General features: G+C 38.5%; 3 protein-coding genes across 3 annotated transcripts; 2 read left to right on the forward strand and 1 right to left on the reverse strand.

Annotated features, from left to right (window-relative positions):
* Positions 1-45,870: 45,870 nt before the first annotated feature.
* LOC131346677 (cell surface glycoprotein 1-like) lies at positions 45,871-47,526 on the reverse strand. Its single transcript, XM_058380249.1, has 3 exons — positions 46,718-47,526; positions 46,114-46,434; positions 45,871-45,997 (listed from the first exon to the last, which is right to left on the reverse strand). Exon 1 carries the CDS (start codon positions 47,475-47,477, stop codon positions 46,764-46,766), a length of 714 nt encoding a protein of 237 aa, XP_058236232.1. The 5' UTR covers positions 47,478-47,526; the 3' UTR covers positions 45,871-45,997; positions 46,114-46,434; positions 46,718-46,763.
* A 1,697-nt stretch (positions 47,527-49,223) lies between these two features.
* ube2f (ubiquitin-conjugating enzyme E2F (putative)) lies at positions 49,224-57,469 on the forward strand. Its single transcript, XM_058380251.1, has 10 exons — positions 49,224-49,484; positions 50,432-50,564; positions 51,673-51,702; positions 54,192-54,257; positions 54,440-54,507; positions 54,596-54,666; positions 54,799-54,856; positions 55,852-55,884; positions 56,168-56,230; positions 56,829-57,469. The coding sequence occupies exons 2-10, from the start codon at positions 50,447-50,449 to the stop codon at positions 56,877-56,879; spliced, it is 558 nt and encodes a 185-aa protein (XP_058236234.1). The 5' UTR covers positions 49,224-49,484; positions 50,432-50,446; the 3' UTR covers positions 56,880-57,469.
* A 4,651-nt stretch (positions 57,470-62,120) lies between these two features.
* Positions 62,121-156,201, forward strand: LOC131346662 (receptor tyrosine-protein kinase erbB-4-like). The gene is made up of 27 exons (XM_058380217.1): positions 62,121-62,471; positions 118,352-118,503; positions 122,786-122,972; positions 125,948-126,082; positions 127,667-127,732; positions 129,792-129,910; positions 130,744-130,885; positions 133,207-133,320; positions 133,926-134,052; positions 135,014-135,087; positions 140,693-140,783; positions 142,174-142,373; positions 145,019-145,151; positions 145,516-145,609; positions 146,835-146,989; positions 147,268-147,312; positions 147,510-147,642; positions 148,181-148,303; positions 148,391-148,489; positions 149,469-149,654; positions 151,121-151,276; positions 151,390-151,453; positions 151,543-151,689; positions 152,954-153,051; positions 153,155-153,289; positions 153,840-154,116; positions 154,580-156,201. Exons 1-27 carry the CDS (start codon positions 62,384-62,386, stop codon positions 155,413-155,415), a joined length of 4,176 nt encoding a protein of 1,391 aa, XP_058236200.1. The 5' UTR covers positions 62,121-62,383; the 3' UTR covers positions 155,416-156,201.
* Positions 156,202-288,358: the final 132,157 nt, after the last annotated feature.

The raw sequence follows: 288,358 nt of genomic DNA on the forward strand, positions 1-288,358 counted from the left end.
AGTCAAAGCAAACATACTTCACGTTTCATACGCATCAGCACTCACGTCACGTCACGTCTGGTAGGTACATCAGTCACAGCATACATACTTCACGTTTCATACGCATCAGCACTCACGTCACGTCACGTCTGGTAGGTACATCAGTCACAGCATACATACTTCACGTTTCATACGCATCAGCACTCACGTCACGTCACGTCTGGTGCGTAACCAATCACAGCACACAAACTTCACGTCTGGTACACACTGGCGCTCACCTCACGTCTGCTACGTACAGCAATCACAGTGCTCACACTCCACGTTTCATACATACATTCCAGCGCTCATGTCATATCTCGCACATACTAATACATCTAAACGGACAGAGAAATATATGACAGGTCATTTGTGGTATTGAAAAAGCAATCAGTCACGTCTGGCAGCTCGCCCTGACAAAACACTCAATCAACCAAACGGGAGTGAAGTGCTCCTTTCGATATAAAAATGACATCATCTACACAGCATCAATCCTGCCCTTACACACACACACACACACACACACACACACTTACTTTGTGGAGGTATTACAGGCATGGAAATAAAATAAGCATGATCTCACTGACTTTACGCATCTAATAAGATAAGAGGATTGTGTAAAAAAATAAAACAGCCCCCCCCCCTTCTTTATGCTTTTTGGTCTTTTCCTTTTTTACCCCATCATCTGTGGAATCATGAGATTTTTTTTGCAGCTTTCCATCTCATTTTGAATTATTCATATTCCTGTTAGGAACAAGACGTGTGGTTTAGAAGGTGTGTGTGTGTGTGTGTGTGTATCGCACTTCTTTCATCTGCATCCTGTGTGCATGTGAGCTGTGTGAATCTCATGAATACCCCAGAGATAGCGATTGTTAGAAAGACTTCCTCTCGTTTTTCCCCGTTGTCACAGTGATCTTTTGAAGGTTGGATGTACTAAAGGCAAAATTTCAACATCTAAGCTGTAGGTCTTCCTCTAGCCTCGAGTCCAGAGCTCATGGGGGAAAAAAATGAAAGACTCTTTAAAGGAAATTGTCTGCTTTTTTATTACATAACCCTTTAAATCTTATCTTACACAAGAGCAAGCCACACAAAATTCACCTGAAATTTCCACATCTGATTTTTAAAGCCATTTACTTAATGTGGTCTTTTTTTTTCCTTTTTTTTTTTACACATTTTTATCTGATTCATTAAAAAAAAGAATTTTTACTCATTTTATTTTAATGAATGATTTTAAATGACTTTAAATTTATTCAGTTCTTATTTATTTATTTATTTATTTATTTATTTATTTTATTTTATTAATTTTTATAATTTATTTTCATGACTCATTTATTTTTATGTGATTCATTTTCTTCCTTTACTTGTAATTTTAAAAAATTATTAATTTCTTTCCATGTAATTCTTGAATTTGATTCATTTCACTTCACATGATCCATACATTTGAATCATTTATTTTCATGACTTGTTCATTTCTAGATGACTCACTGTCAGCCCAAATGATTCATTTCTTTTCACATGATACATTCATTTGAATCATTTCTTTTCATGACTCCTTGTGAGTTTTTTTAATTTTTAATTTTTTTTTTTACAATTTATTTATTTATTTCCACATGACATGTTAATATAAATAATTCAGTCTCAAAACTGTTATTTTCCCATGTGATTTTTTTTCTCTCCAAGTGATTCATTTCTTTTCACATGATTCATTGATTTGAATCATTTATTTTCAAGAGTCATTTATTTCATCTGATTCATTTTTAAACATAGGATATTAATTTTTTTACATTCCATCCTTCAATACAATCGTGACTAGGATTAAAATCTTGATGATTTCATTTTCATGTGATTTATTTATTTATTTTTTAATTAAAACATACTTCATTTAGTTTCACTATTTCTGTATGAATCGTTTCTCCAGACGTGATATCCAACAAAATAATTTTTCCCCAATGCAATTCTTATTAATATTGTATGATACAGCTGAAGTGTGTTTATGTGATCGTACACAACCTGCTATCCCAGAGTGCTGTAATCCCATTATTATGCTCTGCTAGCTTGGCCCGCCGCCCTGGCACCGTGCGTTACACATGGCATTTTCAGCAGGAAAGGGTCGACCAGACTGGCAGTGGCACGCCCACCAACATTCGACCACTTGACACGTTTGCCTTGTTTTGTCTGTCTAATACCTGTGCTCTTCTCTTCTTTCTTCAAATTATGTTGCTAGAATTCTCTTGAATTTCTCTAAAAGCATCCGAGACTAACCTCTCGGATAGCAGGGGTATTTTTTTTTAAACCTCAAACATAATATGACAATTTAAAAATAAACATGAACCCACTATTTATTAATTTCTATAATTTATTTTTCTGAATTCATAAATGATTAATTTTCTAATTGTGATTTAAAAAAAAAGGAATTCATTTCACTTCACATGATACATAAATTTGAATAATTTATTTTCATGACTCGTTCATTTCTACATGACTCATTGTCTCCCTGAATTTCTTTTTAGCATGATTTATTAATTTGATTCATTTCTTTTTATATTGTTCATTAAATTTGATTCATTTATTTTCACATGATAAATTAATTTGAATTATTTCTTTTCATGACTTGCTCATTTCTACATGACTCATTGTCTCCTCGAACGATTTAAAAAAAAAAAGATCAATTTCTTTTAGCATGATTCATTAATTTGATTCATTTCTTTTTACATGATACATTCATTTAAATAATTTCTTTTCACATGATTCTTTAATTTGATTCATTTCTTTTCCCATGATTCATTAATTTGATTCATTTCTTTTCACATGATACATTCATTTGAGTCATTGCTTTTCACACAATTCTTTAATTTGATTCATTTCTTTTCATGTGGTGCATTAATTTGATTCAGTTCTTTTCACATGATACATTCATTTGAATCATTTATTTTCATGACTCGTTCATTTTTACATGACTTAAACTTGATATAAGGTCACATTAACACAGAGAATTTAAAAATAAAAATAAGAGAGTCAAAGGATTTTATAGAGTAGCACTTGATCCAGCAGCTCATATTATTTTGCACTTTATTTTTCAGTCATGAATGCACTATAAAAACAGCGTTTCAGAAGTCTCCCACATGTCCACTCTTCAATCATTCATAATCTATTATCAATAGCGTGTTAAGTGCATGCTAATGTATGCAAATCAATACCTTTGAATAGCAGGTATGCTTTGGGGCAAATGACATTTGGGGTGAATTAATGATTCATGACTCTGCATTGTTATTAACATTAATGCCATGTGGCTGCTTGAGGATTGAGGAATGTCTTAAGAGTAGAACAGCAGGTAATTGTTTCTCACCTGGATTGGACACATGACAAGAGGAAAAGGAAAACTATTACATATGTAGAAAATATACCAAAAGTTTAATATTATTATTCTGAAAAGTTTAGAAAAAGATATCAAGGTACTTATTTACTACTGTTTGTCTGTCTATCTATCTATCTATCTATCTATCTATCTATCTATCTATCTATCTATCTATCTATCTATCTATCTATCTATCTATCTATCTATCTATCTATCTATCTAACTATGCACAATCAGAGTCATTGATTGTGTCACATACCAGATCACAGTGTTATGCGAAGTGGTTGCTAGGAGGTTGCCATGGTAAATTAAGTGGTTGCTAGGTTTTATAGCTGGTTGCTGTTATACCCCAAGTGGTTGCTAGGGTGTTTGTAGTTGAATGCTATGGTATCCCATGTGGTTGCTTGGGTGGTGCTAGCTGGTTTCTATGGTATTCCAAGTGGTTGCTAGGTTGTTGCTAGCTGGTTGCTTTGGTATCTCAATTGATTGCTAGAGTGTTACTAGTTGAATGCTATGGCATCCCATGTGGTTGCTGCGGTGGTGCTAGCTGGTTGCTATGGTATCCCAAGTAGTTGCTAGAGTGTTGCTAGCTGGTTGCTATGGTACTCAAAATGGTTGCTAGGGTGTTACTAGTTGAGTGCTATGGTATCCCAAGTGGTTGCTATGGTGTTGCTAGATGGTTGCTATGATATCCCAACTGGATGCTATGGTATTGATAGATGGTTACTATGGTACCCCAAGTAGTTACTAGGGTGTTTCTATTTGAATGCTATAGTATCCCAAGTGGTTGATAGAGTGTTGCTAGTTTAATGCTATAGTATCCAAAGTAGTTGCTAGGGTGTTGCTAGCTGGTTGGTATGGTATCCAGAGTAGATGCTATAGTGACATTAGGTGGTTACTATGGCATTGTAATTGGTTTCTAGGGTGTTGCTTTGGTATCCCTAGTCCTTAGGGTGTTGCTATGGTTGCTTGGATATGAAGCTGTAAAGCTGTGTTGTCACAATATCTCTAGGTAAAAGGTCTATATAAATGAATCAGAATTGTTCTGAACTGAAGAAGTTGCATCTCAGGTTGTTTTCCAGGTAACTATAAAGGTGTTGCTAGGTTGTTGCTATCGTATCCCAAGTGGTTGCTAAGTTGATGCTATGTGGTTCCTGTGATATTCAAGTGCTCATGCATGCTATAATAATGCTGATCAGATCAAGTCGCAGTTTCTAATATTTCAAGGAAATTGATAAAGACTCCAGGGCTTTAGCTCAGTAACCAGATAATCTAGCACATGTACACACTTCATCCATTTTATCCTCACCTGCTCAATGTGTACAAAAAGAAACCAGATCCTTACATTCGGTGTAAATTAAAAACAGGTAGCGCTTCTCAGAGCCGCTCTACTACTTAAGTAATCGGATAAAATAATTGAGCTGCTTTATGTGACACTTTAACCTCACTATGGGAAATGCAGTTGAAGCTAAAAGCTCTGCTTCTTGTAGCTGGATTACTGACAGAAACCTGATTATTGACTGACTCGAGCAGTTCTAGAGTGTTTTTTTTTTTGTAAACCATTATCAGATTTCTTAAGTGCATGTAAGTGTGTTGATCAAATTATTGTTGATCAAATCAGATGTTTTGGACATATCAGATTATTCTGTACATGTCAGCATGAGTGAGGAGCGGTAGGAAAATCTAGCATGGATTTGATGTATAATGTCACGTGCAAATGTATGTTTTGGGGGTAAATAAAACACACACACACACACACACACACATCTATCTATCTATCTATCTATCTATCTATCTATCTATCTATCTATGGCTATCTGTGGCTGAAAGGATGTTGTGACCTTATTATTATGGTACCCCAAGTGGTTGCTATGGTGTAACTATTTGAATGCTATGGTATCCAAAGTGGTTAATAGCTGGTTGCTATGGTGTCCAAAGTGATTGCTAGGGTGTTACTAATTGAATGGTACGCTATCCCAATTGGTTGCTAGGGTGGTGCTATCTGGTTGCTATGGTACCCCAAGTGGTTGCTAGGGTGTTACTAGTTGAATGCTATGGTATCCCAAAACTTTCCCTGCCTATGTCTTGACATAACTCAGAAACTTGATACGTGATAAAATTTTGATTATTTTTGTAAGGAAAGTGAGAATTAATCTAGCTACTTAACCTTAGCCATATAAGGCATTTCCTGTTTCACTCTGAGAAAAAAAAGTCTTTGAAAATGCTATAAACCTGAGCAAGGATTTTCCCTGTGCTTTTTTTCTTATGTTATGCTTCCACACACCTTTCACGCACATCCTTATGCCACTACAAGATGAACGTGTAACCCTGATAACCTTTCACGCGTCTCTCGCTCCTGCTAGCGTGGAACTCCATCACCATTCCAGATTAAGGAATTAGCATCCATGAGCATGGATTCTATCCTGTTCAAAGTTCAGCAGCTTAACATTTTTCTTTTCTACTGAAAAGGGAATTGAGTGATGCTACATTTCAACTGTTTTTAATATGTCATGGGCAAATTGAGCTGTGTAGTCGAATATACGCAGTCGCTAGTGGCTAATTCAGCATCTAGAAATATTGCGACCATAAATGTTTCTATTTAAAAATGCCATCATGTAATAATTGTTTTTCACATCAGGATTAATAACTGGAATGAAGCCGAAAGCCACAGACTTCAACCTTAAGGGTGCATTAAACCCGGGATGGTTTGTTAGCGACTCCAGTGAGGATGATGATGATGTGGATGCTGATGATGGCTCAGAGGAAATGAAAACATAAACTCTGCAGGCGGATGACTTTGCAAGAGCTCGGGGAGCTGATAGTCAATCGCACCATAAAGCTGAGAGCTACAGTTCCATCTCGCTTATGAACTTTCTGCTTGCGTCCAAAGAAAGAACCACGCCGATCAATCCTTTCGGGAATAATTTCACATGGAAGCTGCGGTTAAGAAAAGAAAAAGGTCCTGCTGATGGCAACACTTTCATTTCTATGACTCATCAAGGCGCAGAAATGAAGAGCGTAAGAGTTAATTCCACCTCGGGGGGAGATTGGCTGCCTGTGTTTTTCCTGTCGGTGTGCTGATGGATAGGCAGGCATTGTTTCACAAATATATATATATATACTCCATAAGACAGTAATACACACTCAGAGAAAAATATAAATCTTAAACCTTTAAAGACTCCACAGAGAACCTTTAAATATTGGAACTTTAACCTTACAAGCCATTCTTTCCCACTCATAGAACCTTCTTAGAGAACAAGATTCAATAACACTGTAACTGTCCTCTTTAAAACCCAGAAAGTGTTCCGCTTGTGCTTAATAAGTAAACAAACAAACAAATAAATAATTAAATCGATAACAAAATAACAAACTGAACATTTACATTTTATGTACTATTTTAAAGCAAAAATAAAATGTAAAGAACTAAATAAAATCATCCAACCAACCAAACCCCAAATAAATAAATAAATAAATAAATATCATATGTATGTGCAAACAAAAAGCAAACAAAAAACTCATTAAATTAGTAACAAAAAACAACTTACCGAACAACAACAAAAAACAGTAGTTAACTAAAATAAATAAAAAAAGAAGAAAAATAAGAAAAAAACCAAAATTAAGAGAAAAAAAAAAATAAGGCAAGCAAACAAGCAAAGAAACAAAAAACCTCATCAACCAAACATTACATAAATAACAAAAAACAATCAAACAAACAAACAGTAGTCAACTAAACAAATAGAAAAGCAAACAAAAGAAAAAATACGAAACAGACATAAGCGTCATTTAAAAAAAAATAAGGCAAGCAAGCAAACAAAAACATATAAGAAACTCAAACATTAATTATATAATAAAAACCAACCAAGTGACAAATATTAACCAAGCAAACAAACAGATAAACAAACAAATAAGACTAGTCAACTAAACCAAACAAAATATAAGCCACGCTGTATGGTTTAGAGACAGTGTCACTGAGGAAGAGGCAGGAGTCAGAGCTGGAGGTAGCAGAGCTGAAGATGTTGAGGTTCTCTTTGGGAGTGAGACGGTTGGATAGGATTAGGAACGAGTACATCAGAGGGACAGCTCATGTTGGACGTTTGGGGGACGAAGTTAGGGAGGACAGGATATTGGTAGGAGAATGTTGGACATGGAGCTGCCAGGCAGGAGGCAAAGAGGAAGGCCAAAGAGGAGGTATATGGATGGAATAAATGAGGATATGAAGCTAGTGGGTGTAAGTGTTGAGGATGCAGGAGATAGGGATAGGTGGAGAGAGATGATTCGCTGTGGAGACCCCTGAAGGGAAAAGCCGAAAGAAGAAGAAGAACAACAACAACAAAACCCCAGCCGACTAAACAGGCAAAAAGAAAGAAACAAATATTAGTATTTTTGTAAATGTTTTATTTTTACATATTTTTTTTAAAAATAAACTGTTTACTATATACTATAGTCTTTATACTATAAATAAAATCTGCTTTTAGGTCTTGTAGGTGGATGGAATTTATGAACTCAGGAACTCATTACCACTGATCTCTACTTCTTGCTTCTGGCTGTGTTATTGCGCTTCATATTAACACACCATACACTGAACGGATGTTGATTCGGATGTAGCTTTAGAGCTCAACACGTCATTAAAAAAAAACACCCAGCTGTGCTCATATGCATCAATTAACCTCATAGTGTGGGGCTCCATCAAAAAATTACCTCACACAGCTGGACGCCAGCGCTTCCGCCTTCACTGCATTGATATGGACGCTGGTTAAACCGAGTCAGCACGGAGACGGAGACAGAGATGGAGCTGTCATGGAAACGCTTCCTGCTCCATCATGACGCCCAGCGTGTTTACTGAGAATAAATGAAATTGCGTTTTTATTCGGTTTGTCAGAGCCGTGCTGTGATTCCGAAGCAGAATTGCTTTTACACGACAAGTTAGATTCATTTCGAAAAAATCTGACCTGACAGAAGAAGTCTAACAAGGAAAAATAAGAAGAGTGGAGTGGAAAAATGGATGAATACGCCTCGAGCAAATCTTAGGACAATTTTTTTTAGGATGAACATATGAACTAAAATTTCTTCCTCTCTGTAGCCCTAAAGTTTTCAGTTGATATATTTAGCATCAGCTTTAATCATGGGTGAAAGAAAGATGGAAGGAAGAATGAAAGAATGGAAGCTACAAACTTCATAATCATAATCACTCCACAGGTTTCTGATCAGATTTAGAACATGGTTCTGACTGAACCACAATCCTGAGCTTCATCTTCTGAAGCCTGCTACAACAGGTTGCTGCCACCGATTCACCGAGTCTTGTTTCTGCCCTGAGCCTACTGTATCTTCGAGAATGATGCCCATTAAGTTTTACCAGTCTTCTACTGGTCTTCATCTTCTGAAGCTGTTCCTCAAGCTGAATGAAGAATTTTTTTTTTTTATCTTCAGCTTCATGTCTGAAAAGAAGCAGCGTTATAGACTGATAATAAGTAAACAAAAAAAATAATATATAAATAATCAAATAAATAAATAAAAAACAAACTCACTAACTAACTAATTTAAATTTTATGTACAAGTTTAAAAAAATGTAACAAAGTAAATAAAATCCTTCAACCAACCAAACCCCAAATAAATAAACAAATACTTTTATTATATTATATTATATTATATTATATTATATTATATTATATTATATTATATGTAAATAAACCAATATTATGTATTTTCAACACAATTTGACTGAAGCTGAGAAGCATTTAGACAGAGCAAATGAATCAACCAACAAACAAAACAAAAAACCCAAACAACTAAACAAATTGTTAAACAAAATCTATAATAAAAAACCAACCCAACCACTAAACAAACAAACAAATAATAAACAAAACAACCAAAAAATCAGTCAATTAACCAAACAGACAAACAGTAGTCAATGTATGTTTTCATATATGTCTTTTCATCAGAAATGAACTGACACCAGAAAGCATTTAGACAATACAAACACACAAACAAACAAACAAATAGCTAAATCAATAAAACAACCAACCAGCCAACAAACAAGCAGTAAACAAAACAACAACAAAAAACAATCAAGCAAACATGAAATAAGTAAGAAATAACAACCCACCAAACAACAAACAGACAATACTCAAACAAACAATCAAACATTACATAAATAACAACAGACAAATAGTAGTCAATTATTAATTATTAGTCAAACATTACATAAGTAACAACACAAACAAAATTAAAAAAAAAACCAAATGAACATTAAATAAATGACAACAAACAAAAACAGCAGTCAATTAAAAAAAACAAATGAACATGAAATAAATGACAACAAACAAAAACAGCAGTCAATTAAACAAACAAAAATGCAAACATAAAAAAAAAGACTGATGCTGCCGCCACCATGCTTCACCGGTGATCAGTATTTGTCTGATTTCTTGATGTGATGACCTTCCCAGTCTTCCATGGGACATTTAATATTTGCTAAAAAATTCTTTTCTAAGCCTCTTCTGATGGAAACATTTCAATAATGACCTGCTTTGCAAGGATTTTTTTTTTTTTATCAGATGACACGCAGATGAATTCAAGGAGATCCTCCAGAAACAAGCTCTTTGGGGTTAAACCAGAAGGACGTCGTTGACTGACAGGCGTTTGAGATAAAAGATTTTGAGATCAAACAGAATTTTGTTGCTCGCTTTATCGCCTCGACAAAGATCTGACAAGATTGATCTTGGTTTCTTTTCTTCTTCTTTTATTTTTCATCATAAAAACCTGCAGCTTTAACAGGCGTGTGAAGACATTTTTTATCGCTGTATATAAAAAATCTTCCCGATTCCCCCTACAGGCTGTACCATGAAGAAAAGTTGATCTTTCCTCCTGTGCTCTCGTTACTTTATACTTGTGTTTTTAGGGTAAAATTATTCTGAGGGAAGAAAAAAAAAAACCTGTTATGGCCGAGATCTTTATAATTCCCCGTGTTTTATGCTGCGTGGAATGATGGACGAAGTTTTCAGGTGGAGTTTTTTTTTTTTTTTCTTACGAACCCTGGGTGATGCGCATGCAGTATTAATGCGTGGTGTAATAAAAGTAGAAGGTTTATAGGCATGCTATAATAACGCCGCTTTATAACACCCTTATGATCATATCCCAAGCATAAGAGCTCCCAAGGGAGGAAGTTCATTAGGGTCTGACTCGGCACCGGAGACGGGGATGTAATGGGTTGTATTGGAGCGTGCTGTTTATCTTGGAGGCTAAAGACAGGGTGATATTGTGTGTGTGTGTGTGTGTGTGTGTGTGTGCCTCCTTAATAGGCAAAACGTGTGCATTCTTTATTAGGGTCCTTTTGAAGCCGTCTGATTGCCCGCAGCCCTCGCACACAGCTCCAGGCGTGTTTATTTATTGATGTTCCCATCATGCACCAGGTTGCTCAACATTATTGTGTAGGGAACGAGCTGCGAAAGTCAGGCTGATGTGACTCGGTGCGATAAGAGCGCTCGCCTAATCACGTGAGCTATCGACGTGTCCTCCTAAGAAATAAACCTGAATCGACGGTGAATTTGTTTTTTTACTAACGAATCTTCTAGCAGGTGCTGAAACTGGAGACTCCTTCCCTAGCGACATCCACCTTCCTGCGTATGTTATTATCATAGAAACTATGCTAGCTATTTTTCTGCAGCAAAGAAAACATATTTGGATCCGTATCAGCTGGAGTGATACACACCTATATATATATATATACACACACACACACACACACACACACACACACCGTCTGGCCTCCAGCTCTCCTCTACTTCCCTAATTGCCTGCTCGGCTGTAATGTCGCCGTAGGGAGCCAGCGGTGTACGATCAAAGAGAGCTTTCAACTTTCAACCGAAAAAAGATCTGCATGAGGAATTAGCCGAGATGTTTCGCACTCTCGATGCTCTCCAGGTCCCTTCAGTGCTTTCCCAGAGTCCATTTCAGTGCCGGGTTTATTAATTGACGCGCGTCTTTTGCGCCATTAGCCTGCATTTGCTCGCCAGAAAGACATTAGCACTTGCGTGAAGTGCATTGATCCTTCTACGCTAAGACTGCAAATGATATTTTACACGAGTCAAAACCATGGAGTCCATTTTTGACGGAACCCTGCTTTGTGTTGTTGTTGTTGTTGTTGTTAGTGTACACAATCTTCCATGCCAATTTTCATGTGGCATGAAAATCAAGCACTTGTTCTGACACATTTTTGTTGCTATGCTAACAAACTTCATGTCATCTAAGGCTAATAAACAAATAAAATATGGTATAAATATTGTGATGGTTTTTTTTTTATACAGACATGTTTATGGAAGGAGTCTCCAGTTTTAGAGTTTTTCTTTTTTCTCTCTAGTGTTTGATTCAAGACAAATACCTCATCTGGTACGTCCCATTCCAGATGTTCATATTTTATAGACTGTACATACAGAAACATCAGCTTCTGCTTCGTCACGTCCATCTCGGCGTGTTTGAACTGTTCAGCCGGTCAGCGTCCAGACCGAGACGTCCATTCTGAAATGCTATTCCTTAGGGGTAGGAAAGCTAGAGCGAACTGCCCATTTTTGCGAGCATCCGAGCAGCTAATGTCTTTCTCCATGTTATGGATCGCCCAAAGTGGTTTGTGTTTCAGTGAAAGAGCACAAAAAAAAATACAAAAAATAATAATAATAATTTGGTAGATGCCATGGTATAAAGCAATCTAAATTATTTAGTATTTAAAAGAATGATATTAAAGATTGTTCTGTCTAAAAATAAATAAATAAATAAATAAAATACTAATCAATAAAAATAATAATAAACTAATTTCTAAAAAAATTGATAAAAGTTAAAAATTTATTTTTTATTAATAAAAAATAATTTAAATTATTATTGAAAGCAAATATTGTTAATTTTTAATAATTAAGAGATTAATTTAAAAAAAAGATTTAATTAACAGAAAGAATCAAATTCATGAATCATTGCTTTTATGAGTCAAAATATGATTTGATTCAGTAATGATTTCCAAATACTGATTCAATGCTTTATGAATCAAACTCGTATCTGATTCAGTGAACAAACGTCAGAAAATCAACAGGATTTGAATTTAAGACGTTTTATTTCACACTTTCTGTAACTTCAGGAGTCTCTAGTTTTCCGCACAGGATTGATGTTTGTGTTCTTGCACTTTTGCTTTTTGTCATTTTTCACTCTGATTTACGTTTTCACTTCATGACCGAACATTTTAATTAACCGGATTATTTGGATTCCAGCTGCAATAAATTCCTGCAATAAATTTCCGCTGCTGCTCATGGCGGAAATAAAATAAAAATAAAATAAGATGAAAGATGAAAACGGGTCGTTTTGGCCTGAACGGAGTGTTCTCCCTCTGCAGGTGGATTCAGAGACTCCAAAAAAGCCAATATCCTCCTCCTGCACTCGCTTAGAAAACCTCCTGCCCTGACCTACATACACACACCCAAAAACACACACACACTATCTCTCTCTCTCTCTCACACACACACACACACTCTCTCTCTCTATCTCTCTCTCTCTCACACACACACACACACTCACACACACACACACACACACACAGACACTCTCTCTCTCTCTCTCTCTCTCTCTCTCTCTCACACACACAAACTCTCTCTCTCTCTCTCACACACACACACACACAGACACTCTCTCTCTCTCTCTCTCTCACACACACACACACAGAACAATGTTTTTTTCTGGAAATTTCTCCTTGACTGGTAATAATCCAGTCTGAAGTAAAAGTGTGTGGTGTGACACGTTTAGAGCACACGTGGATGATGGCGTGATAAATATTTATGAGCACACGCTTCTGGGTAGACAGTGTGTGTGTGTGTGTGTGTGTGTGTGTGTTTGACCTGTTCGAATGTTAAGTTGACACCTGCTCATTTGAAAAAAAGAAAAAAGAAAGCTAGAGGAATCATGAAAATTGATTTTCTTACTATTCTGCCGTTAAAATAACAAATTGTATATTTTCCCCTCTGAGCCCATTATGGAAAATGTGGTGTATAATGAGTTTAGCTTAGATGCTAGGTTCGAAGAGATGAATTCAAATTAGCACTCGTGACAAAAAAAAACAAAACCCAGTCACAGTCACTGAGAAAGCTAAAACTGTTTTTTATTTCTTTCTGAAATATGGAAAATATCGAGTCACAAAGACAGGTTGCTTCCTTTGTGACACACAAACATCACCATTATATTAGCTATAAGCTAACATACTGTAGCTCAGATAGCAGCTAGATAACATGACTAGCTAGCCAAGCTGACACACAAACATCAACATATATTAGCTATAAGCTAACAGCTCAGATAGCAGCTAGATAATCTGACTAGCTAGGGCGTTGGTGGCTCAGTGGTAGGTTTCTCGCCTACCATGCGGAAGGCCCTGGTTCGATTTCGAGCCAGTGCCCAAACCCCAGTCACTGCAGTGCCGGTCCCAAGCCTGGATAAAAATAGGAGGGTTGCGTCTGGCGTAAAACCTGTGCCAAGTTGCTGTGCAGGCAGGTTGGTCTGCTGTGAAAGACCTATTTGTCATTTTTCCCCTCAAATTAGCAATATACTGTAGCTTTCACAGGGGCAGCACCGTGGCTTAGTGGTTAGCACTGTTACCTCATAGCAGGAAGGTCCTGCGTTCGAACAGGCAGGGGCCTTTCTGTGTAGAGTTTGCATGTTCTCCCAATGCCTGCATGGGTTTACTCCGGGTACTTTGCTTTCCTCCCACAGTCCAAAAACATGCACAATAGGTTGACTGGTTATTCTAAAATTGCCTGTGTGTGTGGTTTTCCGTCTATATGTGGCCCTGTGATGGACCGGTGACCTGTCCAGGGTGTACCCCTGCCTTTTGCCCAATGTGTGCTGGGATAGGCTCCAGCAGATCCCTGTGACCCTAATTAGGAATAAAGCGGGTATAGAAAATGGATGGATGTAGCTTGCATTCAAATGCTAGCATTACATCCATTTGTGCTAAAATTGCTAACAGAAAAATCCTGTCAGGTAACATTTTACCACAGAAGCTTGAAGGAAATCCAGTGGATGTGACATTCTGGTTATTATTTTGTTTATTTATTTATTTTACCAGAGCAACCGAAGTAAAACAGCGAGTCTGGTGTGAAGCTAGCAAGTAAATCAGAAACTCTTCCATGTTTGTTTGCTAATAACACACAAACCTGAGGTCAAACGTCATCCTGTAACTCCCGCATCCTTGCTCTATTAGTGATTTGTCTTTTGTGTTGATTTTATTTTGTTATTGCTGTTTTCAGCTATCAAAAATTCTGGCACCTCTTCTACACGCTTAAGAAAAAAAGCAGAACGAAATAGTCTTTTTTTTTTTAGCAATCTGAGCACTTTTTATCAAGTTAAGTCTGTGCTTCAGTGCTATGAGCTGATGTGAAAGGTAGTTAGCGGTGTGTGTGTGTGTGTGTTTTGTGGCTGAATTCAGCAGCAGTGTGTAATGAGGTGTTGCGTTCTCAGTTCCTTCCACACGGCTGAATAAAAAAAAAAAAAAAAAAAAGCAGGCAGCTGCGAATAACACATACAACCTGCTATCCTTTAGAGATGGAGTGTGTTAGGAGGAACAATATGCGCTGTGTAATTTGTGCATTCGAGCAAAAAAAAAAAGAGAATGTGAATTTAAAGAGAAGCAGCGATGCGGATGTCTGAAATCTCACCCTGTTCAATAGCGGAAAATCAGGAGCATTATTTAGCATGCTAACGCGCAAAACGGAAACGATGTGGCTGATACGGACGAGTCACAATATCCCTATGCTTCTTCTGACACGAAAATATCAACTTATATGAGCTAATATAGCTTATTTAATAGCTAAACAAGCTGGTTACATGTAACACGGCTAACACATTTTGTGCTAAGGTATCTACCGGTAACACTGCTAACAGAAAAATCCTAGCAGGCAAAGAGGAAAAAAAGCTTTTACCACAACATTTTACTTCAGAAACTTGAAGTGTTTGTCAGTAGATGTGGCATGCTAGGTTTTATTTGGTTTATTTATATATTTTACCAGAGGAACTGTAAGAAAACAGTGTGAAGTTCGTTTGTAATTAGCAGCTCCTCCATTTTGATCAGTATTAACTCACATAAACAGGCATACAGACGTTTATTTTTCTCTATTTGTCCACCTGTCAACAAAGATGAATAGCTCTGGCTTAAAAATGGCCGCGTTTAGAATTTTCTTTGCCACCATTTATATATAATGTGATGTAAATAGCCTTGCTATAATTGCATATTGAAAATTCGTGGTGTTGGAATGATGGCTCGAAGGCATTTTGTGTGTATTGTGTTCACCTAAAAATGACACAGGACGGAATTCAATATGGTGTAACAAAGAAATCTGTGAGAGGCGATAGGAGAAAAGTCAAACCTTGTGAGGAAAAACCTGGATGCAGTATTTAAAAGCAAAAAAAATGTTCCACCTCTAAGTCTGCTTTTGCAGTTATAATAGGCTATAAAACGAAGATTTAAGCCGTGATAATGACTTAGTAGGGCTCTGTCTCGCTTACATCTTCCCCTCTGACAAGCTACATAAACTTCTCAGACCATTAAAAGATGGCTTTGGTCGATGCCGTCCCATGATGCCTTTCCCCGCGAGTTGGGGTGAGGACAGGTCTCATAAAGCTTGGCTGTATTGGTACAGCATGAAACAGCTATGCAGATATGAAGATTCATCCATAAATTCATTGGTGCTGTAGAAGAAATCAGATTTAAAACACCACTTGACTGCGAAATCAAAAAGCGAGCCGTAAACATGCACAGAAAAAGGTTTTATACAGTAAACCTGTTTATACCACAGCGCTGTTAAATTCTTTATTCCGAATTCTTTATGCGCTGTTAAATTCGTTATCTAGACTGCATAAACAAGAAGTTTTTGATTTCTATTAAATCTGTATTTTAGCATTACATCAATGCAACTTATGGAAGCAGTCTTGTCAGTGCTTTGTAGAAGGTCAATCTTTATTACATGTTACATTATTACTTACTTATTAGCAATGATAAATTTCATATAAATAAATTTCCCTGCTAAATTTTGATTTAAAAAGAAAGCATTATTATTATTTTAAAAAGTATGACATGACAATATATTATTAGATATTATATAAAATATATAATATATAAAAATATATTATAGACGTACTAAAATGTTTTCTAACTATATAACGTAAAACGAAATAAAAAAGAAATTACCACTTGTTTCACCATTTTATGAATACTCAAGCTTTTAAAATATTTTTTTAAGTGTAATAATATTTATTAATTATTTATTACTTTATTACTTAATTATTAGCAATGCTAAAAATGTCAAATAAGAAAAATGTATTTTATTTTCTTCTCACATCATGATCATACCCAAACCTCTTTTTGAAAAATATATGAAAAAAATGTGCAACACATTTCTGAAAAAAAAAATTTAAAACAGAAAAAAGAAAAATATATTACAAAAATTAAATATATATAAAGATGTGAGAAATTACCAGAAGAAAAATAATATATAACAATAAAATAGTATAGAATTAAAATTAAAATATAGTAATATATATTTGAAACATTTTTTAATATTATTTAAAGACAAATGATTGAAAAAATAAATTATTATTATTTTAAAAAATATTTAAAATACCATGTTAAAAAATAATTATGTATTATATATTATAGTAAATATAAATATATGTTATACTCATATTTAAAAAAATGTTAAAATCTGTTTTAAATGTTATTAAAGAACAATTAAAAAAAAATAATGTAAAAATTGACCATTTATTTCACCAATTTATAAAATTACAGCATAAAGCCCAGCATTCATGTTTAGTGTCACATCCTGGAAGGATAAGATTGGGTTCACTCAGCTTTAGTGGTCAACCAAAGAGTTAGGAAAAATATTTCTTTGCTATAAAAAGGCCAATTTCCAATGAAATCTTTCCACCGCGTTAAGTGTTATAGCATCCCCATCATCCCACAAACACACACAAAAAAACACACTTTGTAGCCTCAACCGCAATCAGAAAATCTCCAGACGGCGCTGAGGCCATTCGCGCCGCTCGGCTCCGGGTGTTCTTCATTCTCTTTTTACGGTCTTCCCCGTGATAAATGAGCCTCGGGGATTCGATCCGCTGTAATTGAGGAAGCCTCTCAGCTGTCAGCAGGAAAAACACATCCAGCCGCGGTAAATCCGCTTCTCGGCCTTGACTCTGTAAACCTGTCTCAGCTTCACTTCGCCCTTCCGTTTATTCACCCCCAAACACACACTCGTCTGACAGATTTATCTCGTCCTTCTCGTGCCATAAGCAGACAACAACTGTCACGCTTTTCAGCTTTCCGTCTCTTTTCCTGAGCACTTTATTGTGAGACGCGTGGCCTCGGCTTTTGTGCACGTAGTTTTACAGGGTACAGATACAAAAAAAACTGAAAAACCAAATAAAACGGATGATCAATGTGATGGGAAACTGTCCATTCGGAGGAAAATATTCCCTGTCAGTTTAGAGAAATGACTTATTAGCGCACACTGACTTGTATTTCTTGTATATATTGTTTCTTTTCCTTCTAAAGTCAGTTTATAAGAGTATTCAGTACATTACTTAATGTGCTATGCTAACCTGGCTTATGCTTTCTACAGTACCTAAAACCATTTAGCACTCAAAGCTATGTATAGATAATTAGACAAACACAGATTCTGGATATTCTGGATAGTTTCATCTTGTTTTTAAAAAAGAAAGGAAGGAAGGAAAGAAGGAAGGAAGAAAGGAAGGAAGGAAGGACAGAAAGAAGGAGGGAAGGAAGGAAGGAAGGAAGGAAGGAAGGAAGGAAAAACAGGGAAAGAAAGAAAGAAAGAAAGAAAGAAAGAAAGAAAGAAAGAAAGAAAGAAAGAAAGAAAGAAAGAAAGAAAGGGGGAGGTAGGAACAAAGGGTGGAAGAAAAAACAGGGAAAGAAAGAAAGAAAGAAAGAAAGAAAGAAAGAAAGAAAGAAAGAATGTATGTTTCTATATTTCTATGTAAACTGAATGTTAGAAGTAAAGTGTTAGATCTGTTCGTCTCTTTGGTCATCGCTCTTTACCATTGCTAGTAAAAAGGTTTTTAACAGCTAGCCATATCAGTAGCCATTTCATTGCTTTCTGGATAACTCTGAGCTCTTTAACAAACAATCGGACTTTCCTGACCTCAGCTGTCATCTTCCTCAATGACAAAAACAAAGAAAAAAACCTTTTAATATATTAATGTGAATTAAATTGTCACCATTTATCCTGCTACATTGCTAGGTGTTATTTAGCCATTTTGTCTCACTTACTTATTTATTTTTTAAGAAAATCGTCCCAAACTAATTATCTCAGGTTTTTTACAAGGTGCCTTTGTCAAGAGATTGTATTTTGCTCTTAAATGAGAAAAATAGCTTTTTTGTTTGTTTGTTTTTAACCTAGCCTTAATGAACTGCAAACATTTCTGAGGTAAATGTGGATAAACTAGACGGTTTTGTCTTGTTTCCATGGTCACCGCCCTTTTACATTGCTTGTATTAAAGACTTTTAACAGCTAGCCATATCAAGCCTTCATACAATTCATTGAACTCTGAGCTTTTTAACAACATGATGTTCACAAACTAATCATCTCAGGGTTTTTTTACAGGCTAGGTTTTGTTTGTAACCTAGCCTTAGTAAACAAACACACAGTCTCACTGACTAGCATCCATGCTAATGCCAGGTGGGCATGAAGGTGTTTCTCACAGAGTCTTAGCAGTTGAAACTGGAGAAAAAATAAAACAATGACAGAACATACTCTCCTTAAGCCCAGTGAAGGTCAGGAAATTCAGATGATGCAACTGCCTGTGGAACTTGTTGAATGTTCCGTATGTTTCTGGAGGGGTTAAAATATATATATATAAATATATTTTTTCATAAGTAAAACCACTGTAAGTGTGAAATGTGGACTACACAGACACTCATTTAAATCCCAGTCCGTGTATGATTTCCAGTCTTATGCTTTTATTTTTTCTCTTTTTTTCCCAGGACACCCACTTGTGAATGATAAAAACCAGTGGGAACTCATTATGGTGTTCCTCGAGCACATAGCCAAGCAGTAAGAAGAAGAGAGTAGAGGTGTGTGTGTGTGTGTGTGTGAACAGACGTATTAGTTGTCTGCTTGTCCAGGTGTATTAGCATCACTGAGCAGGTGACTTCACAGTGTTAGCAGATCATTATCAGAAATCACGGCCACATGCACACGTGCGCAGGAATACCTCGTAAGGAAACACTGCATACGCGCACTCCATTCATGGTAAACTTGTGATTATGTCACGTTAGCATTCTTGGAGTTTCATCCTAATCTAGCAAATAAAATCTTGAAGCTAAAATGTTAATGCAAGCGTTTGCGTTAAATTTGTTTCACTGGCCAAATTGCTGTGGTATTAGAGGAATAAAGCACTTCATTTCAAGAGGTTTATTGTCCTGTGCACTGTGAAAACATAGCAGTTTACACGTATTACTCATAACGTGTTGTTATTGAAAAAATAATCAATGTAATGATAATTCTTCTTAATCACACAACCACATGGTTGATTATTGCACTATAACAGCACAACACGGAGCATTTTATTCCTCACATACTGTACCAATTCAGCAGATATGAATCCGCTAATGTGGCTACTGTCTGGTATCCAGTACATTTCCTCTGTCCCTGAAGATACAAAACGGCGGTGCTCCTTTCTTTTCCCATTTAAAATCCATTAGAATTCCAGCATGTGTGCGAAATCGGAGGAGCGCAGCTCCTATCATTGTGCCTTTGCGTCATTAAGCGCAACAAAACTCATTCGGCTCCTGCACGTCAGCACTATCTAATTAGCTGACAAGTAAACAGCTAGCGCATTTGTCTCATGAATTAAACATAGGCGGAATGTTTGCTGTACACAGGACGCACGTGTGCTCGTGCAAGCAACGGAATAATTGAATAATTAACAAACATGCTTCCCACCCCCCAACAAACAACCCCACAAACCAAACCCCACCCCCTCCCCTCCCCTCCCCCCATTGCCCTCAACAAGCTGCTGCTCTATAGGAAGTAACATTTTTAGAACTGTACAGTAATCAGTACCAAACATTTTTTGGTGTTGAATGTGTCCATGTTGTTACTATATAAACAATAAACGTTATATAAAAACAGCATTAACATAAACCAGTGATTTGCATTTATGACCAATCACAAACTAGAATTTGACAGTTTTTTTAAAAAACAAAGCTGAGTTTCTTTGTGCTGAAATGTATATATTGATAAATCAGCTATAATTTCAAAGCAAGTTTAAAGTGGAGCTGATTTGCTTCTAGTGGCATCCACAAAACTCTATAAAACGCAAGCGAGAGAGTTGAAAACACAAAATAGCAGCTGAAAGGTGAAAGAGGTACAGTATCCTGAGCAAATTCTCTAAGAAGTGTGTTTTTCAGGTAAAACGTGACTTTTTGTCCATTTGCAATAACAGGAACTTCTTGAAAACACCTTGAAAGGTAAATAAAAATTGTTTGATTTGCTATATATAATTAAAGCAATCAACAAATAATCAAATAAAACCTCCAATTGACATCAGAAACCCAAAAATTCATTTGCAATTGTAATTACTGTATACTATTAAACAAAAAGCTCTCTCTAATAAGCTCCCTCAAATGGATTTCTCCAGAAATAATTAAGCGGAATAAGGGATCGTCGGGGGTCTCATTATTCACACAGCTTTGTCTTCTTCGTCCCGCTTTCTCCAGAATAATGCTGACTGACCTTTGACGACCCTGCTTACTGTGTTATCTGTCTCCTTCCCACTTCTTCCTCCTCACTGTCGCTGGGAGGCAAACCTGGAGTGTCTTACTCGATATTCTTGACCAGTTGTGATGAATTCCTGGTCTACCCCCCTACAATCCAAAGCTTTTTTTCCCCCCTCTTTCCTTCTTTCCTCTTATTCCCATGATTCTTTGTTGTCCCTGGCCTAATTTTGCTCTTCTCGGTCTCCCAAGGGGACCATCCTGACAGCTGATGGGCAGTTTTAGGGCTGAGCATTTTATGGATACGTCCAGCTCTCACGCCTCGAACTCTTACCAAAGGAGTATTTACCGCCTCCATAACGAAAACAGTGCTGGGACACTTTGTCAGCTCGGCTCCCTCGGCAGCGTTCGGGCCGTGCCATAATCTTCTCGAGCTGTAGGGAGATTAGTCTGGGAGGAACGCTGCCGCTTCAGGGTCTGTTCTTTTTTTTTATGAGCCGAACACGCCAGAGGAGCGTGGAGTTATAACTTATATATAGTCGATTGTGTTGAAATGGTTTTCAGCCGCCTAGAGCAAGAAATCGTTCACTTGTACGTTTCTCTTCTTTATCGGCCCTTGCGTAGGATTTATACCTGTAGCGTTAAAATAAGTTACGTCGTTTCTACACACTGGGTTTATTAGTCGTAGTATAATGTGTATATTTTCAGGGTATATTTCACAATGCTTTCAGAATTCTTCATTTGATTGGACGGAAGGTTGTTGATTCAAGCTGCAAGACGAATCACAGGTTTGTGGGGACTTGAACAAAAGGGACAAATGTTTCAATTTAAGACATTTTTGAGGTGGTTGAGGAAGTTTTGATGTGAGGGGACGTTTATATAACAATGTATATGGAAGGAGTCTCCAGTGTCAGTGATTTTTTTTCTCTCTTTAGAAGATATTGACCAAAGAATAAATTTATGTTGGTATACTGTTACTAGAGAAACTCTAACATATTACATTTCTGGCATTTGGCAGATGCCCTTACCTAGGGAGACTTCCACAGCAGTGCTAACTTGGTGGACCTGGGATTTGAACTCATAACCTTCCGATCACTATTCCAACACCTTAACCACAAAGTTACTACATCCCTGCATATTAGAACAAGCGCAAGTGAATAAAAGATTCATATAAACCCGTGATTTGTGTTTGTGTATTTATCATCACTGGATTTTACTGTTTCATACAGATGTGTAACTAATTTTCGAACATGTAGCTGGCTCTCCTTCTCGCAACCTATCCAAGCATCCCAACCCCCTTTCACTTTCTTTTGCAAATGATTCCTCCTTCCTGTGACTGTGCTTCCCCCACCAGCTTCCTGATCCATCTGATTAGCTTAAAATCTACGCCATTAGCTTCATCATCCTCAGTGCTAAAAAGGTCCATGGTCTTGTGCAGAAGCTGTGAATCCCTGGGGATCGACCGGGGCTATCTGCCCCTTGTATCTCTCAGGACGTCTTCTTGAACAAATTGGGCAGTTGCACATGAATATTTGATGGCAACAGACGTACACTTATCTTTTTTTTTTTTTGACTGTCAGTCATGTCATTCAACACTATCCCCTTGGGAAAAAAATAAGATCAGGATAACTGCAGACCAAAACTCCTGCAGTAGCAGCACATCTCCAAGCCTGTCCTCGCTGCCCCCCGTCCACTGGATATTAGATGAAGACTATGATATCACCTTTGCGGCAACGGCTAATAATACCTCAGCCTCCAGATCAATAGAGCTGGCCTAGATTTCTGGCCTGTGCTCTCTATAAAGGGATCCAGAGAGCATCCTGTATTTTCGTATCCCCCCTTCTCTCTCTCTCTTATTACTAGAGGCGAAAAGAAGAATAACGAGTGACCAGCACTAGGCTCAGCAAGCTCTTGCCGCACTCTCTGGGGAGGTTTGCGTATCCTTTTTTTTTTTACGTCGGGGTTTATGGGACACCCCGGATGCAGGCTGTGTCTCTTCATTAAAGAGCGAAATCTCTGGTCCCTCAGCCTGTAATTCAGCACGGCTTTGTGCTGAGTGTGCAACAGAGAATTACCCCGATCGGCTTGAGAGAAAAGCTGTAGGAGGAAATGATCTAAAAGATCTGCTCACACACTGTATCACCTTTCTGCCCACAGGCCAAAGCAATCACATCTACTCAAAGCTCCTGAGGCTCCTGGGTTCCAGTCCAAACACAGATCCATCTGTTGAAGGGGATGGAAATCTTCTAGTCTGAACATTTACTTCACACCTACAGATTTATCGCTGTTTCCTTCTTTTTGCATCCACTTCAATCACGAAAAGCACACCAGAAGGAGTGCTAATTGTTTTGTGAGAGTTAGTATGGCCAATTTAGCAGCTGAAACAATTAAAACCCAACAAAATCAGAATCTTTTCTGGTTGACTCCTGTGCAGCTGTTGCTGTGTAGAAATCTGAGTCAGCCAGAATATCCTATTGATTTACATTCATTGATTTTCCACACTACAATTTTCTGTCACGTTGTCAAACCGAATGATGTACGAGCTGCCCCCGACGAGCTGAACTCTCTTAACACGGCACGATTATGACCGATAAGCAAGATCAGGAACAGCTTCCGAGATCCAGTATGGTACCGTAAAACCTTGATGAATACTAAGCTAAAGGTGCTAGAAATCACGCCTGATGGCTCATGATTATCGCTAACATGACAGTGTTTACATGAATGTGGTTATGTCAGTGTTCATAACAAGCGTGTTATTAAATAAACTAAACTTTAGCGTTATGAAATGTGTAATTTCCTGCACATGGGTGCTTTTGCTCACCAGCACTTGGAATCAAAGTTCCAAGCCATTAGGCCATGATTAACTAGCCATAATGAGCAGCCAGCGGCAAAAATAATTACCTAGCACGCTGTTTGATTCCCCAAGAGCTTCCATTCGGATCCAAATCAAGACAAATCGAAGATATTAATAAAGCTAGTGATTAATCAGACCTGTTATGATGCTGGAGGAATTGGGGGGAAAAAAGGATGTAATCTCTTCGAGAGCATCGAGGCACTCTGATTAAAAGTCTGTCTTTGTCTCCTTTTAATATAGCCCCAGTTCGGTCCGACTTAGCAGCAAGCTAACTCTGTGTCTACAAGAACCCCGAGGCCATCTTCGGCAGCAAATCTGATTTCAGCGTATTTATTCTGTCTAATTCAATTTAATGGTATAATTCGGTTACAGACAGGGTCGAGGAAGGGCTCTGAGACGCAGTGTACAGAGAGAACAGACATAACGAGACTGTTGGGATGAGCTGACGTGAGAACTGCATTAGCCTCTGTTGAGAAAAAAAACCCCAGAATGTTCATCTTATGACAGATGCGAATCATGAAAATTTAGGTCTACAGATTGTATTGCTTTTGTTATCATGTACTTTATTTGCTTTTTATTAGTATTTTTATAAGAATTTTAGATTAGAGGTTGTGGTTTGGGGAAAATAAATAATTACTGCTGTCAGTCATTTGCAAACAAAAGTGTACAAAAAGCAACTGCAGAGATTCTCTGGATGAAAAAAACTTTGACAAGAACAACAAGAATAATAGTGTAGAAACATAAAGAATAGTATATAAGCAGAAGAAAATAAAAAAAATGAAGGATTATAAAATAAAAACAAAAAGACATTAAATAATCAAAAAGAGAAGAGTAAAAATATAAAAGAAAATAAACATGGATAATTTTTTATTACTATAATTTTTATTTTTATTATTAATAATATAAAAGAGAATCTGTTGAATCTATTTGTGAAGAAAAATCAGTTGTGATTTTGTCATTTAGCAATGAAAACACACAGCAACAATATTAAACGTAAATATGAACACATTAAAAAGTCATACTTCAATAAATAAATAATTGTACTTGCCAGATCGATATGGAATAAAAGAAATAATGCACTGCTGATTATTTTTTATTTACAGTGGGTTTCTGCTTTGCCCAGTTAAAAATGTATTTACATGAATATTTTTAGTATAAGTCAGACCTGTTGGGCACAATGGTTATCATTATTTGCCTCGCATCTCTGGGGTCGAGTCCTGCCTCCACCTTATGTGTGTCCATACAAGGTCTGATTTCTTGTATCCGTCTTATTCCTACCTCTGTTGCCTAACCTCATATCCTTACCCCATCATCTCACCTTGTATCATTACCTCAGTTTACTAACCTCTTATTCCTATGGCCCATCTCTTGCCCTTACATTGCATTAGTCTACATCCCTACCTCATATGACTAACTATAATTCCTATCTCATATTCCTACCTGTCCCCTACCCTATATCTTGAACCTTGTTCCCCTACCTCGTATTACTATCTCTATATCTCTGTCCCTTCCTCATATCTCTCTGTCTATCACTTACTTTGTACCTCTACATCCATTCCCTACTTTGTGCTCTACTTTTTTGTTCTCCCCGAGGTTTTGAAGGTTCAGTCCAGTACTACGGTTTCCTCCCCAGTAAAATGGGCAGTTGAGTCCACCCTGCCTTGCGCCCCGAGTTTCCTGGAATAGGCTCCAGGTTCCCTGCCACCCAGAGCAGGGTCAGTGGAACTTAAAATGGATCTTCGATGGATCTTGCACTCTAACCCCAGGTGTTTTCTATCCCATCATTAAACTTCATACCAAGGTGTTAAAGACGAACAGAAATCCACAGGTTGTACGAGAAGCAAAAGCTTGTTAGCAAGCGTCACCAGAGACATTGGAGTTATTCCAGGAGAAGGATGCTGTAACAGCTGAATAACTCTATAGGAAGGAATAAAACGTGCTGCAGCATGTGCTGTTTTTGGAAAATAACCAATAATGAGGTGTTGAAGCAGAGGTTCTGTTGTTGATCCATTGTCCTGAGTACTTTCTGAAATATCTTGTGTATTTTGTGTTTAAGAGGGATTCCAACACAAAAATCTAACACTAACTGGACATTTCTGGACATTGTAGGACAGCCTGTCAGAGAAGTTCGGAGCTTCACCAAAGTTTGAAGATCCAAATTTATTCTTACGCTAAAGAAACTGACACTAGTATTCAGTAACAATGCTAGTTTCCAAACCTAAATCCCAGAGCCTTTCATATGAACAGAAGAGTCCAAAAAAGTCCAGAAATTGACATACAGGTAAGATATTTTTCATCAAATGGTGGCAGGGCTGCTAACATTGCTAGCATGACAATTAGAGCTTTCAGAAAGAAAAAAACCCCACAGAAACCCTAGCATAAAAAAGGAAGGAAGGACGCCAGGAAGAAGTCCAGCCTTATCAATAGCTGCATAGCAGACATGAACAAGAAGGTGTGTTCAGAGGAAGAAAAAAGAGAGGAATTGAAAACAGGCGAATGAAAATGAGAAGAAAAAAAAGAAAGCAGGAAGGCCTATAAATCAGCATAATTAAAAACAAACAACACATAAAAGTAATAAGTTATTGTCTTCCAATGAGAGGGGGTAAGTGTTCAGGCTTAAAAAAATGGTATAGATTTTTCCAGCCCTTTTTTGTAGCAATATAAAAGTGAAAATAAAACATACCGATACAAAACAGAAATATTGGGCTATTAGTGAGGCCAACGAGGATATTGAGCTATTACTGGGAGAGATTAATTGATCTGGGCGTCCATAACAGTTTAATTGAGCAGAAAATAGCAGATGGCTCTGATGTGGGCGTCATAAAGAGAGCTTGTCAACAGAGCCATAATGCACTCTGTGTCCAATTTCACATAAGCCTTTTTTTTGCCTTTTGTCCACTGTCTATAGTAGCACTGAAAATGAAGAAGAGGCCAAAGAGAGAGAGGGTCATAGAGAAATAATGAGTGATGGAGAGAGCATCATAGAAGAAAAAAGAGACTGAAAAAGATAAAAAGGACTAGCAATGTAGTACAATCATTTAGACCATGTGTCACGAGGCTGAAGGCAGATGCAAGTGCAGAATTCTGTATATTCAGCAAGAAAAACTATTAAACTTTAACCCAGAAATGAAGCAAAACAAACATGAACATCCCCTGCAGGGTAGGGGGGCAGAGGAGCATCCTCCATGGGACCCTCTAAAGTGGTTGAGGACAAAGGTATTACTACATTGGTTCGTTACTTTGTATCCCTATCCCTTGCTTATTTTATTCCCTATCTTGTATCCCTCATATTCCTACCTCTGCTGCCCAACCTCATATCCCTACCCCATCACCTTATCTTGTATCACTACCTCAGTTTATTCCTATGCCCCACCTCATAACTTTATCTCTCTTCCATCCATTGTATTACTGTCTCCATCCCTACCTAATATGACTGACTATAATTCTTATCTCATATCCCTACCTGTGCCCTACCTCATATCCTTAACCTCGATCCCCTATCTTGTATCACTATCTCTATACTTTTTTTGGATCTCTATCCCTTCCTCATATCTCTACATCTATTGCCTTCCTTGTACCCCATCTCCTATTTTGTGCTTTACATCTGTTCCCTTCCTTATACCGCTACCCCATCCTCTACCTCTGTCTTCTACCTCTATCTTATATCTTGTATCCCTATTATTACTCTCTACCTCCTTTCCCTGCCGTTATCCCATACCTCTATACCCTATGTAAGATCCCTAGACTTATCCCTTACATGTATCCTGTTCCTCATATCCCTCCTCTTCATACTGTGTTCTCTACCTTATATACCCAACTCTGTGTCCTACTGCTATTCCATACCTCTTTCCCCTGCCTCTATCCTCTGTCACTACACTCTATCCACTACCTCTATCCCTTACTGTACCTCATATCTATACACTATATCTATACACCTCATATCTACCTCATATCTATACACTATCATTTATATCATTCCTCTGCCCCTATCCCTACCCCAGGTCCCTACCTTTATCCTCTGCCCTGTATCCCCTAATGCATTTGACTACAGTTACTAAACATGTCTAATTATTTGTTTCCTCTACCTCATGTCCCTTCCTCTCTCTGTCCCCTATCTCATATCCTTACCTGTATTCCTTCCTCATATACATAACTTTGTGTCCTACCTTGTATCCAATCTGCTATTCCATACCTCATATCTCTACCTCTATCCCATCCCTCATACTTCTACTTATCCCTTGCCTTATATCCCCCACCCCTATCCCCTACTGCATTTGACTACTGTCCCTCAGCATGTATGACTATTTGTTTCCTCTACCTCATGTCCCTTTTATTATTAAATACTGAACCTGCAATGCTTCTGGAGGAGATGCTAATTGCCCTATTTTGTTTATATGAGCTCCCACATGCACACACTTATCTAGTGACACTTTGCTTGACAGGGTAGAGAGAGGAAGAACATTTTTTCATCCAGAGAGCAGGATCGATTGGAGTTGAAACACTGCGAGTAACTGGACATTTGTATTAAATATTGCCCTGATTTCTATGGGGTGGTGTAATGAAGCAGAGTTTCTGTTTCCACCCCGAAGCTGATTTTTTTTTATACCAGCAAGTGTTTTGTTTTGTTTTTCTGTCTCCCTCTCTATCTTTATCTCCCTTATCACACATGTCTCTCCAGTCATGCCCCTGGGTATCATTTCTGGCAGTCTGCGAAATGAACCCATTTCGGGTTTACAATAGTGTGTGTGTGTGTGTGTGTGTTGACAAGTTGATGTCGTTCTTTGTGAACAAATGCTAATTTAATCAATCTTCAATAAATCCCCTTTAGCGCTGACTCATGGAGATCTGCCCATATTAACCCTAACACCACCCGCACACACTCGCATGGTAAACACCCCAGCATATGCTAAGGATCTGCGGTTTCTCTAGTACAGCGGAAACTGCTGAGATGTTGCCTTCTTTAGAGGCGTAGGAGGCAAGAAATGCAACGTGGCGGCCATTAAAAATTAAAAATTAATCCAGGCCCTTTCGCTCCTGCTTCGCCCATCAGTCTCCGGATGCATCTCGTTCAGACGCTGAAGCCCTGTAAAATGGTTAGATGTACGTAGTTCAATAATTCGCGAAGAAAAAATGCAGAGATGAAAAAAAAAAGGATTTCTGGCCTAATCCCTTCTAAAAGGCGCTTAAAGATCAGAAGAGAAAAAAGGGGATGAATGATGTTATGGATTATTGTTTTTTTTTTTTCTAAAAAAAGTGCACTTCCCATGTGGAAGAAAATCTTATACGATGCTAATGCAAAAAAAAATAAAAATAAAATAAATAAATAAAACAGTGGCTCCTTCTCTGAATATATATACATGACTTAACACTAATACTTTTCGTTTTTTTGTTTTTTTTAAAAATAAGTTTTAATGTTACATATAGTTCTATAGATTTTTTTTCCTTTTTATTTGACAGCGTTCTTGAATTCTCGATTCTGATTGGTCAGAAGGTGTTGATTCCTTCCCTGATTTGTAAAGCAGTTGTGGTTGTTTCACAACGACAGATAAAACTGTCATCATTTAATGAATAATGTTTTCAACCATAGTTAGTTATTGCTATCACTATCACTATCATATGAGTCCAAAATATTGTTCTTATTATTAAGACATCTTCAACACACCACTTTGTCAGGATTTCACCAGCAGCTGTATATAAAGACAGCTTAATATTGACCGGAATTTAATTATTTAGCCACTAATTAAACAGCTGATCGAATTGAACAAGCCGGGGTTAATTAAAAAGGTCGTTAAAATTAAAGGGGAAGATCTGGAAGAAAGCAGGCTTCGAGCAAGAAACAAATCAAGAAGCTGAGAGCTGTACATTTCTGCTGCAGACTCTGACTTAAACGGCGCTATTGTTCGGTTGTGCGACTGTTACAAGTTTGAAATTTGTGTGTCTTTCGAATTCTTCCATGCCGCTCCAAGTCTGAGTGGAAATCAAAGCCGCCTTTAAATATTGATGAAGCTTCAGAGCACCGAATGCCGAATGAATACCAGAGCACTGACCTTCATATCAGAACAGGATTTCTGCTAAGTGCTGCAGAGCTCGGTGAATACGAGCTAAGCTGAAATGCTACACAGGTTTTTATAACGCAGCGGGTTGTCGAAGCAGATTGCAGGTTACGTTCTGGTACGTTAGTGTTTCTATGGCAATGGCTCGTTCACAGGGAGTCAATGACGTGATGAAGCTCCGCAAAGACAAACAGCGTCTAAAGAGACTAACGAGTAGACGGAGTAAATCAGTTCGATACAAAACAGGAGACCAGAGCAGAATCGTAACAAAGACACATCAAGACAAAAGAGAGGGAATCAGTGACCGCTTGTCCAGCTGAAGATACAACTATAGACAAATAAAATTTATGTAAAAAAAAAACACGTAATACGTATAAACTGTAATTGTTAAAGAATTGCTGTGGTTATAAGTGGAATAAAACACTGTGTGATGTGCTGTTACAGGAAAATAATCATCTAGTACTGAACAGTAATTAACAAATAATTAAGATTATGGCACTTTTACAATGAAATTCTACAAAATATTCAAGATTGTTATTAGAAACTGGGACAGTTCTGTTACACAGTTTTAAATGACAATTTGTTAAATTAAAAAAAGTTTTAAAAAAAACTGTTAGATCGATTTTTTTGGTATTGTTTTTTGGTAAATTAGTACAGTAAAGTGGAAAAACAAAAAACAAATAAAGTACTAAATCAGATTCTAATTCTTGTTGCCGAAAATGAGGTGAATGTGTAAATTTGCTGTTAAATACAAATTTGAAAAATAAAATCTATTTAAAAATGGTTACGGTCCATGTACTTTTTGGTATTTTAAGTTTATTTTTATAAACAGAAACAGATAATGAAAATGAAATCGTTTTTTTAATTATGTGATGAAAAGACACCTTTTTAAAATTAGACTTGATTTTCTTTTCTCATTTATACTTTAAATAAAGAAAGTTCTATAGCATAGAAACGGAAAAACAGCTGCATTTTCTTTGTCTAAAACCGGAAGTATAGACGTATAGAAGTATAGAAGTTAGACAGACATTCGGAAGCGATATTTTAGGGACCACATTTCTGTACGACTGAAATGTGGTACTTGTTACTTACCTGGCTACGTGCCCCAGTTATTCTAATTTCTTCTTAAATATGCATATGCCATGCGTCATTGCATGCTGCTTTTGTTAAATTATTAATAATAATTTAATTAATAGATAGTATGAATTGTGCATCATGTGAATTAATTTGTAATTATTTATTTTTAAATTAAAAAAAAATCACTATTCCTTCAATAGCTTCTAGGTGATGTGACCCTATGACCCCAATCTAGTACCAAAATAATCTACTTGGAAACCCTGTTTCCAACAGGTCCACCTGTTGTTATCCCAAAATATGTCTTCACTGATTTTTATATGATTAATTAATTAATTGATTTAATTTAATATTTATTTGAAGAAAAAATCACTTAATGAAATTAAAATAAAAATAAAAATCAACAAAGACATTTCTTGGGATACAAAGAGGTGTACCTTGTGGGGGTTTCCAATTAGATTATTTTGGTATTAGTTTGGGGTCACAGGGTCATATGACCTAGAATCTATTGAAGAAATATTAATTTTCTTAAAATAAAAATTGAAATAAAAATCAATGAAGACATATTTTGGGATAACAAGAGGTGTACCTTGTGGGGGTGTCCAATTAGATTATTTTGCTATTAGTTTTGGGTCACAGGATCACATAACCTAGAAACTATTGAAGAAATAGTGACTTAATGAAATTAACATTAAAATAAAAATCAGTGAAGACATATCTTGGGACACAAACAGGTGAACCTTGTGGGGGTTTCCAAGTAGATTATTTTGGTACTAGTTTGGGGTCACAGGGTCACATGACCTAGAAGCTATTAAAGGAATACTGATTTTTTCAATTAAAAAATAAAAAAATAATTACAAATTAATTCACATGAGATACAATTCATACTACCTATTAATTAAATTATTATTAATAATTTAACAAAAGCAGCATGAAATGACGCATGGCATATGCATATTTAAGAAGAAATTAGAACAACTGGGGCACGTAGCCAGGTAAGTAACAAGTACTACATTTCAGTTATACAGAAATTTGTTGACCGTCCCTAAAATACCGCTTCCGAATGTCTGTCTAACTAACTTCACCGCAGTAGAACACGTTGCCACAAATGACAGAAGAAGAGATACTTCTGGTTTTAGTCAAATAAAATGCAGCTGTTTTCCATTTCTATGCTATAGAACTTTCTTTATTTAAAGTATAAATGAGGAAAGAAAATCAAGTCTAATTTTAAAAAGGTGTCTGATATTTTCATCACATAATAAAAAAATGATTTCATTTTCGTTTGTTTTGTTTCTGTTTATAAAAAGAAACTTCAAATACCAAAAAGTACACAGACCGGTTACATACACATAATATATGGGCTGCATAAAAATGTAAATATTTAATAAAAAAGAGGTTTTAAAAATATTATTAAGTAAATTATAATTATTATTAAATGATTAAATTGTTACATTATAATTATTATTAAATTATTAAATTATTTTTTTTAAATACAGTCACGTCTTGTCAGAACACTGAACACCGGAGGGAGTCCTCTCCTGAGTTTTAATTAATCACTTGAATCACTTTCTAGCTTCCCATGGACATTTAAGGTGCACACACACACCATTGTTCGTGAGGTATCGTTTCACATGACATACTGAGAGTTTGCTATTGAGTATTTCTGTGTATGATCTTGATTGTTCTTCTGACCTACAATTTAGCCTAGCCTCTGATTTGGATTACTGTTTTGACCCTGCCTGATATTCTGATCTTGTTCTTTCTCGCTGTTTTGGATTATACTGCCTTTTTTGCTTTCCGGTATTTTTGACCTGTGATTTTGTCCTTGACCATGAGTTTTGCCTGCTGTCTTACAATAAATCTTCAAATGGATTGTAATCCTTCCCCCTTGGGTGCATCGTTACCGGATACCTTGTCATGTATGAGTCCAACAGATTATCAATCTGCGCTGATCTGCCAAGGTGAAATCATTCACGCATATCAAAAGTGGCAGAACTCCAAGCGGAGAACCTCCAGCTTTAGCAACAGCCTTAAGTCCAAGCCCAAGCCCAAGCCACACTACTTCCACCTCCCACTCCAGTTCTACGTCGCGAGTCTCCACGGATGGCTTTACCGGATAAATTCGATGGATCAGCGGACCTTTGTCACGGATTCATCCACCAGTGCGATATCTGCTTAGCGCATCAGCCTGAACTCTACAAAGCGGATACAACCAGGTGCATTTTTATGTTATCGCTGCTGACGGGGAAAGCTCTCGATTGGGCTTCCACCATTTTGGATGTGGATCCTCAGGTTCAAACTTCTTTCACATACTTCGCGGGCTTAATCCTGACACCGCTACTAATTATGCGGGTAAATTCCACACTCTCGCAGCTCAATCTTGTTGGAACGATACTATTTTATTAGCTGTGTTTCGGGAAGGCCTCCATCCATCCCTCCAAGCTGAACTGGCCTGCCACAGTATGAATACCACACTTTCTAAATACGTTACCACAGCTATCCGGCTACACAATCTCCGGCGCCAGCACCCTATTTCTTCATGCCCCCGCCAGCAACCTTGTCACTTCACAGAGTTCACCAGCCCCAGAGAGGACACCTCAGAACCTATGCAGCTGAGAAGAGCACGGGTTTCAGAGGAGGAGCACCGTCGACGCACCAAACACCACCTGTGCTACTACTATGCCAATCCAGGTCACCAAGTCTACCACTGCCCCGAAAGACCCACTAAACCTCAGGTGGGTTACCATAGTATTCAGTCTGATGTCTTTGTGCCTGCTATGGTGAGCCACGCTCACAACCATTTTTCTGTCTCAGCATTAATAGATTCAGGGGCAGCCATCAACATCATCAACAGCAACTTTGTAGAGAAACACCACCTCCCTACTGTTCCACGCACCCCACCTCTACGAGTGAGGGCCGTTGACAACCAACCCATCGGTGATGGATACCTCTACCGGATTACCAAACCCCTGGAATTAACCATTGGACTGTTTCACACTAAAAAAAATCTCATTTCATGTCATTAACTCCCCTGCTAACCCCATCATCTTGTGACGACCCTGGCTACAGCTCCATGACCCACACATATCCTGGAGAGATAAAGAACTCCACACTGGTCTTCTCAATGCCTTAAAACCTGCCTTCTCTCTGCTCCGCCTCGCCCATGCCTCACCACGTCTGTTGAGAGCCCCGAAACAAATACCACCATTACCTTGCCCAGGGAATACAGTGATCTACAGGTAGTGTTCAGCAGGGAGGGAGCTGCACCCCTCCCTCCACATCGACCTTGGGATTATGCCATCAAACTCTTGCCTAATACCATGCCACCCAAAAATAGATTATACCCCCTGTCGCTTCCTGAGACAAAGGCCATGGAAGAGTACATTAGGGAAGCGCTCTCAGCAGGCCTTATCCGTCCCTCTACCTCTCCAGCGGCTGCAGGATTTTTCTTTGTGGAGAAAAAGGGATAGCAGCCTGTGTCCCTGCATAGATTACTAAGGGCTGAATGCTATCACCGTCCGCTATCCGTATCCTTTCCCTGGAACAATTACGTGGAGCCCAAGCTGGATTTACAGAGTGCGTGCAATCTCATCTGAATCAAGGAAGGTGACAAGTGGAAAACGGCATTCCACACAACCAGGGGCCATTATGAATACCTAGTCATGCCCTATGGACTGACCAATGCTCCAGCAGTATTCCAGTCCCTGATTAGCAAGATATTCAGAGACATGCTTAACCAGTTTGTTATCGCCTATATCGACGACATCCTCATTTATTCCAAGACCAAAGAAACCCACATAAACCATGTGCGTGCTGTGCTCACCCATCTTAAACAACATAATGTCTTTGTCAAACTGGAGAAGTGTGAGTTTCATCGTGAAACTATCACATTCCTGGGGTATGTTCTTTCTCCGAATGGAGTGGAAATGGACCAAACCAAAGTGAAAGCTGTCACAGAATGGCCTGAACCCACCACAGTCAAAGAGCTTCAACGCTTCTTGGGCTTTGCCAACATCTACTGGCATTTCATTAGAAATTACAGCACCATTGCAGGCCCCTTGATTTCCCAAGAAAACCCAAGAAACTTACCTCGTCTGAATCAGCCTGTGAGACATTCAAGAGGCTCAAGCAGAGTTTCACTACGGCTCCCATCCTCTGTCACCCCGACCCTGAAATCCCGTTTGTGGTGGAAGTAGACGCCTCCAACTCAGGTATTGGAGCTGTGTTATCTCAGCATCAGAGTAACACCGCTAAGCCCCACCCATGTGCATTCTACTCCAGAAAACGCACGCCAGCAGAGGCTAATTATGATGTGGGAAATCGAGAGCTTCTCTCTATTAAAGTGGCCCTAGATGAGTGGTGTCACTGGCTGGAGGGAGCTCGCCATCCATTTCTAGTCCTCACCGATCACCGAAATCTAGAATACATTGGAGGGGCCAAGTGACTAAACGCCCGACAAGCTCGGTGGGCTCTCTTCTTCACCAGATTTCACTTTTCTTTCACCTAACGTCCCAGCTCTAAGAATGGTAAAGCTGATGAGTGGAACCTGATAGAAGAGATCCAAACAGCCCATGCAGAGGAACCTCCACCCTGCCTGCCCTTCATCTAAACTTTACGTGCCCTCTCCTCTCCGCCATAGAGTCATCCAGTGGACTCACAAATCCCCTAGTAATGACCACCCAGGCATACACCGAATGACACACCTGGTCCAACAATGTTTCTGGTGGCCCTCAGCTGTTCAGGATATGGAAAGATATATCAGATCTTGCATCACCTGTGCCCAATCACAGACCAGCTGCCAACTCCCTGAGGGACTCTTAGAACCACTCGCCATACCACAGCGACCCTGGTCTCATCTCTCCATAGACTTCCTCACTGATTTACCCAGTTCTCACAGGTTTACCTCCGTTATGGTCACCATCGACTGATTCTCCAAGGCCTACAAACTCATCCCTCTGAAGGGACTACCTACAGCCCTGGAAACAGCCATCACTCTTTTCCACCATGTGTTCAGGAATTACGGGCTCCCAGAGGACATAGTTTCCAACCGGGGCCCTCAGTTCACATTGTGGGTTTGGCGGGCGTTTTGTGAGAAACTGGGGAGTATGAGCTCTGGCTACCATTCCCAGTCTAATGGCCAAGCGGAGCGCTGAACCAGGAAATACTGAGGTTTCTTCAAACCTATTGCAGCAGGGAGCAACATAGATGGAGTGAGCTCCTACCCTGGGTGGAATACGCCCAAAACTCCCTTACACACTCATCCAACGGCCTGACACCGTTTCAATGCGTCTTGGGCTACCAGCCACCTCTGTTCCCGTGGTCGGTGTAACCTCCGACATCTCAGCAGTAGATGATTGGACCAGGCGTAGTCAAGAGGTGTGGGAGCGAGCTCATGTAAGACTTCAGAGAGCTGTTCATCAACAAAGACTCTAAGCCGATCGACGCCACTGTAAACACCCTACTTACCAGGTGGGACAACAGGTCGAGCTCTCAACCAAAAGTCAAAGTCAAAGTCAAAGAAGCTTTATTGTCACTTCAACCATATATAGCTGATGCAGTACACAGTGAAGTGAAACAACGTTCCTCCTAGACCAGAGGTGCTACACATAACAAAGACAAAGTACAGTGATGCAGACAAACAGAGATAAACATAGAGATAAAAACTAAACTATACTTAAGGTGCAATAAATAAACTAGACTTCCAACAGAAGTGCACAGGATGACAAGACAAGCAGTGCAGACAAACAACATATAGACCGACTTTTGTGCAGATAGCAGTGTATACAGTGAGTGCAAATATGAAATTGACACATGTAAACAGGATTAATATAAAAAAATGTAAAGTGAAATATAAAGTGACGTGTGTGCAAACAGGACAGTTTAGTGTGTGTGTGTGTGTGTGTCTGTGTCCAGCACAGTTCAGTTCTTCTTGGAACACAGTTCTCAGCTTTTGTGCATGTGTGTTATGTATGTGTGTGAGTACGTGTCCAGCACAGTTCAGTTCTCCTGTTGAGATCAGATCTTGGTTGTATGTGTGTGTGTGCGAGTGTGTGCGTGTGCGACCAGTTGAGCTCAGTTCTCTGTTGAGATACCTGATTGCCTGAGGGAAGAAACTGTTTAACAGTCTGGTTCTGAGGGTCCGAATGCTTTGGTACCTCTTTCTGGATGGCAGAAGGGTGAAGAGTGTGTGTGAGGGGTGTGTGGGGTGTGTAAGAGTGTGTGTGAGGGGTGTGTGGGGTGTGTAAGAGTGTGTGTGAGGGGCGAGTGGGATCATCCACAATGCTGTTAGCTTTGCGGATGCAGCGTGTGGAGTAAATGTCCGTGATAGAGGGAAGAGAGACTCCGATGATCTTCTCAGCTGTCCTCACTATCGGCTGAAGGGTCTTGCAATCCGAGACGGTGCAATTCCCAAACCAGGCAGTGATGCAGCTCCTCAGAATGCTCTCGATGGTCCCTCTGTAGAAGGTGGTCAGGATGGGAGGTGGAAGATGACCCTTCCTCAGTCTTTGCAGGAAGTAGAGACACTGCTGGGCCTTTCTGGTGATGGAGCTGGTGTTGAGTGACCAGGTGAGGTCCTCCACCAGGTGAACACCAAGGAATTTGGTGCTCTTGATGATCTCCACGATGGACCAGAAACTTGTGGCTCCAACTCCCATGCCATAACTCAGCCGGTTTATTGGGCGATTCGAGATCATCTGCCAGGTTAATCCAGGTTCCTATCGTTTGTGGCTCCCCGTGACCTACCGCATCTCCCCCACATTAAATGCCTCTTTCCTAAAGCCTGTACATGAACCTCTACAGGGCAACCGTGAGACCATAGAACTTCCTCCTCCACTGGACATAGATGGGGCTCTTGCATACCGGGTGCGTACACTTCTTGATTCCCTGCGAGTGGGAAATCTTCTCCAGTACCTTGTAGATTGGGAGGGTTATGGTCCAGAAGAACGCTCCTGTGTCAATGTGTCAGACATTCTAGACCGCTCCCTTATCAAGGAGTTTCATGAGACTCATCCCCACAGACCAGCTCCCCGTGCTTGGGGCCGTCCATCTAGTCACATCTAGTCAGAACCCTGAACACCGGAGGGAGCCCTCTCACGAGTTTTAATTAATCACTTCATTCAGTTTTTAGTTTCCCACGGACATTTAAGGCGCACGCACACACCATTGTTTGTGAGGTATCGTTTCACATGACATATTGAGCGTTTGTTTGCCATTGAGTATTTCTGTGTATGATCTTGATTGTTCTTCTGAAATATGATTTAGCCTAGCCCAGGGGTGTCAAACCGGATCCACAAAGGGCGGTGTGGGTGCAGGTTTTCATTCCAACCGAGCAGAAGCCACACCTGATATTCTGACCTTGTTCTTTCTCGCTGTTTTGGATTATACTGCCTTTTTGCTTTTGACCTTGACCATGAGTTTTGCCTGCTGTCTTTCAGTAAATCTGCAAATGGATTCTAATCCTTCTGCCTCGGGTGCATCCTTACAAATACAAGTTTTAAATAAAAAAAAATACTTTTTTGTTTCCAATTATGTAAAACTTACTAAAAATAATAAAAGTTTTTGTTGCTAGAATTCAGTTCTAGTTACTATTTTTTTTATTCAAATTTTTAAATTGAAAGCAAAAAACAAACAAACAAAAATGTAAATATCTAATTAAAAAGATTTTTTACATTTATTAAAATTTTATTATTATTATTATTAATAATAATAATAATAATAATAATAATAATAATAATAATAATAATAATAATAAACAATTTTGGTTAAGTTTTAAATAAAATTAGTAAATAAAAATAAAAAGTTTTTGTTTCAGATTATATACAAAGGTACTTAAAATAATAAAAAAATCTCATGAATTATACTAGAATTTTTTGTCCAAACATTTTAATTGAAAGAAAAAACAAACAAACAAACAAACAGACACATACAAAGATCTTTCTATTTCTATCTTTTATTTTTTTTAAATCTATTTCTGCTTTTCCTGGTCTCTCAGGAAGCTGGAGGAGGCTGGTGAGGGTGTGTAGCTCTGGAAAATGTGTGTTTAACCCTGGTGCACACTCATTAGGCACGCTAATCTGGAGAGAGCCGCTGAGGAAAAAAAATATCCGAATCAATGGAAAATCAATGGCTCTCATTTCACATGCGGCTGCGTTACTGCGCTGTTAAAGCTGCACACAGATTTAATGATACTGTGGCTCCGTCTGTGTTAGTGAGTGCTGGAGGAGAACTGGATACCTTCCAGTATATACCTGTACACACACACACACACACACACATACACACACTACATTTTGTTCTTTGTCACCTTAAATCAGAAGTAATAAATCGAATGACAGTCGAACAGCAGACACTGACAAACTACATCAATCAATCACACACACACACACACACACACACACACACACACTGGTCTGCAGTCTTTTGTGACACGTTTCCATGTTTAGCAGTGAACTGAAGGCAGACACCTGATCTGATCTGTTCCACCAGCTTTATTTACAGATAAGATGTGTGGAGACCTTACAGGAAATTAAAATGTGCTGTATTTCAGGTGACTAAAACACACACACACACACACACATATACAAACACGTGCAAACGCACACACACACACGTATACACATACACACACAAACACACACACACGTATACACATACACACACACACGTATACACACACGTATACACATACACACACACACGTATACACATACATACACACACACACACATGTATACACATACACATACAAACACAAACGCACACACACACACACACACACATGTATACACATACACACACATACACACACACACGTATAAACATACATACACAAACGCACACACACACACACACACACACACGTATACACATACACACACATACACACACACACGTATACACATACATACACACACACACACACACACACATACACACACAAACGCACACACACAAATGAGCGCGCACACACACAAATGCACACACAAAAACACACACATTCTTATGAGAGGCTGTATAGGACATAATACATACTTTCTCTCAGACACACTATCATACACTCACACACATATAAGTATACTCTCTCACACACACAACTATACCCTCACACACACACACACACATACACACTATCATACCCTCACACAAACACAACTATGGTCTCACACACACTATCATACCCTCACACAAACACAACTATGGTCTCACACACACACATACACACACACACACACACACACTATCATACCCTCACACACATACAACTATACTCACACACACACACACATACAACTATACTCACACACACACACACACACACACATACAACTATACCCTCACACACACACTATCATACCCTCACACACACTATCATACCCTAACACAAACACAACTATAGTCTCACACACACACTATCATACCCTCATACACACACTATCATACCCTCACACACACTATCATACCCTCATACACACACAACTATTCTCTCTCACACACACTATCATACCCTCACACACACACTATCATACCCTAACACAAACACAACTATAGTCTCACACACACACTATCATACCCTCATACACACACTATCATACCTTCACACACATACAACTATACCCTCACACACACTATCATACCCTCATACACACACAACTATTCTCTCTCACACACACTATCATACCCTCACACACACACTATCATACCCTGACACACACTATCATACCCTCACACACACACTATCATACCCTCACACACACTATCATACCCTCACACACACACTATCATACCCTCACAGACACACACTATCATACCCTCACACACACTATCATACCCTCACACACACTATCATACCCTCACACACACACTATCATACCCTGACACACACTATCATACCCTCACACACACACTATCATACCCTCACACACACTATCATACCCTCACACACACTATCATACCCTCACACACACTATCATACCCTCACACACACACTATCATACCCTGACACACACTATCATACCCTCACACACACACTATCATACCCTGACACACACTATCATACCCTCACACACACACTATCATACCCTGACACACACTATCATACCCTCACACACACACTATCATACCCTGACACACACTATCATACCCTGACACACACTATCATACCCTCACACACACACTATCATACCCTCACACACACACTATCATACCCTCACACACACACTATCATACCCTGACACACACTATCATACCCTGACACACACTATCATACCCTCACACACACACTATCATACCCTCACACACACACTATCATACCCTGACACACACTATCATACCCTGACACACACACTATCATACCCTGACACACACTATCATACCCTCACACACACACTATCATACCCTCACACACACACTATCATACCCTGACACACACTATCATACCCTCACACACACACTATCATACCCTGACACACACTATCATACCCTCACACACACACTATCATACCCTCACACACACACTATCATACCCTCACACACACACTATCATACCCTGACACACACTATCATACCCTCACACACACACTATCATACCCTGACACACACTATCATACCCTCACACACACACTATCATACCCTGACACACACTATCATACCCTCACACACACACTATCATACCCTCACACACACACCATACCCTCACACACACACCATACCCTCACACACACATTATCATACCCTCACACACACACACCATACCCTCACACACACACTATCATACCCTCTTACCTTCACAATCATACTTACAAACACACCCAGATGTTTGTGTTGTGTGGGAGTGTTATTGTGTGTGGAAAAAGAATGACAGTGCAAGTGAGAGAGAATATAATTAGAAAGGAAGTTAGTTTGATCAAACAGGAAGATATTTTAAATCCTGATTCACTGATTGGCTTAGAGCCTAGAAAAAAAGTCTGTAGCTTATAGCACCGCTAGCCAAGTTGGAGCTACAAGGAGCATTTCAAACAACAGGACTTTCAAGGACAGACAACTACAGTTTTGTTAGAACAGCAGCAACCATGATTTTCCTACTTATTTACCTTCTTTTCCAAGGTCAGTTTTTGTTTGTGGAAGTAAATGGTAATGAGGAAGACATTTATATTTTTTTCACTAATACATTGCGGTGTGTTGAGAATATTATAAGAGAATCTCATACTATGGGACATGAGAGCATGATTTTGGACGGATTATTCTGTGAGCTTAATGGATACACAAGAACAATTTCTTCCTTTCTCTCAATTACCCGGCAGTTAGGAGGGAGTAACCATCAAGAAGTTTTTGGTGCATTGGAGGCCTTATATGCATGTTTTTGTCCCATTATTGATTCATATGAAAATTCAAGAGCAATGGGGGTTAGACAAAGGGCTATGTTTAATTCAAGACTACCCCCGACACTCAGAAATGCTCATCCTGGATGCTCTCAGTACAACATACTACATGAGCAAATTACTCATTGTTTGTCCCTTGGAATGACTTGGCTGTATGCTTTGGAATCAGCAGGAGGACACTGTACAGACACAGACAGCAACTTGAAATTGGACCACTGACCTACGCAGGAATGTCTGATGAGGATTTAACAGACATTATCAGTGAAATCCTTCAAACCACCCCAAATGCATGTGAAAGGTATGTGTTAGGAGGCCTTAGATCACGCCATATCAGGATACAACGCTGGCATGTGAGACACTGCCTGAAACAGCTTGACCCCCTTGGACGGGCCTTCCTTCGCCGCCGTGCAATTCAACGAAGAATATACAATGTTCAAACTCCCAATCAATTATGGTGAGAATTTTTTTAACAAACTATTTTATCAAGATATGAATGCACAAATTGCTAATGTACTCCATGGTTTTACATATTCTTATTTTTGCAGCCATTAACAGTCAACAACATTTGATACTTATGTTAATAGTAGAATATTTATGTTAATATTAAGAATTTGACCTCATGTTATTTTGTAAAATCCATGTTTTTTGAACGTACGTTACTGTACTCTAAGCTGTAAGTTCACAGTCACCAGGCTGTCACACTACATAAATGTACATAGAGCAAAATTACTGGATGGAACCAGAGACTGAACAGATCACCCCAAGACTTTGTTATAATGAAAGAGCCAAAGCAGAGGTAAAAATGTAGTTTAGGCCGAGGATAGTGCATAAAAAAGGCCACTAAAATAATTAGCATTCATACTCTGTCCACTGCAAATTCCATTAACATCTTCAGTACCACAAACTGAATTCCATTTCTCACTGTGGTGGACTGGAAGCAGATATCTTAGACAGATATTTTTTGCAATGAGAGGTAAAAAAAATGATTTATTGGAATTGACCCTTTCAACTCCAACTACAGTAGGTTAATTAACCATGGCTGCAAATCTTTTTGTAATTGCATAAACTGGTGAGGTGGTGGATGGTATTTCATGGTTGTGTGGATGGCTTTAGTCGGACCATCATATATTTACAGTGCCTCAATAACAACAGGGCCTCAAGTGTATTGGAATTGTTTTGCACTGGTGTGCAGAACTTTGGCCTTCCCCTAAGAATACGCTGTGACCACGGCATGGAGAACACAGGGGTTGCCCGGTATATGCTGGAAAGAAGGGGGTTAAATAGATGCAGTGTCATTACTGGACACAGTGTCCACAATCAGAGGATAGAGCGGTTGTGGGCAGAGCTGAACAGAGTTGTATCGTTCCACTTCAGTAACCTGTTTACCTTCATGGAAAATGAGGGCATATTGGACTCCACTGGATCTCCATCTCTTTTGTCTCCACTACATCTACTTGCCAAGAGTCCAAAGGGCGGTCGCAGAGTTCCAAAATCAGTGGAACAACCACGGATTATCTACACAGGGAGGACAAACCCCTCTCCAATTGTGGCAGAGAGGGGTTCTTAATAGTGCTGGAGTTGGTAACGTAGCAACTGACAATATTTTTACAGAAAATGAGACACTGGGATTTAATGGAGACACATCTCTACAATTAGAGACTGAACACAACATTGTTGTTCCAGCAAATGACTTTAATGTCAACCAAACAGTTTTGAACAGGATTCAAGAAACATTAGACCCACTGAGTGATGATGGTAACCATGGCATACAATTATTTTTAGGCCTGGTTAATTTTCTTAGTGAACAGTAACAACCAAAAAAAATGTAACTAACATTAGGATTTTATTTGCACTACTGTGTTCATACCTTAAAAACACTTAAAAACAAAAATACACTCCCAACTACTCAACAAGTAGTGCTCAAATTTGGGCTTTAGTTAGTTAATCAGAAAAAAAAATTATAGTAGAAAAATTACACAGCTTATAAATAACTAAATTTATCACTGAAAACCACTGCATTACCTTGCAAATCTTTTAAAAGAAAAACAATCCAACTGAACTGAACCATCCTCAACAGGTGTTCTCCAATTATTCTCTACTAAATCCCTGTGTGTTACCTAATGCAAAGTCCATGCTTCATCTGAAATCATCATACGTGTCAAGCAGTGGCAACTTGAGGCAGTTGATGCAAGTGTTTGCCATAGGCAAACAACGTTTAGGGCCCAAGGATTGGTCATGCAGGAACTGATGGTTGAGGGAAGAAGCCAACTGGAGGGATGACATTTGCACCTGTAGCAAAGGCTAGGATTTTACCTAGCTTTGATGACCCCTCTTGCTCTAACACACAGAAAAACAAGCAAATAAACAACAAAGAAAACAATGAAAATTTAGCACAATCATAATTTAAAGGTAACATGGCTACAACTTCAGCAAAATGAGTGATGAAAATCAAGTATGAAGAGAATGAAAAATAAAAGCAAGGAAAGGAACTAGAACAGAAGCAAATAAAAGTATTAAAAAGTTCAGAAGAAATCAATGAATGGAAAGTGAGTGATATAAAATGGAAAAAGGATTACAACTGTAATGCAAATGGGACACAAGCAGTCCACATATTTTCTGGGTGCAACTCTGGGTGCATTTGAAATGACCAACAACATGAAAGACACTGTCATGCCTAGCAGCAATATTTACCTTCAACATCCTGCAGGTAATCCCTCCAAAATGGTATGACAAGTTCCTCTGCTCTTCTTTTGTTGCTTCCCATTTCAGACAGCCGGATGTGGAAAAGGTGGTCCATCATTTCAGCAGTGAGTGGAGATGGTTCATGGCACAATAAAGGCCTAAAACTGTCTGGATGCATTTGGATGGCATCTAGAACACCAAGAGTCTTTAGTCCCTCCTTAAATCTATAAAAATAAAAGACATAAAAAGAAACAAATGTTTCAGATTGGACTTATAATCATTCATTGTTAGGGTAGAAAAGATCATCACCAATACAGAATAAAATGGTAATATCCAAAATGCTATCTGAAATTATAAAATCTCTATGGGTATATATATGAACTATGTGCTTTCCTTCTGCAAAATAATTAAAATCACTTCCGAGTCATCACAATATTTGGAGTAGTCCAGTATTCTGCTTGTATTCTGCATGTGGGACACCCCATATTACTTAAGTTCACAAAGGACCACTGATCTGCAGTGATATGGAATGTGAAAATTTCAGTTCTCTCGAGACAACAATATGATTTCCTGAAAAAGTATGGCTCCCTTTGTAAAGTGGGGCCTAAAAATGATTTAAAATGCAGTCAAGATTTGCACACTATGATATACTTACCTTTTTAACCTTCTCACAGAGGTCAGCATCGGCAATGTCTTCCAAGACATGTTTCACTGAGGACATGCCACCAACTAGACAAGAGTACAATGTTGGTGAAATGAAACCTGGTGGAGGACCGCCATGAACTAGGCTTACAGCAATAGCCTGACCAGCAATAAAATACCGATCTTCTCTTAAAGCTAGAGAAAACATAGACATGAAAACAAAACAGAAGATTAAATGAAACATGCAACACTATGGCTGGTATAATAGGAAATCTTGAGAAATTATTACAAATACAGTATATTGCATATACCAGAACTGTCCAGGGCCAAATTCAATTTGCTGTCCCTTCCCTCAAACAATGGTGACAGCACCAAGGCCTCCATGAGCAATCGTAAAAATTCCCTCCTTGGGTCACCAAGGTCCACAGCCTCTTCATCCATTCCCAAGTCATCTGAAAACTTGATGCACATCTGGTATTTGGGATTGTAGGACAACTCCCCAAATAGCACCATCTAGGACTGAAGACCTATTGATGTTGAACCTGCATCTTTGGCTGCTGTCAGTTTGAGATGCAAGACTGAGCAGTATCTCCTGTGCTGATATAGTGTTTTGGAATTCAGATGGCCTGTTGCTGGAAAAATGAAAAATAAGCATTATGAAACACATTATGATGTGGATAAGAGAATACTTTGTGGACATTGTGTTATAAATACATAACTATATAAAAAGGCACAGGTCATCCCATTTTTAACATGACATGATTAACAGCACCAACTGTATCTAAAACTACTATTATAACCTCTACATATGCATGTTGGGAACATGACTGGTCTTCATGTCAATAGGCAAAATTGTAATAAGTTACACCAGTTATATCTGCAATTACCTCACTTATTTAACAATGTCATTATTACCCAGTCACTTATGTATGACTCTCAAGGCTGGCCATTATAGCCTGGTTTAGTTCCTCATCATCAGAAGAAAGATCAGAGATGGAGTGGATGCTTGCTGTGATGCAGTGGGCTGGTTCCCTCTGTTCATGGTGTCACTGGGTGCCTGCTGTGATGCAGTGGGCTGGTTCCCTCTGTTCATGGTGTCACTGGGCGCCTGCTGTGATTCAGTGGGCTGGTTCCCTCTGTTCATGGTGTCACTGGGCGCCTGCTGTGATGCAGTGGGCTGGTTCACTCTGTTCATGGTGTCACTGGGCGCCTGCTGTGATGCAGTGGGCTGGTTCCCTCTGTTCATGGTGTCACTGGGCGCCTGCTGTGATGCAGTGGGCTGGTTCACTCTGTTCATGGTGTCACTGGGCGCCTGCTGTGATTCAGTGGGCTGGTTCCCTCTGTTCATGGTGTCACTGGGCGCCTGCTGTGATGCAGTGGGCTGGTTCCCTCTGTTCATGGTGTCACTGGGCGCCTGCTGTGATTCAGTGGGCTGGTTCCCTCTGTTCATGGTGTCACTGGGCGCCTGCTGTGATTCAGTGGGCTGGTTCCCTCTGTTCATGGTGTCACTGGATGCTTGTTGTGATGCAGTTGGGCGGCTCATTCTGGTCACTGTGTTACTGGACTGGTTCCCTCTAGTCATGGTGTCACTGGATTCTTCCTGGGATGCAGTGGATATGCTTGCTCTTGCCCTCCTGAAGAGGGGACAATGAGAAACCTGCTGCTTTGATGCCATTAGTTTTCCCCTGGCCTTGTAGTCATATAGTCACTGGTGCGATTCTCTGTGGTACCATTATGACTGGATGTTGTAGTGTCAACCTCAACACAACTGTCTTCTGAATCAGTGCTTTCGAACTAAAACAAAACAAACATTTGAATCTTAAGCAAAACTTGTATGCTTCAACCAAACGGCAAGTACTGCTTTACATTACTTTTTTAATGGCTTACTGGAACTGTAAGAACGCATGATGGCCTAATGTACACTGCCTTTGATCTGAAAACTTTGTGAATCATAAAGCCATTCAGTTCCTGTCCCTCACGCAACTTTGGAGAAACCAATTTGTTTCCACATGGCATCAAAAGTTCAACGCTGAAAAACACAAAGTAAAAATAAAATTCAGCTAAAAACCTAAACAGCAACAAATTCATGAACTATAACATATTTAGCCTGAATATAATACCTGGCATCCTCAGGAAGTCTGTCCTTGAACGCTTCTCTTATCTCTGTAATGACTGTCCTGTAGTCCCACATTTTCCTCATTTCAAAGGCACTTAATATATAGCCACTTTCATGAAGTCTACTGGTTTTGTGCTTGCAAACTTCATCCCATGCTGGATGAGGTAATATGACATCCTTATTGAAATTACTTCGTATCAGGGGCGTGTCTCTGCGTTAAAATTAAGGTTAACTCCTGCTGAAGTTACAGTACTGCTCCCCGATACACAGGAAAGAAATGAAGCAAGATGAAACAACCCCCCCCCCCTCTCTCTCTCTCAGAGCTCCACTGCTCACCTCTACACTTACCCAGCACATTTCTGTCACTGACCTCTGAGCTCTAATCTTCTTGCCTGTATGTATGGAACTTGTTTGTTGTAATGACAACGTGCTCATGCATAACACACGGTGTGTGTGTGTGTGTGTGTGTGTGTGTTCTACTAATACTGTCACATGACCCTTCAGTACACACACTGTCCACACTGAAGCTAGCTTGATGGATTAGCTTTTAGTTGAGACGAGTCGCTGTGGAATAATGAACGCTGGCGTTCCGGAATTTTCCGTCAAAGGCTGGACTTCCAGATTTATGGAAAACTGAGAGACAAGTTGATCATCAAACCCTCAATCATTTCTGTACAAATTCAGCTGAGTGATGATGAAGATGATGATACATGAGACATGTAGAAAGAAAGAAAGAAAGAAAGAAAGAAAGAAAGAAAGAAAGAAAAGAAAATATGAGGAAACAGAAAGCGAGTGAAAAAAGAAATAAAGAAAGAATGAAGGATGAAAGAAAGGAACGGCAAAGCAAGAACGAGAGATGAAAGGAGAGAGAAAAAGAAAGCAAGAAAGAAAGAAATCATGAGGAAACAAACCAAAAAAAATTGAAAGCATTCTTAACCCTTTGAGAAACCTGTGAGGAGTCTTATACAAATAAAACAAATCGGATTTGAAGAAAAGCCGCCATCTTGGAGCTTTTTTTTATCAGAGTCCCACACTGCCCTCTGCTGCTTCACTCGTGTATTACCTCTGGAACATTCTAAACGGAATGCTCGTGCGTTCATTTTTATTCAAAACGACGCTTATTAAACGAGTCATTATTTATTTACTTACTTTTAGACAATAAACGAATGCTTTAAATATCTAATAAATCAATCAATCAATCAATCAATCAATCAATCAATCAATCAATCAGTCAAAACACCAGTGTGTCTTGTTTGAAGAGAAAACCGGAACAGATTTTAGTTTTTTTGTTTCCAGTCGGAATTGTATTGTCAGTGCACCTGGTGCACCGCTTCCGCTACTAACGTCTGCCGGAGGTGTTTTGCTAAGTTAAATCTGTGTGTGTTTTTTTTCTCTCGCGTTTATTTGTGTAATAAGGGAATATTTATTTTTAAGCGTCTTTACTGTTATCATGGTGACTTTGTGACTTTGGCCGGTTTATTAATTTGCGGAGTGAATTATGGTGTAACACGGACACTTTCCCCTCTCTGTTTCCGACATTAGCAGCAGGTAGCTACAGTAGCTAAGGTAAGTTAGCGTTGAGAGCTAACAGCTCGAGAGCACTCTTGTTATAACGTGTTATAACGGGCTTATTTTCCCCCCTCTTCATTTTAGTCTTGAATGCAGAGGGTGTTTTATTCTGGGCGATTTTTAAGGGAAGTGAATAACGGAAAAGCCCGTCCTGTTGCTGAAGCTAAGCTAACCGGTGCGAGCTGTCAAAGTGACAACATGTCCATTAACGTTAAAAAAACAACAACACAGAATTATTGAAATGCTTTCCCCCCCCCATCATTCTGACTTCATCCACACGAGTCTCCTAATCTTTCTCTTAATCTTTCTTAAGACTTCACAAAGTGGAACTTTAAAGGCTATTTTATCTGAAGTAAGAAAGAAAGGAGGACACTGGGACCAAAGGAAAATGGAAAGAAAGAGGAAAAATATTAAGGATTAGAGAAAATAATAAGAATTAAGGAAATAAGGCAAAGATAAATAAGGAAGGGGAAGAGAAAGAGAAAAGAAGAGCTACAGAGAAAAGAGGAACATGCAAGCAAGAAAGAGAAAAGATGGATGCAAGAAATAAAGAAGAGAAGAGAAAGAGAGGAAAAAATATGAGAAGTGAGTAAAGAAAACAAAAGAAGGGAGAAAGATGGAGAGAATTAAGGAAAGAACAGGGAGAAGAGAAAACGAAACAAGATGGATAATACTAAAGAAGGAAACAAAGGGGTGAGAGAGAGAGTGAGAGAGAGAGAGAGAAAGCAAACGCAGGTGGAATGTGGAAGAAAGAGGACAAGAAAGGAGAAAGAGAGTAAAAAGTAAAAGAAATCCAGAAGCACAGGAATGTGGATGTTAAGTGCATGAAGGTGACATGAGTTAACGTGATAAATGTACTTTTGTGTGTGTGTGTGTGTGTGTGTGTGTGTGTGTGTGAGTGAGAATCACTTGCGCCTCACAGTGTGTAAATCCTCTCTGTCCAGGGGTGAGGGTCAGCGATGCTGACGCTGGCGAGTAAGCTGAAGAAGGAGGAGGGTATGCGGGCGACCGGAGCGGGGTCAGGCTCCAACGACGCCCCACACCGAGTGTCCATCCGAGACAGGCTTCTTATTAAAGGTACTGCCCTCTGTCTTCATGCCAAAATCTCAATAAAGTCCACTCTCTGTCTCGCTAAAAGAAACAGTCATAGGCTAAATTCACTTTGAGGTGAATCAGGGAGTCGAACTCCCTGCCTGCAAAGATTACCGTGGTTTATGACGTGCTGGAGACAGAAAGGAAGAGAAATGAGTAGAAGGAAAGGCAGATGAAAGTGAGAGAGAGAAAGAAAGGAGGGATGAATGAATGGAAAGACAAGAAAGGCTGAAAGAAAGAAAAAGAAGGGAAAAGGAAGGATTGAAGAAATGAGAGATTTCTCTTTTTTCCTTCCTTCTCGCATTTCTTCAGTCTTTCCTTTTTCCTTCTTTTACTTTCTTTAAACAGGAAAAGAAAAAAAAAAGGAAGAAGAAATGAAAGGTAAAATATGGGGGGAAAGTATGAGGTCAAGGGAAAGGAAAGAAAGAGGAACGAGAGAAAAGTAAGGCCCGTTTTGACGCCAGTGAGTGATGGACTTTTTCTCGCACTACAAAGAAAACAAAGAGATGTGGATAAAAGACATTAAAGGAATATAAACTACATTAAAAGTTCAGATAAGTCTCTTGAAGAGATTTTCCTCTCATATGCATTAACTTTAACACTATTTAAAATTAAAGTAAAGCAAACTGTTGTATTTCGGTATTGAGTCGCTGCTGGCGTGTAAACACACCGGACTCAGGCTACTTCTGCTCTGAAGATTCCGTTGTAACTCATGCTAAAAGATAGACAAGTAAACATCATTATTATTGTGAGTATCGTGTGTGTAGTAGTTGTAACCGTATAACTCGGTCAGTCTGAGTTATAGCGCAGGTGTATCATGTGTTGGCTAGAAAAAGCAGCTCTATTTATAACAGCTAAAGATGAGCAGTCTCCTTATTAGCATTACTACTTACATAGTAACTCTCAGAACAATCAGCCATGCCAACAATTGTTCAATTATCCAGGATCCAGCTAAGTGGTGTTTAATTTAAACACCTATAAGGATCATCTCGATTTTACCCAGAAGCTTGTACACCCTTCATTTGAGCAGGAATCTGTTTGTTGCACATGACTGAAATGAATTCTTTTCGCTTCTCTTGATTTCTGTGTGCAGAAGTTGCAGACCTCGAGGCAAATCTTCCTAGTGAGTAAACCCATTCATTTACATTTATATTTATTCATTCACCCGACGCTTTTCTCCAAAGTGATTTACAAACAAGGCAGAACAGGGTTTATATATCTAGCCGATGGTGATGTGCTGAGGTTTTTTCTTTTCTTTTTTTTTTTTTTATGTTAGTAGTTGAACAAAAACAAACAAAGAAAAGAGAAAGTCAAGTAACACAATACAGGGGTTGGAATAACCTCAAATAGCCAGGAGTGCTTCACAAACAAACTAATCACAAAGCAGGTATTTTACAGGTTGCTCATTTACATTATAAAATTATGCCGTTTGGTATCAAGAGAGACTTCATTCCAAATTCATCCCAAAGGTTGAGGTGCAGGCCAGTGAAGTTCCTCCACAACAAACTCGCTCATCCATGTCTTTATGGACCTTTGCTTTGTTCCCACAAAGCTGGGAGCATGAAATTGTTCAAAATGTAAGTATTAAGAGTTCCTTTCACTGGAACTAAGGGGCCAAGCCCAAACTTTACACTTGGCACAATGCAGTCAGGCAAGTACCGTTCTCCTGGCAACCGCCAAACCCAGCCTCAACGCACACACCACTGAGAAGTCTGGTGTTATAGAATCTGGAGAAGGTGCATGGGGACAGCCAGGAAAAAGCAGCTCAGACTTCCTGGAGCATAATAAAACTCCTTGTTTAGAGGCAGGCCACAGTATTGTTGATCACCACCCAGTGGACCAACCTTTGTTCAGACACGGGAGATCCTTGTGGCTTTTTCTCTGGTCAGTAGTAGAATAGGGCATGTACTGGATACAGCTCTTCCCTTGATAGACAATTAGAAAGTCTGGTTTCCAAAACCGCGCGATATGACCCTGAAATCCATGGTTTAACCTCAGGGTCACACTTGAGTTATCTGGTCACTAATGCATGCAAGATGGCTTACATTTTGCTTACTGCTTACTCTTTTATTCTGAGGTATTATCTAGTAGAAAGGCAGTCCAAATATAACCTTGTGCATGGGCTTATAATGACAGACCTAAAGCGAGTCCAGCACAAAGAGGAAGATTCCCTAAAGTGGCAGACAAGAGCTCCCTCAGGAATGGTATTAGCGATAAGTCGATAAGTTTACAAGCCCCCAGTGGTACACGGTCTATAGTGCCATGATGTATTGCAATTGCAGCTACGTTTTTAGTGAAGATGTGGAGTTTGTTGTCTAAAAGACCCTGTAGGATGGCTAGTTATAGTAAATGTACAGTGCAGCGGACCCTAAAGATGTGTATACAATATGTAGATGAGTATCAAGTCCTCAACTTGCACTTTGCTGACCTTTGAATGACCAGACCTACAGGTGCAGGCGACTTGACTGAGGGTGGCAAATCATTCTGTCCATTTAGGGAGGAATTTGCTTGCACAATTCAGAACCTAGAGACTGGGGTATCGCTGACCAATTTGCGGCCGTAAGCAAGAATCTGTGGCTTAATAGCTGAATTCTGATAAGGCACAAATGCACACACAGAACAGTGAGGCCTGTGGTAGGGTCATCTTCTGACCTAGCAGACTGTTCTGTTCCACTGTGGATAACTACACTTACAGGTAAGTCTGTTTGGCATCTCGGACACCACTTCTCTTTTGACTGTCTCAGCATTGCTAACTCTACACTGTCTGAATGGAGCACAGTGCTGTCTGAATGGAGCAGTATGTGGCCATATCTCAGAACCCATAAGAGGAATCTGAGGGTGAGATAGACTACCTTCAGTTCAAGCAGGTTGATGTATTCTCAACAGAAACTGGTGCTTCATACTCCTCCTGTGCCTTGGTGGTCCCACCTGAGGAGCTTTAGAGGGCTGTTTGATTTTTGTGTAGCCTTGGTTATTGATGCATCTGACCACCAGACTGTTGGACCAGTACATCGCTGTGTGTAAAAACAAATGAGAAGAATTTGAAGGTTACATAGACAATTCCTGTAAGGTAGCTAGGCAGATACCTGTAAGGTCTCAAAGTCCCTCAGTTCCAGCGGTTCAAATCAACTTCTGTTTTCTTTTGCATTATTTATTTTTTTTTTTTGCTCGTATGCTGTTTTAATTTTGGACTTTTCCAAAGTGTCATTTTTTTCCTTCTCTTCCTCTCTCTTCCACTTTCATTTGTTCTATATTTTTTTTCTTTCTCTTTCATGGCTCTGGATTTCTTCTGGAAATCTAGTACCGTTTACAACTGTTTATTTTCAATGTCAATAGCTTGACATTACATGTTGCATGCCATTGCACGGGTGCAAAGGTCTAATTGCTTGGTTCGAAAACAGTCCTTAGCTTTCGGGCGTTTCTGAAAACGATGTAGAAATGCAATTTTACCACATGTCACCCAAAGCAGCTTCTTTAACCATTCATATAGTGTAATTTGCATTATGTAAGTGCTGCAAAGAAATTCTTATTTATTTATTTTTGTTCCTTATTCTCTACACCATACAGCCGTACTCCACGCGATACTAAAATAACGTCTTATTCTTGCTATAGATACCTGTAAGGTCCTGTTTCCTGATGTGAACAAGCTCCATCACTTTCAGCTCACCATTTCTCCAGGTAAATGGGACTCTTTTTTTTTTTTTTTTTCTTTCTTTCTTTCTGATTGATGCCTACTGAACCCCTTTGGATGTTTTTAGCATTGTTAGCATTTTTCCTATCTGACTTGTACAGAATGGCTTAAATTAGACATTGAATGGCATAGTGGATAAGTTATTCCGTTATTGATGAATTTTCCACAGATGAAGGATATTATCAGGGAGGAAAGTTTCAATTTGAAATAGATGTTCCTGAAGCCTATAACATGGTGGTAAGTACCTGGAGTTGTCTATATTTTGGCTTTCAGAAAAAAAAAATATATATGTATTAATTTATGTATTTGTTTTTAAACGTCACAGCCTCCTAAAGTTAAATGCTTGACAAGAATATGGCACCCAAACATTGCAGAGACGGGGGAAATCTGTCTGAGGTCTTTTTTTTTTTTTTTTTTTAAATACTTAAAAGTCATACAATTTTTATTTTATTTATTGTAATCAAAATACTTATTAGATTTCAAGATCGTCAAGAAAATGTAACTAAAATGATCTAATCTCTGTTGTAGCTTACTGCGTGAACATTCAATCGATGGCACGGGGTGGGCTCCGACACGCACGTTAAAGGTACAACGATCCCTCAAGCACTCGGTATCTTAGTGTATCAGTAGTCCAGGGATAAGGAAGTATGGCGGCTGAGAAGTGCAAAACAAAGCAAAAAAAAGCCTGAAAACACTAACAATTCACACAAAAACTAGAAAAGGTAGGTATAGTCTGCAAATGGAATTCTTCCTTCTGATTGGACGAGACATCGGTCACTCAAGATATACAGGAAGTCCAGCAGGCTACAGCAGTTGAAAGTGGATTGGTGTGTGTATGAACACAGCTCTGCTCTTATAGCGCTCCTTACATCCTTTAATCTGGAATAGTTTGCTCTTCCACACATACCTGCCTTCTTTGTGTGTTTTTAGAGATCGTAAACTAATCTTTATGCCATGATACGCTATCATTATCCAAAATCACGCCATATGAACGTCCTTCCTCAAAGTAGCGCTGAAAGAACTCCATATTATATTCTTATAAATATGAATATATATGTTTGTTTATTTACTTTAAAAGATGGCACTTATTCTATAAAAGTTGCACTATCGAAAAAAATGGTTTAAAGTAAAGGCAGAACTCCACACATGTACAAGAAATAAAGTTTGATGCACAGTTTCCTACTGCCTGTGTATCTTGAGTGACAGATGTCTCGTCCAATCAGCGAGAAGAATTCTACTCGTAAACTATACCTAGCTTTTCTGCTTTGTCTGAATCGTGCTTGTGTTTTTGGATTTGTTATTTTTGTTAGTTTGTTAGTTTTGCACTTCTCAGCCACCGTAGATAAGTCTCTTAAAATATATATAATAGATTTAATATACATTTAGTTTAAATTCTATTCTTGCATTTTCAACACACAGATAGACCGAAGCTCATGTTCTATATGCAGTATGCTAGAAACAGGGCACTGATAATTATAATAAAAGTAGATTTCCAGCTCAAACATTTTCCGGCCTAATCAGGACAGACACATGGTGATGGTGTGTTTGTGTGCACTAACCTGTAACGCTTTTCTTCCACAGGATGTAGTTTGGGGATTGAATTCACTATTTACTGTAAGTGTCACTTTTGTTCTCTTTTCTCTGTATGGGTGTGTCATGATCTTCATCAGTGGCACCATGTTGTATAACAATCAGCTATGTTCTGTAAGCATTGCATCATCTTGCATATCAATTAATCATAAAAATTTTTTAATCCTGATGGCTTAGTGCAAAGCGGGAGGGGCATACCACATTGTCTCCCCTGTCAATCACAGCAGCACTAGCCAATCACATGAGTTCATGGAAGTGTAAGTGCAAAACTTTTTTTGTAAGTGCAAAATTCTGTTCTTTCTCACAGGATCTTCTTAACTTTGATGATCCGCTGAATATTGATGCAGCAGAGCATCATTTACGGGACAAGGTAAACATTTCAACGTGTCAATCATGAGATTATGAGAAATATACACCGGTCAGATATAACATTATGACCATTGATAGGTGAATTGATTAACACTGATGATCATGATAAGTGTTGGTGGGAGTGGGTGGGATATATCAGGCAGCAAGTGAACATTTTGTCCTCAAAGTTGATGTGTTAGAAGCGGGAAAAATGGACAAGCGTAAGGATTTGGGCGAGTTTGACGAAGGGCCAAATTGTGATGGCTAGACCACTGGATCAGAGCATCTCCAAAACTGCAGCTCTTGTGGGGTGTTCCCGGTCTGCAGTGGTCAGTATCTATCAAAATGATCCTGATCTGCTGCTAACCTCTTGGTGCCAGATACCACAGCTCACATTCAGGGATCTAGTGGAGTCTATGACTCGACGGGTCAGGGCTGTTTTGGCAGCAAACGTGCAAACACAATATTAGGCAGCTGGTCATAATGTTATGGCTGATCGGTGTATACTCGCTTTCAGTTATGTAAACAAAGTACAATATCAGACAAAGTGAGCAAAACACCATATTCTTGTGAACCCGACCTAAAATAAGCATTCCCGCATCCTGATATTTCTCTCCCAGGACGACTTCAGGTGCAAAGTGCAGGACTTCATCAAAAACTATGCAAGATGATGCGCATGCCGTACGAACCGCTCACAGTTCCGACCCCGAGACCCACGAGCTGAGACTCCCGCAGCATTCACACAACGGGAAGACGAGAGAAGGATTCCGTGGATCTCAAATCTTCAGCATGAACTTAAAAAAAGGGGTGGGGGTGGGGGATGACGTGGGAGGGTATTTGAGATTCCTATTTCCTTTTTAATTATCGCTCAGGGCTGATTTGCGGAAGCCCACAATCGCTGCCACAGCTGGTTCTGCATCATCTACAGCTAATGAGATGAGAAGAATAATAACTAATAATAATTATGATAATAATAAAAATTATTCAAGGCAATCATTAAAAGACGAGCACTCTCTGTCCCACGTGATCTCACGCTACTAATAACAACCTGCACGCGCTGATTTCTTCTTTTCTTTCCCTTGTTATTTTTGTGTTATTTTAGTAATTGCCACGACCGCTCCCTCATTTTACAAGGAAAACTATGCTACGACACGTCCGGAGTCTCACGTTTGCTTGATCTGTGCACGATATATTAAGCCGCACTCCCCAATTCCCCCGATTCTCTGAGTAAAGAGACTGTTTAAACTCTGCCATGTGTATTTTATTTCTGTTCCATTCATGATCTGTGGGTTTTCTGTGGGCTCTTTTTTTTTCCTTCACAGTTTCTTTGGGTCTGTTTATATTTCTTAATTTAGAATTCATTTCATTTCAAGAGGTAAGAATGTGTATTATTAGATGTATAAGTGTGCTGAGAGAGAGAGAGAGAGAGAGAGAGAGGAGAGAGACGCAAACACATGCAGACAGAACTGGAGTGAGGATGAAGAGAGAGAAGTGGGGTGGAGAGATGGACAGAGATCAAGAGAAGTGAGATGAAGAGAGAGATAAGTAGGGTGGAGAGAGACAGCCAGAAAGAGTGGGTTAGAGAGAGGGAGGGTGGCAAAGAGATGCAGTGAGAACCGTAGTGAGGATGGAGAAATGAAAAATGGACAGAAATCAAGAGACAATTGAAATGTAGAGAGATGAGACAGAGAGAAGTGTATAGAGATGAAGAGATGGATGTGATGGAGGGGGGGGGCTGAAGAGACTGAGGCAAACTGATACAGCGAGAAATGTAGTGAGGATGGAGGGGGAGAGAGATGGGCAGAAATCAAGAGACAATTGAGATGAAGAGAGAGAGACAGATGGAGAGAGCTAGAGATCGAGAGAGTGATTTAGGGTAAGGAGGGGGACAGAAAAAGAGAAAAGAGGAGCGGGGTAGAAAGAGATGTAGAATGAACTGGGGTTGAGAGAGAGACAGACAGACAGACATGTGAGGTGGAGAGCTAGACTGATGGAGAGAACTGGGGTAAGGAGGAGGACATTGGCAAGAGGGGGAGAAAGACTGGGAGAGAGATAAAGTGTGGGAGAAAGAGAAGGGGTAGAGAGCTAGACAGATGAGAAATGAGACAGAGAAAAGTAGTGTATTGAGGTGAAGAGATGGATGAGATGGAGAGAGAGATGGGTTGAAGAGACCGAGGCAAACATGCAGCGAGAAATGTAGTGAGGATTAAGGGAGAGAGAGATACAGACAAAATTGAGGTGGAGAGATGGACAGAAATCAAGAGACAATTGAGATAAAGAGAGACATAGATGGAGAAAGCTAGAGATTAAGAGAGTGAATTAAGGTAGGGAGAGAAAGAGAAAAGAGAGCTAGATGCATGGAGTGCGAGAGAGAGGTAGTTAAAAAAAAGCGATAGAGATGTGAGGTGGAGAGCTAGATAGATGGAGAGAGACGTGGGGTAGAGAGTAGAAAAAATGATAGAGAGATGGGGTAGAGAGCTAGATGGATCGGGATAGAGAGAGATGAAAAAGTGATAGAGAGATGTGAGATGGAGAGAGAGACATGGGGTAGAGAGTAGAAAAAGTAATAGAGAGATGGGGTAGAGAGCTAGACGGATGCAGAGAGAGAGAGATGAAAAAGTGATAGAGAGATGTGAGGTGGAGAGCTAGACAGATGGAGAGAGAGACGTGGGGTAGAGAGTAGAAAAAGTAATAGAGAGATGGGGTAGAGAGCTAGACGGATGCAGAGAGAGAGAGATGAAAAAGTGATAGAGAGATGTGAGGTGGAGAGCTAGACAGATGGAGAGAGAGACGTGGGGTAGAGAGCTAGACACATGGAGAGAGAGAGGTGAAAAAGTGATACAGAGAGAAAGAAGGAGTAGAGAGCTAGACAAGTGTAGATAGATGAGACAGAGAGAAGTAGTGTATGGAGATGAAGATCTGGATGTGATGGAGAGAAAGCAGGAGAGATGGATAGAGACAGAGGTAGAGAAGTTGTCAGCAGTGACACGCCCCTGATCCTCAGAACACATCAAACATCTGGAGCTCAATTTGCTGGATCCTGTAATAACCCAAACATTTCAGAACCCTTTTTATTTGCAGCAGTATGTCAGACTGGCCTTCAGGGGGTGCTGTGCACATGCTACACATTTTTCGAAATATTACAAACAATATGTCAAATGACATTTTTACATCTTTATATTTTCTCACCATTTACAATAGACCGGTCCTGATACCTCCACACTTACGGAATATTCTGGAACTACGCATACGAACTTATTACCTAGCTTGTTAGGTTCTTTAGCTAGCTATCTTCTGTTAATTCATACTCCTGCTCCGAGCTAACTAGCAAAGTTGCTGATTACATGTTAACCTTTGTGTTATTTATAGATTGTAGTAGCACTTGGTATATATTTTAAACAACAGTGTTCTAGTTTGTCAATGGACCCTGTACTATGACCAATCCACTGGCCAATACAGGAAGCTATGTGATCAGTTGTAGAGCAGCTCACGCTCTGACTAAGCCTGGTACAACAGCCTTAATCAAGACATCATTCCTCCCATCAGAGGTCAGATGTCTGAGTGGACTGAAGACACGACTGCCCGCTACTGGTAATAGTCCTCCGCCCTTGAACACGCCGAAACAACCGTCACTGAATTCCTCCGCCAGGCAGGAAATTAAAAAACTGAAATAAAAGGGTGGAAGAGGAAGAAGAGAAGGAAGTGGCAGAGGAGGTGAGATTAATACATTAATTTAACTAATTAGACCTTAATTATGTTACTTAATTAATGTGTATTATAAACATACCAATAAATAAATAAAACAACCAGTTTCACTAACATCCAGGAAATACATTATATAGTACAGTTTTTTGAACCTATAAAATTAGACAGAATTTTATTTGAAATGTTTAAAATGTCATTATTATGGTATCTATGCAACAACAACAATAATAATAATTTATCTGTTAAAAGTTTAAATGTTGAATATTATTTTTTATTTACTTTATTATTATTATTATTTATTTATTTACAAAATTTATTTATTTATTTATTTATTTATTTATTTATTAACATTCACTTCATTAATTCCAGAGTATCAGATGAATTTACATTATTAAATAATATTAACTAAACCTTTTAGCTACATTATTTATTTTTTTTTTTTTGAGAAAATGTTTGTATTAAATATTTTTAAAAAAGAAAAAAAGTACACTTTTTTTACACGCACACACGCTAGATGGCGCTGTTCACCTGGAAATCAGCTGCTATTCTCCAGACAGCAGTCACTGCTGCATTATTTTACTGCAGTCTCCTTCAACAATAATCCAATAATCCAGAGCAGAATGTCTCTGTCAGAGAAGTGCAGCTATTTATTTCTGTGTTTTTGTTCATTGCAGGATAATTATTAATAAATATTTCAGTAATAAACCGGCTAACATCCACATAGAGATGTGATATGAGGAGAGGTGAGAGTGTAGATTCAGCTGGTAGGCAGAAACTTTTTGCTGACTTCACTCTGGATCTTTCACTCGAACAATTTAAAAAAAAAAAAAAAAAAAAGAGAAAAAATTCAAAAAGAAAATTGATAAAATTGAAATAAAATAAAAATTGGAAAAAGAAGAAAACTTAGAAATGCAGTTACAAACAAATAAACAAAGGAATAAATAAATTTTATTGTAATTCTTAAAAAAATTCTTGATTGTTAAAGATAAATAATATATATATATATATATATATATATATATATATATATATATATATATATATATATATATATAGTAAATAGTCATCAATTTCCATAAAAATAAACCAAAACAAACAAACAAGCTGGAAAAGGGTCATTATTTGCATATTTGGGTGAAATTAGATTTTTTTTAATCAAATGTAAATAAAACAACACAAACAAAACAAACAAACAAAAGAATAAATAATGCATTTCATTGTAGTTCTTGAAAAAATTCTGGATTGTATTTAAGGTAAATAATAATAATAATAATATATATATATATATATATATATATATATATATATATATATATATATATATATATATATAGTAAGCACATTTCCTTAAAATAAAACAACACAAACAAACAAAACACACAAACAAACAAAGCTGGAAGAGAGTCATTATTTGCATATTTGGATGAAATTCAATTTGTATTAAATGGAAACAAACAAATAAATAATTTCATGGTACTTGAGTCCTGGCATTGGACAAGACTCAAAGCTCTAAAATCTGAATTGTATTTAATGGAAACAAACAAACAAACAAACAAACAAACAAACAAACAAGGTCAAAGGTAGAGTGAGCTGAGAGCTAATATTGTAATAGTGTATCTGACAATATTCAGGAGTTGCATCAAATGTAAATCAATTAATCAGTCAATCAATCAATCAATCAGATAATACACTATTTATTAAAAAAACAATAAATAAATAAACAAACAAATAAATAAACAAATCAGTCAACAGAGTCATGGGTATGTTGTTTTTCTGTTGGGTATCACATATAAACAAACATTAAATATTAAAGAAATGATATTTCCCAACTCATTTAATTTAAAGTGAACCCAAGTGAACAAACAAAATATTCAGAATCACAATAAATCGCACATGTAAACGAACAAACAAACAAACAAACACATAACGTTATGGTCAGTTCAAATTTATATATTTTTTAAATTTAAAAAAAAAAAAAAAAAAAATAGGAAAGCGGTGGTATTTACTAAAAAAACCAACAAAATCCACCCAAAACAAAATAACAAAAAGTGTTTAAAAGCAAATGAATAAATTAATATATGCATTTTGGGCGTGGTTTATGATCCTACATGGGCGTGGTTTCCAACGTTGAACCCGCCCCTTGTGTCCAATCTCGGGACTGTGTGGGCGGGGTTAAAGCGGTGCTGAGTTCAGTAGAGAGCGATGATGATGATGAGGATGATGATGATGATGAGGATGATGATGATGTGATGGTCCGCGCGCGCAGCTCCGCACTCTGGAGAAGAAACGGTGCAGTGTTTTCGGTTTTGTCTGTGTGTGTGTGTGAGTGTGTGAGTGTGTGTGTGTGTTTAAACACCGACTTTAGACAGAAGTGAAAAAGCAAAAACAAACAGAAAAGAAAGGAGGGAGAGGCGGAGTGTGAGCTGACTGAACATGGGATTTAGAGGGACCATGTGAGCGGACGGAGAGGATGGATGACCAGATGGAGCTCGCGCTCTTACCGCGCTGCTTCCTGCTCCTCGCGCTCTTTTCCCTCCGCGCGAGCGCCGCGCACACAGGTAACACAGACACACAGGCGCGCGCCTTCAACCTCTGATTTCTATATGTTTTGTGCACCTCTGATGAAGTTTACAGGGACTTCCGGCTCAGGATTTTACCGTGAAAGATTCACAGATCATCAGAGAATCTAAATGAGATCAAACGACTCATTTGAATGAATTGTTAATAGAATGCATTGGTTTTGATTGAACATACGATCCTCGTGCTTTTCACTGCGCGCGCTGTGTTTTATCAGACAAGGAAACAATACGTCAGTGTCTCGGGTGCAGCACTGTGGCGTGTTAGGACAGTATCGAGTCGGTCCCCGGTGTCACACCGGTACATCCCTGATGAACTTCAGGACACCTCGTGCATGCAGAGCGGTGTTGAATTCCATGCAGAAGTTTCTAACATGTCGCGTGAAGGCAGTGTGCAGTGCAACACATGCTGCTGGCAGATCACTAGCCATTCCAAACAACACGTAATGTTTGTTTATCATTCTTCTTTACATTTATTTTTAATTATGTTGGATGGAATTAGATTTTTAGAACTCGAACTATCGCCATTTAATTTATTATTATTATTATTATTATTATTATTATTATTATTATTATTATTATTATTATTATTATTTACATTTTTCTTTCTTTCTTTCTTTCTTTCTTTCTTTCTTTCTTTCTTTCTTTCTTTCTTTCTTTCTCTCAGTGATGTCATGTACTACACACTTGCTTCATGCCAGTTTTCTTTTCTTTACTTCTCTTATTTATTTATTTATTTATTTATTTATTTATTTATTTATTTATTTATTTATTTATTTATTTATTTATTTATTTTTGTTGCATTTCCTTGCTTTTATTAACAATAAATTACTTAATAAACATTTGATCTCGCTTTTATATATGGGTTGTTGGGTGGTGATGGTAGCATGGCTTGTATTTATTTATTTATTTATTTATGGAAACATCACATCTTTCTTTCTTTCTTTCTTTCTTTCTTTCTTTCTTTCTTTCTTTCTTTCTTTCTTTCTTTCTTTCTTTTATTCGATACATCTATAATGCAACAGCAGCAGATTTTAAGATGGTTTGTGTTTTTTCTTCACGCTGATGATGCGTGTTATCACACTTTCTTGATTAAAAAAAAATGAGACGTCATTTCTCACATCTTTCCTGTCTGATCCAGTGGTTTAGGTCAGAGTGTTTCAGTGCTCTGTGGGTGTGATAATGAATCAGTGTGTGTGTGTGTGTGTGCGTGTGTGTGTATATCTGTGTGTGTGAACTGATTGAAATGAACCTTTTGTATTGGATATTAATGAGTGTGATGAGCTTCTAGGACAAAATCTGCTAAAATTTACTCATCTAATTTATAGGCAGTAAAATATTTACTGAATTTCAGTGCGATTGTCCACAAGGTGTCACTGTAGTCCATTTTTTCCACTTTCCCTCGCTCTCGAACTACTAAAACGTGTCAATCGGACGTCTCAGGCATGACGCTTTACGATTCTAGTGTAAATTCCTTGACGGCTAGTGTACAGGAGATTAACGGTGACGTCATTAATCTCACGTGTGCACTTGGTTTCATGCATCGAGAGATAGCTGGCATTTTCAAATGTAATGGCACCCCGTATCACCCTATTGTCGTTATCTTAACTTTTACTTTACATTCCAAGCACAACTCGCTCCATTCTCTTGGCAAACACTGGCGTTATCGAGCCTCGATCACCGCAGTACTGTTCGACCCTTCACCAAGAGCAACGTGACATTCACTTCTTCCTTAAGGGAAAATCAACGCCAGCCAACTTCAGGGCAAAATCGAATTATAATAATCGTTTTAAACATGGATTAAAGCCTGGAGGGCATTCGGAAAGTTGTGAGTGTTACTTGGTTATTCTTTTGGCTAATAAGGTTGTAATCATTGGCGACATGCAGCTACAGGAAAATAATCAACGTTCTTTGACAGTAGTATCCATAACTCCACTTCCTGTTCCCTGTATCGTACATCCTGAAGATTCATTCCTTGTATTCCATAACAAACCACCAACGTGGTTTACATGGAATTTTTTTTATCTATTTATAGTTACGTTTATTTAAGGTTAAAACATCCCTCCATCACTCATGTTATAGCAGCTATACAAATTAAAAAGAAAAATGCAGCTTGTTATGACAGTGGAGGCTCCTTCCATAAACAATAGTTTGAATGTTTTGGAAAGTGCAATCAAAAACAAAGCTAGTTTTTTTTTCACCTACATTATAGCAGCTATAAACACTCACTCACTCGCTGTCCTGAAAACGTCGCAAAACTTAACGGTTTATCTTTAATGACACTGGAGACTCCTTCATAAATGTCCAAGTTAGTGTTGTCTGTAGAACAGGTTTGTTCTTGTTATTGCTTAGCTTATAGCAGCTATAAACGTTATTAGAACAAGCTCTTATATCAGAGCTGCTTCTGACCAATCGGATTAGAGAACTCCCCAGCGCTAACATTTCTAAATCACATTCTATTAAAACGAGCTTCATGTGTGTCGTCTCTCGTCTGCACTCTCTTCCTGAACATATTCACCGAGGTGTTGCTTTTCTTCCTTTTTGTTCCTTTGAATAGCCGCTAAATTCGGAATCTCCGATCCCTCCGACCTGTCTTGTGTAAAGCGCCGTGAAATTCGCTCTTTTTCATTACACCTGAAGACCAGCCGCTGTAGTCGAGCTGACCTGACCTTCTGAGAGTGTGGCCCTTGTTCTGCAGTTCCTCAAGAGTATCAGGAATAAACTCCGTGAGCTCAATTTTTTTTTCTCCCAGAGTGCTTCTTACCTTCACTACAAGTCTTTTTCTCAGTAGCTCCAGTATAAATTGGAATGTTTAGCTTTACTCTGTGGTTGCCGAGCTAAATGACAAATACATTTAAGTTATCATTTTAGTTGTGTTGAACTTCTTTACAGTTTCAGCTGCTGATTTGTTTAGTTCTGACTCAAAACAAAATCCAATATCTACTGGCTGCCTCATTAACTGAAACGCTGGGGTGCTAAATTCAATCAATTTTGTGATATAGATCATTCCCAGTATGGGTGATTGACTCCAGAGTTTTGGGCTTGTCAGTGCTGGAATCAGGTGTCAAATATTCAGGGATTTAGGGAATCAGGTGTCAGGGAATCAGATATCAGGGATTTAGGGAATCAGGTGTCAGATATTCAGGGATTTAGGGAATCAGGTGTCAGATATTCAGGGATTTAGGGAATCAGGTGTCAGGGAATCAGATATCAGGGATTTAGGGAATCAGGTGTCAGGGAATCAGATATTCAGGGATTTAGGGAATCAGGTGTCAGGGAATCAGATATCAGGGATTTAGGGAATCAGGTGTCAGATATTCAGGGATTCAGAGGATCATACATCAGGTGTCAAAGATTCAGGTTGAGGGTATCAGGGATTCAGGGAATCAGGTATCAGGAAATCGGGTATCTGGGATTCAAGGAATCATGTTTTAGATATTCAGGTAATTCAGCGAATTAGATATCAGGGATTAAAGGAATTAGGCATCAGATATTCAAGGATTCGGGGAATCCAGAATCAGTGAATCAGGTAACAGGGATTCAAGGAATCAGTTTAACAGAAATTCAGGGATTCAGGGATCGGGGAATCAGGTATCAGGGTTTCAGGGAATCAGGTATTGGGGAATCAGGTATTGGGGAATCAGGTATCAGGGATTCAGGTGTGAGGGAATGAGTGATTTAGGTATAAATCAGGTGTCATGGTATCAGGGAATCATGTGTCAAGGAATCGGGAAACTAGACATTTAACCATCAACTCCTTAAACCTTGGATTTAAACTGAATGCATATCAAATATATATATATATATGAGTATATATATATATATATATATATATATATATATATATATATATATATATATATATATATATATATACATACTTATACTTATATATATATATACTTGCTACTAGGCTACTAGGCTAGTGTATAACCACTTACCTACTGGCTGCAATACAGTACAATCTGATGTGATACAGTCTGCAGCAGAGTGCAATTTTAGTACATCTGCCATTGTCTTATAAGATTGCTAGCATATTTTTGATTGTGGATGGGCAGCTGCTAATAAATTCCGAGATGATGTGCTGTTCATGGCTTATATACATGTACCAGTCTACTAACTAACAGGCTAGCTGGAAGGTTTCTGTGTCTGTAGCGAGCAGGGAGCTGAATCCCAAAGCCTTCCCGGCGGAAATATAATGCGCTGTTGTTTTTTGGCTGGAGGGAGGGTTTGTCTTCTCTACTTGCAATTCCTCTCAGTAGACAAATCTCCTGCGATTTCCTTTTCTGACCGAGCGGGATGACAACATTTCTCCCTAAAGGTTCCCTAAAGGAATCTGTACTCCTGCCTTCCTGTTGACTTTAGCTTTGTCCTCTCTAGCATTATGTACACATGATTTAGCATTATGATTATTTATGGACCTTGTTGATTGATTTGCAAATATTCCTGGTAGTCACACTGCGAATTAAAATGGCAAGAAGTCAATAATGTGGTAAACACAAAACTCTACAGAAATCCAGCAAGGTCTTGTGTTCAACCATTTGCAAACTACCTTCTCTAACAAATGGTTGTAAGCACGGACACTGGAGACTCCTTCCACAAATGATAGACAGATGTTTCCTCACAGTCAACGTTGGCACAGCACTGTGTTCAAAATAAGTCAATCAAAATAAAATCAGATGTCAGGGAATCAGGTATCAGAGAATCTAGTGTTAAATGTCAGGGAATCAGGGGTCAGGGAGACAGACATCAAGGAATCAGGTATTAGCGAATCATGTGTCAGCTATCAGGGAGTTGGGTGTCAAGGAGCCAGATGTCAGGGAATTAGGTGTCATGGAATCAGGTGTCAAGGAGTCAGATGTCAGGGAATCAGATATTTGGGAATCAAGTGTCAGGTATCAGGAAATCAGATGTAAAGGAGTCAGATGTCACAGAATCAGTTGTCAAGTATTAGGGAATCAGGTTTCAATGAGTCAAATGTCAGGGAATCAGGTATCAGGGAATCCTGTGTCAGGGAGTCAGATGTCAGGGAATCAGGTGTCAGGGTATCAGGAATCAGGGGATCAAGTGTCAGGTATCAGGGAATCCTGTGTCGGGGAGTCAGATGTCAGGGAATCAGGTGTCAGGTGTCAGAGAATCAGGTGTCAAGGGAGTCATGTGTTTGGTATCAGGGAATCAGGTGTCAGTGAGTCAGATGTCAGGGAATCAGGTGTCAGGGCATTAGGTGTTTGGTACGAGGGAATTAGGTCAACACTTTCTGACCGATCTACATGAGATATAAATGCATATTGATACACAAATCTGATTTTGCACATATAACATAATACCGTTTGGTTGTTGTTGGTGCAACACTCCGTGATTTTTGCACGAGGACACTGTGCTTATGGTAGAGATACAGAGATTAAACAGCTTATTAGAATTATTCATACACACACACACCTACACATCCCTGTATAGCACATCGAGCATCTTCCTTGATGAGGACTCATCATCGCTCCTGGCAAGGTGGAGCACCAGGGTACTGACGCTGGATTGCTTCCAAGCTAGATGAGACCTAGGAACGATATGAAGGTTAGAATTTTCATCGTTAAGACAACCTAATATGTGTGTGTGTGTGTGTTTCTGACAGTACAAATTTAACCAAACTAAGTAGAAGTAACAAAGTACAATTACTTACGCAGGTTCCATCTCTGTCGCCCAGTAATGCAGTAATGTCTTTTCCATTTCTCTGGAAGTTTCTGTGAAAAGAAATGAAGTGCACCATGGGCTTTATCCACTTACACCATCACCCACATCTAAGCACTAACACTCTGCTGTCAGACCTCATTTTCTTTCCGCGCTTTCATTTCCAATAAACCCTCATTGGGGGATGAAGTTTTATTGGAAATGAAAGCACTGATGGTTAAATGTGTTCTCAAGACCTTATGTGTATGTGTGTGTGTGTGTATTTTCTTTCCGTGCAGTTTAATATTGGTTTAAAGGCAATACAGTGATGATATATTGGACTGGAACAGAATTGCTAACAGAATATGAAAAATTGTCATAAGAATTGTGCTATTCATGGAAATCTGGTTAGTTCGGAAAAACATCTGTTTTGCTTTTACGAGCAAACTATCACCTTTGAATGAGTTGCTGCAATGCTATATCAAATCATGCATAGATTTTCAATCTGGACAAAAGTAATGGCACCCTATGAATATCCCAGTAGGCTAAGCTACATTACTGGAAGATTTAACGCTTTGGTTTTTACAGAGTTTTGTGGGCGTGGCTAAATGTAAATCAGCTGTGTATGCACTTAATTGGAAATTTATCAACATGTGAGCATGTAGAAAATCAGCATGGAGTTTGGTGCCCACAAGTCAGGTTTCTATCACACGCTAAAAATTCCATGCAGAGTACACACTCACACACGTCATTTGAATACAAATGGATATTGTTTCTTGCTGTAGGGGGCAGGGCTGCGCACACTGCCGATTTCATAAGGCTGTAGTCAATATCTTCAGGACTCCAGGTGTCCAACACTGGATCTTTGAGTCGCGTGTAATAAATAAAATCTCCCTTCAATGGTTTTAAAATGGCACCAAATGCTCAGATGGTGTTATTTGGCGTATCTGGCCCGGTTTATTGGATGCCAACTGTCTGCTTCACTCTGTACTTATTTTTACATGGCAGTGATTTTTCATCTATCTGCGCCAGGTCATCTGTTGTTTGAGCCCATATGGTACTTTGTCCTAGGGCTTGGGCTAGCTGGGTTTAGTGACTCACAACACGGCTGACCAGGACACCGACTTGGGCTCTGTTTATACTGTGAAATAGCATTACTGTGTATTTTCTTTCGACAGATGGCTGATAAAAAATAAAAAAAAGTCGTTAAACCTTTAATTAAGGTTAGCTAGCAATGCCAGCTGTTCACTGCTTTTGGCAAACATGCTAGCCAATTAGCCCTTTGACTGTGGTAGTATCTAGAAATTTTTGTCTGAGATCAGAAATCTCAGGCTTTATCTGCTCTTCTTATTCTCCAGGTCAAAACATATTCCTTCTTCGTGTCTAAATTATTAATATCCACCGATTTGTGGGTGTTTTTTTTTTCTTGCACAGTGTACATACACTTGCAGTGTGCAAGTACAGAAACGAGGAAAGAATTCTTTATGAGAAGATGTGGAGCAGCAGATTGAAATCCCTCCAACACACACACACATGCCAGTTGATCCCAACCTTGAGAGCTTTGACCATAAATCAATAGGTTATGGGTTAGATTGGACATTTACCCTTATGTTCCCCTGAGGATGACTTCACTCGTGGTAGGTCGAAAAGATCAGCCATGTAAGAAAATATAAAGAAAACACTGGAGTTAATGTATTATTTATGGCTATAAGTGAGGAGCTGTCAGTAACACCTATTTATTTACAGGTGCCAATATATATAAGCGCAGTGCGGCATTTTTATCATCATGCATTTTTATCGTGCTAGAAATTTCACCCGAATGCAAAAACTTTAAATAAATAAAACTTTTAAAATAATGATTTCCGAGTGCATGACAGCCTGGACTATGTGCAAATGGTTCCATCCTCGCAGAACTTCTCCTTCCTCGAACGTTCAAGCTGTTCAAGGTCCTGAAAATTTGATTTATTTATATTTATATATATATTTATTTATTTTTATTTCCCTAAAATGTTGCTGTACTCATTTCGGGAATGTTGCGAGAACATCTTGTTTCCGGAGCGAAAATCGGACTTTAAAGTACTGAATATTCCGAAACTTGTACCTGGTGGAGTTTAAGGTTTAATACTACAGTGCTGTTGAATTTTTAGTTCTGATTGGTCAGAAGGTGTTTGCATGTTTATATTGACATTAACATAATCTTGTAAATGAGTGTAATGGTTGCTATGGTGCTGTGGGTTTTATTCATTGAAGGAGTCTCAGGAGTCTTAGTGATTTGATGAAGCTGTAAATGTCCTCCATGTGAAAGTCTTCGCTTTAAGTTTAGGCTTTGTTATGGTGAGAATTAGGGTTGCCAGATCTTCAATCCCCATATAAAAAAAGAATGCTGTGTGAATGGAATATTTTCATTTCATTTCATTGTCTGTACCAGTTATCCGATCTATCATCAGGTCACGGGGAGCCTGTGCTCTCAGGCATCAAGGCAGGATACGGAGTGCCAACCCATCGCAGGGCACACACACACTCATTCACTCACAAAATCACACACTATGGGCAATTTAGAGATTCCAATCAGCCTAGAAGCATGTCTTTGGTCTGTGGGAGGAAACCGAAGCACCCAGAGGAAACCCACCAAGCACGGGGAGAACATGCAAACTCTACACACACTGTGAGCGGGAGCAAAATGCTGGAGGTTTGAGGTGAACATGCTAACCACTAAGCCACCGTGCCACCTGAATGGAACATGTGGTTGTTAAATTGTTCAACAATCTTTGGTGTGAATTTTGCCAAACAAAAGACATAGTGAGAGAAAAGCCTCTGAAGCTAATGAAAGGAAACTCGCTCTAATGTCTGTAATTAGGATAATTACCAAGGAATCACAACAATTAAGCAAAATTAAGCAAGTGCTTGTGATGAACCCTTTTTTATTCTATTCTAAAATCTATTTGCTCTGTTTGTTATATTAAATGATTATTTTTATTTTTTTTCTTTCTTCTGAAGTAATAATTATTTTTTACACATTCAAACTTAGCTACGTTCACAAAACTAATAAAAAAAAAGGAAGTTAAGATAATAAATAGTAATGACATTATTTAAACTTTTAACCCAAGAATTTCTAGGTTAAAATTAAACAAGCAAGCAAACAAACAAACAAGCAAACAAAAAAAGCTTAATGCTTGGTGATTATTATTATTATTATTATTATTATTATTATTATTATTATTATTAATTTATTTTTTTTTTTAAATATGAAATATCAGATACATTTAAATTTGATAAAAAATAGATAATTATTATAATTTTACTTCTCTCTCTATTTCTTTTTTAAACATATTTATGGCCATTAAAATAAGTATCATTACACAGGTTTTTCACCTATATATCTTGATGCATACATTTTTACAGAATTTTACAACACAATTTATTTAAAAAAACAAAAATTGCCTTCAAATCGCAGTAGCTGTCTTGATCAGGGAAATCTGATCTGCTGGTCTGATTTTCCTCCATTCCACAGTAGGTTTGATCTTTCCTCTTATGTTTGATCTTTTCCCTTATGTTTCTCTGTGTCGAATGTTGCAGCGCAACACTGCGTGTGTGTACTGAATGTAAGTGTACAGCTGCTGGTGAAGTTTCATTTCTCATTTAAAATGCAGCGGGGTTTGATGGAGGACCTGGAAGCTGTGCTGCCCCTCTTCCCTGTCACACACACACAGACATTCAGTTTGATGAATGAGGCACTGTTTGCTTGTTCATAAAAACCTCTTTTGATAGCGCCGGGGCGTCCGAGCTCCTCTGATTCCTGCCGTCTTGTCTCCATCTCATGTCAAATTTGTAGGAATCCTAACGACTGTGTATAAACGAACATCTGAAAATCCTAATCTTAATCATTTTGAACGTTTTTTTTTCTCCCCTTGCAACAACTGATCAACAACATAAACACTATATTGCCTCCTAAGACCCAAGCTTTGGTTTGGCTTGCATTTTAGATTTCTTCTAGCTATTTAGGGTAAGGAGGAACCAATAAATATAATAACCAGATATTATCTTTGAACATGAAGCCACTTCTTTTGTGTACAACAGCTTCCAGTTACAAAGAATTATGTATTATGGTGCACACAACCAAAAATGTGATGTCCACATATGTGGACACCTGGTTGTAGGAGGTTAATTTTCTTAAATAAACATTTGATTTTAATCTAAAATGTCATCAAGTCATCGTCCTGATTCGGTTCCCAATAAAGGTCCCGAGAGTCGATTCTCAAAAGAGTTGATTCACTTCCTTGATTCACTTCCTAACTTGTCCTCGTTATCGCTCACAAGCTATTTAATTGTATGTAAAATTTTCAAGCCTGTCACTGGTGTCACTTTCTGACTTGTCATAAGTGGCACATTGTATTCTGTCAGAGATTAGTTTCTAAATGATCAGTGGTATCACTTCCTACCCTTAACCTTGTCATAGGTTTCAATTAATTTCATCATTTCATGTCATAGGTGTCACTTTCTAAATTGGCATTGGTGTAATTTCCTAATCCATCACAGGTGTTACAGCCAAACTTGTCATCACTTTTTTTTTTTAACCTTGTCATAGATTTCTGTTCCTAAATGATCAGTGGTATCACTTTTAACTTGTCATAGGTTTGTTGGAGTTGTCACTTTCTAAATAGTCAAAGGTGTAATCTAACTTATCATATGTTTCATTTCCTATCTTGTCGCTTGCTAGTATATTGGAGTTGTCACTTTTTAGCTTGGCATGTAGGTCTTAATATCTAATTTGTCATTGATGTCACTTCCTATCTTGTCATGTGTATCACTTTTTAACGTGTCATAGGCGTCAGTTCCTAACTTATCATATCCTAGTATATTGGACTATCATTTTTAACTTGTCATATGTGGCATTTCCTAACCAGTCAATTGTGTTACTTTCATATCAGAACTCATTGTGTCACTTCCTAACACGTTGTGTCCCTTTTAACTGCTCATGTTCTTGTTGCTTCCATATTCGTCATACTTTAACAAAGCACATTAAAGGCTAATCAAACTCACCACACAACACAGTGAAATTCTTTTTGTCACATATCCCAGCTGAAGAAGTTGTGGTCAGAGCATAGGGGCAGCTATGATTCAACACCCCTGGAGCAGGGAGGGTTAAGGGACTCACTCAATTGCCCAACAGTAGGCCTTGGTGGTGCTGGGGCTCGAACCCTGATCCTCCAAACAACAACCCAGGGCCTTAAGCACTTGAGTTACCACAGCCCCAGTTGAAAGTTCTTAGGGATGTGGTAGCTTAGTGGTTAAGGTGTTGGACTACTCATAGGAAGGTTGTGAATCTAGAATCAATAGACTCCTAGGTCTACCAAGCTGCCACTGCTGGGCCCTTAATGCTCAATTGCATAAAGTGAGATATAATTTAAGTTGCTCTGGATAAGGACATCTGCCAAATGGCATAAATGTAGAAGAAGAAGAAACATTTATTATTGTCACATATACATTACAGCACAGTGAAATGCTTTCTTCGCATATCCACTTTGGGAGTTGTGGTCACAGTGCAGGGTCAGCTGCGATACAGCACCCCTGGAGCAGAGAGGGTTAAGGGCCTTGCTCAGGGGCCCAACAGTGGCACCTTGACAGTACTAGGGCTTGAACCCTGACCTTCCGATCAACAACCCAAAGGGGTAAAACCACATAACATACATGTGTAATGACTCAGCTTTTGAATAGAATAAGACTCTCCAGTGCTTTATGCTTTTACAAATGATAATCAGTATAGACCACACATGTCAAAATTAGGTCCAGAGGTTTGACCTTACCCCTGTTTTAGACAACAAATTAAACCTCTGGAATGAAGCCATGTGTGTTCAATGACTGAAATGAACAAAGCTAAATCCTGTGCTGCTGCAGCTCTCTATAAATGGATTCCTGGGTCCACATCCAAATAAATGGCTCTGTAACCAATCACAGAGGAACATGAATGTCTTAATGTGTCTTTAAATTTCTGCAAAGCTGCTTTGTCCTTTGTTCAAAGAGCTATTATAAATAAAAGTGCTTCCTTATAAAACATGGAAGTTTGAAAATATATATTGCAAGCTGTTATATTGTATGGTATACTAGGGGTGCCAAAACTTCCACTTTATTTTCCCTGCTGGACAAGACTGCTGTATAACATGATCGTATTTTCAGCCTTGTACATGCTCCAGCAATGAATAAACTTCAACACCATCAAAAGATCCTTTTAAAAGTATACATATAAAAAAAACACCCCATGCTTGCTAAAATTGATTTTTACCAAATAAAAGATGGAAAATAGAGGAGCATCCACTTTCAACACCACCACCTACTAGTCTCACTTCAGAATGAAGAGACTCTCAGTTCTTTTCTTTGCCTCTCATAGCCACTTTTACAAATCCTAGGCCTTATGTGTTTGTTTGACATTCGTCTTTGATGAATAAATAATAGTGTATGCCCCTTTGCTTCAAGTTTGTATTCACTGCTATATCACTTGCCCAGAAATAGCTCTCTGTGAGCAAATTCTATTTACAGTAGTGAGGTATAGAGAATCATTGTTCATCCAGAATTGTTCATCATAGACATCCAAGATGCGCGGTGATCCTCGGTGACCCTGAAGCCTGTGTGTTTTGGCTTCACCCATAACTGTGTTAACCTCGATTGAATCGCAGGCAGCGGGTGCTTTGTCTGTGTGAATGGACACATTAGCCTTCAGAGGCGTTCGTGACCTCCCGAGGAAATGGCTCAGAGATGTTTTCCCATCATCTCCTTCTGACCCAGCGTCTGAAGGACAGAAATAAAGAAACCATTACACACACATATATATCTCAGAGTTGAAAGAGTGTAGTTTTCCGACAAAATGGAAGCACTGGAGCTGATAAATAACATAAAACTGAGCAAAACAGAACCATGCTTAAATAATTTGTTATATTTGCTACATACTGAGTTGAATTGTTTTTCTCCCAGTAAGGATGAATCAGGGTTTGGAGACTTTCATGACAATTTCAGTAGCCGTGCCATATATTTCATGAGATTCTACTTAGTTTATTGAATACAAACGAGACATTTCTTAGCTAATAAAATGACCACTGAAAGATGCCAGGGTTGGATTGAATGCTTTCAGTGTTATCTCCGAACACAGAATTGGGGACCATCTCATAAAACTAGAGATTGGATTGAGATTCTGGATGGGAGTGTTTTCCATTACGGGCAGTTAAATGACTCGCATCGCTCCAGTCCTCCTTGTTCCTGCCTGAATGCATACACTCTCTGGAGGAAAAAACACTGAGGTCTTGAGCCAGTACAATTTACCATTTATTTAGCTATGTAGTTGATTTTTTTAAAATTCATTTAATAAGTGAAAGGTTTTACATAGTATATAGTTACCAGAGATGATCACAGGTCACGTTTTCTAATTTGAGTCAAGTCTTAAATCCCTGAGCTGAAGTCCAGGCCAAGTCTCAAGTCTCTGAGCTAAAGTCTGAGGCAAGCATCACTGTCTGATTTGCAATTCTGAAATCCCTGACATGCAGGCCTAAGTCAAGTCTCAGATCCCTGAGCTGAAGTCTGGGTCAAGTTTCAAATCCCTCAGCTAAAGTATGGCTCAAGTCTTTGGGCTGAAATCTTGGTCAAGTCTCAATTCCCTGAGCTGCAGATCTGAGTCAAGTCTATGAGCTGAAATTGTGGGCAAATCTTTGGGTGCCTAAACTAAGCTTGGTGTCAAACCTCAAATTCCTAAACTGGAATCTATGGAGCAAGTCTCAAATCTCTGAGTTGCAATTCAGATTCAAGCCATTGAAGTGAAGTCTAATCAGTGATCAAATAACTTAATTCAAGTCTCAGTCAAGTCTCAAATCTCGGAGCTAATGTATGGGGCAAGTCTCAAGTCTCAAAGATGCAAGTCTAGTTCAAATCTCAAGTCCCTGAAATGCAACTCTTTTTCAAATCCTTGAAATGCACATCCCAGTCAAGTCTCAAGTCTCTGATTGGAAACATGTCCATTGAATATTAAACTCTTTAATGGTTTTGGTTCTAAATAATAAAAATATGGTTTGGGCACCTTCCAAAACTTCCCCCTGGGAAACCCTGGTACAGACCCAGGACCTGCTGCCGAGATTATATTTCAGAGTTGGCTTTGGATGACTGGTGGAGGAATTGGAATAGATTTTTCTTTTTTTACATTCTAATATATATAAGTCTTGTATAAAAGGATTGGCAATCCAGGAAACCTTTTGATCCCAGAGAGCATTGGAGTTGCCCCTAAAAACCTAATTGGTTACGTACCATTTTGCAAAGTTGTACTTGTACTTTGTTAGACAGTTTAAAGTTTAAACTTAAGATAAACATTCACAGTTCCTGCTATGCTAGCGTAGCACTTGATGTTGATAATGAACAATGATAATGGTCGATTTTCTCAGGCACTAATTTCAGGAAAGGTAACCAAACCTTGGCTAATTTAGATCTTTTAATTATAGGCAGCTCCATGCCAGTGAGTGACACTAAACCAATCTAGTACACACATGCAACTGTATAAGGATGAACTTAAACTACCTCACACACGTATCGCTAACTCTATCCCTCTGTATTTCCGCTCGCTCCACAGCGTCTAATTGCTTTCCTTATTGAATAAAACAGCACCACTTAGCAAACACAATACCTTGATTGTGCTTTGTTTTAAAGACGACACATTGGCAGATTGTGTTAATTATTGTTATTCACTATCGTATTGTTCTGGGCTGGCTAATTAGGGCTAGCATTAGAATGTAATCCACTCTTTGAGTACTTTATGTGAATCGATCACAGGATTGATGGTGTTTATGGATACTTCAGTTACAGAGAGGGTTGTAATTCAATCTAATTATTTTTTTTTACTCAATCTTTTTTTTCTTTAATTATAATTATATTAATATAGCATGATCGTGTATCTTCTATTTTTTCCCCTCTCCGTCTGTAAAACTCGAGTCTACAGAGGATTGTGTTTTTTTGAAAAAAAAATGAGCGAAAAGTTTTTTAACTTTTAAATTTGGAACATTTTTGCCTATTTTTACTGAAACCTGAATGTCACTTCAGTAAGGCAACTGCATGCGCAAATGAATGCGACTGAAGGTCACGTATTAAATTTGCATGAGCCTGAAAGAATCTGAGCAAATAAGAACTTCTGCTTTCGCAAAATAATCATATAAAGTAAAGACTTGTGGTTACCATGGGAAATCCACTTTTATGCTATATCTCTTAGTTCATATTCAAGAGGTTTTCCAAACTTATACCAAGTTCTGCATTGGGTTTCTGTTGCGTCTCACTGCCCTTTACTTGCATCATACTTAAGCTTCAGTTAGATTTTAATCTTCCAACCCGAACTTGCCACAGAGGACAGCTAACACATGCGAAAACCTAATTTGCATGTTGTTTCGCCATTTATCCGCGCAATTTACTACTCGTTATCTGGGAATCTTAATAAATCAAGAGCGTAAATCAACAGCTAGACTGGATTCCTCAATGCCTAACAAATCCATATCCACTGCTTAAATACTGCAGAAAATTATTATTATTATTTTTTCCCACCATTTTAGCACAGATGTATTTCTGGGTGATTAAAAAAACAACAAACTTTCCCACCCCACCCCCGACAATGCCACCATCGCTCCTGTTTAAAAATAACAAAGGGTCTTAGACCTAGTGAAGTTTTCGATGAGGAGATGTTTCCAGAAAGGAGTCTCCAGTGTTAGCACTGACTGTCAGAGTACACTAAGATTCCTGACTTTTCTGCTTGTGCGACTCGACAGAAACTTCGAAGCAAACATAGTTTGATTTCAAACACCCTCTGGTGTTATTCGTCTGGGGTGAACGCTGCCCTCACAGCCTCCTCCGCTACAAAACAAAACAATTTCTACTTCCAGTGACAAGTCCATTTGTTTTTTGTAGCCCTCCTGGACTTGGGAGCGACGAGGAATTTCATCTCTTCTGTCTTTTTGGATTGTTCATCTTGGTTTAACTTGATAAACATGCTCAGGCGATGCCAAGGCATCCTGGACCTTAAACACGTTTAAATGTTTGATGTTTATTTGATTGATGTGAACCTTCACACCATAAAGTGATCCTTAAAATATATATATATATATATATTTAATGATCCAGACTCCATAGCTATCTATCTATCAGGGTTCCTCTGGTACACTCCGCCTTGCATGCCTCGAGTCATTTTTTTTTTTTGTTCTTACAAATTTTTTAGCCTAACTTTTATTAATGCATTTAGAATATATTGCACACCTGAGCTTGACAGACAAAGTGTACCCCAATAATGTTTCCTTAATGTGTGTGTAGGTGTGTGTGTGGGTGTCTTCTTCACGATTTATGGGGCCAATAATGGATACTCGGTGGTGTGTGTGTGTGTGTGTGTGTGTGCTCCCACACAGACCGACACTGCTCTTTACTTTCATCTGTGTACAAGTGTCTCTATCTTGCACCTTTATTTCCTATCTGAGTCTCTCTTTCTTTCTTCTATCTTTTCTTTCACCTCCGTTCCATTTTATATGATAATCACGGTGTATGCCATGTTTTTTTTTTTTTTTTTTGAACATCCAACCATGGTTATTTCATCTAAGACCCGTGGCCATCTGTGGATTTCTTTATCTCTACCTCCTCTAGTGCAGTGGAAAATTTTCTGGCCCCCTACAAAGATTAGTAATATTTTTCCTTTTTGATTGGTGCACAGGATTATACTAGAGTTTTTTTCTCAATAGCTAAAATGAAACCTTTACCTAATCCAGAGCAGGCTAAAATCAGCTATCGAATCGATCAATTAGACATGTTCAGGTATTTGCATGCGATTTGCACTCTTTTTGCGTAACTTTCTGACTGGAAGATCTCAACATCTGAGAAGCAGAGGAAGAAGATTGTGAGGAAGAGCGAGACCAAGAGCAGTCGTTTCAGCTGAAAATCGAGCAACTGTCTGAGAACCGTGTATTTGTACGTGCAGTGACAATGAAGGAAGCAGGATGAAGAGTACAGCCTGATTTAAGCAGATCCTCTGTGGCCCTTCTGAGAAAAGAAGACGTAATTGTTTCTTCTGGCTGGATTTTGGTCATTGAAAATTTCTAGATTCAGTACATGACTTTGGCTTTAGGAAGTAGACTGAGGTTCTTATCATAAGCATTTGAAACAGATGGAAATGTAGGGACATCCTTCATGAGTATCTCATGAGGGTGGAAGGGATGCTGCCTTCTCTCAACAGCAAGACGCTCTCATGGTTGATCTGGCAATTCAAAACAATGCCATCTGACTGCATGAGATTCAGCAGAATTTTTGATGACATCAGTGAAGGACTCGCCAGCGTCATCCTTTCTACCGTTGATCACGTCCTTCAACACAATTGCATGAAGCGAGGGTATATAACCAGGGGTACATTTTGAGAGCAACTCGGAAAGGTCAATGATATCATCATATCAATATGTTCAAGTGTGCACTCACTCACTCACACACTATATTGCAGTGTATATGAATCTGGAGTCCATACAAATGCACTAGTGTAGAAGTCTGTCTTTGTGTGTTCAAAATGGATTCCAAGAATGGAAAGGCTAGATAAATGCATTTCTTTCTTTTTTTTTTTTTGATGAAACAGAGTTCAGTCTAGTGAGAGGAAAATGTAAGTGATATTATGGAAGGACCTAGGTAGGATGGTGGCACTGGCGCAATTTCTGCAGCCATATATACAACCCATAAAACACAGGACACATTCTTACCCATCTTCTGAGTAGCCTTGGTTGTGTGCTTGTTGTCTGAGCATGAGCAGCAGGATCATCAGTATTCTGTCTCTGTTGTAGATTCACTGTGGTGTCTGGATACACCAGCGGTTCAACATCAACCAGCAATTTGTAAATGTTTGCCTTCCACCATGCAACCCAGTTGAAGAGTTTGTCTCTGTGGGGCAGAGGAAGGTCACTGACCCAACCCCATATACCAGGAAAGTTTCTTACAGCCAATGGATTTGCTCTGTAGTGATATGAGATGGGTGTAGAGTGATGTCAGTGATGGGTCCGAAACAATTGCCTGTAAAATGGGCGAAGACATTGTAATGATGACGTATTAATGTGGGAACAGTGGGGTTGTTGCCCCCGGTTCCCCCTCCCTTTCTCGCTGATTGCCGCACTTGTGAGTGTTCAGGTGAAACACCTTTTTGGGGGGTTTGGAGAAGAAAAAAAAAAGTGAAATAAAAAAAACAAAAGGGAACTATATATTTTAATTAAGCTAATTATTTATGCGAATTCAACACCCCCCCCCCCCCCAAAAAATAAATAAACAGAAAAATTAAAAATCTGGAAATTTGAAAATTTAGTCTAGAAATAAAAAAAAAAAAATCTAATTCCAAATATTGTATATATATACACACAGTGTAGTCCCTGTTGATTTATTGTTTATTTTTTAAAATAGATTTTACTGTATTGGAAAATGCCAGTATTATTTACCTTTTACTGCATTTGGCAGTTTTTTATATACAATAAGCTTTTTTTTTTCTGTAGCTATCTACATGTCCTGGATGTTATGTTCTCCATTTTGTGATGTAGTGTCTAACGTGGCTTAATGATTTGTGTGTCTTAGCTATTGAGTAAAAATTAAAAAACTGAAATGCGCTTGTTTTTAAAGAATTATCATTTCTATAGTAACAGCTCATTCACCTGAATGAGCAAATTGAACAAAACTATTTAAAAAAAAAAAAAAAAAATGTGTATAAAAAAACAAGAATAAATAAATAAAAAAAAATACAAATCTAGAAATCAAAAATTCTAATTCCAAATATGAAAAACGTGCCACTGCAGTACATTTCAACCCAAACCTTTAATACTTTTCTGCTTACCACAGCTGTACACAGTGACCAAATAGTGACTTGTTTATTTTTTCTGCTGGTAAAGTGTTTTGTTTTGTTTTTCACGTCATTCTGTTTAAACTCTGAGGACTGTTCTGTGTGGAAATCCGAGGATTTCAGCAGTTTCTGTAACCTCAGACCAGCTTTACTGGCACTAACCTCGCTCATGCACAAACCCAGACTGAATAAGTCAGGAAATTGTCTTAACAAATACAATTTGAACAAAAGCTGCAAATGTGGACAGCTTAGTTTAGAGGAAACTTGCAAAAGAATATCATTAGAACAACATTTAAAAAATATCCAGGAATTCACAGACCTACTGTGAGAACTATCCATCTTCTCAATGACCTAGCTATATTTCCCGGTTGAATTTGTCTCAGCAAAAAAAAAACCAGCTCATGAGCAGAAGACTGTTAAGGAACTTATACTCACATAAGTCAAGTCCCCGTTTTTGCGCAGCTCAGCCTCTTTTCAAAAGTCGTCAACAGTCCTAAAGCCTACAAATCCTCACTGTCTCTCTGCTGATGAATCATCGTTCCCTTCGGCTCAGAGCTGAGAGATGGAAAAGAGGTGAACCTCACTGAGGTGACGAGCGAAGAGAGAAAAATTAAGCAGCAGCCATGCGGAGGCTTTTTTTTTTTAAAGCTTTTCCATTGAATCTTATTAAAACATCGTCATGTTGATTCTACAAAAAAAAATGAGGTCTCAATTCAGTCCATGTACCTTTTCCTTTATAGTTCTCATACTTTTGATGAATATTTCCTTCATTTTTACTCCAGAAAGTGCTGAATCATTGTCTTAACAGCAGCTCAGGCTGTGTGACAAAACATGGGGACTTGTATGGTCCCCGTAAACACATTAAAACCAGGTTAAAGTAATTAGTGGTATGTTTTTTCGTGCTTTTCTGTAAGGAAATGTTTATTTAACATGTATGGAAAGAGTTTCAAGTGTCTTTAGAACAATTTTTTCACAATAACATCTCAAGCTACTTCTTCCATTTTGTAGCATTTTTGTAGCTGCTGTAATAAATAAGTAAGAAGAAACTAACTGCATTGCATTATTCAAATTTTCTGGTGATCATAGGAAAGAAGAAAAGTACATACTTTTATATTTATGCATACAGTTTTCTTATTTTATTAAGGAAAATTTCTCAGATTTTTTGCTAACCATAAAAATGAATCACATCACGTTATCTTACTGCCGTGACGATTCCTGTGAACTCTTTCCACCTCCTTTAGGATAATAAATAGAGAAAAATGAGGAGGAAATTGCTGAAGTAGACATTTATTGACTGATTTCTACGCTTCGCAAGTTTTAATGAAGCACAAAAGCCAGCGCGAGTTATCAATAGTGGGAAGTATAATATGAAAATGAGTTTTTATTGACCGGGGGTTAAAATAAGGAGGACACACACACACACACAGGTTTGTATTGATGTGCTCGTTCTTATGTTATATGTTTCCATGGCAACAACTTACGTTGTTACACAGATAAACAAATTGAAAAGAAAATGTTACTTATTTTATTTATAAATCTAAAAATAAATGTCTTACATGTAAAAAAATTATATTGATGGCTACATAAGCTGCATCCTAAATGACTTACTAGACATCATGCAACATTTTTTTTTTAAATGGAAGGACGTATAAGCCGTTTCCTGGTCAAAGGAAAGTGCTAGCTTTATCCCTGGATCATACATTTGTTTTTTATTACACCATATTAATAATCTATGCTAACTAGGTTGCCATTAATTGCTACCATTAATCAGGTTTCCAATCAACCAAACCATGGAACAGGGTTGCCAGGGTTAAAATTTTCACATTATAGTGTGACAGATCATGTTATTAATCAGGGAGTCCAAAGGAATGAGTTAAATGTTAAAAATTTAACAGCGACCTAAATGTTTTGGGATTATAGATTATATTGGGATTTTTTTTTTTGATGCATTTGCATTTGCAATGTTCTATCACCGTAAACACTTTGTCCCTACGAGCCTTAAAAGAAGTTCCAAGCAGGACCTTTTAACTATCCAAAGAACCCTTAAGGAACCTTTTTTTTTCGTAAGAGTGTAGGTGGAAAGAAAGAGTATGTGTAATAAACTTGGTAAAAAAACAAAAAAAACAACAACAACTCAGAGTAAAGCTTGAAAGAACTTTTCCAAAATCCCTCTGTGTGAGTTCAAGGACTATAGAGAAGCCCAGACACTTACTTCAGATCCTTTCCGAGATGCGAATGTGTGTGTGTTTGTGTGTGTGTATGCGTGTTGTGTTTATGTCTCCAAGCGAGTGACTAACACTTTTCATGAAGGTCCAACAGTGGGAGAATATTTGATCTCTCTCTCCCAGAATTCTCCCTGCAGCTCGCTTTGATTCCGGTTACCGGTTCTCAGAGACTGAGATGGTCAAGGTGACTATAAAAGGCCGTGTACGTCTATTTTCAGCCCTCGAGCCTTACACTTGTGAACTTTTAGAAGAGATACTGTGTAACTTGTTAAAGCAAAATAAAAAAATTCTGAGGGAAAAAAAACACGATTCCACCGGGTTTCATACAAATGATAATGCTAGAGCGGCTAACCGCACTACGTCTCGTGCCGTGACCTTAACATTTCAGAACACTTCTTACCAGTTGGCTTTGTGTCTGGACATTTTGGGGCTTGACCTGTCTGATCTTATGTCTGATTTCTTTTGTCATTTAAAGAACAAGTCACATGAGGTAATATGAAGAGTACATATCAACCCGATGATAAACAAATCATATAGGGAAAACTGAGACTATATGCTATACACGTAAAATTAAATGAATCAAGAGTCAAAATCACATGCAAAAAAATGAATCATGTGTCCAAAAAAATCATTTTAAAGAGTTGCATGAATGGAAATCACATGGGCAAATAAATGAATGATATAAACATGAATCATTTGCAAATAAATGAATCAAACGGATGATCAAATCACACAGAAATAAAATAAATAAATACACACACACACACACATATATATATATATATATATATATATATATATATATATATATATATATATATATATATATATATATATATATGATTCTTTTTTTACTTAATTTGAGTTTCCTTTGAGTTTTCCTTATTTATATATAAATCCCAAGAATCATGTGCAAAATACACAACATGTAAAAGAGTCATATCTGCAAATAAGTAAATCATTTGGAAGAAATTACTCATGTAAACATGAATCATTTGCAAATCAAATGTAAAAACAAATCACACGTGTTGTAAAAGAAATGAATCATGTGTAAAAAAAAAAAATGCAAGCTACTCCTGTAAAAATTAATGAATTATAATAATTGAATCTTATGTTAAAAAGGAGAAAACTTAATCAATGGATACAATCACATGAAAGATAAATGAATCTTGAGAAAAAAATTAAAAGGAATCATTTAAAAATCACTTGAAAAGGAGCTGTACAAATGAATCATATGTAAAAACAAAAATTAACGATAAAGACAAAAAAAAAAAATGAATCCTGTAAAAGAATCACTTCTGCAAAGAAATGACTCATGAGTAAAAATTACATTGGAAAATAAATGAATCATTTACAAAAGAATCAAGAAATGAATCATATGAACCCAAATGAATAATGTGAAAAAATGAAAATAATTTATATAAAAAATAAGTTGTGAAAACCAATGAATCATATGTAAAAATAAATATAAAAAATATTTTTATATAATATAAATAATAAAAAAGTAATAAATAATATTTATAACGACAAGAAAAAATAAATGAATCATGTAAAAGAATCACATCCTCAAAGAAATGAATAATGAGTAAAAATTACCTTCGAAAATAAATGAATCATTTATAAAAGAGTCAATAAATGCATCATATGAACCCAAATGAATCATGTGAAAAAATCAATAGGAATCACATAACAAATCACTTGTGAAAACCAATGAATCATTTCATTTCATTGTCTGTACCGCTTATCCGATCTATCCTCGGGTCTCAGGGTGCCTGTGCCTATCTCAGACGTCATCGGGCATCGAGGCAGGATACACCCTGGACAGTGCTAACCCACACACACACTCCAATGAATCATATGTAAAAAAAAAAAAATTAATAATTAAAATGACAAGAAAAAATAAATGAATAATATAAAAGAATCACATTCACAAAGAAATGAATCATTCATAAAAGAATCCATAAATGAATCATATGAACCCAAATTAATCAAAATGACATGGGAAAACAATCAGATAAAAAAAAAATGTAAGAAATGCAACATGTAAATATTTGAAGGTCATGTGACTTTTCTGTAAGGATTTATTTTATTTGTACTGAAGCATCACTGTGAACTGAAGGAACCTGGCCAGTTGCTCAGTGTGTAGGTGTGTGAGAGGTGTTCAGTAGAAAGGATGTAGAGTGAAGAAGACAAAACAAACCACAGCAGACAAAACAGACCTCACAAAAGAATACACAAGCAACAAAAACATAAGTAAAAGTGAAGTTAAGTAAAATTTGAAATATGGTGTTTTTATCATTCGGCTAGAATGATATGAAGTAAAGGCCGTGAGAAAGAAGAAATAAAACAAACAATATTGCATGAGAGAGAGAGAGAGAGAGAGGTTTAGGGACAAATTGGAAGAGTGGGTGATTTGTCATCTGGGATGAAGACGAATCAGCGTGATGTGCTCACGATATTAAAGCCAATCGTCCAAAAAAAGCCCTCCAAAACCCCGTAACATCATTGTTTGGCTTTTTTTCCTCTGGCTTCGTCTCCCGATGGGGAACGAGACGGTATTTTTTTAATCTGTTTTTAATGAGTAGAATTTGACTTTGCTGCTTTACCGGCAATTAAACGGTTGCGTTCTCATTTTTATAAAATCCATACATGTGTTTCTTTCACTCCGCAAGCCAATTCATCTTTTTATTTATTTATTTTTTAAATAATCGTGTTGAGAACAGAAAACACTGAATACACCTCAGGAAAAAAATCCAGCGACTTCAGACATCTTCAAGACACGGGAGTTTCTGTTTTACTCTTTTTTATGTCAAGCTTCGTGTTATTAATGTCGAGAGAAAGAAAAAGCAGGCTGGTGATAAAACTGGTGGAGGCTGGTGGAATAACTTTCGCAACATTAGCGGTAACTAGAAATGGATAAAAATAACAGAAGGCAGTTCTTTGATACATAAAACATTGTATACACCGGTCAGCCATAACATTAAAGGTCATGTGAATTATAATTGAGTGGCACATGCCAAAGGGTGTGATATATAAGGGAGTCAGTTCTCAAAGTGTTAGAATCAGGAAAAATGGGCAAGTGTAAGGATCTGAGTGACTTATAATGGCTAGACAACTGGGCCAGAACATCTCCAAAACAACATTATCTACCAAAAGTATCTACCAAAAGTGGTCCAAGGAAGGACAACTGGTCAACCAGTGATGGCCATGGGCTCCCAAGACTTACAGCTTGCAGGACTTCAACAGGAACGTTTTGGTGCCAGATACTACATCACACCTTTCGGAGACAGGCCTCGACGGATCAGAGCTGTTTTCCTAGAAATTTGGGACCTAAATGATCCTGGATCCCACTATTCATTGATCATTTTCCTATAACAGCACTCCGCCAAGTGTTTTATTCCTTACTCATATACTTGGCGTACAAAACATGGCAACTCTGTCAATTTCCCCTCAACCCCCTTTTTCCTCCAGAATAAATTACAGCAACCCCTCGCATACAGACAAGATGCTAACAGGACAGTTTTGAACCTGAACGCCGTATTTCTTCCCCCACATGCTGAACCTGAGGGATTTCCGAGCCTCACTGTTATCGATTTCTGATAATACATTTCCTTGACGTGACGATAAATCCAAGCATTTGTCACAATAATCATGTCTGTTTGAGAGACCGTTTGGAGCTGCTTGTGCTCGGACCTTATTGATGGCTATTGAGCGACAAGACAGTGGTAATCATAAAAAAACGAGCTCCTTAAGCACCGCCGAAGAGCACTGAAACCCTGCCGGATGGATGAAGATGGAGGAAATACGGCTGTCTTGCACATATTCTAGAGATTTACACTTCGTGAAGCTGCCGGGCAGAGCAGTAAATTCTTTAACGATTAGCTGTTGGGTGAAAGCCTGTCGTAACTGAAGCACAGGCCATCCACTGCACGGAAAAGTGATTTAGAATGGCAGTTAGTGGTGCTAATTAATTTTACTGCTCACCTTCGCATAGGAACGTCTTGAGATTATGGGAAAAATCTCTTGAAATGTCCTCTCTTCTCTTATCAAGTGTCTGTACAACATATGAAGCCGGATTGTTGATTCGTTTTAAGGCACACTTAGGTCATGTGAAAGATTCAGAGATGCAAAATAGCTCAGACATCGTTTAGTGTTTTATTTATTTAATGACTAACAGAACTGACTTCACGTACTTTGCTACAAGCCATAAACTGCAGTCTCTTGATATAACCTCGAACCTAATATGGGGATTTAAGACTAATAAAACTCCAGCGAACTTAAATTATTATTTCATTTAACATTGAAATACACTATTCATTTTCTCCAGTTATACAGTATACAGTAAGTAGCTATACATATTAATCATAGAGAAAAGCACAGCTGAAAAAAATGAGCCCATGTGCCAAAATTAACGAAATCAACTGGCAAAATCACATGCAAAAAATTAATCATGTGTAAAAAATTAATCATGTGTAAAAAATTAATCATGTGTAAAAAATCATCAAATGAAAATCACATGGACGAATGAATGAATGATGTAAACATTTATCATTTGCAAATAAATGAATCCAACGTAAGAACAAATCACACAGGAATTGTAAATGTAACAAGAAATAAATGGCTCAAAGTGAAAAAAAGAATCATATGTAAAAAAAAAAAAAAAAAATCTAATGATGAATGAATCATGTGGAAAAAACACAAATGAATTTTACAAAAACACAACATGTAAAAAGAGTCACATCTGCAAATAAATGAATCACGTGCAAAAAAAAAAAGCATATGGAATGAACCATTGATGTACAAAATAAATGAATCTTTTAAAAAAAATCATGAAAGAAGATCAAAAAGAATTCGATGGAAACAATCACATGAAAGATAAATGAATCTTGTAAAAGAATCAAAAGGAATCATAAAAATTGCTTGTGAAAATTAAAGAATCATCTCCTTGTGAGTGACCTTTCTCAAAGTTCTGTGCTCCTTAAATTAGTGTTATTATAAGATTAGACATAATAAAACTTTTGCCAGACGTGTTTGCATCAACAAGTTTTAACCTTTAGAGCACTTTAATATATGCACCCAAACATCTCAGGAATTTAAATCCCAGGTTATTAAACATGCCAAAATCTACACTTTGTGTTTTCAGGTGTCAAACCTTGTAGCATTTATTTCTACTGTTACATACTGAATTAAATCAGTGTACAGTGTACATTACTGTTCATTCATTCATTCGTGCATTCATTCATGCATTCATTCATTCATTCATTCATTCATTCATGCATTCATTCATTCATTCATTCATTCATTCATTCGTTCGTTTGTTTATTCATCCTTACATTCATCTTTTCATTTGTTCATTCATTTGTTCATTCATTCGTTCATTTGTTCATTCATTTGTCCTTTTATTAGTTTGTTCATTTGTTCATTTGTTCATTCATTCATTCATTCATTCATTCATTCATTCATTCATTCATTCATTCATTCATGCATTTGTTCATATTTTCATTCATTTGTTCATTCACCCTTGCATTCATTCATTCATTTTATATTTGGTTCTTTCATTCATTTGTTCGTATGTTTGCTCCTTTGTTTGTTCAGTCATTCATTCCTTTGTTCATTTGTTCGTTCCTCCGTTCATTCATTGATTTGTTTATTTGTTCATTCTTCCATTTCTTTGTTTGTTCATTCATTTATTCATTCGCTCATTTGTTTGTTCGGTTGTTTGTTTGTTCATTCATTTACTCATTGAGTAGCCAATTGACCAGTTTTTAGGAAGTAGATAAAACATGGTCACTTAAACCACACACAGATAAAAACCTTCTGAATCGAACCAGGAACCTTGGAGCTGTTATGTGTTACTTATTAAGAAAGGCTGAAGCTGTATTTTTGCAGTGCATGCACTTTAGATCAGGTCAATCAAGAGGACACTGGTGTATGGGTCTTTTGTGTAATTTTATATAATAATATACAACCTTCAAAATGGAGGAAAGGACGCTGGATTTCTTCAACTGTGAAAATCAAATAATGAAACCAATTTGATATGAAATTCGCAGAATGACCAAAAGAAATGATTCATTTTCACAAGCTGGCTGATAAAAGAAATCCTGCATGTAGTTTCAAATTGTCTTCAATCCTCAAGAAACTATAACAACAAAAGAAATCTGCCTAGTCTGCTTCTGGTGTCGTCAACATCGTTAGCTAATCTGTTGGTTAGTTAAATCACAGATTTAAGGGGATAAGATTTCAGAACATTTTCCTGAAAAACAAGGAAGTCTACTGTAGCTCCAATAACCACTCTGTACAATAGGCATCTCAGAAGGATTGGATAATAGACTGTTTACACAAATGTTCCTAATAAAGTGCCCAGTGAGTGTAGTGTTAGCACCAGAACTATTAGATATGTCGACACAGCAGATTATTTTATTGTTTCACAGTTTTAAAGGATGGAAGAATTTTGAGTGAACTAGCACTGAAACCTAGCTAGCGAGTTCTTTCTGTAGCACCTAAAGGTTCTCTGGTTCTCTAGTGAAGCCACAAAAACATCTCCACAACATGTCCACCAAATCCTACATCTGTATTGCAGTATTCTCGGGGTGAATCACATCAGCTTATGGTCCCAAAGTAATATAAAAATAAATGGAAACAATAAAAAACCCCTCAGGGTTTTGCAATGCAGGTTACGCATGCAGCTGTGATCCTGAATTTTGATTAAAACATAAAAGAGTTGTATCATCCAAAATTTCCACTGGTGTATGGGCCTGCATGTGAATTCTCAGACACTTTCTGGGAAATATACAGCCCCTAGTCACTTTATTAGGAACACCTGTACACCATGCAATTTTTAAAAAATGAAATAATATTAAATAAATAAACAAATAAATAAAAAAATAAAAAAAATAATAATCATGTGTGACTCGGGATGGAATTTTAGCATTTTAGGAAACTGCTGATTGTCTTGTCTAGGAACATCCTGGTGTTCCTAATAAAGTGGCCAGTGTGTAGTAATCATACGAGAGCTAGAATTCCTCACAGATCAAAACAGGTCAATAACTCCCTGATTTGTATCACAGTAACAATTACTGTAACAAAAACAACAACAACAAAAAAAAAACCCACCTTCATTTATATTTTGCCTCAAGCTTCAGTTTATTGACTCAAGTGTTGTTTTAGGATGAAGTATCGCTTGAAGTAAAAGAGTTAATTATTTTTCCCTTGGCGGAGAAAGACTAAAGGCCTGAGAGCGAGTGGAGGTACGAATGAATAATTTAGGGTTCGGAGATGCGAGAAGGGGAAAGAATACCAGATAGAGGCGGATAAAAACATTAAAAATGAAGACAGAAACAAACTCCAGTTATCAGTCTTATTGAGTGCAAGAGAGGAACGTTTATATCTAACACACACTTGTATCTTTACCTCACTTTACTCTAAACTTGAAATATCCACGTAATTATATTCACGACTTTATTAATGACGGTATGGTGCATTTTACGTTAATGGATCAACAGCGGTGGGGTTGGGAAACGATTATACTCTGTAAAATGAATTTTTTAACATAGCATGTGGATTATTAAATCATCAAATGTATATATATATATATATATATATATATAAATGTGTGTGTGTTTTGTTTTCTTTCTCGCATCCAACTTATTTTATTAGAGCTTATTATTTTGGATGATTTTTTAACGCACGACGTTTTCAGCATTTCATTTCTATCACCGTGAACAAAAAAAAAAATGTACCATTGTAGCCTAAAGGTTTTTTATGTTTCTGGTACATTTATTTATAATAAGGTGTTTTATTTTTAGAGTTTCTCACTGATTAAATATGTATATACAGAGATGTTGTTTTACAACAACAATGAAAACAAATCCATCATTTTCCCACTACATTTTTTTCTGTTTTAAAGAAACACACACAGGATTTTAAACAAACAAACAAATAAAATAAAACACACAAACAAACAAATGAATAAATAAATTAAATCCCACCCACTGTCTTTAACCATAACAACCAATCTTGCTTGTTTGCACAGTTATTTATTTTGTTTGAACCCTTTTTTTCCTTCCTCATAGTTAACAAATGAACTATGAATTTAATGCGCAGTGATCCTGTTAAAGACATGAAAATATTTTGACTTCTATATTAACCTGACTTCTTTATCAGGTCCCATCGAATCCTCATCTGATTAAATACACATCTGTAACATAACATTTTCAAGGCCGTTAATATTATTAAACCATATGCAGATGAAGGATTCTAGGATTGCATATAAGATGCTTTGAGTTTCTCCTCTAGATGTATGTTTTCCATCCATTCCACAGTTTGAGAAATGCTCAGCTCAACATCATTTGTGCTGAATAAACAACTCTTCCTGATAAATTGGCCACTGTATGTATATATAACATTATATATATGTCTAATATATAAGCAAACCCCTGACACACTGTACTGTACAAGTTCCATGATATAACTTGCAGATCACAATACTTCTAGACTCATCTCTAGGCCTGTGTGTTATTCCAGTTCAGTTCCATTTTGATTTATTTATTTATTTTTATGTTTTTTGGCTGCATTTTTCTCTTCATAATTTCTTGGCAATGTGGAACTGCGCTCTTGACAGAGTTTGGTGCCAGATCACAGATGAAGTTATTACAGGGAAGGGAGTTAATTAGTGCTGTGTGTGTGTGTGCATGTGTGTGTGTGTGTGTGTGTGTGTGCGTGTGTGTGTGTGTGCATGTGTGTGTGTGTGTGTTATGCTTTTCTAATCATGCATGTATGAGACATATCTATAACGCATGTATGGTACATGATAATAAAACAAAATACATGTTTAAATCCTTTCAGAAATCCAAGAATTCATTTTTTTTCTTAATCCCCTCTGGGACCTTATAAAAATCTTGTTTTTTTCTCATCACAGGTTGCCAGCTGGAGTGTAAAAGCATTTTACGGTAAAAACCTGGCAAAGGCTCCATTAGCAGGCACCAGAACCTGAACGCTATTAGTTCAATTACAAGATTTAAGTAGCGCAATAAAACTGAAACCCGCTGATTAGTGAACACCTCCTACTGCGCTGGTCAACATTCCTAGCAACTAATTTCCCTTTGGGGATAATTAAAAAATGTGTTTGGTTTTGGTTAAACTGCAAATTTTACACACAAGGATGATTTGTAAATGAATATATAGAGTGAAGGGAATTAAACAAATCTTTTTTTGGAGTTAAGTTTAGTCGTAGTGACGCCTTAATTTCAGATTTAAGCTACAAAGTTCACATGTTTCTGCCAGTTGCTAAAATATGAAGTTGGCAGTAGGAGTTCCTGGCACTGGTTGCCATAGTAATAACGAGTTTCAGTGGGAGGAGCTACTAGCATTCCGCTTGACAACAAATAAGCCACTGTGAAATAAAAATTTCTAGTCTTGTGTTATCAGTCACTGCACCAGATTTGCATTTGCATAAAGTTCAGCTTTGTTGCTTCACTGGACACGCCCACTACCTGCATCAGTGTTTCTTCTCAGAAATGAACGATCTTCAGTCGCTTTGTTGCTGTGAGTCACTGTATGTGTTTAGCTTTACACACTTACTTTGTTTGTCGTTCTGAAAGAGTTTTGTCTTCAGAAATAGTCACCAGATAATATATTTAGGCCACTAGAAAACATTTTGAGGCTACAAAATAATATATTGATAGCTGGCCCAAATATTTCAGCTAATCAGATTTCTCACAGGTGACATTGTCTCACATTGTAGGATTCCTCACATTATAAAATAATTCTTCGATAATATCAGTGGCTTAGCTCTAATAAACAAAACATACAAATAGACAGAAAAAAAATAAACATTTTCCCCTCAAGCTTACTTAGAAGTACATTTGTGTTTAAGCGAGTCCGTGTTCCGTAAGAGCTGTTTACCGGATCTGCGTCGGTTGTGGAAGTAAACTACGCAGGATGTTATAATTTTTTTTACTTGTAAATCAGTAGAGGATCTTCACTGTATAATCTGACATGGAAAACATATGCTATCACATGGTACACAAATTCAACCGAAATTTTAAACGGATTATGTCATATAGTGGAGAAAGTACTAATCTTATAAGGCACATGGTTTAGGACTGGTTATAGAACAATATGGATGGATCTGATATGCACATAAAACCCAATCCCTATTTTCTCTCCATATCACATACCGAACTCTGCATTCCGATTGGTCTGAAGATGTTGATAGATTAATGCCCTCATTCTCATGTGTTAGCGTTTCTATAGTAACAGCTTGCACAGGGATCTGAAGGACGGATGCTCCGCAAAAAAAAAAAAAAAAGTGTTAAAACCTGGATGTAATAACTGAACACCAAATGTTTTTTTATTTCAAAAGCTTCTTTCAAAGCACACAGGAACTGCATGTGTTTTGCTACAACACACAAAAAAGATGCAGACGCTCTAGCCATCTACACACCTGGGAATAAAAAAAAAAAAACACTTATGTAAGAATGATGTAAGTCCAGTATTCAGTCCAGTATCTGAGGCTAGTGTCTGAGTTAAAGACTCTTGGTGTAAACAACACATCTCCGCTGTCTGACTGTCAGACCAGGAGACTCCACTCTGCTCCAGACACGAGGGCTCCTCAGGGATGTGAACTCCCGCCACTGCTCCACTCCCTGTACTTCACACGTGTGACTCATATTTCGTCACAAACTTTACGGACGACATGACAGTGCTAGACCTTATTAACGCTGATGATCATGACACTAGATGCAGCATGGCAGAATACAGCGTCTCCCTGTGTGGAAACAGTACCAAGGAGATGATCTTTGACTTCAAATAGATTATAAAAAATAGCATTATATGAAATAAATCAGTTCCCATGAACAAAATAAGATTTTTAGACTTTCGTTTAGTAGATATAGCTGTTAGCAGCGATTAATGGGGCCTAGCATTTTCTGTCCAGATTCCTTAGTGACCTAAATTTAACCTGAAGCAATTGCTGTGCAGTGATATTCCCTCATTTCCTGTTTTCAGGAGCACGTCCAAGGTGCTAATGAACTCGTAACTTGCTTCTTATCATCAAGTCATGTTGGCAAACTTTAGTGTGGAGTCAGTATGTAAAAGTGTTGCTGAGAAACGGCCTGACTTCCTGTTTGGTGCTGTGTGGAATATCAGTATAAGTATTGTTCAGGATGGTCTGACTATGTCTCACAAAGATTAGACGTTTCTAGAAAATTAGTGAGAAAAGTTTTGGGTACACTTGAAAAATAGTCATGAGATAATATATTTATCTTTTGAGGCTACAAGATAATATATTGATAGCAGGAGACAATATTTCGTGGCTATGAGGCAATATTCTGAGACTATCAGATAATACAGTGGATCCTCAGCATACGAATGCCCTCCCTTACGAATTTTCACCTTAAGAATTAAAATTTTGCAAGAAATTTGCATTGGCATACAAAGCATTTTTAGCATATGAATGAACCAAATGCCAGCTAAGTTGCACATACATCCGGGAGACATTTATAACGTGTTTGCGTCAGTGGAAAGCCAAGCGAATCAAATTTTTTTTCAGTCAGTGAAAACTGTTTCAGAAGAGTCAACACACGATACCAACATTGCTTTTTAGGGCGTTTTTTTAGGGAGTTTTTTTGTTGACAGATTGGTGCCATGGGTCGTCTGTTCTATTTTTAACCCAAGCTTGGTGGCATGACTTCCTGTGAGGAGCCTTGACATGGAATGCTTGGTCATATTTTTGGGTGGCTGGAACGGATTATCTGCATTTACATTATTTCTTATAGGAGAATTTGTTTGACAATACAAATTTTCGCCTTAAGAACTCAACTCCAGAATGAATTAATTTTCTATGTCGAAGTTCCACTGTACATTGATATTATTTCATTTTTCAACAAAACAAATCCCACCTTCTTCAATCATACCTTCCTTCATCTTTAAAAGAAACGAACACCTTTAATCATATTCTGCTCTCTCTTTCTCTTTCTCTTTGGCCTAATTGTCTAATTAGAGATCTGATCTGGCAGCAGGTACATCTTTATGGAAAACGTTTAAGGTTTAATGAAAGGAACGTTTGATCACGGCCGTGGGAAGTTTTCCTCCTGATCAAGATCATTAAGAGACCAGATAAAGAGTCTGACCCTGAATCAACTGCTGTGAAATATAGATCATAAGAAGTGAAGCGTGAAAGAAAGAGAGGTTGGGGTTAGAATTCAGAACAGTATAAATGAAAAGTTAGGAAGGTTGAGGTTAAGGTTAATGAATTTGTACAAATTCTTTACGACCCCATGCAAAGTACCAGTCCAATTAGATTCCTCACAGGTGACGATGTGAAAGTTAACAAGATAGGATTCCTCACATTATAAAAATAATTCTTCGATGATATCAGTGGCCTAGCTTTAATAAACAAAACATACTAATAGACTAACTGTTTTTCAAATCTGCATTGGTTGTAGAAGTAAGAATTTTCAGGTTCACTCGGAGAAGAATCCTGAGTCGCGCTGTTGCCGCTGCCTCTACTGATATCAGGGAAGCTTTTGCCAAAGAACCACACAGAGACAGTGATTGAATAGCAAAACTCTTCGAAATTTACTGAGATGACCAGGAAGTATTTATACAGAAGAAAGGTATAATCTTCATTATTATCTATAGGTAAACAAAAGACAGCAGAAACAGACGTGGTGGTTGACGTGTTCACTGGAACTTTTGCAAGTTTACTACGAAAAGGCCTATCTAAGATACGGAAGACGGAGCTGTCACTGAGTGTCTGTGTTCTCAAAACATAACAGAAAGAATTTCTAGGACAAAACAAAGGATATCACGGTAATACGATGAGGTCATAAACAAATGGTGACACACTCAGCCAAGGGCCAGAGTCAGCCCAGGACAGAGCGTGCCGAGATACACTATATTGCCAAAAGTATTCACTCACCCATCCAAATAATCAGAATCAGGTGTTCCAATCACTTCCATGGCCACAGGTGTATAAAATCAAACACCTAGGCATGCAGACTGTTTTTACAAACATTTGTGAAAGAATGGGTCGCTCTCAGGAGCTCAGTGAATTCCAGCGTGGAACTGTGATAGGATGCCACCTGTGCAACAAATCCAGTCGTGAAATTTCCTCGCTCCTAAATATTCCACAGTCAACTGTCAGCTGTATTATAAGAACGTGGAAGTGTTTGGGAACGACAGCAACTCAGCCACGAAGTGGTAGGCCACGTAAACTGACGGGGCGGGGTCAGCGGATGCTGAGGCGCATAGTGCGAAGAGGTCGCCGACTTTCTGCAGAGTCAATCGCTACAGACCTCCAAACTTCATGTGGCCTTCAGATTAGCTCAAGAACAGTGTGCAGAGAGCTTCATGGAATGGGTTTCCATGGCCGAGCAGCTGCATCCAAGCCATACATCACCAAGTGCAATGCAAAGCGTCGGATGCAGTGGTGTAAAGCACGCCGCCACTGGACTCTAGAGCAGTGGAGACGCGTTCTCTGGAGTGACGAATCGCGCTTCTCCATCTGGCAATCTGATGGACGAGTCTGGGTTTGGCGGTTGCCAGGAGAACGGTACTTGTCTGACTGCATTGTGCCAAGTGTAAAGTTTGGTGGAGGGGGGATTATGGTGTGGGGTTGTTTTTCAGGAGCTGGGCTTGGCCCCTTAGTTCCAGTGAAAGGAACTCTGAATGCTTCAGCATACCAAGACATTTTGGACAATTCCATGCTCCCAACTTTGTGGGAACAGTTTGGAGCTGGCCCCTTCCTCTTCCAACATGACTGTGCACCAGTGCACAAAGCAAGGTCCATAAAGACATGGATGACAGAGTCTGGTGTGGATGAACTTGACTGGCCTGCACAGAGTCCTGACCTCAACCAGATAGAACACCTTTGGGATGAATTAGAGCGGAGACTGAGAGCCAGGCCTTCTCGTCCAATATCAGTGTGTGACCTCACAAATGCGCTTCTGGAAGAATGGTCAAAAATTCCCATAAACACACTCCTAAACCTTGTGGACAGCCTTCCCAGAAGAGTTGAAGCTGTTATAGCTGCAAAGGGTGGACCGACGTCATATTGAACCCTATGGATTAGGAATGGGATGTCACTTAAGTTCATATGCGAGTCAAGGCAGGTGAGCGAATACTTTTGGCAATATAGTGTATACTCAGAATATATCCAAACTACAATAACTACTCATTTTCTTTCATTGCAAATCTATCAGTAGAGGATCTTCATTGTATAATCTGACACAAATTCAACCAAGATTTTAAAGGGATCATGTCATATGGTGGAGCAAGTACTAATCTTACAAGACACATGGTTTAGGACTGGTTATAGAACAATATGGAAGGATCTTTCTTGAAATGAGGGTATTCATTGTTGTTGTTGGTTGTGGTAGCTTAGTGGTTGAAGCCTACTGATTTGAAGGTTGTCAGTTCAAATCCCAGATCCACTAAGCTGCCTCTGCTAGGCCCCCTTAAGCCTCAGTTAAGTATAAAATGAAGTAAATTGTAAGTTGCTCTGGATAAGAGTGTCTGACAAATGTAAATGGTGGTGGTAGGAGGTTATTTACTATTTGACCAGTTTTGTTACTTGTGATGATGAACATCCAGTCCTCAAAATGGACAGGTGGCTGGACATGAAATGGCGTGTTTGGGCAGCAACCAAGGGACATTTTAAAGAATCTGAAAACTTCCAAACTACAAAAGTAATCCGGTCATGTCTGGACAAGTCGTGAGGTTACTTTTTCAGACGTGACAGCTAGCCGAAATCTCAGAAGAGCGAGAGACGTTTCCCTCTGAGAAGGAGAGAAGTCAAGCACAATCCAGACGCTCTCGGTTCTGCACTCGACAGATGGTTGATGTCACATGAAACAAACAAATAAACAAACTGAAGGGAGGCCGTATAGCTAAATATAGCACTGGGTCGGATGACTGAACGGTTCACGCCCTGAACGAGTGGATTTGCCGCCCACATGGAATTCAAATCTAACAACGTTGGTGATTTATTTTAAAGAGAAATCAAAAGAGGTTTATACTACAGCTTTTGTCGTATCGTTTTATAGTAACAATGTAAATAGGAATATTTTATTTTGAACAGATGCTTATTTAGCATTGATGGAAGGAGTCTCCGATGCTAGTTCTGATGTCAGAGGTAAACTAATGGGGTGGTGGTAGCTCAAGTGCTTAAGGTTGTTGATCCGAGGATCAGGGTTCAAGCCCCAGCACCACCTTGCTGCCACCGTTGCAACCACCAGGGGCACTGCATCATGGCTGACCCTACACTCTGACCCCAACTGACAGGACCAAGGATGGAATATGTGAAGAAAGAATTTCACTGTGCTGTAATGTATATGTGACAAATAAAGACTACTTAATTGATCATTTTCGTCCAGTTGGCATAACACTACAAAATATTTCAGTCTCCGATGAGTCAAATGTTATGTGTCTGAGGAATCCTGGTTTCAAATTAAATATATTCATGAATGTCCTGTTGTGGTCAGTCACACCACATGGCACACACACACACACACACACACACACACCACTTGGAATGGTCTAGAAACAGATGGAAAAGGCTGGAGCTGCTTCTTTTTTTTGTAGATCACATGAGGTGACTATACGTTTTGGACTGCAGCTAGCAGAGCAGAGCTTTTTTGTTGTCCTGTGTCTCCTGCCAGGGCTGCCTGTGTGCTAATTAAAGAGGGATTGAGCAGGACTGGTGCTTTGTCTCAGAGGAATGAGCTAATTATGGATGAGAGCGCTGCATTGTTGTCACAGGCTTCAGTCCAGGCCCTTTGTTCTAATTAAGAGAAAGTGGCTGGAAGAGAAGTAGGTGACCACACAAGTGGACATTCATTAAATGTAGACGTGTGACGGACATCCCACTTGGTGACTCAAAGTCCCAGAATGCTTTGCAGCTAGCAATCTCAGTTTGTTAGATGGTGTTAGCAAGAAAGTTGAAGCTTTTGAAGCTGATCTCAGCTGGACAGCTTGATTATCGCACTAAAGTGCCGCTGCATCACACTCTTTAGCTAGATAGAGTGAAGGATTAACGATCTGCCCATGAATATTTCAGATAATTAAAGTGGAAGTAAACTCCACACAGGAATATAGCTATTATTTTATTTATATACAAATTTAAATATGCAAATGAGACAATGCATCAGCAAATATAGACTCATTACATTTTTTAATTGTAATTATTATAGAATTAAAAGTCAACCAAACATAAGTCAATATTATTTTTGTGTTGCAATGTTTAGTAAAGTTATTCTTTTAAGAGAATATGCAAATGAGGTAGTGCTTGATTTGAATATGGATTAGTTTATAAAATAATTACAAGAAATTAGGAAAATATTATTAGAAATGTTCAATGTTGATTAACACTATTCTGTTAAACAATGTATTAAAATATGCAAGTTTTTTGTAGAAAAAAATCATTTATAAAAATATATTTCATTTAATTTTGTAGATAAACACATTACAGATGATTAACACTAACACAGAACCATTTTCTTCTTTTAGTTTTATCCCTAAATAACAGAAGATGAGGCAGTTGAGTTAACCTCGATTGAACAAAAAAGAAAAAAGAAAAAAAAATTAAAAGCTGTAGTCAGAAAAATGAGCACAATAGTCAGGAGAAAAGAGGAAAATAAACCGGGGTGCAATGGAAAGACCTTTGCAAATGTCTCTCAGGTGCTGTGTGGTATTTGTCCAGGGTGTTTGAAATGATTAGAAAAGGCCTATTAGGAATTCCGGTCACCCGTCGCACAGATGGACACGGCGTCCCAGAGGGCTGCGATACAACCGCATTCACAGAGCGGACAAAAGAAGAGAGCACAACAACATTCAGGGGGAACAAAAAAACACGGAAAGGAAATCACAATTTGTCAGAAGTAAGGGGGAAAAAACATTTTTTTAAGATTGCTGTATTCAGGAAACAAAAGATGAAAGAAACACAAGGTTCAATGTAAACATAACATTGTTAGAAAGAAGAAAAAAACAATTAGAATGCATTTATGAAACAAACAAAAAGATGAAAAGACAACAACATTCAGACAGAATGTTACATTACACTGAAATGCAACATTGTTGGAAATAAAACAAAACGAAACAGAAAACAATAGAAACGTGGATTTATAAAACAAACAAAAAAGAGTCGAGAAACAATTCAGGCAGAAGAGAAACAAATGAAACAGAAACACATTAGAAAATGATCTTTTGTTTGTTTTTTGATACAGCATGAGAAGAAAATGTTGTATATATGAAACAAACAAAATACAATAAACAAAACTGAGGTGGAAGACAAATCTGTGACACAAAGTTATAATCTTAGCAAAAAAAAATTACATGTAAACACATTATTAGAAACAAACAAAGAAACAAACATTAGCATATTTGTGAAACAAACAAAAGACAAAAAAACATAAATACTGAGGTGAAACGAAAACGTTGTGAAACGAAAATACAAGCTTAGCAAAAATGTACAAAATGTAAAATGCTGTATTTATGAAACAAACAAAAGATTAAAAAAATTCAGGTGGAAAACAAAGGCATTACATAAGCAAACAAACAAACATTAGCATATTTATGAAACAAACAAATGACAAAAAGATTTCTACTTCTATATTAAACAAACAAAAAAAACAATTCAATGCAGTGTTTGTTTATTTAAACAAAATACTAGAAGAAGGCTAATCTTTAACTCAAAACTTGGTTTTATGAAATAAATGAACAAAACAAAAAAACTGCATCTGTACTAAAAATGTAAGACTTCCAGCACTGAAACATTAAGTGACAAGACACTGACCTTCTAGATCAAAATCGAGAGCTAAAGATAATCTAATCTGTGACAATGTATAATAAATAAACAATTAATGACAATAATAACACACATGCTACTAACTTTTCCACTGCTCAATTAGCCAGTTAGCAAAGTAGCACATGACTATTTGGCTTAGCATGAAGAGTTTTAGTTCTGAACTTCGTAGATTCTTGTTAACAATCTATAATAAAACATAACGTATGCTAAGAGCATTAGCAGCAGCATTAGCCACATGGCGTCGTTGAATTCCGCTCGTTTAGTTATGTAAGTACGTTGGTCTCAGGGAGGAGTAGATGCTTTATGTGTAAACGAATACTTTATCACTGAGTAGAATAATTCAATTCTACAGTGAGGTTAAACACTTGGTAACACAGTTAAAGGTCTCTCTAGTTAGGCAATGCTAGCATTAGCAATTTAGCCTAGTTTTTGACCATGATTAGAAAGCAAAACCATAAACGAAGCATGAATATGAATAACTTCATTTCTTTTTTACGTAGAAAATGATAAATATCTAATAAACATCTTCTGTACACTTCCCTAAAATCCTGTCACTGCAAAATTTAAATGTATTTTTTTTTCTGGCTGACTTTCACATGCTCCAACTCTTGTTTATCCAAACAGACAATTTGGAGCCGTAGGACTGTGTATCAATTTCGCAGTGAGCGAAGAGAAATGACCAGCAGGTGGGTGTGCTCGGATGCCAGCGGGGACCATGATTGGAATAGGGCAGATACAGCGCTCCCCGCTGGCATCCAAGCTGCTCGTGGGTAGTGGAAGACAGTTAGAGCTTCCTATTCTTGACGTGTTGACGAAGATTGACGGCCACGTTGGACGGAGTTCAATTGTGGCAACGGGCTACAAAATCCAGAAACGCCTGGCCATTCCAATCACAGCTCTATCTTTAGAATCTGAGGTTCGGATAGAGATGTTTTTGATTTGACTTTTTTTTGTACTGCGCAGGATTCGTGGAAAAAGAATTGTGTCTCTATCATTTTAATATAATAATAATATTATTAAATATTATTATTATTAAATATTTTTTGATAATGATAATAACTACATGAATATACAGTAACCTTTAATTAATTTCTAATCTCCATATTTTAGGGTTTTTTTAAAAACTTTTTTTATTGATGAAATTCTAAAAAAAAAAAAAAAAAAAGTCAGTATTAACCATGTAACACAATAAAACAAAATAATAGAGTGTGCTGGATCAAGTGCTATTCTCCAAGCTGCTAAAATAATATAATTGTTGCTTGATTAAAGCAGCGATTGATACGATAATCGTCAAAATAATAATTTTCATTCTTAGAAATTTATTATCATTTTTTACTCATAAAACTTTTCAGAAAGTTCTGAATCTGGTTTAAATTATCCGTAAAGAAAATCACAGAGGTTTTAAAACCCGAGAAACATCTGGCAACCACAGAAGGTGTCACAGTGGTTATTTGAATATTTTGAGGATGTTTCTCAGGAAATTAGCATAAATGCGTGTACGTTGAATCGGGAGATGTGTTGAAAAGTTGGTTGTTTACACAAAATTTCCGACACCAGAGGAAAAAAACACCAGTTGCAGTGTGTTGTAAAAAAAAACAAAACAGCATTTTACTTCGTACTGACAGTGCTAGCTGGGGTGCTAACAACTTTCTGTTGCGACACGTGCTAACAACCCATGTCTAAATAAACTCCCCGTGAATAAGTCTGGTTTTAGTGTCCAAGTGAGAAATCTAAAGTGGAAAATTAAAGAGGCGTTTGTTGCTGCCAGTTGGCATCGTCTCGAAGCCTGTAAGGCATGAGGAAGATAACGATGCCAAGTGCCGTTTAGTTGGCGGCGTCCCATCTTGGACCTCGAAAGCGCATGTTTCATGGACTTGGTTTTGTCCTACGCTTGACGTGTCCAGTGTCCAGTGTTCTGTGATACTGATATCAAAAATATAATGGAAAGGAACATCAAGTATTGACGATTGTCAGCTTGATAGATTCTGCAGTTCTGTTGTCTGTACTCGGTGTGAAAGCTGTGGTATCTGGCAACGCGAGATTTTTACGCTTATCCTCTTGTTATTCTTTCCTGACATTTTAGCCAGGGATTTCTCATTCCTGTAACAAAGCCATCACTTTCCTTCCAAGCTCATACAGCGAACCTTGAAGCGCCAGATGCCACAGATCGGCTCAGTCAAAGCTGTATTTAAGGATTAAAAGCTAAAGATTTTGAAGGATAGATTTATTATGATATATCAGGGTTTTTTTTCCTGTACAGATGGGAAAGGTCATTATTAGCGTTGGGTTGGTCAGTTGGCATTCTGTGAAGGAAATGTCCATTTCTGTTTCGCTGCCAGTCCTCGCTTGCTGCTTTGGGTTTATTTGCCGTCTCAGTTTGTTGTGAGGGTTTCGGTTCCCTCAGGGCCGAGTTCTCATGCGCAGAGCACGCGAGTTTTAGCCTTTATTTCACCTTGAGAGACATGATCAGGACTACAGAGACACAAAGATAGAAAGCTAATGCTAATAATGTGAGCACTAGCATTTCTTTCTGAATTCAACCACTATACAAAAGCTCTTCATTCTCGTGAACACATTTACATTTTTATAACTTTATTGTACAGGGTGGGGCGCAAAAACTTCCCTTTTTTGAAGGTGAATGAAGAGGGAAATGTCAGAAATCGGTTGCATCAGTGCATAGAGAACGGAGGCCACCACCTTCAAGATATTTTGTTTAAAACAGCATAATTTGAAATTTGAAATTATGTTCTTTCATTATCAAGAAATAAATTTTGTTCATCAGCCACAATTTTTCTTTCATTCGCCTTCAAAAAAGGGAAGTTTTTGCACCCCACCCTGTAGAACGTTGAGGAAATAAGAACTAGCATTAGAATTCCTGAATTCTTCTCAGACCTCAGCTAGTGACAAGGACTACAAGGCTGCAATAATAATCTGCTAGTCATGGCAGAGTTTGAGTACTTTGTTTCTTGCTAATTTTTGAGTTTTAAATATTTGCATCTTCTTTAGGATTTTAGGTTTAATCTTTTTAGGAGTATAAAGCAACATTGACGCTAATACAGCCTGGTCATTTCATAAAAGAAAAAACAAACAAACAAAGAAAAAAAGCTGATATATCTTTTACTGATTCTATTAAAATAAGTAACATGCTTATCATCAAAGCGGCATGCTAATTATCAGCTTTAATTTTGTTTTTATGTAGTTTTCTGAAAATGAGACTCAGTATTATAGACTACAGGTCATGAACTGGTGGCTTGGGATCTGGCTGTGGACCTGGCAAAATAGTATGAGTGATCAATAACAAAAAACATGAGAAATACGGGTAAACCATTACATTTTCATTAGCTGAGCCTCAGGTGTGACTTGCATGCAGCCAATCAGAAGTCAGACAATCAGAAGTGAGTATGTAAATTATTTAGAAGAAACTCTTTGAATATTTTCACAGAATTTCATCAATTTTGTTTAGTCAGTTTTCCCTCTCTGGTTTGATTAATGAACTTGGACATGGCTTCTTCTTCTTCTGAGCGAAAACTTTAAATATAAGCATTAAAATAATCTTATAGATCATGTCTTGCGTATTAATTACAAATTTAGCAAATATATGGTGTACAAGATTCACATTCCGTTATCCATTTTATACAACTGAGGAATTGAGGGTTAAGGGCCTTGCTCAAGGTCATCTCTGTCGCTTATCCACTCCATTGTAGGTAAGGAATTGTACCTCGCTGGAGAAATCGTAGCTGAAATCCCATCATAGTCATGGATACGATTGAAATTTGTTGTTTTTTCCACTGTCTCAGCATGTGACCTGTTCTGCTTGAAGCCTTTGCATGTGCAAATCCAGGAATGATCTCCGTGTTAATCCTGATTTTTGCTGACACATGGGCAGATGGACTGGTGCTTGTCAGCATGCGCCAGTCTCTCCTGTGGAGCTGGTCGCGGTTTTGTTCGTGGAGCTCGAACCAAGCCAAGTTCACCACTGATATCTGAAGCACTACCAAGCCGTTTTGGAAAACGTTCCTGTCCATGTGGGTGTTATGTGGGAGTCATGTCCATGTGGGATCATTTATGAATAATTGATTAAAGGAGCTCTGCCTTCAAAAACTCAATTTGGTATGCGAGGCTGAAATCTGAAAGCCTGGACTCTAAGTCAATATTCACCTGGAGGGAGTTTCTAGTATTCAGAGTCAGGTACTGAGCTTGATTTTTTTTGTATTCTGATGGTTTCGAACCACCTTTAAACACAAGCACTAGCCCCCAAAAAATCATGGGATAGAAAATACTGACTAAAGACTTTTTCACTTTGCTGTTAAATGTAACAACAAAAGCAAGGGTCAGTTTAAATACAGCAGGCCCGTTATTGAGCAGGGTAGATGGAGGAATCAGCTATATAGATTAGATAAAAGAATCAATTAGATGTGTGAAAGAGTCAACGAGGTAGAAGCAGGAATCAATTAGATGGGTGAAAGAATCATTTGGTCGCTAAAAGAATCGATTAGGCATATGGAGGAGTCAAACAATCAAAGAGTCAAACTGATAAATAGAGGAATCAGTTAATTAGCTGAAGGTGTTGAATAAATAATTGGAAGAATCCATCATGTAGGTAAAGGAAACAATTAGCTAGACAGAAGACTTGATTATGTGCATAGAGGAATCAGTTCATCACTCACTGTCTTTAAACACAAGCACTAGACCCCCCCAAAAATCAGAGGGAAAATACTGACTAAAGACTGAAATTGTGTTTTTTTTTTACTTTGCTGTTAAATGTAACACAATATGACAAAAGATCCAGGAATCAATTAGATAGGTTAAAGAATCATTTGGTCGATAAAAGAATCGATTAGGTAGAAGAAAGCCCCAAAGAGTCAAATAGTCAAAGAGACAAATTGATAAATAGAGGAATCAATTCATCAGATGGAGGAGTTTTAGATAAACATGGCTTCCACACTTGTTACTCAACAGCTTATAGAATAGCACTTGATGCAGCACAACCTTATATGTTGTTAAGTGTTTTAATTTTAGGGTACTCATCTGCTACACTTACAATTTTTTTAATTGTAATAATTTTAGTCTTAAAACTGCTTGATACTGAACACTGGCCCTTGCTTGAGCCAATAGTGTGCAAAAAAAATGTACTTAATTCAAATATCAGACGGAACTGTACACTGTGAAGAAGCACATCTCTTTTTTTTTTTCTTTCCGTTTTCAGTTTATTGTTCTTTATGGACGTGTTTGTTCTTTCAGGAGGCGAGGAAGGGATCCCCGACCTTGATCTTGTTTTCTGAGTGTGTTTGTAGGGACAGAATGAGGGCAGTTTGGCTCACAGGCTCATCATTGCACATTAGATGTAGTTCAGTTCTCTACAGAGCACCCCCCCCCCTCCCCTAACACACACACACTTGGAACTGTTCAAAGAAGTAACTGTATACCACTTTTCTTTTAAAGAGGAAGTCAAGGACTCTTTAACTGTGTGTGTGTGTGTGTGTGTGTGTGTGTATTACTTGTCGTTGGTTTCAATGGTGCTTTGGGAATGATACTAAACTGTCTTCAGTACTACTGCCATTAATTGAAAAACAGTCTTAAACCACTAAACCACTGGCACACACACACACACACACACACACACAGACGACTCATTAACCCACTCATGCCTAATTAATTAGAAGGAATTATTTAGAATGAAACAGAAGAAATGAAAGAGTTAGATGAATGAATTAAACTGGTAGATTCATTCAAGAATCAATTTGGAGTTGATTTGTTAAATGATAGAATCAAATATGTAAATAAAGGAATCAATTATCAGTTAGAAATCTGTTAATCAGTCGATCAGATAAATGGAAGAAGTCAATGAGGTAGATTGGAGGAATCAGTTGGGAAGATGAGTGAATGAATTTGGTCGATACAAGAGTCAATATCTATTTGTGTGGGAATCAATTATTTAGACGGAAGAGTCGATTAGACACATGGAAGAATCAATTATGTGCAGAGTGGAATCAGTGATCAGTCAGGTATTATTATTATTATTATTATTATTATTATTATTGTTATTATTGTTATTATTATTTTTAGACAGGGATCAAATTTATTTATTTATTTTAATATAATCCATCTTTTGAATATAATCAGTTCTCTCAGACATCACTGCATGAAACTATACATTGTCTGACAAGACTCTCTTTTATAACTCACACATGGAATGAAAAAAAAAGGCTCCAGATCCTTTGGCTTGGTCTTTTTGCACATGATAATGGAGGATTTGGCCTAATTGAGGCACCATATGCATATTGAGACAGCTACACACGAAGCACTGGCACAGAGAGAGACGGGCACCATCCACTTGTCAGCAGACATCAGGATTGGATTCACACTGATGACACACAGATTAGACAGTGACAGAAGGAGATAATGGCTTTACTGGATCATTATTGACGCCTGCATCAAGGTGGATGGAAACCCTACTACATGTAGATGAAGGTGAAAATTTGTAGGCTGAGATAATGTGAAAAATGTGGACCGTATTTTTCTACAACCAGATACAGTATGAAAATTAATTCCTCCATCTATTCATTTATCTGGCTACTTGATTTATCTAACTACCTAGTTGTTTTTTCTATCTAGCTAATTGATTCACAGGTTCTTTCATCTACATTTCTTTTTACACGAGTCCTTCATCCACCCAATTGATTCGTTAATCATCCTATTCGATTCTTTGCCATGCTAAATCGATTCCTTTATCTTCTTAATCTGAACTGCTGGTCATCCCAGGTGATTCATCCCCAGCCCAGGATCTTGCGTTATCTCTGAACAACTCCATGATCTCCCCTTCAGCCACCGCTCGCAACCTTGGGGGTAACCATGGACAATCAACTGTCCTTTTCCTCCCATCTTGCTAATGTGACACGCTCATGTTGGTTTCTTCTGTATTACATTTCTATCCACACAGGCTACTCAGGTGCTTGTTCAGTCTCTGGTCATTTCGAGCCCGGACTATTGCAACTCTTTACTGGCAGGTCTACCTCTGAACACAATTTGTCCACTGCAAATGATCCAAAATGCTGCTTCATGACTTGTTTTCAAGTTCTCCCACACCACCCCACTGCTGCGTTCCCTCTACTGGCTTCCGGTAGCTGCATACAACAAGATTCAAAGCACTGATGCTTGCCTACAAAGCCAAGAATGGAGCAGCACCATCTTACCTCAAAGCCCTTATTACTCCTCACACTGCACCTTGCTCTCTCAGATCTACTAACACTGCCCGACTGGTCCAATCATCTCTCAGGGTAAGAGGTAGTTATACATTTAGACTCTTCTCTTTCTGGCACCGAGATGGTGGAATGAACTTTCCCTAGATGTCCATACATCTAGAGTCACTGACCGTCTTCAAACGACGTCTAAAGACCTCTTCCGGGAAGCACTTAAACTAGCTCTTATTTTTTCCCTGTTTTTTATGTATTGTTATATGTTGTATGTACATTTTTTTTTTTAAATTAGTTTTTGTGCTGATGGAATCCTTAGTCTGTGTCCTATTGAACCAGTGTTAATATATTAATTAATAGAGAGTTTAAAGCACTTTTGTATGTCGCTCTGGATAAGTGTAAATGTAAATGTTAATTTATTTCCTCCAACTAACCAAGTGATTCATTCATCTGCCTGATCAGTTTTTCTATCTGGCTGATTCCTCTAACTACCATCTTGATATGTCCATCTCCTTAATCTTTTCCTTTATTTACCTAATTGATTCTTTCATCTACCCAGCTGATTCTTTAAACTTCCTAACTGATTCTTTGCTGTGCTAAATTGATTCCATCATCTACCTAATTGATTCCTTCATCTAATCAAATGATTCCTCCATCTACCTACTTGATTCTTCTATTTTCCCTCTCTGAACTCAACACGATTCTTCATCTAACTAACTGTTTCATATATCTCCTTCATTTATTCATTTATGACCCTATTTTTTTCTTCTGTTTACCCAGTCGACTGCTTCATATCCTTCATCTTCCTAACTGATTCCTCCAGCTACCGAGTTGACTCCTCTGTGCATGTAATTGATTCTTGGAGTTGATTTGTTCATCTTGAAATCTGTTATTCCTCCATTTTCTCCATCTAACTAGTTGATTCCTTTTCAACCTAATTGATTCTCACATTCTAATTGATTAACGATTCTAATTGATTCTTGCCCAAATGATTCTTTGAACTACATAGCTGACTCCTTCATGATGTGATATAAAAACCAGATGAATAAAAGGAAATAAGTGAAATAGCAATCTGCGTTTAAGAAATATAAATGAATATTAATTTGACAGGATCTATAAAAAAATAACACATATATTAGATGACACCACAAAGAAGTCATGAGTGATGCTCAGGGAGCCGATCCAAAGCAGGAACATTCTGGAGAGGAACAAAGGAAAGTACCACAAAGGACTGGAAAGCCCCAAGACAGCCTAGTTATTTGATTCATTTTTAAAGAGGACTGACTTTGTTGTATCTGAAACCATTCTCCAGATACGAGGGCTCATTGAACTGTCCAGGCACACAAAACATGTCACGTCCAGACACACTCGGACAAATCCTCCATTAGGTCTTCTTCTTTTTTTTCCTGGACGGTTAATGGACAGATTGAGCTATGGATTGGTTCATTTCTTCATGGTTCATAATGCTTGCATTGTGCATCGTGACGGCACTCCAGGAGCGATAAGCTCGAAGGAACAGAGCATTCGGAGTTCAGGAGGCATATAAATAGTTCTTTTCTCCTTATGTGTGAACTTGGGAAATATTTCAATCTTTACTGAATCACAACGCACAACACATCATATCAGACTGGGCTATTTTTATAGCAAAATTTGTCATGCTGACATTTATGTTTTGGTTATAAATACGCTAAAAACAATGGAATCTTTATTGCATTAATAAATCGTTTATTCTGCATGGAGGACATGAGAAGAGACAGCATCATTTCAGAGATAGTGCTAAATTGAAGGACTGAATATTTTAGGGATAGTATTAGAATTCAAATAAAGTGCGATGTAAACGATGAGTGCTTTGTCAGCTTATCCTTCAAATTTTGTCCATTTTTTTATTTCCATTTGAACCAAAGCATGTTGAAATAACCTTGAATTAGTTTTGTTAGGATATGGTTTTTGAAAAAAAAGAAAAAAAAAGAAAAAAACCACGAAATAACAATAAGATAATATTTTATAAGTTATAAGTGTGAATATGTGGAAGCAATTTTGTTTATTTAAGCCAACGTTTAAAGGTCATCATTAAAGATGAGGTTGCCAGATTTTTCTATACTAAATAAGATTGATTTAGTACAGAAAATCTAGCAACCTCAGCAACAAGGATCATAGCATCATATTCACATGATATATTACTTAATGAAAACATGGCAACTGTGAGGGTTGTAGAAAGAAGAACATTTTCAAAGTGCTCCAGTACTGCAGGTGGCACTATTAAAATATCATGATCCTTACCATGAACCCATAAAGAAGATCCTATGTAAACAAATAAAGACTTTGTTGTATATTTATAAACAGAAAAGAAAAAAAGAGATAGAAGATGTACCCTTGTGGTATGTATGTAAAAATATGAATCAATTTTGTGAACGATAAATCAATTCCTAGAATGATTCAGTTGACGAATCAACGACCAATCACAGGCTTGGAGGTGGAAATTATGATATTTGTGGAATATCATATTTGCATGAAACGACCTGAAATCAAGGACCTGTGCAGTTGGGTGCAAAAGTTTACACTCCCCTATTTATGACAATTAATAATTTTTTTTCCTATTCTTTTTTTTCATCCAATAACACATCACATATTGGTCTCTCTAACCCCTTCCCTAGCTCTGTGAAAGGTCAATAAGCCTTTTTTCTAATTCCCGCTGACTCTTGGCCGCTTTAAAAATGTGTTAATTGGTTACAGTCATTAGACACCTTAATGAGGGACATTTACATAAATTAGCTAGAGCAGGTCAGCAGGGATGCAAACTTTCAAGTGGGTTAAAAAAGAATGCTGAATTGGGCTGTAACATGCTTTTTTAGAAATTAAAAGCATGTTAAAGACTTTCTAATTTTTCACCCAAAAACTATTTATTTAAAATGAATAATAAGCTTTCAGATCATGATGTGGGTAACAGGGTCATCCTCTCGAAGTAACCTTGTCATTCCCACTATCACAATATCAAATAAAAATAAAGAAAGTAAAGAAAACAGAGAACATGCTTTTTTTTAATATGTGAGAAAGATTCTATTAGAATTGCTTTATGTTTTAAGGAAGCAATTTCTCAACAAGCTTTAAACCCTGGTACATGTCTCCCTGAACATCTGTGTGTCTTTTTTTCCAAATCTCAGATGTGGAGATCAAACTCTGCTAGTAGGCTTCAATCCCTACATATTGAGAAAATTGGATGAAATTGATATATTGTATATATATACACTACTCACAAAAAGTTAAGGATATTGGGCTTTCGGGTGAAATTTCAGGATGCACCTAAAATGCACTATAACCTTTCCAGGTGAACTTAATTTGACCTTCTCTACACTTTTGAATGCACATGTCCAACTGTTCAGTGTTTCAGTACTTTCTGCAGAACTTGCTGTTCTCTAACAAGGTGCTTAACGGCAAAATTCACAACTGGTGTTTGATCCATGAATCCACCAATAGATTTTCTGGTTCAGTTAGAATTGGTATTTAAACAGTCCTCTTCATCATGCTGTTCACATTTTGACATCATGAGACCAAGACGACACCTAACAATTGATCAACAGAACCTCACCATTGTGAGGCTTCAAACAGGATGTTCACAGAGGGAAGTGGCCACTGAGCTTAGAGTGTCACAGAGTGTCATCAGCAGGTTGCGACAGAGAAACAGAGAGACTGGAAGAGTCACAGAAAGGCATAGGAGTGGGCGTCCTTTGGCCATATCCCACGTTGATGACCGCTTCATTGTGAACAGTGCCCTGCGGAACCGGATGATGAGTGCCACTCAACTCCAGGCACATTTAAGGGAGGTGAGAGGCATCGAAGTGTCACGTCAGACCATTTGAAATCATTTACATCAGCGTGGTCTGCGTGCTAGACGACCTGCAAGGGTACCTGACCATACCACCAGGCACAGGCGTCATTGTCTTGCATGGGCCAGGGAGCATTTACGCTGGACGAGGGACCAGTGGGCCTCAGTGCTGTTGTCTGATGAAAGTCGATTCACGTTGAGCAGAAATGATGGCCGCCAACGATGTTGGAGACGTCAAGGAGAGCGCTATGCATCAGCCACTGTTGTGGTGGTGTTACAGTCTGGGCAGGTGTGTCTACTCAATACAGAACTGCCCTACATCTTGTGAATGGTACAGTGACAAGCCAATACTACCTGAATAACATCATTAATCCAGTCATTGTGCCCCTGCATGAACAACATCTTTTTGTGAGTAGTGTATATACATACATTATATATATATATATATATATATATATATATATATATATATATATATATATATAAGAATATATATGAAAGAATATATATTAAAATATATATATTATATATTAGAAAGCAAATAAGAACAATAAAAATGAAACAATTCTTCTAGCAAATCACTAAATATTTTCAAGAAAACTGATATAAACTGCCACTCAGTTTAGGTTTTAAGGTTTTATGTTTTTTTTTTATTGTTTTTTAAAGCATTATTAGTGATTAAATTTTTTTTTACATTTACAATTTAAGAACAATTGGCAAATAAATAAGGAAAAGAAAAATTCTTCGGAAATAAAGTCCAAATAAATTTTCTGTTAAATGAAGTAAAATAATAAAATTCAATTTTTTTATTATTACATCACCTGTCAAATGTCTTAAATGTATTTTTTTTCTTTTTGGTACTTTTTGATTTTTAATTTGTATTTAAAAAATTTAGAACTAAAATGGATAAACAACTTTTTTTGAATTTAATGATTTTAAGTGGATTTTTTAAAACATGTTTAAAAAAATTATATTTAAATATATTTCCGTGTTTAACATCCACTCTTAGAATGTTTTTATGTTTGCTTGTTTTTTTTTAAACCATAATTTTCTCATTCTCATATTTCTTGAAGTTTAACCGAAACTTTCCCAACGTCTTCAGCAAGGTTTAAGTGGTGTGATTGTACAACTGAATATTTTCCTCTCCCACAAATTCTTTCATTCTTTTTCTTTTCAATTCTCCCCTCCCCCACAGATGGTTCTGACACCAATATATTTCATTCAAATGGTAATAAAGAGTCGTGATTAGCCCGAGGTTATTCAGACTTTCATGTTAGATCGGTTTTGAAAGGTTGAAGGGATGAATGAACTCGGGCTAATCACACCGCTTTGATGAGCTGCTATTAGCCCGAAATTGCTCATTTATATAAAATGGCGGAGTACATGTTGTAAAAACCATGGACTGGTCCTCATGGATTTAATTCTGTGATTATACATTCAGAGTCAGGGCCAGATTTATATTCAGAAGTGCAGCGAGCCTTGAACACACCGTGATATTTAATAGCACGAGCTTGAAGGTCAGTTAACTTAGTAGCTAATTTTTTTTTTTTTTTTAACTAACATGCTTTTGTTTAAGACGATCTGAATTTGTCCACACTGACTTTGCTTTGTAGGTGTTTGGAATCAGTGTCTGAGCCTAGAATTCTAGCAATAAAGGAAATAATATTTGTGAAATTATATCAACAGAAAATATGCAGAGTAAAGTGAGAATAATATATGAAGCTAGCTCTCGAATTCTCTGTACTGATTGGTCAGAAAGTGTTGATTTGCCTTTATTTTTGTCACAACACAGTGAAATTCCTTCCTCTATCCCACCTTTGGACATTGGGGTCAGAGCATAGGGTCAGCTGTGAGACAGTGCCCCTGGAGATGACGGGGTTAAAGGCCTTGTTTAGGGGCCCAACAGTGGTAGTCCTGGGGCTTGACCCTTTGACCTTCTCTCAACAGCCTGAGCCTTAACCAAATATGTTTTAGATCCATTTCCATGCTGTAGATTTATTTATTTATATAACACAGAATTTTATATTTGATGATGCAATAAAATTCTGCATGCTAATTGTTCCAATACAAAAGATGACAAGGATCTGCTGCATCCGTGAGAGTAAAAACATCCCTCTTTAGCTCGACCTTCGCTCTGTGGCCGTGCTCTACGTCTGCTAAACGTTTCCAGCGAATGAACGATTGGGATTTGACAGCATGCCTCAAACAAATTAAATTTAGCGTTATGTGTGCGGAATTATGCTAAGCAGGTTCCTGATTGTAGCGCTTGTAATGACCTTGTCAGAACCTACCTCTCGGTCTGTGGCGTGTTTGCATATCACGTTTTGTATTGTCTATTTTGTCACCACGACTTCTTTGATTTCTTAATGCTGATGAATAATCTGTGAGCACTTTAGCCATGATTTTATTTATTTTTTTTAGAACTCAGGAGCTATTTAATGCCCAGAACTGAGAGAAGAAGCAAGTCTGAGCACATCATTTCATGCGATAAATGATCGGCGGGGTATCATTTTGGGAAAGAGATGAAAAAACATTCTTATACACACAACAGGAGCAGGTGATTTTTGTTCTCAGAATGTGATCCAGATCTTCTCAAAAGGGGTTCCATATTTATTTATTGGTGTGTGATGGCCTGGGGAAAACTTTTCCATGAAGAATTTGATATTTTCTTCTATTCCTTAACTGAAATATGTTTCTAATATATATATTTTTTGGCAACCGTAGACCCAACAAACGATCCACCACATGGTGAGAGCTGAGCGAAAAAAGGTTGAAGTGGTTGAAGTTTCTCTGCTCTGAAGAGACCAGAACAGCTGTATTTAGGAACAAAACAGAGAAGACTGAGAATACCATTCCCTGTAGGAAGCATGGTGGTGGTAGCATCACGTAAAGGGTTCTTCATTGCACCCCTTAGTTACACAGGCACTGATTTGTGGTGAACGGCGCCCTCTAGGCAGAGTCTCGGGTAGTGCTGTACTCTTTCAATTTTTAATGACGGATTTAATAGTGATCGATACATTTTTCCAGAACTTTCTCCTGAACTTGCCTTGATAACACAGTGGTTCTCATGATGCTGTTTGTTTCCAGAACAAATTCTACTAAGAGGTGTGTTTACATTGCGATCACATGACACTTTAATCAGACACAAGTCGACTTGATTCCACAAATCGTGTGATTTCTGATGGAGCTAATTTTGAGGTTTCACAGGAAGGGGTGGGGGGGGTTAAATACTTTTGCAGTCAAGTGCTTTATTGACCATCTATTTATGATTATGATCCAAACTACATTGTTTTCTTTCCAATTTGTGTAGACGTATGACACGTGATACCAGTTACACTGATTTCAATTTCGAAGTCCACGTTTTGTAACATTACATAATGTAGAAAAGTTCACAGGGGGTGAATACTTATGCATATGTATCCTTTGTTATAAAAAAGAATGATATGTTAGTGTTTTTTAATTTTAAAAAAAGGCAGCTGTTACAAGAAGACTTTTTCTTGTTTTATTGTAGTGGGTGCAGAAATTTTATTTCCGCTCTGAATTGCAGTTGGCAGGGTTCATTTCCGAGGCACTCACATGGGATGGTGGAGTCGAACTGTTCCAACTGACTCACACACACACACACACACATTAAAAAAAAAAAAAATTGTTCTATATTTGCTAGAACCATCCAAGCAACTATTTCCTCTCAAGCATGCGGCATTTGTATTAATTAATACTATTAATGATGGTCTGCTCCTCATTACGGAAGTAATCTTTCCATACCTTGACATAATTGCAATAAAAATGCTTAGTGGTGGATTATTTGCTCAATTTAATCCTCCACATGCTCCTTTGACTGCATGATTAGAAGTGAATCATTTTCATTTTATTATTATTATTTTTTTAAATCCCCGGACTTGCTGTGACCTCTGCTGTTAATAAGAATATGGTTCGGTTGTTGTATGATGTTCCATAAATGTCACTGTGTCTTCTTATTTACGTCTCTCTTCTGACCATTGAAGATAATTATTATTGATTCATGCAATAATAAGTCGAGGTGCATTTGTATGATTAAAGCCATCCTGTGGCCCATTTGTTTGCATCAAGGTTGTGGAAGCCATTGATTTCTGAAGATGGTTTCTTTCACGAGGCTCAAGAACCAAGACACATACACACAAACACAGACACACAAACATACACACTTGAATGAAGACTTTAATCTAACATCCTGAAACTTAGTGTAGTTAGTTATGCTGAACTTTTACAGCTGGTGTGTGTAAGCTAGAAGGGCTAAGTGTTTTAGAAGATAAAAAGAAGTCGATTTCATTTTCCGTATCCAAATGTATTTCCGCATTACATAAAAGTACAGGTATTGTGAGATGAATCCAGGGGTGGAAAATTGGGTGGAAAAACACCAACCTGGCAATCCAGTAACCCATCAGGCAGTGGGATTTCAGCCCCAATAGGCCTTTATTATCTTTACTTGCAATTCCCATTTCTGATCACTAGGTGATCTATGTTTAATTCTTTCTCTGAAATAGCAGCTTGTTAGCAGTAAACATTGTTTGTTTGTGTGTTTTTGGCTGCGTATGCTATTCCCATTTCTAAGCATGAGGTTGTGATTATGTGGCCAGTATATTCCAGCACTTGAGTCTCCTAACTGCTGGAATATGTTGCTTTCTCTGACACGGTTCCATCTTTAACCACCATCAGGACTCCCTCACCATTACAATTACAGTAAAAGACTTTTGTTTATATTGTTGCTACTCACTATAATTATCTAGCTTGATTAGTTTCTCTTAGGTTTGATTAGCTTCATCATCGGTGTGGAGCTATTATCAAACTCTATTGACTAGTGTATATATTACTTGCTTGTTATCATTCTGACTTCCTGTGTCAGAAGGAAATAGGTCCAAATTGAATTGCAACTAAGATGCTGTTGCATGGCAAATATTCTTAGGTTTTCCTACAACTACAACTGCTTTATTACTTAACCTTTGGGATAATTCATGAATCCAGGTGGTGGTCAACAGTTATAGCTCTTGGTTTCTGTTCAGAAGGACAAGAGTTCAATCCCCAGGACTGCCAATGATTGGCATTTAAGCAATGCCTTTAATCCTCTCTGCTTCAGGGATGCAGTAACATGGCTGACCCCAGCTCTCTGAGCTGGGATATTTAAGAGTGCCAAAGAAATGCTTCCTCTTCTACTTCTTTTTCTTCTATAACTAGTTAACCCAACCTGGTATGTATCAAAGGTGTTTAAGGTCTGAAAAGAGAGAGTTGCTCTTTTGAAGTAACCCATATACCGTACTCTCTTTTTCCTCCTTTATTCACAATATCATGCTTCTGCTTTTCCATTTTTGGCCATACAAATATTGGCACCTACTCATATTGAGTTTTCCACTCCATTGTTTGTCTATAGTGGTTCTTAAGAAGACAAGGCTTTGGTGTAGTCCGATAGACACATCGATGAGATGCAGCAAGGACGGCTGCCAACTGGCTCATAGGAAACAATGCTGTATGTAAGCGTGTGGTGTTCAGATGAGATTTGTCTCTCACTCTCTACATAACAGCATACATGAGTGCGTCGGTGCTTGGATGGCATCGATCTTGACACATGCGCACATATTCACACAGTCTCTGGCGTTCTGATGTAGGCCAACTGATCAAGCAGATGGTTCTGGCCAGCCGGAGGAAGATGTGTGGTGTGTGGAAAGGAGTGTGTTTAATTAAGCATCATGTCAAGCAGAGTTGATTTTAGAGACTGTGAAGGCTTCAGGCCAATTTTATTTGATTAATGTGTTATAAGTAAGGAATTAAACACTATTTGCCTAAAACAGTGTGTCCTCAAGTGTTTTATACTCTTTGTCTTTGTTATTCCGTAACAGTTTGACAACAATCAGGTTGTTGCTTCTTTATTAATTGGAGAACAACATGTACTTTTATTCCTTTATAGTTGCATTTAATGGCATAGAACCTCCAGCTGTAAGGAGTTGTTTCATCATCAGTCTCTTTGTTGAAGTTAAAATCAAATTGGTGTAAATCAGTGGTGTCCAATCTTATCACAGAAGGGCCAATGCAGGTGCAGGTTTTCATTCCAACCAAGCAGAAACCACACCAGAGTCTGTGGAAAGATCAGTTGCTTAATCAGGTGGAATCAGGTGTGGCTCCTGCTTGATTGGAATGAAATCCTGGACCCACACCGGCCCTTTTGTGGATAAGATTCGACACCTCTGGTCTAAACAGTAAAGGCAGATCATTTTCACAGTTACTGTGTCCTTGATGTTGACTCAAATCTTTTTGTGTTGTGCAGTGTGTGAGGGCACGGATAACAAGCTCAGCACCCTGTCAGATCTGGACCAGCACTACCACACCCTGCGCAAGTTCTATGAAAACTGTGAGGTGGTGATGGGAAACCTGGAGATCACCAGCATTGAGCGGAACCGCAACCTGAACTTTCTCAAGGTGAGGCACACCAAAATTAACCTTAATCCTAAAGCCTAAACCTAAGCAACCACTACCCCAACTGTGTCAAAGTGAGTCACACCAATGTTAACCTTTAAACTTAACCCTGAATCCTGAACCTTAAACCTAACAAACCTCAACTGTCTCAGTATGAGTCACACCATCGTTAAACTTAAACCTTAATCCTGAATCCTAAACCTAACCAACCACAACTTAACTTTCTCAAGGTGAGGCAAACCAACATTAACCTAAATCCTGGACACTAAACCTAAGCAACCACAACCCCACCTTTGTAAAGGTCAGTCACACCAATGTTACCCTTTAACCTTAACCCCTGAATCCTGAACTTTAAAACTAACCAACCTCAACTTTCACACCAACATTTAAACATAACTTTAAACCTTAACCCTGAATCCTGAACCTTAAACCCAGCCCACTGTCTCAATGTGAGTTACTCCAACATTAAACCTAAACCTTAGCCCTGAATTCTAAAGCTAAGCAACCACAACTCAACTTTCTCAAGATGAGTCACACCAACATTAACTTTTAACCTAACACCCCAAATACTGAAACTTTAACCTTAACTAACCTCAATTTTTACAATGTGAGTCAAACCAACATTAACTTTATACCTTAATCCTGAATCCTAAACCTAACCAACCACAACTCAACTTTTTCAAGGTGAGTCACACCAACAGTAACCTTAAACCTAAAAATAAAAACCCCAAATGCAGAACTCAAAACCTAACCAACCACAACCTTGAATTTCTCAAGAAATGTACACTCATCAACACCGAGGTTTAATGCTCAGCAAACAAACTTCTTCAAGCTGAATCACTCCAACCTTGCCCTGCCACCAAAAGTTGAATAACCAATTGAATTTTTAACCCTGAAGACAAACCTGTAATAGTTCACCTGAAATATAACCAGCAACACCTTTTAACTCTAAGATCTAAGCCACTAAACTTCCTAAAGATCATCCTAACTTCTAAACAACTCGAACTGTCCACTAACTTCAGTCCCTTTTGTGGTAACCTGTAAACACTAAACTTTTTAATCCTTAAGCTTTAAAACCAAATTCTCTAATGCTCTAATTTGACAGTATGCAAATCCATCCATTTTCTATACCACTTATCTTAAGCAGGGTCATGGGGACCCTGCCCCCCATCCCAGGGGACTCACAGTAAAAGTAGTGCGACACACTGGACCCCATCTCAGGGCACAATCACACACCACAGACAATTCAGAAATGCCAGTCAGCCTACAACACATGTCTTTGGACTAAGGGAGAAAACCAGAGTACCCCTAGGGGACATAGGGTGGAGATAGAAATAGACCCCTAACCCTGGAGCTATTGTGCAACCCAAGATGAAGATTTGTTTTGTTTAAATTATGTGCAAAACGTTTGATGAACATGATTAAATCCGAGTGACCTAACCTCGCCCAGCCTGTTGTCCAGTTAATTAAGGTTATTCTCTGTCCCTGTGTTAAAATAATGACATTCTAAGAAGCTTCTAAAGCAGAGTACTTACAACAGTACAAAGGGGAGTTGAATCAAAGCACGGTAGAAACTGTCGGCCATCTTTAACGGAGCATGACCCACTTTGGCTGTCCTTGAGGATTTTGCCGAGACTGAAACACAGACTGCTATTTGAGAAGCGATGTTTATATTCCTGTCATGAACCCAAGAGATGGTCACAGCTTCACAGCGGCACTGATGACAAAGCAGGAGCATGAGTCTGTTGAACTGAATTAAACAGAGTGATTATGAAGCTTAATAAGTTACGCTCATTTCTATCTGAAGTCTGCCTTTTGGATTATACTTCAACTCGATTTTTTTCTGAAGCTTTTTCTGGCATATTTAAATATTGTGTCACATGACTGTGTAGTTCTAGGTGTTACACAGGTAAAATGTCACTCAATAAACATTACCTTTAAGTTTGGAGAATTTTTATATTTGTCTAAACATAATGAGTGGGTGTGTTCATTATATTTTCATATAAGCTGTTTAACATCCAATGTTGAAGTCAAGTTGAACATTTTTTTTTACCTTTCATAACTTGAAGGTCCTGCTGTGAAGATCTAAAACATTTGATGATACAGTACATGCTGCTAAGAAACCATAAAACACATTTTTTTTTTCACTTTATTTTTCCAAGTAACTCACAGAATGTTCACCCTTCTAAGACTTTACACAAACTTCCTTGAGCTGTTTTTTTTTTTATTTTTTATTTTTATTTTTTTTATTTTTTATGAATATCCATGCTTTTGATAACGCTGGCTGTTTCAAAATCAAAGTGGCTTTCATCATAAAATACCCTCTAATGTCCCTTTGCTAGTTTTTCCCCCCTCGCAGCAAAAAAAAAAAGACGCTCTCATCTTGCTTTACTTAAAGAGTCATTTGAGATTCGTTTTGAATCCAGTCGCAACACGATGAATTTTGTAAGAGGCGCTTCTCCAAGCAGCTGTAATTAGCGCATCTTTATACAAGCTCACGGTCAGCTATGTAATGCGAATGCCAAGCTGATTTTCGTGGATACGTAGCAAAAATGTTGATTAGCTGAAGAGCAGGCAGAGATTGACGCTGGCCTGAGAATCCTCTGAAGTGACTTGGTTCAAATTAGAGACATGTTTAACGTGGCAGGTTCTGTTGCTTTCTTTGGTTCAGGAAAAAAAAAAAAACGCTGACTGATTAAAGTGAAATGATTGAATTTTGTGTTAAATAATAAAGAAAAACAGAATTGAGGTAAACTTTGTATTACTGTTTAATTTGCATGTACGGCTTTATTTAAGTATAGGAATCTACTCCTCCTCTTCTCCTCCCATCTACCTTTTTGTTCATTTATTGTCAAAAGATCTGAACATGACTGTAAATTATAGTTTTAAGTACACTGCAGTCATTTGTTTTTCATTTTATTCCAATTATGTGTTGCTTTAAAGTTTAAACCAATAAATATTACAAATAAATCTGTTATTTATTTATTTATTTATTTATTTTCTAAATATATGTATTTGCAATTATTAGATTTTTAGACATTGTGTGGTGAAGCAATAATAAAAAAACCCATAAAAAGCTATTTTTTTATAATAATAATAATAATAATAATAATAATAAACAAACAAACAAAAAACAAGTCATTATTTTGTTTTTCCCAGATTATTTGATGGGAAACAGTATGACTTTTTGTAAATTATCCGAAAAAAAAAAAGAAAACTAAAATGATTTTTTTTTTCAGTTCAAAAATATTTTTTCATTTCTGTTTTTATATTATTTTAATGCTATGGCATGGTTGTTGGTGTCAGATGTGAGTTTTTCTGTGAGTGACAGTTGTATAGGTGGAAACACCTTATTAACAAAAAAGGTTACATTAACTCGAATAATCACTGTTTACAATCGTAGAAGGATGCACAAACTATCAAACCTTGACTTGCATGAACTGCTATGACTATTTTGTTGTTGTAGAATATATCCTTAGCTCAGACTTCAAAAAAGGACTTTTTACAGTTTAAAAATAAAAAGTTTTTATAATACCTCTCAGAACTGTCAAGGTTTATGCAAATCACACTTGTTCAGGATTGTTATGAACATGAAGAGTGAAAAGTGTGACCCGTTTCTTTTTTTTTTTTTTTAATTTTTTTAGTTTTTATTGTTATGCAGACAAGCTAGATCCAACAAGGTTATTTTCATACGGAAACCCACTCGAATTTGACACGACCCAACCTCTTACTTGATAATTACAGGAGCTGTAAGGTATAATCTGACTAATTACAGCCTGTGGCGTTCGAATTTTCTCACGCATTGTGCGCCGTGTCAGGGAATTGTAGTCCTTGCCTATTCTCGCTGACAGAAGTTTCACGTCGGTAGTTATGGCGTGGAACTTTTTGTGTGTGCAACTTTTTCTTTGCAAAAAAAGTGGGCGCATGCATGAACTCTGTTATAACAGCTACACTGTTTTTTTTTTCCTTCTGGTTTGTATGACCTTCTAATTTGAAATGAGGTGTAAATGTAGACAGTTGTAGCAAACACTTATAATTAATTCTCTCAGAAAAATAAACCATGATGCAGCGGTGTTAACACTAAAGAATGTCTGGTAAAGAAAAAGAATGACTTTTTATCTTTTTATAGTTATATTTAGTGTTGCAGAACATCCACAAAACAAGTTGTCACTTCCATGGCAGCATAAACAATTATAAAGAACTGGAACTGGAGACTCATTTTTTCATAAATATTAACTTGACATCTGTATTTCCTGTACTAACTTTTCCTCTTGTGTTTACGCAGTCTATCCGTGAGGTGACCGGTTATGTCCTGGTGGCTCTGAACCAGTTCGACTATCTGCCTCTGGAAAACCTGCGCATCATCCGCGGGGCCAAACTGTACGAAGGCCGTTACGCCCTGGCCATTTTCCTCAACTATAGAAGAGATGACCACTTTGGTCTGCGCCAACTCGGCTTCAACAACCTCACCGGTACTCATTCATGTAGTTTTTTTATATTCCAAATCAGCCATCATTTTCAACCTCCAATGGATTTCTCTCACTCATTAGAAAATATAAGAAAGGATTTGTGCCAGAAATCCAATAGATTTAACTGGAAAACATTCATTTATATGTCCATCCATCCATCCAGTCTCCTGTCCATTCACACTTCCATTTATTCCATTTATACATATTTCCATTTATTCATGCATCCATCATCATGTGTATCCATCCATCCATCCATCCACCCATCCATCTATCCATACAAGTCATCCGCCCATCAATGCTCCTACCCATTTATCCATATACACTTGTATGTTTAATGAACAAGTTTTTAGTTACTACATACAAACAAACCCACTTGCTTTGCATTAGAACTATTACCACTAGTGCAAGTTCTACTGTTGTTAGTTCTAGTAAATTGTATCGAGAGCTGGAGTACCTTGAGAACCCTCAACATAGTTGCAACTTCCAGTGGAAAGTTTCTCACTCAATGGAAAATATAAGGAAGGATTTCTGCCAAGAATCCAATAGTTTTAACTGGAGCACATTCTTCCAACATGGTAAAACACTATTTCCAACATGGTCCAAGTTAAGAACCTGTAACTCTCCAAAGAACCCTTAGGGAGCTCAGCAGGATGTATCTACTGAGTCAATCTGTACAATGGATTAAATCCAAACTCATGGCGAGGAGATCCATCAGCAAAATCCAGAATGACAAGCTGAAGATAACTGAAACTCTCCTAGAACCAGAAGAAAAGGAAACCTGGAGCTAGAACAAATATAAAGGAAAAACAGGAAACATGATATTAACATCTATCTATCTATCTATCTATCTATCTATCTATCTATCTATCTATCTATCTATCTATCCATCCATCCATCCATCCATCCATCCATCCATACATACATACATCCAGTATTCTGCCTATTCACACTTACATATATACAGACATCCTTTTTCATCCATTTAGTCATGCATCTATCTTCCCATGTATTCATTCATCCATTCAAGCCATCCTCCCATCAATGCTCCTATCCATCTTTCCATACACCATACATCTTTCCATTGATTGCTCCATCCATCCATCTACCCATCCATCCATCCATCCATCCAGCCATCCAGCAATGAGGACAGTCAGGGTTATAGGAAGTATACAGGAATATTGTTTATCAACCTACACATTTTTTAGACAAGTAGCTGAGGCTGAGACTTTTACCCCAAACCTGTTTAATTCTGGTGTCCGTGTTACTTGTTGTCTTTTCAACAAAAAAAGAAAAAAAGCCCAAAGAGCAGCTTTTGCTGTCAGCTTGATCGATGAGCTCGGGCAAATTCCATAAAGTGTGCAATATCCCCATAAACGAGCTGTCAAATGAATGACTGAAAGACAACCATTTATTTCCTCAAAGCACACCGACACATGGGACATTAGGCCCAAAAAGCATATGGGGCTAAACGCATGCCGGTTCTTCTTCACTGCTTTCTTGAAGGTAAGCTAGGGGAAAATGAATTGGTACATTACCTCCATGCCACCTACAATATGCACTTTAATTTATCCTGAAAATAAATGACCTTCTACTAAATAATACGGGAATATGAGGTTAGAAGTCTCTTTTTAAATACAGCATTTCAGTGTGAAGTAAAGACTTAAATATTTTGATGCTTAATGGCTTGTATTATTTTGTAGTGTTTTAGAAGTGTGCTACATTACTATGAGGACATAAACTTGTAATATAAAAAGTGGGCAGAACAATTATTTGGACACTGTATAAATATATTTGGACATTTTTTTTTGTTATGATTTATTTGAACAATGTACATTTCAGTATATCATAATATCAATGAGTTCTGTTGTGCTGCATGTCTAACCCTCCATCCATCCATCCAGCCATCCATCCATCCAAATTTCCAACCATCCATCCAACTTTCTAACCTTCCATCTATCTATACTTCCATCCATCCATCAATCCATCCAACTTTCCAACCTTCCTTCCTTCCATCCATCCTCCTGTCCATTCATACATACATACATACTTACATTCATACATACATTGATACATCCATCCATCTCTTCATGTATCCATCATACCACTGATCCAACAGTCCATCCTCTCACCAAGCCATCAATCTATAATATCCATCTATCCACACATCATCTATCCTTCCATCGACTGAACGCTCAATCCAATCAATTGTCTGTTCTCACATGGATCCATCAATCGTGCTATTCATCTATTCCTATGTCATCTTTCCTCCAATCATTGCTCTCATTGAGCCATCTTTCCATTCATCAGCTTCAGCACAGTGTAATATTACAGTCATATATACACAAATACACAGCAGAAACAGTCCTGCCTTTAAGTAGCATCACTTTTTTTTAAGTGGCCTCGTTCTCTCATTTCTGACTCTGTGATTTAATGTGAACTCATTCATATGCATGGTGTTGAGTTCATTAATTCACTTTTAAATAATTCAGCCTTGACTTGTACTTAAATGTTAATGAGTCTCCAACAGCCAAACCGACACACTCTGAATCTCCTAATAAGTTGTTGATATGATACAACAAATCATTCGTGCAGAAATATTAGTTTAGCTTGCTGGCCTTATGAGGTGGTTGCGAATTCATCATGTGCATATCGGTGGGTCTTGAACTCCTTTCTTTACTCTTGATTAGAGACTAAAGTGCTATTTGGATGTCTGCCATAATTATGATCCTGTCCATTATTGCCATCTTAAGATGAACAAATACGGTAGTAAAAACTTCCTTATCCTGTGCTAGCGCTAGCTAGTGGTTCCTAATTATCAGTAAGTCGTTTGTATATGAAACCAGATTTTTGGAAAAAATTTACAATTTTTATTATAGATTGGAATATATTTTGCTAACAATCATGTTTTCTATCCGTATAGGAACTGAATCACAAATTCTCATCCATCCACAATGTTTTTAACATATATGTCCTGTCAGAGATCCTCAACGGTGGTGTGTATGTGGATCAGAACAAGTTCCTGTGCCACACGGACACCATCCACTGGCAGGACATCATGAGGAACCCTCATGCTGAGCTTCTGGTGGTGCCGTCTAACAACAGTGGCTATTTATGTGAGTAAAATATTGCACACCTCGTATCTGTATGAAGATTCGTTTTTATTCCGGAGTCATGTGAAATGTGAAACATTTTCGAATCAGTGAGCGATTATTTAGGATAATGGAGATGAATCTTTTTGGTAGCTGTGATAATGTGAGGAATCTCTCCGGAACAATGACTTCATGGGTTCTTCGTGTAACAGGAGCTATTGTGCAGGTCTCAGGAACCGTTGTGCTACTGGAAGAAAAGGCATTGGGCTTGAACCAGAGTGGTAAGATATGGTGAAGTGTGAAAAGAATATTGGCAATCTGGCACATCTGGAATTGAGTCTCTGCACCGATGTAATAGAACTGAGATTTTTTTGGTGATCTGTGAGTATTAGATATGGCCTCTGGGGCCCTTGATGTTAGATCTTTTCTTGAAATTCAAGATACCTGGAAGTACAAAACATTCTATCATCAAAGTGGTTTATTGTCACTGATTGTCACAGGGCAGTTCTCAGACAGGTCATGGTTTTTCTGATTTTTTATCATATCTTCATATGGCATCTTCCATGATAGAAAGCGACTGAGCAACTGGACATTTTCTATGTCCATATTCCAGATATGCAAATTAGGTATAAATGTGAGACCAGCATCTGAAGCACATGTAGAAACATGCCAATTCTATAGGCCAACTTGAGGTCAGGTGAAGTAAAGGGGTTCCTTAGGGTTCTATAGAGAACATTTCAGGTTATGTATCAAACCTGGTTCCCTGAAAAAGGGAACGAGATGCTGCATTACCTCGCCACATCTCTGGCATGCCCGAAACGTCTTCCTGTAGACAAAAAGAACCCGGGGATACTGTGACATAGATGCCCTTTTATGGTCTCGCTGAGGAACCCCACTAAGTCACCTGACCTCATGTTGGCCTATAGAACTGGCCAGTTTCTACATGTCCTTCAGATATTGGTCTTGCAGAAGCATTCCCAGTGAACCGGTTAACATGCGTAACCTGAAACATTCCATATAGAACCCCAAAGGAACCCCATTTTACAAAAATTCCCCTTTCCAGAAAAATGAAAGAAAAACATAATCAGTAGCAGCGACTAGATTTGGTCTGAAACAAAATTAAAGTCTCCTCTCATTAGTTAATGAGGCTAAGTCATAAAATGATATTCAGCACTTCCTGTGTAATATTTACAGTTACAGTTTTTAATAAGCCTCGTGTATAGGTGTTAAATGGTACTTGACACTGTTTTCACACTAAATTAATTTCGACGGTTTTTCTCCCCTAATTACGCTGCCATTTGTATGTAATCGACTGCCTAGTAATTACGAAGCACATTTAAAGTAGGTCTTTAGTGAAGAGTAATTATTTTTAACAGACTCTGTTTTGTCAAGGGTTGCGCGCACACACACACACACACACACAGCCACAGAGAGCATTGACTGAAAGCTTGAAACACCTATTAAAACTATCCACATGTTATATTTAGGTTTTCTGGTTTCTCATTAACGTGACTATAACTTTCTGACACTGGAGACTCCTTCCACAAATATTCCTTTTTTGTGATGTATTTCATTCATGATGTTGATGTTCATCACTTTTCTCCACAGGCAGACGCTGCCATCGATACTGTAATGGACGATGCTGGGGTCCTCAAGAGGATCAGTGCCAAGTCTGTGAGTACTCATTATTATTATTATTATTATTATTATTATTATTATTATTATTATTATTATTATTATTATTATTATTATTATTTTATATTATATATATATTTTTTATCTGCCATTATGATTCAAATTTAGTGTTTTTGCTCAACAACCCCTGTGATCTGTTAAAGGATAAGGATTGGGATACGATGTGTTCCTACAAGAAATTGCTCCTAAATAAAATAAAATAAAATGAATAAAATAAAAGCTGTCATGTTATTCATAGAATCAGAATTTCGCCCACTTGGACTGTAAACACAGTTAAGCATTGCTTTAGAGGGTTATGGAGTGGAGTTTAAGTAAAATAATAAATAAATAAATAAATACACAGAATGAAATATACTGTAATATGATAGTGTGCTGAATCAAGTGCTATTCTATTAGCGGCTCACTAATGAGCCATTTTGCTCAGTGATGTTTCTGTAAAATGCGAGTTGTTTTTATATTTATGTTTAATTTTGTTCCATTTTTAATAGTCTTTTGCTTTTATGTTGCATTGTATTATATTTAAAAACAAAGAAAAAAAGTCTTCAGTCTTTCTATCCATCTTTTTTTTTTTTTTGGAGTTTAAAGTCAGGTTAAAAGCAGGAAAATTCTGGCAACCTCAGCATACAAAATAAATTAGTTCTGGAGGCGAATTCTTAAGGTGAAAATTTGTACAGTAATCCCCCTTTCTTCTCGGGGGTTATGTTCCAAAACCACCCGCGATAAACAAAAATCTGCGATACATGGACACCACACACAAATGCTTTTTTTTTTTTTTTATTGTTTAAGCCGTAAATGACCCTCCCACACTCTTTAAACACACACAGAAAACATTTGCAAGCATATAGCAACATGAACTTTGAGTAATTTTTTTTTTGTAAAATTTGCTTCAGTTGACTTCACTTGGCTTTCCACTGACGCAAACAAGTTTTGAAGGCCTCCTGGAAGTACACACAACTTAGCCGGCATGCCGTTCAGTTTGGTTTGTTCGTATGCTGAAAATGCTTCGTATGCCGATGCAAATTTATTGCAAAATTTCAATTCTTGAAGTGAAAATTCATAAGGGAGGGCATTATGAATACCATGGTTCCACTCTAAATATCTTTCCTCACTCAAATATTCCCCAAACTTTTGGACTTATTAAAACACTCAGTACACCTCTGACAGCCATGTCATGCTCTACTGAAGCACTTATTAGTGTTTTTTATTTTGTAAAACTCTTTCTCTGAGCTGTGAGAAAAAACACATACAGGTTATGTCAAACACGTTCATCATGAACTCCAGCGGAGAGCTGCAGAGCAAAATGCTTGATCGCTTGGCAGCTCTTTTGGAAAAAAAAAAAATGGCGACAAGTTCCGTACATCCCTCGTTGCCTTCTCCTCCTACACGTTGCCTCCTCCTGACTCCTGCAGATTCTGCAGTCTCTGTTCCACCGATAACTCTATTGGAGGTGCAGATCACATCGTGGGCGATAATTACAGAGGGACTTGCCAAGTTCAGGTCGAGAGAAGGTTCCAGATCCACAAACATATTGATGTGGCTGACACACTGTATTTAAACAGTTACAGTAATTGCAGGGAGATTCCAGTGTGCAGGAAAAGAGGTTTTTTTTTTTTTTACATAGTTTTACACAACACATGGTGGAGTAAATCTAAAGATAAAATATAGCTCGACATATAGGTGCGTGAGGTAACTTTTTTTTGTTCTTCTTTCAAGATTGACTGATATTTGAATGATTTCTGACTAAGCCCCGCCCCAGGATATACAGGATTTATAAAAGAAGACCTTACGCATCCAAACACAACCAAGCATGACTGGAAGTCTGATTTTTTTTTTAAGAAAACCTTCGCTAAAACCAAGGATTAAGATTTAATCAGGGATTAAAAACAACAAAACGAAACCGCCGCACTTTTAATGCTCAGATCAGTTGTCATAAACGAGTAGCTAAAACAAAATGTTACTATAAATGAGTAGCTATGGAATATTTGTCTCAGTGAGAGGTGTGTGTGTAGTAACACGTGTGTGTTTGTGTGTGTGTCAGTAACGAAGACGGTGTGTGCTGATCAGTGTGACAGTCGCTGTTTCAGTCCGTTCGTCAGCGACTGCTGTCACCGCGAGTGTGCCGGAGGCTGTTCAGGACCCAAACACACCGACTGCTTCGTATGTCCTCTTTCTTTTATACTAATAATATAATACACTGTTGTACAGTGTCATGGCACAGCTGCTACGATGCTGCTTGTGTGTTTACTTAACACACTTAAATAAACAATATTTATTTATTTGTTTGTTTGTTTGTTTTGATGTTTGTTTTAACAGATGCTAAAGGAAGCACAAACAAACCAACAAACAAATACATACATGCATTCATTTATTGCTGACTTTTGTTTTTGTTTGTTTAATTCAGTTCTTCATAAATGGTGGAAATAAACAATAAAAATATTATTTGACAAATTCCTGTTTTTCTTACATTTATAAAAAAAATACATGAAACATTTGATTGCTTAATAATATAAATAAAAATAAATAATAAAAAATAGAAAATAAATACAAAATACCTAAAAAATAAATCTTATTCAAATATTTTTTACTAAACAAATAATAAAACAAACTAAGAAACAAACAAATAAATAAATAGAGCCTGTTTGTTTTAGAACTCTTTATAAATAGCAAAAATAATGTATTAAAATTGTTGAAACAAACAAATATACATATTTGTTTTTTGATGACGAAATTATATAAATAGTATATAAGCTTATATACTTAAGCTTAATATTTAAGCTTATCTAATTATTTAATTTTATTGGCAATTTAATAAATAAAGATTTTTATTATTATTATTATTATTATTATTATTTTTTTTTTTTACCATGCTGGTGTTTTAGATCTCCCATAAAACTAAGCAGCTAAGTTCCATTTAAAATGTTTTACGCTAACTTACAACAAGAACAACAACAAACTGCAATTACCACTAATCCGAGCTAATCCTTTCCCAGGCCTGTACGAACTTTAACGACAGCGGTGCTTGTGTGACTCAGTGTCCTCAACCCTTCATTTACAACTCCACCAGTTTTCAGCTGGAGCACAATCCCAACGCCAAATATACCTACGGAGCGTTCTGCGTCAAGAAATGTCCATGTGAGTGTCTTTGGGATTGATGTTTATAACCTGCTGTGATTGATAGCGATTCTCACACATCTATCTATCTATCTATCTATCTATCTATCTATCTATCTATCTATCTATCTATCTATCTATCTATCTATCTATCTATCTATCTATCTATCTATCTGTCTATCTATTTGTCTATTTATTCATCCATCCATCTTTTAATCCATTTATCCATCCATCCATCCATCCATCCACCCAACCATTCATTTATTTATCCATCCATCCGTTCAAAAAAATATATACAGTTTTTACATTTTAGGTTTGTTCATTTATTTAATTATCTGATATACTTGTTTTGTTTTATTGTTCATGTCTTTATTATTTTATGTGTTTATTTAATTAAATAATTTTATTTGTTTTTTGTCTTTCATTTGTTTGTCTTGGGTATAGTTAGGTTATTTATTTATTTATTTATTTATTTATTTATTTATTTATTTATTGTTGTCTGTTCATTGATCCATCCATTCCATGTATTTATTTATGTCAGTAAGTGTATTTATTTGCATGATTGTTTATTCATTTATTTATTATTTTATCATCTTAGGTGTATTACTTAATTGCTTCATTCATTCACTTGTTTTACTTCTATAATTCAGTATATTTTTCCTTTTATTTCATTTCAATACTTCATGCACATTTATTCATTATTTGATTTATGATGTTAATTCCTGTATGTGCTTGTTTCTGTTTGTTTGTGCTTTTGTTTATTTATACATTTATTGGTTGGTTTTCCATTTATTTGTTTATTATTTCTTTCTTTCTTTTGTCTGTTCCTTCATGTTTTCTTTAACTGAACTTTTTGTTCATTTATTTGTTTTGCAGTTGTTCTTCTTATTTATTTATATTAAGTTGGTTTGTTTTTTATTTATTTGTTTGTCTTTATTGATTTATTGTCTGTTCTTTGCTTTTTTTCATCTTATAATTAATGTATTATTTGTGTATATTTGTTCCCTTGTCCATTTATTTATTGATGAATGATGTGTGGATCGTTGCACAGCATCAGTCCAGCTTTTCCAGATTCTCACAAACATCCACTGACTTTGACTCTGTACAGTATTTACACCCCCCCCCTTCCTCTCTCTCCCTCTTCTCTGCTTCCGTCAATAAATAAATAAATTATCAGACTTCAGCTACCAGACCAGGGTGAATCCTGGGCACTGACTTGACAAAATTGTGTATTTGTTAACTTACCATGCCACCTGAAAAATGTCTAATTATTAATGATTCCCTTGATGATTTGGTCTTTCTCTCTCTCTCTCTCTCTCTCTCTCTCTCTCTGGCTCCGTCTGTCTCTCTCTCCCTCTATCTGTCTCTCTCTCTGTCTTGCTCTGTCTGTCTCTCCCTCTCTCTCTCTGTCTATGTCTGCCTCTGTCTGTCTCTCTCTCCCTCTATCTGTCTGTCTCTCTGTCTGTCTTTCTCTTTCTCTCTCTCTCTCTGTCTGCCTCTGTCTGTCTCTCTCTCCCTCTTTCTGTCTGTCTCTCTGTCTGTCTTTCTCTTTCTCTCTCTCTCTGTCTGTCTCTCTCTCTCTTATTGTCTGTCCCTCTCTTTGTCTGTCTGTCTGTCTGTCTCTCTCTCTCTCTGTCTCTCTCTCCCTCTATCTGTCTGTCTCTCTGTCTGTCTTTCTCTTTCTCTCTCTCTCTGTCTGTCTCTCTCTCTCTCTCTTATTGTCTGTCCCTCTCTTTGTCTGTCTGTCTGTCTCTCTCTCTCTCTGTCTGCCTCTGTCTGTCTCTCTCTCCCTCTATCTGTCTGTCTCTCTGTCTGTCTTTCTCTTTCTCTCTCTCTCTGTCTGTCTCTCTCTCTCTTATTGTCTGTCCCTCTCTTTGTCTGTCTGTCTGTCTCTCTCTCTCTCTCTCTCTCTCTGTCTGCCTCTGTCTGTCTCTCTCTCCCTCTATCTGTCTGTCTCTCTGTCTGTCTTTCTCTTTCTCTCTCTCTCTGTCTGTCTCTCTCTCTCTTATTGTCTGTCCCTCTCTTTGTCTGTCTGTCTGTCTCTCTCTCTCTCTGTCTGCCTCTGTCTGTCTCTCTCTCCCTCTATCTGTCTGTCTCTCTGTCTGTCTTTCTCTTTCTCTCTCTCTCTGTCTGTCTCTCTCTCTCTTATTGTCTGTCCCTCTCTTTGTCTGTCTGTCTCTCTCTCTCTCTCTCTCTCTCTCTCTCTCTCTCTCTCTCTCTCCTGCTTCAGTCAGTAAATAAACTTTTTATCAGACTTTAGCTACCAGACCAGTTTGAATCCTGATTATTATTAATTATCAATGATTGCCATGATGATTTGCTCTTTATTTCTCCTCCTGTAGTTAACTTTGTGGTGGATCACAGCTCCTGTGTTCGAGCCTGTCCAAGTAACAAGATGGAGGTGGAGGAGAACAATGTCCGGATGTGTGTCCCCTGTACAGACATCTGTCCTAAAGGTGAGTAACTTCCTTACAGAGAACATAGAACCAGTGATTAATTAATTAATTAATTTGTTTGTTTATTTGTTTGTTCATTCATTGTTTCATTGATTTATTTCATTTATTATTTCTTTAATTTGTTAATTATTTCATTTTTTTTAATTTAACATTTTTCTTTAGATTTTACATTATTTTATAGCTATATTTATTTTCATGAATTTAATTAATTAAATTATATTTTATTATTATTATTTTATTACTTACTTTCTTTTTGCTTGTTTGCTCTTTATTTTTTGTTTTTATTTTCCATTATTAATTGGTATTTTTTTCCTGTTTCATTTATTTATACACATATTATTTAGTTTGTTTATTCATTTATTCATTCGGAAAACATTTTCAAAATGTTTCCTTTTTAATTTTTTTTAGTTTTTACTTTAGAAATGATAACAATATTGACTATTAAGAAATCTGAAGTGAAAATTTAAAGGAAAAATCTGGAACAAAATACATTGTGATTGATACAACATTTTAGTTTTTTTTCTCCTTTGACGTTAAATGATTATTTCAGATAATCAGTTTGAAAGTGTTTGAGTGTTATTTTAAGTGTTTTGTGTGTATTTGAGTGTGTGATGGAATAGGGACAGGAACTTTACACACGGCGCAGACCGTCGACTCCAGCAACATCGACAAGTTCATCAACTGCACTAAAATAAATGGCAACCTGATTTTCCTCGTCACTGGAATTAAAGGGTGAGGAATCTATTCTTTCTTTTTTTATTTTTATTAATTTTATTAATTTATTTATTATAAAGTGGCTGCAGAAATAAGTGTAAAATTCCTGAATTTCACACAATTGTTTCGTTATTAACAAATTCATGAGAGCCAGACAAAGAGCTGAAGAAAAAAATCTTATTTGTGTAGATTTTTCTACACACTTGACTTGAATTTTATCTATTCTATTTATATTTCTATATTAAATTAAAAAAAAAAATTAATCTTAAAAGTTTTTTTAAGGACGGCAAGATTTCTTGTTAGATTTCTTGTTGTGTTTTTGATTTTGTTTGTTTTCATTTCTTGTGTTTGGGGTTTTAATTTGTTGATGTGTTTCTGATTTACTGTTTTGTTTGTGATTTAGCTGTTTGGATTTTTGTTTGTTTTTTGTTTCTGTTTTATTGTTATGTTGCTGTTTTGTTTGTAATTTTGTTCTTTTGATTTGTTGTGTTTTGCTGTGTGTGTTTTCAGTTCCGCTGTATTGCTTATGATTTTGCTGTTTGGTGTTTCGGGTTTTGCTGTTGTTTGTTGATTTGTTGTGTTTCTTGTTTGTTTTTGCTGTTGTTGTGTTTGTTTTCGCTGTTTCAGAAACACAGCAACAAATTATGTTTTATCTTTGTTTCTGATTTATTGCTGTGTTTAGATTTAGCTGTTTTGCTTTGTTGTTCTGTTTTCAGTTTTGCTGTTGTTTCTGTGAATTTGTGGTGTGTTTATGTTGGTTGCTGCTTGCGGTTCTGTTTTTTTTGTTTGTTGTTGTGTTTTTGATTTTCTTGTTATGTTTTCATCAGGCAGTAAACACACAGACCTGTCACAGGCTCGAATCAAAGACTTTGGTTCTAATTTACTGTATAAGCCCCAAACATGCTCTGGTATTTTTGGTAAATTTATGTGGAAATCTCACAGTGTTTGTTGTTGATCTTTTTCTCTCTGCGCATGACAGTGACATGTACCACGGAGTCGCAGCTCTGGACCCTGAGCGTCTCAACGCCTTCCGCACTGTCCGACAAATCACAGGTCAGTTTAACACAATCACAATCACGTCACAAACGCAATCACACACCACAGAATTCCAGTGTGAGTTCATATGTTTTGTTGTTTTGTCGTTGTCTCTCTGAATTTGTGTTTTTGTTTTGTGATTTTGAAGTTCTGATGTTGTTGTCTATTCATTTTTCTAGTGTTTGTGGTTTGTTGTGTTTCTGCTACTGTTGTGGTTTTAATTGTTTAGCTGTTTCAATTTGCTGTTGTGTGTTTGATTTGTTGTGTTTCTGGATTGACTGTAGTGTCATTAGGTTTGTTGTTGTGTTTTTGGATTTGCTGTAGCTGTTGTGTTTTCAGTTTTATTGTTGCATTTTTGCCTTTTGAGTTTTGTTGTGTTGTTGTTTAGGTGTGTTTTTCGACTCGCTGTAGTATTGTTGGTCACTGTCGTGTTTATGGTTTAGTCATTGTGTTTGATTTGTTGTTTTGACTGTAGAGTTGGTGGTTTCTCTGTTGTGTTTTTTGTGCTTCTGGCTTGTTGTTTTGAAGATCTGATTTGTTGATATTTATTCTTTTTTTGTGTCTCTTGTGTTTGTGGTTTGTTGTGTTTCTGATACTGTTGTGGTTTTAGTTGTTTGGCTGTTTCAACTTGCTGTTGTGTGTTTGATTTGTTGCATTTTTGGATTTGCCGCAGTGTCCTTGGGTGTGTTGTGGTTTTGGATTTGGTGTAGTATTGTTGCTTTCCGTTGTTGGCTTTAGTTTTGATGTTTTGTATTCTGCTTAGTTGTTGTTTGTCGTTTTTGATTAATTGTGTTTCTGGATTCAGCGTAGCATTCTTGGTCACTGTTGTGTTTTTGCTTTTGCTGTTTCTTTTTAGTTTTGCCTGTGGTGTTGTTGCTTTGGCTGTTGTGTTGTTTGGTTATGTTCTTAGTTATGACTGATGTTAGTTTTTGGATTCACTGTAGCATTGTTGGTCACTGTTGTGTTTATGCTTTTGTTTCTTTTTAGTTTTTAGAGTTTTTGTTACGCTGTTGGTTTTTGTTGTTGTGTTTTTAGTGTTCTTGTTACATTGTTAGTTTTATTTGTTGTGTTTTTGGTGTTTTTGTTATGTTGATAGTTTTTGTTGTGGTGTTTTTGGTGTTTTTGTTACGTTGTTGGTGTTTTTAGTGTTTTTGTTATGTTGTTGGTTTTATTTGTTGTTGTGTTTATGGTGTTCTTGTTATGTTGTTGGTTTTGCTGTTTGGTGTTCTTGTTACATCGTTTGTTTTGTTGTTGTGTTTTTGGTGTTCTTATTACATTGTTGGTTTTTGTTGTGTTTTTGGTTTTTTTATGCTGTTAATTGTGTTGCATTTTTGGGTTTCTGGTTGTGTTGTTGGTTGTTGTTGCAATTTGTTGTTTTTTTGTATGTTGTTGGTTTTTTTTCTTGCTTTTCTGCTTTCCTTTTTATGTTGTTAATTTTGTTGATGAGTTCTTACATTTCTTGTTAGGTGTGTCTGGTATTCTTAGCATATTGTAGGTTTTTGGTGTTCTTGTTACATTGTTTGTTTTGTGTTTTTGGTGTTCATGTTATGTTATTGGTTTTTGTTTGGTGTTGATGTTTCTTTGCTGGTTTTTGTTGATGTGTTTTTGGTGTTCTTCTTACATTGTTTTTGTTGATGTGTTTTTGGTGTTCTTCTTACATTGTTTTTGTTGATGTGTTTTTGGTGTTCTTGTTACGTTGTTGGTTTTTGTTTTGTGTTTTTGTATTTGCTCATTTCTTTTTTTTTTTGTTAATATCTTTTGCACTTCTGGGCCAAAGTAAATATGAGGGAAACAAACAAACCAAAAAAAACCCAACCTCACCAGCATTTATAAGGCTTTTGAGAGAAAAGCAGGGATAACTATCATTTTCTTGTGTGAGTTAATAGTTGCAGAAATTGCGTGCTGTAAGAGTGGAGTCAGTTGAGTTGAGAGAGTGGCTCTGTATAACACCCTGGGTGCTGCTGCAGGGCTGCGTTTTATAGGTGAGGAGAAGAGATTTCTTTTGAATATGACAGGAAATGGGTGACCAGAGTGTATTAAAGAGAGACAGTGAGAACTTTCGCAGCCAGAATTTCAGATGGATTGCAGTCTGGAGAGTGAGAGCAAGAGGGAAAAAAAAGGAAAGAGATCGAGAGCGGCGTAATAATCGATGGTTATGAAAGCGTCCGTAAAATTGAGCACGATGTCGCGCTTTGATTAAATGTAGCAACATTCAAAACAATAAAGTGAGTCTGATATTAAAGCTTTCTGTCACTTCCAACCCCAGACAGTGGCACAGCAAACAGCTAATAAAGTCAAGCGCTTCCTTCCTAGAACAATGAGATGAGAGTTTTTTTCTTCTTTTTTTTTTTTTTTTTTTTTTGTTTTATTGACCCCCTTCTCTGTTTATTGATCATTTGAAAGCTGAAAAAATCCAGGCGGTTATATTAAAACTCATAGACTTTCTTGTATTAAAAAAAAAATAAAAATGAAAAAAGGCTTGAAATATGTTCTTCTCACTTTTACTGTATCAAATTTTTCAAAATTGTTTGTGGTGTTTTACAGTGGTGTAGTGTAATGAAGTTAAATTACTTTGATACAGTGTTTAAGTATTTTTTGAGAGTTTTTGTACTTGAGTTTTTATATTTCTGTCAACTTTTACTTTTACTTCACTACTTTTTTGAAACAAATTCTATACTTTTACTCCGATACATTTTCTGTTCGGCATTTTCGTTACTTACTACAAAAAAAACCTGCGTCCAAATTTTCGGTAAAGGAAGTTTGTGGTTAGTGATGACTTTAGGCCATGTCCACATGTAGCTGGGTATTTTTTTTTAAAAATTTTAAATTCTGTCCACACGACCTATGTGTTAAAAATATCGTTGTCCACATGAAAATGCAAAATGCCCTGTTAAGTGTTCTCAGGAGCATGTCTAGCCAATCAGAAGCCTAGACAAAACTTTATTACCGTTTCCGGTAGCTTAACAACAATGGCGCGTCGCGTGAAAGCGATGCCCTTGACATGCGAAAATTTCATCGTAGAATGTAGAAGTCCGACCGGGTCTCGTCCAAAACCACCATCGCTGTGTGTGTTGTGGGAGTTTTGTATGCAGCAGCAGTGAGCTCCATATTACATTCCGGCCCTCTGTTCATGACTGTAATGTGTGAGTAACTGCACGTGTATATACACGCATGTAAAAAGTCCAGTAAACAACGTTAACACAGTCAGTAGTTTATGTAAGTCTTCTATTGCACAAAATATCTTCATAAACAAAGCTGACGTCAAATCAAGGAGACCGGCGCACAATGTTGTCAATTCGTCAAAATCTCCGTTTCCCCCGTCCACACAACACCACTGAAAATGGTGAGTTTTGGAAAATCTTCACTTTGGAAGGAGTTTTCCAAAAGCTCCGTTTTCAATGATCTCATACTGCATTAGCATGTGGACGAAAGGTCAAAACACAGAGAAAAATCTCCCTTCTTAAAAATCCCTGGGTTCGAGTGGACATGGCCTTAGGTACAGGTGCACATGTATGGAAACACTGACACTGTACACTTCATTACAATACAATTCTAAAGGCCTCTTCTTTCTTTCATGCAAGTCTTATTTTTTTTGGTGCTGCACTTATTGAGAAGTTTAAGAAAGAAAGCAATGCAGAATAAAATTCATAATTCTCAAAATTTTTACAGTCTTACTTTTTTATTAATTTACTTCAACTTTTACTTTCCATACTTGAGTACATTCATGAAAATACTACTTTTGATACTTAAGTACAGTTTATTTCAGATACTTTAAGACTTTTACTCAAGGAGAATTATAATGGCTGACTTTAACTTTTACTCGAGTCATTTTCTAACAAAATACCTGTACTTGTACTCAAGTGTGGCTTTTGGGTACTTTATACAACACTGATGTTTTATATATATATATATGCAGTGTATACAGTATCTCACAAAAGTGAGTACACCCCTCTCATTTTTGTAAATATTTTATTATATCTTTTCATGTGACAACACTGAAGAAATGCCCCTCTGCTCCAATGTACAGTAGTGAGTGTCCAGCCTGTATAACAGTGTAAATTTACTGTCCCCTCAAAATAACTCAACACACAGCCATTAATGTCTAAACCGTTGACAACAAAACCGTTGACAACCCCTAAGTGGAAATGTCCAAATTGGGCCCAAAGTGTCAATATTTTATGTGGCCACCATTACTTTCCAGCACTGCCTTAACCCTCTTGGGCATGGAGTTCACCAGAGCTTCACAGGTTGCCACTGGAGTCCTCTTCCACTCCTCCATGATGGCATCACAGAGCTGGTGGATGTTAGAGACCTTGCGCTCCCCCACCTTAGGGTTTATGTCTGGAGATATGCTTGGCCAGTCCATTACCTTTACCCTCAGCTTCTTTAGTAAGGCAGTGGTCGTCTTGGAGGTGTGTTTTGGGTCGTTATCATGTTGGAATACTGCCCTGCGGCCCAATCAGAGATGAGAATTCAACAGTGTGTTTTTTTTTTAATAAATCTCACATGCAATAAACTTTTATACTGTATATGTATTTAAATTCTTTTCAGTTATAATTTCATATATTTAATTTCTGTATTATTTTTTCATTCTAAAAAAAAAAGTTGTCGTAAAGCCGGCTAAGTTACTAGGGTGAAATTCGGGGGAAAGACACCAAAGTAGTTTCTAGACATCAAAGTATATGCAGTATCTCACAAAAGTGAGTACACCCCTCACATTTTTGTAAATATTTTATTATATCTTTTCACACACTCACAAAAAAAAAACATATTGCTAAAAAATGAAAGAAAAAAAATGATTTGTGTACATTTATCTGGGCATTTTATCTATTCTATTTAAATTTCTATATTGAATTACAAAAAATGAATCTCCAAAGTTTTTAAGGACGGCAACTTTATGTGTTTGATATTGTTGCGAGATAAAATTAGATTTCTTGCTGTGATTTTGATTTTCTTGTTTTGATTTATGTGTGTGTTTGTTTTGTTTGTTGCTGTGTTTTTGATGAACTGTTTTGTTTGTGATTTTGCTGTTATGATTTATTGTTTTGGTTTTGTTGATGTATTTTTGATTTAGGTGTTTTGATTTGTTGTGGGTTTTTTTTTTTTTTTGCTGTGTTTCTCATTTACTGTTGTGTTTTAGTTTTGCTGTATTGTTTGTGATTTTGGTGTTTTGATTTGTTGTGTGTTTTTTGTTTGTTGCTTTTGTCTTTGTTTTAATTTTACGTTTTTGTTTTTGCTGTTTTGTTTTTGATTTCTGGTGTAAGAAGCAAACTGCTGAAAAAACGAAAAGAAAAAAAAAAGGATTAATTTACTAGAACACACAGAAATGGACTCATTTACTCCTAAATTTTAAACACTGTTCAGTTTAATGTACAGAATTCCTGAATTTTATATTTAATTACTGAAGCATCTTTTTTGAAAGCTTATAAATAAGGTTGCCACGTTTTAAAAATCCCCACTTCAACACTACAAAAGTCTTAATTTTGTTTCAACTGTCTAGCCAATTCTGCATTAAAAGAATACGAAGTATTTGATGACACGACCCTCTAAACCTGGTTTGGAAAATAATATTTTGACTCTAAACAAAAAAACTAAACTTTTAATGTTTATCTTTTTGTTTCAGGCTACTTGAATATCCAGTCATGGCCCGAGAACATGACAGATTTCAGCGTCTTTTCTAACCTTGCTACTATTGGAGGAAGGACGCTCTATAGGTGAGAGACTTTTAATACTGTCTTTATGTTTACGCCCCCCCCCCAACACACTAGCCTCCATGTGATTTAATGAACAAAAGGAAGAGAAAAAGGTATGAACTTTGTGCTTTGTAACTTTGCCTTAATTTAAAAGTAAGAAATGTAAGGATGTAATGTAATCATCGATGTAAGGAGATATTTGTTTATTTAACATTATAGGGAAGGAGTCTCCAGTGTCAGCACTTTGGAACATCCAGTTTAAAGGATTCCTGAGTTTTTTGTACCCTTACACTTTTATCTTTTAATTAAAAAAAAGAGTTATTACATAAGTAACATGAGAACAGGAATTAACTTGATTCCATAAAGGACTAAAATATTTCCCATAACACATAGGGATCATCATAGGGGTATGTCATTTGGTTATATCTCACTATCTAGAGAAGACTCTTGGTGCTTGGGCCCCTAGAACTCATTCTGTTTCCAATTGGTTTAGATAACGACAGAATAATTGAAGGTCATTAGAGTATTATATAGACTGAATCCGAGCTCATCTATACGATGTGTCTCTCGTCTACAATTAGCAAATGTTTCCTATGATTCTGTGTAAATTATTATAATTACAGTTATTTATAAACGAACAGATCACCCCTCACCCACATGTATTTTCCATGATGAATACGTTGGTCCAGAGAAAGTTCCTTACTTTATACTTTCCATATTTTATCCCTTATACACAACAACCATTTTCCCAAAGAAGGACATGGTGTACTTTTTATCCATTTCTAGTTACATTTATAAACATCTGCAAAACATAGTAATATGATGTTTTTTTGTGTGTACAGTATGTGTTTGTTTTTGTTTGTTTGTCCAGTCTACTAAGATTATATTTCCATTACAAGGAAATTTTCTCTCTTATGATTTTTCTTGCATAAAATCCAAAATAAATTAAGAAATTAAATTCAATTTCTCATCATTAAAAAGTATTGCCTAATTGATCAGATGTAAGGATTTAATTAATTTTTTGGTGCTCCCTCTCCCTCATAATGACCTTACTTTTCATTTAACGTCCAACAAAAGACTTTTGTTTCTTAATTTTTGTTAATATTAACATTTGTGAGGAACCAGAAATGAAAAGGTTGTGGTTATGAATTTTCTTTAATATCACAAAATAAAAATATTAATAATATATGTTTATAAATATTTATAATATAATATTTTTAAATGTAATTTTTTTGTATTTATTTATTTATTGTTTGATTGGTTTTTATGTAATATTTTCCCAAGCTTTTTATGTTTTTTCTTTAAATTATTATTTATTTATATATTTATTAAAATCAGATGCAATATTAAACACACACACATATTTCACTTACATGTGATCCATTTTGTTTTTTTTCTGCTTTTCCCACAGTGGTATCTCTCTGCTGATCCTGAAGCAGCGCTGGATCACGTCCCTCCGTTTCCAGTCTCTGCAGGAGATCAGCGCTGGGAACGTCTACATCAGCAACAACAGCCAGCTGTGTTTCTACCACACGCTGAACTGGACAAGGTTTTTCCGCTCGAGTGGTCAGAGAGCTCTGCTGAACAACAATAAGGAGACGCAACAGTGCGGTGAGTCGAGCCGAGTTTCTGCAGTGTCCTTTAGTTTCAGGCTCTGGTGCTTGGACCCCTGAGTTGCTCCTTGTGTTGAAAGTTGCACAGCTTTCTATAGAAAGTGTTACATTGGAAAATGATTAAAAATAAAATACACGATATTAACAATAACCCTAATAATAATAATAATGATAAAACATAAATACATTAAGTGCATTTTTCCCCCACACATTTTATTTTCTAATTATTTTCACCTATTTTCTATTTTGTTTTATTTTGTTTGTTAGCACTGTTGTTATTTTTAATAAGAAAGATCATAACTATACATATAAGAAATATAAGATTAGATATATGAGACAGCATGTACTAAAAAGGAATGGTGCTTTTACTATATACTACTAAAGTAAAAAACTAAAAAAAATAATGAAATTAATCTAAAAAATGTCAGAATTATTTATATTTTGCTTCACGCTGGAATTATTTTACAAATCAAAATTTAGTACGTTTCATTTTTTTTCATCATCAAAACATGAAACTACATGAAAGTGCTTTCTCATAGCCTAATAAGAGAAATTTAAAGACGAGGTTGAAAAAACACCAACAAAGAATCTCGTAGAATAGAATGGCTTAGCTGCAATGCCACACTGCTCCACCAGGGGGCTCTGTTGGAACTCAGTAGTCAGAAGTAATAAGGCGCGATAAGACTGAGCAGAGAAATGGTCAGTGTAATGGATTGTGATGCATCCAGGGGGTATTCCCACTGCTTCCCACGCAGTGATCCCAGGATAGATTCCGGATCCTTCAGCACCCCGACCTGAATAAAAACATTCCTAATTCATGATCAGAATAAATACATGGCATCATTTCCATCATTTATTCAAATTAGTTTTTCATCCAACCGCCACCCCCACGACCATCAGCCATTTTTTTTGCATGGGAGTTGTGGGTGGGAAATTTGCTTTGTGTTATTGATACTAAACTGGGACTGAATTGGAAGAGATGCTTGGTTTTGTTTTTTGTTTTTTTTTCTATATTCTCACCACTGCTGGTGATACATCATAACATGATGAAAGATTTTAAAGATTTTTTAAATATTGTGCAAATAAAACCCGGGAATAAGGAAGAAGGAACATAATTAGCACAAGGTTTCATTATGCACACTAGGTAAGAATAAATACTAATATAAGTTCTGTTTTTTTTTTGTTTTGTTTTTTCTTTTTTTCTTTTTTTCAGGAGGTTGGGATTGGAGGGGATGTTTCTTATCCTGTAAAATGAATTTTTATTGATTTATTGTGAGCTGGGTTGTATAAGATTATTTATTTATTTATTTATTTATTTATTTATATGTGTTTGTGTTGTTTCTATGTTGGGTATATTTTGCTTTTAAACTCTTTTGTTTTTTTCTTTGTTGTTGTTGTTGTTGTTTTTTTCATTATTTATTTATAATAAAAATTGACTAGACTTTTTTGTTGATTTGTTTGTTTGTTTGTTTGTTTTCAGAGCACAGGGAACTAGTTTAGTTTTTGTTTATTTTATTTTATTTTATTTTTTTCATCTTAATTACTTAAACTCAGGGCTAGCAAGTTTCTTTTTTTAATTAATTAATTATTTTTTTAATTTGTTATGTTAAATATTAGAAGGTTATGTTGATTTGGTTTTGATCTTTTCCAATAACAGTATGTGTAAGCCGATGGTTTATTTATTTATTTATTTATTTATTTTTGCTGTTGCTAAATGCTACAGAGAACATTATTTATTTATTTTTATTTCAGATGTTAATTAAGCAGTTACTATACATTGTGTACCTAAGTGACAATTTATTTAATTATTAAATTTTCTTTTTTATTAATTACATATTGCAGTTTCTGACACTAAACCCAAAGCCAGTGCTTCAGAGACAGTACTTCATGTAAAATGGGCTCATATATTTGCATTGACATTAATAATTAATTTTAAAAAATCAATATTCATTCCTCTTTATTCATTTATGAGTAAAAAATGTGATTTTGCACTGAACACACACACACACACACACAGTGCTGAACCCCCTGAGACTGAAGGCATGCGGCTCACAGTCAGCTGTCAGAGTGACGAGTCTGGATAAAGATGTTATTGACTTCAGCGATGACGCTGAGCTCAGCAGCGTCTTATTAGTGTATTAGTGTGTATTAGTGTGTATTAGTGCGTCAGTTGCTTTGTGTGTGTGTGCGTGACAGATCAGGGAAAAGTGTGTGCTCGTACACAGATGACAGAGTAATGTGTAGTTTGTCTGTTTAAGCCAGTTGTAGTGTAATTATATTGTCTCTCAGCTCGGGGAAACTCAGCCAACAAAGTGGACATTAATTTTTCATTTAAATGAACCTTTAATATATTAACATAAATAAATTTAAAGAAAAAAAATATTTTAAATAATAATTGAAAAAATGGCAGAAGTGCATTTAGACATAAACATTTTCCCCAAATTTTTATTTATTTATTTATTTATTAGTTACATGTTTATTTCATGCTTTAAGTTTTATTTGTTTATTATTTATCTGTATGTGTATGTGTGCTGTTTCTTATTCTGTAAATTTAACTCAAGTTTATTTATTTATTTAGATGTGTTTGTGTTGCCAGATATTTTTAAACTGTTTTTCTTTGGTTGTTTTGTTTGTTGGTTACAGTTAAAGATCAGCGTGTTTGTGATAAGCTGTGTTCCGAAGCAGGATGTTGGGGTCCCGGTCCTGACCAGTGTGTGTCCTGTAGGTTCTACAGTCGCGGGAAGACGTGTGTGAAGTCATGCAACCTCTACCACGGGTCAGTGTGTGTCCAAACCCAGTGCAACCCCTCTGAGAGAGGTAGACTGGTTCTGGTTAAGAGTTTCAGGGTCCAAGTCCAGATCCCAGGTCCAGTTTTAGAACAAAAGGACAGAAAAAATTTGTGAGTCATGTAGGTGTGAGAGCGAGAGCTTAAATTCAGTGAGCACTGAGTGCTGAACACTTTGGCATGCTAAAGTCACAGCATTACAAATGAGCAAAAATTGGCTAGGTGTGATGCTAAGTGAGCGAATTCTAATGGATGACGGATTCTGATGCTTCCGATTCTTCATTTCTGAACAATAACTTAACTTTATAAAGTGTTTTTTTTACATCTAAAATAAAATGATTTATTTGTGTTACAGAGATGTTCGGGAATTCATCAACGGCTCAACGTGCATGGAATGTGACAGCCAGTGCGAGAAAACTGGAGATAAAACGCTGACTTGCCACGGACCAGTAAGAAAAAAACAAGTTGTGCTAACTCAGAGCTGCAAAGGATAGAAGCTAACATTACTTATTTACGAGGCATCATTTGGTTGCGTAATGAATCTGGGATCAAAGCACTGTTTGTTTAGTTTTTTTTTAATTCTGCAAAAATCTTCAAAACGCAACCACTTCAGTAAATAAACTTCAGTAAAAGCAGCAATGAAGCTATTTTTGCTCTCGTTTTTTACACCGTTTCAGGCAGGCCTATGAATAATTACCGGAAAATAATTATAGTGTTTTTTTTCCGGGTCAATGAAGCAACAACTATCAATTTTCTCTCGCGATGTGAGTTAATGCTTGTCCATTTATTTGTGTAAAATGCGTAATTAGCATTGAGAAGCATGTCAGCTGCGGGAAACTAACCAACAATGTGACTTTTTGACTCAGAGAACTCTATATTGCTGGTGAAAGTGCGTCTTTAATCTCTTTTTCGAGTATTTGAGCAGTGAAGCAATTGACGCTGTTGTGTGATTGGATTTTGCAGAGTTACTGTTGTAGTGTACTGTTATAGTACAACTATAGTGAAGTTGATTCTCTTTTTACAACTGCATGTGTTTTTATTTCTCTTTGGCAAGAAATGATCATACTGCTTTTTATCCATTTATACTCCGATCAGCCATAACATTACGAGCAGTGAGAGGTGAAGTGAATAAGACTGAGTATCTCCTCATCATGGCACCTGTTAGTGGGTGGGATATATTAGACAGCAAGTCAACATTTTGTCCACAAAGTTGATGTGTTAGAAGCAGGAAAAATGGACAAGCGTAAGGATTTGAGCTTTGAGTTTGATGATGGACCAAATTGTGATGTCTAGACCACTGGATCAGAGCATCTCCAAAACTGCAGCTCTTGTGGGGTGTTCCCGGTCTGCAGTGGTCAGTATCTATCAAAAGTGGGCCAAAGAAGGAACAGTGGTAAACCGGCAACAGGGTTATGGGCGGCCGAGGCTCATTGATGGACTCGAAGGCTGGTCCGTGTGATCCGATCCAATAGACGAGCAAATGTTGCTCAAATTGCTGAAAAGGTTAATGCTGGTTCTGACAGAAAGGTGTCAGAATACACAGTGCAGGACGGGTCAGGGCTGTTTTGGCAGCAAAAGGGGGACCAACACAATATTAGGCAGGTGGCCATAATTTTATGCCTGGTCGGTGTAGTTACATCAAACCGCCATCTTTCTCTGTCTTTCACTCTTTAGGGGCCAGATCACTGTACGAAGTGTGTCCATCTTAAAGACGGACCAAACTGCGTGGAGAAATGTCCTAACGGCCTGCAGGGAGCTGACAGCTTCATCTTTAAATACGCCGAGGCCAATAACGAGTGCCGGCCCTGCCACCCCAACTGCACCCAGGGGTAACTATTACTCCTGATACAGTTTATTAGTAGTAGTAGTTGTAATTGTAATTGTGTAATTCTTTTTCTTCTTCTTCTTCTTCTTCTTCTTCTTCTTCTTCTTCTTATTATTATTATTATTATTATTATTATTATTATTATTATTGTCCATCATCAGGCATTTTCATGCACAAATTCAAAATCTAATAAATAAAAAAAATCAAGAGAGATAATTTATAATTGGTTGGTTGATTGATTGATTGATTTAGATTTGATTCGTTGCTCTCTTTAACTTCCAGGTGCATTGGATCCCACATCCAGGACTGCATTGGATTCCTGGACAGGTGCGATACACCCTGGACATCACTGTTCACACCATTCTGTTCACTGCCTCATGATAACAGCAGAAACAACAATTCCTGTCAATCTGGACTTCCTATTTGCTCGTTTCCTTGCCAGTCTGACCATATGTGTGACCTTGCATGTTCTAGCATTGTAACACATTTTTATTTATTTATTTTTTGGTTGATTTGTTTTTCAGTACTCCACTGATTGTAGCGGGAATGATTGGTGGACTGTTTGTGGTCATCATCATTGCCCTCGGTTTGGCCATTTTCGTTAGACGCAGTCGGATCAAGAAGAAAAGAGCTCTGCGTCGCTTCCTGGATACTGAGGTGAGACAAGGAAAGAGTTTGCTGATTTCTTATTGTAATAGCGGATCCAGGATCTGCTGTGTGTGTGTGTATAGGTATATAATGCATGTGAGTATGTGTTATTGTAATAATTGATCTAGGATCTGCTGTGTGTGTGTGTGCGTGTGTGTGTGTGTGTGTGTGTGTGTATTCGTGCGTGTGTGTGCGTGTGTGTGTGTGTGTGTGTGTGTGTATAATGCATGTGAGTGTGTTAATGTTATAAGTGATCTGGGATCTGTGTATGTATATAAAGGTATAGCCTATGTGAGGGTGTTATTGTAATGACTGATCCAGGATCTGGTGTGTGTGTGTGTGTGTGTGTGTATGAAGGTGTATAATGCATGTGAGTGTGTTACTGTAATAACTGATCTGGGATCTATTTATGTATGAAAAGGTGAATAGTGTATGTAAGTGTGTTATTGTAATAACTGATCTGGGATCTGCTGTGTGTGTATAAAGGTGAATAGTGTATGTAAGTGTGTTATTGTAATAACTGATCTGGGATCTGTGTGTTGATCAGCTCCTCGAGCCTCTTACAGCCAGTGGAACTTTACCAAATCAGGCTCAGCTGCGCTTATTGAAGGAAACTGAACTCAAGAGGGTTAAAATCCTAGGATCTGGAACCTTCGGGACGGTCTACAAGGTAAATATTCCATGTGCGTGTGTTTATCCACATTTAGTGTATATTTTTATGGTCCTTGCATGATGCCTCTATGTTTTTCTCTATCAGGGCATCTGGATACCAGAAGGCGAGAGTGTAAAAATCCCAGTGGCTGTAAAAGTGCTTAGTGAAACTACAGGACCAAAAGCCAATGCAAAGTTTATGGATGTAAGTGCATCACATTTAATCCCAGTTTTCAATCCTTTAGTGAATTTGAAATGTATTGGAGCTGGTAACTGGGGGAATCTATATAACAAAATCCATAACTTACAAAAAAGGTTTAATGTTGTTTTAATCATACTTTAATCATAAATTGGAACAGCCTTGGTTCATTAGCTGGGATTTTTAATATTTTAAATATAAATGTATATATGTATATATATATATATATACACCCATTTCTGCATACACCCCCAGGGGTTATAGAACTGGATACTGGATGGGGAATCAGGAAGGCTTATTAGTATTTTTCATTGCAGTTCCTATGTGCAGGCAGCAGAGGGCGCTATAAATTACAAAATGTTCATTTAATACATATGGGTAATTTAGCGCATATCAGCCTGCCCATGTATATGTGAAAATGTAAATATAAAGTCATCACTATCACGTTTAACCACATACTGTCAGCTGATATAAGTGTGAACAGTTCAGGGGAATCACACACACACACACACACACACATACACATCGCCTCCCTTCTGGGCTTCATACTGTGTCATTCTGCTTGTTGTATACTGCAAATTAGGATAATTTAAAATCGCAATACCATTATTTAGACTTGCACAAGTACATTCAAATGTCGCTTTGTAATGGAATGACATCCTGTCTGGGATTAATTCCCCTACGTTGCACACAGTGTTACTGGTATTGGTTCTGGTTCCATCATTTATGACATTTGGAAGACATCCTTCTCCAGAATTACTTAGAATTTATCTAATTTTTTATACAATTGAACAATTGACGGTTAAGGGCCTTGCTCAAGGGTGGACCTGAGATTCAAACTCACAACCTTCCAGCCAGTAGCCCAATACCTTAGCCACTAAACTACCCCTGTCACAACCATGACTGGCTAAAAGTGGGTGCTAAAGATGAAAAAAAGAATGAAATATTGTTCATTGAAATATGTTTCTCTCCTCTGCCTCAACAGATGGTGCTATTAATGTCCAGCATGGATCACCCCCATGTAGTGAGATTGCTCGGGGTGTGCATGAGCCCCAGCATGCAACTAGTGACCCAGCTAATGCCCCATGGCTGCCTACTGGACTATGTTTATGAGCACAAGGACAACCTTGGCTCTCAGCTACTGCTCAACTGGTGTGTGCAGATTGCCAAGGTAAGAGTGCCCCCATTAGTGACCACATCATTTTAATTTGATTTGTTGACAACATGTGGCTGATCAATTAAAAAATGTGGAATGGGAATTTTCCAAAAGAATAAGGTTTGACTTCCAGATGGCAGAAACCAGGTTCTGTAGGTTTAAAGTGCTTACACACCTTTTAATGATGAGGAGCTTAGCAATCCAGCATGCCTGATACTTTTACAGGTGCTGAGTTCCTCATTCTATCCTGGAGAGCAAACCCTAGAAAGGTAGTAAAGAATTAGGATATGGAAATGAGCCTCCTCCACAGTGTATCTTGGGCTATTCTCACATGATTTTGTGATGACCTTTACAATCCAGGAGATCCTCGGAGCAGAGCTGTTGCTCTGTTGAATCAAGAGAAGACCATGTTAGGATTGGCATGAGAATGACTGAGGATCCCCCAGGAGAAGCTGGAATCTGTTTCAAAGGACAAAAGTCTAGGCTGATCTTTGCAGTCTGGTACCACTGCAGCACCTATGGGGAAAATAGGTGCCAGAAGGAAAATTGAAGGCATAAGAAAAAGGGAGGGGATAGTAGGATGGTGTAGCTTGTAATATGGTAGTCCAAGGGGAAATGTGCTTAGGTCCAGATGGTGTGCATCCTCAGCTGGACAGTAGGCTTGGATAAATCAGCTGTGATCAGTGTATTTGCCGACTTCATCTTTGTCTTTGGCAGTAGATCTTTTTGATTACTGTCTTTGTAGTTATTGGCCTTGGTGCTAATCCTGTCCTTGCTGAAACATCCAGCTGGGATTGAGTAGCCACCAGCTGTCAAAACACAGGCAGCTGGTAGGCCAGCTTTTATTGTCATGGCTTCAGTCTTCATCCCATGCTCCAAACCCCAGGGCCCAGTCCTGGTAGCAGATTGATCAATCCAAAAACCCAGAATCATATGTGCTGGTTTCACCCATGATGCAGGCCAAGTAGCACATGTTCAGTGTCTGAAACCACCTCCTTCACCATTTTTTCACCTTTCTTACAACTTCTCTAAACTGAGCAATTCTGTTTATGATGTCTATAAGCATTAGACTATTCAGGGACATACTTCATCATAGATGTGTGTGAAATGCTGTCTGGTGTTGTGGTAAATAAGACCATGAGTTTCATGGCTACCTACTTGATTGCTAGGGATTCCCACACCAAAGCTACAACTAAGCACCTTGTCAGACAAGTGAGTGGCCAAATTCTGGATTTGGGACCACTGGCTCTGAAGTTCTGTCAGGCTTTGAACAGGCTTTGACTGTTGCCCAAGCCTCGTGACTGGGCTGGTGATAAGTTCTTGGCAGGAACATATTTAATGCTGTTTTATATTGGTTCAAAATCAGGAACAATTGTACTGATCCTCCAAATCTGCTACCTCTCACTACAGAAAAAAGTTTAAAAAGTAGTTGTTTTGGGGGGACCAGTTAATATATGCAAAATTACTTTAATTACAAACAGGGTATGATGTACTTGGAGGAGAGGAGGCTGGTCCACAGAAATCTGGCTGCTCGTAATATTTTAGTGAAATCTCCAAACCACATCAAGATTACTGACTTTGGACTTGCTCACCTCTTGGATGGCGATGAGAAGCAATATAATGCAGATGGAAACAAGGTCAGACTCAAGAAATGGAAATTGTAGCTCACATTTGTATAGATACATTGATTTAACATGTTGATATATTTGTATGATAATGTTCTTCTTCCCCTATGTCAATGCCCATCAAGTGGATGGCACTCGAGTGCATTCAGTATAGAAAATTTACACACCAGAGTGACGTCTGGAGCTTTGGTAAGAGACTAACATTTAGACTTGCAAATCATATCACTGTTCTCTCTGTCTGTTATTTAAAAGACATGTAACCATTTTCCTTTTTCCAGGAGTGACAATCTGGGAGCTGATGACATTTGGAGGAAAGCCATATGATGGGATTCTCGCATGCGAGATCCCGGATATCCTGGAGAAAGGAGAACGTTTGCCTCAACCCCCTATATGCACCATAGATGTCTACATTGTCATGGTTAAATGTGAGTCAGAAACTCTTCAAACTTTTCCACATCTTCAAATGTTATAGCTTGTAATTGAAATTGGACTAAATATGCCTATTTGAGCATCAGTGGCCTGATATTTTTGCCCATTCTTCTTAGCAAGATTGCTCAAACCATGTCAGTATGAACGTCTGGGTTTTGACTGGACCATTCTAACACATTCAGTTTCTTGGTTTTGAAGCACTACAGTGTAGCTTTTACTTTTGACTACTTAAGTTCAATGTCTTGCTAAACATCTTCCCCTTAAGTCTCTTGCAGATTAGAACAGGTTTGCTTCTAGAATTTTCCAGTAAAGTGGAACCTCAGCATACGGATGCCCTGCCTTATGAATTTTGCCTTAATAATTGAAATTTTGCAAGAAATTTGCATCAGCATACAAAGCATTTTCTGCATACATGACTTCCTTCAGGACTTCTTGTGAGGACCCTTGGAAATTGGTGATATTGGAAATATTTTTGGGTGACTAAATTTACATTATGTCTTATGGGAAAATTCGTATCGCAATACAAATTTTCACCTTAAGAACTTAATTAAATATGTATTCCGAAGTTCCACTGTATTTCGATTATCTATTTTGCCCCCAACCTGACCACTTTCTGAGTCCTTGCTGATAAAAAAAAAAAACCTTACCCACAACATGATGCCACAACCACTGTGGGGCTGCTGATATTGCCATCCTTACCTGGTCATTGATAAACATCCTCATCTAGACATAGTTCAGGTTGTGACATATTACATTTAATTTTTGATAAAGTGGGATGGTCAAAACTGGGGTAATTGGGGAAAAATCCTTTGGTAAAAAAATAAAATAGTAAAGTAGATCTAGTTGTAACTACTTTTTTAGAATGGCATTGATGATAAATGTATTGACATGTCTTTAGTTCTAATCAAAGGTTTTTAATGAGGTTTTTAATTAACAATGCATTTCTTTTACTAAGATGGCTTGAGTAATTGCTGGTTATTGAGACATGGAAATATATTGTGGGGAAATAGAGAACAGTGGTGCATGCAGATGAGTTTTAAGGAGCAAATCATTCTTATTGTCAACAGCCCAGTAATTTGAGTTGATTCCCGAGTCAGGATGTCAGCGAAACAGTGACATCTAATCTAGAGGCCGATGGGACCCTTTGTCCGCGGTGTTGTTATGGCATTCAAATAAACCAATGCAGCTGCATGTGTCAAAGCTGTCACTGAGTCGCTTCACTCCTCAGCTTATGTTGTCACGTTGTGTCACCACCTCAAGGCTGGATGATCGATGCTGACAGTCGGCCCAGGTTTAAAGAGCTCGCTGCAGAATTCTGCCGGATGGCGAGAGACCCTCAGAGATACCTAGTCATCCAGGTGAGTAAGCTGCTGGAACCTAAGCAGTTTTGTCCTCTTCACTGTAGACACTTTCTGGGACAGAAAGTAATTGGCCATCTTTATTTTATTTTTTTTGTCTCAGGGGGATGACTGCATGAGGCTGCCCAGTCCCAACCACAGTAAATTCTTCCAAAGTCTTCTAGAAGAAGATGAATGGGGAGAACTTTTGGATGCTGAGGAATTTTTGGGACCGCATGCCCGTTCATTGCGAACACAAGTGCGTACTCTGATGATAAGTACTATCCCACTAATACATGCTGAATACTTGATTCTGATTAGCCAGATGTTCTAACAGCAGTATAAGAAGTTCTGGCTGGGAAAAAGCACAGGGTTATAGAGTATTAATATGCTAATTCCAATATGTCATAGTTCCTATAGCAACAGCTCATTCATTCCATGGAGTCTCATAGGATGGCAGTTGACATAAACTGATTTAAAAAAAAAAAGATGTTAGTGAATAAGTTATCGTTGAGGAGATGCGTTATTGATGAAGTATCTGGTGCTTTGGCACTGAATGACTGTTTATTGCTTCATCTATTGGCGTGATATGGTCTGAAAGAGAATTCACACCTATCATCCTGTGCCTTCTTTTGAGTATAGGTACAGTTAATTTATTTATTATTTATTAGAAATCGTGAATGAGACTAAAGTTAAAGTGTGCTATTATAAAGCAAATGTGTCTCACAGCAAAACACAACTGCAATATGAGTTTAATTCCTGTGTCCAAAGGAAAATATTTCAAGAGTTTTTCTTTTCCCATTGAACAGAACCATCTTCGGAATCATGATGTACCTCGTAGTCCAAAGGAAGCAGCAGGGGAATGTTCCCAGGTATCGTTTTGCCCAAGTGGAACCCAGCAGGTGGCTCCTAACTCACAGGATGGTGACAAAAATGTGAAGAAGCAGCCCAGTGCTGGATTTGTGGAGGGAAGCAGCAGCCAGTGCTACACTGCAGATTCTATGAACTTCCTGCCGGATAAAACACAGCGGGGGAAAACTGATGAGGATGGATATGTGGCACTCAGAAAGGACAACAGCTCATCAGGTAGAGGGAATTTTTTGTCATCTCAGAGTAGTAAAATGTGTTATTTAGCCCACCAGGCAAGTGGAAGCTCCACTGAGATGTCTAGTCCCACGTTTTGGTTGCTTGGAAACCTAATTGATAAGACTACAAACAATATCTGAACCTGGGCCGTGGTCATAGTGGAACCTTTTGGTTCCAGTAAAGGGATACTGTAATGCTTCAGCATATAGAAATGTTCTAGACAATACTGTGCTTCCAATATTGTGGGTATGATGGTCAGGTGTCCATGACTAAGAAAAAGTATAGCTCAATTAACACATCAAATTATATGCACATTGTAGTGCTACAGGGTCGGTTGTTGGTCACTGTTCAGCAAGTTAAGAATATTCAAACCTTGAAAATAGGTTTTGTATGAAGGACAAGCAGCATGGTCTTATTTGATTTATGGTAGAATTGTAATTCTTTGCCTTTTCCATTTTCTTAGACCAACAGAATGCTGTCGAAGAGAACCCATTTGTGACACTAAGGAAAAATGTGGAAATTCAGGCACTGGATAACCCAGCATACCACAGCACATTTGATGGACCTCCAAAGGTTGATGAAAAATATAACAATGAACCTGTTTATCTCAATACTTTCCACAACAAAGGCAATATAAACAAAGCGATTCTGAAGAAAAATGAAGTTTCTCAGTTCACAACAGCAGCCAGCACATCTATCAGTCACGTACCGCTAACCGCACAGGCAAAAGAAGGAAGATCCCATTACAGCAGCCAAGGAGCACATGTTCATTTCTCAATTCCACCAGTTCTTCATCCTCAAAGTGAACCAATAAGCCACAATGTCCATCATACTCATCCTGCCCATGGTTTTCATGTAAATCCCAGCAAAGCTGTATCCTCAAATCAGACATGCCTTGTAAACCACCAAGTTCAGCCTGGTCCTGTGGAGCCACTTGTCCATATGGCAAAGTCCGTAGCTGCTAGTAAAAGTGGGCTCTCAGGCCATCCGATCCACTCAGGCAGCATTACACAACAAGTTCATCCTGGAATGATCCTGGTGGACAAGAAGTACTGGAAGACCTTTGACAACCCAGATTACTGGCAACATAGTCTTCCGCTCAAAGCATCCCAAGGGAACCTTCATAGCTCCTCCCAGAGCTGCCATTCAAGCCTCTACAGACAAAGTCTAAACAAGCAGAATGGCTGTATCCGGTCTAGTGTTACCAAGAACCCAGAGTTCACTCCAGAGTCTGAAGCCATGAGGCCAGGAACAAGTTTGCCTCCTCCGCCATACCGCCAGAGAAACACTGTAGTGTAACATGATAATCATCCATGTTCTTCAGAGCCTGATTCCATGACCAGCAGGCCATTCTTTTCCACGCTTTCCTGAATGATACTGTTCATGATTTCCAGACTTTTCAATATCCATATTGTCAGCGGGAATACCGGATCAGTCAGGTATTATTCCAAGAATACTGCCTTCCTCCCAGCCATTCTTTTTAATTTAGTAGTCTTGTCTAGGTTAATGATTCTTCATTTGTGATGTTGGTTATTACATGGTACATCTAATAAAAAGGCAAACAAAACCTTTGAACCTGGACGTCCTTTGCCAAGAAGCATACTGTATTGTTTTTTTAAAGGTTGCACACATCATTGGCAAAACTAGCATGTTTATGAGCAAACCTGAATATTAGCCCAATGTGATAATTTTTCATTTTACTCTCTGTGAGAGTGTGTCCAAAGTGCCATATTGACTGGATTCATGGATAGTATGTTTTTTTTCCCTCCATATATAATGCTCTTCTTGCATGTTATGCTACATTTGCTGTTACCCTTATAAAATGATTTGTGGGTTGCTGGATTTTATTCTGAGCAAACCAGGGCATCTTTCAAACATGGAGTGGATTCCTGTTGGCTTTGAGGAGATGAAAAAACGTCCTACAGGCAATTCAGAGCCATTGAAAGACGTGAATAAATATGGTTGTGTTTGATAATGTATTAACATTTTTACATCTTCTTTTACACCTCTATAAATACATACACATGTTATTTAACTAGCCTTGGTGTTTTCTTCTGTCTGTTTTCCTTCTGCTCATGTACAGTTGTATCCTCTTTTTGATAAAAATAATAAATAAATGTCTTATTTAATGTAAAACCTGTTATGCTGTTTGACACTTAAATGGCATTTACATTATTACACTAATGAGACTGTGGAGACTGCGAGCCAGGCCTTCTCATTCAACATAAGTGCCTGACCTCACAAATGCGCTTCTAGAAGAATGGTCAAAAAATTCCCATAAACACACTCCTAAACCTTGTGGAAATCTGTCCCAGGAGAGTTGAAGCTGTTATAGCTGCAAAGGGCGGGCCAACTCTATATTACATTCATGTGCATGTAAAGGCAGACGTCCCAGTTTTGGCCTGGCTTGCAGTCTCCACTCTAATTCATCCCAAAGGTATTCTATCAGGTTGAGGTCAGGACTCTGTGAAGTTCCTCCACACCAAACTGTCTGTCTTTATGGACCTTGCTTTGTGCACTTGTGTGCAGTCATGTTGGAACAGGAAGGGACCATCCCCAAACTGTTCTTACAAAGTTGGGAGCATGAAATTGTCCAAAATGTCTTAAGAGTTCCTTTCACTGGAACTAAGGGGCCGAGCCCAATCTCTGAAAAACACCTGAATTCAGTGATTTGGAGTGGTGTCCCACACCTTTGGCATAGTGTAGTTATAGTGTATTCACTAAAAACTGGGCAGATGTTAAAAATTCTACCAAAAACCATGACACTAAAGAAAAAGAGTCCAATGACATTATTGACTGCTGCAGTGTGACATTTTAAAGCGAAAGGCACACAAATCATGGAGAAAATAAGCAGCATGCATCATTGTCTCTGAGCAATCACTGTTATTGTCTTAGTGGAACTCCTGCTATTTGCACACTGAGGATGCTGTAATGAAATCTAGAGAATAAGGCCTGCAGGTCCATGACTCCATATCATACAGTGAAATGCCATCATGTGAATAGGGAAATAGCCCGGTGATGCATTTAGAATCGATTAGATTAGAGAGCAGAGACATCTTACCAGTATTAGGGTTGTACGTGGAGATCTAAAAGTAAAATTTGTTACTACTGGCTGCTAGTTTGTTAGATAGTTAGCAGTTAACATGTTTTTGACAAACACATAGCCAGATTCTTATCTTCATTTTAAAGAACTTAAAAGAGCATTTTAATTACAGATATATCTTAATGGCAGAGTTGTTATACATGACAAGCCAAATGGTGCTTTATTATTGGAGTTTTATTGTAAAATTTGTACCCACAAGTACCTACCAAAGCATCATATAAAATAATAACATTTAAAATAATGGGATGCACTGGTTCCAGTGCTATTTTATTAGCTGTTAAATACTGAGGGTGGGACTTTCCAGGGATACTTACGAATTTTCCTGCAATATTTTTTTTAATTTTTATCTTCTATCTTCTATCTTCTATATCTTCTATTGTCTTCTATATTGCATTATGTAAACATCAGTCCGCATTTTCTATCCCCTGATTCTTTTTTGGTGGTTAAATGCAACTACTTGATCTAGACGATATTCAAAACTGTTGGACACATGAATTCTAGGAAAATTCAGAAAACCCAGAGGTGCACACTGGTAATTTTATTCATTTGAATGAGGAGCCCAGAAAATGGTCTTAAATACTACATAATTAAGTTTATACACTGATTAAACAAATTACAGGTATTTTATTGTTATTTCTTTATTTGAATGAACAATATTTGTCTAGTGATGTTTTTACTGCCCATTTGAGAGCACAAATATCTATTATATCTTGCCCGACAAGATATAAGGAAACCGGACTCAGAGATGGCTTGGTAAAAACCCCTGCACAAACTGCTCCACGTTTTAGAGGCTTTGTCAAAGGTTTCGATAGATATAGCAGGTCTAAAAAAATCCAATAAAAAAGAAGTTGCTCAAAAAAGGCTTCTATGGATTCAAGCAGGTGTGCAGAGAGATTTGGAGACAAGCCCCCAAAAATAAAAACACATTCTTTTCTTTTCAGGCCTGAATGAGTCTGGACAATTATTGTTTATGGAGCCCCCCAAAAAATCCTGAGAGGAAATTGTTCGATTCTGAAGGTGAAAGGCTGTCTATCTGAAAATGTCAAGTAAACAGCACGATAAAATGGATTCGATGCTGTCTATAGGAAGCGAAATGAAGCTTCAAACCCTTTCAAAAGTGGACGATTTGTCTTTTAATTTACTTGTAGTGCTCTGACATTGGTAAAAGCGAAGAAGCTGAGTAACCTTCAAAAATAAAGTAAACAATTGGCACAAATCTCTTCCTATAGTTAGGACATATTAGTAAAGAAGGATAGATTATCCTTCCTAAAATGAATTCAATACTATATGCTGTAAAGATATGTCTTTTAAGGGCTAAGGACTGTTACCATAAGTGCAGTGAGTGCTGTTTTTCATTCAGCGTGGGCAGGATCCTGGTCCTGTCTCTGGCCCTGTAATGCCGTTTCTTTGTTACCTGACTGTGGCCACCTGTTCCATGTCTTGCCCTTGACTAATTTGTCTATTTATTCCCTCTTTTCTCTGTCAAACCATGCAATAATTTGTGCTTCCTGGTTTGGACCCTCCACCATATTTCCTCATATCTCAGTTATGAATAATTCTTAATTATTGCCACCTGCCTGTTCTTTGACCTTTGCTATGTTCTGCCTTCACCATATGGTGCAATCATGCTGTGCTGGGACAATGAGATCCAGTACTGAAATGCATGAAGTTACTAAAACTATGCAGTTTTTCTTTATATACTGTATAATGTAAGTTCACTATACTAAAATACATCCTTAATTTTTTTTGCCAATAAATTTACAATTTACAAATACACCTAAAACTGAAAATATTTACAATATTTAAATAGTTATATATATATATATATATATATATATATATATATATATATAGTTAATATTCTATCTATATTTCTTTCCAAATAATATTGTGAATTATTATTAAGATATTACATGTTTTTGTCTAATTTCAGTTTAATTATTTTATGTATATCATAATAATATATCTTAATAATTATTGAATATATCTTAATTATTTATCTCAAACATATTTCTTTCCAAATAACATTATGTAATATTACAATATTATTTTTAATATGTTCATATTTTTTTTTCATATGACATCACACATCTTTGTGCAATTTCAGGTTAATTATTTAATATATTTTATTAATTATGTAATATATCTTAATTATTTAAAATATTTCAACTATATTTCTTTCCAAATAATATCAATACTATTTTTAATATGTTAATATTTTTTCCATGTGATTTCACACATATTTGTGCAATTACAGGTTAATTATTTAATTTACTTAAATAATATATCTTAATAATTATTTAATATATCTTAATTATTTGAAATATCTCAACTATATTTCTTTCCAAGTTATATTATTGTTATTTTTAATATATGAAATATTTTTAATTTCATCTGATATCACACATTTTTGTGCAATTTCAGGTTAATTATTTAATATTTATTGTCACCGACCAACTCTATTTTTTTATTTCTTTATTTTTGAATTCAGCAAACACTTTGTAGAAACGTTAACCTGGGGAAGCAGTGAAGTGAAGTGATGTCGCACATCTCAGGGATATCTGGCAATTTCGAAGATGCTGAGCATGTGTTTATTTTAGCGTCTGTTTACAGACCGCTGTACATTCAGAGCACTATAAATATGTGACTTTGTGATATTCTTGGGGTCAACCCGGTGGAAATGGAGGTCATGCTGGCAGAAATCCCAAAGCAAGGAAAACTCATTCGAAGCAGTAATGAGTTCTGACACTCTTCTCTCTCTCTCTCGTCTAACTGTATCAATAGCTTTAATGTCACATTCTTGCAAAATGCCGTCTCAGCACTGCTGTCCTCAGGAGCTATGCAAAGGCACAGTGAGTGCAGCGTAACACGATTTTTTAACACAACTAAACCCACGTCAATATGCAGCACATAAAAACAAAAGCTTTATCACACCATCAATTGCTGATTACTTTCTGAGAACAGCACAACATTTTATTGTTTTATTACTTTCATTCGTAACTAAACATTTCAGAACTTTTCCTCATTCACTGGAGGTGTAAAAATCATCATCTCTTCAGTTCCCTGGTGTCAGTTTTATAACCAGTCTGTAGTGAATAAAAACTGGGAGAGTGCGTGTGAGTGTTGCCTTGGAAAGGTTGTAGAAATATCATCGCTTTATCCTTGAATTTAAAGGAATACATTGAAAGGAACATAAAGCTCCAAGGGATAAAGTGAAGGTGACGATTTGTGACCTTGAGCCTTCATGGCTTTTTTATGAAGCATTTTCAGAGCAGTGTCGTCTTAAAATTTATTAGATTTCAGACTCGGATGAAGCCAAAACGCGAGGATTGCGTTCCAATTTAGCTATGCTAGCTTGTGGTGGAAAAGTTGTTCTGAATATTTTAATCTGTACCAGTTTTAGGCTTAGTTTTGGGACGAATGACTGGATGATTGTGAAACAGGAAGTTGAAACCAGCCACATTGCTCAGCATACAGCTTCCACACCTGATCACACCATTCACACCGTGAACTGCATAACGGTTCCATTTCCAAGAGGACCAGGGATCACTGCTCTGGACTACTCCTGGGCTCCGGAACAACTCTCATGCTTCAAAAACTCTCTAACAGCCCACAGTCCAGAAATGGACAATTTTATCCCTGATTTCCCAATCCCATCACCGAGGCACCAATATTTTCAAGCATGTTTGACTTTTGAGGCTAGGAATCATGTCATTTGAATCCCTATATGACTCGTAGTGAGAACAGAGCTTAGAAACATCCAGCAAGATTCTAAGAAAAAAATCAAATTCATCTCCTGTCGTGCAGAAGATCCCTGAATTCCGGTTTATCCGTCTATTATTTGTTGGAGTGCCGAGGGCAAAATGTAAGCACAATAGTATTGCTAAAGGAAAGATTTGGCAGGCCATACCTGAACTGCTGGTAGGAACAGAAAACGTTAACAAAAAGACAAACAGGAGTTCTGGAGCAGTGTTTAAAAACAACATTGTACCTGCTGTACTCTTTGCAGAACGATTCTCGTGTCTTGTGTCAACATTTCCTCAATCATTTGCAGTTCTTCTGTACAAAACAGTCACAAAGTGAACTGATACATAGCTGTATCATCATGAAATTTTAGACTTAAGTTAAGACTTTTCTTCAGTTTGGCTGATTTCTGTGCACACATCAGTCTCCTCCAGATGAATTATTCACACATTGTTTTTAAGAGAAAAATCCCATTCTGTCTGTCCAGGCTGGAAGTGTGGACTCTTCTTTCAGCAATCAGGACAAAAAAAAAGGGACACAGAGTTCACCGATTCAATATTCTGGACAAGAGATGCTGTAAAATATTGATTTGTCATTGCGACTTTTATGCAGACCGCCTCAAATCTGGCTGAGTTGTCTGAAAAGAGCCTTGGCTCGGGAAGGTGGAGCCCTAGCTCCTAGCCTTTGTGTCTGTGTCTTTACTGATATTACATCCAAACTACATTCATTAACTTACTGAGTAACATTTATTAATAACTAGTGCACTTTGTGTAACCATTATAGATTGTAAATGTCTGTTAGTTACCTGAGTTACACATTTACACCTAAATGAAATGGAATTATTCAGAATATTCAGGAATCTCTCTCTCTCTCTCTCTCTCCGTACATAGCAAAATTCTGAACCATTAGCAGGTCATTCAGGACACACGTGCCACCGAATTTTCTTCCATTACCCCATAATGTTAATTTAAGTGTGATTGAATTTAGTCTCATAAAGACGATTTTTGGCGAACGTAGCTACTCTGGCTTGATCCGAAGTAATTGGGGTCAGTTGGAGGATATTAAAGCACAATTACCTCACATTATTCCTTTGACAAGAATGGCCAAAAGTCGGACACTCTCACGAGGCTGCCACTGATTTCCCTCATTCCCAATGACCATCACATCTTTTACCTCAGCGTGGGGTATCGAGTGAAGAAAGGTCAGTGCCGGTGCCAGCTTTTAAAATAGGCCCAGACGCTCAAGTCCCTGAGTGAGAGCCAACTCCATTAGACAGTTACAGCGTAATAGACACGAACCCAGACAGTCTCATTATTTCCTCCCTCGTCTCTCCATCTCTCTGGCTTTAAACAGAGCCTTTTACATCATATCAGCCTGTCAATCAAAAAAATAATAATGTTTCTTCTGGATTTTTTTCGTTCTTGTTTGATAATTCAAGTCTCTGCGCTCTTTCCATAAAGACGGTAATACAAGATTATTTATTATATTATTTTTATAGAATTATTTAATCTGTAAATGCAGAAATAAACTAGAGACAGGCTGGGACATGGACAGAGAGAGAGAGAGAGAGAGAGAGAGAGGATATAAAGCATGATAGTGGTAGGGGGAGAGTAGAAAGAAAGAAACATGAAGGGAGAGAGATAAAAGGAGAGAGATGGATGGGGTGGAAAGAAAGAGAGAGAGATGGGAAGAGAGGTGGAAAGGAGAGAAAAAAGGGAAAGAGAAAGAAATTGAGAGAGGAGGGGTATAAAGCAAGATAGTAGTGGAGGAGAGAGATAAAAAGAGAGAGATGGTTGGGGTGGAGAGAGAGAGAGTGAGAAAGAGAGAGAGAGAGAGAGAGAGAGAGAGAGAGAGAGAGAGGATGGAATAAGGGGGAGGGTGCTACAGAGAGAGAGTGAGAGATGGGGAGGGAGGTGGAGAGAGTCAGCATAGAGACAGCAAGAGATAGAGAAAGAGGGGTCAAGGAAGAAGAGAGCTGAAATGTGAAGGAGAGTGCTATAAGGAGAGTGAGTGAAAGAGAGAGAGTGAGAGAGAGATGGGGAGGGAGGTGGAGAGAAAATGAGAGAGAGAGAGAGAGAGAGAGAGAGAGAGAGAGAGAGAGAGATGGGGAGGGAGATGGAGAGAAAATGAGAGAGAGAGAGTGAGAGAGAGAGAGAGAGAGAGAGAGAGAGAGAGAGAGATTGGGAGGAAGAAGGCTGGAATGAGAAGGAGCATGCTATAGAGAGAGAGAGAGAGAGAGAGAGAGAGAGAGAGAGTAACCTCTTGAGCATGCAGTGTTTCATTTTGCTCTCCTATCATTTTTTCTCAGCAGCTGCCTTTGGTTCTGTTTTGGGTCTGAGACTATTAACGCCCTTGAGCCCTCCACTCATGCACTTTAAGCACTTTTAGTGGAACAAAGCATCTTTTAGCCTTTTGAACAAGAGAACTAATCACACCAATCATTTTAATCCATGAGGTCTAAATTGTTTGTGTGTGTGTGTGTGTGTGTGTGTCCATATACATTATCTCCTGCAGCATCAGCTATCATTCTACACAACAGGGAAATGCATGAAAGGATGAAAGGAACCTCTCACACCCCCACACTCGGGTGTTTTATGGGATGTTAGTGGAGCTTAGGAGCAGGTGCTGAGGGTGAAGATGTTATCTTTAAATTGCTCTTGTCTGTGCTGCTGAATGGAGACCAGCAGCTGAGGATGGATATCTGAGGGCTTCACCTTCAGTGGTGAAACTCCAAAAAACACTCAGTTACAGTGAACTGATCGATTTAGATGTTCTCACCAACCTGATCTCCTGCTCCATAAAGATGTAGTTTTTGCAAAAATCCTTGATTACCCTGATGTCAAGCACAGCCCTATGTTCTGCCTGAATCTCTTGCTTCTTGTGATTGGGTGATTGATGGGGGGAGTTCTCTAGAAAGCCTCTATGTCATCTTCTATGAGTTTAGATTAAAAACAAACAAAAAAAAACCATCTCAATTTTTTATCTTCAATACATTATCTCACAGCATCAAATTCAACCTTTTTGTGGCCTCAGTGTAGTATTTTAGAGCCATGATACATTATCTTGTGACCTCAACATATTATCTCATAGCTTCAAAATGTTATCTTGTGGCCTTAATATAGTATTATCTCAATTTCCTCAATAAATCAATTTGTGGCCTCAATATATTATCTCATAACCTCAAAACATGATCTCGTAGTCTCAAGACATTATCTTCTGGTCTTGATATATTCTCATAGTGTCAATATATTATCATGTGGACTCAATATATTATCTCATAGCTTCAAAACATTATCTTGCGGCCTCAATATATTATTATCTCAATGTCTTTAATATATTAGCTTGTGGTCTCAACAAATTATCTCATAACCTCAAAACATAACCTCATAGTTTCAATACATTATCTTGTGCCCTCAATATATTATCTTAACATTCTCAATACGTTATCTTGTGGTCTGAAGATATTATCTTCTGGTTTCAGTATGATATCCAATAGCTTCAAAACATTATCTCATAGTCCCAAGACATTATCTTGTGGCCTCAATATAGTATTATTTTATTGTCTTCAATATTTTAGCTTGTGGTCTCAACAAATTATCTCATAGCCTCAATACATTATCTTATAGCCTCAATACATTATCTTGTGATTTCAATATATTATCTCATAGCTTCAATACATTATTTCATGACTTCAGTATATTATCTTGTGGCTTTAATATATTATCTCATAGCATCAATACATTATCTTGCTATTTCAATATATTATCCCATAGCTTCAGTACATTATCTCGTGACTTCAGTATATTATCTCATAGCCTTAATACATTATCTCATGATTTGAATATATTATCTCATAGCTTCAGTGTGTTATCTTGTTATCTGACTTCAAGACTTATTATCTTTAAGCATCAGTACATGATCCTGTTGCTTCAGTGAATTATTTTATAGCCTCAATGTATTATCTTTTGACCTGAAATTATTGTCTCGTATGCTTAGTACATGATCTTTTGGCCTTATATAGTATTATCTCAGTATTCTCAGTATATTTTTTCATTGCCTCAGAGTATCTGAGGGCCTATATCTATGGTCTCAATATATTAACTCAATATTCTTAATTATTCAAATTATCTTGTGGACTATTTTGTCACATAGCCCATGTAAATGAAAAAAAAACAGCACATGACCTCAACTACTGAGCTCATACTCCCAACACAAAGAGTATCTTCCAAGCCATGGAAAGTTAATTGCCACTGTTGTTGTGAGAGGAACTTCCTTGTTTCTTTTTTTATGACTCTGATATTCAATGTACATCCCATTCAGATCCCAGTGAACCACAAGGAACCTATAGCAGCTTGTCCTTTATAGTCTGGGATAAATCTGAAATTCAGTGACCTTAAAATCCCTAGAAACTCAACTCGGAGTAACAGAGATGAGATAGAAACCTGTTTTCTTGCACTTAATGAACAGAATGCTAATAAATGCTAATAAAAACCTTCATGTATAGAAAGCTGCTGAAGTTTCTTTTTTCCCCTATCCTTCTTCTTTTTTCTTTTTGCTGATCACAGCTTGCACAGTTGCAGTAATTTGCCGATATGGCCCACTGCTGAGATCCATAGCGATTATGTTCGGAGGGCATTCCGTTGTATGAGTCTAATCACACTTTCATAAGCCCCCACTTGCAGCAAGAGAGACGTAACAGCAGGATGTCCAGGATTTTGTCCTCATATACACCGGCTGACATCCTGAAGCAATTCTATAGCTTTCGTTTATCACCATTTATTAAAATTCCCTTTTTTCTTATGCCTTATACAGTATGCGGCCTTTAAAACTTGTGTTCTTTGAGTTTTTTCTGTTTTTTTCCATTAAAAAAAAAAATCTGATTTTTTTATCAAAATACTGGCAATCAAGTGTTTTTATTTAGCACGTATTTGCTAAATAATACATGAATTTTTTAAAAATAAAATGTGGCACAAATTAATATAGAGATATCACATTTTTCTTTAAATCAATTCAGTAGTCATGAATTCATTAATTAATAGAATTTATTAGAATAATCTGCTGTAGGCCATGTCTTAAGTATGACATTTACACAATATATTAATGTGTTCTGTCAATATGTTATCTCAATACTCTCAATATATTATCTCATGATCTCAATATTTTATCTTCTGAACTCATGAAGTTTAACTATAAACTCATGACCTTGTTTATTGCTTTGTGATCTCAGCATTGATTTATCTCATGGTCTCGATATATTGTCTCATTGTCCTCAACATTCTTTTTGGGCACAATTGATTATCTCATTGCCTCAATATATTATCTTGTGGTACAGTATCAATAAGATATATTCAGGATCTCAAAATCTCATGGTCTCAACATATTATCTCATTGTCCTTCATTTATTGTCTCATTGGCTTTATATATTATCCTGTACCTCACTATATTGTGTCATGGCTTCAGTATATTAAATCCAGACTCAACATATTATTTCAACATTCTGAAAATATTATCTCATTGTCCTTAATATACTGTCTCATACTGTCTCAATATTTTATCTTGCTTTATTCCTTTGTGACCTCACCATTCATTTGGCGCTTGATGCATAACCTTGTGGCTTTAATATATCACTAAATTAATTTTGTGTTTAGAATTTATTAAGGACACAGTGTATTATCCCATGGCTTCGACATATTAAATTAAGGTCACAATGTAATCATTTGCGGCCAAACATGTTACGTTTTTGGCCACACCTTATTGAAACTATCTTGTCACCTCAAAGGCTCTGTGCTATTTGGATTAAGTTACCTCATGACTGATTAAATTAGGTTTGAGTATTATTTATCACACAATCCATAGACTTTTCGAAGATAAAAAAGATCTTTTCCATCTGCAGTATCTGGATTCGAAGTGATGGACGATGGCCACTCACATATTTCTGAATTGCTCAGATCCTTCAGTGGCTGTCCAGTTATAGAGCTCAATCTGCACTTTTTCTGTAAAATGAAGGATACAAATACACTGATTTGTTGCCAGAAGATAGTGAGCTCTTGCTGATTTACATAAAATAAGATTAATGATGACGTTTTCACCTGCTGTTACTCGCTGATATGAAGGAAAAATGTGGATTTGGTTAGAAAGTGTCAAACTGTGCTCATAAAAGGAAGAAGGTCATTTGTTCAACGTCAATAAAAGAAACAAAGAGCGACAGATAAATAACTAAGCAAGTGACTGATGGTGTGTTTGTAATGCTAGAAAATATTTTAAATCATTTATCAAAAAGTTACATCAGTAATTATAAATGAGATTCTTGGAGGAATCGTACATAATCTTGACCTCTGGTTTACACACAGTAACCTTCGCATAAATTCTGAATAGAGTGTGAGATCTAAACACTGATGTGGATCTGTGTAATTTCCGTTTTAAATCCTCATTACATTGGTTTAATTCAACTCCACTGCATACGGCCTCGAGGTACCAGCTCACTGCTGGATGACTTCACAGAGGCTCATGAGCTGTTTTAGAGATTTCACACACACACACACACACACACAGTGTTTAGCATCAGCTCTGCTGGATTGCCGACTGCTGTGAGGAAGAAAGAAGATTATTCTGCACCATGTAGTGTGTAGTGGACCTGCAGGCAGCAGCGATAAAAGGCTGTGAGTGTGTGTGTGTGTGTGTGTGTGTGAGAGAGAGAGTTAGGAAAATAGAATTTATTTTGTGACCAAATTATCCTGACCAATGCTTTGGGAACAAAATGTTATATTACATAATAGACAAACACTTGATTTTGTTTTGTTTTGTTTTGTTTTTTTTACACAATAAAAAAGATAATTTTTTAATAAAAAAAATGCAGATTTCAGTCTGCTTGGAGTGCAGTTTCAGGATGCAATCAGCATATTTCCTTGACATGCCATCAGCTTTTATAATAGAGAGGTAATATATTAAAAAATAATAATAACTTAGCTTAAAGCTTTGCAGGAAATTCGTATTTGAACAGTGAGCTGCTTACTATAAATAAAATGGGAAAAAAAGAACAGCTGGGGACTATTACAGTCTCATTTAGGATAATTAGGAAATCTAAAACTGGGCTTTATTGTTGTTGCTTTGGAATTAGATGACTAGCAGAGACTGCTAAATAAAATGTGGATGGTCAGGTGAACATGAGAAATTATGGTTGCACTGAAGGACTGAATAGCTGACTGATCTTCGACCGCATAATTTTTTTTTATTGTGGACCGAATTTCTAACATCCACCAAGTGGCAGTTCAGCGGGGACCAAAACAGAAGACTATAGCTCAAGCAATCATTCTTTAAGTCTGTGATGTGCAGAAAGGTATAGGAAAATGATAACGTAGCAGATGTACATGTAAAAATTAATTTACACTACCAAATTTAACGTTTCTGCTCGTCATTTGGTCTCGGTAAGTTTGCATGACAAACACACTACAACCTACAGAGTTTGCTAATGAATTTATCAGAAGTAAATAATCAGCATTTACCATTAGCTAGTCGGCTAGGTTAGCAAGGGTAATCAGTGCTAGCTGAACCCAACATTAGTGGAAACAAACACAAGAAAAACAACTAAACTTAGTTAAATATAGATAGCTAACCTTAGCAGTGAGTCTTTGCTTATAAGAGCAAATATTGGAATATTTTCCAGAGGCACAGTCAGAGCTGCTAATGTTTTAGCTGAACACCAGCCGTACACTAATGAGTAGGTTTTTATACAAAATTTTGCACTTGACTTAATGACTTAATAAAACAACAACAACAAAAACATTAGCCTGAACAAACAAATTCTAAAATCATTATAAAAACAAACCATCAAAAAATGTTAGCCTTGCTGAATAAATAAAATCCCATTCTCAAATTTTCGCAGTAAATTACTTTGCTATTTAAAGCGAACTTTGCACTTGACTTGATGAAATGTAGAAGCTACATCATGTGGTGCGACCGATGGAAGTTCCAATGACACCAGGTATCTAGAGACCAGTAGTAAAGGTAAAGGTAATAGTAAAATATCTGGAAAACCTAAAGAGGTTATTGAAAAAAAGTTTCTAAAATCATTATAAAAAACAAACAAAAAAATGTAGCTTGAAAAAAAAATATTCTAAAATCATTATATATATTTAAAAAAAAAAAAAAAAGTTACCCTGAAAAAACAAATTCTTATTCTCAGATTCTCGATGTAGCAACTGCATCATGTGTGACCGATGGAGGTTCCAATGACACCAGGTATCTGGAGTCCTGCAGTAAAGGGCATAGGACATACTGGGAAAAGATCTCTGGAGAACCTACAGAGGTCATTATAAAAAAATGTTAGGCTGTATAAACACCTTCTCAAATGTAGCTCTACATCATATTTGACATCAACCTGACGTTAAAACCTGGAGTCATAGACTGTGATTTGAATACTAGGTGTCTAATAAATAACCAGTGGAGGTTTTTTATTTTGGTTGCTTCATGCTAGCGCTGCACAGGACATCCCCTCTGCTCTCCTTCGTTGCACTCGCTCCCGACTTAATTGCAGCAGTTTGTCTCTGTTCAGGGTAATTTCCTGAGGGATCTGATTGTCTAAATCAGTCGTCTCTATGCACAGACACAAGTACAGGGCGTAGCGTCAGACCCACAGGGTTTAGCGTTCCTTCTAGCTTGAAGGTCACACTGGCAGATCCGCAGAGAGATGGAGAGACAGAATGAATACAAATACACAGATACCCCATAATTCCACTTGCATGAGGTAGCTGTTCTACAAGTATGGCAAGACACAGTCGGAAATTGTGTGGTGTGGGTTCTGTAGTCGCCTATACCGTGTTCTTTCTCTTTTTTTTTTCCAGTACAAACATAACATGAACTAAAAGTCTGATAGCAGTGGACAAGTCAATCATTATTTTTTTAACCTTGGAAAGAAAAAAAAAAGCTTTCAATAAAACAAAAATTTAGACATTTGAAAAAAAAAATGAATGTTTGCCATTTGGTGCATTTTTGGTAATTTGGTACGTATAACTAAAAAAAAACATACTTCACTTCACCGTGTTGTGACACATTTGATGCTGCAACTACAGTCCATACTATTTATTCTGAATTCTGCCCCTTCTGAATCCCACCCTATTCTGAATCCCGCCCCCTTCTGAATGCACTCTTCTGAATCCTGCCCTCTTCTGAATCCCACCCCTTTCTGAATCCCGCCCCTTCTGAATCCTGCCCCTTCAGAATCCTGCCTTCTTCTCAATTCTGCCCCTTTTGAATCCTGCTCTATTCTGAATCCCACTCTATTCTGAATTGCACCATATTCTGAATCCTGCCCTCTTTTAAATCCTGCCCCTTCTGAATCCCACCCTCTTCTGAATCCCACCCTCTTCTGATATTTCACTTTATTCTGAATCCCACACTATTCTGAAACCCGCCCCTTCTGAATCCCACCCTCTTCTGAATCCCACCCTTTTCTGAATCCCGCTCTATTCTGAATCCAGCCCCTTCTGAATCCTGCCCTCTTCTGAATCCCACCCTCTTCTGAATCCCACCCTCTTCTGATATTTCACTTTATTCTGAATCCCACACTATTCTGAAACCCGCCCCTTCTGAATCCCACCCTCTTCTGAATCCCACCCTTTTCTGAATCCCGCTCTATTCTGAATCCAGCCCCTTCTGAATCCTGCCCTCTTCTGAATCCTGCCCCTTCTGAATCCTGCACTCTTCTGAATCCTGCCCCTTCTGAATCCTGCACTCTTCTGAATCCTGCCCCTTCTGAATCCTGCCCTCTTCTGAATCCTGCCCCTTCTGAATCCTGCACTCTTCTGAATCCTGCCCCTTCTGAATCCTGCTCGTTCTAAATCCTGCCTCTTCTAAATCCTGCCCCTTCTGAATCCCGCTCCTTCTGAATCCCACCCTCTTCTGAATCCTGCCCCTTCTGAATCCCACTTTATTCTGTATCAGACTGAATCCCACTTTATTCTGAATCCCACCCCTTCTGAATTCTGCCCTCTTCTGAATCCCACCACTTATAGCAGCTATCACCAGCTTCACTTTTTTTCCTATTTCTCATTTGAAATTTTCAGAAAAAAAAAACAATGCAAAGAAACAATTGGGGTTTTTGCTACGCAGATTAATTAGCATGCACAGAATGCTAGCCAAAAGCTTTGGTCACCGACTTTTGAACAAAACCTGTTTGTTTCCTTAAATCTGTATTAATGGATTAATGGGTTACCATATGATATTGGGTATGATCCAGGGCAACAAACTGAAGCTTTTACTCATCTGGTTGACTTGCTAACTTGCTATCGTATTCCTACAATGGAATAGTAAGACAGAAAGCTCTTTTCATCTGTGTCTTAAACAATAAACCGAGCCGATCTGATTTCTAATTAAAATCTGTCATGTATTTCCTTTCATACTTCATTTCAGTGATGCGGGTTGTAGCACAGCAGCCAGTTTTCATGCTATGCTCAAACAGAGTGATGTATGTGGCTTGCTAAATGATGAGACGGCGGTAATCCAGCCAGGTATGGAGGTTTGATAGCGGGAGGTGTGAGCACTGCTGCTGGAGATCAGTGTCGGTTTGGCAGGAACAGGCAGAGATGCGAGGTGATGGAGAGGCTGATTACAGCTTTGGCAGAGCTGCTACATTGTACACACACACACACACACACACACACACAGAGCTCCTCCATCTCAGTTTATCCTCATTTCTATAGTTCTGTCTTTTCTTGTTGAATTACATAATAAATATTTTTAAACTTCAACATAGATTCTAATCACAAAACTGGTCACTACTTTCAGGATTCTAAGCGAGTTCGTTCCCTTGCTTGCTAAGCCACATTAGCTAGCACATCTAACCAGGAAGTTCCAAAGATCTGAGCTTCCTTGTGAACTTCTTTTGAGCAATGAGCAAGTTTGAGAAGTGGCCAAAGTGAAACAGACCCCACCCACTCGTTTCCCCACGCTCATCATCCTCGTCTTTCGACTTTTAAAGTATTCCGCGACTAGTTAAAAATGTCCGCCTCTGCGATACCACAGACGCACTTCTATGACCAGGTGTCAATGTGGATGAGGGTGTGCACTTCTAACAAGCTAAATCAGACAGGAATTGCTGATGAAGCCTTTGAAAGGTTTGTCCTTGAGTGTAGAGGTGAACGCTGAGTGATGGACATGTTTCAGACTCGCTGCTCTCTCGCACGCATAGTAATGCTATTAGATCTTCGCTTCCCATTAGTATAATCGCACCACTCGGCTGCAGACGACCGTGTCGACTTTTCTACAGCTGTGTAGGTGAAGTGTTTCAGAGACAATTCAAATTTAATAGGTCTCCCATTTCAAAACACAGGTGCCATGCTGTACTAAGAAAATAATCGAGTATTACTCTTATTACGACATAGCATTTCATTCTTCCTATACCACAGCCATTTTTAAAAATATATATATTGTTACTATAGAAACCTAGCATTCAGGACCCAGTATTCAGAAGCGGCATGGATTCTACACAGCATCATCACTCTTTCATCGCATTTTGTCAATAATGAAGTGGCAGCACTTCACAAGTGTGTGTGTGGTGGATTTATAGGCCCGAGTTCCTTCATTAATGCACTGCTGTCTCCATCATGAAGCACGTGAGCCAGTGACGAATGAGGAGTCGATTTACGAGAAGATTAAATGAACAATTCTGCTTTTTTACTGTAACCCACAATCCTTTGCTGGACCTGGCAGCTCAGTGGGGTCACTCTGACCTTCAGGAGCTTTAAACATAAAAAAAATCAATAAATATATGCAAATGTCTAATGGACATCGGCTGCATTTTTGTATCATACAAAAAACTAAATTGTTCAGATTTTTACTTTATACACTGTAACTATAAATGGATAAACAAACGTGTTGTAAGTGGTGGAAAGAGTAACTTTCACCACATAGCACCACTATTATTTTCTTGGAATTTTATTTCTTTACATTCCTTACAAATTCTCTTTCCCCTTTGACAAGAAGTGCTTCTATGGCTCCTCTGTGCCTCCGCCAGCTGTGGAGTGTCAGAGTAATCAGGGGCTCCAGCTGTGCTCTGCCTCTAGTCCATGTGCCTTTATTAGCGTCAGAGTTTATGAAGCTGTCCTTGTGACAGTGCTGACACAGACCCTTTTGTTTTTATTTATTTATTTGAATTCTATTGCACTTTAACGTCATTTAGTAACTGCAGCTTCCAGATTTAGAGTCAGGCTTAAAGTCTAGCATGGTACAAAGGCAGTAAGAAAATGATTCGAATCTGAATCAATTCAACTGTGAATCAGTCAATCTTTTTTACCTTAGGTACCATTCTGAAAATTGGACAGATGGCACAAACAAAAAGAGACGATGTGTGATTTGTTTGTGTACTACAGTATGTGTAAAGGTTTGTTATTCTTTCAAAACCAAGGTAAAAATTGGAAAAATGGGACAGACTGATAAAGCGTAAAAGCACCATTAGAGTACCTGGAATTATTGATTCATAGAACAGAAATGCGATTCCATGAATTGGTCAGCCTTGTCAGGGACCTGCGCAAGCCCTTTTTTTTTACCAGCATGCAGCATAGAAACACATCTCAGGTCCTTCTCTCAAGGTTGCTTCACTATAACCATTTGCTGTTATTTATTCTTAGATTAGACATCCTTCTATTCTCTTCTCAACCACCTTTACATCTATAAAATGCTTTTCTTTCTTCTCCCTTCTCCACCTCCTTCTTTGTGTTTCATTGGGTTAAATCAGGATGTACCTTTCAATTTTTTTTATTTCTTTTTTTTTTCCAGTCTGCTGAATATACTAGAGAAAATGTTCAAATCAGCGGTACATCTTCTACCACCTATCCCCAGGTGTGCCCAGATTCCCTGGGGATAGACTCCAGGGTCCCCGGGACCCTGTGTAGGATAAGTCGTACAGAAAATGGATGGATATTCATGATATTGTGTAGCTTTTTCTGTATCCAAATCCATTGATAAGGCATGGGAAATGGTTCATATTTACAGCTTTCGAAGCAGGATAAAGGTTTCTAAAGGTATTCATTTGCGGTTATAGTGTTTACCCCATACATTAACCTCAGATAAAAGGATTACCAGTCCCAAAAATAAGCAGAGAGAGGAAAATTAATGTATCGCATTATCTAACAGAGGCATCCACATCCATTATAATTGGTCATGTAGTTCTGAGTCAGTGTGGCACTAAATCTTGTTCAGTGGCAGTCAGACCCTGAGAGTGGAGCCATTAGAGCTCAAGCAGAAGCCTGACAAATGGGATAAATGTGTGCTGACAGCCTCTGTTTCCTCCCAGCATTGGCTAAAGGGCTAGAAATCAGTGGTGCTGCATGTTAATCCACTCGGTTGTGGCTCTCTGGAAAGCGATGGACTCTCCCACGTGTGTGAATCCAGGCAAAGAGCTGTAGCTGATCGGCCAACAACAAATTCCAGCAGCGACTCATTTTTCAACTCGAGGCTGTACACACACCTGTGATCTCGTGTGGATGGATATGGCTTGAGTTTATACACACCTACGGTCTGGACAGCACATTCAGTGACAGGACTGCCAAATGGGCCTAGTTTTAAACTACTCTGGGACTGACAAGATCTTGTTTGATAGCAAGGAATCTGAAGGAAATCATATGCATTTCCAAAAACAAGGCAAAGTGAAAGAGCAGACAGTGTGTCCTTTTGAAAGACACTGTATATTCAAGCTTCTGGGAAAGGGAAAGGAGGATTATGGAGGGGATATCATCCCTATATCAGAAATTCACCATGGTGTGCACTACAGTGACCTTGTTTTATTATCAAAGGCTGTGGAGAAAAAAGGAAAAAAATGTTTTCAAATGTTTGTTGATTTTTGTCTTTCAGAAGACTTTTATTCACAATTTCTGTTGTACTAGATTTTTATATACAACTGTAACTTAATTTGTATTACCAGTTTAATTAATTAATTAATTTAGGCTTGAAACATTTTAGAGAAGTGTTTTGGTTTCTTTATCTTTTGGTCCAGCTGAAGGAGCAGATGTTCTATCCAGCCAGAGGATGGATTGAGATGGACATAAAGAGGTGTTTTTAATTAAGCATCAGAGTTTTTTTTTTCAGCTTTTCCTCAGGAGGTTTTGCCAGGTGTTGCAAAACCAGGTCAAGCACAATTTCACACTTTGTTTAAAAGTTAGGCTAATGATGCTCAGTATTCACAAAATAATGATGTTGCTCCTGGGTCAGAGTACCTACATATGCTAAAACATATGATGAAATAGATCTTTAATTATTGCCTAAAGATTTGGGCTGCACTTTCAGGTTAAATCGCATGCTAAATCAGGCATCATTTGGAGGTGTTGGTTTTCTTCTGGTAGTTTTTACCTGGTTTATTTTGGAACTTTTAAGCATCCTCAACAATGAAATCCTAATAATTGTTTGAGTTCAGTTAAGCTCCAAACATTTGATCAGTATTTCTCTCTGTGTATTGGCAATGATAATGAGCTTGGACTCCCAGTCCTATATGGGCCAACATTTTCACAGCCTGCATAAGTTCTTTGAGGTGGTCATGGAAGATTTGGAGATTACCAGTGTTGAGTACAACCGCATCCTCAAACTTCATCATTACTCTTTAACCCAAACCCCAAATCCTAAATCCTACAATATCCAACTGCAACCTCAGCTTCCTCAATGCGAGTCACAACAACATTGCCTTTTAACATTAAACAAAATCCTACAGTAAACCTTACACCTAACCAACCACAATCTCAGCTTTGCCAAGGTTATGCCATCATAACACTTAACCTTAACCCGACTCCTAAACCTTATAGCAACTGCGACCGCAGATATCTCAAGGTAACAACATTTTCCTTTGAACTAAATCCCAAATTCTAAGCCCTACAACTATTTAACCGTAATCTCAGCTTCCTCAAGGTGAGTCACACCATCACTCTTTAACCCTAACCTGAATCCTAAACCCTACACCTAATCAAATGCAACCTCAGCTTCATCAAGGCAACAACAATAACCTTTAAACTTAATCTTGAATCCTAAAACCTACACCTAACAAACCGCAATCTCAGCTTCCTCAAGGTGATTCATGCCAGTTTTCGCCTTTTACCCTGACTCTTAAACCCTACACCTGACCACCCGCAATCTCAGCTTCTCCAACATAACCATTTACCATAACCCCATATTTTAAATTAAAGAACAAAATTATTCTTATTGCTAAAATCTAAAGACAAGTGATTTCAAAATACTTATGCAATGGATTTGTATTCTGCACTGATTGTGCACTTAGGTCCAGTGTAAGCCTATGTATATAACCTCTTCTGAGTGTAAGTGATAAGAGATTAATCAGAACCTAATCAGAACTTCATCCAGTTTTATTTGCATTGCCAGTTATTCCCTTATAAAATCTTAATCAGTGACTGCAAAGACCCTTTTGAAGGACTGAGCTGTTTGAAACATTGAGCCTCTTCATGGAAGAGAATGAATTAAGGAAGAATGAAAAATCTTAATTTTGTCCAGTATAATTTTCCATTTAACTTCTTCATTCTCATGCTGTGTTTCTTCAAAATATAAAGAGTAGTAATCTCATTTAAACCAGAAAAACTAAGTATGGTTCTGTCATCTGTCAATCCATGAAATTCACAAGACCTCTGAAGGTGTTCTACACACCAAGATGTTAGCAGTAGATACTTTAAGTCCTCTAAGTTGTTAGGTGGGCCATCCATGGATCGGATTTGTTTGTCCAGCACATCTGACAGATTGACTGGACTGAGATCTGGGGAATTTGGTGGTCAAGTCAACACCTTGAACTCTTTGTCATGTTCCTTAAACCATTTCTGAACAGTGTTTGCAGTGTGTCATTATCCTACTGAAAGAGGCCACTGCCATTAGGGAATACCAATCCATGAAGATGGTATACATGGGCTGCAACAATGTTTAGGTAGGTGGTACATATCAAAGCAACATCCACATGAAAGCCAGGATCCAAGGTTGCCCAGCAGAACATTGCCCAGGGCATCACCCTGTCTTTCCTGGCTTGTCTTATTTCCATTGTCCATCCTGGTGCCACCTCTTCCCCAGGTAGGTGATACACATGCACACAAGCCAGTCGCATAATGTAAAAGAAAATGTGATTCATCAGACTAGACCACCTTCTTCCATTGCTCCATTGTTCGCTTATGATTCTCACTTGACCATTGTAAGTACTTTTGGTGGTGTACAGGGGTCAGCATGGGCACTCTACACAGCCCCATAAACAGCAAGCTGTGTGATCCAACACCTTTCTATCATAGCCAGCGTTAACTTTTTTGTGCTAGACTCACTCCTCTGTGGGATTGGACCAGACAGGTTAGCCTTCCCTCCTCATCAGTGAGCCTTGGATGTCCATGACGCTGTTGCCAAATCACTGGTTGTTCTTACTTGGACCACTTTTGATAGGTACTGACCATTGCATACCGGGAACACCCCACAAGAGCTGCTGTTTGGGAGATACTCTGAACGAGTCATATAGACATCACAATTTGTCCCTTGTCAAATTCAATCAGATCCTTATGCTTGATCATTTTTCCTGCTTCCAACACAACAACTTATATCCCACACCTTGACAGATATCATTGTAACAAGATAATCAACGTTCATGTTTTATTTTCTTTTAGCTTTTTATGGTATATTTTTGTTATTTTGTCCTTCAAGCCTCCAGGGAGGAAGCTGCTACTGCTGGTGCTTTTTGAGGACTGACGTTGATTTTTTCTCCTCAGCTTTGCTGTCAAGAATTATTTGCCTTTATTTACTGTATTTGCTCCTGATCATTTGCTACGATATCATGTTTCTTTATGTTTACCTCTGATTCATATCTTCTGTCAACTAATTAATAGAAAAGCTTGATTCAGAACTCTTTCAAATGGATTATATTTCATATTCTTCATGATAGCTTTATGCCAAGGCTGCCTCTGAATGTGATGTATGACTTGTTCTTGTATGGTATGATCTCTGCAATGAAACAAACCAAGGTCAGAGGTGATAACACGCTCTGGTTCAGTTTGTGATAGGCCTCCTTTCCTTTTTTTCTCCTTCCCCTCCTCCTTCTCTCTGAAGTTATACTTGTGTTGGTCATGAAGCTGACCATAATGTACTCCAAGTGTGCAAACAAACATAAAAAAAATCTGAGGATCAATCCAGTATCCTTTTTCTCCTTTTTCTTTTCTGAATTTCTAACGACTTGGTGCCGTGACCCAGGTGGCCCATTATCACCTCTCTTATGGAATTATTTATGAATCAAAAGAAATGCTAGATGAACTTCTTTCCTTGTCTTTTGTGCGCAGAAATATATACAGTAACTCCTGACAACCATGTATTGCTTCTCTCTGTATCGCTGATCTTACTACAAATTTTTTTTACATTTTTTAAAAGAAAATTAAAAATAGGCAGATTATTTCTTGGCAGAGGTAAAGTAAATATTTACTCCCAAAAGGTGGTATTGGATCCTTGGCTTAAATCTGAGCCCAGCTTACAGTCTGTGTGGTTTTACAGGTTCTCCTGGTGTCCATGTCAATGTCCATCTGTTTCCTCCCACCGCTGAATGTGTGTGTGTGTGTGTGTGTGCATGGTGCCTTGTGATGGTCTAGCATCCCATTCATGATTTATTACCCAGAGTTCACACACACACACACACAGAGTTCTTGGATCCAGCACAAACCTGGCCAAAGTACAGCGGTTACTGAAGATGAATATATGCATGGAAAATAGAAACCATGTCTACTTAGCATAAGATTTATATCATTCTCATTGACCTTTAGGTAGTATTTGTACTTATAGGTTACTGCATGTCATTTACCCACATTTTCCCGAGTAGATAATAAACAATTTTAAACAGTCCAGCCAGGATTTTACAGAGGTCCTGTGGCCAAAAATTGTTGTGCTTTTTTTTTTTTTTTGGAGAAGTCTACTTAAATTGCAAGGACAGGATTCTTCTTTTAAAGTACTAACAAGTGAAAGCACAAATGTAAATGGCCTAAATCCCAGAAAATCTGTGGTCATTTTGAAAAATGGTAAGCTCTGCCGAATATTGTGTAACATGATTGCTTTAGCGTTCATTTGTACAATCGCAAAATTGCAAAATTAAAAAATAAATCAATGAGAAGTTAGCATTGCATGACTTCAGTCTTACTGGAACTCTGGACTATTGCTTTATAATAACTGATATGATTGTTAGAAGATGTATCATATCTGAGAAATGCCTCTGTAACTGCCTGAATAGCATCTGAGTCCATGCTTACATAACATCTAAAGTCTGAATACTGATGTGCCCCATATGCACTTAACTCAAATCTGAATATTTTGGCCAGTGTCCAGCTAGTAGCTCCTATATTCTCTCTCATATTGTTTCACCATCATATATTGTTGGCTTAAGGTCAGTATGTTTTTTCAGTTTGAGTATCTCTCTCAAGTTTAACCCAAATCGATCATGAAGCAAGAGGGATTTGGAGCTTTATTTCCCAGTCCTACTCTTCTCAGTCTTTTTCTCAGTTACAGACACCTGGAGGCACAGATAGAAAGCACATTTCAGAGAGCATAACCCACTCTCCATCCAGAAGTGTCTTCGCTCTTCATCGTCTTCCTGTGATGTTCTCCAGAGAGCCGAGAGCCTCCGCTGTCTGGTCTCCGATTCATCCTACCTGCAGGCTACAAAGTCCCATCAGTACCTATATGGGCAAAGGGTCCACAAATTGAACTATTTTTTTCAGTTTAACTTGTTTTCTCAAACTACCAAAACTTTTAGCAAAAGCATCACACCAGGTAGGTCGGGTTTGTTTATTTATTTATTTATTTTAAATTTTTATGATCTTCAACAGGTTTAAACATCAGTACCTTTTTTCTGGATTGTGGATGTAGGTCCTGTGAAGAATAAGCCAATGTCCAAATGAGAAAATTAAATACAATTTAGTTTCTTAATCAAATTTACTCAAATAAATAAAATTTATTTTCACACATGATCTGAAATGTGATTCATTTAATATTTGATTTTATTTCCATGATTCATTTTTTCCCTCAAAAATTTTATTTTCATGTGACTTTTGCAGCCAATTTGTTTGTTTTCAGCATTTTATTTATGTTGTTAAATATTGCCAAAAATAAAATATATATTTATTTTTGTTATTTTTGTCGCATTATTCATCAATTTCCAGTAGATCTTTTCATGATTTATGTTTTTAATGGCATGATTTTCATTTCCACATGTGATTTTACATGATTCATTTAATATATTTTATATTACTTTATATATTTATATGATTCATTTCAATTTCAGGTTATTTTTTCTTGGGATATAATTACTTTCACACCATTTGTTCCTCATTTATTCTTTTATTTTCAGAATTGTCCTTAAATTTGTTGATTTTACCACATTTATTTATTATTTAATTTATATTTTCACAAGCTTTTCTTTCATGATTAATTATTTTCTATATGTGATTTTTCGAGACAAATTTACATATTTTTGTCCATATATAGAGCAAGCATTTTTATTTTCATACATTTTTATTTACATGCTAATTTTAGTATATAACTCGTTGAAATATAAAGTACCTTCATGATTTTTCCATGTTCTCACACGTACGTGAAAATCAGAATATCATTTTTTTGCATTTCCACCCTACATTTCTTAAAGTCTTAAACATGAGCAAATTTTTAAATTCTGTTGCTTTTGCGTAATTAGGAATTAGTGGAGAATGGGACTGGTCATAAATCAAGGCAGAGCTTATGATTAAAAGATGCTTCAGTTCACTGACTCCTGTGACAATACAAAGAATGTTCTGGACTCGAGGAAGGGCGACTCCACACTGGGCCAAGAGAACAACGTCAAGAAGAAAGTGGATCAGTGGAAACAAAGCAAAAGCATCCAGACTACAGGAGTTTGTGAGAAGCAAGCAACCAAAAACACACACACAGACACACACACACCCACAGACACAGCCACAGACACACACACACCCACAGACACAGACACACACACACACACACACACACACACACACCCCAACAGACACACACACACACACACACAGACACAGGCACAAAGACATGGACACAAACACACACACAGGCACAAAGACACACATACACCCACACACAGGCACATAGACACACACACGTGTGTAGGCTGCTGGGTAATATAGTTTAGTACCAATTTCAATATTTCCTTTCTTTCCTTCTTTCCTTCTTTCCTTCTTCCTTTCCTTCCTTCCTTCCTTCCTTCCTTCCTCCCTCCCTCCCTTCCTTCCTGGGAACACAATAAAGCTGGTAAACTATAATCACCAGCAACAACAACAACGGCTGTGTTTTAATAAAACCTCTGCTAGCGTGTGAGATACGAGTGATCCTGGGAGTGCATTTCTATTACATCTCCATTTAACAAAATGAAAAATTCCGACTCCGGTGAGCCAGTTATTAAGCTTAAAGTTTGCTGTTTACGCCTCCTTGCTTTTACCTAATGGAAGGAAAAATATGAAACAAACAAACAAACAACAGCAAAAAAAAATAAAACAACTTAGAATCTCATACTCTTTCAATTTCCTGGATTTTATGTGTATTATAAAAACAACAACAAGCAGAACTTATAACTCAAGGAAATGAAGCAACAACTTGAGAAAAACTCATCATCGTATCTAAACTTCCCTCTGAAGTCTCTAAATGGCTGGTTAGCATTCACGCTAACAGAACGAGTTCAGTTGATGCTGTAAATAAGGATGTTAGCTGTAGCATTAGCATTGCTACAAGTGGCTAAGCACTAGTGATGTGTAATCATAGTAAACTGGACACAAACAGATTAGCAAAGATTTACTCAGTTGTATTAAAATTCATGAAGCACAGTTCAGAAGCGTATTAGTGTGCAGGGCAAGACTCGGCGTAGGTGGACTGGGGATTAGTAACTGGATCTGTAAATCCCAGCTCTTTGTGGTAGTGGGTGGAAAAGACCACAGCAAATCTACAGCGCCAATTCAGCCGAGACCTGAGCTGTGGACACACACACAGACACACAAACACACACACACAGACACACAAACACACACACACAAACACACACACACACACAGATAAACATGAGCAAATAAATTAGCCAACGAGCACGCAGTATCAGCAGAACTAAACATTTTAGCAGAGCGTTAGCAAACAGGCTCAGTGTGGCCTGTGTTTTACACACACACACACACACACACACACACACACACACACACACACACACACACACACACACACACAAATGCACAAGCACACACACTCATATAAACACACACACACACTGGCTAGGTGAAGAGTCTCTGTTACACATAGATGCTGTTAAAAAAAAGCAACTCACAACACTCACAACACCACAACACTCACAACACCACAACACTCACAACACCACAACACCACAACACTCACAACACCACAACACTCACAACACCACAACACCACAACACTCACAACACCACAACACTCACAACACTCACAACACCACAACACTCACAACACCACAACACTCACAACACCACAACACCACAACACTCACAACACCACAACACTCACAACACCACAACACTCACAACACCACAACACCACAACACTCACAACACCACAACACTCACAACACTCACAACACCACAACACTCACAACACCACAACACCACAACACCACAACACTCACAACACCACAACACCACAACACTCACAACACTCACAACACCACAACACTCACAACACCACAACACCACAACACCACAACACTCACAACACCACAACACCACAACACTCACAACACCACAACACCACAACACCACAACACTCACAACACCACAACACTCACAACACTCACAACACCACAACACAAACAACTCCACAACACTAACAACTCCACAACTCCACAACACCACACTCCACAACACTCACAACTCCACAACACTAACAACTCCACAACACCACAACACTAACAACTCCACAACACCACAACACTAACAACACCACAACACTAACAACACCACTACACTAACAACTCCACAACACTTACAACACCACAACACTAACAACACCACAACACTAACAACTCCACAACTCCACAACTCCACAACACTAACAACTCCACAACACTAACAACTCCACAACACCACAACACCACAACACTCACAACACCACAACACCACAACACTCACAACACCACAACACTCACAACACTCACAACACTCACAACACCACAAAACTCACAACACTACAACACCACAACACCACAACACTCACAACTACCACAACACTACACACTCACAACACTAACAACTCCACAACACTAACAACTCCACAACACTCACAACTCCACAACACTCACAACTCCACAACACTAACAACTCCACAACACTAACAACTCCACAACACTCACAACACCACAACACTAACAACTCCACAACACTAACAACACCACAACACTAACAACTCCACAACTCCACAACACCACAACACTAACAACTCCACAACACTAACAACTCCACAACTCCACAACACTAACAACTCCACAACACTAACAACTCCACAACTCCACAACACTAACAACTCCACAACACCACAACACTAACAACTCCACAACACTAACAACTCCACAACACTAACAACTCCACAACACCACAACACTAACAACTCCACAACACCACAACACTAACAACTCCACAACACTAACAACTCCACAACACCACAACACTAACAACTCCACAACACCACAACACTAACAACTCCACAACACTAACAACTCCACAACTCCACAACACTCACAACTCCACAACACTAACAACTCCACAACACTAACAACTCCACAACTCCACAACACTAACAACACCACAACACCACAACACTAACAACTCCTCTCAACACTAACAACTCCACAACACTCACAACTCCACAACACTAACAACTCCACAACACCACAACACTAACAACTCCACAACACTAACAACTCCACAACACCACAACACTAACAACTCCACAACACTAACAACTCCACAACACTAACAACTCCACAACACCACAACACTAACAACACCACAACACTAACAACACCACTACACTAACAACTCCACAACACTAACAACACCACAACACTAACAACACCACAACACTAACAACTCCACAACACTAACAACTCCACAACACCACAACACTAACAACTCCACAACACTCACAACACTCACAACACCACAACACTCACAACACCACAACACTCACAACACCACAACACTCACAACACTCACAACACCACAACACTCACAACACTCACAACACTCACAACACCACAAAACTCACAACACTAACAACACCACAACACTAACAACTCCACAACACTAACAACTCCACAACACCACAACACTAACAACTCCACAACACTAACAACTCCACAACACTAACAACTCCACAACACTAACAACTCCACAACTCCACAACACTAACAACACCACAACACTAACAACTCCACAACACTAACAACTCCACAACACCACAACACTTACAACTCCACAACACTAACAACACCACAACACTAACAACTCCACAACACTAACAACTCCACAACTCCACAACACTAACAACTCCACAACACTAACAACTCCACAACACTAACAACTCCACAACACCACAACACTAACAACTCCACAACACTAACAACACCACAACACTAACAACTCCACAACACTAACAACTCCACAACTCCACAACACTAACAACACCACAACACTAACAACTCCACAACACTCACAACTCCACAACACCACAACACTTACAACTCCACAACACTAACAACACCACAACACTAACAACTCCACAACACTAACAACTCCACAACTCCACAACACTAACAACTCCACAACACTAACAACTCCACAACACTAACAACTCCACAACACCACAACACTAACAACTCCACAACACTAACAACTCCACAACACCACAACACTAACAACTCCACAACACTAACAACACCACAACACTAACAACTCCACAACACTAACAACTCCACAACACCACAACACTAACAACTCCACAACACTAACAACACCACAACACTAACAACTCCACAACACTAACAACTCCACAACACTAACAACTCCACAACACTAACAACACCACAACACTAACAACTCCACAACACTAACAACTCCACAACACTAACAACTCCACAACACTCACAACTCCACAACACCACAACACTTACAACTCCACAACACTAACAACACCACAACACTAACAACTCCACAACACTCACAACTCCACAACACCACAACACTTACAACTCCACAACACTAACAACACCACAACACTAACAACTCCACAACACTAACAACTCCACATCACTCACAACTCCACAACACTAACAACACCACAACACTAACAACTCCACAACACTAACAACTCCACAACACTTACAACTCCACAACACTAACAACACCACAACACTTACAACTCCACAACACTAACAACACCACAACACTAACAACTCCACAACACTAACAACTCCACAACACTCACAACTCCACAACACTAACAACTCCACAACACTAACAACTCCACAACACTAACAACTCCACAACACTAACAACTCCACAACACTCACAACTCCACAACACTAACAACTCCACAACACTAACAACTCCACAACTCCACAACACTAACAACTCCACAACACTAACAACTCCACAACACTAACAACTCCACAACACCACAACACTAACAACTCCACAACACTAACAACTCCACAACACTAACAACTCCACAACACTAACAACTCCACAACTCCACAACACTAACAACTCCACAACACTAACAACTCCACAACTCCACAACACTAACAACTCCACAACACTAACAACTCCACAACACTAACAACTCCACAACTCCACAACACTAACAACTCCACAACACTAACAACTCCACAACTCCACAACACTAACAACTCCACAACACTAACAACTCCACAACACTAACAACTCCACAACTCCACAACACTAACAACTCCACAACACTCACAACTCCACAACACTGACAACTCCACAACACTAACAACTCCACAACTCTACAACACTCACAACTCCACAACACTCACAACTCCACAACACTCACAACTCCACAACACCACAACACTAACAACTCCACAACACTCACAACTCCACAACACTAACAACTCCACAACACTAACAACTCCACAACACTCACAACTCCACAACACTAACAACTCCACAACACTAACAACACCACAACACCACAACACTAACAACTCCACAACACTCACAACTCCACAACACTCACAACTCCACAACACTAACAACACCACATCTCCACAACTCCACAACTCCACAACACTAACAACACCACAACTCCACAACACTCACAACTCCACAACACTCACAACTCCTCAACACTAACAACTCCACAACACTAACAACTCCACAACTCCACAACACTAACAACTCCACAACACTAACAACACCACAACACTAACAACTCCACAACACTAACAACTCCACAACTCCACAACACTCACAACTCCACAACACTAACAACTCCACAACTCCACAACACTCACAACTCCACAACACTAACAACTCCACAGCACTCACAACTCCACAACACCACAACACTAACAACTCCACAACACTAACAACTCCACAACACTCACAACTCCACAACACTAACAACTCCACAACACTCACAACTCCACAACACTAACAACTCCACAACACTAACAACTCCACAACACTAACAACTCCACAACACTCACAACTCCACAACACCACAACACTAACAACTCCACAACACTAACAACTCCACAACACTCACAACTCCACAACACTAACAACTCCACAACACTCACAACTCCACATCACTCACAACTCCACAACACTAACAACTCCACATCACTCACAACTCCACAACACTCACAACTCCACAACACTAACAACTCCACATCACTCACAACTCCACAACACTAACAACTCCACAACACTCACAACTCCACAACACTAACAACTCCACAACACCACAACACTAACAACTCCACAACACTAACAAATCCACAACACTCACAACTCCACAACACTAACAACTCCACAACACCACAACACTAACAACTCCACAACACCACAACACTCACAACTCCACAACACTAACAACTCCACAACACCACAACACTAACAACTCCACAACACTCACAACTCCACAACACTAACAAATCCACAACACTCACAACTCCACAACACTAACAACTCCACAACTCCACAACACTAACAAATCCACAACACTCACAACTCCACAACACTAACAACTCCACAACACTCACAACTCCACAACACTAACAAATCCACAACACTCACAACTCCACAACACTAACAACTCCACAACACCACAACACTAACAACTCCACAACACCACAACACTCACAACTCCACAACACTAACAACTCCACAACACCACAACACTAACAACTCCACAACACTCACAACTCCACAACACTAACAACACCACAACACTAACAACTCCACAACACTCACAACTCCACAACACTCACAACTCCACAACACTAACAACTCCACAACTCCACAACACTCACAACTCCACAACACTAACAACTCCACAACACTAACAACTCCACAACACTCACAACTCCACAACACTAACAACTCCACAACTCCACAACACTAACAACTCCACAACTCCACAACACTCACAACTCCACAACACTAACAACTCCACAACACTAACAACTCCACAACACCACAACACTCACAACTCCACAACACTAACAACTCCACAACACCACAACACTAACAACTCCACAACACTCACAACTCCACAACACTAACAACACCACAACACTAACAACTCCACAACACTCACAACTCCACAACACTCACAACTCCACAACACTAACAACTCCACAACTCCACAACACTCACAACTCCACAACACTAACAACTCCACAACACTAACAACTCCACAACACTCACAACACCACAACACTAACAACTCCACAACTCCACAACACTCACAACTCCACAACTCCACAACACTAACAACTCCACAACACTAACAACTCCACAACACCACAACACTCACAACTCCACAACACCACAACACTCACAACTCCACAACACTCACAACTCCACAACACTAACAACTCCACAACACCACAACACTCACAACTCCACAACACTAACAACTCCACAACTCCACAACACTAACAACTCCACAACACTCACAACACTCACAACTCCACAACACTAACAACTCCACAACACCACAACACTCACAACTCCACAACACTCACAACTCCACAACACTAACAACTCCACAACACTCACAACTCCACAACACTAACAACTTCACAACTCCACAACACTAACAACTCCACATCACCACAACACTCACAACTCCACAACACTCACAACTCCACAACACTAACAACTCCACAACTCCACAACACTAACAACTCCACAACACTCACAACTCCACAACACCACAACTCCACAACACTCACAACTCCACAACTCCACAACACTAACAACACTCACAACTCCACAACACTCACAACTCCACAACACTAACAACTCCACAACTCCACAACACTAACAACTCCACAACACTAACAACTCCACAACACTAACCACTCCACAACACTCACAACTCCACAACACTCACAACTCCACAACACTAACAACTCCACAACTCCACAACACTAACAACTCCACAACACTCACAACTCCACAACACTAACAACTCCACAACACTCACAACTCCACAACACTAACAACTCCACAACACTCACAACTCCACAACACTAACAACTCCACAACACCACAACACTCACAACTCCACAACACTCACAACTCCACAACACTAACAACTCCACAACACCACAACTCCACAACACTCACAACTCCACAACACTAACAACTCCACAACTCCACAACACCACAACACTCACAACTCCACAACACTAACAACTCCACAACTCCACAACACTAACAACTCCACAACACTAACAACTCCACAACACTAACAACTCCACAACTCCACAACACTAACAACTCCACAACACCACAACTCCACAACACTCACAACTCCACAACACTCACAACTCCACAACACTCACAACTCCACAACACTCACAACTCCACAACACTAACAACTCCACAACTCCACAACACTAACAACTCCACAACACTCACAACTCCACAACACTAACAACTCCACAACACTCACAACTCCACAACACTAACAACTCCACAACATTCACAACTCCACAACACTAACAACTCCTCAACACTAACAACTCCACAACACCACAACACTAACAACTCCACAACACCACAACACTAACAACTCCACAACACCACAACACTAACAACTCCACAACACCACAACACTAACAACTCCACAACACTAACAACTCCACAACACTAACAACTCCACAACACTCACAACTCCACAACACTAACAACTCCACAACACTAACAACTCCACAACACCACAACACTAACAACTCCACAACACTAACAACTCCACAACACCACAACACTAACAACTCCACAACACTAACAACTCCACAACACCACAACACTAACAACTCCACAACACTAACAACTCCACAACTCCACAACACTCACAACTCCACAACACTAACAACTCCACAACACCACAACACTAACAACTCCACAACACCACAACACTAACAACTCCACAACACTAACACCCAATAACCTGCACTAATAACTCCACACCTACAACACTTCTACACCTACAACAACACTAATAAACTCCATTAACACCACAATACTATTTGAATTTACAAATACTACAATACTAATAATTTAGCAATATTTAATAATTTACAATTTACCACATTTACAATTTATTAACATTAATAATTTACAATACTATAACATTTAATAATTTACAATACTAATAATTTACAATAACTACAATACTTCACAATTTATTAATACTTAATAATTCTACAATTTACAACATTTAACAATCTCCACAATACTACACCTATTATTTCTACAATTTACACAATATGGCACTCCATCAGCTCCTGGCCCACTAAGCAATTTAAGCCATATTTATGAATTTATTACTATAATCAAATACTAATACAGCACTTTACAATAGCACATAATTACAGCTCCACTTAATAACAGCCTCAGCTGCTAGTATAACAATGACACTAAGCAATCACTAGCACCTGGCCACTAGCATATCCAACCAACACTAGCCTCCACATTACTACCAATTTACAAATACTAATAATTTAAACAACATTTAAACACTATTAAGCAATCCTAACATTTACTAAGCCATCAACCTCCACAGCTCCACAGCTTTAATGGCTCCACATTTACTAATTTCACATCCACTACAATACTAACAACTCCACAGCACTCACAGCTCCATTTAACACTAACAACTCCACAATTTACAACATCTGGCTCCACAGCACTATTTACAGCTTTACAGCAATACTAACAACTCTGCTTACTCCACAGCCTCACAACACTCTGGCTCACAACACTAACAGCTCACAACACTAAGTAGCTCCACAGCACTCACAAACACCACAAGCACTAACACAACACTAAACACTCACAGCACCACAACACTAACAACTCCTGGCACTAACAGCTCCACAACACTCCAACACTATGATCTGTCCACAACAGCCTACAACACTAACTGTATCCTGACAACACCGCAAACTCCACAACTCCACAGCCCTAGTAATCTGCACTCCACAACACTCTGGCTCACAACACTAACAACTCCACAGCACCTAGCACTATCAACTCCACAACACCCTGTACTAGCAACCACCAGCACTAACAACTCCTGACTCCACAACACTCCACAACTCCACAACACTAACAATCACAACACTTTAACACTAACAACTCCACAAACACTAAACAACTCCACAACTACCTAGCACTAACAGCTCCACTGAACACTAACTAACTCCACAATCTGGCCTCCTGGCTCAACAAACCTCACAACACCACAACACTCACAACTCCACAATCACTCACAACTCCACCAACAACCTGCTTCTGGCACTAGCAATCCACTCCAAGCCACAGCTCCACAGCACTGGCAGCTCCACAGCACCCAGCAGCTCCTGATATGCAATGGCTCTGGCACTAACAGCTCCACATGGCCCAACACAACACCACAGCCTCCTACAGCTGACATAGCACTAACAGCTCCACAGCCTCCTGGAGGGAGATCCAGGAGAGGAACACTAAACAGCTTTTGAGGAGGAGTACTAACAGCTCCACAGTACTCACAACTCCACAAGCACTGAGAGGAGCTCCATGAGGACACTCCTGAACAGCTCCACAGCTTGAGGAGTCTGACAGCTCCACAACCCATAACAGCTCCTGGCACTAACAACTCCACAACCACTCCACAGCAACACAGCACTAACAGCTCCACAGCACCACAACAGCAACTCCTGTGTAGTACTAACAGCTCCACAACTCCACAACACCACAACACTAACAACTCCACAGTACTAACAACTCCACATCACAGCACTAACAGCTCCACATCACTCACAACTCCACAAACACTAACAAAGCTCCACAACATCAACAATCTGTACAGCACTAGCATCCACAACACTAACAAGCTCTAGCACTACACTCCACAGCACCCACAAAGACTAAGAACTCCACAACACCACAACCCACAACTCCACAGCCTATAGCCTCCACAGCTCCACAGCACTAATACAACCCACAAGCCCACAACAGCTCCACAACACTATCTAGCTCCACAACTCCCACAAGCACTAACAACTCCACAACACGCACCACAGCACTAATACAACACCACTACTTAACAACTCCACAACACTAACAACACCACAACACTAATAACTCCAACTCCACAACTCCACAGCCTTTCACAACTCCACTAACACTAACATAGCTCCACAACACTAAGCAACTCCACAACACTCATAACACCACACTCACTAACACACAACACTCCACAACACAATCTTTGAGCACCACAACTAATGATCCACAGCACTCACACAGCTCCACAGCTCCACAACACCACAACAACTGCAATCTATACAACTCCTGACACTAGCAATCCACAACTAGCAGCTCCACAACTCCACAACACTACTAAGCTGACCACAAACACCGCACTAACAGCTCCACAGCTCCACAACACTTTAGCACTCAACAGGCTCCACAGCCACTAACAACTCCACAACACTACAGCATGACTCCACAACACCTATTAGCTCCAACACCACAACAACACCACAACACTAACAACTCCACAACCAAGGCTCCACAACAACACCACAACACTAGCAATACAGCTCCTGACACTAAGCAGCTCCATAGCTCCACAGCACTAACTGTCCACCCAACACCCACAACACTAACAACCACAAGCACTCACAACACTCACAACACCACAACACTAACAGCTCACACCACAACACTAGCAAACTCCTCACACTACAACACTAACAACTCCACAACACTAACGCTCCACAACACAATCACTAACAACTCCACAACACCATCAACACATCTGGCCTGATAGCTAGCACAGCCACATATATCTGGCCTCAACACCACAACACTCCACAACACTCACAACTCACATACACTAACACAACACCACAACACCACAACACTAAACACTCCACAGCACCACAACACTCACAACATAACACTCCACAACACCACAACACTAGTATCACAACATTTACACAACACCACAGCACTAATTCACAACACCACAACACTAACAATCACATCTGATCCACAGCCTCACTATGCTCCACAACTAGCACAGCTCCACAACACCTAGGCACTCACAACTGTACTCACAACACCACACAGCATACCTAGCACTAGCTTCACAACACCACAACTCGCTGTGCCCACAGCAACATCCTGAGCACTCACAGCACCTGGCACAAGCATCTGGCTCCACAGCTCCTGGCACTAGCAGCTACCTGGCAACACCACAAGCTCTGTGTCTGACAGCCTCACAGCTACTCCTGACACCTGGCCACCCAACACTCACAGGCACCTGGCCTCACCGCAACACCATAGCCTCTGGCCTCTGCAGCACCACAAGGCCTCACAACACCTACAACACCCTGGCACTCCTGGCCTGCACTGACACACTGCCTCCTGGCACAGCACTCTACAGCACCACAGCACTCTGACAGCTCCACAAGCACTCTTTTAACACCACAACACTCACAACACTCCACAACACCACACCACTCACAGCACCACAACACCACAACACCCTGACACCACAACCTCACAGCCACTCCACAGCACCACAACACCACAACACTTCCCTGTACAACACCACAACACCACAACACTCCACAACACTCACAGCACTACAACACTCACAACACCACAACACTCACAACACCTGAACACCACAACACTCACAACACCTACAACACTCACAACACTCACAACACCACAAACTCACAACACTCCCACCAACTCCTGTGCTGGCCTACAACACTAACAACTCCACAACACTGACAACTCACAACCTCCACAACACCCTGGCCTCTGGCACTCAGCACCCACAGCACCTAGACACTCCACAGCCTGCCTGGCCTCCTGCCAACCTACCACAACACCTGGCAACAACCTGGCACAACACTAACACCTGGCCTCCTGACACCTGACACCTGGCACTCCTGGCACCTGGCACTCCACAGCATTAACCTGGCACTCACTGAGCCTCCACCCAGCACCACTGGCCTCACAACCTCTGACACCTGGCCTCCTGGCACTCCTGGCACCTGGCCTCCTGGCCTGACAGCACCTGACCTCACCACAACACTCCACAGCACCCACAACCTCCACAGCACTCTGGCCTCCCAACAGCACTCACAACACTCCTGGCCTCATAACAGCACCCTGAGCACCCTGACACCTGGCCTCTGTAACAGCCTGACTGGCACTCACAACACTGGCACAGCACCACAGCACCACAACACCTGACACCACAAGCCTCCTGGCCTGCAACACCTGACACCACAACCTCCGCGCACAACACCTGACACCACAACCTAATTATCTACACCACAACCTCAACAGTACTCCACAGCACCTACAACACTTCCACAACACCACAACACCACAGCACCACGACAACACCACTAACACTTCACAACACTAGCCACAAACACCACAACACCACAAACACTCACAAACACTCACAACACCTGTACTCACAACACTCACAACACTCACAACACTCACAACACTCCACAACACCTCACAACACTCAACAACACCCACAGCCTCACAACACTCTGGCCACAACACTACAACACCACACCACAACACTAACAACACCACAGCACTAACAGCTCCACCCACAACACTGACAACTGACTCACTGAGCACTAACAAGCCTCCACAACTCCACAACATAGCAGTCACAACTCCACAGCACTATCAGCTGGCACTAACAACCAGCACCACAACACCACATTGACACCACAACACTAGCAGCTCCTGGCACTGACATAACCTGACACCACAGCACCTAGCAAATCCTAGCCTCACTGGCACACCTGGCCTCTGTGCCTGCACTTCTGGCCTCTGAGGCCTCCTGGCACCTGGCACAACACAACCTCTGCCTCCACAGCACTCCTGGCCAGCAGCCTGGCCTCCTGGCACCACAGCACCACAACAGGCCTACAGCACCACAACACTCCAACACCACAGCACTCTGTATACACTCCTGAACATCTACAACACCTGGCCTCCTGAGCCTGCTGCACCTGGCCTCCCACAGCACCTGGCCTCCTGCCTCTGGCACCTGGCACTCCTGGCCTGGCCACAAAACTGGCCTGTACCACAGCACTCCTGACACCCTGGCACTCCTGGCCTCTGGCACGCCAACCTGGCACTCCTGGCACCACAACACTCCTGGCCTCACAACACCAACAACTGCCTCCTGGCACTCCTGGCCTCCTGTGACAGCACACAGCGTCTGGCACCTGGCCTCCTGGCCACCCACAACACCTGGCCTCCTGGCTTGCTGCACCCTGACACCTGGCACTCACAACACTCACAACACCCTGACAACAGCACAACACCACACCACAACTTACTCACAACACTCCACAACCCTGACTAACACCACAACACCACAATAACTCCCGACAACACTAACGCCACAACACCACAACACTCACACAACACCACAAGCACTCAACAACACCACAACACCACAACACTACAACACCACAACACTACTAACCTCACAACACCTGACACTCCTGACACTCACAACACTACAACCTCCACAACACCACAACTCCACAACTCCACAACACTAACAGCACCTGACAACACTGACATCTGTACCACAAGCACCTGGCCTCCACAGCCTCCTGGCCTCCACAGCCTCCTAGCACTCACAGCAGCCTCCACAGCCTCCTGGCCTCTGGCCTCCTGGCCTCAACAACCTCCTGGCCACCACCGAGGCTCAACACTGACAGCAACAATTAAGGCACTATGCAGCTCCACAGCACTGCAACAACTCCACAACACCTGCCTAACTCACAACACTAGCAGCTCCACATAATACAGCTCCACCTGGCCTCCCAGCTCCACAGCTCTTAACTCCTGAATGGCTCCACAAGCACTAACAGTAAGCTCCACAGCACTAACAACCACCTGAGCACTAACAACATACAAGCACTAACAGCTCCACAACACTAACTGACACCACTGGCACTAACAAGCTCCACAACACTAACAACTCCACAACACCACAAGCACTAACAACTCCACAACACTAACAACACCACAGCACCACAACTAGCATACACAGCCTCCACAACACTGGCCACAGCTCCAACACTCCTGGCTCCACAACACTAACAACTCCACAACACTAACAACTCCACAGCTCCACAACACTAACAACTCCACAACACTCACAACAGCACCTGACACTAACCAACTCCACAACTGACTCACAACGCTCCATGGCACTCACATCTGCTCCACAAGCACTAACAACTCCACAGCACTAACAGCTCCACAGCTCCTGTACTAACAACTCCACAAGCACTAACAACCACTACAACACTAACAACTCCACAACACTAACAACTCCACACTCCACAACACTCACAGCTCCACAACACTCACAACTCCACAGCACTAACAACTCCACATCACTCACAACCCACTAACAACTCACAACCTAACAACTCCACAGCACTAACAACTCCACAACTCCACAACACTCACAACTCACACAAACACTCAACAACTCCACGACACTAAGCAACTCCACAACACTCCTGTACTAACAACTCCAACACCAACACTCACAACTCCACAAAACACTCCACAATCCACAGCCCACAAGCACTAACTCCACAACCTAGACAACTGATCCACTAGCCCCTCCTGAGCTCCACTAGCACCACATAACACTAAACAACTCCACAACCTCCACAACTCCACAAGCACTAACAGCTCCACAGCCTCAAGCTCTCTACAGCACTAATAAGCTCCATGACACTAGCACTAGCAACTCCACAGCCATAACAATACTACAATACTAATAAATTCTAACAGCTCCACAACCCCATAACCACAATAGCTCCACAAGCATTTTTACAGCTTCCACAGCACTAAGCAAGCTCCACAGCTCCACTAACAACTCCACAGCTCACAACTCCTCCACTTACAATTTCCACAGCACTAACAATCTCCACAGCATAACATTAGCTCCACAAGCACTCTGTTAATACTAGCACTAATAATCTACAACACTCCACAATACTAAGCAACATTTAATAAAATCTCCACACAACCTCCTGGCTCCACAGAAAGCACTACAATCCACAACACAACAGCACTAACTAACTCCACAACCGAATAAACACTAGCAACTCCACCTACACACTAACAATTCCACACCTGCCACAACCACTTACAATCTCCACAAGCACTGAACACAGCTCCACAACACTACTGCCCACAACACTATCAACCCCACTAACAACTCCACAACACTAACAACTCCACAACACCACAACACTAACAGCTCCACAACACTAACAACTCCTGACACTAACAGCTCCTAGCCTCAAATGGCAACTCCACAACTCCACAACACTAACAACTCCACTGACACTAACAACTCCACATAGCCGTACTCTAACTCCACAACACTAACAACTCCTGATGTACTCTGGCTCCACAGCACTAGCAACTCCACAAGCACTAACAATCTCACAACACTCCACAGCTCCACAATACTCCTGACTCCACAACACTAACAATCTAACACTAATTTACAACTCCACAGCACTCCACAACACCACAACACTAACAACTCCACAACAGCCTCACATTTAATTTATTAATATCACTAAACAATTTACAATTTACACTAAACAGCCTACAATACTACTGTACTAACAATTTCCACAACTCCACAGCACCTAGCACTAGCATCCAATAAATTTCACTAACAACCTCCACCCACAGCACTAATAACTCCACAATGACTAATGTCACAGCTCCACAACATCTAATAACATTTAATACAGCACTAGTATCCTACCACAGCATATCAATCCACAAGCCTCACAGCTGCAACTCCACAGCACTACTAATAATCCACAGCCTCCACAGCCTCCACAGCTCCACAATACTAGCATATCTGGCACCACAAGCACTAACAGCTCCTGACACTTTAGCAGCTCCACAGCACCAATAATTTTATAATGAGCATCCACAGCACTAACAGACTCCTGATCCTGTCCTCACAGCATACAACCTCACGATACCTTAACAATCCTGGCTCCACAGCACTATAATTCATACAGCTGGCACTAATTTACAGCTCCACCCGAACCTCTTACCACAGCACTAACAGCTAAAATTAGCACTCTCACAGCTCCACTATACATTTAACAAGCTCCACCAATATAACAGCTCAATTTATACAATATTTAATACTTTACAACTCCACAACACTAAACATACTCCACAACCACATCACTTTACAATCCATTAACACTACAACTGTGGCTCCACAACACTAGCAACTGGCTCTGGCTCATCACAGCTACAGCACTAACAACTCCACAGCACTAGCAGCTCCACAGTACTCCACATGGCTCCACAGCACTAACAACTCCATAATTTCACTTAATAGCTCCACAGCACTCCTTAATTTCCACAGCACTAAACAGCTCCACAACACTACAAGCACCTATTTAATAATTTAGCAACACAGCATAGCCTACAGCACTAACAGCTCCACAGCACTAATTTACAACTCGCTGACTTTAACAACTCCTGGCACTAATATTTATCCACATACTCACTTAATAGCTCCAGCATCCTGGCACAATACTACTAGCTTTACAGCACTTTACAATCCACAGCACTAATTTACAAGCTCCACAGCACTAGCAGCTCCACAGCACTAAGACTCCACAGCACACCGCAGAGCTGAAGACTCCACAATTTCCACAACACTAAAAATTTATTACAGCATCAACAGCTCCACAACTTTACAATAGCACTAATACTACTATACAGCACTTTTAACATAATCCACAATTTACAATACTAGCTCCACTAATAATTCCATAATATAGCTAGATAATCCTATACAACACCAAGCCCACTAAACTTTAACCACTACACTAACAACTCCACACAGCACTAATTTACAACACCACAACATTTAACACTCCACAGCTCCTGCACTCACAACTCCACAAGCACTAACAACTCCCACAGCACTAATAATTTACATCAACACTTTAATAATTTACAACTTCAGCACTAACAATCCATAAGCATAACAACACCACAACACTTTAGCAACTCCACATACTCCACAACACCACAACACTAACAACTCCACAGTACTAACAGCTCCACAACTCCACAAGAACACTAATAACTCCACAGCACTAACAACAATCCACAGCTCACAACACTAACTCTGGCTCCACTATGCTACACAACACTAACCATACTTGGCTCCTGACACTAACTCCACAAGCACTAACAAACTCCACAACTCCACAACAACACTAACTAAACAGCTACAACACTAAACAACTCTCCTGGCTCCTAACACTAACAAACAGCTCCACAACACTCACAGCACTAACATTACAACCACAACTCTACACAGCTCATTCTACAACCCTAACAGCTCCACAACACTTAAGAGCTCACAGCACTAACAACTCCACAGCACTAACAACTCCACAACTCCAACTGAAAAGCTTCCACTGGCTCATCAAGCAACATACTAACAACTCCACAGCACTACAGCACTCCACAATCTCCACGACACTAACAGCTCCACAACACTTACAAGCACTAACAACTCCACAACACCACAACACCACAACAACTAGCAACACCACAACACTTTTACTGCAACTCCACAACACTAACAACTCCACAACACAGCAACTAAGCAACACCACAACACCATAACAACTTCCACAACACTAACAACCTACAACACTAACAACTCCACAACACTCACCGCTCCACAACACTAACAGCACAACTCCACAACACTCCTGACAACTCCACAACACCACAACACTAATACAACACCACAGCACTAACAACACCACTACACGCACAACTCCACAACAACTCCACAACACCACAGCACCCTTTTAACAACACCACAACACTATGACTCCACAACTGCTCTAGCACTAACAACTCCACAGCACTAACACTACTCACATACTTCACAACACTAACAATCCTGACAACACTGACACTAGCAACCCTAACTCTATAGCCTACAACACTAATAATTTACAATACTAACACTAATTCTAGCTCCACAAGCACTAAGCATCCTAACACTAGCAGCACCACAAGCACTAACAACTCCTGGCCCATAACAATCCACAGAACCTAAACAACTCCTGAGCCTCTGTAATACACAAGCACTAGCACATACTCCACAAATACTAACACTCCACAACACCACAATCTCCACTAATACTAACAGCTCCACAGCACTAACATAATTTTACCTATAGCATTTAATAATTTACAATACTCCTGGCACTAAACAACACTTCTGAACACTAACAATAATTTACAACACTAACACTTCCACAAATGCTCCACAAGCACTCTTACAAATACTTACAACTCCACAACACTAACAACACACACAACACTAACTAACTCCACAGCACTAACAAATCCACAATCCACATCACTAACAGCTCCACAAACACTAACAACTCCACATCACTCCACAACACTAACAACTCCACAACACTTCATAATTTATTAACATTTAATAATTTCCATAAGCACTAACAACTCCACAAGCTCCACAGCACCACAACACTAACAACTCCACAAATACCTAAATACAACACCACAGAACACCCTACACTAACACAACTCCACAACACTCACAACTCCCATAACATTAGCACTATAACAATACTTCACTGGCACAAATCACTAACCTCCACAGCACTAACAACTCACAAAGTACTAACAGCTCCACAGCCTCACAACTCCTACAAACACTAACAATCTCACAATTTACTAACAGACTCCACAATACTAACAATTTACAGTACTAACAGCTTTTACAGCACTAATAATTTAATAGCCTCACAGCTCCACAAGCACTTTACTGACTCCACATCACCTCACAGCTCCACAAGCACTAACATCCATCATACTGATTTCCACAAAGCACTAGCAGCTCCTAGCATACAGCTCCACAACTAGCTCCACACTAATAATATCACAATCCACTAATAGATTTACTGGCCTCACAATAGCTTACAATTTACTAAGCAATTACAGCACCACAAGCACTAGCAATTTACAGCACTTACAGCACTCACAATCCACTAATAATTTACCTAGCAGCTCCACAAGCACCAATTTACAATGGCACTAACAGCTCCACAATACTCCTGGCTCCACAGCACTAGCAGCACCCTGGCACTAGCAGCTCCACTAGCACTCACAGCTCCATATGGCACTCCACAGCTCCCCCACAGCACTAGCAACTCCACAGCTCCACAACCTTTCCTGGCTCCACAGCACTAGCAACTCCACAAACACCTGGCTCCACCAGCACTAATACTTTACAGCTCCACAGCACTATAGCTCCACAGGCCTCACAGCTCCACAGCACTAACATATTTACAGCTCCTGGCAGCATTTACAGCTCCACTTAGCACTCACCTAGCTCCACAGCACTAACATTTACTCCACAGCACTAACAACTCCAGTACACACAAGCACTCACATCCCACAACACAATACAATAGTCTCACAGCTTCTACAACACTCTGGCTCCACAACACTAACAGCTCCACAGCACCACAGCACTCACAGCTCCCACAGCACTAACAACTCCACAACTCCCACAACACTTTTTAACAACTCCACAACTCCACAACACTCACAACTCCACAACACTCACAACTCTGACAACCTGGCTCCTGGCACTAACAACTCCACAACACTACAACATCTCCACAGACCTCCACATCCTGGCACTAGCAACTCCACAGCACTCACAGCTCCAATTCACTCTGGCTCTGGCAGCTCAACAGCTACTAGACTCCATGAGCACTAACAGCTCCAAATCTCCACAAATCACCACCTGCACTCCACAAGCCTCCTGGCCTCTGGCACTAACAATCTCCACAGCTCCACAGCTCAAACAGCACTAACCGCTCCACAGCACTCCTCACAGCTCCAACAACAACAGCTCCTGAGCACTCACAGCTCCACAGCTCCACAAGCACTAACTAGCCTCTGACTCAAGCACTCAACAATCCACAGCACTAACCCAGCTCAACACCACAACTCCACAGGCACTAACAACTCCACAATGGCCTCCACAGCTCCACAGCACTCAACAAGCTCCACAACCTCACAGCTCCACAGCACTAACAAGCACCTCCACAGGCACTCCACAGCTCCACAAGCACTAACAGCTCTAATGACTCCCACAACACTAATTACAACTCCTAACCTCACAGCTCCACAACACCACAATCTCCACAATACTGCTCACAACCTCCTAGCTCCACAGCACTAATAACCTCTCAACATTTCAACAACACTCCTGGCTCCACATTAATTTACAGCTCCTAACATCCTTACAGCACTAACATCCACAATTTACTCCTCAGCTCCACTAACATACTCACAACACTCACAGCTCCACAAGCACTAATTTACAACTCACAACACTCACAAGCTCCACAATACTAACAACTCCACAACCTCACAACTCCACAATACTAACAACTCCTACAACTCACAACACTCACAACTTCAAGACAACACTAACATACTCCACAACACCTCACGCTCCACAACGCTAAACAACTCCTGGCATACACTCACAATACTACAATACTAACAGCCAATTCTGACAAATACTCCTGGCTCCACAGCACTATGGCTCCAACAGCTTCTTTACAGTCCACAGCATGTCACAATATTTTCTAATAATTTACAATCCACTGTACCTGTATACTTGCCTCACAGCCTCCTGATCACCCAGCACTAATTTTACAATACTAATACAGCTCCTCCATGCAATCCACAGCACTAACATTTAATCCTGTATTTACAGCCTCACGCCTCCACTAATTCTACAGTCCTAGCCTCAGCCTAGCAATCCACTAATACACTAAACAAGCTCCTGGCAACAATTTACAGCTCCTGACTTACAATTTACAATACTTAATAATCCACAACACTAAACAACTCCACAGCACTACAGCCTCCTGGCATTACCAGCAATCCTGACAATAACAATCCTGCAGCCATTCAAGCACATAATATCCACAAGCACTTTATTAACAAGCACCACAGCACCAGCAATTCCATACATACTGCCTGGCACTTTAATAATTTACAAGCTCCACAAGTCTACTAACAGCTCCCTGGCACTCCAGCAAGCTCCACAGACACTAACAACTCCACAGCTGCTAACTGGCTCCACAGCCTCTGTCCACATCTGTACTAATACTTATGACTCCACATCACTCCAACAACTCCACAGCACTAACAACTCCATCATTTACATACAGCACTATTTATATCACAACACTTAATAACTCCACAACGCTAACAGCTCCACAGCAGTTCTAACAAGATCCACAGCACACTCACAGCTCCACAGCACTACAACTCCACCTAACATGAACCACATTACTACTCAGCTCCACAACCACTAACACTCACTTCCACAGCACTAACAACTCCACAACACACTGTACTTTACAGCTCTACAACACTCACAGCTCCACATTTACACTAACAATTTTACAAATTTACAATACTCTCAAATAATCCACATTTAATAATTTGCTAACATTTCATAACTCCACAGCACTAACAATTTATAATTTTACACAGCACTTAATAATTTACAATCTGTACAATCACATTAGCTCCACAAGCACTAACAATCCACAGCCTCTGAGCACTAGCAATTTCTGGCACTCACAGCTCCACAGCACTAATTTGCATACAAGCACTCTGGCACAACTCCACAATCTGGCCTCACAGCTCCTGACACTAAACAAGCTCCCTGCTACAATACTGGCACTAATACTGTCCACAGCTCCTGGCACTACAATCCACAGCACTACACCTAGGCACTACAGCATCCTGGCCCACATCACTGACTCCACAACACTACAATACTTTCACAATAGCAGCTTACAGGAGCTAACTGGCTGGCTCCACAATTTACCACATCCTGGCTCCACAACATTTAACAGCTCCACAGCACATCACAACTCCACAATTTACTCCTGGCTCCACAGGCACTAACAGCACTAGCCTTTACACAATACTCACAACTCCACAACACTAACAACTCCACAACTTTGACACTAACAGCTCCACAACACTCACAGCTCCACAACACTAACTGGCTCCACCCAAGCAACTCACTGGCTCAACTGCCTCACAGCTCCACAACACTGACAACACCACAAGCACTCCACAACTCCACAGACATTACTCCACAACTCCACAAGCACTATTTACAACTTTCCACAATACCTAACCTCACAACTCCACAACACTTAACAACTCCCACAACTCCACAACACTAATTTACAACTCCATAACAACATTACATCCACATTTACTAGCCCACTCACAACTCCACAACACTCACAACTCCACAACACTAATTTTACAATACTTTACAATTCTCCCACAGCACTAACAACTCCACAACACTCACAACTCCACAACACCACAACTCCAGGCATCACAACTCCATAAATACTTCACAACTCCTGACACTCCGAACTCACTCACAGCTCCACAACACAGTTGTTCTCTACAGCTCCATCACCTGCACTAACAATATCACTACATAACTTTACAGCTAACACTTATCCACATTTACTCACAATTTACAGCAGCTCTGACAACTTTACTACAGCACTCACAGCTCCACCACACTGCAGCTCCACATACAGCTCCATCTGGCCCTAATTTAAGCAATTTCTGGCACTTAAACTAGCAAATACTTTACAGCCTCCACAATCCACAAGCACCACAATTTTGGTTAATACTTTACTCTGGCTCTGACTCCACAAGCACTAACAGCCTCTGATCCTGAGCGTAACAACTCCTGCCACTAAGCTTAGCTCCACATTTGCTCAAGCACTCCACAACAGCTCCACAGCTCCACAGCACTAGCAACTCCACAAGCACTTCCACACAAGCTACAACAAACTCACAGCTCCACAACACTAGCAACTCCACAGCACTCACATATGAGTTACCATAACAGCTAACAGCACTAACATTTACTCCACAGCACTCAGCAACTCACAGCAATAACAGCCTCCACAATACTTCCTGCACTAAATATTTAACTCCATTTTACTTACAGCTCCACAATTTACACTAACGGCTCCACAACATACAACTCCACAATGCACTAACAGCTCCCACAGCACTCACAACTCCACAACTAAACAATAACAACTCCACAACACTCAACTTTAACAGCACTAACAACTCCCACGCTCCACAACACTCACAACTTTCACAAGCACCTATTGCTTTCACATAACACTCACAACTTTACAACACTACTAACTTTACAACACTCACAACTCCACAATACTAACAACTCCCTACAGCAACTCCTACACATTTACAGCTCCACAATCCACTAACATAATTTACAATTTCTACAAGCACTCCACTTTCCACTCACATACTTACAACATTTCTAACAATCTGTACCTACTAAGCTCCTGACACTAATTTACAATATCCACAACACTCACAACTCCACAACACCACAACTCCACAATACTCTTACAACTGGCCTGTACAACACTAACAATTTCTCCACAGCACCACACTGGCTCTAGCCTCCACAAGCTATTTAGCAACTCCACAAGCTCCACAGCACTACAATCCATAGCCTCCTGTCCACAGCTAACTCTGGCCTCACAGCTCCACAGCACTAATATTTAATCCACAGCACCTGTTAACATTTATAATTTACAAACCTAGCCTCATGGCTCCACAAGCACTAACAACTCCACAAGCACTCCTGGCTCCACAGCACTATTTAACACAGCTTTATACTATTATTATTTGAAATTCCACAGGCTCCACAAGCACTAACTTAATTCTCTGAATCCACTTTAGCAGCTTTACAGCTACTAACAGCTAACAACTCTACCACAGCTCCACACACACTATACTCCACAGCATTCACACTACAACTACACATTTACAAACTCCTACACAACACTCCAACAACTCCACAGCACTCCACAACTCCCACAGCACTAAGCAACTCCACAACATTTACAGCACCCTCACAACTCCACAACCTAACAATAACTCCACAACACTACAACTCCACAGCACCACAACTCCACAGCACTGAGCACTAATGGCTCACAAGCACTAAGCAACTCCACAATGACTAATAACTCCACAACCTCTACAAATGGCTCCTGAGCATATGGCCACCTGGCACTAACTGGCTCCTGGCCCACTGCACAGCTCCACAGCACTGACAGCTCCACAACTCCACAATAGTTTAATAATTTACTAACAGCTCCCACAATACTTGCTTTGCACTGGCACTCCACAATTCTGGCACCACAGCTCCACAGCACTCCCGCTGCTCCACAGCACTAACAGCTCACTTACCATCAATACTTCACACAACCTCCCTGGCACTCATACAGCTCCACAGCCTTTACAATGCTTCATACAATTTACAATACAGCAATTTACAGCTCCACAGCACTCTACAGCTCCACAGGCACTAAACAACTCCTGGCCTCCACAGCACTAATTTACAGCTGGCTCCACAGCATTCACAGCTCCACAGCACTGCACACTCCCACAGCACTCACAGCCTCCGCAAGCACTAACAAGCTCCACGGCATTCCACAGCTCCACAGCAATACTAAACAACTTTAGGGCTCACAATAATTTACAGCACTAACATAGCTCCACAACACTCCTGGCTCCTAGCACTAGCAATCCACAACACTAAGCCTACAACACTCTGACTCCACATACCTCACAGCTCCACAGCATAACAACTTTATACAGCTCTAATTATACATACTCCTGACAATACTTACAGCTCCACAATACTTAACTAAATGCACAACACTAACAGCTCCACTTAACACTAATTTACAACACCCTGTACTCAGCAATCCACATTTACTATTTAATAACAGCTCCACAATACACTAACATTTACTCACAACACCTTTCTGACTAATTTCAACTCCACAACTCCCATAATTTACTAATTTACAAGCTCACACACTACAACTCAGCAACTCACAACACTGACAAGCTCCACAACACTAACAACTCCACAACTCCACAACACTACACAACACCACAACACTCAACAGCTCCTGGCACTGACAACTCCACCCAACACTACTGACACTGTCACAGCTCCACAGCACTAACAGCCCCACAACCTCCTAGCTCTAGCACTCCACAACTCCACAACTACTCACAGAGTCCACAACACTCCTGGCTCCACAACACCTCCACTCACAGCTCCACAACACCCTCCTCACAGCTCCACAACACTCACAGCTCCACAACACCACCACACACTCACAGCACCCACCACAGCACTCTCCACAACACTCAACTTGCTCACAGCACTCTGCTCCACATACACTCCACAACACAGCACTCACAACACCCACAACACTCAACTCCACAGCTCCCACAGCACCTAACACTCCACAACTCCACACAACACTCACAGCACCACAACACTCCAGCTAACTCCACACCAACACAAGCACTCACAACTCCACAACTCCACAACACTCACAACACCACAACACTCACAACTCCTCAACACTCACAACTCCACAACACCACAACTCCTCAACCCTCACAACTCCACAACACCACAACTCCACAACACCACAACACTAACAACACCACAACTCCACAACACTCACAACTCCACAACACCACATCAACACGTCAACTCTTTAACACAACACAACACCACAACACTTTCTTTCTTTCTTTCTTTCTTTCTTTCTTTCTTTCTTTCTTTCTTTCTTTCTTTCTTTCTTTCTCTGTGAAGAACTGGAGTTGTAATGGATTTCAGTTAGAATGATCTGAAGTACATATAAATATTCATATCTATAATGTTTTACTTAAATAATCAGAACTTTCCTGATGCTCTTTCTTTTGCGGCTAAAACTCTAGTGAAATGTTTTGTTTTTCTTGGTTTCTCTCCCAGGGAGGTGGACAGTTAGTTCACAGCGCACTGAAACTTTGATGTGTGCTGATGCTAAACAGGGTCTCAGGATGTGTCCAGAAGTCATGCGGGTCTAAGATAATAACCATCTGACCAACTGCACCTCGTGTTGTTCTCCTGTTTGACCGAAGCACAAATTCCAGCCTTCAGCTCTGACATCCAACACAATGAGCGAGCATTAGAAGACTGCCGCATGCTGTAATTAGTACGATTACAGCTTTTAGTCTGTCATGTCATTACGTCCTGAACTGCTGCTGCTGCTGCTGCATCAAAAAATCACAAAAACCTCAGATTTGCTTTTTCCACAAACAGCAGAAAAATAGTTTAATTACTCAAGTATTTATTAGTGTTGAAGCTGTCTGATGATGTACATGCTTAATTTAATAAACGAAGTCTCTTCATTTTTATCATCATCATCATCATCATCATCATCATTCTTATTGTCATCCTCCACATCATCATCATCATCATCATTCTCATTGTCATCATTATTCTCTTCATCATCATCTACTTCATCATTACCATCATCATCATCATCATCATCATCATTCGTATCATCATCATTCTTATTGTCATCCTCTTCATCATCATCATCATCATCATCATTCTCATCATTACCACCATCATCATCATCATCATCATCATCATTCTCATTGTCATCTTCTTCATCATCCTCATCATCCTCTTCATCATTCTCATCAACCTCATAATCACCATCATCATCATCATCATCATCCTCTTCACCACCACCACCACCACCACCATCATCATCACCATCAACATTCTCATCAACCAACCTCCTCCTCCTCCCCCTCCTCCTCACTATCATCATCATCCTGTTCACCACCACCATCATCATAAACATAATTCTCATCTCTTCATCATCTTCTTCATCATTGTCATGTCATCCTATCATCACTATGCATGATCATGTTCACCATCATGATCATCAGCATTGTCATCCTCCTCATCTTTATCATCATCATCATCATCATCATTATCATCATCATTATCATCATGCTCTTATCCTCCTCCTCCTCCTCCCCCTTATCATCATCATCCTGTCTCATTGCACACCAGGGTAGTAACCAGCAGGTATTTGGATGCGTTTCTTCTTCCCCCTAATGTTGTTACACTCCTCTGCTTTTTGCAGCCTTTACCCATAATGCAGTTTCCTCTAACACCATAATGCAGTTTCCTCTAATATAATCACATTTTCTGCCGTTCTGTAAACTGTTAAAAAGGTCAGTCTTCTTCCCAACAAAAAAAAACAAGTGCATAAAAAAAGACTTTTCTTTCTTGTTCAGTTGAAAATATTCTTACTTTTTTACTCTAATTTAATTTAAATAAGTATTCAATTCTAAATAATAATAATAATAATAATAATAATAATAATAATAATAATAATAATAATAATAATAATTTTCTAAAATAAGGTTGGTCACAAAACCAAAAAAGAACAATTAGAAAACAAAAACAAAAAAGTTTGTATTCTAAATTATGCTCATCTTTTCTTTCTTTCTTTCTTTCTTTCTTTCTTTCTTTCTTTCTTTCTTTCTTTCTTTCTTTCTTTCTTTCTTTCTTTCTTTGCTTCACAATGTTGTCAAATTGTGGAGCACGTTTTGGTTTCTACCATTTTTGCCACTATTTAATAATAATAATAATAATAATAATAATAATAAGAAGAAGAAGAAGAAGAAGAAGAAGAAGAATTCACAAATTCAATTACAAGCCAATTATAATGCTGTTGCCTTGACCAGTTTATAACAGAGCAACAATCTACTAAAACATTCAAATCACAATCCATTAGCTTGCTTAATTATATTTTCCAGCTCAGAATTCTTATACTGGCACTTATGCAGTGCACTGGCTGAGCTCTAAGTGTGTGTGTGTGTGTAAGAGAGTGCAATAGAGAGATAGAGAGAAAGAAACCATGCTTATGGTATTCATGGGACACGAGGTCATCAGAGAATTGTTTATTTGTAGCTTCATGTTTCTGACAAGTGATCTCAAAACTACAATGACAAAGCGCAGATCTGCCTTCATGCAGCTCGGAGCAATGAAACAATAAATGAAACAATTCCTAATATTATTCTTAATACATTAGATTCTGTTTTGTACATTTTCCCAGAGCAGCTGGTGAAAAGTGAGGAGAAGAGACAAATGCGAATCAGCCGCTGCCAGGAAAACCTCAACATTGTCAAGGTCAGAGTTGATGGACCATAACCTATTCTGCATTCCAACTGAAAAGGAATCAATCCAAATGCCACCAATTAATTGAATTTATTTATTCAGCTTGTGAAGTGGGCAAAAAAAAAGGCTGGCCAATTTACCGGAGCCCAGCTGTCACTGCCAGATTACACAGTCCCACTGAGGGAGGAGGCTTGCAAATAAATGGAAGAGAAGCCTCATTTTCATATCATGCTGCACCGGAGGTGAAGTCTGGCTGCTATGCCAATCCCTCATCGAGAGACTTCCCAACTGGTTTTGCACCTTCAGCCGAGTGGTATTGTAACAGTAACAGTGGGGGGAAGGGACTCTGAGAACTTGTTGTCATTCTACTTTTGCTCTAGAGATTTCTGGGTATGGTGTCTCAAGGGTTAAAGGCTCTGGGTTACTGATCTGAAGGTTGGGGATTCGAGACCTATAACTGCCAAGCTGCTAGGCCCTTTAACCCTCTCTACTCCATGGGGTTCCATATCATGTCTGAGCCAAGCTTTCTAACAAGCTGGGATATGTGAAGAAAATAATTTCACTCTGCTGTGATATGGATATGTGACAAATAAAGGCTTATTTCTCTTCTATTTGTGAGTAACCTTCTGCTGTTAGTAAGCTTGTGTTTTCTTTTCCATTGTCTTCTTTGGTTTGTAAATGTATTGAATTGAGCTCTGCAACCTGTCTATTTTGCACTTGATGGCCAGCCACTCATCATTGGGAGACAAGAAGGCTGTGGTTCAGGAGAAACGCACAGAGATGTTTAGGAATGTTAAGTGTTTGTCACACATACAAATTCTTTCAACACATATCCCATCCCATGGAGGTTTTGGGGTCAGAGCACAGAGCACCATGATGCAGCCTCCCAGGAGCAGGAGGGGTTGAGGGCATGGGTTGAGGTTATGGCATGTGCCCAACAGTGGCAACTTGGCAGTGCTGGGGCTTAAATCCCGATCTTCCGATCAACAACCCAGAGCCGTGTTTAGGAAGTTATACTGGACAGGGTAGTGATGGTTGGGCCATATTCAGAATCAATGACTTGGTTATGCAGGAAAAGTTCCTACTTATGTGTAGATCATGCCTAAAAGACAATCATGGGAATACTCTATGCAAGGAATGGGATTCTAGTCTGTTGCTTGGCACCATGAACATACACTTACATGCAATTCAAATGAGCTCATCCACTTACCATGCTTTTGGAAGGAAGGAGGAACCATGCGGACAGTAACCCAAGCTCATTACTAATTGAAATTAGAAGCTTAAGCATCATTAATTTAAATGCCACATATAACACAGATATATTGCAACAAACCTTGTTCATAATCCAGAACATACAGAGCAAATGGCCCTTTCATGGAATTTCCTGTAGCAAGTGAAAGCAAACCTGTGTATGTGTAGGATGTAAATTAACCCTAGCAGGAGGTGAAGAGGATCAAGGGCTTACACCATTCTCATTTCTCCATAAAGAGCAATAATTACACTAATGCTTTTGCCCATTACACTGATGGAAGGATGGAGCAGTGAGATAAAGAGGTGACGTTATTAACCCAGTGTCGATATTAGAGTTCTCACAGACAGCTCTAGTGTCTCTTGGTTCAGCAAAAATAGGCAGGTTCAGTGCTAAAAGACACTTATATAACAGTGCTGTTAAACAAAAGGTTTTAATTATTCACCATCATGATTAATGCACTTGTTATCGTAATACTATAGTTATTATAGTATAACTACTTACACAATGACTTTTTATGTCATTCTCACACTTGAGACATTTTCCCTGAGAGTTGCCACACTTGACATGGACCACACTACAGTTCAGTAGAAGCAAGCCCCAGGCTACTATTTTCAAGAGGGCTGGGAATTGGTTCTTGAAACCCCTTTTGAGAATGAAAACAGCTGCTACACTCTATAAAAAGTACCATGCATATCATTTCATGACTTAGCTGTGCAGTCACAGTCCATCGTGCCACCCAGAAGTGTTTATGTTCCCCTGAAGGAGGTGGGATAGGAACCACAGTACCAGAATATTGACCAAAACTTCAACTAAACTTTGCATTTGAGTGATATAAAAACTGTTCTCCATCAGTAATGTAGGTGTACTCAAGCCTTACTTCCTAAAGTGTTGTATTCATGAGAGGTCAAGTGCCAGAGATGGTCCATTGCTGTCACTCAATAGTCCTCACAAAATACAGCTTTTTTGTTATTATTATATTACAATTCCATGCTGACTGTGTGTATTATTTTTTCATGCTCTCAGACAAACACTCTGCTGTTACTCTTTCATGCTTTCTTGGCATTGTATTGTCCGAATACAAAAATGAACGCTTGTGCCAGACTTCTGCTTACACAGGCAGTTGGGTAGGGTGCCATATTACCCAGCATGCTGAATCTGTGAGGACATGTCCCAATTGCATATTCAGAGAGCTTGCCAGTTTTTTTTCTGAGGGCTGTGTTATCTTTTAACATTATGGGGATATCTTTTTCCATAAAGCAAATAGAACAGAGTTTACGGTGTGCGAGTGAGTGCGTACAGCTGTTCTTTAATCTGGATGTTCTCAGTAATCAATTTGTTTCTGAAATCCTGGAGATAAACAGTCTTTATTCAAGGGGTGACTTGATATTAAATTATCCTTCACTCACTTTGTAAGAAAAGAAGTGTATGCAAACATTATACATGGGTCTCACAGAATGGCATTTGTAACCATCGAAATAGTGGCAATCAAGATAGTAGGGACATTGCAAAATATTCTTTGTAGTGTAGATTGGATTCTGGGTGCAGTGAGTTAGTAGAATGCAGGGAAATAGTAGGGTTTGTGTTCTGGGTGCAGAAAAGTAGTTGGGTTTGGGTTCTGGGTGCATGAAAGTAGCTGGGTTTGGGGTGAAGGAAGTAGTTGGGTTTGGGTTCTGGGTGCAGGAAAGTAGTTGGGTTTGGATTCTGGCTGAAGGAAGTAGTTGGGTTTCTATAGTGTGTACAGCACAGTAGTTGGGTTTGGGTTCTGGGTGCAGGAAAGTAGTTAAGTTTGCGTTCTGGGTGCAAGGAAATAATAGGGTTTGGGTTCTGGCTGAAGGAAGTAGTTGGGTTTGTATAGTGTGTACAGTACAGTAGTGGGGTTTGGGTTCAGGGTGCAGGAATGTATTTGGGTTTGGGTTTAGGGTGCAGGAAAGGCATTGGTTTTAGGTTCTGGGTGCAGCACAATAGTTGGGTTTGTATAGTGACTAATGCACAGTTGTGGGGTTTGGGTTCTGGGTGCAGTGACAGTTGGGTTTGAGTTCTGGGTGTGGTACTCTGGTAAGGTCTAATTTCTAGGTGTAGAACGGTAGTTGGTCTTTACGGAAAAGTATAGCAGTTGGGTTTTGGTTGTGGGTGTGGTGCCATAGTCAGGTTTGAATTGTGGGTGTGGCTATAGTTGGGTTTGGGTTGTTGGTATGCTGCACAGTAAATTTGAGTTGTGAGTGCAATACACAGTTGGGTTTGGATTGTGTGTGTGTGTGTTTCTATAGTCGGCTTTGGGTTGTGGTTTAAGTACAGCAATTCTGTTTAGGTTCTAGGTTTTTTTCAGTAGTTTTGCATTCTGGTTACAATTCAGTAACAAATTTTATTCATTAACCTATACCATAAACATGCCTATTGCCTGAATGGCATTGCACTTGATAATCCTTCATCTTGCAGGTGGTGAGCTAACAAGAGGGCTCCTTCCTGGTAACCAGGCACTCACCTGCAGACATCAACCCCAGGTCTGATTCCAGGTGTGGTAGAACAATGTACAATTTGTTTGTTTTATTGACCAACCCTCAGATATATGCACTAAAGGTGGCTCTACTGGAGCATTAGGATTCTGGAGAACCTCTTAGCTCTGAGGTTCAATGAGGTACACAAAAAGTTTGCAATACACAAAGGGGACAAATCTAGAAACAATTTTTTTATAAGTAATCAGAGCTTGATTTCCCCAGAGTGTGTTCATTTTTTTTTTTTTTTTACCAGAATGGTTACATTGATTCTCAATAGCATGTGGTTATTTTGTCAGAACTCTGGGATTTGTTGTCCAGCCTTTTTTTGGCATTCTGTTATTGCTTGTCACTCACTAAGATTGTAAAAACCTCATTTTGTGTTTTTCATGGTGCCTTTTTGTTCTGAGGTGTCATTAGTCCAGCAGCTGTTCTATGAGATTTTTTCCTCAAGAATTCCCAAGAGTACCCTTAGCAGTTAACCCCATTTTAAACCACACACTCAAGTGCTCAACTGCTTGGTTCCTGCCTTCATTCCTTTAAACATGTGCTTTACTATTAGAGCTTTAGACTCAAATACACTCAATGTGTTCATATTTCCAGCCCATTTAGTGCACTCAAGAATATAGTGGATGTTGGAATAGAGCTTAAACAAGGACTTTAATTGACCTCAAATGTCTGTTGTTTTGTTTATGCTCATAATTTCAACCCTTTTCTCTTGTTATTCTGAATTTACCAGCTGTAGTGATTTATTTACATCTGAGGACCCAAATGCATATAAAAGTTTGAACTATTATACGTCTTGGCCTGGTATTTTGTCAGGGTAAATTCGTGCCTCTGACTGCGCGGTGTAGCTAATGGGCCAAAACGTTCTTATAATGAAAACTACACCATGTAGAAAATGTAATGATGGCTCACGCGTTGTTCCTCTTGACCACTCATCATTTATACATGTGAGACGACAAATAGTGAAACCCGGCGTATATCTACTGTATTATTTATTTCCAGTTACAAAAAAATACCAGAGCATCTCTGTTTCCAAGTGCTAATTTAAATGTCATGGTTAAATGTCAAATGTTTCACTCGTGTTGCTGGTATTTATTTTTTTGTGTGCTAATTGGATTATGTAGATTTCCGAGTTGTGTATCAGTTTTGTAGTTAATGTATCTGTACCTCTGACTCTGTTTGGATTTTAACTTGAAGTGGGTGTGGCCTAAATCTGAAAAAAACTATATCTATATATACTATATATATATACTGGTAGCATGGTATGCATATAAACGAACAAAAAAGAGTCCTGTCTATGGCCATATCCTATTATTGGTGTGTTTCTGACTGTTTTGTGTTGATAATTAATATTCTTCACAATGTCTTATTGTTTGTATTAGGCATATCTACCCATGATCCAGGGCCTTAGTAGATATTTCCATGATCTGTGGTCAGCCTTTCAGCTATAGACCTTTTGGTCTTGTGCTTTGACCCATGTGATGGACTATAAAAATGGCAATAAAACATACTCTGAGTTGTGTCCTGCCTCATTTAAATACCTACAAACATTAGCATAAAATACTAACATAATATTTCTATGATTTGTTTTTTGGCATTTACAACATAGGCAGTACTTAGTTTCAGCTTCATTTTTAAAGAAGACAATAAAAGATGCTATTTTCTCATGTCTCAAAGGAAATATGATATTGCCGAGGTAAAACAAGAGGATTAATACACAATGATCTCACACGTCTGCCCCGTGACTGAAATCCCAGATAAATCCCCACGTTATATAACATTAAGAATCCCTCCACAACATCCAGACTTTAGTGCTCTTTTATCAAACAGACCAAAACACAGCTTTCCTCAGTCCACACATCCTTCAAACAATGAGCGCACACCGTTCCCCCAACAGGAGGAAATTATCGTTTTGGTCCAGTGAGACTGCTCAAAAATAGCACTGGTGAACAATAGCAATCCCCGACTGTGTACGCTATGTGAATGTGGCTGCCCATTGATAGCGATGTTCATTTCAGGCCTGAAAATAGACACTGGCTCCAGGGGAACCTTAGGAGCTTGATGAATGGAGGCGGGTTCGGTATGGCTTTTGCTTGATTTGATTTATTTATCATTCCATTTTATTTGAATGTTTTTATTTGAGTTCCCGCTGAGAGGCAGCCATGAAATTTCCCCATGCACTGATGGTAGAATTATTATTAAATCTGAGTTTACTTCTGTATGTGTATACTTCTTAAAATATCCATGCAGATTCAAATAAAGTCATAAAATGTGATGTTTGGAAGCAGTTTGAAACTCTAGCCCATGAATGGCTTTCTTCTGTTTTTTACATTTTGATTGGCTGGCAAACTGTCCTCCCCTTACCTTTAACCATTTGTACCTTCTACAGAAGACACATGGAGACTTTTCTTTTTCTTTCCTTTTATTATTTTTAATTCTGTATAAACATTCACACTATTACAGACTCTGTTTATCTCTTTTTATTTAAAGAGAGAGAAAACAGAATAACAGTTCATAGCAGCGATAATGTAAATAACTTGTCACACTATTTTACAACATTAAAACGTTTTGTCCTTGATTTTTGGCTCTTTAGTTCAACTTGACTTTTAGAGTTCCAAAAATTTTTGATGATCTTGGGGAGAAGAAAAACTTCTAATAAAATTGTGGTATGCTTCAGAAAGTAAATTCTGAATAAAATGGGCTAAATCATTAGAAGTGTTCATTCATTAGCATGGATTTATGTTTTGCTAATGCTATGCTTAAAAAACTGATAATGCAACTTATCGGAACAAAGATATTTTACTAAAATGAATGTGATGGGGTTTTTTTTTAGATTCAATTGTGATAATACTAAAAAAAGTAGTTTAGAAGAGCTACACAGACTTAATAGCACCTTACTCGCAGAATCACCTAGTTCTCTGAAATTTATAAGCGTTAACGAAACGCCCACACAAAGACCCCGAGTTGCACAAAGCTCACTCACTTTGTGCTCCTATAATTACCAAGCCAAGCAGGTTCACAAGTTGTTTACCAGCACTTCAGACGCTTGATTTTTTCCACTCGGCAGGACCTCCTCGCTCCCCCAAATGATTTGTGATGAAACCCTGCTGAGTTTGCCCTGCGAGGTCCCGCTCCTCCTCCGTCTCTTCTCGCACTCCACGTTTCGCAGAGTTGCTCTCAGGCTGGTTTGGCACAGAGCTCGGCGCTCAGAGAGGTCCATCCCACCATGTCTGAGCCGAGGATGGATTTTCAAAGCACTTGCTCTTTCACGCTCACACCCCAGGAACATGTGTGTGAATGCGCTGTGGAAATTACAAGCACAGTAGATGAGGGAACGCTTTTTGGAGAACTTTTTTTTTGTTGTTGTTTTTTTTTTAAATTTAGCTCAAGTCTTTGGCTCTTTTCTTACACAGGTGCCTTGTGTATAATCTTAAAAAAAATGATAAGCAGAGAAAAAAGAGGGAAAAAATTCAGAAAAGAAAACAAATTTTCATTTAAGTATGATTACAAACAAAAACTTAAAAACAAGCTTTTACACATCAGTCTAATCAGGAATTGGCATCTACATCGGTTAATATACACTGCTGCCACTTTATTAGGGACATTTATTCATGCAGTTGCCCTAAAAAAGAAATCAAATAAATTTTGCATAGACAAGTCAAAAGCTTCAGTTATTGTACACATCAAACCTCAGAAAACTCAGTGACTTTTGGGTGTCGCAAGGGCTGGGTTGGGAATTTCAGAAATTGACTGCTGATCTGAGAATGAGTACATTCGTTCAAGCAGATGGAAACACTACTGAAACTCAGATAATCACTCTTTACAACCGTGGTGAGCTGAAAAGCATCTCAGAATATACAGCTCTGGAAAAAAAATAAGAGCCCACTGCAAAATAATCAGTTTCTTATGTTTTTTTCTTCCAGGGTCATGTATTGGTGAGATGAACAGTTTTGTTTCATTTTTTGTGAACTGCTGACAATATTTCTCCTAAATTCCTTCACTGTTATTTAGAGTGTGTATTTAAAGGAAATGACAACACATCATGCAGTTCATGCAGTATCTGCAGAGCTTTAATAACTCAAATAAAACAAAATGCAAATAATTTGTAAACAAACTGTGTTAATGCTTTGGCTAAATAACATTAAGAGATCAGTATTTGGTGGAATAACCCCGATCTGCATGAGTTTTGGCTCCATGATCTCCACCAGTTTCTCACATTGCTGTTGGGGAACTTTATACCACTCTTTTCAAACAGCTCAGCTTTGCTTGATGGTTTGTGACCATCCATCTTCCTCTTGATGACATTCCAGAGGTTTTCAATAGGGTTCAATAGGAGATTGGGCAGTGCTCTCTTATTTTTTTCCAGAGCTGTATAACATTAAAGAGGAAAGAATGGACATTCACATCAGATTTCACTTCTGTCAGCTATGAACAGGAATCTGTGCTACAGTGGACACAGAACAACCATAAAAATAAGAAAAAGCTAGTATTACTCAAGCCAACAGTCCTGTCACTGAGATCACATTTATTCTATTACAGATATCTGATGTAAATATTATCTGAAACTCTCGATCTGCATCTGCATGATTTTATCAAGCTGCCACATGATAGAGCTTTTTCAACGATTCAGTGACCATCTCGACAGTAAAAACCCAATCTCGCACTGTAAAATAACATTTTGTGTTCCAGTTCGCTCAGGACACGGCTTTCGTTATCCTGTTCTGTGATCTGTGACAGCGTCGGGTCGCCTCCCCTCTGCCAATTGATGGCTTGAGTATAAAAGACAGGCACTGGCTCTTCATCATAAACAGGTTCGGACACTGACTTAATAACGTCTATATATCAAGTGCCTGGGAGAGCAAATTGCTTCGGCGTCAGTGATTGTCCATAACCTAGACGTCCAGCGGAGAGACACATTCCTGCTGCCGGAGGTCTTGGTCACGGTGGCGTAAATCTTCATTTAGAGGTGGTAAATTGGAACAAGGAACAATAACAAATGGTTTTAAATTGTACATATATAAAAAACCAACATGGACAAAGACTTTCATCACCTGATACCAAGGTGTTTAAACCCATGTGTTCAAAAGTATTGGAACATGCCAATGACTCTTCTTTCTAGTTGCCCTGTTAGATTGACTGTCTCAACAGTTTTTCCAACTTTCTCAAATTTTGATTTGAGGTTCAGAGCCTGTACAGACCAGAAAAAAGCATAAACCAAAAGGAAGAATAAAAACACTGAGAAGTGAGGCAGCGAAACAGCGTGTATTGTTTATATTTGCATCTTTGTCTATTTCCTTCCCTTCGTTGGGAGAGAAGATTTAAAGCATTTATTGTAGTTTTTTTTTAATTAAACAGAGATGCTCCACACTCATATATACAGCATGAGATAAAAGACAGAAGAAAGAAGCTACCACCACCATGCTTTGCTATGTGGATGATGTTCTCAGGAAAACAAGCAGGCAAATGAGATTAAATGCATTGTTCAGTAGGCTTAGATTCTCAATAAGTATAGTAAGTGCATAGAAGACAGTGCATTAAAAGGTAATATATTATTATAATTATAAAACAAATGATAATAAAGGTCCATTTTATCCTCTGGCAGAAATATACTCAGGAGGAGCAAGAAAAAACAAAAAAACAAAAACAATTAATGAACACAAGGTCATCAGGTTCACAGGAGCCCAGAGAAATTATAGAGCTTAAAACAAAAAGAAAAAAGAAAACAACGCAAAGGCCAAATAATTAGCAACAAATGTGTAAATGAGTTTTGCTATTCCTTCAGGGCTGTGACTCGCACCCTGGTGATTTATGTCCCTCTAATGAGCCCCTCTGCAATGTGTAAGCCCCGGCTTTATTTCCTCAGTGAGAATGGATATTGTTGTAATAAGGTTCTCAAGGGAAGCTCAAGCGTCCGAGTCAGAATGAGGGATGGCACGCTAATGCTATCTGCTAACTCAGACACCATCCTTAACGCATAAAAATGCAAAGGGCCAGCTGCTCAGCTAATTGACTCGAGCGGATTTTGATTGGATTGGTCTGCTTTTCATCATGCATGCATCTTCTCAGTGGAGTGTGTAAGGACCTGTGCGGGTTTAACACTGCAGGATGGGTTTATCAGCTTGCAGGAAAGTTGAAGATCTAAGCAAAGATTTGTAAATAATTGGACTTTGAAATTAGATATGTATATAAGCGCCGGGATTTTCTTGCACCTGGGACACAGTGAGTAAGAAATAAAACCCTTGTGTTTTAATAGGAGAATAATCCAATGCTAGAATGCACCATGAAGTTGATTATTTTCCTACATCTAATGACAGCAGTTTGCCAAGACTACGTATCTGCCCCTATTATAGCATGATAGTTACACATCTGCAAACTAGTTTCCTGTTACACTATATTGCCAAAAGTTGTGGGACACCCCTCCAAAACGATGAATTCCGATGGCTCACAGTCTCCACGCTAATTCATCCCGAAGGTGTTCTATGGGGTTGAGGTCAGGACTCAAGTTCCTCCACACCAGACTCACTCATCCATGTCTTTAGGGACCTTGCTTTGTGCACTGGTCTGTTGGAACAGGAAGGGGTCATCCCCAAACTGTTCCCACAAAGTTGGGAGCATGAAATTGTCCAAAATGTCTTGGTATGAAGCTGAAGCATTAAGAGTTCCTTTCACTGAAACTAAGGGGCCGAGCCCAACCCCTGAATTCAATGATTTGGAGGGGTGTCCCAAAACTTTTGGCAGTATAGTGTATCTCCTCTGTTACAGTAGCTATAAATTTCCATTCCATCACCAACCTGCATTAAAGTTAGTTTAAAATTGTTACAAAGTGGTGGCATTGGAGACTCCTTCCATCATTGTGAAAATAAACAACAGAAATATTCGCCATATCAGCAATAATATTATATTTCATTGATTCCTTAAAAGAAATACAATGCTCATGTATATTTCTATAAATCTGTACAGAATTTTAGATCCTGAGGCTGACTGTGCATTTTAAGTGCTTTTTCAGCATAGCTAGCTTTTAACTATTTGGTTTTTTTTCTTGTTTGGCATCATGGGAGAATTCATTATGTATGTATTTATACATTATAATTCACGTCTCAGTAAAAACGGCTAAGTGCTGAATAAGAAATATCTTACCCTATTCTCTCTAGACCTTCATTTCCAACTTTCACGTAAATTATTAAAATGGCTCTGCCCGCTAGACATAAATTAATGATTGTAAAAATACTTATGCTGTGAAACTAAACGTTTGCTGTTCCAGCCTCGCTTAATTATGATCCAAAACATATATTTGTTGTTGTTGTTTTACTTTTAACTCTAACTTGTTTCACCTCAGATATTCTTCTCATCTCTTCTCGCTGATTGTCGGTTCAGTAAAAAAATGAAAGAATTAATTAAATGAATCATTTGCAAGAATCCAAATGAGTCACGTGTGTAAATATCACAAATGAATATGAATGAATCAAGTAAATGAGAATGAATTAATTGTTTACAAGAATCTCATAAAAAAATTAATGAATCATTTGAAAGAGCCACAATGTGGAAAAAATGAATCTTTTGAATGAATGAATCACTGAATGAATGACTCAATGAATGAATCTTTTAAATAAATGAATCACATGCAAAAAATGCATTTGAAAATGAGTAAATAAATAGTTTGTAAGAACCACATGTATCTTTTTCGAGAGAATTCCAAGCAGAAATAAATAGGATCAATATGATCCTATACTAAATAGATCAAATATGAACATGAATGAATCGTGTAAATGAGAATAAATGAATTGTTTACAAGAATCTCATAAAAAACCTTCAACAAACAGCACTGCACCTGATTTGCCATGTTGTGCTAACCTAAAGCTACATATGTTAGCTAGCTGGATGCATTAGAGGGATAGTATTTCTAACATTAACAAGTTATATGTTGCTACTTAGCTACTAACCTACCAGTGGAATCATGAGTTCTTCAGGAAAGTTAGCTTTACTGTAATCACAGCCATGTTTCTCTTATTGTTATGTTCCAGAAGTCATCTGACTGAAGCACCAGAACTGTCTCTGGTCTTATTAACGTAAAAAATGAAAACATGTCTGCTGAGTGAACGATGTGACAACAGGAACTTGTTTTGCAGACAGAAGAAATTACAAGGTTTCATTTTTATGAACCAAAACCTTTTTAAAAACATTGCTGTTGAAGAGGAAACAAAACACTTTAGAACATAACCTTCACAGTGGAAATTTCAGAGCGATCAGAAATATTGTTTATTTTCTGATGTCTGTTTGTGTTAATAGTTACTGAAAGGACGTCTCAGTGCCTCCATCCCTCCTCACAGCTTTTTATCTTGTTATTTAACTTGCTGAAGGAGCTTTCCTCAGCATGCGCTCATAGTTCTTGCGTATCTCAGCAGGCCATGATTGATTTTTTTTTCCCCCTCAAATTGTCCATGAGATCATCCCGCTGTGTTCTCCCAGTGTTCTTCTCACCTTCTCTTGGAGTTCGCTCATGACGTTACAGCCTCCTGTTGAGTGAGGTCGCACTTCGGCCTGCAGCCTCGTATGTTCTGAGAGACCGTATCTGTGGGGAGCGAGCTCGATTCGGTGTCCCGAATTGATTTCCAAAGTTCTTACAGGCCAGAACACGATGCGGGACATGTCTGTGGATGTGCTTTGTGAATTTGTTCTTGTCCTGATGGAGAAAATAAGCTGTCCAAAGAACACCAACATGTATTGATTGCATTGTGACAATTGTATTGCAGTGTGACAGTTTTACAACTTTTAAAAGTTTCTCCAGACAAATTGCCTGAACAAGATCTTAGGATTAAAAAAAATCACTCAGATCTAACAGCATCAATTTATTTAGTTATTAATAATACCCATCAAATAAAAATAAATAAAATTAAAAATTACAGTTAATATTGTAAAAACATCTCTGTAATATAGAAGTAAAACATATTACATTCTATAACATGTTCTATAAGCATCCACAAACAGCTGTTCCATCACCAGCATTTTTTTACATTTCAGTCTGAATAATTCTTTTTAAAACAAATCACATATGAAAATGAATGAATAATGTGTTAAAATTGCACTTAGAAATAAATTAATCATTTGAAAGAATCACATGTGCAGAAAAAGGAATCATCTGCAAGAATTCCATACAGAAATAAAATGAATCATATGAATCAAATCAAATGAATCATGGGTGATCAATATGAATGAGTCACATGTGGAATTAAAATGAATCATATGTACAAATCACATATGAAAATGAACAAATCATTTAAAATAATCACAGGAATTCCATTCAGAAATAATATGAATCATATCAAATGAATTATGGGTAATCATTTTCAAAGAATCCCATGTGGAATTAAAATGAATCATACGTAAACCAGTGGTGGGCCGTCAGGGTCAGCAAGGACTTCTCTGCTGGCCTAAACAGCAGTGATCTGAATCACTAACTTGCATGTAAATATATTTATCCATGAATGTGTATTAAATTATTCCCAATAGTCTATTCTCTACATTTTATAGCTTTTCTCCTGGTTGCGCTGCTTCCAGTAGTGTATATTTATGATAAGAGTATTTATCCAATCATATTTCAGCCAGTGGCTGACATCATGTGTTGCCAGAGTGAAAGAAATCTGCCTTAAGGCCTTCAAAATTAATAGTGCAGGCGTCCGTAGCTTAAAATAAGTGGCAATGAAATTGTTACATTAACCAATCAGATTTCGAGTTGGCGTCACTGGGGCCATCTAGCAGGCATACGATTACGTGCGTGATGGTGCGTGGTGGTCAGCCCCCAGTGAGGGTATAATTTTAAAAAATAAATAAATAAATAAATGAAATAAAATAAAGGTTTGACTAACTTATTGCAGCATTCCACTGACTTGCATATATACATATATAATATATGTATATATATATATATATATATATGTATATATATATATATATATATATATATATATATATATATATATATATATATATATATACACATATATTATATGTACATATTATATATACATATATGTATAATATTTGAGTACTGAACAAGCCAAATATTAATCTTTCTGATCACACACACATACACACACACACTTGTCCTCTGTTCCTCGCTCTGTGACGCCATGGTTCTGCTGATTGAAGAACGCGCTGAAAGACGGGGAGGAGCCAAAGTCTGCCGCCATTTTCATATGAAATTTAAAGGGGACTGAGGAGATCACGAATTTGTGTACAGTTTATTGAGAATCGCAGAATTTTAGGAGGGCTGAGTAGAAAATGGCTTAGTGACACCCATGGTGGTAAAGTAATGCCCATAATGATGGTATAGAGGTGGATTAATTCAGGAAGGACACCAGTGAAGGCCTAGGTGTGAAATGCACGGCCCACCATTGATTCACATTAACAAGAAAGGGAATCACGTGAAAGAATCCCATGTGGAATTAAAGTGAATCATATGTAAACAAATCACATATGAAAATGAAACAATCATTTGAAAGAATCACATGAGGAGAAAATGGAATCACTTGAAAGAACTCCACACGGAACTAAAAAGAATCATTGAATCATTACAAATGGGTAATCATGGGTAATCATTTAAAGGAGTAACATGTGGAAATAAAATGAATCATATGTAAACAACACACATGCGAGTGGATCAGTTGGAAAACAAATCACATATGAAAATAAACAAATCTTAAGTGAACATCATATCTGAAAATAAATGAATCGTTCAGAAGAATCAAATGTGGAGAAAAAAAGAACAGTGAAAATAAATGAATCATTTGAAAGAATCTCGTGAATATGAAAGCAATGGAGTATTCATTGGTGATAAATATAAGTGAGGAATGTAAACACACAACAAAATAAACATAATGGTTCTGGAACGATTAACATTTTGTTGATTGCTTAAAGTAATTGTTTTGGCTTAATTATTTCAACAGTCCAGTTAAAACAGAGTACAAACCAGCAGCAGTAGCTTGTTACCGTAGAACTTAGTGAGACAGAGCAGAGAGTCAAGAGGCTGTCACGGTTGGCTTATGCTATAATTGACTTATATCGTGTAATAGGCAGTTGAGAGTCCTCAGTGTGCAGTCTAGCAGACATACCTTTTTTCAAGTGTGTTCAATACAGTAAGGGAGCTTAACATTGCTAGCAAGGCTCAATTTGGGTTGCCAGGTTTCAGTAAAATGATGAAAGACCTGAAAAAAAGGCTTTACAAAATCCATCCACTGGAAAATCCTGTTCTCAGTCTTGCGTTATTATGGAATTTTCCACAATCCCATGTAGTCATTGCCATTGAAGAATCCTAGTCTTTGCAATATATTTTGCATATGCTTGCCATATTATAAGATCTAGGCAGCTGTGAAGTAGCCCAATATAAATGGTGTATACCGCATGCGCAACCCTCCAGCAAAAAGGTTAATAGAAAAGCAGCTATAGACTCTCACCAAGCAGCTTCTCAACAACGTCAAATGATATTCATCTGTCACCTGCCACCAAGCACATGGCATTCTGCAATTTAAATAAATAAATAAATAAATAAAAACAAACAGCAACAACATTCAGCCAGAGTCGAATTGCTAGTCAGTGACACGACATGGTTTCCGTTTAACCCGATTGATTCCATAACATCGATTTAATCATCGCCTAATGAAGAAAGAATCCAGGGCATCAATGGGCTAAATGCTTTGTGGATTTCTGATTCTTTCTTTAGATGACCCAGGCATCATGGTGGCCTGGAATCCCTTGGGATTATTGTAATCAGTGTGTCTATTGATCGTCTGTCTAAACTCCCGGAGAAACACACTCTAGCAGTTGCACTCTATTCTCCATTGTAAGTGTATTGGCTCGGGAGAGAAAGAGGGAAATAATTGACTTGGGAATCGACCCAAGTCAATTTCTGTTTGTACTTGACTGCGATTTTTTTTTTTTTCTAATGAACTTACTTCTATAAAAAAAAATCACTGAAAACAAGTAACTTGTATTTTTGTATGGCTTTTATTACATAAGCAATTTGAGGTTGAAGTTTGAGGTACACAAACATAATAATAATAATAATAATAATAATAATAATAATAAAATGTACGCTGCCTTTGCAGGAAGATAAGGACGGTGTGTTTGTGAACCTTAAATGACCCCAAGTGATATAAAAAAAAATATAAGATCACATACTTGAAAAGGAATGAATCAAATGAAAGAATCACATGTGAAAAGAAATTAATCATTTGAAAGAATGAAATGTAAAAAGAAATGAGTCAATTGAAAGAATCACGTGAAAAGGAATGAATCATTTGAAAGAATGAAATGTAAAAAGAAATGAGTCAATTGAAAGAATCACATGTGAAAAGAAATGAATCATTTGAAAGACTCACAAACAAATGAAAAAAGAAACAAATACATGCAAAAAAAATTATCATTTAAAAAAATAATTTTGAAATGAATCATATGTAAACAAATCACATGGAAATATGGGAAATGTGGAAATTGCATGTAAAAAGAAATCAAGCAATTACGTAAGAACCAGATGTAAATAAATCATGTGAATAAAAATGAATGATTCCTGTGTTAAAAATCATATTTAAAAAACAAATGAATCATTTAATAATCATATATGAAAATAAAAAAAAATAAAACGTAGAAAGAATAAATTATGTGCAAAAGGTCATAAAATCGCATGTGAAAATAAATGAATGATGTAAAAATCCCTCATGAGAATGAAAAAATCACATGTAAAATTTGAAAAAAAAAAAAAATGAATCAGTGAATCATGTGAGGAAGTCTTATATGAAAATAAATAAACTTTGTATTAAAAAAATGTCATGTGATAAAGATTCAAGTGAAAATATTCCTTGGTGAGCAGAAAGGAACCAGTATTTAGTTTATCTGAAAAGAGCAAAATAAATAAATCATCTTGTGAAAAGATTCAAGTGTATAAATGAATAGGTCATTTGGGGAAAATAAAATTACACACTACATGAGAAAAACGTGTGACTCGATGCATGTGAAGTCTCGAAAGACCACACGTGTATTTATGAATCATTGCTGTCCCCTAGTGTTTTTCACTCCGGAATTTGTTCCACATGTAACAGGACTTTCTGTAAAAAAAAAAAAAATGCCACAAATTCCTTTCCCTGTTTTTTGAATCTCACACACACTCATTTCCATGTGCTGGATACTGAGATGGAGCAATGCAAAATATTACACTAGTGTCCTCCAAGCTTAGTGATCTGTGTCTCGGACGTCCTCATGGATCAGCAGCTCCAGGAACGGGGAGATGATGGACGATATCAGTATCTCTGTTTGTCCTGTTGATAAATACATGCATTTGTCTGAGCCACTGCTCTTAAACATGATGTTCTCCACTATTTAAGTACTAAATGATACATAATATTCAATCATTTTAATTCAGATTAATCACAAATAATCATCACATATGAAAATCAATGAATCATGTGTAGAAAGTGCACTTAAACATAAATGAATCATTTAAAAGAATCACATCTGAAAACAAATGAATCATTTTCAGTAGTATACACATGGAATAAATGAATCATTTTGGACAATCTAATGTGAAAATGAATCATTTGCGAACAAATCACACAAGAAAATAAATAAATCAGGTGTAAAAACTGAATTTGAAAATAAGTGAATCATTTAAATGAATCACATTTGGACAAAATGAATCATATGAAAGAATGCCATGGGGAAAAAGATGTATCATATGTAAACAAATCATGTGTTAACATCACGTATGAAAATAACTGAGAGAAGCAGTGTTTTGTAATGAGACTGTAAAGAAGGACGGCTAAAATTGGAAACTTTTGCGACAAGCAACAGAACCTGATGTGTAAATTTTTTATTATTTTGTGTTCTGGGAAATATATAAATATCTTATCCTATCTGACCATCCTGGACATCCTGTTAGAAAGTTTATGCCCCCCACCTCCCCCGTTTGTGCCGGCTCTTATTGTTGCCTGTATCATCTTGCTTTCTTGAGTGAAAGTTTGCACTTTTTGTTGTCCTTGAAAAGATGGATCTCAAAATCATCTGGTCTCTGCTGGAAAGCGGTGAAATATGCAGAAGATGCTGGAAAAGCAAAGAATGTGCAGGACCTGAAGTATTTTTCTGTAGAACTATGAGCAATTTAACTGCTCCGGATAAACAAGATACTCATGAAGAACTTTCACAAACATACAAAATAATTAATATAGTCGTAGATCATCCAGGTAACAGCACACAGTGTTAATAATCGAGGGGGTGTAAACTTTTGAACTGGTTGTAAATACAGCTTTTTATTTTCTACATGTAAACATATGTTATGGAAATCACCTAATCAGGCAGAACTACATAATAAAAACAAACTATAATTTATAAGATCCATCTTATTTCTGTTTAAATGATTCACATTTTGCATATTCAGTGGGGGTGGGGGGTGGTTGTAAACTTATCTTCACGATTCATTGATTTCCACATCTGATCAGAATTTATTTACTTTTGCGTGTGAATGTTTTCATGATTCATTTCATTTCACTTCAATTCCATTTATTTTTCACACATTATTGATGTTTATACTCATGCACTGGACCTTTATACAGTATCGGCATATTGCTCACATAATTATGTAAGAAGTGTGTGTGTGTGTGTTTACACTTCTGCTTTAGCGGCTCTGACCTGTAATGAATGAGGTGCCTTTGAGAAACGGCAGCTCTGAGAATAAGGGAACGACGTGACCGACGGAGAAAGAGAGCTAGAGGACGAGCTGAGCTGGTGTGTTCCTGTTAGGAAACTAGAGATGGATATAAAGATGAGTACGACGTCGTAACTTTGGCACACAATGTCGCCGTCACTGCTGTACGTGGAGATAAAGTGAAGTGATTACGGTGCAGCAGCTCGGCAGGAATACTGCCCATTTTCTCCTGTTTTACAGAACATCAAATATCCAACAGAACGGTGAAGGTAATGGTGCGTGTCCTAGCTGATGGACCAGCGTGTCTAGAGTTTTATGTTTAGGTGATGATTCATCACATATCCTGCTTGATATTATTGCAGAAGGAAAAAATAATATCCAATAGATCCTAAGGGAAATATGTATTGCATTTTTTTAGTACCAAGTGGTCTGATCGAATCTACAAACTAAAAGGGCTTTTATTTTTCTCACATATTTTTAGAAGGAAAATTTCATCCAGACTTTTATTTTGGTGAATAAATACAGGTGTAATTTTAATAAAGGTGTAAGAAGTAACATCAGTTGGCAAGGTAATATTTTTCAGTGATGTTCATGTCCACTGTCAGCTAGTCTATTCCTCACGCAGCAGATTCCATATAAATATAAATTTCCAGACACTTCGCATGAACAAAAGTCTTGCATGCAAGCATGGATAAATGGCAAACGTTTACAGAAAATTGGCCAGAATGTGAACTTGTTACAAGTAACATCTGGAATGGGAAAAGAATGGGCAGACATTCCCAAAAACAAAATAAACATTTTAAGAAAAAAATCTAATAATAAGCTTCTCCTCTAAAAAGAGATTTAAGCCCCGCCCACTTGATTTTTATTGGCTCACAAGAATTCGCAGTTCACCTACCAGAAAGAAATTTGTGTCTTAAACGTTCTTTCCCCTCCAGTGAACTGGATTTATATATATATATATATATAATAAAAATGCTTTCATCTTCAGTGCTACAGATAAACCATAAATATGATGCTGATGTTAGTATATTGAGTTATTGTCTTATTCAGAGTTCTAATTAAGAGCGACCTGAGATCCCATCACTCACTGAAACTAGCACATCTCCATCAAATCAGAGTTTAGTTTAGTGCCTGTTAAAGAAGCAGCACCGAGTTCTAGATCTGCATTCACATTTACATTCTGTGTCTTTTTAATTTCCTTCCTTCCTTCCTTCCTTCCTTCCTTCCATTTTTCCTACATTCTCTTTTTCCCTTTCACTCTTTCCATTTTTTCTTTTTCTTTCTTTCAATTTTGTTCTATTGATTTTGTTTCTTTTTTCATCCATTTTTATCCATCCATCCATCTATCCATCCATCCATCCATCCATGCATCCTTCCTTCCTTTCTTGCATTCCCATCCTGAGAACTTGGGCAGAATTCACAGAAAAGAAGCACTCTTTACCCTCAGGCAATTTGGGATGAAGATGTTCAGGAAACGTAATGATTAACATCTTCCTCCTGCCATCTGCTGCGGTGACTGTCGCTTGCTTAATTAGAAGGGCTCTTCAGGGACTTTACAGCTAGCGTAAAAAGTATCAGAAGTGAACACATGGGCAGTCGAGGAAAACCAAAATAATTAGGGTTGAAATTAAACTGTTGCTGATTGTGAAACGCCGCTGCATGTGAATTATTTACTCAAATTTAGCCAGACACAGTGCTAGTCCCAAAAGGTACATGTGGAGACTGAAATTCCAGCTTTATAAAATGGAATAAATTCAATAATCACAAAATTAATTAAAATCCCATTGTGTGAGTCCTAAATGAGTCAATTTGATTCAATTGTATTTGTATAGCACTTTGAACATTAGACATGGTCTCAAAGCAGATTTACAGAAATATATTCATTTAGGACATCTAAATTTTTCACTTATAAATTTAACCCTAATGCGCAAAAGAAATGTTGGAAAGAGGAAACTCTATGAGATGTTATGAAGAAGAAAAGAGGACTTTACTGACAAGAGTATTGTTCTTTATTAAAGAGCAATATTAATAAAGCAGTAATAACTATGTTAAAAATGTGTCATAAATAAGTAATAAGCATGTGATAGACATTCAAAAATGCACATGGGAAATCAGATCTCATGATGGTATTGATTCAGGAACAAGACTTGGGGATGTTCTTTCTTTCTTTCTCAAATCATCTCAGGGAGAATTTGTTCTCCATTGGCACATCTGGATTGCTCATTAGGGACTGAACGCCACATCTGTATTTCTCTCTCTGTAAATTCTACACACAAAACTGATCTGAACTTGATTTGCAGCCTTATTAATAAAACATGGTTTGTTTTCTTGATTAATTGCTTCTCTTCTCTTCTCTTCTCTTCTCTTCTCTTCTCTTCTCTTCTCTTCTCTTCTCTTCTCTTCTCTTCTCTTCTCTTCTCTTCTCAATTAAGGGTCTCGTACCTGACACTCTTTTAGCCCTGAGCACTTTCATTCTCCCTGTATCTGTCATTTCCTCCTTCTCTTTCTCTGTGATCCCCCCGTCACTACACTTCTCCTCCATTCAGCCGAGATGGAAACACTTCTCTCTCCTCATTTCTCTTTCTGAGGATAGACAATGTGAGTAATGAGACAGAAGAAAGGGCAGGATGGACAGATCAGGCGTCTCGTTAGCCTTCTGTGTCATGTGACAGAGGCAGAGAGAGAAGGCTGAACTGCACCATTAACACCATCACAACTATTTAACACAAATCAACTGCTTCCTCACTCATTTACACTTTCTTTCAACTCAACAGTCTGAGCACTCCTTACTGCTGCACTCGTTTTTCTCTCATTCTTTCTCTTTCTTTTCTTCCCTTATATTCTGCCCTTCTTTCTCATCCTGTCTTCTTTCTTTTATTGTATTCTGCCTCTTTCTTTTCACTTTCATTTTTCTACTGATTCTATTATTCTTCATTCCATTTTCTTTCTTTCTTTCTTTCTTTCTTTCTTTCTTTCTACCACTTTTATTCTGTTTTTCCTATGCTTTCTTTTTTTCATTTAATTCTTTTTATTGTTCTATTTAATTCTTTCCATTTCTTTCTTCATTCCATTTTCACTCAGTATCTTTCTTTCTTTCACTTCTTTTATTCTGTTTTTTTCCTGTTTTCTTTTTTTCTTTCTATTTTTTCCTCTATTTCTATTCTTTTGCTGTCTTTCAATTTTGTTTTTTTGGTTTTGTTTCTTTTGTCATTCCTTCCTTCCTTCTTTCTTTCTTTCTTTCTTTCTTTCTTTCTTTCTTTCTTTCCATCCATCTTTCTTTCTTTATTTCCTTGCATCCTTCTTCCTTCATTCCTTCCTCCCTCCCTCCCTCCCTCCCTCCCATTTTGCTCTATTGGTTTTGTTGCTTTTGTCGTTCCATTTTCATTCTGCCTCTTTTGTATTCCCTCATTTCTTTCTTTCTTTCTTTCTTTCTTTCTTTCTTTCTTTCTTTCTTTCTTTCTTTCCAATTAAAATTGTTCTAAATTGTTCTACTGTTTATAATTTTCCCACACATTCGAGCTCAGAGTAAAGTAATCCTGACATTGTAGTAGTGTCCAAACGTTCTCATGGCGTAAATGAGATATCTCACAAGTGTCTCAGGAGAAATTCAGATAAAATGCTTCATTATGCAAATGAGCAATTAAATTACCAGCTGGTTCATATATTTATACACACACCATATATAACGTCTACATACATCTGCGTACACGGCATGCGGCGGTGGAGCGATGACCTTATCTGTTTCCATGGTTACTCCTAATGCAAAAACACAGTAAGCTCCACAACCCAGTAAAAAAAAAACAAGCTCTGACACTGGAGACTCCTTCTACCAAAAAAAAAGTTGCCCTCTTACCCCTGTCTGATGTAACTCATATAGAAACGTGTGCTTGAGGCTGATTTTATTCATAACGTCACTCTGAACATTAATGCTCTTGTATTGTTGATGGTTTTTTTCTCTGTGTGAAATATAGATTTTATGGATGATCTCATAGGGCAGCCCGAGGTGTGTGTGTGTGTGTGGATACTGAATCAGCAGAGAGAGAAGAGCAGCTGGAATGTTGCTATAATGAACTGCAGGGAACGTGGTATTAACCCACAGAATGTTCCGGCACCAGATGGTTCTCTGTAATCGCAGTGACGACGCAGTTCCAATGACGAGAAACTCAAAAACAAATCATTCTTTCTTTCTTACTCTTCACTTATTAGTGATGCTAGCTTCTTCTGTAACATCTTTGACCTATTCTCTTCTCTCGACTTTTACATACTACAGTATTATGCTAGTTTTTCCTCTGTAACTTCTTAGCACTGTGTTAGCTTTTCTAATTCATATAAAACAGAGTAATGCTAGTTTTTAATCTGTCACGTCTTAGCACTATGTTAGCTCTTCTACTTTATATAGTACCGTGTTATGCTAGCTTCTTCTGCAACTTAGCACTATGCTAACCTTTCTACTTTATATAATACAGTGTTATGCTAGCTTCCTCTGTAACTCCTTAGTGCTATGCTCGCCTCTTAACTTTTATAATATGATATATTACTCTGTTATGCTAGTTTTTATTCTGTGTAACTTCTTAGCGTTATGCTAAATAAATAACTGTATTATTATTTTTTTTTTTTTATTATTATTATTATTATTGTATTTGCGATTTTTTTAATAACCATGTTGATATTTTTCAATTTATTTTAAAGACACAAATTTAAAGGCACATAATTATTATTGATTCATGTATTTTTAGTTATTTGGGGTTTTTTTTTGTTTGTTTGTTTATTTATTTATTTATTTTCAAATTGTAGTGAGGTTTAAAATGCACTTTTATTATATGGTTAGTTAGTTTGATTTTGCGTCCTTCTTCATAATAATAATAATAAATAATAATAATAATAATAATAATGATTTTTTTTACTAGATTCAGTAGTCAGTTTAATCTTCTATGCTTTATTTTTTTTAGAATTTACCCAAAACAATTTCCTGATTTATTTAAATAATTTCCTGATTCTTCATATAAACACTGACGTTAATGTGACACTGTTTCTTCTCCTGTCAGTTGGTAACCCGATCCGTCCCCACGAGGACTCGTCCTAATTAAGTAAATAAGAGAGGAACAGCAGCAGATGGCTGAGAGGAAAAAAAAAGTTAATAATCATGTTAATAATCAGATGATATCTGAGGACAAACACTGAGAGACTCACAGAAACCTCCACAGGAACTGGAAGCAGGTACACGCCCTGGAATTGGGGCTAACTGGACATCGCTTGGTGTCATCATTGAAACACTGCACCTTTTATACACTTCTGTTAGCGACACTACTTCCTCGAATCAGAGGACAACTAACAGCGAGTTTTTAAAAAGCCTTCTAGACTTCGTATTTATAAAATGACTGAGTGATTTAATTTCACAGGGGTTAGCATAACACTGTATTACTTAAAGTAGAGAGGCTAGCATAGTGCTAAGATGTTACAGAGAAAGAAGCTAACATAACACTATTATGTATAGTAGAGAGGCTAGCAGAGTGCTAAGAATTTACATAAGAAGCTAGCATAACACTGTATTATATAAAGTAGAGAGGCTAGCATAGCGCTAAGAAGTTGCAGAGGAAACTAGCATAGCACTGTGTTATAGTAGAGAGGCTAGCATTGTACTGTATTATGTATAGTAGAGAGGCTAGCAGAGTGCTAAGAATTTACATAAGAAGCTAGCATAGCACTGTATTATGTAAAGTACAGTGGCTAGCATAGCGCTAAGAAGTGACAGAGAAATGAACGAGCATAACACTATTATATAAAGTAGACAGGCTAGCACAGTGCTATGAAGTTGCAGAAGAAACTAGCATAGCATTGTATTATAGTAGAGAGGCTAGCATAGCACTGTATTGTACAGTCTTATGCAAAAGTTTAGGCACCCCTTGATAAATAACAGATTTTGGTGATTTTTTAATTGAAAAGATGTTAACACAGTCTCTCTTGGAAATGGAAAAAATGCACAATATTTTCAGCAAACATTGATGCATAGTTACTTCTTATGACATAAATTGAACAAAGATAAAAAATAAAAACATTATTGTGGCACTGTGCAAAAGTTTGGGCACCCTACATAATCAGTACTTAGTAACACCTCCTCTGGCAGACATCACAGCTTGCATGTAAAAGCTTAACGCTTTTTATAGCCAGCTAAAAGTCTTTCAATTCTTGTACTTGGGATTTTCTCCCATTCTTCCTTGCAAAAGTCTTCTAGTTCTGTAATATTCTTTGGTCGTCTTGCATGCACAGCTCTTTTAAGATCTACCCACAAATTTTCAATGATGTTTAAATCAGGGGACTGTGATGGCCATTCCAAAACCTTCAGCTTGCGTCTCTTTAGGTATTCCATAGTGGATTTCGAGGTATGTTTAGGATCATTGTCTTGTTGTAGAAGCCATCCTCTTTTCAGCTTCAGCTTTTTTACAGATGGTGTGATGTTTGCTTCCAGAATTTGCTGGTATTTAGTGGAATCCATTCTTCCCTCCACCCGTGCAATGTTTCCTGTGCCACTGGCTGCAACACAACCCCAAAGCATGATAGATCCACCCCCATGCTTAATAGTTGGCAAGGTGTTCTTTTCATGAAATGCTGCTCCTTTTTTTCTCCAAACATGCCTTTGCTGATTGTGGCCAAAGAGTTCTATTTTAACTTCATCAGTCCACAGCACTTGTTTCCAAAATGCATCAGGCTTCTGTAGATGTTCTGTTGCATACTTCTGACGTTGGATTTTATGATGGGGACGCAGGTAAGGTTTTCTTCTGCTGATGCTTCCATGAAGGTCTTGTCTGTGCAAGCATCGCTGCACAGTGGAACGGTGCACCACCACTCCTGAGTCTGCTAAATCTTCCTGCAGGTTTTTTGCAGTCAAATGGGGGTTTTGATTTGTCTTTCTGACCAGCATACGAGCAGTTCTCTCCGAGAGTTTTCTTGGTCTTCCAGATCTCATCTTGACCTCCACAGTTCCCCTGAACTGCCATCTCTTAATTACATTTCTCACTGTGGAAACTGCAAGCTGACAACGCTTTGCTATCTTCTTGTAGCCTTCTCCTGCATTGTGGGCATCAATAACTTTCATTTTCAGAGTCTTACACAGCTGCTTAGAGGAACCCATGGTTGTTGAGTGTCCGCAAGTGTGTGCACAAGGTTTGAAGAGTCAAAGTATTTGTAAAGCTTTGAAACTGGCATTTACAAATGACAGCTGTTGCCATGCATCAGATCTAACGAGCTGATTAAGGTCTGAAACCTTGTAAAAAGAATCTGAGACTCTGGAACTCTTAGAGTGCCCAAACTTTTGCACAGTGCCATAATAATGTTTTTATTTATTTATTTTTGTTCAATTTATGTCATAAGAAGTAACTATGCATCAGTGTTTGCTGAAAATATTGTGCATTTTTTCCATTTCCAAGAGAGACTGTGTTAACATCTTTTCAATTAAAAAATCACCAAAATCTGTTATTTATCAAGGGGTGCCTAAACTTTTGCATAAGACTGTATACAGTAGAGAGGCTAGCATGGTGCTAAGATGTTACAGAGAAAGAAGGTAACATAACACTGTATTATATGAAGTAGAGAGGCTAGCCTAGTGCTAAGAAGTTACAGAACAAGCTAGCATAGCATTGTATTATAGTAGAGAGGCTAGCATAGCAATGTATAATATATAGTAGACAGGCTAGCATGGTGCTAAGAAGGTACAGTGTGGAAAAAAACTAGCAAACATAAGAAGTGACATAGATTGAAAACTAGCATAGCACTGTATATAAAGTAGAAGAGGCTAGCATAGCGCTAAGAATTTACAGAAGAAGCTAGCATAGCACTGTATTATATAAAACGACTGAGTGATTTAATTGCGCAGGGGCTGAAACTCTCACAGGACGCTTCCTAATCTCTCTGGAGTAACTGGTCCGATCCGTAACACCTGAATGCGAACCGAGAAAAGCGATGAGCGGAAAGGTAAAGAAGGAATTTAAAGAGAGCAGGGATTTTTTCCTCCTTCAGAAAGACTTTCAGCCTCACTCTCTTGTGGACGAGAATGCAAATGAGTCGGAGGTTAATTAGAAAAGAGGCTTGGTTTCCTCAGACTTCTCAGTCATGAAATTCCGCCGGGACTCAGCGAGGCTGCGGCAGACCTTTTACAGAATCCTGAGGTAAACATGAGATGATATTTAAACGCCATGCTTGTGTTAATCTATTCGTTCTGTTCACCCATGCAGACTTGTGTCCGAGCTGACTGTCGACTTGGGAAGCCGGAGTTACGACGGCGGACCTCACGTCCCGTGCTCCTCTGTGCCGCTAAATCTTTTGAAGCGGTGATGGAAGCAGACGGTGGTTATTTCTCATCCCACCGCAGCAGTTTCATGTGTCACAAGCACTCAGTGAAGCTTTAATAGAAGCATAGAGGGATGTTATGAAATGAATGCTAGCATGCTGTGAAAGCTAAGCAATACCACTACTATCTATCTGAGGACCTGCTGATTCTGCCAGGATTTATACTCTTCCTGTCAAGACAGGAAAAGAAGTGAAAGAAAAAAAAGAATTCTTACAACTGCTAGCATGACTAAGTAAATAGAATTGAAATGTCAGAATTATTAGCAATGCAAAAGACAATATCTATAACATGTTGCAAACTTTTTTTATCACTAAAAAATGTAAAGAATCAAAGAACTATGAAGCTAGCACAGAGCAAGTAAAGAGCTAAGAATCAAGTACAAATGCTGGCAGAATTATGTGTTAAACAAAGTACAAATGCTAGCACAGGGCTACAACCTGACAACAAAGCTGTCATAACACTATATTATACAAGAGGCTAGCATAATGCTAAGAAGTTACAGAGAATAAAAACTAGAATAACAGAGTATTATATCATATTATAAAAGTTAAAACACCAGCATAGCGCTAAGGAGTTACAGAGGAAGCTATCATAACACTATTATATAAAGTAGAAAGGTTGGCAGAGGGCTAAATGACAGAGGAAGCTAACATAATACTGTATTATATAAAGTAAAAAGATTAGCATAGTGCTAAGTTGCAGAATAAGCTAGCATAACACGGTACTATATAAAGTCGAAAGCCTCACATAGTGCTAAGAAGCGTCAAATATTAAAAACTAGCATTACTCTGTTTTATATAAATTTGAAAAGCTAGCACAGCACATTAAAAGTTGCAGAGGAAAAACTAGCATACTGTATTATATAAAGTCAAGAGACTAGCATAGGGCTAATATGTTACAGAAGAAGCTAGCATAACACTAATAAGTTGAGAGGGAAAAAAACTAGCATAATACTGTATTATATAAAGTAGATCGGCTAACACAGCACTAAAAAATACTAGCATAACATACTGATATATAAATGAAAAAGGGTAGCATACCACTAATAATATACAGAAATAAAAACTAGCCTAACACTGTATTATATAAAGTAGAGAAGCTAGCATAGTGCTAAGTAGTTACAGAAAAAGCTAGCATAACAGTGTATTATATAAGTATAAGATATATAAGATATATAAGTATAAGATGTGACTTTAAAACTAGCATAAGACTGCATTATAAAACAGAAGCTAGCATAGCACTTAGAAGGGACAGAGATTCAAAACTAGCATAACACTGTTTTATATAAAGTATAAAAGCTAATACATCACAGTGAAAAAGCTAGCATAAGACTGTAATAAATAAAGTGCAGAGGCTAGAATAGAGCTAAGAAGTGACAGAAGAAGCTAGCATAAGACTATTTTATATACAGTAGCGAGGCTAGCATTGCACCACGTGACAGAGGAAGCTAGCACAAGACTATTATATACAGTAAAGTAGAGAGGCTAGCATAGTGCCAAGTGACAGAGGAAGCTAGCACAAGACTGTGTTATATAAAGTAGAGAGGCTAGCATAGCGCTAAGTGACAGAAAAATCTAGCATAAGACGGTATTATATAAAGTAGACAGGCTAGCATAGCGCTAAGTGACAGGAAGCTACAATAATGCTGTATTATATAGAGTAGCGAGCTCAGAAGTTCAGAACGGTTAAAATAATATTTTGAGATCAAGTAAAAGGTCATAACCTTTTTTTCTCTGATTCTTCTGACATCACAGTGTCAATATTGTCATTTCTACATTTCTGTTCTTTTCCCTTGATGATTTTCTGCTATATTAGGTTTGTCCTTGTGTCCTTGACAACGATGAAAGGAACAAAAAAAACAAAAAAAAAAACACCATTTTGTTTACAGCGAGCAGGTCTCTTCTCCATCCCCGTGGCTCATTTAGCAGGAATCAGACCATTGTACATTACGCGCGGCTAACGGCTCGGGATCCGTGCTGTTGTAGTTTACGAGGCGGATCGGGTCTAAGCAGCAGCAGATTAAATAGAAACTCGCACTTGGCTCGGAGGTGAGTATTGATCTGTGGCACATGGCGTGAATCACAAGCTGCCCGCTAGTCTCCTCGCGCTCGCTCCGGACGATTCTCCTCGTCAAATCGGATTAGCAGCATGCTGTTAGGACGTGTGCGGCGTGTAGCGGTGAGCTGAAAACGCCTTGATGTCTTGCCTTGTGGAAGTTTGTTCAGCTCCAGCAACAAATATTTAGTCAAATCGGATTAAAGTCAGCAGCCAAAATTTTTAATAATTCCAGCTGTACATTCACACACAACACACACACACACAGAGCTCAGGTGTCTGTGTGTACTCCAGTTCGTAGCCTGAAGTCTACTGTGGCCAGCTTTTCTTTCTAGTTAAAGGTCAGGAGGTATTGTTTGGACGCGACACACACACATTCTGTAACCTCTCACATGTGCTAGTTGAACATAAAGGTCACTCACTCTGCGTCCTCATGCAGTCCTATGGAAACAAAGACGTTCCCAATCTTGGGATTATTTAACCTTGGTGGAGTTTCGTGGAGACGCTGATGTAACATGACCTAAGTGATAAGGAAAAAGTATAACACTTAGGGAGGTGGGGGTGGGGAAAGGGTTTCAGTGGACGGGGCAATAGTGTGTGTTTGTATGTAGTTGTATTATAATTCAACTCAATTTTATTTGCATAGCACTTTAATAATGGACATTTGCCTCATAGCAGCTTTACATAAAGAACATAAGAAATATAGAACAAAAAGTTCAAGATTAATATTACACTTGTATTAAAATTTGTTATGAGAAATTTTACTGATATTCCCATGAGAAGCACCTGAAGCTGCAGCACGACACACAAACTCTGTCTTCAGCGGAGTGAGGAGCACCAAAAAAGGATCCATGTACAATTTAGATATATATATTTTAAATATATCACAATTAAAGGTGGATCCTGAACTCTGATCGGCGTGGCCAGGGGCCGAGTTTCAGCCAGGGAACTAACCCAGCCACTGAGGGGTTAAATCTCAGTGTCGGTTTCCAAGACTGGATAAACATGGAGGGTTGCTGCAAGAAGGGCATCCTGTGTAAAACATCGAATATTTGGACGATCTTATAGATGATCCGCTGATGATCACATCAACAACATGTGACAATTAAAGCCGAGTCATTATTACAGTGGAACCTGTATACGAATGCCCGCCCTTACGAATTTTCGCCTTAAAGAATTGAAATTTTGCAAGAAATTTGCATCGCCATACAAAGCATTTTTGGCCAAGCAAAGGGAGTTTAAAAGTTTACTTTTATTTTTTTGCAGTCAGTGAAAGCTGTTTCAAAAGAGTCAACCCACGATACCTACGTTTCCTTCAGCATGCATTCAAAAGCTAGGGGATTTTCCTGGCATTTTTTTGTTAACAGATTGGTGGTGTGGGTGGTCTGTTCTGTTTTTAGCCCAAGCTTGGTGGCACGACTTCCTGTCAGGAGCCTTGACATGGAATTCTTGGCTTAGGTCAGTTCTTTGTAAGCAACCATACAGTTTACATACGCTTCATATTGCTAATATTTTTGGATTATCTGCATTTACATTTCTTATGGAAAAAATCATTTTGCAATACAAAGTTTTCACCTTAAGAACTCTAGATAAAGGAAGAAACACAGAACAGATAAACACATTAAGTAACAGACCAATGATGGGACAGGGGCAGAGACTAGACCAGTTTTTGAACTGTTGAGAAGGGAATGTGTACTACATAACAACCGAAATTAATAGAAATATGTAAATAGCCAGTCCATGACTATACTATTAAAATGGTTTCACTCACATAAAGCGACTCAGTTCCACATTAAACATCAAATGTATACAAATTGATGCTGTTTTACAGTGTAAACTTTAGCGATGATACCAGCAACCATCACACATCCCACACACTCTTTCTCAGAGAAGCTTTTTTTCTTTACAGTTAACTGCTGCCTAAATGCAAGACATCTATAAGATTATATTAAGTAAACAGCGTTACAGTACATCGTATTTTAATACAGCTATAATTTCGCAAACGGTGAAGGTTATCCAATTATACTGCAGGTCTCTTGTGAGCAGTCGACGGCGTTGCACCGCAAGGATTCAATAAAGAAAAGCGGTTCTTTCACAAGTCTGTGATGACAGAATCAATAAGAACCATATATGAGGCCATTTATTACGAATGCTGCCGTAGCACTCTGTGTGTGTGTGTGTGTGTGTGTTTAGTGCTTTTATTTGTCAGCACATTTTTCCATGAAGTTTGCTGAGTCGCAACACAGCACCTTTTTACTTCTTTGCCAGGTTTGTTTCGGGTTGATAAACTGATAATTATTATCACTCATATAAAATAATCCATCATGTACATACTATACATTTTCATTATATACATTAGGAAACATTTTTGTTATGTAATGAGGTGTGGACTGTGTACTCTGTAAGATTTGCTAGTATATATTAATTGATTCGAGTCATTTAAGTATGTCTGGTTAAATGATTAGAGGTTAATCGTGACCGAAAGATTGACGGATTCAAATGCTGTACCAGTTTAATGACTAAGGAGTGATTCTTCATCACAACTGAAAGATTCATCATCATCAACATGGAATGGTGTAAGGACTCTGTGCTTGTGTCTAATTATTGCTCATCGCTAGTGGAGTGTGTGACTGTTAGATGCAGACCTTTTTATTTACCCATTTTTTGTACGGAGCTACTAGCGAGCTGCAGAATGCTCACCCCAACAGACTGTTTATCATCATCACCGGAGATTTCAATCATGCAAATCTCAGAACAGTGCTCCCTAAATTCCATCAGTATGTGGACTTTGCTACAAGAGGGACGAACACGCTGGATGTTGTTTACACAAACATTCCCGGCGCGTATCGTGCGGAGCCCCGCCCCCACCTCGGCTACTCAGACCACATCTCTGTGATGTTGATTCCAGCATACAGACCACTCGTCAGACCGCTCTAAACCGGTTCTGAAACAGGTTAAAACCTGGTCAGCAGGAGCCATCTCTGCTCTTCAGGACTGTTTTGAGTGCACTGACTGGGACATGTTTAGGGAGGCTGCAACCAACGGCGACTCTATTGACTTGGAGGAGTACACTGCATCAGTGACCGGCTACATCGGGAAGTGCATCGATGACGTGACCGTCTCCAAGACCATCACAACACGCTCCAACCAGAAGCTGTGGATGACTGCGAAAGTGTGTGCTCTCCTGAAGTCGAGAGACTCTGCCTTCAGATCAGGGGACAGGGCGGCCTTAAAAACAGCAAGGGCCAAACTGACCCGAGCCATCAGAGAGGCGAAGCGTGCACACGCCCAGAGAATCCACGGCCACTCCCAGAACAGCAGAGACTCTCGGTGCATGTGGCAGGGCATCCAGGCGATCACTTTCCTCAAGCCATCAGGCTCCTCAACAACCAGGACTGAACTGTTCTACACTCTCTCACACACACACACACACACTCAGGGCTGAACTGTATACAACTCTCTGTCTCTCTCACACACATACACACACTCTCTCTCTTGACTGTGTGGACGCACACACGCGCACACATAATTTATATTGTTCATTACTTATTGCACTACCTCTACCTGTCATCCGCTGCTATAGTCATATTTATGTTTATTTCTATTTGCACTACCTCAACCGCTGCTGTTGTATTTTTGCACAATATTTTTGCACAATATTTTTTTACATCAATTCATTTTATCTTATTTTATTTCACTTACATTCCAGTACACGTTCTTTTCTTTCTTTTACGGCGCTAAGTGTCCTGTGTTCTTTTTGTGTTGTCTTTCTTGTATTTATTGTCTTTTGCACTGTCTTGTCTATGCTCTGTTTGCACCTAGCTGCACACTGTGCACTTTACGTGGCTAAGACAAACTTCTGTCCTAGCTCTGTGGTGGTGTTTTTTTGTGTTGTACTCTTTGTTGTTCTATGTTTATGTAGCACCAGGTCCTGGAGAAACGTTGTTTCATTTCACTATGTACTGTGTGAGATATATGTGGTTGAAATGGCAATAAAGCTTCTTGAATCTTGAATCATAACCCAAATGATTTCCTGATTCATTGCTGAACAATTCACAGATTCAGACACTGACTCACCAAATAAAAGATGAATAAATCTCAGTTTTGACAAAAAGAAAGAAGAGCGAATCACAGTCATGTCCAAGAGAGCCACAGAAGCAAAACAGAGAAGTGAATCATTTTCATGACCGAAACAGATTCACGGATTTAAATGCTGACCCACTGAATGAGATTTTAGCAAAGCTCTGTCATGACTGAAAGATTCATAAAGGAATCAAATCAAACAGACTCAGTGAATGACAGAGAAGCAAATCTTATAATAATAACTGAATCACTGTAAATGATTCAAACCCTGTCACACTGAATATTAGAAAACTGAATCTGTTTCATGACCAAAAGATTCATATATTCAAACTCTGACTGACTGAATAGGAGATAAGCAAATTTGTGCCATGACTGAAAGAGTCACATATTCAACCTTATGAATATGAAAAGAGTCATGAATCATGATTGATGAATCATGATCAAAATAAACACAGTTTCTAACATTGAATATAAAAAAAGTGAATCAAGGTCTGGACTAAATGATTCATGGACTCAGACACTGACCTACTGAATGAGAGAATGTTTTGATTCAGAAATTTTAGCGGATTCAATTACTGTCCCACAGAGAAGTGAATCATGGCTAAAAGGATTCACTAACTCAACTAATAGATAAATCCATAAGCTCTACGTTGTTTATAAAGTCTATTTCCTGATGCTAGAATCAGTAAGTGTTGGCATCTATGGGTGTAACTGCAAAGTCCATCAACACTGACACTGACTGTTCAAAGAGGCAGAATCATCATACAGACTCAGAACAACAGAACAACACTTAAAGAAAGTATGAGCTAGTGTCCTGAATATTCATCTCCACGTTCCTTTCAGAGGTTTTAAGCTTTAAGCCAGAAAATATCATTAAGGATCTTGAGGTGTTAGAGGTGTGAAGTGTGATCTGTTTTAAAATCTCTCTCAAAAACGAATCAGCTCTCTGATCAGACACTCCAAGCAATGGATCTTGGTTCAACCCCTGCTGAGGATTTGGGAGAAAATGGGTCTGGGCGAGATTTTGGGGCTCTCACATTGCTAGTTAGTTAGCTTGATTGTCTCTTCTCAGCATGACAACTTTGGGTGGTTTGTACTAATCATCCTAACGTATTTTATCTACTTTTAATATATTGATATAACACAATGAGTTTGCAAATAGCTCGGCTAATGCAATTATTAAATAAACGAATGCACTATATTATCATGAGAGCAGTCGCTAAACAACATGCACACGTATTTAATTTTTTTTGCCGGGTGCTGTTTTAGGTGATTAACCGTAATTGCAGCTTTAATCAATTTGACAAGCAGCCTGGAAGCTAACCTTATCTCTGCGCTCTGCTACACTGCATACACACTCCAGGAAACTGAGATACACCTCAAAACATTAGCATTGATTTCACCTCATCTCTCCCATATGGTTCAATCAGGGGAGGCTGCAGGTTTTTTTTTCCCCCACAAAAACCTGCATAACTGTGCTTCAGCATGCCCAAATAATCAAACTCTAATGCCTTGTGAAGAATAAAGTGCATTTAGGTTTGGAGATGAGAAATAACTCGGTAGGAGAGGTTGGTTTTCTTTGCAAAAAAAAAAAAGTGTGTATATATTTATATACACATATTTATATATTGTGTGTATGTATATATACATATATACATATATATATATATATATACACATTATATATATATATATATATATATATCATGTATATATACATATATACATATATATATATATATACACATTATATATATATATATATATATATATATATATATATATATATATATATATATATACATATATACATATATATATATATATATATATACACACACAACCAGTCAAAAGTTTGGACACACCTTTTAATTCAATGTTTTTTGTTTAGGGATTTATTTTCTAAATTCTAGAACAATACTGGAGATTTCAAAACTATGAAATAACACACATGGACTTAAGTAATCCATATGAAATGTGGAAAAATGGCTGTGTGGAGGAATCATATGCTCTGAAATGTGGTGTTATGGGAAAAGAATGAAAATCGAGGTGGCAACAGAAAGTCTGCTTCATTACACCACTCTATTCAGTCCTTCCAGGATTTTGTGATTGCAGAAATTTTCTGCAGATTTGGGCCAAGCTGAAGCCGAAATCTCTCTTCAATTCACGAGCATCAAACATGAGTACAGCTATCATAGAAGTATTACATAAGCATCTTTACTGGTAGGAGTTTAAAAGAAAAATCCTGTGCTCATGATTTCACCAATTGGTGACAATATCTGGAAAAAAAAAAAACACAAAAAACTTTTTGGAGCAAATTTTGCTGCAACTCCAGGAGGGAACTAGATCTTGCCTGATCCATCCAGACGCTCTACCCCTGGTTGGAGTCTCAGCACTTGGTGGTGCTCTCTGCTGCTGGGGATAGATCTGTGTGGACTGCCCCGACCCAGGGGACTGCCTTGAATAGAACCACTTGGAGACGATCTCACCATCTTTGTGAAAATTTAAAGATTTGGGCAAGAAGGAATTAGTGCTAAGTCAACAATGGTTGACTTGGTTGCTGTTGTAGAAAGGACATTATCAATATTTACTGTCCAGTGTCAACCAAATGAGGATGAGGTTCCATTCTGAGCCTGGTTCCTCTCAAGGTTTGTTCCTCATATCATCTCAGGGAGTTTTTCCTCACCACCGTCATCTCAGGCTTGCTTATTAGGGATAAATAGCAACATTAAACTTTATTCTATGGTTTCTGCTGTGTTGAGACAATATCCATTGTTAAAAGTTCTATACAAATAAATTTAATTGAATAGAAAATAGATAGTATTTTATAACAGGCTGTTACACTTAGCATTCCAATCATTTTATTTCTTGTATAAGCATGTAGCATGCAGCAAAGTCTTTTACACTAAAGTCACAATATGGGAAATACAGTATCTCCACAATGTAAAAAAAAAAGTCTGCTATATCACTGTTTTTGTCTAAATGTACCAAAGCTTTATAAACCTTCTCTTCTGCTGAAGAAAAATGCAGATGGTACAGTAATTGTGTGTCAAGACTTGTTAGCTTGTCGTGACATCATGAATGAAATTTTATCCCCAGGCGTATCAGATGGATGTTCCTGGAAACACTGTCAAATCACTCTGGGAATTTTGCCTTTGCCAATAGCAATGCCTTCATTTAGTCAGCAAGAAGGTATTTGAGTATCCCAGCTTGGCTATGCCACAGTAACCCTTTACACACATCATACCACACATAGATGGCTTCTACATATGGTATGATGACCAGAACTCATAATACTGAGACAATTGTAGGAATAAATTAGTAGTGTATGTTTGGAAAGGTGACAGTAAGGAATGTCCTCTGCATCTGCTTTCATAATTTAATGGAAGTCATCAGGCTTCAATGGAAATTCCATCTCCGATAGCCAATTCCTGAAAAAGAGTGAGAGAGATATTTGTTTGATATTCCAATTTTCCATCTGACACGACGACCATCCGTCTCGTATAATGAGTCGAGACGTTTCAATTAGTCCGTCAACATAAACAGTTTCCGATGTTGGTCCCAAGCAACGGCGAGAAACATCTGTCACTGACGACGGGGTGTGAATTACTCTGCAATTTTTAAATCCATATTATTTGCATGAACTTTACGATCCATAGCAATTGACTGCCCACTCCAGCTAGGTCCTTTAGCTTTCTTACTAATTGACCTTTGACTCAGTAAGACTTTTGATTTACTGTATATTTGTAATATAGTACATTTTCTTGAAGTTATGATGCAAGACGTTACTTCTTAAAGCTAGTTATTAACACTGCTTGCTAGTTCAGGGTCGTGTAGACCAAAGCCAGTATTAATTTATTTAGACAGCCACCTGCTGAATATATTGTAATACTCTAATTGTGGTTATTTCCTGTCAGTTTGAAGCTTTCTACATGTTCTCCTATGGCTTTTCTCATCAGTAAGATGTTTCCCCATGCTTTTTATTTTCCGCACCACTTTGAGTAAGAGCCTTGATGAGACTGCTCCAGAAGATACTTGGTTTTTGATGTCTGGCACCATCAACAATGACACGGTCAAAGTGACCAGCATCTTCTCTTAATTCTGATGTGAACGATGACTGAAGCATTTTGATTTTGCAAAAAAAAAAAAAACTATATATACAAAAGTGGAGATATCTGAAAAGGCTCAGTACTGAAAACTAACCAAATCATGATGAACGAAAATGAACAAGCTTTATATTTTAAATATATATATATATATATATATATATATAAATTTTTAAAGCTAGAGATCATTAGAAACTGGTTTGCTTAAATGCATGCTTTATTATATTCTATAATGCGTATGTATATAATAAAGTATTTCTAAGCCTTAATATCAACCTTTTCAAGCTGAAGCATGTTGTAGCATGTCCTGTGCCTGCTTTATGGATGAGATGATGCAAGAACGAGGCTGGTGTTTAGATGTGTATCCATGTCTGTAAGGTTCCCTCCATCCCTGCACTCCTTCACCTCCTCACTATTATCCGTGACAGCCCTGAGAGCCCGGAAAGCAGGGGCCATTCATTAGTATGGACCCTGTTTGAATTTTAAACGGTTGGTGATACCACACCAGCATACACAGTGCGTTGTAACAGATAGAGCCTTGATTCCTAAACACACACAAAGACTTCCACAAACACACACAGCTTCATCAGCTAATCTCTGGAAGTGAATCTCACCGGGACTGTCAGTGAAGGCTGGAGGGCAGGATGTGATGAGATGTTCCCAGAGAGAGAGAGAGAGAGAGAGAGAGAGATAGCAGGTAAACATGAGAGGATGGCTTGTTATGATCTCTCTCAGGAATACAGAGGGACTACGTGTGAGATTTTGTGTGTGTGTGTGTGTGTATGTGTGTGTGTGGGCTCACAGAGATAATGAAGGAGTAGGTTACTTTCCAACTGTCCATATTATTTATTTTTATTTATTCATATCTTTAGCTATAGAATATAGAATATTTTTTCAAAATATACGAATCAAACACTGCATGCTGTTCTGTAAAATAACCAACAATAGGGTTGTGTGAGCTACTGTTACGACCGAGTTTTTTATAACAGCATGTCTCATAGTGTCAGTGAAACATAGGCCACGCCTTCAGCATTAGGATTGACCAAAATACAGGCCACAGCTCCTTCAGTGACTGACAGAAACACAGGCCACGCCTTCATCACTGGGACTGACAGAAACACAGGCCTCGCCTTCATCACTGGGACTGACAGAAACACAGGCCTCGCCTTCATCACTGGGACTGACAAAAACACAGGCCACGCCTTCATCACTGGGACTGACAGAAACACAGGCCTCGCCTTCATCACTGGGACTGACAGAAACACAGGCCTCGCCTTCATCACTGGGACTGACAAAAACACAGGCCACGCCTTCATCACTGGGACTGACAGAAACACAGGCCTCGCCTTCATCACTGGGACTGACAGAAACACAGGCCTCGCCTTCATCACTGGGACTGACAGAAACACAGGCCTCGCCTTCATCACTGGGACTGACAAAAACACAGGCCACGCCTTCATCACTGGGACTGACAAAAACACAGGCCACGTCTTCATCACTGGGACTGACAGAAACACAGACCACGCTTTTATCACTGGGACTGACAGAAACACAGGCCACGCCTTCATCACTGGGACTGACAGAAACACAGGCCACGCCTTCATCACTGGGACTGACAAAAACATAGGCCACGCTTTTATCACTGGGACTGACAGAAACACAGGCCACGCCTTCATCACTAGGAACTGACAGAAACACAGGCCACGCCTTCATCACTAGGAACTGACAGAAACACAGGAAACACCTCCTTTTCCTTGTGATTGACAGAAACACAGGCCATGCCTCCTTCACTGACTGAGAGAAACACAGGCCACGCCTCCTTCACTGACTGAGAGAAACACAGGCCACGCCTCCTTCACTGACTGAGAGAAACACAGGCCACGCCTCCTTCACTGACTGAGAGAAACACAGGCCACGCCTCCTTCACTGACAGAGAAACACAGGCCACGCCTCCTTCACTGACTGAGAGAAACACAGGCCACGCCTCCTTCACTGACTGAGAGAAACACAGGCCACGCCTCCTTCACTGACTGAGAGAAACACAGGCCACGCCTCCTTCACTGACTGAGAGAAACACAGGCCACGCCTCCTTCACTGACAGAGAAACACAGGCCACGCCTCCTTCACTGACTGAGAGAAACACAGGCCACGCCTCCTTCACTGACAGAGAGAAACACAGGCCACGCCTCCTTCACTGACAGAGAAACACAGGCCACGCCTCCTTCACTGACTGAGAGAAACACAGGCCACACCTCCACTGTGAACGTGCCTCCATACACACCACATTTTGAGAGCTGACACTTATTTTTTTTGTACAGTATAATTTCATCCATTTTGCGACCACCTTAAATCCCTCATCCACCTTAAATCTCACCTTACACTTTCTTTCCTTTTAAGCTGCATTAGATTGTTGTCAAAATAACACAAAAGGAGTGACTGATGAGCAGCGAGTTCCTCTGTAGCTTCCTTTAATTCAGGTGTGTAACGCACGGAGCACTGCAGATTCTTTCAGCCACGTTTTTAAAAAACGAGCGCATTCAAAGCAGCTGTTGTTCCACAGTGCTGTCGCAGTAAAATGTACATAAAATGATGTGCTATATAAAAAAAAAAAATCAAGACAAAAACCTGACAAAAGACCTATCCATCCACCTTCTTCTGCTCTCACAAACCCAGACCTCTGTTACAAAATAATTAGAATTTAAAAGTATGTTTTTAAGAGCAAAAGAGTATTTAAAAAAACTGTAAATGTAAACACACGCATCCCTGCATAAACAACGTGAGGAAGAAACAGCGAGCAGTTGGCTGATTAGTATTAATAGCAGTAACTTCACAGGGATTGCATTCAACCATCGAAGAGTTTTGTATTATTTATGACTGAAGTGAAAGTCTAAGAGCGCGGAGAAACATGTTCAAGGGAATTGCAAATGATTTCGTCCGAGTTAATCAGGACAGCCTGGGAGCTGGAGTGAAAATATATCAAAACGTCAGCAACAATTCAGGATCGTAATTACATGATGCTTTTTTCCAGATGATTTTCTCCATATTTGCTTGTGGTCAACGTACGCTTGCTGAAGGTGGCCGGGTTTTCTGTAAAAGCTAGTGAGATTTCATTCTCTAGAGCTAGCAGCCTCATGTTCTTCAGTTACTGATTACAGAAAATGGATGGATGGATGGTTGGACAAACATATTAATTAGCATTAATCATGCTGCCATTTCACTACCTACCTGGATGACTAGACATCTCTCCAAGGGCCGACCATCAGCATTGGTCATTTGACCTTGAGCTGAAGTCACTTCTTCACAGCTTCAGTAGCAAATGAATCAATGCGTCATGAACAAATAGAATCTGTGCCATGTCGTTCCCCATAATTCCCCATTTTTTTGTTTAGCTGATTATTAAATCATAAAAACATTCATTTAATTCCACCTCTACGACATTTTATATACATCAATCAACACTAATTACTCCAACCAACCAAACACATTTCCATACGCTTATTAACAGAATTCTAGCAGCTTTTTGTATATGTATAATTAGATTAATCTAACATTTATCTGTTGCTAAATTAAGGTGCTTCGTTTCCCCTCCCCTACCTCCAGAGAAAACCTGTGACTCAGTTTAACCATTTCTGACCACAACTGCGTAGACGTCTTCTCCCGAAATATCCGAGATCCCGTCCTTCAGCTCAGAGTTCCTGAAACGAGGATGAATGAGTCATTCTCTTTGGGCGTGAGTCAACTGAATCAAGCTCACGCTGTTCAATTCACTTGCTGGGGAGTTGAAAAGGAATCAAATTGCGGGAACCAAAGTGAGGGAAAAATTCCGGACTGATGAAGATTTGGTCCGTAATTGGTTGGAAGCTTGTGAATGAGTGATTAGTAGTCAGCTGATTTACTTCGGATAGCCAGCTGGCGACTAACAGGAGGTTTCCTGTTATCTTTTTATTTTATTTTATTTTATTTCCTTATGTATGTCAGATGAGAGTTGAGTCATGCAGCTGTCTGTTCGGCTCGGTGTCTATATTTATTCCTCTGTTTCTAGCTAGTTCTCGAACATGATTCAGCTTGTGTTTTGACAGAACTGGAGAATAAATACACAGATTACAAAAAACAAAACCAAAAAAAAACCACAAACAAACAAACACGAGTAATATAAATAGGTTGCTGTAACACAGGAAGCTACCATTTTTTTCTACACTCATGTTTTAGTTTGCTTGCCTTATCAGTTGTTATATATATATTTTTTTTTTTTAAATCGCATTATATCCTCAAATAATCCAAACTACTGAACTAAAAAGTTTTTAATAAATAATCATTGGCGTGATTAGTTTGACGTCTAATTTGGGATGCAGCCTTGAATCCTGCTTTACATGGAAGAAGCAAACTTTTCCTATGTTGAAAAAAGGCCAGAGAATTAAATCAGCACTACAGGTGTTAAATCATCAATTTAAAAAAACAGCACGTCTCGGAGAAATAAAAGTTTGTTCGTATTCATGCGTTAAATCAACATAGTCTGCTTTGACAAGAAAGAAGACAAGAAGGAGTTTTCAGAGATTTCTTTTTCCCTCCCAAAGCTTTTCTTATTACAATGCAGCCTGCAATTATTTTTTTAGACAATTACACATCATAAAAAAATAAACAAATAAATCGATGTCCTGCTAGCGGAGTAATGTTAATTATTTACACCATTGAGCTAAGTCGGGAATGAAAGTTTATTGAGAATAAAGTGAGAAATATAAACATATATATATATATATATTAATTGTGCTTATTCTCCTGCTTTCCTTTTTTTTTAATGAAATTTATATATAGTGATTTAAGCACATTGTGTATTTGGTACTAAAGCTCTCCAGGGCTACAGAGAAGAAGAGAGGGATTCATCCATCCATCATTGCACCTCTTTTTAACACAATTTATAGAGTCAAACGTGTCGTAACATTAGCAAGGTCAGACATACTGTACAAGCTCTCACAATCCCAAGGACTTCAAATGCCAATTTATTCTCTTCTGAATATATAAATCAAGAAAATGATTGGACAAATAGCTCCAAAGATATAAATATTCATACGTTGTTCGAATTCAAATGATACTCGGGGCTGAAAAACTCATCCGAAGGTCCTCCACTAGAGAGGAAGCGTGATGAAAAGCAGCCCAGCCCCGTCAACATCTGCTAATGCTATGCAGCATAGCAGCGAACCTTTTGCATTTTTTATGCACGTTGCCGAGGACGGCGTCTGACTTAGCAGATAGCATTAGCGCACCATCACTCATTCACAGACGGTAGCCATGACGGCTTCCCTGTGTGCCTTATTACAACAATCTTCTTTCTCTGGATGAGGAAATAAAGCTTAGGTGTTAAGCTACAGTACATGATGCAGAGGGGCTCGTTATAGAAGTGGAAAAAAAATACAGAGAGAACAGACATGACTAGAGAGAGAGAAGAGTGCAACAAACATGAGAGAAGGAAGATGCAGTGTCAAAGAATTCTGGCTAATAAGCCAAAGCCATTTGTTGCTAATTATTTGCCCTTGTGTTAGAAAGTCCAGGCTTCCTAATGGCCTTGTGTTGTCTTTCTCCAGCAACTGATCAAGTCCAGGATATGAATAGTTGGAGTGGACGAACGTATCATTAATAGATCATTCTATACTAAAAAAAACAAAAACAAAAAAAACACTGCTGATTAGTTTTGTGTTACTGAGAAATTAAAATTATGTCAGATTACGTCAGAAAAGATCTGACACTGGAGACTCCTTCTGTAATAGCAAAAAAAATCACTTCCTTACAGAAAACGTTGCTTTTCGCTCTCCCAGGCGCTTGATCGATAGACGTTATTAAATCGGTGTCCGAACTTGTTTATGATGAAGAGCCAGTGCCTGTCTTTTATACTCACGCCATCAATTGACAGAGGAGAGGCGACCTGACGCTGTCACAGATCACAGAACAGGATAACGAAAGCCGTGTCCTGAGCAAACTGGAACACGATATTTTAGAGGAAAAAAAAAAAAAAGATGTGAGAGTCATATTTGTTGGTGTTTGAGCATGCGACATTGCTAAGTTATGATTTTCCATCTCACTGTGCTTTTATTTCATAATGAACTTAAAAGACACACTCTTGACCCTGCATATGGAAAATCGTGCCGAAACAGGAGGTGCTTAGTGGGAGAAAGGGGAGGGGCTTAGTGATCGATCTGACGTTTTTTATTGCTCGGGAAAAAAAAGAAGGCAGAGTTTTTACGTTTAGTTCTTCCACACAGAATGCATAAAGATTGGCAGGTCTGCATATGCAGTAATCTGTCTCAGAGCTTGATTTCTCCAGAGTGTGTTCCTGTCTCGAACCCATAGATATTTTTAACGGTTTTCGCTTATTTGACAGTTTCTTGCCGGCCGTCACTGAGCAAGATTGTCGGAATTCATTTAGCTGTTTTTTTTTTCTCCCCATTGACTTGTTAGTGCATCTTTCACTCCATGAGCTTTTTTTTCTCTCAGTGTGTCTCAAGAGGTCACTTATGATCCGTAACTCTATTTTAACCTTCAGTATAAAGTGCTTTTTTTTTTTTTTGCTTCTCTTCACTTCTTAATGGAAGCTTGAGTGCTGATGGTGTAGTTTCTATAGGAACACCTATGTATAAACAGATTAAAAAATGTGTGTAACTGTAATGACTCTAAGAACTCTAATTTTTCACTATATTTCAGTGATGCTAGTTCTCCAACTCCAACAAGCAGCTTGCCTAAGAGTTTTACTTACCTTCACAGTGGGAAAAGGAAGATCTGCCGACCTTCATATTAAAATCCACAAAATTCCTTTTCAAAAGGAAATGAAGAAACTTGGCATATAAAAATAAAGTCTCAGAGGACACTTACTCGGGACAAAGACAAGCTCCGTTAGCCTTTAGTGGAGTGTGTAGAGGTCTGAAGATCTTCTCGCACGCTTCCGCGGCTACGTTCTTGTGACATTCACAGGTCAAAATCCTATATCACACCCGCCGTATGTAAAAGACACCTTTCCAGAGAAAGAATGAAAGAAAGAAAGAGAGAAAGAGAAGAGAACCCAAGGGTGTGCTAAAAAAATCCCATAAATCTTCAGTGGCATTTGAATGAGATCAGTGAGTACATTAGAGAAAAGTAGGAATGAAAGATGGGCTTGTCATCAGAGCAAAATTAAAAGCCTAAACAGGGGAGAAATGGTTGTAAAAAAAAGAAAGAAATAGGCAAAGAAATAGAGAATTAAAGTGCGTTATGAAGTCATTTGAAGGGTAAAAACTCCTCACGCAGCCCAGACCAGCGGAGAGTAAAGAGCTCTTTTACAATAAGCACTCGTGGAATGATTTACTGTATGCTAATTATTATTATGTATGTTAATGAAGACAAATGATTACATCAGGGAATATGAATGAAAAATAATATTAATAATAAACATATAATCAGCAGTTATGCGTTGTGATTGGTCATTACATGGTCGTCATGTCAACAGCTAACAACTTACACAGACTGTTACGGTATAAGCTCCAAAAAAAAAACAATATTTTCCCTGAAGAGCTGTTGAGGTAAGATTTATGGAAGGAGTCTCTAGTGTTAGTGTCAGAGGTGAAGCTAGAACTTGAAGTTTTCCAAAAAGGGAAAGGAGCATGTTGTGATTTGAAATGACATTCATAAGCCAAGCCCAGAAAAAAAGATTAGCATGACTTCAATTGAGTATTAGCATTTAATCAATGAAATGAATGAAAGAAGGAAGTAGTCAGAATTATTTCCATTTCTGAACATGTTTCTGTTACGTAATTAGATTCTGTTATAGGCGTTGCTAAACTGCTCACCAATTACCGAGTCATTCACAACACCACACACACTAGACAGACTCAGGGATGAGTCATGTCACGCCGAATTTCCAGACTCGTATCTTTCAGTCTCTAATACAAGATGCCGTTTAAATATTTTCATGATTCATATTGCATGAGGTATGGCTGAGATCCTTTGTGGAAAACAAACCAAAACAAAACACCAAGAACAACCACCCATGAATTCGTAAAAACACTGCTACTAAAGCAGCATCAATAAAAGAGAAATATAGGATTCCCCTCTGAACCCTTTAGCATCTTTTTCATTCTGTGAACGATCTCAGTTATGAGGAATCTCATAATCCTTTAACACACAACATTTTTCATCCCGACTGTGAAACAATGCGATTTGGGACAATCAAAATGTAATGAGATTCCTGAAACACAATTACAGTTCAGGAGGCTGGAGGATGAAGAGTGGCTTCTCTAAACACACACACACACACACAGGTTACACACATTTCTTTCCTATATCTGTTGACTCAGGATTCTTACTGAAGAAGACTGCAGGTTCCCTCTGAGAGCTCTGTATTCTAAAATGACAGGTCGACTGTATACTGTTCTTGTAATATTAAATGTCCAAGACCCAACAAATGGTTTGAATTTTTAAATGGGAGTCAGTTTAGCTCCTGTTTGTCCCACAACTGGGTTAAAAGTGTTGGGGTTTGGAAAAAAAAAGGAATCCAGAAACATTTCTTTGAGAAGTAGCAGAAACATAAAATATGGTGTCATATAGTAGCTAGTAGATAAAGTGTACAAATTTGATGGTCTTCTTATAATAGCATGGACCCAAGGATTTTATCACAACAACTTGTAAACCCTAGCAACCTTAATTTATTAAAGAATGATGCATCTTTGAAAGGAATCTGTATAGTTACATATGGTAATGTGAAACATCAGTGAAACAAGTTGCTACTGCATCCAGAACCCAAACCCAACTACTGTACTGCAGTCAGAACCCAAACTCAACTACCGTACTGAAATCAGAACCCAGACTCGACTACTGTACTGCAGTCAGAACCTAAACTCAACAACTGTACTGCAGTCAGGACCCAGACTCAACTACTGTACTGCAGTCAGAACCCATACCCGACTACTGTACTGCAGTCAGAACCCAGACTCAACTACTGTACTGCAGTCAGAACCCAGACTCAACTACTGTACTGCAGTCAGAACCCATACCCGACTACTGTACTGCAGTCTGGGTTCTGACTCAACTACTGTACTGCAGTCAGAACCCATACCCGACTACTGTACTGCAGTCTGGGTTCTGACTCAACTACTGTACTGCAGCCAGAATCCAAACACAACTACTGTACTGCACTCAGAACCCAAAATCAACTACCATACTGCAGTCAGAACCTAAACTCAACTACTGTACTGCAGTCAGAACCCAGACTTGACTACTGTACTGCAGTCAGAACCCAGACTCAACTACTGTACTGCAGTCAGAACCCAGACTCAACTACTGTACTGCAGTCCGAACCTATACCCGACTACTGTACTGCAGTCAGAACCTATACCCGACTACTGTACTGCAGTCAGAACCCAGACTCAACTACTGTACTGCAGTCAGAACCCAGACTCAACTACTGTACTGCAGTCAGAACCCAGACTCAACTACTGTACTCCACCAAGAACCCAAACCCAACTACTATACACTACTTAGAACCCAAACCCAACCAGTGTACTGCAGCCAGAATCCAAACACAACTACTGTACTGCACTCAGAACCCAAAATCAACTACCATACTGCAATCAGAACCTAAACTCAACTACTGTACTGCAGTCAGAACCCAGACTCGACTACTGTACTGCAGTCAGAACCCATACCGACTACTGTACTGCAGTCAGAACCTATACCCGACTACTGTACTGCAGTCAGAACCCAGACTCAACTACTGTACTGCAGTCAGAACCCATACCGACTACTGTACTGCACCAAGAACCCAAACCCAACTACTATACACTACTTAGAACCCAAACCCAACTAGTGTACTGCAGCCAGAATCCAAACACAACTACTCCATTGTACCCAGAACCCAAACCTGACTACCTTACTGCACCCAGAACCCAAACTCAACTACTGTACTGCACCCAAAACCCAAACCTGACCTCTGTACTACACCCAGAACCCAAACCTGACCTCTGTACTACACCCAGAACCCAAACCTGACCTCTGTACTGCACCCAGGACCCAAACCCAAAAACCTCTCTACTACATGTTGCCTTTAGCTTAAGTTAGCTTGATTTTAAGTCAGCTGGTGCAAGAACCTTGGCAAAATCAAATTCTAGCACATTTTCTTTTACTAGATCAGTTGTTAATGGTGTCAGTTAGTCAGGCTGAACTCCAACAGAATCCTATTCTAGATCCTTTTCACATGGGGTTAAGTCCACTTACCCATGGAATTGATGTGGACACATTTAAGTGTCGTTAATCATAATAACAGAAAACTAGACCAAATAATATTCATACAAGGTTTGAACAATTGAAATTCAGACAGCACAACTCGGAATTGTGTGGCTCATTAATATATCAGTCACAGCTCCATGTACGAGGTTGGAGACCGACTGAATTAGTACCTTACAGCACTTTTGGGTCCATCAAGGCCACTGCATTCATTTGTTATCATGCACGTATATAAAAATGGACAAAATCAATTAGCCAGCAAGCAACAAGGACAGTGCGCTGGCAAACAAGTAGAGAAACGGACATTGTATTTCTGTTTTACATTCTACTCTCTCTTACACTTACACACACACACACACACACACACACACACACACTTGTGAGCAGTCTCATTAATGAAACTGCTATCCAGAGACCCTGTTAAAAAGCCATTCCCTGCTAATAGCCCTTGCTTTCCTGCATTCAACAATGGGAAATTCATTAAGGCTCCTGTGTATGGTTAGCAGTACACTGTTGCTTGATTTTGATTACACACATATATTATTTAGAACAGATAAAGTGTTCTAAACAAAAGAAATACAGAACCAATACGAGGTGCACTCTTCAGTTTAAATGTTTTTCTTTACATTATAAAATCACAGACAGGTACAAAAAGTGTGAATTCTGTAACATTAAAAACACTGTAGCTAGAAACAGATAAAAGATGCTCTTGTTGGAAGACGGTGGTGGTGGCGGTAATGGTAACGTCACGTCACCTCGTTCATTGATTATTTGTCCCCAAGTGCTTTATTTATCCTCATTTAACATTCACTGCAGTGAGAAGCAGAGGAAGGAGTAGAATGCAGAGCAGGGATACTGGTTGGACTCGTGTGCGTGATAAATTTTTCATTATCTCTGGGATTCGATAGCGCCGTGGGTGAACTGTCTGATTCCTGACTCAGGACTTTGAATGTGCAGAACTACATAATAACACACATTTGAGCTGAACATCCAGCAGATTCTAGTTACAAAGTCACTGTTTTGTTTGTTAGTGTTTCACAGGATCTCACTTAGTGGACCTCGCTTAGTGTTTCATTAATCTCTATACACACATAAACAATATAGTCACATCGCTGCTATTTCTTTAACCAGGAATTTTTTTTGCAGTTTATTACTTTAGCTGCTTTCTGAAGTGTTTTTCTTTTTATATTACATGGCTCTCAGAGGAACGAAGAAAGCGTTGAAGGTTGTGCTGTGCTTTTCGCTCCAAATCTACTTCTTGCAATACAATAAAAAAAAAAAGCACAAATGTCTCCTGCATGGAACAAAGGAGAAAAGAGGGAGAGAAGCAGTAGAGAGCTTTCTTTTTTTTGAGAAACAAAATGTATATTAAAAAATAAAATAGCTTCAAAAAATGAATAAAATGTGAATGAGGTCAAGATTAACAATATAATATACTTAAGTCTTTTTTTATTAATAAATAGAATAAAAGGGAGGGAATATGTAATTTAATGACAGAATATAAATATAAATAAATGAAAACAAACCAGTCAGAAAGGTTATTAACAGAGATATTAGTGAGTGTTTAGGTGCAGTTAATTAGAGCCAAAATTGTATTGTATGAACATAATGCATCAAATTTTGTTTACAGTGTTGACTGAATATGGATCTATATTTGGCAAAATCTTTCCATCACTTTATTGCTTTAACAGTTAATCTTTTTTTATTTAGTACTATACTAAATAGTAATTCTAGTAAAATTACTAGTAAATATTTCTCTATTAATGATTTAGAATTAAAAATTTTACCATCTCTTTACATTTTTAGAACTATAATTTTCTACAAATTTTTACACTATATATTTATATTTAATATATATATATATATATATATATATATATATATATATATATATATATATATATATATATATATATATATAGCACAGTTTTCTGCATTGTTTACCGCATTTTTTTCTCAATAATTATTGATTTATTTTCCTATTTTATTCCGCACATTTTTTTTGAAGTATGAAATGTTATGTATAAATAACGTTATTATTTTCATCATTATTGTCTTTCCTACAGGCTTCATATGAACTCAGCAATGTATTTATTTATGTATTTATGCTTAGATCGGTCTGACATTTACACGTAGCCTCCGAGCTAGGGTGTCAGTGTGAGTGTGTCTTGCAGCTGTGGAGTGTGTGATCCTGCTGGACATGCCCTCAAAGGTGTTTGTGACCTGAATTGATGTAAAATTTAATACGCGAGACAAAAAAGACATTTTTTTTCCCCTCTAGTTGTATTTCACCTTAACCCTAACTTACTAACATACATAACCTTTGAAATGTTTTCACTTTTGTGATTGTTGTAGTCGGTATGGCTTATGTTGATCAGCTAGCGAAAAAAAAAATAGAATGTAAAAATAAGACTTCTTTAACAGACAGTTGGATAAGATGCGTTCTACATGTTGGGTTATACAACAAAAAGATCAGTGCGATCTGGAAATCAGCTTGTGTAGAAAATACAAGAAAACAGCATAGGATATATATTTTTTAATCATCCTATGCCATCCTCCTATTGGTAGCTTTTGAACAATCCATCCATCCATTTTCTGTAGCTCTTATCTCACACAGTGCTGCGGAGCCTGGAGCCTATCCAAGGGTCCTTAGGGCACAAGGGGGTGGGGGGTGGATGAGGTTCAAACCCTTCACAGGACACACTCACACCTTTCAGAGATATTTACATTCACAAACAATTTAGAGATTGCAATCAGCCTACAACTCTTTGGACAGAGGGAGAAAACTGGAGTACCCAGAGGAACCCTTGAAGCATGGAGTGAACAGGCATAACGTCTGGCATCAAACCCTCAACCGCAGTGGTGCAAGGAAACCATGCTAACTACTACTAATTTAAATGCAATGGTGTATTACATGTTTTCACCATTGCCACCGATCACAACAGTCCACCGATCACAAAGGAGTTCTTTGACGATGTAAGATTTTTGTCTGAGAAAATCAAGCGATCTCAAGAAACGCTTATTTGCTCTCCTTCTGAAGCAGAGGAACACGAAGAGGCACTAATTAATCCGAACCAGACTGCTGCTGCTGCGTGATTAAAAACCCACTGAGGAATGCAATTTAAGAGGCTCCCAAATTAATAGAAGTGAAGCCTCAATTTCATATTCAGTGCTTGAGGTAAAGATAGGACTTTTATTTTTTATTATTTCATCTAATCCCTCATAATAAAACCATCCCCGAGTGTTGCTTATCATTGTCAGTGAGATGAAGACGTTCAGAAAGAAGTTCACGGAAAGCTTGAAGATGGATTCTAAATGACACTTAAATGTAAAATTCACAATTAGAACATCAATACAAGCGTTTCTATAGCAACGGCTCAATCACAGAGACTTGTATGGTGGATATCTATGTAATTGAAACCTAATAATATATGAATGTAAAAAAGCTGTTATTTAAGAAGCAAACAATATTGTTAACATGGGGAAGTTTTCTGTAAGAAGATGTTGAATTAAATATCCATTTCCTGTACTTCTTAAGTTGTCTTTACTTGTCACATTACATACATTACTGCACAGTGAATTTCTTTCTTTGCATATCCCATCCTTGGAGGGTAGGGGTCAGAGCGCAGAGTCAGCCATGATGCAGCGCAGGTTGGGGACCAACAGTGGCAGATTGGTGGTGCTGGGGCTTGAACCCTGATCTTCCGGTCAGCGGCCCAAAGCCTCTTGAACTACCCTGCCCCTACCCTACACAGGGTATAACCTTGGAATAACCTTGAGGCTATTCCAGGAAACTCCAGGCACAAGGAATGGGACACTTTGGATGGGGTGCCAACCCAATGCAAGGCACTCAGTCTCACACTATAGGCAAGATAGAGATGCCAGTCACCCACAATGTATGTCTTTAGGCCAGAGGATGAAACCTGAATACCAGGAGGAAGCACAGGGAGAACATGCAAGCTCTGCAGTCAAAATCCAACCCCCAACCCTGGAGGTGCATGGACACATGTTAAACTGCTGGGATATAAAATCCCAGGAATCCACTTTTTTTTGGAATTATAAGATGGACTCGTGGTCCTTATCGATTCAGTGGTGAAAAAAGACCCAAAGTTCAAGATTAATTATGAAACCCATTATCTTATGTGTTAGCCCAGGGGTGTCCAATCTTATCCGCATAGGCCTGGTGTGGGTGCAGGTTTTCACTCCAACCAAGCAGAAGCCACACCTGAGTCTACTGAAAGCCAAGATCAGTTGATTAGCCATTTGGAATCAGGTGTAGCTTCTGCTTGGTTGGAATGAAAACCTGCACCCACACCAGGCCTTTGCGGATAAGATTGGACACCCCTGTGTTAGCCATTTTCAGCTAGGAAGCTGTTTGGAAACCTGAGGTAAGGTGCTCTCACTTTGCACATACAAGCAGGGACATGCTATGTTCCTTTGGGGTCTGTGCACAAAAGGTCATGGGGCAAATAAATGGGAAGATGGACAATGGAGGCTCAGAATCCTCTGAAGAGTAAAAGTGAAGAGAGAGGGGGGGAGGGAGAGAATAGCCTCTCAGATGGAGGGATGTTACATCCTGTACATACTGAAGTGTGATATCATCCTCTCTGCCTCAGGGTTACTGTTAGACAGAAGAAGAACAAAAGAATAGGATTTGGAGGATAGGATGATTGTTCTTTCTCCTCTATGACTGAGAAATAAAAACCCACAGCCACCTCTGGCTTTGCTTCTGGGATTCACTCTGAGATACTCATGGTGCATGAGGATTCAATGAAAATATCATAAGCGAGATTAAAAGTTGACTGAAAAACCAACAAATGTTAAGAGAAAAAAAAGTTCTTCGCATTACATGAATCATCTTATGTTTTTAGTTTAGCTTTCACACACAACGTCACTTCATTAAATATTTTTTTTAAAAAGAGGATATCATCGATCACAGGAATTTGAGACAATAAAACAAGAGCCTATGCTATTCATTCCTGCCCGATGGATCGGATTTTAATGAACGTCATTAGCTCCTGTCATTAACAGCTGGTCCATGAAAAACTGCCATCAGGGTTTACTTTATGCAGCAAGTCCAAATTGAAGAGTGACCAAATCTGGAAAAAGGTTGAATCAGTGCAAGCCAGGACAACTCAGATTAGTGATTAGGAAAAAAAACGATGTGCTGGGTGTCTAAGGTCAAAAGCCATAAACTAATTATAGCTAATTATGATATTTGATGATGGGAACTTCTACAAAATTTTGTAAAGGGCATAACCAACTTACCAGGTTAGATCTGTCACAATATTTTGCATAATTATTTTGCTTTGTGATGGACTGGAAAATCCACTGTGTATGTTTTATAATCACACCTTGAATTGAAACTACATTAAATTGGTGCTTGATGAAACGTCTAGACAAAACACAGTGATATTTATCCTTGGAAATTCTCCTTATTTACACAAGAATGTCAATTCTACTCATGTTTCTACAAACTGCTAGAAAGATTCTGGTGAGAATCAGCTCCAGACAACTTTTAATTTGTTTTATTCATTTGCAGAATGCTTTTATCCAAATTAGCAGATAAAAGGTTAATGGTCTTGCTCAACAGTTGCAGCTTGACACAATCAGGATTCCAACAGCTGCACAGAGCCCTAACTGGGCCTGACTAGGTGATGGTGGTGGCTCAGCAAAAAGTCTTCATTTAAAGTTTCTTTGGAGATGCCAGGGCCATTAATTTGAACATATGAGGCCATGGGTAAAAGAACTGAGGCGAAAATGAGCACTGCTCCCCAAAGAGCTCCATGGAGGCTATGAGCTTTAAGGACACTGCACTCATCGCACTCCAGACTGAAGAGCTACTTTCTTACAGCCGAGCTCGCTAATCCTGGTCTTGTTCTGCACAATTCAGCATTTTTCCCCTCCTCAGCTACACATTCACCTTAGTAGCTAATTACCAAGGCCTTTGTACACTCAACTAGCTGTGGGGCAGGAATGTGGTGCTGAATATTCAATGGCAAGAAAATCATGAAGACAGCAACACTCAAGCTAATTAAAGACAAATGCTGAGCGCATACTCAAGTGGACTGTTGACTCTGGCTGTGCCTAATTGGAAATAAAATGCTCAAGAGTTAGACATGACTCCAATGAAATGGCTAAAATGCTATGGGGTGTGCTGTTATGGGAAAATAATCAACGAAGAAGTGATGCAACGAAGCACTCGCACCCTTTCCTTAACTTAAACTCGGCAAGTTTTACACTCTGAAAGTACTGGAACTGGAGACTCCTTCTAAAATTCTAGACTTTTGGTACAAAAAATGATGAATTCTAGTGCATGGGAGAAGAAAAAGAGATGTTCAAACTATTTTAAGGGATTGTATCAAGATACATTAATGAATGCAAATGAATGAAGAGGCTTTGATTGAAGATGGATAATGGATCATCACACTCTTAAGAGTTAATGCAATCAGGTTAACACTGGTGCAAATTCTCTGTATGCCTTACCCAGCATCTCCAATCATCTGGTAAGCATGGGTGATGCTGGTTACATCATAGATTTCTCAATGTAATACTACTATCTTACTTTCTTTCTGCAGAAAAAATAAAACATTACTTTACAGTTCATTGTTGAAATCAATCTTTCTCAAATAAGACTGTTTTGGTTAGTGGTAATCATATACAAAGTTATGTTGTCCTAGCTAGTCTTGCCGGAGTTCCTGCCTGCATAGGTACACTGTCTTTAATCATTACATGATCACAAGCATACCTAATATTCTCTCTCTCTCTCTATTTATCTTTCTCTCTCTGAGCTACACATGAGCTCCCAGTGATCCTGACTGCTTCTTCTCACTGGATCTGCATGATCCATCCTGATTCCTTTCTTCTGGCTAGAGTCTCATTACTTGGTGGTGTACTGCTGTAGATAGAGCTACTTGGTGACCATGGCTTTAAACTGCTGTTGCAGTGGTCAGTTTTGCGCTTGGGTCTTCATAATTGAACGTTTGATTGTTTCTGCAGGAAGAAATTTATGGTAAATCTATAATGAATTCAGATAATCATCTTTCTAAGTTCACTTGAAAATATAGGGTTATTTACACGATCAGGCATAACATTATGAACACTTGCCTAATATTGTGTTGTTCCCCCTTTTGCTGCCAAAACAGCCCTAACCCATTGAGGCATGGACTCCACTAGATCCCTGAAGGTGTGCTGTGGGATCTGGCACCAAGATGTTAACAGCAGATCCTTTAAGTCCTCTAAGTTACAAGGTGGGGCCTCCATGGATTGGACTTGTTTGTCCACTATGACCCTGTTGCTGGTTCAACACTGTTCCTTCCTTGGACCACTTTTGATAGAAACTGACCACTGCAGACCAGGAACACCCCACAAGTTTTGGAGATGCTCTGATCCAGTGATCCAGCCATCACAATTTGGCCCTTTTGGTCAAACTCGCTCAAATCCTTACACTTGTCCATTTTTCCTGCTTCTAACATCAACTTTGAGGACAAAATGTAAACTTGCTGCCTAATATATCCCACCCACTAACAGGTGCCATGATGAGGAGTCTTATTCACTTCACCTCTCACTGCTCAGAATGTTATGCCTGATCCGTGTATAATCACAATCTCCGGTGTCATCCAGATGAGGATGAAGTTCCCTTTTGAGGCTGGTTCCTCTCAAAGTTTCTTCCTCATATGGTCTCAGGGGGTTTTCCACTTTTGCCTCGGGTTTGCTCATTAGAGAGGTATATAAATGTAAATTTTAAAACTTGGAAGTTTTATTCAGAATTTTTCAATTTCTATAAAACTGCTCTGAGACAATGTCCATTGTTAGTAGCGCTATACAAATAAAATTGAATTGAATGTAGTTGTAATAATTGTAATTTAATGATGTTAGTAATTATCAGTGCAGAGATGACATGATGAAGACTGATTATCATGATTAGCAGGTATGCTCTGCTGCATCAGGTGTGTTAGTGAAGTCCCTGAAGAGTAAGTCTGCATTTGTGTCTGCACAATCCGCCTTCTGTTTTTTTCCCCCTGAAAATCTGAAACATACCAAAGCATCTGTTCCATCAGAATGAACCAGGAGCACAGCGAAGAGCCAAGAAATTACCCATGCAAATACACAGAGAGGCCTGAACTTTTTTTCTGCACTTTATGCTTACTGATACTCTTTATCCGTCCTCCAGTTCCCTGAGTGCCGTGTTAATGACACCGTGACTAATGGAAATGTTTATTAACTTTATTTTGAAATGAGAGACTGGAACTGAGCTGCAGCTAATGGCATACAATGTGGGAAGAACCAAACCGGAATTTATTTGGTTGGGGATACAGAGAAAAGAAAGAAGTGTATCAAATTGAAGCGAATGACAGAAGTACATTTTCAGTTCATACACAACACAGCATGACTATATACTTTATAACTATCTGAATATGTCAGCAGACACGGCAGATATAGGACACATGCATTCTACAAGATGTTTTGTCTGGAAGTGATATAAATTTGAACTGGAATAGATTCTCAGGAGCTAGAGGATGTGACCTTGAGGAAGGTGAGGTTGTGTTGTGTTAGATTTATGGGTTAGATTATGGGGTCAAGGTTAAAGGGTAATGTTGTTTAGAGTGAACTTGTGAAAGGTGAGGTTGTGTTGGGTTATAAGAAATAATGTAAATGCAGATAATCCGTTCCAGCCACCCACAAATACGAACAATTTTCCCAATACGAAGTGTATGTAAACTGCATGGCTGCTTACAAAGAACTGACCCAAGCCAAGCATTCCATGTCCAGGGTCCTCACAGGAAGTTGTGCCACCAAGCTTGGGCTAAAATTAGAACAGAATTTTGAATGCAAGCTGAAGGCAACGTTGGGTTGACTCTTTCCAAACAGCTTTCACTGACCGAAAAAAAAAGTTCGTAGGTGTTCCGTTCGGTTCATTTGTATACTATAAATGCTTTGTATGCCAATGCAAATTCTTAAGGTGACAATTCCTAAGGGAGGGAATTCATATGCCGAGGTTGCACTGTATTGGTGAAACCAACCTTGATAAAGGTGAGGTTGGGGTTGGTTAGGGTTAAGATTAAAAGGTAATGCCCATGTCGCTCAACTTGAGGAAGCTGGAATTGTACCTGTTGCACATTCTTCCCTCCCTATGTGTGTGAGCTTGTATGGTATAGCCCAGGAGCAAAGGTACAAGTAATTGTTTAATGAGTACTGGGTCTTATTAGCCCATAAATAATAATAATAAAAAAAAAGTACTGTCCATAGTTTGAAATTCCTCACTTGACCTCACTTGGGGTTTTGGAACACATGGCAAGCGCTCTAGGGTTGGTTAAAAGAAAAAAAAAAGATTTGTAATTAAACCTACCACTTTATGCCCATCACACACCTTTCTCAGTCTGGCAAGAGACATCTGCTCCATCAGCTGGCCCAAAACACAGGGCTAGGAACACACACATGCACACACACACACACACACACTGAAATCTTTAGGCTAGAGTTTAGCTACATCTGCTGTAGAGTGTTAGTCAGTTATACGTCCACTGGAAAAACAAAAATAACCCAGAAAGTTTTTTTTCTGAGAGAAACAGAAGTGCATGTATCTGCAACTCTTGCATAACAAGTGCAATAAAATACTCTCTCCATTCCTTTGTATACATTTTTTCAGAATTCAGTCGAACATTTTATGCTGTTTGGTCCAGACACAAGAGCGCAGGTGTGTGTACAGGCTCTCTGAACACTCTCAATGAGTCTTTCCTAGAATTAGTTTTTTGGCACATCATTTATGGCTCTTTGCCTGGATACATATGCATGGAAGAGTCCATCTCTACTTCCCAGAGAGCCACAAACGAGTGGATTAACATGCAGCACCACTGATTTCTGGCCCTTCAGCTAATGGAGGGAAGAAACAGAGGCTGTCAGCACACATTCAGCTCATTTATCAGGCTTCTGCTCGAGCTCTAATGGCTCTACTCTCAGGGTCTGACTGCCACTGAACAAGATTTAGTGCCACACTGAATACACGGCCTACATTTAGACAAAAGCGATAACTAAAATGTCTCCTTGGGTGTTTGCAAATAAGGCCACTATGATGCCGAACCGAAGCTAACCTTAATAAAGGACCTGGCTACATTCCGGATGGATTTCCTTGAGAAGAGTCAACTGTGGGAAAACGGGTGTCTTAAGATATAAATTGAAATGTACTATACATGGCAGTTTAAAGAGCATTATTCTAAGATGACGATAAACTGTGGAATGTTTGGCACCAGCTAACATTTTAAGCCAGTGATGCTTGATAAATATAACAAGGAGGCAGAGGAAAAAAACAAATTTATAGCAAATAGTGAATAAGCTTGAAGACTGCAGCAATCAAAAAAAGCAATCAAAATCTACCTGGAGTTGGTGCTGCTGCTTTAAAATGTAAAAGCCTATAAAACGTGACATTCTTTACTCTTTATGTTCCCCACCTTGCGAAACTTTCAAGCGATTACATCCCTGTGTCAGAAGTCCAGCTGTTGCTTAAGAAAGATATCAAACAAGTTTTTTTTTTCTACTTCTTTTTTTTTTTAGAAGCTTAGAAACCAACCATCATTTTAGTGTAGAAGCTCCAAAAAACATACTTGTGCTGAAAACTTTGCACAGAAGACTGTTAAACTTGAGTTAAAATGCTGTCTATGGAGGGATGTTAAGATGGAAAAATTTATCTGGAGCAAGGCAATTTGACTCTCTTTTTTTTGACCAAAATATTTCAGTAGCCTGAGGATTTCTGTGTAGCATCCTGATATAAAATAACTTCTTGTCATCTCTGGGGCTTAGAACGATAGAATGATCACCTCACCACCACCTTCCAAGCACCACCATGGTTTCAGCACGAAGGACAGTTCCATAATCTAAAATAATAATAAATGCACATGGACTGGAGGCACAGCACAGCTGGAGTTCACTGATTACTCTGACTCCCCAGCTGGATATGGCTCAGAGGAGAGATAAAAACTCTTCTCATCGAGAAAGACGTCAACACTGAAAAAAAAAAAAAACACTCATTGCTTCACAAACAGTACATTCCAGAAGGGGGTTTCGGGCATGGCGGTGAGACTCCAGCCCCCTTAGAGCTTATCTCCTTCTTTTGAAAGGGAAATGACAGGGAAAAAATGTTCTGATGGAAAAAAGTAAAGAAAATTCAAACTTTTTGCAGTCTCCAAGTGGCTCCTGTATTCCTGTCTAGGGCAGAAAAGTGGTAACATGGATGTTGAAGGGGGAAGCAATGCCAGAGGCTTTCAGTGTTCTAGAAACAATAACTACAACGCTAGAGAAGTAATTAGAACTGTTTATTACTTGCAGTCCAGGAAGGTATGAAGTATAAGAGTGTGAAGAGATTTTGCTTTGAGTCATAAACCAAGCACAGATTTTTGTCCACCAAAATATTCCAATTAAAAAGTGCACGGATTGGTAACAGATTTTCTACATCAATCTGATGACCACAGAGTGAGATTGTGTTGATTGGATGACAGCTGCTCTGTGTATGTTGGCTATTTGTGAGCAGAGGACGACCTTTTGCAAAACACTGAACAGGACATACCGTGTGACGAAAGATCCAAGAAGAACGAGCTAACAGGTCCTGCGACTGATCATGTTTGCAGACAGATCCAACGTTACAGGAGAACCTTTGACCTAGAAAGGAATAATCGGCTTTTCTATCTGTCTTTGCTATGAAGCTGAAAAGTGTCTGAATAAACATTATTGCCTTCACAGTGACAGAAGGTCAGTGTCAGGAACAGCTGGACAGTTCCCTGCCACGCCCGGAAAGGGGGCTCTCAGGTGAACCTTGGAAGCCTGCTTCTTTGTGTGTATTTTGTGCCATGCCTTTCCCATTTGTTCTCCTACCCTGTAGTGTCACCTGTTCCCAATTAACCATAATGTGTAGCCCTATAAATAGGGATCATTGTGTACCTGTCTTTGTTGGTCATTGTTGAATTTTCTGTGTTTCATGTGCTATGTTTTAGTTAGAGTTATGTCCAAGTTCATGTCCAAGGTTTTGGTTTATTTTAGTTTAGTTACTGCTATGCTAAGTGCAGACTACATGGCGTGCCAGCGCACGCACCACCACAGAGGTCCAGGTTCGAGCCCCGCACAGGGCAGGGGTGTCCGGACATGATAGTCAGAATGACTCCCTCTGATGTGTCAGGTGTTCAGCACAAACTTGTCGGTTTCTATGTTCTCATAAATCGACTCCTCACATATATGCACAGTGCATTAATGAATCACCACCACACCTAGAAATCCATCTCGCACACACACTTATTTTTCTGCATCTCTTCACCCCATCAGCTAATTTCCCAACACTTGTTTTAAAATGTGACTGGATTTGAGTAATGGGGTGTAAAAATAACTTTTTCCTTCAACTGTTTCAAATGTGGTTCCACCCAGCTGAATACCTGTCACAAAATGAACACCCCAGAAAGTTTGGTGAGGGTGTATGACAGCGTAATTATCAGCCTTTAATAGCGTCTTCATCAAAGAGATGGGTGGTGATGCGTGATGGAATGTGGGCCTTTTTTTTGGTGCAAGAACAATAGATTATTTGTTCACCACTAACGCAGACAAGATTGCTTGCATGGAAGTGTGTGTGCGTGTGTTAAGGTGACATGCTGGGACAGGAAGCAAATTTACAGCAACCTTAATCTACTAAAAGTGATAAAAGCTTGCTGTAATGAGATTTCATCAGAAGTACCCTCAATCTTCAATTGATATTAATAGATTTTTTAATGGATATCGTGTTTCTGTACTTATTAGAAAACACCAGGGTCAGACGTCCTGACATTACACGTTTCTGTGACAGAGTGACTGAGTCGCCAGTTTTCAGTATTTTCTCATTTTCTGCTTTAATATGATGGATTATGGGTCTATTCTGACACGTCCCATCATGATATTTGCTGAAACTCAGCAGTGCTGCTCAATTCTAGATTCTGATTGGTGAGAAGCCGATGATTACTTTTTGACAGTATTAACATTCTCATCCTTCTTAAAAACTAACTTGTTTTGTGGACACACCATGCAAGCTGACTTAGAATAAATGATGTTTGTTTAACCTTCATGGAAGCAGTCTCCAGTGTCAGCATTTTGTAACAGTCTGTTGAGAGATTTAAATGGATAAAAAGTATGACATAGCTTTCCTTTAAATGAAACCCTTCATGCCACACTATCACACAGTGACACCTCATCACTGCACCCCGTTGTTGATTATTTTCCCACAACTGTGCAGCACAGACAGTTTTATTCCTTACGAATCAATTTTACTTGATGCTGTTAAGTCACCTTGAGCTGCTTTTCATTATAAATCTGTCTCCTGAATCATTATTATTCAGAAGTTTGACCTTGCTCACACTGTGTCAGTTTAATGTGATGAGAATGGCTTCTCCCATCAAAGATGAGGGGACTGAAATGCTAAAAGTCTGCTGAATGAACCTCGTTTTAATTCATTCCTCCTCACTTTTGATCGACTTGTATCAGCGCTTTGTGGTTTATCAAGCTGTAGCTTGTCTTTGAGTACTAATTTTAACCTGAAAAATGCATTCTCTTGGATCATAATCACATTCTGAGCAGTTTTTGTGCATTTCGTCCCGGTTTCTTCAAACCTTGTTATTTAGTGTTTCTCTCAAGGAGATCAGCCTCTTTGATTTTATTCCATTCCGCATGTCCACATAGCCTTCAAACATGTACAGTATTCATCCTTGCCTCATGAATCTTTACCCAAGTCTTCATGTACAGAGATAAAAATTGAAAGTGAAATTGAATAATTTATTCCATCTGAATGTGAAGCTATTTTAGGGATCTGATGGACCTTGTGAGTGTACCTAATTTTGGCACCAAAGGGGCTGAAATGAAAAGAAAAATGCATTTAATTTACAAAGAGGTGCTGTATATGATGGAATAATATTCATCAGTCCAGTTTTACTATCATTTTTATGCAGACTGGCTTGTTTTCACAAAGTTTGAAGTATAATCATTTGCTGTTCTAAGCTGAAAAGCCTACAGTGATAAATTCAGCTGTGTAATGCAGTGTCTTTAAGTGGCATGGGCTTAATGCCTGGTTTAAAATGTATTAATTTTCTGAAAGTGTAGCCAAAGATTATACCATCAGAGGACATATCATCCTCCCCATTCCAGTAGATCTCTGTAAATAACAGAGGGCAGGTCAGTGGAGTTCTGCCTATAGTTGCTTCTGCAAAGCAATCTATTATTAATCAGAGTGTCAGAAAAGTCAGGAACCATTCAGAGCAAAAATACAAGAAGTTTATTTTCTATCTACTATTGACAACATACTGTATCTGCTACATTTTGAATTTTTATGCTCTACTCATTTTTGTCAGCCCCTGTGTCATGTTTTATGATGCAGGTATCATAGATTTTGCTCAACAAAATATTTGGATACTTATCTATTAGGGTGCTAACTTCTCAGACACCCTGTAGATCAGAAAATGTTTTGAGCAGATTGCTGAATTTGCTGTAATTTAGTCGCAAATGTAAAAAGAATTGACAAGGTTTTCATTTAAATCAAGCAGGAGCTGCACCTGATTCCGCCTGTTTAATTAGTTGATCTTGCTTTCAGTAGACCCAGGTGGAGTCTCGGCTTGCTTGGAATGAAAACCTGCACCTACATTGGCCATTTCTGAATAAGACTCGACACCTCTGGTCTACAGTGATTGTAGAAGTGAGAAAAAGCTTTATGCAGTAGTATCTGATAATCGCATTGCTCTTGTGGTCAGCCGAATCAAGACTCCTGGTGGTCCAGCGTCAGGATTCCGCGCTGTCATTGTTGTGGCCCGGGGTTGATTCTTGAGCAGGGAGCTAACCTAGACACATCTTGCGCCAGGAAGGGCGTCCAGCTTAAAACCTGTGCCAAATCAAAATATCCTGATCAGATGATCCGCTGTGGCGACCCTGAACATAGAGCAGCCTTTACAACAACAACAAGATAAGCCTTGCTATCTCCCCCAGTTTGGTTTGCCTGTTTTTTTTTTTTTATGGCTGAATTCAAATTTAGTATTAGTATAGTATGGTTACTGGAGCCAGACATTACACTACATAAACTACTTTTTTTCTTCTTTTTTTTTTTTAAAGTAGTATAGGTAGTGAATCTTCATGCACTGGATAACAGTCATGCATTTTTGGCGATCTCCACAGACACCCATGAGGAAAGAGTGATTAATGACCCCAATTAAGAGTGTGAATTACGCCTCTAAATCACTGCTCAACACACTGCCCATAGATTTGATGAACTGAGCTTCAGCCAAACAGCCACTCATAAAAGAATTTACTGCTCTTAAACGTGTAAATGAATCTGCGGAATATGAGCGGCCATTTTTCATCCATTTCCAACCGTCCATAACAGTCAACAGCGGTTTCTAATCACATCATAAGAATCAGTGACGCTTGAGGAAGGTCAGCAGTTAGCAAAGAATGTCTCAGTCTCTGGGCCAACAACTGTATTTATTTAATTATTAATTAAATTTTCTTCAATACGTGCCTTTGATGAGATATGTATCTTTAATGTTGGGGTGGTGCGATGTGTTAATATACTGTATACTTTGTCTTGAGATGCATCAGACAGCTAGGTTTTTGGGTTCTCAAAATTAGTAAAAACAAATAATATTAAAAATGTAATGGTTAAGCAGTTTTTAAGCATACACAAATTGCCCAACATTATCATTACTGATCCCTTTAAACTTTTTGAGAATCTTTTGCAGTGTAACTTTCAGGCTTTTATTACTCTATATTCTCATAATTGCTTTACTGACTATTTCCATGACCAAAATTTTACTACCATCCCCAATAAATGGAAATGAAATTATTTTGAATGTGAGGCTGTAAAAGCTTCTGTAACTTTGTGTTTTTTGATGTCGGTAAGTTTCGAAGCTGAAGGTGAATCCTTCAGTCATCCATTCTCAGCAGCTGATCTCCACTCAGCAGCACAGACAAGAGCAATTTAAAGATAACATCTTCACCCTCAGCACCTGCTCCTGTGCACCACTAACATCCCATAAAACACCACAGTGAGGGGAAGTGAGGGGATTTATTTCATCTGGGTAAGGAACTGTGACCTCTTGTAGTGAGAGAAGATGTTTCAGGTGTCTTTTTTTCCACTCACACACCTCTTTAACCATGACAATGACATTACTGAACACAAAGTAGAATTTTCCTGCAACTCAACAGTGATATCTTGGACTGTACTGGAATATAAAGGCTGCAAACCCCATAAACATGCACAGTTCGGCATAATTAAAGCCTGAAAGTTTTAGCTGAACATTGTGACTCTTTCAGTCTGGTGTTAAGAAGTTGTTTATTTTTGGATTGTGTCTATCATTATAAATCTCTGCGCCCAGTCATCATATACACAACATCACAGAAGTCTTAGATCTGTCTTTTATCGTATGCCAAAACATAAACTACTTAATTTTTTACTCATTCCTTCCTCTGACTGGTCGACCAAAACAACATCTGCATATTTCACTAGCTGCTGAGTTCGAAGCGCTCTCGTTTTCCTTGATTTCTTCAACCAAGTGGAAAAAAACTTCTTCATCCTTCACTGCTTTGAGTGCTAGCAGAAAGACAGCAAACATAGTAAATAAGCAGAATTAGCTAAAGTAAAGCAAGGACTGAAAACAGAGACTAATGTGAAGAGTAAAATGGAAAAAAAGAGGAAATTTGACGTAAAGGATCAGTATGGTTTGAGATCCTGTTTAAGCAGGATAAAGAGGCTGCATCCGAATTTAAGGAATAACAATGTACTAAAAGTGTAGGGCTGTAGGGTGTTAGAAACAGCTGATATCAGACACCATCATGACATCAGCATTTAGTCACGGGTGAAAAAACAAAATCAACCAGAGCTGCAGGGGAGATTTCTGGGAGTGAGAAATTAAACACACTGCCATTGCATGCTGTTGACCCAAGAGGCACACTTTCACTATTTCTCTTTGACTTTTTCTCTTTGTCACATGTCTGTCTGCCTGCCTGCCCCTCTCTCATCACCTCTTTCTCTCTCACTATACTTATGTCTGTCTCTTTACGCATGTCTTTCTGTTGTGCTCTCTCTCTCTCTCATATATATATATCCACCAGCCTTTATCTGTCTGTCTTGCACTCTGTCTCTCTCCAACTTTTTCTCACTTTTTATGCCAATGTCCCTCTGTTTCTTTCTGCCTGTCTTTCATTATGCAAGTCTTTCTCCTGTTCTATCTCCCTCACCCAGTATTTGCTCTCTCTCTCTGTTTTTTTCCATTTCCTTCACTTTTTTCTTCATGAACAGTCAATAAACTACAATCTAGAAGCAACAAGTTAGTAAATCAGACAAGGATTATTTAAAAAGGGTAGAATATATCTCTTTTCCATCTTTTCACTGTTAAACGATTAACTTTACATGAGTCTGCCAGTGTTCCAGAAGAGATGGAGAAATGACAGAGAAATAATGAGACAACATGGTGTTTATGCCTGTTATATATTTTGTCTCTAATAGTACTGGCATTTAATCAGGGATTCTATTGCCAAAGTCGTTTTAAAGCCCGCTGTTGGCCCCGATTCTTTTCTCCACTCCACGCTCAGGTAGAGAGCCAGACAGTGAGAGCGGGAGATTTTGGGCATCACTATTAGAATTAATGTGCAAATCCTGTTAAGTGGTAATGGCTCCCTTTTTTAAAACTCCTTTATGAGTCCTTTATGAGTGTCTAGACTCCATCGCACTGAAACTAGTGTTATGGGCTAATGGCTAAAAACCTGGGGCCATCCATATGCTTAATAACCTGATTATAGTTTATAAAACTGATGTTTTGTGTTTGGGGAAAGCTGATGTTTTAAAAGAGAGAGAGAGAATCTATTGGGTTTAGTTTTTTTCTAGAAAAGGAATGACTTTTCTGCTTCAAAGTCTACCATGATCTGAAAGAAGCGTATTCTTAACCTTAGACTTTACAAGAAGTAAAACAGTACAGGGCGGTGCGATGAAGTGGAATTACTCGTCCCACTCCCTGAAGTTCAGCCTGACCATGAATATTGACCCTGTGGTCAAAAACAGTAGCGAGTTGGGCAGTGGTTAGGATTTTTGGATACAATCTCTGTTAATACCCAGGCATCTCTTTAAGATCCTTCCTCTTGCTTTGACACTGAGTTGGGCAGATGTGGTTAGGTTTTTTACATCTCTTTCAGACAGCTTACTCTTGCTTTGACAGTTACTACTGTTGGTTGTTGTTCATCCGATATTACCCCTGAATGCAGTGGCTTGCGACAGACCACAAAGATTTGCTGTCCCGGTCGCAGATGCACCAGTGAGACGTGAACCAACAATTTGTCCTCTTTGGAACTCTGATATGTCTCCCAGTATGTTGTGTGGATTTCTGTGCTACTGCTCTGCTAATTCAACCTTCACACTCTGCTACTATGGAATATGAAATCAGACAAGATTAGCCACCAAACAATGCATACATAGGCGTTAAACCTACTACACTATATTGGCCAGTGTCTCCGTTTCATCGTCCAACCCCAGTGTATATATAAATTGTCTACACACATATTTTTATATGTGGGTACATATTCCTAGATATTGATGCACAAAGGTTAAAAACACATTTTATTGGATGCTGCTAAGTAAAATAGTTTTTTTGTTCCCTATTACTACTTTTTTTTCTTTTAGCCTGGTGATGACAGAAAGGGCTGAGAAACACAGTGAAGTAAGTGAGTTAAAATGAGAAAATGTTTCACCTGATATACCAGCCATTTATTAAAGTGGCATTCGGTTGTTGTTTTTTCTGTAGTTATTGCAGTTCTTTTCTGGGTAAAAGTGTCACATTCTGTATTCATAGAAATCAGACAAATACATAGGTATCACACAAGGTTGTTTCGCGTGTTAGAAGAGTTCCATTGAATGTTATGTTCAGTAATATATATTCCAACTCGGGTTAAAACAAAGCACAGTTTACATCAATTCTCAAATCATTTAATCAGATTTTTGACACAATTAGGCAGTTTTATGGGGGGAGAAGCACTCCTGTGTCCTACATTAGAATACAGCTGTCCTTCTTCTCTATCACAAAATAGTTGGAGTGCTTAATATCATCATTTACACTCTGCAGTGCTTCTGAATTCTGATTCAATAGAAGCTATTCATTCATTTTCTATAACAGCAGCCCAGAGAGTAGGCTGGTTTATATCAATGTTCTGGTTTCACATCTACTACACAAGTCTACTATACTCTACAAGGTCTTGTATAATATAGCGGAGGTGCCAAAGAAACACATTTTTAATGTGTGATAGCTTATACAGTGAAGTTTTCTCTGAAGAGACATTTATTTAACATTTATGTAAAGAATCTCAATGTCACTTCTTTGTAATAGCTCTGCATTTATATTTCCTGATTCCACTATTGTGTCACTAAATCCAGGAAGACTGTTTACATAACTGACGTGTGTGTGAGATATATGTGTGTGTGTGTGTGTGTGTGTGTGTGTGTGTGTGTGTGTGTGTGTGTGTGTGTGTGTATGTATATATATATATATATATATATATATATATATATATATATATATATATATATATATATATATATATATATATATATATATATATATTTATTTATATTACACACACACACTATATTGCCAAAAGTATTCGCTCACCAATCCAAATAATCAGAATTCAGGTGTTCCAATCACTTCCATGGCCACAGGTGTATAAAATCAAGCACCTAGGCATGCAGACTGTTTTTACAAACATTTGTGAAAGAATGGGTCGCTCTCAGGAGGTCAGTGAATTCCAGCGTGGAACTGTGATAGGATGCCACCTGTGCAACAAATCCAGTCGGGAAATTTCCTCGCTCCTAAATATTCCACAGTCAACTGTCAGCTGTATTATAAGAACGTGGAAGTGTTTGGGAACGACAGCAACTCAGCCACGAAGTGTTAGGCCACGTAAACTGACGGAGCGGGGTCAGCGGATGCTGAGGCGCATAGTGCGAAGAGGTCGCCAACTTTCTGCAGAGTCAATCGCTACAGACCTCCAAACTTCATGTGGCCTTCAGATTAGCTCAAGAACAGTGCACAGAGAGCTTCATGGAATGGGTTTCCATGGCCGAGCAGCTGCATCCAAGCCATACATCACCAAGTGCAATGCAAAACGTCGGATGCAGTGGTGTAAAGCACGCCGCCACTGGACTCTAGAGCAGTGGAGACGCGTTCTCTGGAGTGACGAATCGCGCTTCTCCATCTGGCAATCTGATGGACGAGTCTGGGTTTGGCGGTTGCCAGGAGAACGGTACTTGTCTGACTGCATTGTGCCAAGTGTAAAGTTTGGTGGAGGGGGGATTATGGTGTAGGGTTGTTTTTCAGGAGCTGGGCTTGGCCCCTTAGTTCCAGTGAAAGGAACCCTGAATGCTTCAGCATACCAAAACATTTTGGACAATTCCATGCTCCCAACTTTGTGAGAACAGTTTGGAGCTGGCCCCTTCCTCTTCCAACATGACTGTGCACCAGTGCACAAAGCAAGGTCCATAAAGACATGGATGACAGAGTCTGGTGTGGATGAACTTGACTGGCCTGCACAGAGTCCTGACCTCAACCCGATAGAAGACCTTTGGGATGAATTAGAGCGGAGACTGAGAGCCAGGCCTTCTCGTCCAACATCAGTGTGTCACCTCACAAATGCGCTTCTGGAAGAATGGTCAAAAATTCCCATAAACACTCTCCTAAACCTTGTGGACAGCCTTCCCAGAAGAGTTGAAGCTGTTATAGCTGCAAAGGGTGGACCGACGTCATATTGAACCCTATGGATTAGGAATGGGATGTCACTTAAGTTCATATGCGAGTCAAGGCAGGTGAGCGAATACTTTTGGCAATATAGTGTATATATTGTGTCCTAAAATAAAAGGTCAAATGCCACATGATCACCAAATTATCAACTTACAAGTGAAATAATAAATAAATGCCTTCTATTTTTATGTACTCTGCTCTGCAGTCTGAAAAACAGATGTGTATATTCAATTAGCTAGAACAAGCCTTCTGGAGTTTAAGCAATCCTTTAATCCTACACATATGGAATTTTGCAATGTTACTTGGAAGGAAATAAAAGTATCAAATAAACTTGTACCATAGTAAGGAAACATACAGTTAATAAAATTCAGTTTACAAATATACAGAACGCTCTTTTTTAAGCACACTTAGAACAGACATTTTTAATAATACTTAGATCTAGAAACAACTGCTTTGTTACTCTATTTTTGTTCAGCAGTTTCCTTACCATGGGCTCTTCTAAGCAGCTGAGCAGAATCTGAAAATAGATCTAACTGTTGCCTACAAAGTAGAAGGTTATAAAAAAAAAAAAGATATAAAAGCACTTTCAGCTCACAATTTCCACTGTCTGAAATCTCATTGTTTTGTATGCACAAATATGATCTACAGGGAAGAGTCATCAGAAAGTAACCTAACCTGTGATCACATCACAAAAGTGAATGTATGTGGTCAGCAAAATAGCATTTAAATAAACCAGAAGCGCTTTGGAAACAAATTGAGTGGACTAATGAAATGAAAAAGACAATGGATAGAGTACGCAACAATCACTAAATGTATGTTTGGTTAATAAAGGTGCATCATTTGATAAAAAGGACTCCATCTTTCAGGAAATGATGTAAGCAAATGTGACAGGCAAGAAACTGAAACGTGACTAGTTTCTAGAACTGGACAATGATGCAAAACATACATCAAAATTCACCAATAACCACACCAAGGCTGTGCGAATTTCTGAAGCTTTTAGAATGGCAAGGCTCCTGACTTGAACACTGAAGGTATCTAGGTAGATCTTAAACATGCTGTGCATGCATAACAACCCAAGGATATATCAGATCTAGAATTGTTGTGCATTGAAAAGTAGAGGACAATTCATTAAACTATAATTGGTTGGATGTAATTTCTGTATGCAAGCTGTGATGGCTCCAAAATAGAGGTACTTACACCTTTGACCTTAAGTACGTGTCCAAACCTTTCAACAAGCCACAATTTCTTTTATTAACAAATGCATAAAAGTGCATTTTTTTAAAATAGTTTGCTGTGTTTACTTACTTAAAAAAAAACAAAGTCATTTGGCCAGGGGTTTCCAAACGTTTGCATATAACTAAATCATTGCTACTCTAAAAAGAACTCAGCTGTCTAATTAAAAATAATCCCCTTTAATTAATATACACACAGTGTGGCCAAAATTCCCATGAAGACAGATGCTCATTCTCAACAAAGGGCTTAAAGTGTAATTGTACTCCCACTAGTACAAAGTTCTATGATCTGTGAACAGAACAGCTCGTACCTCTCTTAATCCTACATTAAGAGACAGTTTTTCCCTTTTGCCCTCCTTGCTTCAAAGAGTCACATTAAGTCTGTTAGGTTTTATTCTAGCACAGAATCTTTTTTTTTTTTTTTTTTTGAGAATTAGCATAGGCATGATCCAAGTCAATTAATTAGACACTACTCTGTCTGTCTCCATGGTTATTAAAACTGTATATTTTATTTCACCATAAAATGTGTAGAACAATTTATTTTTAGCTATTTTTTTTATCTTTCATTTGAATCCAACTTGGAAATCGAATCTCTAATGCCACTTTCCCTTAGATAAATGCTAATTTATAATGACAGTGTGTGTGTGTGTGTGTGTGTGTGCACTGTGTAAACATTTATGTAGCACTTAAATAGTTGATGAAACATTTCTACTTACCAACCTACCTGACTGGTGGATTAGCTTCAAGTTAGCAGTGCAGTAGCATGCAGAGGCCACTTCAGGACCAGAAATATGGTGCTATTGTTACTTGACTCTGCTGGATATTGATAAACCAAAGCTCAGCTGTAATTAACAATGGCCTATTGGAGAAGCTACAGGAACTCAAACTGCTATGGGAAACGTGTGCATAAGTGGATGTGCATGCTAGGCTAAACACTAAACCTAGCCACCTAGCTCTTCTGTTGATTCTCCTCTCCGACATCCACTTCAACGCCACCAGACAATTAATTACCCAGTGCGAAATCTAGGATTGCTCCATTTTGAGATTTGGTGGTGTCTGTCTCCACTAACCAATGGTGCTGAAATTCTGTAGTAGTCTCAAGTTGGCGCTCGCCGCTACCCCACTACCAGCCCAATGGACTATTTCATTACGCCTGGAAACAACCATGTTAGATCGATTTAGATCTAACAACTTTAGATCTAACCACTGACAACTTTAGATCCTACATGCAAGTCAAGAACTTACAATTATAGTTTCATCTTAATTCTAAATAAAAAATGTCTATAGACACATTATGAAGAAAACTAAAGCTTGAAAAGACGTAGAAGAGAATTGTGGAATTTCTCTGGTGAGCATGGCTTGTACAGTTATCTTAACTGATCTAAATTAAAATTAAATCCACCTTAAACCTTAAGGGGTGTGTATAAACTGCATAGTGGGCTGCAACATTTCTTTTGCCATTAATTAACATTTCATCAGAGATTGACTGAAGTGTAGGTAATATACAATATAAATGTCAATTTTTTAATTACAAAACAATTATTATAATATTGCTAATTACTAAATATGTGTATATGGCATGCTAAAAATGTATTAACTAGAAACATGGCTTGTCTCACCAAGAGTGACTTTTATCCTTATTCTTTTTAGCTATCAATTTTCTTCAGTTGTCTTCAAAACATGAGACCTATTTAAACAATATAAATATGCAGAAATAATTTGATGCATGCTGTACAATTCATTTAAGCCCACTATCCATCTACCATCAGTCTTTGAATCGAAGGAGTGTGGAAAAGCCATTGCGATTCATTTAATGAAAAAAAATAAATAAATAACACAGAGGATAGATGACGGGGATGCAGAGAAAGAGTGAGGACGACGACGACTTCCCTAATAATGAAGGCTGTGTTTATTACACACTCTGTATGGGGCTATTTATCACAGAAAGAGCAAGACAGGCAGGGGAATATTGAAAGGAGGGAGTAGGAGAAAAATGAAATGAATATGATGAGCATGTCTAAACAAATATGATAATGGTGGTAGGAGACAGAAAGGGGAGAAAGACAGACCCCTGTGGTCATGTTCAGAGAATTAAAGGCTCTGAATGAGATTAAATTCATACTTTCTCTTAGAAGACAGACACCCCATGTGTGTGAAGATAAAGGAAGCTTGTTTGTCTGTGTGTGTGTGTGTCTGTGTGGCAGGTAAAGATTGAGGCAGGGGTCAGACATGGACACTGTCTTATTAATGAAAGGACGAAGAGTATGTGGACAAAAACCCATGCAGGCACGCACACAGACACACACACACACACACACACACACACACACTCACACTCACAAAGAACGATAAAACATGATGGATGACAGAGCAGCCATTTTGCAGTGATGACACTGAGCATCTATTCATAGTTGTAGAGACCGAAAACAAGAAGGTTGAACAACCATGAAAAGCAAATACTTTTCACATGAGCAGTTACACAAGAACAATAGTAATCATGAAAATCTCTTTAGTTAGGAAATTCTCTAAGCATACATTTTGGGTATGTGGCATTTCTGCAGCTGAACAGCTCCGTCCTTTTCTTTCATTTACTAGCTCTTCAGCATCTAAAAGAAATGTTGGAACACAAAACATTGTATATTTCTTTTACTTTCTGAGTTGATTCAGAGTTGAGTCAATTTTCTACTGCAAGCGAACTAAACCTACCTCAGACACCATCAGGGCACTTGTTTTGGTCCCCAGGGCAATGAGATTGCTATGTTCTCAATCAGGAATGAGAGCAGCACAGGGACTTGCACCGGAACTAACTATACATCTGCAAAATGCAAGATAGCTGTAGGATTTCTCTCATTAGTTGACAATGAGAGTTGACAAGGGTGCATTAAAAACAGCACTGGAATGCAGGGAAGACCAAACCTAAACACCTCTGTACTTCATGAGGCTGTTTACTAATAGGAACAATGACAGGAGCTGTTACCTCACTCTCGCTTTCAGGTTTTCTGACCTATACCCGATCAATACCAGGCGGCCTAATTAAGCACAAACAGATGTCCTATCACCTAGTTCCCTAGGTGCTCCTGTCGCACACCACAAACATTTTGGTGGATCAGTTTTGGATGAGATTTCTTGCTGAATCACCATCATTAACACTGTGTAAGAACAAAAAGATCAAACACAGGGAGAGGATGCTAGTTCAAAGGCCATTATCACTTTCATGCTCTGACGCTCATGCTATTTCAGGGTCTGTTGTAAAATGAAAATGGTATGTCCACTTTGTGGAGAAATTGTTCTTTGTGGACTTGTTCTTTTTGGAGATGAGGACCATAATCACTGTGTCATCAGTGAACTTGACAACAGACATGGAGCTATGATGGAACATGCAGTCATGTGTGTAGAGTCAGTGTGGTGCTCCAGTGTTCAGGGTGATTGTGCTGGACGTGAACTGGCCTGTGATTACTATTCTGGGTCTTCCTGTGAGGAGGTCCAGGACCAAGTTGCAGAGTGATGCATTATGTCTGAGAGATCTGAGCTTAGAGGCCAGCCTGTGTGGGACTACAGCATTGAAGATTGAGCTACAGTGCTGTGAAAAGGTTTTTGCCCCCTTGTTGTTTTTAATTTTTTTTTTGCATATTTTTCACAACTAAAAGATTCAGATCATCAGACAAATTTTAATATTACATAAAGATAATGCAAATAAATACAAAATGCAGTTTTTAAATGATTATTTCATTTATTTAGTAACCTACCTGGCCCTACATGAAAAATTAATTGCCCCTCCTGTTAAATCATGAAAGAAACCACATTATTTTGGAAAGCTGAGTTAAATTTCACTAGATACACCCAGGCATGATTACTGCCAGACCTGTTGAATCAAGAAATCATTTAAATAGAACCTGTGTGACAAAGTGAAGCATGCATAAAGAGCAACACATCATGCCATGATCTAAAGAAATTCAGTAACAGATGAGAAACAAAATAGATGACATGTATCAGTCTGGAAAGGGTTATAAAGCCATTTCTAAGGCTTTGGGACTCCAGCGAACCACGATCCGAGCCATTATCCACAAATGGAGAAAACTTGGAACAGTGGCCAGCCTACCAAAATTACTCCAAGAGCACAACAACGACTCATCCAGGAGGTCATAAAAGAACCCAGAACAACATCTAATGAATTGCAGGCCTCACCTGCCTCAATTAAGGTCAGTGTTCATGATTCAACAATAAGAAAGAGACTGGGCAAAAATGGCATCCATGGGAGAGTTCCAAGGCAAAAGCCATTGCTGACCAAAAAGAACACAAAGGCTCGTCTCACGTTTGCCAAAAAAATATCTTGATCATCCCCAAGACTTTTGGGCAAATATTCTGTGGACTGATGAGACAAAAGTTGAACTTTTTGGAAGGTGTGTGTCCCGTTACATCTGCGTAAAACCAACACAGCATTTCATAAAAAGAACATCATACCAACAATAAAACATGGTGGTGGTAGTGTGATGGTCTGGAGCTTCAGGACCTGGACGACTTGCCATAATTGATGGAACTGCACTCTATCAGAAAATAATAAAGGAGAATATCTGGCCGTCAGTTTGTGACCTCAAGCTCAAGCACACTTGGGTTATGCAGCAGGACAATGATCCCAAACACACCATCAAGTCCACCTCTGAATGACTCAAGAAAAACAAAATTAAGGTTTTGGCGTGGCCAAGTCAAAGTCAGACTTAATTGAGATGCTGTGGCACGACCTTAAACAGTCCATTCATGCTCGAAAACCCTCCAATGTGGCCGAATTAAAACAATTCTGCAAAGAACAGTGGGCCAAAATTCCTCCACAGCGATGTGAAAGACTCATTGCCAGTTAACACTTTACTGCAGTTGTTGCTGCAAAGGGTGGCACAACCAGTTATTAGATTTAGGGGGCAATTACTTTTTCATGTACTGCCAGGCAGGTTTGGACAGCTTTTTTCCCTTAATAAATGAAATCATCATTTAAAAACTGCATTTTGTATTTACTTGCATTATCTTTGTGTAACATTAAAATTTGTTTGATGATCTGAATCTTTTAAGTGTAACAAATATGCAAAAAATTAAACAAACATGAAGAGGGCAAAAACCTTTTCACAGCACTGTATAGTCTATCAACAGCAGCCTCACATAGTTTCCCTTATTGTTGTTGGCATGGGTGAGAGTGGTGTGAAGGACTTGCGAGATGGTGTCCTCCGTTAATCTATTGGCATGGTAGCCAAACTGGAGTGGGTTGATGGTGTCAAGAATTGAAGAGCAGGTGGAATTCTTGAAGAGTTTCTCAAAGACCTTCATGATTACTGATGTGAGCACTAAACGACAATACTCATTAAGGCAAGAGAGCTTACTGTACTTTACCACAGAAAGGAAAGTAGATTTATTTAAAGCAGGTGACTTGTAAAAGGTGGAGGTGAACAAGCCAGCAAACTGATCAGCGCAGGGTCTGAGTACCAGGCCAGAAATGCCGCTGGGGCTGGCCAATTTCCTGATGTCCACTCAGGTCAGAGGATTTCAAAGTAATTCAGCTTGTCTGCAAGAAGAGAGTCAGCTGTCACCACAGTGGTGGATTTGCCTCTGAAATCACTGATTGTCCTTAATCCCTGCCACATGCATTGAAAGTCACTGAGCTAGAAACGAGTCTCCACTCATCACCTGTGTCAGAGTTTAGCACAGCATGCTGGTTTGTACTCGCTCATGTTTCCCTGACATGAGCCCTGAATCGTATGCAGGCTTGCGCACATTCACTGTAGCTCAGATGGTTTTATCCACCCACAGTTTCTGGTTTGGGAAAATCTTTATAGTGACTGTGTGTTGTATTCTCAGCAAGCATGCTGACAACGCCAACTGCTATATCCTCAAACTTGTTGAAATTAGAGGAACATACCCCAATTAACATTACTGAGTGCGTCCTGAAATGCATCTCTAGTTGGACAGGAGATATGCTGATAGAGTTTAGGCATGACTTGTCAGAGGATGGCTTAATTAAGTCTAGAGTCATGATGAAAGCATCATGTAGTTTGTTTAAGTAGACTTTGAGCACATCATAAAGCTTAGTCAGAGCCATGCTTGTATCTGCCTGAGGGGTGATATAGACAATGACTGATGTAAACTTGTGGGGCAGGTCAAATGGATGGCACATAATAGTTAGATGTACAACAAGAAGAAGTGTCACAAAGTAAAAATACTCTTGGGTTGCACCATTTGCTGACCTCTGCTGTCCTGTCCTTCCATAGTACAGGAAAGTTTTCAAACAGTGATACACATGGGTCTGGTTGGAGTACAGCAATTTTTCAGAAAGACATAGCAAGTTACAGTAACTGATGCCCCATTGAAAATGAATCCAGGTTCTGAAATTGTCCATCTTGTTCTCAAGTGACTGAAGGTTGGTGAGCAGAATACTGGGCAGGGGAGTACTGTGTACCTCAGTCTGTTGTTAACCAAAGCATGTTTCCTTTTTTGTTTATTGTTCTATTGCCTTGGGTAAAGAGCAGGAAGGCATCAGAACCTGCCACCACAGTCTTGGAAATGATCTAAAATAACAACTTGAAAATATATATATTTTTGGGAGTTTATTAACAAATTTTTTTCTTTTTATTTATCTTTTTATTACAGCTTTACTTCTATCCATTAGAAAGTGCTGTCACTGGTGACTCCTACCAAAAACCCTTTGGTTAAGTTCAATCCATTCAGCATCCAAAATTCAACAGTAGTGTGATATAAACTTGTTTTTTAATATACTGTAGATATTAATCTCTTATTTCTGCCCCCAAAATGTTTAACTATTTCAAGAGAAATTATATATTTGCAGGCTCCAGGTGCAGTGGTCAAAAAATGCTTTAACGTATACTAGTTATTGTGTTACTGGACCAAAGAGAAGAGAAGACAAAAGTAGTGTCTAAACAGAAACTGAGAAATATGTCACAGTATTAGTACAGAGACATGTTGGTCTGACATTACTGTGCATCTTACAGTGAAATTAAAACAGGAAAGAAGAGAGTCCACATCAGTAATTAAATCTTAAGAGGGAACAACAATTCTAAAGAGCACAAAACATACATACCGCCAACACAAAAAGCAGCATATACGAATTTCACACATTGCGTCAGCTTTTAAGCAGATTGAAGGCAATCGACTGATGAGAGAGGCGCTGTGGTTTAAGGAGGATTATAACCAGGAAGAAGCTAGGGATCGTTGACATGATTAAGTGTGCGTGCAGTTGAAGGTTCTGTACCACTACTTCACTTAACACTCATACTGTGTTCACCGTTTAGCACTGGATATCCAGGCCATTTTGCTTGCACCTATAGCTCATTTTTAACATTTTCATTCTTCTAACACACCTCATTTACTCCACAAAGGGTTCGACGAGTTGAACATTGTGAGAGCAAGGCTTGTCAAAAAAAATATAAGATAATCAGAAATGGCAATAAGGACAAAATAGAAACATGGACAATTCATGACTAGGTGTATGCTAAAGTAAAAAAAAAACTAAGACAAGTTAGCTATATCTTCTATTAATTCTGAAATTCAGGAAGGCATCCTCAACCAGGAGTTCAGTGAATGTCACATTTATTGCAAAACCTCTGCAAAAGTGTTGCTTTGAGGCCTTCACCAATTATAATCACACTGCTGAACACAGCTTAGAGCTGTGACTGAGCTGTGATTCCATTTTAGTGTTGCACAACTGCAACACAGTGATGAAGGTGAAAATGAATGCAACCGGGAAATTACAACCACTTCTGACACAAAACATTTATTTCTTTATCTCTATAAAAAGTCATCCCCTTGCTGATGATTTGCCACTGGAGAGATAAAGTGACGTAAGAGAAATGCAACGAACATTCTCTGGGTCACTGTTTTGTGTACTGCTTTTCAAGCCTTTCACTGGCTCGATTGTTTTTCCCTCTGGCATGGAATCTTCTCCACAGGTCTAACTGCTGAGGTAAGGATCTTTAGTAAGCAATTTATCAGGATGTTGTGTCTGGATTGCACTAAAAAATCAATGTATTACAGCATCTTCCTTTCAGTACACTCGAACAGTGGCCCCAGTGTTCTTTTTCCAGGTAAGAATTGGATGAAGGTGTCCATACTTCGAGAATTTCTGGTTTTTCAGCCACGTCAGCCCTTGTGCACTTCATCTACAGTCCTGATAAAACTTTACTGTCTGTCTGCTCCAACTGGCAAATTAATAATTTAGATACAGCAGACATCTTGGACCTCTTTGGATTGGACACTGGAAAAAAATATGACTGATTTTGAGATCTTCTTGCACATCTTATGTACTTCCAGCACATCTCTTAATTCTCTAATACAATAAAAATCAGGCAACAATGACACACATATATATATATAAGTGTATAAAATATTAAATAAATATAAAACAATATTTTATGTGTGTGTGTGTGTCTGTGAAAATATTATATGTGTGTCATTTTATACACTTTGTTCGAGTGTGAAGGTTAAATCAGCAGAGCACTAGCATAGCCGTGTGTAAAATACTGCAATTCTAAAACCTAGGACATATCACAATTCAAAAGAGAACAAATTGTTAGCTCACATCACTAGGACAGCAAGTCTTTGTAGTGTATTGAGAGCCACGGCATCCAGGGTATTACTGGCATACCACCACAAAGAACGAACTACACCCAAAAGGATTAACTGTCCCTGTCTGAAGAGCTGTCTCGGTACTGACTGTACTGTTCATCTGTAGCTCCACAGGGACAATATTCATGGTCAGCTGCTACAGCCAAGTATCCTGTGAAACATGTATTGTTCTCTGATGAGTCTACTTTCACTCTCTTTTCCACATATGGGTGCTACCCAGAATGTTGCATGCCCAGAGTGAAGCAAAGGGTGGATCAGTCACTGCTTGGGCTGCAGTATCATCATAGACTTCCCTAGGCCTACTATTTGTGCTAGATGGGCACGTCACTGCCAAGGACTACCAAACCATTCTGCAGGACCATGTGCACCTTTTGGTTCAACATTGTAGCCTGAAGGTGGTGCCATGTACCAGAATGAT

The sequence above is a fragment of the Hemibagrus wyckioides genome, linkage group LG26 (assembly GCF_019097595.1).
Source record: "Hemibagrus wyckioides isolate EC202008001 linkage group LG26, SWU_Hwy_1.0, whole genome shotgun sequence".
Taxonomy (NCBI): domain Eukaryota; kingdom Metazoa; phylum Chordata; class Actinopteri; order Siluriformes; family Bagridae; genus Hemibagrus; species Hemibagrus wyckioides.

Excerpts from the sequence above, each read along its gene's own strand:
- LOC131346677 (XM_058380249.1), bottom strand. The coding sequence starts at position 47,477 with ATGGCATCAAAGCAGCAGGTTTCTCATTGTCCCCTCTTCAGGAGGGCA.
- ube2f (XM_058380251.1), top strand. The coding sequence starts at position 50,447 with ATGCTGACGCTGGCGAGTAAGCTGAAGAAGGAGGAGGGTATGCGGGCG. Across the intron at positions 50,565-51,672 it reads AGACAGGCTTCTTATTAAAG|AAGTTGCAGACCTCGAGGCA; the intron begins GTACTGCCCTCT and ends TTCTGTGTGCAG. Across the intron at positions 54,508-54,595 it reads CTGAAGCCTATAACATGGTG|CCTCCTAAAGTTAAATGCTT; the intron begins GTAAGTACCTGG and ends TAAACGTCACAG.
- LOC131346662 (XM_058380217.1), top strand. The coding sequence starts at position 62,384 with ATGGATGACCAGATGGAGCTCGCGCTCTTACCGCGCTGCTTCCTGCTC. Across the intron at positions 118,504-122,785 it reads GCAACCTGAACTTTCTCAAG|TCTATCCGTGAGGTGACCGG; the intron begins GTGAGGCACACC and ends GTGTTTACGCAG. Across the intron at positions 135,088-140,692 it reads CACTGTCCGACAAATCACAG|GCTACTTGAATATCCAGTCA; the intron begins GTCAGTTTAACA and ends TTTTTGTTTCAG.